The sequence below is a fragment of the Balaenoptera acutorostrata genome, chromosome 4 (genome assembly GCF_949987535.1).
Source record: "Balaenoptera acutorostrata chromosome 4, mBalAcu1.1, whole genome shotgun sequence".
Taxonomy (NCBI): Eukaryota; Metazoa; Chordata; class Mammalia; order Artiodactyla; family Balaenopteridae; genus Balaenoptera; species Balaenoptera acutorostrata.
Window position 1 is genome coordinate 25,459,232 of NC_080067.1, and position 288,358 is coordinate 25,747,589.

General features: G+C 44.4%; 2 protein-coding genes across 4 annotated transcripts; both read right to left on the reverse strand.

Annotated features, from left to right (window-relative positions):
• Positions 1-42,446: 42,446 nt before the first annotated feature.
• On the reverse strand, positions 42,447-63,198 carry RBP1 (retinol binding protein 1). The gene is made up of 4 exons (XM_057545628.1): positions 62,963-63,198; positions 62,238-62,416; positions 45,140-45,241; positions 42,447-42,690 (listed from the first exon to the last, which is right to left on the reverse strand). Exons 1-4 carry the CDS (start codon positions 63,033-63,035, stop codon positions 42,637-42,639), a joined length of 408 nt encoding a protein of 135 aa, XP_057401611.1. The 5' UTR covers positions 63,036-63,198; the 3' UTR covers positions 42,447-42,636.
• A 19,497-nt stretch (positions 63,199-82,695) lies between these two features.
• Positions 82,696-198,281, reverse strand: NMNAT3 (nicotinamide nucleotide adenylyltransferase 3). Of its 3 annotated transcripts, none has more exons than XM_057545623.1 (5): positions 198,037-198,281; positions 147,518-147,663; positions 95,327-95,510; positions 90,337-90,419; positions 82,696-83,875 (listed from the first exon to the last, which is right to left on the reverse strand). In XM_057545623.1, exons 2-5 carry the CDS (start codon positions 147,624-147,626, stop codon positions 83,532-83,534), a joined length of 720 nt encoding a protein of 239 aa, XP_057401606.1. In that variant the 5' UTR covers positions 147,627-147,663; positions 198,037-198,281; the 3' UTR covers positions 82,696-83,531. The 3 variants fall into 3 exon arrangements, with proteins under 3 accessions (XP_057401606.1, XP_057401605.1, XP_007188102.1); XM_057545622.1 differs by having other exon boundaries at positions 147,518-147,667; XM_007188040.2 differs by lacking the exon at positions 198,037-198,281 and adding an exon at positions 151,048-151,143 and having other exon boundaries at positions 147,518-147,667.
• Between the last annotated feature and the right edge of the window lie 90,077 nt (positions 198,282-288,358).

Consider the following 288,358-nt stretch of genomic DNA (forward strand, 5'->3'; position numbering starts at 1 on the left):
GGTGTGGGCTGAGATGGATAAACCATGAGTCCCCAGTTTTAATCTTGACACTTTGAAGTTCTAATGTATATATCCTTGTGCTATGAAATCTAAGCAAATGGTTCTGCTGTGTGTGGTTTGAGAGGTATAAAACGACACATTTATTTTTCAGTAAATATACTCGAGTCAGAAAGACACACAGTAAAAATTGGCCCAGCTGTTGTCGAAAGGCCAATGTAGGATGAAAGGAAGAGTGGAGTAAAGGACAACGTCACTACAAATGGAAAATGAGTGAAGGCATCAGAAGTGGACAGATAGGGAGCCTTGGGCTTCATCCTTTGAAGTCCAGCCAGAATCTGCTGTAGGCTGAGCACTCAGCCTCCTGGGAGCTAGGTATTCCCCTCCAGGCTCAGATTCCAATTCCTACCTGAGTCCCCTGTAGGCCTCCCTTGCAAGAAAGTAACAATAAGCTGGCCATGTATGGGAGGAGACTGGGGACAAGAATGGGTTTGCCAGTTGCAAAAAGCCAGGGACTTGGGTTTTAATGGGCATGGGGGTGGGGGTGGGGGTAATTTACCCTGTGTAAGGCAGGAAGTTGAAACGGAGATGCTTGCATAAAGCCAAAATATTTGATGGACTAGTCCCTCAGTGAGAGTGTGGAATAGCCAAAATCTACCTAGAGACAACAAGAAAGTTTATTTGGCCTGGGTTCTACGTGAGTTAAAAAAAAGGGTCTTCCCTGTTCTGACTCTGGTTTGGGGTTTGAATTTATGCTGCCTGGTAGTCAATATATTAAAATAAATACAGTCTTGAGCTTGCAATACTTATAGGCTGCTGGAAAGAAGTAAATGTAAAAGCTGTCTGGAGGGACACACCTTCAACCCAGACCAACCAGAATTCTCTGTATAAAGCCATGCCAAATGTGAGCTCATAATCCAAAATTGCAAAACACACATGAAAATAATCCACCAAAAATCGAGCACCAGCAGAAACATACAGTCCAATTAGACTTCCAAGAGCTTCAGATAATAAAAATTGTCAGATATAAACTATAAAATAAGTATGTTAAAATTAAAGAAATTTTAAAGTACTTAAAAACATAAAAAAGGATAAAATGATTTTTTTAAAAGATATATTAAAAATAACCAGAGAGTAGTAGAAATTTAAAAATATAGTCATTAAAAGTAAAAAGGTAATAGAGGAGTTAAACAGCTGATTAAACACAGCTGAGGAGAGAATTAGTAAATTGGAAGATAAAGTTAAGGAAATTACCCAGGATGTATATACCACAGAACACACTGGTGGAAATTTAGAACATCAAAATAAAAATAAAATTCTAAAATCTTACAGAGAAAACAAAAACAACCATATAGATTACCTATAGAGAAACAATACAATAATCAAAATGATATCAGATGTCTCAACAACTCTGATGGAAGACAGTGATGGAACTATATCTTAGAGGCATAAGGGGAAATACTTTTGAATAAGAATTATTGGGCTTCCCTGGTGGCGCAGTGGTTGAGAATCTGCCTGCCAGTGCAGGGGACACGGGTTTGAGCCCTGGTCTGGGAAGATCCCACATGCCACGGAGCAACTGGGCCCGTGAGCCACAATTACTGAGCCTGCGCGTCTGGAGCCTGTGCTCCGCAACAAGAGAGGCCGCGATGGTGAGAGGCCTGCACACCGCGATGAAGAGTGGTCCCCACTTGCCACAACTAGAGAAAGCCCTCGCACAGAAACGAAGACCCAACACAGTCATAAATAAATAAATAAATAAATAAATAAAAGAACGTGAATTTCTAAAAAAAAAAAAAAAAAAAAAAGAATTATTAACCCAGCCAAATTCATTAAAATATGAGGGTTTTAAAAACTAAAATAGTTTCACATATTATAGCCCCAAACTGGAAATAACCCAAACATCCATTGACAAGTTAATAAAAAAACAAATTGTGGTATATTCACACAATGGAATACTGCTCAACAGTAAAAGGAACAATCTCCTGATATATATAACAACATGGATGAATCTCAGACATTATGTTGAGGGACAGAAACTTGACACAAAAAATCACATACTGCATGTTTCCATTTATATGAAAGTCTAGAGAAAACCAAATCTCATCTGTAGTGATAATAAAATAGGCCAGTGGCTTGATGGGTATTGGAAGAGAAGGTGAAATAGGAAAGGGCACAAGGAATATTTCTTGGGGAGGTAAGATGGAAATGTTCTACAGTTGAGATGGTGGTTGTAAGAAAATTGCCAAAACTCAAACTCTACAATTGATATCTCTTCCTTTATATTGTATGTAAATTTTACTTAATGAAAATGAATAAAATTGTTCTTATTCATATATTCATTCATGATTGTTTATGTGAAAATATTTAGTTTCAACCCAAACTAAAATCCCTTATTATGCCCACATGAGAAGTTAGCTGACTGACATGAAGTAAACATGTGCTAAGGAGGCTATAATTGTTGATTGACTAGATGTTTATAAGAAATATAGGTTTAAATGATGAACAACAAAATAAATGAAATTAAAAATTCTCTAGAAGGAATCAATAGCAGAATAACAGAGGCAGAAGACCAGATAAGTGACCTGGAAGATAAAATAATGGAAATAACTACCACAGAGCAGAATAAAGAACAAAGAATGCAAAGAATTGAGAACAGTCTCAGAGACCTCTGGGACAACATTAAATGTACGAACATTCGAATTATAGGGGTCCCAGAAGAAGAAGAGAAAAAGAAAGGGACTGAGAAAATATTTAAGGAGATTAGAGTTGAAAACTTTCCTAACATGGGAAAGGAAATAGTCAATCAAGTCCAGGAAGCACAGAGAGTCCCACACAGGATAAATCCAAGGAGAAACACACCAAGACACATATTAATTAAACTATCAAAAATTCAATACAAAGAAAAAAAATTAAAATCAGCAAGGGAGAAACAACAAATAACATACAAGGGAATTCCCATAAGGTTAACAGCTGATCTTTCAGCAGAAACTCTGCAAGCCAGAAGGGAGTGGCAGGACATATTTAAAGTGATGAAAGGGAAAAACTTACAACCAAGATTACTCTACCCAGCAAGAATCTCATTCACATTCGAAGGAGAAATTAAAACCTTTACAGACAAGCAAAAGCTAAGAGAATTCAGCACCACCAAACCAGCTTTACAACAAATGCTAATGGAACTTCTCTAGGCAGGAAACAGAAGAGAAGGAAAAGACCTACAATAACAAACCCAAAACAATTAAGAAAATGGTAATAGGAACATACATATCCATAACTACCTTAAACGTAAATGGATTAAATGCTCCAGCCAAAAGACATAGACTGGCTGAATGGATACAAAAACAAGACCCATATATATGCTGTCTACAAGAGACCCGCTTCAGACCTAGGGACAGAGAGAGACTGAAAGTGAGGGGATGGAAAAAGATATTCCATGCAAATGGAAATCAAAAGGAATCTGGAGTGGCAATTCTCATATCAGACAAAATAGACTTTAAAACAAAGACTATTACAAGAGACAAAGAAGGACACTACATAATGATCAAGGGATCAATCCAAGAAGAAGATATAACAATTGTAAATATTTATGCACCCAACATAGGAGCACCTCAATACATAAGGCAAATGCTAACAGCCATAATAGGGTAAATCGACAGTAACACAATCATGGTAGTGGACTTTAACACCCCACTTTCACCAATGGACAGATCATCCAAAATGAAAATAAATAAGGAAATACAAGCTTTAAATGATACATTAAACAAGATGGACTTAATTTATATTTATAGGACATTGCATCCAAAAACAACAGAATACACTTTCTTCTCAAGTGCTCATAGAACATTCTCCAGGATAGATCATATCTTGAGTCAAAAATCAAGCCTTGGTAAATTTAAGAAAATTGAAATCATATCAAGTATCTTTTCTGACCACAACACTATGAGACTAGATATCAGTTACAGGAAAAAATCTGTAAACAATACAAACACATGGAGGCTAAACAATACACTACTAAATAACCAAGAGATCACTGAGGAAATCAAAGAGGAAATCAAAAAACACCTAGAAACAAATGACGATGAAAACATGACTACCCAAAACCTATGGGATGCAGAAAAAGCAGTTTTAAGCAGGAAGTTTATAGCAATACAATCCTACCTCAAGAAACAAGAAACATCTCAAATAAATAACCTAAACTTACACCTAAATCAATTAGAGAAAGAAGAACAACAACAAAAGAAAAAAACAAAGTTAACAGAAGAAAAGAAATCATAAAGATCAGTTCAGAAATAAATGAAAAAGAAATGAAGAAAACGACAGCAAAGATCAATAAAACTAAAAGCTGGTTCTTTGAGAAGATGACCAAAATTGATAAACCATTAGCCAGACTCATCAAGAAAAAAAGGGAGAAGACTCAAATCAGTAGATTTAGAAATGAAAAAGGAGAAGTAACAACTGATGCTGCAGAAATACAAAGGATCATGAGAGATTACTACAAGCAACTATATGCCAATAAATTGGACAACATGGAAGAAATGGATAAATTCTTAGAAAAGCACAACCTTCCGAGACTGAACCAGGAAGAAATAGAAAATATAAACAGACCAATCACAAGCACTGAAGTTGACACTGTGATTAAAAATCTTCCAACAAACAAAAGCCCAGGACCAGATGGCTTCACAGGCGAATTCTATCAAACATTTAGAGAAGAGCTAACACCTATCCTTCTCAAACTCTTCCAAAATATAGCAGAGGAAGGAACACTCCCAAACTCTTTCTACAAGGCCACCATCACCCTGATACCAAAACCAGACAAAGATGTCACAAAGAAAGAAAACTACAGGCCAATATCACTGATGAATATAGATGCAAAAATCCTCAGCAAAATACTAGCAAAGAGAATCCAACAGCACATTAAAAGGATCATACACCATGATCAAGTGAGGATTATCCCAGGAATGCAAGGATTCTTCAATATATGCAAATCAATCAATGTGATACACCATATTAGCAAACTGAAGGAGAAAAACGATATGATCATCTCAACAGATGCAGAAAAAGCTTTCAACAAGATTCAACACCCGTTTATGATAAAAACCCTCCAGAAAGTAGGCATAGTGGGAACCTACCTCAACATAATAAAGGCCATATATGGCAAGCCCAGAGCCAACATTGTCCTCAATGGTGAAAAATGGAAACCATTTCCTCTAAGATCAGGAATAAGACAAGGTTGTCCACTCTCACCACTATTACTTAACATAGTTTTGGAAGTTTTAGCCACAGCAATCAGAGAAGAAAAAGAAATAAAAGGAATCCAAATCAGAAAAGAAGAAGTAAAACTGTCACTGTTTGCAGATGACATGATACTATACATAGAGGATCCTAAAGATGCTTCCAGAAAACTACTAGAGCTAATCAATGAATTTGGTAAAGTAGCAGGATACAAAATTAATGCACAGAAATCTCCTGCATTCCTATACACTAATGATGAAAAATCTGAAAGAGAAATTAAGGAAACACTCCCATTTACCATTGCAACAAAAAGAATAAAATACCTAGGAATAAACCTACCTAGGGAGACAAAAGACCTGTATGCAGAAAACTGTAAGACACTGATGAAAGAAATTAAAGATGATACAGACAGATGGAGAGATATACCATGTTCTTGGATTGGAAGAATCAACATTGTGAAAATGACTTTACTACCCAAAGCAATCTACAGATTCAATGCAATCCCTATCAAACTACCAATGGCATTTTTCACAGAACTAGAACAAAAAATTTCACAATTTGTATGGAAACACAAAAGACCCTGAATAGTCAAAGCAATCTTGAGAAAGAAAAACGGAGCTGGAGGAATCAGGTTCCCTGACTTCAGACTATATACAAAGGTATAGTAATCAAGATAGTATGGTACTGGCATGAAAACAGAAATATAGATCAATGGAACAGGATAGAAAGCCCAAAGATAAACCCACGCACATATGGTCACTGTACCTTTGATAAAGGAGGCAAGGGTATACAATGGAGAAAAGACAGCCTCTTCAATAAGTGGTGCTGGGAAAGCTGGACAGCTATACAAAAGAATGAAATTAGAACACTTTCTAACACTGTATAGAAAAATAAACTCAAAATGTATTAAAGACCTAAATGTAAGGCCAGATACTATAAAACTCTTAGAAGAAAACAGAGGCAGAAAAGTCTATGACATAAATCACAGCAAGATCCTTTTTGACACACCTCCTAGAGAAATGGAAATAAAAACAAAAATAAACAAATGGGACCTAATGAAACTTAAAAGCTTTTGCACAGCAAAGGAAACCATAAACAAGACGAAAACACAACTCTCAGAATGGGAGAAAATATTTGCAAATGAAGCAACTGACAAAGGATTAATCTCCAGAATTTATAAGCAGCTCATGCAGCTCAATATCAAAAAAACAAACAACTCAATCCAAACATGGGCAGAAGACCTACATAGATATTTCTCCAAAGAAGATATACAGATTTCCAACAAACACATGAAAGGATGCTCAACATCACTAATCATTAGAGAAACGCACATCAAAACTACAATGAGGTATCACCTCACACCAGTCAGAATGATTGTCATCAAAAAATCTGCAAACAATAAGTGCTGGAGAGGGTGTGGAGAAAAGGGAACCCTCTTGCACTACTGGTGGGAATGTAAATTGATACAGCTGCTATGGAGAACAGTATGGAGGTTCCTTAAAAGACTAAAAATAGAACTACCATATGAGCCAGCAATCCCACTACTGGGCATATACCCTGAGAAAATCATAATTCAAAAAGAGTCATGTACCACAATGTTCATTGTGGCACTATTTACAATAACCAGGACATGGAAGCAACCTAAGTGTCCATCGACAGATGAATGGATAAAGAAGATGTGGCACATATATACAATGGAATATATACATATATACTCAGCCATAAAAAGAAACGAAATTGATTTATTGGTAGTGGATGGACCTAGAGTCTGTCATACAAAGTGAAGTAAGTCAGAAAGAGAAAAACAAATACCGTGTGCTGACACATATATATGGAATCTAAAAAAAAAAAAAAAGGTTCTGAAGAACCTAGTGGCAGGACAGGAATAAAGATGCAGACGTAGAGAATGGACTTGAGGACACGGGGAGGGAAGGGTAAGCTGGGAGAAAGTGAGAGCGTGGCATGGACTTATATACACTACCAAGTGTAAAGTAGATAGCTAGTGGGAAGCAGCCACATAGCACAGAGAGATCAGCTTGGTGCTTTGTGACCACCTAGAGGGGTGGGTTAGGGAGGGTAGAAGGTAGACGCAAGAGGGAGGAGATATGGGGATGTATGTATATGTATAGCTGATTCACTTTGTTATACAGCAGAAACTAACACACCATTGTAAAGCAATTATACTCCAATAAAGATGTTAAAAAAAAAGAAATATAAGTTTAAATATCTTAAAAACTTGTGAGAAACCTCTAGAGCAGTGGTTCTCAAACTCTAGCAAGCATTATATTCATTTGGAGGGCTTATGAAAACAGAGATTGTTGGATACTACACCTAGAATTTGATTTAAAGGGTCTGGGGTGGGACTGAAGAATTTACATTTCTAATAAGTTCCCTGGTGTGATAATGCTGTTGGTCCATGACCATGACTTGAGAACTACTGCTAGAGAGTAATGGAAATAAAAAAGGAAACCAATGGAAAAAATAAAATCTTAAAAAAGTTTTGGAGCTGGACACACACAGTTTTGAATCCAGTTTCACTACTTCCTAGCAGTGGGATCCTTGGACACCTATCTTGTTTGAGTTTCAGATTCAGTTTTTGAGTCTTGGGGTCTTGGTAGGGATTAAAGGAGATCACAAACATAAAGCTGTTGGCAGAGTCCCTGACACATAGCACATATTTATTCCAAGGTAGTGGCAGTGGTAGGTGTCGTAGCTCAAACTCCTAGCAATGTTTGACATATGTCCTCAACAGAACACAGTTTTGGCACACTCTTCCATCTCAGATCGTGTGTGTAGAGGATGAGGTGGGCAGGGGAGGGTTCTAAGGGGAAATAGTGAGGGACAGTGGATGAAAGAAGACAATTGTCACTCAACAACTCAGACAGTATTGTCCCCTACACCTTCTATTCAAGGAGGACCACTCATTTTAGAATTGGCAGCAAGAGCCCAAGTTTCGAAAGTTCTGTCCTAGGGTCCCTTAACTCTCCACTCGTACTAACAAATCACATACCTGGATGTTCCATTTTCTCAGGTGCCTGGTGTCTCCACTTCTGAATTTATGTACCTGACCCTTTGTGGAATCCCTCAGGTGACTCTTAAGACTGGGAAAACTCATCAGTCATAAACCAAATCTTTCTAGGTTGCAAGAAGCTTTCTGGAGACCACACTAAAAAGTGAAGATGTGGACCTCTCAAGAAGCTTGGGTCTGAGATAGATCAGTCAGCTAAGAGCAAACACAGCCAAGATCCCGAGGCGTTTACCGGAAGTCCTGTGGTGCATCTGACTGCGGGCAGCTGGGCTCCTGGCTGGCTCCTGGAAGCCAGGAAACCCCTCCAGCCCAGGCCTGCTTAGCTCCGCCCTCTCTCCTTCTCTTGAGGTGAGAAGGCGTTTCCTTAGAAGACAAATGGCATCAGCTGGGTGCTCATTGAGCTTCTCTGCATGGCCCACTCCTTCCCTTCCCATTGAGCAACGTCCTTTCGACTTGCATGTCTGGTCCAACTGAATGTGCTTGTTATGGGAACCTAGACATTCCATCAAATTTGTCTTCACCTGGAGACCCAGGAGGAAGGGGACCTGGGACTTTCTCCAGCCACCATGCAGTACTGAGCCTTGCTTTAGTTTTATGTAAATTGTGCTGCTTCTCCACTTTTGCTCCCAGAAGTGAGGCCTGGAGAGCAGGAGGTCACAAACCCTCATCCCTCTCTTGGCCACAGGGATCAAATTGCTCTGGCCCGGGAAGGGGCCCATTTGCGATTCTCTTCTCCTCCACCCTCCCCATAGTCCGGAGGAGGTAAGGAACTGGCAGGGGTCACCCCAGACCACCTCTTCCCAAGGGGCCTGTTCCTGCCTTTCCTCCGAGGACTCTTGGACTGCCCTTGGCAGTTACACCTGGTAGAAACTTGTTCCCACTGACCTTTTCTTCCACCAGACCTAAGGAATGTCCCACATTTCCCAGGTTAGGCAAAATCTGTTTATTTACTGTCTCTCTCCCTGAGACTAGGGGTCATTTTCTCTTTTGTTTATCACCATATCCCCAGTGCCTGGCACATGGCAGATGAGAAATAAACAAATGTTTGTGGAGTGAACACTGCTTGTCTTGAGTGTGAGTAGGGGAGGGTCTTTCCACAGCAGAGAGCCCCAATTTTCTGCATATTCTGTGGAAGGAAGGTCAGAAAGACTTTGACTACCAGTGGTGCTATGAGCTACTAGCAATCTTTCTTTTCAAGACTTCAAATTAAATGAAAGCATTGGTGAGTTAATCAATAATATATTGGTCCATATACTCTCCCATCATTTATCAAATGCCATTTGATGTGTTAAAAACAATGAAGATGTACCCATTCAAAAACTTTTATTACATAGTGTTTTGTTTCCAGTAAGTGGTTTGAGCCATGATTAGAAAAAAAGTGTGACTTTTTGTTGTGAGTGCTGAGCACTTGTGCCGGCTTGTTTCCTTTAACTCTCTTACCAACCCTTTAAGAGAGGGGGATGTTATTGTAAGGACAATGAAGAGGAGGTCCAGAGAGGTTAGGTGCCTTCCCAATGGTCACACAGCTAGTAAGAAGACAGTGGATTTGAAACCAGACACTTTTCTATCTGGCCTATTAGGTCTTATTTTCTAATTGAGGAACATAGTAGTTACCTCTTAAAGCAGGGTTGGGGGTTAAATTGAATGTCTGAAAATATTTAGTGCAGTGGTTCTCCAACTTTGGTCCTATCGGAATCACCTGGTGAACTTGGTAAAAATACGGAAGTCAGGCCCTATGCTACTTTAAGGATCCTGAGCCTCTGTGTGCCTTATTCTTCCCCCAGGTGATTCTGATACCTGCCAAAGTGGGAGAACCATTGATACAGTACATTACATACACTAAAACATGGGGGGAGATAGAAAACAAGCAAGCAAATATAAAATTCCCAAGAGGTCAGGTGTAAAGAGAAAAGAGGGTGGCTAAAGATGTTGGGCCAGAAAAACCACCAGATTTTGATAGTCCCCTCAGTGCCCTGCTTTCTGGAGGCTCTGCCCCCTGGACTTGGGAGAGCCAGGCCTCAGGAACAGGTATTAGTAATGGCTATGGCCATGGCCACGGCCATCCTCGTGCCCACAGTGTCCTCAAGACAGCCACTGGGAGCATGTAGGTGTGTTTGGATCAACGCTGGGCTGGTGAGGAGCATCTGGTCATGCTGCCCTTGGCTGGGCAGACTGCCCACCTCAGCCATGGACGTGAATCAGATTGAATGTTTCCCGAAGAAGCCACTGGATTTGTCTTCACCTGGAGACCCAGGAGGAAGGGGACCTGGGACTTCCTTCAGCCACCAGGCAGCAGTGGGCCTTGCTTTAGTTTTATATAAATTGTGCTTCTTCTCCACTTTTGCTCCCAGAAGGCAGGACAGGATAGCGGGAGTCATAAACCCTCATTTTGGGATCAGATTGCTCTGACCCAGGAAGGGACCCATTTGCAGTTCTCTTGTCCTCCACCCTCCCCATCCCCTTACTCAGGAGGAGCTAGAGAGCTGGCAGGGGTCACCCCAGACCACCTTTTCCCAGGGGGGCTATTCCTGCCTCTCCAAGAATCCCTGGACTGCCCTTTGCAGTCACACATGATGGAAACTTCTTCCCACTGACCTTTCCTTCCACCAGACCTAAGGAGTGTCTGACATTTCCATTTAATATATCTTGGAAATCTTTTCAAATCAGCACATGTGATCTACTTCATTCTTATTTATTTATCTATTCGTATTTTATTGCATTTTTGAACAGGTAACATATTCACATGGTTAGAAATTCAAGTAGTATGAAAAAATATATCAATAAAATGAAAATTCTGGGTCACCTGTGTTCAGGTCCCACTGCTGCTACTGCCAAATACGAAACCATTTGTATTCATTGTTTATGTATCTTTTCAGGGTTTCTTTATGCACAGAAAGCCAAATATCAAGATATTTTCTCCCTCTTGCCTGTTTATCCAAAAAGGAAAATACAGCAAACTTGGATCTACATTTTTCTTTTTACTTATCTTGGCAAACTTTCCATATCAATACAGAGAGTTTTCTCATTCTTTCTGACTGTCGTATAGTATCCTATTGATTACAAGCACCATAATTAATTTAGCCTGTCCTGAGTTGAAGGTCATTGTGTTGTTACTATTACTTGCAATTACAAACTGTGCTGTTCTGATCTATCGTGTACATATGTTTTTGTGCAAATTACAGAAAATGTCAAAGTGGTTTTCAAGTAGGTTGTCCCAGTGTATGAGAGTTCTTATTTCATCACATTCTTGGCAACCCAGTGTATGAGCAAATAATTTTAAAAAACTTTGTCATTCAGATAGGTTTTGAAAAATGTATTTTGTTGTTTTAAGATAGATTCTTTATTATAAGTACAGTTGAACGTACTTTCAAATATTTGTGAATGTTTTTTCTTTTTCTATGAGCTGCCTTTTCATGTCCTTTGTTCATTTTAAATTTGGTTGTTAGTCTTTTTTATTGATTTAAAGAGTTTTTTGTATATTAATGAAATTAATCTTATTCAATAACTGTTACAATTATTTCTCTCAGTTGCTTCTACCTTTATTACACTGTTTTTTTGTATTTTCTACTTTTCTCAAAACAGTGCATGCAGATATTACAAAAATCAAAGTACTACAAGGCTTATAATAAATGGAGAAGTTTTTCATATGACTCAGTAATTCCACTCCTGGGTATATGTCCAAAAAAACCAAAATCACTAATTCAGAAAGATACATGCACCCCAATGTTCATAGCCACATTATTTTCAATTGCCAAGATATGGAAGCAACTTAAGTGTCTACCAACAGATGAATGGATAAAGAAGATGTGGTATATATATACAATGGAATATTACTCAGCCATCAAAAAGAATGAAATGTTGCTATTTGCAGCAACGTGGATGGACTTACAGTGTATTATGCTTAGTGAAATAAGTCAGACAGAGAAAGAAAATTATGTATGATATCACTTATATGTGGAATCTAAAAAATAAAGCAGACTAGTGAACATAACAAAAAAGAAACAGACTTGAAGATGTAGAGAACAAACTAGTGGTTACCAGTGGGGAGAGGAAAGAGGGAGGGGCAAGATAGCAGTAGGGAATTGAGATATAAACTACTGTGTATAAAATAAGTTACAATGATATGGTATACAGCACAGGAAATATAGTCAATATATTATAATAACTATAAATGAAGTATAACTTTAAAAATTGTGAATCACTGTGTTGTACACCTGAAAGTTATTTAATATTGTACATCAACTATACCTCAATAAAAAAAATTTTTTTAATGTATAAGTCTTTTATCCCATCCCTACTCACTAACTTCCTACTTCCCAGAAGCAACTCTTTTACCACTTTAGCTGTTTTGCTGGCCCTTGCCTCTGCATTTCTAAAGAAAATTATATCATTTTTAAAATTATGTCAATTTTAAACATTTTCTATTGACTTCTGTCAATGGATGTTGAAGATGTAGCACTCATACCAGCTCCTCCTTCCCTTCCCACATTTATGTCCTCTATTTGCTCTGTCTCTTTTTTATATATATATATATATATATATATATATATATATATATATATATATAGTCCAGTAGAGAATATAAATCTCTGTAAGTCAAATCCTCATTTGAACCAGTTGCAACATCTTACTGGTTGCCTCATTAATTAATGAGTTAATTTAAAATCTTTGCTAAGTGTTCATTTTATGTTTGTATGAGAGTTATGATTTCATCTTTTTAAAAAATCATCTTTTAACAATTTTGGAGTTCCTGCTGAGATGCACAATAGATTCACCTTGACAGAGTCAGGTAGGATTCCAGAGAATCCTTCATGAACAGTTGAAGCCAGAGCACATATTTTTCTTGGCTCCTAGAGGTGAGTCCCAAGTGTCAATAGAACTTTAACTTCTCCAACTCTATATTCTTTGGGTTTTTTCCAACTCTCAATTAATTTTCTGTTTTGGTTTTGGTTTACTAAGAGCCCATAAATTATACCTCATTGGTGACAGCAATGACTGGGAATTTGGCTTAATGGTCTGACTGGTGATTTCTGTAGATGAATGATAGGTATCTATTCTCTGCTGGGTGAGCGGTAACAGAGAATCTGGCTATTTATTTATGTTTGCTTATGTGTTTGACTACAAATTAGTTAAAAAATTCATGCCCACTAGGAAAGAGAACAGTTCTTTTGGATATATGAAATGGTAAAAAAAAAATTTTTTTGACTAAAATCCTAAAATTAAAGCTGTAAGCTCTCTGTCTGTAATTTGGAAAGGCCTTACCTTTCTTCTTTTTAAAAAATATTTATTATTTATTTATTTGGCTGCGTTGGGTCTTTGCTGCTGCCTGCGGGCTTTTCTCTAGTTGTGGCGAAAGGGAGCTACATTTCGCTGTGGTGCGCGGGCTTCTCATTGCAGCGGCTTCTCTTGTTGCAGAGCACAGGCTCTAGGTGCGCGGGCTTCTGTAGTTGTGGCACGTGGGCTCAGTAGTTGTGGCTCACGGGCTCTAGAGCGAAGGCTCAGTGGTTGTGGCACACGGGCTTAGTTGCTCCGCGGCATGTGGGATCTTCCCGCACCAGGGGTCGAACCCGCGTCCCCTGCACTGGCAGGTGGATTCTTAACCACTGTGCCACCAGGGAAGTCTGGAAAGGCCTTTACTTTTCAATGTGTGTGTGTATATTTTCCTGTTTCTGGAGGGTGTAAATGAATTAAATTACAAAGTTTTTTAAATTAAAGGAGCTATGTCCTGATTGGTTTATGGAATAAATAAGTGCCAACATAAAATCCTGAAAAATAAGATAAGTAAACTTCTAATACTTTAAATGTGCTATAAAAATGTGCCAAAAATTGTTCTTTGTGCAGCTCACTCAGAAACATTTTAAGAATCCAAATTCACATAATTAAAGTAAATGTTTGGCAAACAAGACCAGTTTACTAATGTGGGTTTAATAAAAACAACTTTGTCTTCCTCTAATTTATCACTGTTAAGTACACAGCTGATCCTTGAACAACACAGGTTTGAACTGTGTGGGTCCACTTATACACAGATTTTTTCACTAAATAATTTTTTTCGTTACACAATCCACAATTGGTTGACTCCACAGATGCTGAACTGTGGACAGGGAGACCTGACTGTAAAGTTCTCTGGGGATTTTCAGTTGTGTGGAGGGTCGGTGCTCTTAACCCTCCTGTTGTTCAAGGGTCAACTGTAATACAGGCAAACAATTTTTTCTAATTGGGTATATTTTCCCCAAACGTTATAACAGGTTTGCTGATTGAATTAGCTCGCTTTACTCCTCCATAATGTTTAAGATGATGAAAAATGTAAATTTATGTCTGACTCAATCGAATCATGATTCTGACAAACTTAATTTCAACAGTAATTGTGTTTTGTAGTATGTCAGCTTGAAGATCATTTGCAAGATCTCTCGGCAACTTAAAATTTTAAGCTGATATTAAATTAAATTAATCATCTAATCAATGGATATCTAGGTACTTTCTCAGTAGACTGGACACTGACACATTGATTATTAAGCATAATTTTTCTTATTTGTATGTGCTGTAAGTAATAACCACAAGTCATGTTAATGAATGTGCTCATTTTTGCCACACAGGAATGCGTGTGACTGTAAAAAATTGTATTATAAACTTCACTAATCTGCTAAAATGCTTCAGTGTGACAGAAAGTTCTCAATGATCTGCTCTCTAGTTTTCTCTGTGAAATAGAAGTTAATTACTTTAGTGAAAAGTTATAGTTAATATGAGTGGTGACAACTGCAATAGTCACAGAGACATACAACTGAGAATATGCTTTTGCTTTTCCATAAGCAGTGGTTCTTGGGATTTTTGTTCTTCAAACTACTTCGCGCGTATCGAGGGACACAAAGAGCTTTTATTTATGTGGTTACAACTATTTGTGTTTACTCTATTAAAAATCAAAACCGAGAAATACTTAAAATATTCATTTATCTATTTGAAGGTAGCAATGATGAATGCATAGCATGCTAAAAGAAATAGCATCTAAATACTATTATGAAATTAGAGTTGAACGTGTGGACCCCTTGAGATCTGTGTTAGAATAAAAGTGTCACCAGAGTATAAAAGAGCATAATAAAGGATAAAACTTGGACTTTTCCTGAATCAAACAAGTGAATTTTACTTGTCCTCGTTCATAATACTAAATCTCACAAGCTACAAAATGTGTTAAAATTTTTGCAAAGTTCTCAATCTTGATGGACTTGCTCCCTTGGTTTTCTGATTAATGTCTTCAGCTACAGTGTGAATGGTTATTCTTTCTAGGGTGATCCACCTTTCTGATTGGCCTGGGACTATGGGGTTTCCGGAGATGTGGAATTTTCAGTGCTAAAACCAGGAGAGTCTTGGGGAAACCAAAGTGGATGGTTACCTCATTTACTCTCTGTGTAATCTGCCTAGAAAGCAAAGATTCTGTGATTTACCCGAATAATTTTACATGCTGTATGTTGACTTTACACTCTTAATTATAAAAAAGAAGAGGAGGAGGAGGAAAAAGAGGAGGAAAAAGAGAAGGAAAAAGATTCCTTGCTTATGAAAATATTAAGGTTCTTGTTTATTTTTAAATGTTTTATTCTCCCTTTGATTCAATAAGCAACCAAGTATTGTTTCATAGGTACTCATGATCTTGTCTTAATCAAGTGTACAAATCTCCTCTGACAACTCTTTTGATTTTTGCCTTCCAAAAATCAGGTCTGCAAAATAGAAGAAAATAAAACTTGCCACACATCTTATACACCTAAAATAGTCTTTGAGATTTCCCATAGGGTTCCTGGAAAAAAATCAGGAAAATTTGTCTTTTTACTTTATAAAAAGGGATGTTAGAAGTAATCAGGTTTGGTGAGTTGCATGGGAAGAGTTGTCAAATCAGAAGAGATGCTCACCCTTCCACAGGTTAAATTTGTATAGGTAAGATGTTACTAATACAAATATTTCAGAAACTTTATGCTTTATGGGAAGCCCCTGGAGATTTTTCAATGCCTCACTTTCTGTATATATTTTAATTTCAAGGAAAACAAATTGAAAGTCTTATAAAATTGTTCTGTTGAATTTCCCCCTATTTATCTGAGCCTTGGTAGTGTTTTACCTGATGATATTGAGCAACAATATATTTCAATTATTATTTAAAATGTTGATTGCCACTCTTTTTTCTTTTTTAAAAGACTTTGAACCAAGTCATTTTTAGGCCAGTGGTTCTCAATGCATATCAGACCTAATCATGAAGTTTTACAGCAATACAGATGTCTAGGCCCTACTTCAGATTTATTGATTCTCTTTACTCAATAGTCTAGGTATATTATATACATATCATATCAAAGGATTATCATGTTATATCTCAAGATTCTTTTCCTCTATAAAATCCAACTTTATAAATCAGATGCAGCATTCACTGACTTCTTAGAAAGTAGACTTCATCATTGAGCTAAGAGACATTTGTTTAAAATTTTTTCTTGGAGAATGGGTTTATTATCTTTGTTTTGCATGCTACCAACCAAACACCCATATATCCTTGTCTGTTGTATTATTCTTGCATTATATTTATTATAAACTCTCATCAGTCCTTCCACACTTGAAATTTTTCAGTAATAAAATAACCACAGCTTTGTGATTTATAAATAGTTTGTGTTTTAATCTAATGCCTGCTGAAGTCTCTCTTATCAGCAGCAAGCCAGAGTTTGTGTCTTCAACAAAGAAGGAAAATCTCAGAGCCTTGTGGAAAGAGGTACTTCAAAATATTGACCTTTCAAAGAATCAAGTCTTGGATAGAAGTATCTGAGCTGGAATCACTTAGGCAACTTTCAGACCATATCAGTGGACTGATTTAGGATTTCCAGAACTCTTTTTAGTTGAGAAACAGATGGCTTCATGAGACTACTAACCCAATATCCAGTGGAACAAGAATTAATTATATAGAACTGAATGAATCAATGAGCAAAATTTTATCGTGGTTATTTATTTGGAATGTTGCTAATGTTGTTTTAATGTACTATTTTCTAGATCTATAAGGAAGCCCTTTCTGTTTCTTCTCGTGCTCCCTGTAACCCATAGCAATTTGGTGGACTCTGCTTTTTTAAGCTAACGTGAAACATTTAAGAGTGATATCTAATTGTACCAACTCCCTAGACTTCAGAAACTCTGAGTCTCCTTTTCATGGCAATATAATTATTTGCATAAGTTTAATAAGAATCTGTCTTTCTACCAGAACATAATTAAACGAATTGATTAAACATCCAAGGACTTCCTGCAGTATCATATTTGAGTACGATGCTCTTTTAATCAGGCTTGACAAGTCATGCTTAAGGAGCAAAGTCTGGTAGTACTTAAAGAGACATTGCGTATTATGACCTCCCAGGAAAACTGGCCTGAGTGCCTCGTTTACAGGGTCCAGTCTCACAGGTAGTAAGGGAGGTCACTTCCTGGTGGGCCAAGAGACTTAAGTTATTTTGGGAACCTTGAGAAAAGAACAATTCATCGAACTTTGCAAGTAAAATCTGGTAGAGAGAGTTTCTTGGGCTTATTTCTTAGCCTTGGGATGACAAATAATAGATGTTTTTATTTTACTTATTTATTTATTTATTGGCTGTGTTGGGTCTTCATTGTTGCGTGTGGGCTTTTTCTCTCTAGTTGTGGCGAGCAGGGGCTACTCTTCATTGTGGTGTGCAGGCTTCTCATTGAGGTGGCTTCTCTTGTTGTGAAGCACGGGCTCTAGGCACTCGGGCTTCAGTAGTTGAAGCACACAGGCTCAGTAGTTGCGGCTTGTGGGCTTAGTTGCTCCGCAGTATGTGGGATCTTCCCAGACCAGGGATCGAACCCGTGTCCCCTGCATTGGCAGGTGGATTCTTAACCACTGCGCCACCAGGGAAGTCCCAATAGACTTTTTTAAAAGTCCAGTGAGATGCCTTATGAAGACTCTCAGATGGAAGTTAATTTTGTAATTGTTCTAACTTGTTTTGCCCTTGGTATCACAAAGCAAATTTAAAGAGACCTGTATGAACACTCCTCCTGCACCTATGTAAATAATCAGGCCAAACCTTATGAGAAGGGTGTTATTTTGTCATCAAGAATAATCTTACTTGAGATTATTATGATTACAAGTGGGGGAGACTATCAGGAAAATTGCAAAAGATTTTGAAATGGGCAAAAAATATTAATGAGTATCCTGTCTAGCCTACCCATTCAAGTTATCCTTGGTTGTCTTTGACTAGGCTGTTTTCCAACTCTGCAGGGATAGAAATTAACTTGTAGGACTAATAATAATGAAAATGCTTCCAGTCTACAGCTATGCAAAGGACTCCTGAACAGGGCAATGTGAACAGATTCTGTTAGGTGGGGAATATAAATCTGTAAGCCAAAGCTTCCTTTGCAAGAATTGTAACATCTTTCCGGTTCCCTCATTAATTAATAAGTTAAATAAAATCTTTGACAAGTGTGTATGTTTGTATGAGGGTCTTGATTTCATCTTCTTTAAAAATTTTTTTCTTCAACACTGTCATTTTAGTGAAATTTGGGGAAAGAGCAGTGATAAATTCATGTGTTCAATCCACATTTTTAAACTGAAAGTTCTGTGCAAACATTTTAATTTATAAGTACTTAAAGATATCAAACTTACTTCATTGGTTCTGAAGTTTGTGTTTTAGACTAGCCTTCCCTACCCTAAGATTAATTTTAAAAATACAAACAAAAACCTCTCATTTACTTCTAGAACCTTTACACTTTCATTTTTAGCTTATAAACTTTGGTTCAGCTTAATTATTTCCCCAAATGTGTGATTGATTATCTAGCACCATTTCAAATCATTTCCTCACTAATGTAAAATTCCATTTTGTTATGAAAATGAGAAAATTTTCATATTCAATGTATATATTAATTTAGGAAGAAAGGACATTTTTATAAGGTTGAGTTCTCCTATACAAGAACCGGGTAGGGCTTTCCATTAATCCAAATCTTATTTTATATGAAGACTTGAGTTTAAAGCTTTTTGTGACTATATCTTTCATATTTTTTATTAGTTATTTCTAAAGATTTTTTCAGTTGTTACCACTATAAATGGAATATTTTCTCCCACTCTATTTTCTAATTACTTCCTGTTTGTATATAGAATAGCTACTGACTGACTTGAGCATATTTTGTGGCCAATTAACTTTTTGAATTTTCTTATTATCTGTAATAGTTTTTTAGTTGATTTGCTTGTATTCTTGTATTTTCATGAATATAATATCATCTACAAATAATGATAGTTTTGCTTCCTTATTTCCAATTTTTATACTTTTACTCCTTTCGATTGTCCAGCAGCAATGTCTAATCCTTCCACAAAAATATTAGTGGTACCTATAGCTTATTCTTGACTTCAGTAGAAATGCTTTTAATGTCTTGCCAATACGACTGATTAGTTTTTAGTCTAATATATCTTGTTAAGAAGTCAGTCATCTATGTCTGTTTCACTAAGCTTTTATTTTTAAGTTAGTCAGAAATGGATGTTCATCATCTAAGGAGATGGTCATATAATTTTCTCCTTTGACATATTAATGTGATGAATTACATCAAACCTACCTTACCTTCTAGGAATTAACACCATTTTTCTGGGTGAATTGTTCTTTTAATGTACTTTTTTATTATTTTTATTTAGGATGTTTACATAGATATTTATGAATTAGGTTAATATGTAGTTTTCTTTGTTTAGACTATCTTGTCTGCTTTGGGTATAAATACTGCACTAGTTTGTAAAATGAATTTGGAAGCTTTTCTTCTTTTTCTCTCTGCTCTTGACTGCTTTATATAAGCAGTGTAGGGATTGGAAGACTTAAAACTGTCATTATTTGAGGTGATATAATCATTTACCTAGGAAAAATCAGAATCAACACACAATTTGTTAGAACTGATAAGAGACTTCAGAAACTGCCAGGTATAAGAGCAAACTACAGGAGATTAACCAAGATGGCGGAGTAGAAGGACGTGCTCTCACTCCCTCTTGCGAGAGCACCAGAATCACAACTGGCTGCTGGACAATCATTGACAGGAAGACCCTGGACTTCACCAAGGAGGACACCCCACGTCCAAGGACAGAGGAGAAGCCACAGTGAGACGGTAGGAGGGGCGCAATCAGAGTAAAATCAAATCCCATAACTGCTGGGTGGGTGACTCACAGACTGGCGAACACTTATACCACAGAAGTCCACCCACTGGAGTGAAGGTTCTGAGCCCCACCTCAGGCTTCCCAACCTGGGGGTCCGGCAAAGGGAGGAGGAATTCCTAGAGAATCAGACTTTGAAGTCTAGTGGGAATTGATTGCAGGACTGTGACAGGACTGGGGGAAACAGAGACCCCACTCTTGGAGGGCACACACAAAGTAATGTGTGCATCGGGACCCAGGGGAAGGAGCAGTGACCCTGGGGGAGACTGAACCAGACGTACCTGCTGGTGTTGGGGGGTCTCCTGCAGAGGCGAGTGGTGGCTCTGTTTCACCGTGGGGATAAGGACACTGGCAGCAGAGGTCCTGGGAAGTTCTCCTTGGCGTGAGCCCTCCCAGAGTCTGCCATTAACCCCACCAAAGAGCACGGGTAGGCTCCAGTGTTGGGTTGCCTCAGGCAAAACAACCAACAGGGAGGGAACCCAGCCCCACCCATCAACAGTCAAGTGGATTAAGGTTTTACTGGGCTCTGATCGCCACAGCAACAGGGAGGGAACCCAGCCCCACCCATCAACAGTCAAGTGGATTAAGGTTTTACTGAGCTCTGACCGCCACAGCAACAGTCATCTCTACCCACCACCAGAGCCTCCCATCAAGCCTCTTAGATAGCCTCAACCATCAGAGGGCAGACAACAGAAGCAAGAAAAACTACAATCCTGCAGCCGGTGGACCAAAAACCACAGTTACAGAAAGACAGAGAAGATGAAAAGGCAGAGGGCTATGTACCAGATGAAGGAACAAGAAAAAACCCCAGAAAAACAACTAAATGAAGTGGAGATAGGCAACCTTCCAGAAAAAGAATTCAGAATAATGATAGTGAAGATGATCCAGGACCTCGGAATAAGAATGGAGGCAAAGATTGAGAAGATGCAAGAAATGATTAACAAAGACCTAGAAGAATTAAAGAACAAACAAACAGAGATGACCAATACAATAACTGAAATGAAAACTACACTAGAAGGAATCAATAGCAGAATAACTGAGGCAGAAGAACGGATAAGTGACCTGGAAGACAGAATGGTGGAATTCACTGCTGCGGAACAGACTAAAGAAAAAAGAATAAAAAGAAATGAAGACAGCCTAAGAGACCTCTGGGACAACATTAAACGCAACAACATTCGCATTATAGGGGTCCCAGAAGGAGAAGAGAGAGAGAAAGGACCAGAGAAAATATTTGAAGAGATTATAATCGAAAACTTCCCTAACATGGGAAAGGAAATAGCCACCCAAGTCCAGGAAGCGCAGAGAGTCCCATACAGAATAAACCCAAGGAGAAACACGCCGAGACACATAGTAATCAAAGTGGCAAAAATTAAAGACAAAGAAAAATTATTGAAAGCAGCAAGGGAAAAACGACAGATAACATACAAGGGAACCCCCATAAGGTTAACAGCTGATTTCTCAGCAGAAACTCTGCAAGCCAGAAGGGAGTGGCATGAAATACTTAAAGTGATGAAAGGGAAGAACCTACAACCAAGATTACTCTACCCAGCAAGGATCTCATTTAGATTTGATGGAGAAATCAAAAGCTTTACAGACAAGCAAAAGCTAAGAGAATTCAGCACCACCAAACCAGCTCTACAACAAATGCTAAAGGAACTTCTCTAAGTGGGAAACACAAGAGAAGAAAAGGACCTACAAAAACAAACCCAAAACAATTAAGAAAATGGTCATAGGAACATACATATCGATAATTACCTTAAACGTGAATGGATTAAATGCCCCAACCAAAAGACATAGACTGGCTGAATGGATACAAAAACAAGACCCATATATATGCTGTCTACAAGAGACCCACTTCAGACCTAGGGACACATACAGACTGAAAGTGAGGGGATGGAAAAAGATATTCCATGCAAATGGAAATCAAAAGAAAGCTGGAGTAGCTATACTCATATCAGATAAAATAGACTTTAAAATAAAGAATGTTACAAGAGACAAGGAAGGACACTACATAATGATCCAGGGATCAATCCAAGAAGAAGATATAACAATTATAAATATATATGCACCCAACATAGGAGCACCTCAATACATAAGGCAACTGCTAACAGCTATAAAAGAGGAAATCGACAGTAACACAATAATAGTGGGGGACTTTAACACCTCACTTACACCAATGGACAGATCATCCAAAATGAAAATAAATAAGGAAACAGAAGCTTTAAATGACACAATAGACCAGATAGATTTAATTGATATATATAGGACATTCCATCCAAAAACGGCAGATTACACGTTCTTCTCAAGTGCACACGGAACATTCTCCAGGATAGATCACATCTTGGGTCACAAATCAAGCCTCAGTAAATTTAAGAAAATTGAAATCATATCAAGCATCTTTTCTGACCACAACGCTATGAGATTAGAAATGAATTACAGGGAAAAAAACGTAAAAAAGACAAACACATGGAGGCTAAACAATACGTTACTAAATAACCAAGAGATCACTGAAGAAATCAAACAGGAAATAAAAAAATACCTAGAGACAAATGACAATGAAAACACGACGACCCAAAACCTATGGGATGCAGCAAAAGCGGTTCTAAGAGGGAAGTTTATAGCTATACAAGCCTACCTAAAGAAACAAGAAAAATCTCAAGTAAACAATCTAACTTTACACCTAAAGAAACTAGAGAAAGAAGAACAAACAAAACCCAAAGTTAGCAGAAGGAAAGAAATCATAAAGATCAGAGCAGAAATAAATGAAATAGAAACAAAGAAAACAATAGCAAAGATCAATAAAACTAAAAGTTGGTTCTTTGAGAAGATAAACAAAATTGATAAGCCATTAGCCAGACTCATCAAGAAAAAGAGGGAGAGGACTCAAATCAATAAAATCAGAAATGAAAAAGGAGAAGTTACAACAGACACCGCAGAAATACAAAACATCCTAAGAGACTACTACAAGCAACTTTATGCCAATAAAATGGACAACCTGGAAGAAATGGACAAATTCTTAGAAAGGTATAACCTTCCAAGACTGAACCAGGAAGAAACAGAAAATATCAACAGACCAATCACAAGTAATGAAATTGAAACTGTGATTAAAAATCTTCCAACAAACAAAAGTCCAGGACCAGATGGCTTCACAGGTGAATTCTATCAAACATTTAGAGAAGAGCTAACACCCATCCTTCTCAAACTCTTCCAAAAAATTGCAGAGGAAGGAACTCTCCCAAACTCATTCTATGAGGCCACCATCACCCTGATACCAAAACCAGACAAAGACACTACAAAAAAAGAAAATTACAGACCAATATCACTGATGAATATAGATGCAAAAATCCTCAACAAAATACTAGCAAACAGAATCCAACAACACATTAAAAGGATCATACACCACGATCAAGTGGGATTTATCCCAGGGATGCAAGGATTCTTCAATATACGCAAATCAATCAATGTGATACAGCATATTAACAAATTGAAGAAGAAAAACCATATGATCATCTCAATAGATGCAGAAAAAGCTTTTGACAAAATTCAACACCCATTTATGATAAAAACTCTCCAGAAAGTGGGCATAGAGGGAACCTACCTCAACATAATAAAGGCCATATATGACAAACCCACAGCAAACATCATTCTCAATGGTGAAAAACTGAAAGCATTTCCTCTAAGATCAGGAACGAGACAAGGATGTCCACTCTCACCACTATTATTCAACATAGTTCTGGAAGTCCTAGCCATGGCAATCAGAGAAGAAAAAGAAATAAAAGGAATACAAATTGGAAAAGAAGAAGTAAAACTGTCACTGTTTGCGGATGACATGATACTATACATAGAGAATCCTAAAACTGCCACCAGAAAACTGCTAGAGCTAATTAATGAATATGGTAAAGTTGCAGGTTACAAAATTAATGCACAGAAATCTCTTGCATTCCTATACACTAATGATGAAAAATCTGAAAGAGAAATTATGGAAACACTCCCATTTACCATTGCAACAAAAAGAATAAAATACCTAGGAATAAACCTACCTAGGGAGACAAAAGACCTGTATGCAGAAAACTATAAGACACTGATGAAAGAAATTAAAGATGATACCAACAGATGGAGAGATATACCATGTTCTTGGATTGGAAGAATCAACATTGTGAAAATGAGTATACTACCCAAAGCAATCTACAGATTCAATGCAATCCCTATCAAATTACCAAGGGCATTTTTTACGGAGCTAGAACAAATCATCTTAAAATTTGTATGGAGACACAAAAGACCCCGAATAGCCAAAGCAGTCTTGAGGCAAAAAAATGGAGCTGGAGGAATCAGACTCCCTGACTTCAGACTATACTACAAAGCTACAGTAATCAAGACAATATGGTACTGGCACAAAAACAGAAACATAGATCAATGGAACAAGATAGAAAGCCCAGAGATTAACCCACGCACCTATGGTCAACTAATCTATGACAAAGGAGGCAAAGATATACAATGGAGAAAAGACAGTCTCTTCAATAAGTGGTGCTGGGAAAACTGGACAGCCACATGTAAAAGAATGAAATTAGAATACTCCCTAACACCATACACAAAAATAAACTCAAAATGGATTAGAGACCTAAATATAAGACTGGACACTATAAAACTCTTAGAGGAAAACATAGGAAGAACACTCTTTGACATAAATCACAGCAAGATCTTTTTCGATCCACCTCCTAGAGTAATGGAAATAAAAACAAAAATAAACAAGTGGGACCTAATGAAACTTCAAAGCTTTTGCACAGCAAAGGAAACCATAAACAAGACCAAAAGACAACCCTCAGAATGGGAGAAAATATTTGCAAATGAATCAACGGACAAAGGATTAATCTCCAAAATATATAAACAGCTCATTCAGCTCAATATCAAAGAAACAAACACCCCAATCCAAAAATGGGCAGAAGACCTAAATAGACATTTCTCCAAAGAAGACATACAGACGGCCACGAAGCACATGAAAAGATGCTCAACATCACTAATTATTAGAGAAATGCAAATCAAAACTACAATGAGGTATCACCTCACTCCTGTTAGAATGGGCATCATCAGAAAATCTACAAACAACAAATGCTGGAGAGGGTGTGGAGAAAAGGGAACCCTCTTGCACTGTTGGTGGGAATGTAAATTGATACAGCCACTATGGAGAACAATATGGAGGTTCCTTAAAAAACTAAAAATAGAATTACCATATGACCCAGCAATCCCACTACTGGGCATATACCCAGAGAAAACCGTAATTCAAAAAGACACGTGCACCCGAATGTTCATTGCAGCACTATTTACAATAGCCAGGTCATGGAAGCAACCTAAATGCCCATCAACAGACGAATGGATAAAGAAGTTGTGGTACATATATACGATGGAATATTATTCAGCCATAAAAAGGAACGAAATTGAGTCATTTGTTGAGAAGTGGATGGATCTAGAGACTGTCATACAGAGTGAAGTAAGTCAGAAAGAGAAAAACAAATATCGTATGTTAATGCATGTATGTGGAACGTAGAAAAACGGTACAGATGAGCCAGTTTGCAGGGCAGAAGTTGAGACACAGATGTAGAGAATGGACATATGGACACCAAGGGGGGAAAACTGCGATGAGGTGGGGATGGTGATGTGCTGAATTGGGCGATTGGGATTGACATGTATACACGGATGTGTATAAAACTGATGCCTAATAAGAACCTGCAGTATAAAAAAACAAACAAAACAACTAATACTAAACTTTCATTGGGTTATTTGTATGGAAATATGTTAATATAAATGTTTCAGACATTACATGAAATTTCTAAAAATCTTATATTTGTATTTGTATGGAAATATGTATGGAAATATGTTAATATAAATGTTTCAGACAGTACATGAAATTTCTAAAAATCTTATATTTGTATTTGTATGGAAATATGTATGGAAATATGTTAATATAAATGTTTCAGACATTACATGAAATTTCTAAAAATCTTATATTTGTATTTGTATGGAAATATGTATGGAAATATGTTAATATAAATGTTTCAGACATTACATGAAATTTCTAAAAATCTTATATTTGTATTTGTATGGAAATATGTATGGAAATATGTTAATATAAATGTTTCAGACATTACATGAAATTTCTAAAAATCTTATATTTGTATTTGTATGGAAATATGTATGGAAATATGTTAATATAAATGTTTCAGACATTACAGGAAACGTCTAAAAATCTTATATGTTCTGGTATAATGTTATAAGTAATAATCCTAGTTATTACTTTAAAATGTATATCTCAGAAATAACTAATTTTCTTGTCAACTGCATTATTATGAACTTTCATCAAATCTTTAACCATGGTCATTTTTAAGTCTTTTGTCATTTACAGACAGTTCTGGGTGTACTCTGATGATTTTGCAAATATGTTCCTATAAAAGAGTTTCATCTTCAAGAAATTCATGGAAAAGACTCTGACAAGTACAGGTTTCTGGTAACTGACTGTACTGCTGAACTGAATGAATAAGCATTTTCAGAACTCTAATGAAAAACTGATGAACTCATAAAAGTGCTAACAAAAGATCAAGATGAAAAAAAAGAAATTAATTACATGGGACTGAGTGAACTGATGAGGATGAGTATAATTTTTGTGACTTTCTGTCTGAATTAAAAAAAAAAAATCCCACAAGGACTCAGAGGAAAAGAATATACAAATCAATTTTCACTGCAAAGTAAAGGAGCTGTTACAGTGGAGGATTACTGGACTGAATGTCAATGTTATGACATAGTATAAGTGTGTTTCATGTTTGGTAATTGCAATCATTGTTGCTTTTGTTGTGGTCATCCATGTACAATGCTTGGTGTCAGTCTATCTATCTCTTGTAAAAATAAAATACAGTGTGTGTGTGTGGAAAAAAAAAAAAAAAAAAAAAAAAGAATACTAGTTGAAGGGTTTCCTAAGGAGATTACAATAGGATAAATTAACTCTATCTACAGAAACACTGGAGAATAGAATATAAAATGTAGTAGATCTGTATGTAGTAAACACGGAAAGATATCTAAGGCCTGTTAGTGAGTAAAAATAAGGATGTTACACACACACACACACACACACACACACAATATAATCCTACCTATCAAAACAGCACAGAACAATTCTCTATTCTTCTTATGGGATGTGTGTGTGTGTGTGTGTCTGTGTGATCTTGAAGATCACATGCCAACATGTTAGCACCTCTGGGAAGGTGCGCAGGACAGGCAGAAGGAGAGGAAATGGGGACGGAGAACAATGACTAAAGGGGGGTTTTAGCTTTGTATGGATTTTTTTTAAATGAAATGATTGTGTTTACATTATTGTTTTTGCAACAAAAAATTAATTTAAAAAAAAAAAAAAAAGAATGACATAGCCCAAGGACACGACATAAACTGGTTAGAACCAACTAGGTCCAAGATGGCAGACAAGTCGACTTCCACTAGACCTTGAGCCTCAATATATGCTCATTGTAACACACCAGCACTCTAAATGACACACGCACAGGCGCCATGACAGTTCCAAGGCCGACCATAAAAGGTCAAAAAGTGGGCAGTGGTCCAATTCCTGGAAATCCCCACCCCTTCCCCCAGATAGCTAGAATACTCCCCCTACTCATGAAATTACCTATGAAATTACCCACCCCTATGAAAAGTGACAACCCCATACCCTGGTGCCTCTTGCCTTCAGAGATGGCCCACACTCTGTCTATGGAGTGTATTTCTCCCTGAATAAACCTTCTTTCACTGTAAAAAAAAAAAAAAAAAAAAAAAATAAAAGTGAAGGAATTTGGGGTAACAATTTTTTAAATGGTTGTTAAAATGTTTCAGATAAATTCCAGTATGGCTAAAGGCCATTCAGTGACCCAAATATTTTCTAAAAAATGGGATGATTTTATTGTAAAATTGTTTATATCAAGTCATTCAGTCTGAACTATATTTTTCATACCCATTTATGGCAAGATAAAATAATATTTTTTGAGAGTCTAAGTTTATTTCTTCTTGCAAGTATAAAAGCAAGGAAGGTGATTGAGAAGAATGTTGATGTCGGCTAAACCATATTGTTAATATCCAAGATTCACATATAAAAATAAAGGAATTTGAGAAATTGTAAAAAAAAAAAAAAAAAAAAAAAAAAAAAGAGCAAACTACAAAAATCAATAGCATTGCTTTATGCCAGCCATAACTTACTAGAAAATATAATAAAAAAGAAGAAATTTTTCACAAGGGCAGGAAATCTACAAAGAGTATAGGAATTAACAAAAATGAAAACATACACAATTTCTCTGGAGAAATCTTGAAACCTCTATTAAAGGACACATAAGATGACTGAATAAAAGAGGAGATGTGCTATACTCTTGGATTAGATAATTTAACATTCTGAAGGTTTCTATTCCCCACAAATTCATCTATAAATTCAATATATTCCCAAACAAAATTCTAGGTAGAAATTTTTGGTGGGGGAACATGATAAAATTGCTCTGAAATTTATATGGAGGAATAAAAGTCCATGAATAGCTTAGTTTAAAAGATTGAAGGGTGGGGATTTGTCTTAACAATATTAAGATATACTACAATGTCCAAGTAATAAATACACTATGGTATTAACACAAGTAGGGACAGATAGGCCAAAAGAGCAGAATAGAGAGCTCAGAGACAGACCCTTCTGTGTATGGGAAGTTAATGTGTAATAGAAGTGACATCACAAATCAATGGGAAAGGGACAGAGAGTGAGCAAACTGATTCATTATACAGAGAAAAACAAAACCATATATCTCCCTGATTCCCCATGCAAACGTGTGTTCTAAACGAATTAAAGACCTCAGTGAGAATGGTAAAACTATAACATTTTTGGAAGAAAATGTAGGGGACTGTTTATGGACCTAAGGGCAAGGAAAGACTTCTTACAATTTCGGAAGCACAAGCCATAAGGCAAAACAATGCTTACATTTATTACATATAAAATGGGGATTTTTATTCAATAGATACCATTGACAAGTTTAATTTACAACAGGATGGAAGAAGACAGTTGCAATATCTAAAACCAACAAGTAAATAATATCTAGAATATTCAAGGAATTCCTGCGAATCAATGAAAAAAAGACAGCAATCCTAATTTTTAAAAAATTGTCAAAGGACACGTACTAGCACTAGTACTGGTACAGAAGAGAAAACTCAAAATTCTAACAAATATATGAAATAATGTGTAAACTCATTAGGACATGTGGATTTTTTTTAGACTTTGGCTATTACACATAAAGCAGCTATGAACATCCACACACAGGTTTTTGTGTGAATATAAGGTTTCATTTTTCTGGGGAAAATAGCCGGGAGTGTGATTGCTGGGTTGTATGATAAGTGTACATTTAATTTTTTAAGAAACTGCCAGACTCATTTCCAGGGTGTCCCTACCATTTTATATTCCCATAAAAAATGTATGAATGAACTAGTATCTCTGCATCCTTGCTAATACTTGGTATTATCAGATTTTAAATGTAGCCATTCTATGGCAGAAAGTATTTATTTGCAAATGATGTGACTGACAAGGGATTAATTTTCAAAATATACAAGCAGCTCATGCAGCTCAATATCAAAAAAACAAACAACCCAATCAAAAAATGGGCAGAAGACCTAAATAGTCATTTTTCCAAAGAAGAAATAAATATGGCCAAAAAGCACATGAAAAGATGTTCAACATCGCTAATTATTAGAGAAATGCAAATGAAAACTTCAATTAGGTATCACCTCACACCAGTCAGAATGGCCATCAACAAAAAATCTACAAATAATAAATGCCAGAGAGGGTGTGGAGAAAAAGGAACCCTCCTGCAGTATTGGTGAGAATGTAAATTGGTACAGCCACTATGGAAAACAGTATGGAGGTTCCTTAAAAAAATAAAAATAGAGTTATCATATGATCCAGGTATCCCACTCCTGGGCATATATCCAGAGAAAACTATAATTTGAAAAGATACATGCACCCCAATGTTCATTGCAGCACTATTTACAATAACCAAGACATGGAAGCAACCTAAATGTCCATTGATAGATGAATGGATGAAGAAGATGTGGTACATATATACAATGGAATATTACTCAGCCATAAAAAAGAATGAAATAATGCCATTTGCAGCAACATGAATGGATCTAGAGATTATCATACTAAGTGAAGTAAGTCAGACAGAGAAAGACAAATATCATATCACTTATATGTGGAATCTTAAAAAAAAAAAATACAAAAGAACTTATTTACAAAACAGAAACAGACTCACAGACACAGAAAACAAATTTATGGTTACCAAAGGGGAAAGGTGGTGGGGGGAGGGATAAATTAGGAGTTTGGGATTAACATATACACACTACTATATATAAAATATATATATATATATATATATATATATATATATATATATATATATATATATATTTATATAAAATAGATAACCAACAAGGACTTACTATATAGCACAGGGTACTATACTCAGTATTTTGTAATAACCTGTAAGGGAAAAGAATCTGAAAAACAATATATATATATATATGTATATATATATATATATATATATATATGCACATACGTATACACACACACAGACACATATATATATATGACTGCATCACTGTGCTGTAACTAACACAACATTGCAAACCAACTATACTTCAATTAAAAAATATAAATAAATAAATTAGCCATTCTAACAAGTGCATCAAGGTATGTATTGTGATTTAATTTGCATTTTTCCAGTGATAACGATTAATGAACATCTTTTAATGTTTTTACTTGCTATCCTTATATTTCATTGAAGAAGTATCTAATCTGGTCTTTCACCCATTTTTTAACTGGATTCTTTGTTTTCTTACTGTTAAGTTTATAGCGTTCTTTACATATTTCATATATGTATCCTTTGCCAGATATGTGATTTTCAAATATTTTCTCCCATGTAGTCTTTTTATTAATTTCTAACTATTTTTCAATTTCAGTTTTGATTTACTCTTTGATCCAAAATTTTCTTAAGTGAGTTAATGGGCCACAAATAAGAATGGAATTTAATAATAACACAGTGTCGGTCTGGAAAGGGGTCATCCAGTGCTGATGGGAAATGTGTCTTGCTTAGGCAGGGCCTTTATCTGAGTCTTGAAGAATAAGTAGGGGTTGGGGAAAAAGTCTGTAGTGATTACAGCAACCTTGAGGGTTATCAATTAGGGGCTATAAAATGGTAAGAGTCCCAAAGTACAAAGTAGCAGAGGCTTTCTTCAGACATCCCCAGGCATTATCTTGATACCTCAGATTAGGTGATGCAATGCCCATCTGAAGAGCAGCACCCCCTCAGACGTGGCCTTTTTTGTGGGCCAAAGGTCCCCACCTACTGCTGCGTGGCAGGGAGATTTTTTAACATGGTCTGGAGGTCTCCTTAGAAGGGCCATAAATGAAAGTGTGGCCAAGGTTGGGCTGATAACCACAGAGTGTGAAGTTCGGTCTATTCATTAACTTACTTGCACAGTCCAGTTGCTCAGAGAACACAGGGCGAAGTGAGGAGGGAGAGGAGAATGGCAGGAGACCAGGACCTGCCTGGCTGGAGAAAGCCTGATGGAGGTCATGCAGGGATCAACAAGAGAGAGCTCCTAGATGGGCAGCCTGACTGGCCCTTCTCTGCCAAGGTCACAGCAGCACCAAACCAATCAAAACTGAGTGGAATTTTTAGGAAAGAGTCAGTCAAAGAAGTCTTCTTGGAGAGGGAGGGACTTTTTTTTTTTAATTGAAGTATAGTTAATATATTTACAATGTTGTGTTAGGTTCAGGTGTACAGCAAAGTGATTCATATATATATATATGTCTGATTCATTTCAGATTCTTTTCCATTATAGTTAATTACAAGATATTGAATATAGTTCCCTGTGCTACACAGTAGGTCCTTGTTGTTTATCTATTTTATATATAGTTTGCTTTTTGTGGGTTTTTTTTTTTGGCCAAGCCTCATGGCATGCAGGATCTTAGTTCCTTGACCAGGGGTCGAACACGTGCCCCCTGCAGTGGAAGCGTAGAGTCTTAACCACTGGACTCCAGGGAAGTAGTGTGTATCTGCTAATTCCAAACTCTTAATTTAATCCTTCCCCCCACCTTTCCCTTTTGGTAACCATTTAGGAAACATAGGAAAAGTTTGTTTCCTATGTCTGTGAGTTTGTTTCTGTTTTATAAATAAGTTCATTTGTATCATTTTTTTAGATTTCCCATATAAGTGATATCACATGATATTTGTCTCTGTCTGACTTACTTCACTTAGTATGATAATCTGTAGGTCCATCCACGTTGCTGCAAATGACAATATTTCATTCTTTTTTATGGCTGAGTAGTATTCCACTGTGTATATATACCACATCTTCTTTATCCATTCATCTGTCGATGGACATTCAGGTTGCTTCCATGTCTTGGTTATTGTAAATAGTGCTCCAATGAACATTGGGGTGCATATATCTTTTCGAATAAGAGTTTTCTCTGGATATATGCTCAGGAGTGGAATTGCTGAATCATCTGTAATTTTATTTTTAGTTTTTTAAGGAACCTCCATACTGTTTTCCATAGTGGTTGCACCAGTTTACATTCCCACCAACAGTGTAGGAGGGTTCCCTTTTCTCCACAGGAGGAGAGCCTTTTTGAGCAAATTCGTAAGGATTTTCTAGAAAGGGAAGAACTAGGCATTTTTCAGGGGGAACAGGAAGAACACTAGTGTGGGGCAGGACCCGTCACATCACTTCAGGAGACAAGGCTGGCTCAAACAGAGAGGGTGTGCCCCGGAGCTTCAGGGGAGGGACTTCTGAAGGAGGCCTTGAACATCAGAATGAGGAGACAGGTGCTATAGTGCAGGAGTTAATATGCCCCTTGTCCTTCTGGTTTTCTGCCCACATGATGGACCAGCCCAGAGTGCATCACCTGGGGCTGCATCTCTGTGCCTGCTAGAAATTTCCACCCTCTCACCTTTCCAAACATCTACCCAACTTGCTCAGTCCACCCCCTGCAGGGGGCGTCTTTCTAGATCCTGTACTCCACCCTGCTCTCTATATGTCAGCGAGCTCCTATAGCACGGTCCGTCTGAGGAGTTCATTTGGCCCCTGGCCCTGATGTAAAGTTTCCAGTGTGAATGGTCCAGACATGGCCCTGGCACTGATCAGGTGATCAGTGTACATTTACAGAGGAATGAAAGACATCAGGGGACATCCCAATCCACTAAGGCCATTTTGAAACTGGTATCTGTTATTGCCCCACTATTTATTTAATATCATTGGCAGGGGTTTTGATTTTGGATTTTTTTTGGGTTTGTTTTTGTTTGGCTTAAAATAACAGAAATTTAGTCTCTCACTTTGGGAAGCCAGAAGTCCAAAATCCAGTTACTGGCAGGGTTGGTTCCTTTTGGAGTTTCTGAGCAGGAATCAGCTGAGTGCCTCTCTCCTAGCTTCTAGTGGTTACTAGCAATCATGGCATGCTTTGCTGTGTAGACACATCACTCCAATTTCTGCCTCCATATTCAAATTGCCCTCTTCCGTGTGTGTCCCTTTCTGTCCCCTATAAGGATAGACTTGTTAGATTTTAGGGCCCCCCTAATCCAATATGCTTTCATCTTGATCTCTACCCTAATCACATCTCCACTGGGTTTTAAATAATTAAATTAATAAGAGAAGCACCGGGACTTCCCTGGTGGCGCAGTGGTTAAGAATCCACCTACCGATGCAGGGGACACGGGTTCGAGCCCTGGTCTGGGAAGATCCCACATGCCACGGAGCAACGAAGTCCATGCACCACAGCTACTGAGCCTGTGCTCTAGAGCCCGCGAGCCACAACTACTGAGCCCACGTGCCACAACTACTGAAGCCCACGCGCCTAAAGCCCATGCTCCACAACAAGAGAAGCCACCGCAGTGAGGAGCCCATGCACCACGATGAAGAGTAGCCCCCGCTCGCCACAACTAGAGAAAGCCTGCACTCAGCAACGAAGACCCAATGCAGCCAAAAATAAAAATAAATAAATAAATAAAAATAAGAGAAGCACCATCTTATTCTGTCCTCTAATTCTTGGCCTCTGTCAGATTCAAAGGAACAACCTGAGGTTTCTTAGCTCTTCTTTCCTGCTCTTCCAGCTCCTTGACATCCAGACTCTGAAATATGGCCCCATGGAAAGGCACAGTCTTTGGCAGGTGCCAACCCCAGCACTGCCTCTGGGTTCTGTCTAGAAAGCCCTACAGAGAAGAAAGGAAGTCTTGCCATTGGCGGACATGTCATACTCATGGGGTTCAGAGGACAAGGCATAGCTGTCGGTTATGGTTTCCACTGAGATACTGTCAGTCCACATAGAGGCCACCTTGACTGTGTATCAGAGAATTCCTGTATTAGTTATTCATTGCCGTGTAACAAACTACCCCCAAAACTTAGCGGCTTAAAACAACATAAACATTTATTATCTCGTAGTTTCTGTGGGGGCCAGGAGTTTGAGAACAGCTTAGCTGGATTGGAGGATCTGCTCTGGAAGGTGCCTCACAGGTGAGAGGTGTTGTTGGTGAGAGGCCTCCACTGCTCTCCCTGTGGACAAGGGCTGCTCAAGTGTCCTCATGACGTGGTGACTAGCTTCCCTCAGACTGAATGATTGTAGAGCGAGCAAGGAGGAAGTTGTATCCTTCCACGACATGGCCTTGGAAGTCACATACCATCACTTCTGCCACCAGTCCACGTTCAAGGGCTGGGGGTGTCCGGGGGCAGTGAGGCTTCACCTTTCGAAAGAAGGCATGTCAAAGAATTGGCCAAAATATTTTAAAAACACCACAGCTCTCTTCTGCACTAGGTCTCCACCCTTCTTCTACTCTGTCCTCAGCTACTTGGTCTAATTACTATTCTGCTCCTCCCCACCTTCTCTCCCAGAGCCCCAGGGTCCAGGGTCTCTGCCAGAGTAGGGTGTGTATGTGTGTGGTGGTGATGGGGTGCTGGATTTGCTCGCAAAAATCTCTTCCTGTTCTGTATGCTAAAGAACCTTCTCAATAAAAGGTGAGGACAGAGAGAAAGGGGCTGGGGGAAGAAAACATCCTATTTGACACATGAAAGTACATAATTTTAAGCAATTTCACTGACTTGTCAGAGATTCCGTTTTTTCATCAGGAGGTTGGGGATGGTAATATTTATCGCACAAGATTGATATATTAGGACTATTTTAGTCACAGGTAATGGAACTCTGACTCATACTAGTTAAGGAAACGCAAAGGAGCTAATTGGCTCATAAGTCAACAGCCCAGTGTTAGGGTTGGTGTCAGGCAGAGCTGGATCCTGATGCTTAAATAATGAGACATCTCTTCGTCTCTTGCCTCTGCTTTCCTCCGTGAAGGCTTCAGTCCAATAAGGCTCTCTCCATGTGATGGCTCTCAGCAGTCGCAAGCTGACATTCTACCCTTTCAGCATCCCCAAATGATAGAGAGTATCTCTCTCCCAGTGGTTTAAACTAAAAACCCAAGATTATGTGCCAGGGCCAGTGACCCTAGGTCTGACTGGCCAGGCTGGTGTTGTGTGTCCAACCCTGGAACTGGCTGGGGGCAAGGGAGTTAAGTCCTGTTTGAACCACATGGACCAAGTGTTATTACCAGAAGAAAGGGGACCAGACTTGGAACAAGCAAACTGTCAGTGGTCTACCACACTGATGGTGAAGGTTGAAGGAGATAAAGTGAATAAACTGCCTGGCACTTTATGGGGAATGTTTTTTTCTAGATTCTTCTCTTTTCCTCTCTCTCTAAATTTAATCATTTGATAAGTCAGTGGATTCTCTGTTAGATTTGTTGCTTGCAGCCGCCCCTCCTCTCCATCCCACTGCCTTGCTATGGCCTCTCACTGCCACTCTCCTGGACCATTGTTGGAGGACAACCTCACTGACCCCACTCCAGCTCTCTCAGAGCACCTAAACCAGAATCTGGCTCTGAGAGATCCATCACCTCCACACACTTTCCAATGTCCCCTTGGCTACAGAGGTCCATATGGATGGTTTATGGCAGAGAAAGCTGGCTGCAGTTGGGTGACAGTTAGCTGGCTGGGATGGAGTAGAGATGCATGGTAGCCATGGAGCTGGGCACCACAGTTCCCAATGCAGCCCTGGAAATCGGAGCATCTATGAGCTGAGGGAGACCAGATGGCCAGATTCTCAGCCTCCACATCCAAGTAGCTCCACCCTCCATCTCCCCCAGGAGAGAAGAAATTGCTTCCCATGCTTTGATCTAAAACGGAAAGTGCCTGGCTAACCCAGCCCATCAGTTCTGTAAGGGTGTTCATAGTTAAGCCAGATGGAGTTTGATTTAATGCAGAATCATTTATTTATTTTAAATTTTATTTATTTTAACTGGTTTTTAAAAATGTTTTTATCGTGGAATATTTCAAACATCTACACAAGCAGACAAGATAGTTTAATGGATGCCATACACCCATCATCCAGCTCTGACATTTATCAAGTCATGGCCAGTGTTACTTCATCTCTATTCCTCTGCTCTTCCCCTCCATAATTATCCTGAAACAAATCCCAGACAGTATGCCATAAATATTTCAGTGTGTTCTCTCTAAAAGATAAGAACTCTTAAAATACATGACCATAATGCCATTATCACACCTAAAAATTTAACAGTATTTCTGCTAATATTATTAAACGTTGTCAGTGTACAAATTTCACTAATTATCTCCTGTCCTTTGTGATTTGTTTTAGTTTTTGTTTTTGTAGTTCATTTGTGTGAATTAGGATTCAAATAAAGGCTAAATAGTATGATTAGTTGATATGTCTCCTGAGTCTCTTTTAGTCTATAGGTTCCCTGTCTGTATCTTTTTTTGTCCCTTGCAATTCATTTGTTGAAGAAACCAAGTTGTTTGTCCTCTAGCTTCTCACATTCTGAGTTTTGCTGATGGCATTCCTAAAATGGCCTTTAACATGTCCTTCTGCCCCTGTGTTGCTTGTAAATATGTAGTTAGATTGGACACTTGACCAGACTCAAAGTGAAATTTTTGGAGAGACCACTTCAGAGGTGGTGTGTGTAGGAAGCACGTAGGTCTGGTGGCCTCTCTCTTTTGCATCCACTGCCAGTGTAGATAGCAACCATGACTCTGGACACCAGGAACCGTAAGCTCTGCCACTGGTTTCATCCCAAAGCCAATCCCTGTGGATTCCCAAAGGATCCAGTCAGCATTATCCACCTCACATAGTTCTTTTTCCAAATCTTTTCTGTTGGGGGTATATAACTGAGGGCACCTCGGCCTTACACCTGGAGCCTGGGTGCAAGTAGGCTGGTAAAGCTAGTTCTCCCTTCTATTAATACCTTGAAGAGATGGAATTCCTAATGAAGAAAGCTCCTTAAACATGGGAGAATTGCTCACAAGATGGCAGACAGCCATAAATGTGACAGTTGTCCACTAGGGTGTCTGAAACAATGGTAGGACTGAGAGTTAAGTGCTAGGAGTTCAAATAGGGCCTCCAGTGGGAGCCCGCGGTGTTGGGGAAAGGGACCCATTGGCCCAGACATCACATCCATGAGGGGCTCTTCAACTTTTGACATTATCACCAAAGGAAGTGACACATGAAGGTCACAGAGAGACAGTAATGAAGTTCATTCTCCACCTTTAAACTTGTGAACCATTATTGGACCAGACTGCCTCAGGGACACTATGAATTTGCTAATTTTACAAATTCTGTAATGATCTTGGAATTAGCACAGCATAGTTATATTATACTGTATTTTTGTCTGCTAAACTATTGGTTACATGCAACCATTTAAAATAAACAACAATTTTATCATTCTGATCTGGTACTTCTTTATTGAGATCATCTCAAAAAGGGGAAATGGCCAGGATCACCCTTGAGAAGATGAGAACTCAAAGAAGCAGGGCTTGTGGGCTGTGGAGAGGGGACAAGAGGACCCCAAAATTGTCTCTGAAGGATGGGTCAGGTTTTGGTTATTGGAGGGGAAATGGGAGATGTCATGATTGGTAAGTATCCTTCCCAGAGCAAAACAAGTCCTTTTTTCCAAAGAGACAGCCATCCCTTTCCTTGTCCCAACTCTGCCTGAGAGGAAACCCATTCCTGTGACGTGGGTGATTAACAGGTCCCCGCCACCTCTGTTGACTCAGCTCTGCAGGTCTGCAGGTCCCCAGCTCAGGGCGGGATGTGGGGCTGGGGCTGAGTGAGTGAAGGTCCTGGAGACTCAGTTCTGCAGGTGGGGTGGGGTAGCGTGGATAAGGGATATTTCAGAGAATTAAGCAGAGTTGAATTGCAATGCAGCATAGAGCTGTTTAATTTGCACCTGAAAGGAACGGTAGTGATGTCCTAATTAACCGAGACAGAGGTTATATATTTGGGCGTCCAGAGAGGTCCTTGGGGTTCACGTGTTAGAATTTTCTTGTGGGAAGGTTTGGGAAGCTGCCCAGAGAATGACATTTTAGGGGCCTTGGGGGTTTCATGTCAGAAGTCCATCCTCTTGCCAGCCCTGTGATGGGGGGTCACTGTGTCTGCATCAGAAGCTCCGGGGTCCCTGTCAGTATCCTTTGGGGGTGTGGTGGCAGACAACCTGCACTGGGGTCTGCACCCCCAGGAGGTCGGAGAGAGGCTCTGCACGAGCCTCCTCCACCCACCCCCGCCACTGAGGCAGCCTGGGGGCTTCCTGCCCTAGAAACCCACCCCTCCTGATTTCTGTTAACTGCTTCCCGGCTGCCCTGACCTTGGCTCCTCCCGCTCTTCCGTCACCCACACCGTGTTGTTGTGTTGTCGTGTCTGCGGTGAAGTTATGTTGCTTCTACCCTGAAGTGCCTCTCAGATCTCTGATTTTTTTTTTTAACCCATACATAAATTGGCTTGTTATACACCAGGCACTGATCAAATCTCTTTGCAGATAAAATATACATCTGCTCTAAGTTGCTTACATAGATTAATTTAATCCTCACAAAAAGTCTATGAGGAATTATTAGTCCCAATTTACAGATGAGCAAACTGAGGCACAGAGAGGTTGCATGACTTGCCTTAATCTCACAGAGCTAGGAAGCAGCAGAGATGGGACTCGAACCCGGGCCACGTGGCCAGAGCTTAGCCACTCAGCCACTTCACCCCGAGTTCCCACTGAGGGCCTTCCATGGTCCAAAGCCCAGCCTCAGCCCTCCCACCTGAGTTGCTGCACATGGCAGTCCTGGTTTATTTTGGTTTAAAAAAAATTTTTTTTTTTAATTTTTTGGCCACACCATGCGGCATGGGGGATCATAGTTCCCTGACCAGGGATCGAACCCGCGCCCCCTAAGGTGGAAGGGTGGAGTCTTAACCACTGGACGATTAGGGAAGTTCCCTTAGGTTTTGAATATTTGAAATTATGTGATGTAAATACTTTAGTAAGGTCTCACCTCAGGTGTATTTTGAAATAATGTAACCCTTCCATTTGAAAAATGTGGAAAAAACAAAAACAGCAAAAACTTCCAAGTTGGCAGGTCCAGGGATCTGCGAGATGCAGTGACACAATTTCCACAGCCTCGTGGTACCAGGTGAGCTGGTAAATAGGCAAACTCCATCCTTTGTCATCCTGTGGGCATCACAGAATTTTTGCCATGCTTTGGAAATTCAGTAAGTGAATCCATTCCGAGTGCCCTGTTATGTGATCAGTCACTGTTGTTAGAATTGAAAATCTTTTTTATAACCAGTAACAATGGCATCCAAGTGTCAGTTAAGTGGTGGAGCTTGCGGTAGTGTTCCCAAAATGGAACCAACGTCAATAGCTTTGCACTGGAAGTCAGACGTGCTAAAATGCCTCAAAGAGGGCCGAGCAAGCACCATGATACATACAGCTGCCAATTTAGGAGCAAGCACTTTCCAAGCCACTGGAAATGGAGCTGAGAAAACGGAAAGCAGCGGTTAAAAGCCCAAAGCCTGCTTCCCTGGTTATAGATTTATGTACAATAAGAAACATCCCTCCCACTTGATCTGTACTTCTTTGGGAAGATTAATCTCCTATGAAGTGAATTTCAATTAAATGTGACTGCCCTGTGCTAAACTCCAACTGGACTCCTCGCCTTTTCTTACTATGGAGAGAACGGCCACCAGATTAGTTCTGCTGAAAGGTGGATCACGCCACTCTCCCGCTCAAAAGCCTTCTGTGGCTCCCATTGCCCACTAAAATAGGTCCTAGTGTTCAAGCTATTCAGTCAGAGTGAGGAGTCTCCCCTGGGTACCAGAGGCTCCCAAGGGTGGGGTCAGGACCCCTACATCACATGCACACTCACACCAGCAGGGCCACACCATTGAGACCCCCGTCAGAACCTAACCGTTGGGTTGAGGCATTTATGTATTGGGAGTGGAAGTCAGATGGGGTCTCAGTACCTGGGATGGGATGGGAACGCCTGGATCCCCAACAGGTGTGGTGTTCAATCAGTGCCTGGCACACAATAGGCCTTCATTAAACATTTGTGTGATGAATGAACGAACGGTCTTTACAAGAATCTTTGCCTTTGAGTTCTCTACCCTCAGGGACAAAGACCAAGGCCACAAACGTGAAGGGGGTCTCCAGGATCTTAGGCCATTCTGGACTTTCATCTCCTTGGTGTAGGCTAGGGAAATGACCTCGGTAATCAAAAAACTTTAAACATTTCTTATGTTTGTCTAGGGCAGGGTTTCTCAACCTTGACATACTGGGCTGGATAATTCTTTGTTGTGGAGCTGTCCTGGGCATTGAAGGCTATTTAGCTGCATCCCTGGCCGCTACCCAGCTAGATGCCAGGAGCGCCACCCCCCAGCCCAAGGTGTGAAATCAAGGATATCTCCAGACTTTGCCAAATGCCCCTGGGCGGGGGCTGGACTACCCCCAGGTTAGAAACACTGGTCTAGGGCAGTGACTCTCAACTCCAGTGGCATACTAGAATCACCTGGGGAGCTTGGGAAAAAAAAAAACTGATGCCTGGGTCCCACCTCGAGACATTCTGATGTAATTGGTCCTGGGTAGTGGCCTGGGTACACGAAATTTTAAAAGCTCCCCAGGTAGTTCTAAGGTTTAGCTAAGTCCGAGAGCCACTGGTTTAGCACTGGGCAGTCTACAAGTTTCATATGCATGACAAGCCTCACGAACCTCTCTGTGCAGGAAGGGAGCGGGATTAGTAGAGTTTCTGACTAGAAAAGTGAGGTCCAGAGCGGTGTGCTAGCCCTGTGAGTGGTGGTGTTGGGATTCCATCCCAGCACATCTGACTCCTACCCCAGTGCTCCTCCCAAAGGGCAGGGCCCAGCCTGGGCAGGTTTGGTGTTCGGGGTCCTCAACGTGAGTCTTTCCTTTCCCAGCGGTTCTTCCTACCCATGGTGTCCCACCTCCTCACTCAGTGTCCCCATTTCTTTATGCAAAGGCACAGCTAACAGTCATTTACACTTTAGTGAGAACACGAGGCTGCTCTTCTTCTTCCAGGGGGATTGGCAAATTATGCCTCATCTGTAACAGTGAAGAGGAAGGCTTTACATAAGCCCATAGATGGGGTGGGGATGGTTTTGGGGTGATGAGGTGTGTATTCATGACATCTCTGAAATTACATCCAATTGGCAATTGTCTTTCATTAATGTTCACCTCATTCTAGCTTTGAGTTTAAAATTCTATCCAGGTCCATTTCGTTTACAAACAATTTTTGGAGCATCTCTTGTACACTTGTAAGTGCAGTCGTGAAGTCACTGTTGGTCCGACCTTAACAAGGCTCTAAGTTCCGAGGTAGAGGGCATCCTGGCCTGCTTCTGGCACTCACAACACCTTGGCCCTGACTGGACATATGATATGGTAGGTACTTAAAACATAGATGACTGAATGTCAGGCCGCAGACCCGGGACCCAAGCCTGTGCCCTGGAGAGAGACCGTACAGGTGTAACATCAGGACTAGATCTGCAGGCCTGTGGCTGAATCTCTCCCTTCCGCTCAGGGCTGGCGTCAAGAGCAGCCAGCTTCAGAAGCCTTCAGAGAAAATGTGAGCACAGCGGGGTTTCAAAGCTTTTCCAAAATAGACATCTCGAGCAGAGACCACTTTTATTGGGACGGCTTCGTTTGAAGAAAAGGGAAAGAGACAAAGCCAGGAGACAGACTCTGCTAACAGATGCAGGCTGGCTCTCTGCCCCATGCTGTGCAGAGAGGGGGGGGGGGACCCTGGCCCCACCCCCGTCCATGCCACTCATTCCTCGAGACTAAGGTATGTTCAGGCTTCAGTTCACCTTTTTGAATACTTGCTTGCAGACCACACCCTGCACTCTCATCTCCTGAAACAAAAACAGATTCTTGTTATTGGCCAAAGCAAGGTCACACTTGGGGCTCAGCGCATCCAGGGGCAGGGACTTGGAAAATACTCTGTGACTGCTATTTTTCCCCAAGAGTTGGTCTGAACTAGACAATTCCTTGGCGAGTCAGTTGAACTGGATCAGTGGACATCGGTCTTGGCTATGCCCTATAGCCAGAGCTGGCTGGAGACAGATGTGGCTCAGAGCTGACTGACAGGACTCTCAGATGCCTCCCTCCGTCTACTACCCTCGACAAGCCAAAGGCTTTAAGAACGTCAGGCCTGAGCCCAGGTCAGAGTCTGTGTGCAGGGCTGCAAGAAATCAGGGCCAGACACAAGGCTCAACCGCCAAAGGGGTCACCGCAGACCAGGGTTGTAAACTAGCATGGTGGTTCCAAGCTTCAGCTGCACATTAGAGTTACGGGGGGAGTTTGAAAAATGCCTGGGTTCTAGGCTAGACTGGTATCAGTATCTCAGAGGGTGAGGTCCTGGAATTGCTATTTTTAAAAGCTCCCAGGTAGTGCTAAATGCAGCGAAGAAAGTCCATGCTCTGCCTCCAGGGCAACCCCTGCTGAGTGTTGCCAGCAAGAATGACAGCACAGTGTCGCCCTCCCTGTGAAGCTTTCTGTTTGTTTGTTTGTTTTGGTAGGAGTCTAGAAATCTGAATATTTATGTGACATCTCCAAATTTTTAAATTACTGGCTGAAGAAATTTGAAGCCCATGATGGCCAAACAAAAGAGGCCTGTGGCCCGCACTTTGCAACCTCTGGCAAAAAGCCACAGAACTATTGAGCTGACAGGGCCAATGGAGATCACATAACCTACCCTCATGGCTCTGCAGCTGAGGAAACAGAGGCCCAGGAGGGAGAAAGGCTCAAGGTCAGGCATTGCAGCCCAGGCTCTACACGAGCCTAAGCAGCCTCTGAATATGATGTGTCTCTTCTCGGCGCTCACCTGTCCCAAAGCTCCTGCAGACCCTGACCTTGGCAGGAGCCCTATGTGCTAGGATGGCGTTTTGCAGATGAGGTTGAGGGAAGGAAGGCACCTCCCCAAAAGTACCGGGTGAGTCAGAATAGACCCCAGGTCACCTGGACGAGGCCCCTTTCTCAGAAGGAAAGTAGCTGGGGAGTTCCAAGGTGGCAGAAGGAATGACAGGAGGTCTCTGCTCAGAGGGCAGGTGTTATTTTTAGCCCCCCAGAGGCTAAGACCCCTACTCTGGATTTGGATGTGCTTTTTCCAGACAATGGATAGAATAGAAGTGGCTTTGACAAGCGATCCCAGGCTGGAGGACAGGGTGAGTGGGGCCCACACCTGAGCCGAGAAAGGCTTCTCCTCCTCCAACCTAGATTGTAGAGATTGTAAGCAGATAGGGCAGGGAGTGCCCGGACATAAAAGAAGCCATTTTTGGCCTAAGTCATTTTGTGATCTAAGCCTGGCTACAGTGCTTGCCCTTGAACAGGTCTCAGTAATTACTTATCTTAAGGGAAGTGAAGAAATGCAGGAACCAAGGAAAAGCAGTCAAGTTCAGTGACTTGTTTATCACAGTTTATCACAGTTCAGTGATAAAACAGGGGCCTAGTTCCTCCTCAAGGGATACACATAACCATCTTTGAGTTCCTCGGGAACTAAGGCCTCCACCCAGGTGGAGGATGGGATTATGATGTGGACCTTTTCTGACCCTCGTGACTTCAATCAACTCAAGCTTGGACTCCGTTGACCTTTGCCCCATTTCAATGCTGAATTCTCCTCTGCTCAAGCCCCTTCATGAATACACATGTGCCCTTGGCTTAAAACTTCCCCAATTTTGCTGTTCAGGGAGACACAGCTTTGGGAAAGGTCCCCAGTGTTCTCCTCACTTGATCCGAGTAATAAACCCTTCCTTCTCCCGACCTCTGGCTTGGTTGTATCTTTTGGCTCGACACCCACCAAGAGGTGAACCCAATTTTCAGGTAACAAGATCATGTCTTGAGAAGCTTAGAGAACTCGCCTGGTTCTGGCTAGCCACAATTTGGCATGGTGAACACAGATATCATTTGGGAGCAAACGTAAGTTCTGCTGTCTTCTAGCTGTGTTACTTGGATGTGAGCCTCTGTGCCCTCATCTCCAAAATAAGAACCATAACAGTACCTGGCCCGTCGGGCTGCTGAGACAATGGAAAGAGACACAGAATGCTCCCCATCTCACGCTTAGCAGATGCATCCCCTCACCTCCTCCCTCTGATTGGACAAGTGGGTCAGCCTAGACCTTGAAAACACATTGCTCGGTTTTTAAAGTCACTCAAGCATCTTCCCCAGGGCCATGGAAGAGAAGCTTCAGAGCAGAACCAAGGTCCACCCATGGTGCCTACTTCCAAAGTCCATCCAGACCCCAACGTGACCAGGGCCTCTGGGGCCCAGCTTGGCTTACCTACCCCCCGTACCCCCGGAACCTACCAGGTGCAGCTCGTCACCCTCAATCCACTGGGTCCAGCCACGTCCCTCCTTCTCGCCCTTCTGCACACACTCGAGCTTGTCCCCGTCCCAGCTCACTGTGGTCTGCGGAGCCAAAAACCACGGTTGTCAGTCTGGAGCCAGCAGCCCCTGGGCGCTGGGGGAGGGGCAGCCCCAACCTGGAGAATCCAGGGTGCGCTCAAGTCAATTTCATTACAGAAAATCTGCAGCCTCATTCTCCTTGTCCATCACGTGCTCTTATCAAAGCAGGCAAATCGGTTTTAAAATTCACAAAAACCTTCATAAATTTCATTTAAATGGGTAATTAGGGGAGAAAAAGTCCCTGGGGCGGGAGCTGTCGGTGCAAAGGCTGAGAATGGGGCTGGGAAGGGAGGAGGGGTTTCTGAGGGTTGAGCGCACACCGGGTTTGGGGGTGCGTGAGGGCTGCTGGCCTGCATCTCGGTGGTGAGAGGCGGACTTCTTAGAATATCCTGCTCATCCCCAGACATTCATTCATTCATTCACTGTTTCAACCTTTGCAAGGTCTTGGGACACCAAAAAAGAGCCCCCCCCCCACCGCCTCAAACATCTTTTCACTGCCTGGAGAATGGCCTTAGATACGCATCACCATCTGCGGGCACAAACGGCAGCTCTTCCAGGCACTCTCCGCGCTGACTCTGGATCCCCATGACTGTCCACGTGGAGCATGGGCTAGCATCTCTGCTCTACAGATCAGGCTAAGGGACTTGCCAAGTCCACCCAGGTGTCAATGGCAGAGCCAGATCAGAACACGGATCTGTGACGCTCAGAGGTCCCCCTCCCCACTGGACTACGCTGCCTCCCTAGGTGCCCAGCGTCACCAGAGTTACAGACCAGAGGCTGCGGGAGCCCAGAGGAGACTCAGGGAAGGGAGGCGCTGGGAGGAGAAGGTACCAGGCTGGGCTTTGAAGGACAGGAGAGCAAAGCGGAAGCAGAGACAAGCAGGCGCTGGGAGAGAGAGCTTCTCTGCGAACCATGACCGGACAAAGGCACAGAGACTGAATAGCACGGGGCGTGCTCAGGAGCTCCTCAGGCAGGTTCCACATTCCAGGGGACCATGGGGGAAAGAGGAGGAAGCCCCCGGTCTGCCCGTCCGGTCTGGCCTCCACCCCTGCCTCCGGCCCCAGCTTTGAGCGCTCACATCTTCCCTGAGCCCCGCGTGCCCCGCCAAGTACTGGGCGTGCTGAAGGGCAGACAGACAGCAGGAGGAGGCCCAGCCTGTGCACATGGACCCACCCAGAAATACAGGGCTCGAAGTGCTGGAATTTAGAGGGGAGATAGTCCAGGAGCTCGTGGTCTAGACTGGGACCTGTGTGCAGTGGGCATCTCCCATATCTGCAGCTACCCACCTCCCATCCACATGGGCCCTGCCTCCCCCTGTAGAGGTTAGAACCCCATTTGCCCCTTCTCTGTGTGGCTCTAAGCAAGTCCATCACTTCTCTGGGCCCCAGTGTCCCCATCTGCCATATGAGGTGTCAGAGGCCATGAACTCAGAGGCCTTGGCTTTACGGAGGTAAGGTTCTAGGATTCTTGTGTTCCTGCCGTGCTCAGCTGAGAGGACAGTCAGCTAGAGCCTGATAAAGATTTAGGAGAGAAGGAGGAATCTGGGACATGAGTGTGGAGTGAGTGGGCCACTCCCTACGGGAGGGCCACCTCCCCCTTCCTCCCCAATCCCCAGTCTCACGCCTGAGCTTGTTGATCTCTACCGCCCTCTACTGTTGGGATGAAGTCTGCAATGAGAGGCGGGCACAAGGGGAACAGGTGGAGCCAGTGCGCCCCCAGCTCTGCACGGGCGTCAATCTGCCCTCTGCTCCTGGAGCCCAGAGGGAGAGGGGCACAGGAGGACCTGGTGGGGGGCGGGCGGCTCCTCTCCCTGGTCCGGAGATCACTCGGGGCACATGTCCAGCCCCAAGCCAGAAAGAAGGTCCCACCTCCAAGTCAGGACAGAATGAAGTGAATGTCTGACGAGGTGGGTCGAGGGTAAAGGCCACTAACGACCTCAAGCCACAGACAAGATGCCCATTCACTGGGCGCCTTGTCCATGGCCAGACTGTGAAGGGAAGTGGGGACTGAAATCAGACGTGCCTCAACTTCAAGGAGCTCGTAAGAACACTTGGCCTCCTCATCAACTGAGCTTCTCTTCATGTGTTTATCCAGAAGTCTACCCTGCACACTGAGGGCTCCAGACGCTATCAGAGGCCAAGAGAGACCCGCTGGTGCTCAGTTACAATAGATACACTTCTCTCTCCACCGGAAATATTAGAGTCTACGAGCATATTCATACCCTCTGCCCTGGAAAACTCGAGAAATGCTCAAAAAAGAATATAGTACTAACAAGAATACCTAAAATCTTGCTTCTTCAGAGATAATTAGATTCTGGTGTATTTCTGTCCAGTCTTTATATATGTGTGTGTGTGTGTGTGTGTGTGTGTGTGTGTGTGTGTATACACACACACACACACATATTTTTATTTTTAAAAAATTCGATTGCATCATTTATGGTTTTGCACCCTAGTTTCTTCACTTAATAGAAGCAATTTTCCACTTCAACAGATATTCTTCATAAGCATTATTTTAATTGTTATATAATATTTAGGAAATGGCTATGTAATTTGTAGTGCCCACCCTGCACAAAATGAAAATGAGGGCTCCTTTTTAAAAAATGATTAAGAATTTTAAGACAGTGACAGCAGAGCATTAAACCAAGTGAGGGGCCCTTCTGCGCACAGAAGCCTGTGGGACTGCACTGGTCACAGGCCCATGAGGACAATCCTGGTAGTATTTCACTGTACATACATACTTATTTAGCCCATACCCATTCCTGGACTTTTAGGTTATTTATAATTCTGTGCTACTATAAAGAAGACTTCCTTGTATACAGTTTTGAGCACAACGTTTCTTTAGAATAAATTTCCAGAGGAAAAATTGTCGCATGAAAGAGTGAGCATATTTTTAAGGCTTTTGATAAGGATCACCACCTTGATCTCCAAAAGGCTCACACCTGCTTCCCTTCCAATGTCAATGTCAGAGAATGAGCACGAAAGAGATGTTCATTAATAGTAAAGCAGGTTAGGGGCTTCCCTGGTGGTGCAGTGGTTAAGAATCCGCCTGCCAATGCAGGGGACATGGGTTCAAGGCCTGGTCCGGAAAGATCCCACATGCCGTGGAGCAGCTAAGTCCATGCACCACAACTACTGAGCCCGTGCTCTAGATGCCGGGAGCCACAACTACTGAGCCCACGTGCCACAACTACTGAAGCCTGTGCGCCTAGAGCCCATGCTCCACAACAAGAGAAGCCATCACAATGAGAAGCCTGCGCACTGCAACAAAGAGTAGCCCCTGCTCGCCGCAGCTAGAGAAAGCCCGTGCACAGCAACGAAGACCCAACACAGCCAAAAATAAATTAAAAAAAAAAAATCTAAAAAGAAATAGTAAGGCAGGCTAGGGAGATTGGGATTGACATATATACACTAATATGTATAAAATAGATAACTAATAGGAACCTGCTGTATAAAAAAAAATTAAATTAAATTTAAAAAATCCCAGTAAAGCAGGCTTTGCTCCTGTGCTAACATGTTACACTTTCTGGATCATTTGACATCTTTTAACAGGGACCGTTTGGATATAGATTAATAAAAATACCTCACCAAAAGAATGATGGATGGCACAAGTTCAGGCTTCATGATAGATCAAGGGATTCAGGGAGCGGAAGGCTCTTTGAGTGTAGAGAACCCTTTCTTAGAGCCCTACAAATCAGACCCTCAAAGAGAAGGATCCTTAACGCACTAATGCTATGTCAGTGTCCAGAGCAGGCACTTTCCCAGCCCTGAGTTCCCGCTGACTCTTGACACAGAGTGAGGTGAATGGAAAAGAGACTATTTTCGTCTGTACTGGATATACAGAGGAGGCTGAGCTCAGAGAGGTTAAGCGACTTTCTCAGTGTCACCCAGCTAATGAGGAAAACAATTTGGGCTGGAACATGGGCTTTGCATGACTCAGTGCCCCCTTGTTTCCCAGGCCAGGCTACGCACCCAGCCGATGTCTGCTCAGTTTTGGGGGGGTGCAGAGAAAACATGGGCATTATGCTAAGACTCTGAGCAGCCCCCCGGAGGAACACGCTTCAGTTCAGCCCAACCATTGCTGAGTGTGGGGTGCTGGGAGCCAGAGATGGGTCCTGAAGGCCCCTGGGCTAAGAGATCACCGCAGAGACGGGCAGACAGAGAAGTGCCAGGCGGTTACGGCTCAGTGTGGTAGGTGCTGCCATCAGGGGAAGCACAGGGGCTGCAGTGCCCAGGAGGGCCCCTCATTCTCAGAGGAAACACAGCTAGTTTTTTAAAGTGGGGAGGCATCCCAAACAGAGCGAATAACGACAAGCAGGCCAGTGCTGAAGGAGGGGCGAGTACGAGGCTGGGGGGTAGACAGGGTCATAGCGCCAGACTATACCTGGGACTGTGGCCTGGAGCATGTTTTCAATGCCCCCCAATGCTGCCTGCGCCCTCACACAGCCCCAAGCCTCTGATCTGCTGGGTGGAACACTCCCCAGTGGGCCAGGGAGTCTGCCGGGCTGTCCTCTGGGAAGCTCAGCTGTAATTTACCCTGGGTTCCTGGTACCTGCCGCCCTCCCACCCCGTATCAGGTTGACCCAGTATTGTCAGCATAGAACATGTTCCTTGGAGTCAGTGGACCTGGGTCCTCTGTCCCTAACTGTGTGGAATGACCTTGGGCAATAGGATGAACCTCTCTGAGCCTCAGCACCCTCATCTACAAAAGGGGGATTCATGGTACCTACTATGGCAGACTGTTCCATCGGGGCTCCCAATGGGTCACGTGACATTCATGCCCTTGTGAAGCCCCTCCCACATTGATTCTGGCCTTGGCTGCGTGACTGGCTCTGGCCGACAGGACAGCAGCAAGCGTGCGGTAAGAGGCGCCTTCAAAAGCACTGGTACGCTGGGGGCTCGTCCTCTCGGGACCCTCCCCTCTTGGAACCGAGCTGCTGTGCTTTAAGGAAGTGCAGGCTATTCTACTAGAGTGAAAGCCCACATGATAAGCCCCAGACGATGAGAAAGCAGTCACTGCCAGAGGTTGTGACAGTCTGTTGGTCGCCCCAACCGAGCCCTTAGCTGAATGCAGTCACACGGAGCCGTGGACACTGAATCAACCTACAGCATCATGAGAGCAAGTGGTGGTTGTTTTAATGTATTACGCTTTGGGGTGGTTTGTTATGTGGCTTTGGATAACTCCAAGACCTACTTTACCAGTGTATGCAGAGGATGAGAGAAAATATACATAAAATGCATCGGGTTGGCATATGGGTCCCGAGGTAATGGTAATCATGATGTCCAGAGCTTAGATAAGGGTGGGATTTGCCTGTCGAAGTTGAACAACAACTAGAGCCTTTCTTTTTTAAGTTGGAGATTTGTGAAGAAGTGATGGACAAGCTATTCACCATGGCTACATGTTTCAGAAGCTCCTTCTTTTCCAGGAGACTTGGATCCAAGAGGAGACCTTGCAGGGGCTGCCTGCTGAGCCGGGTGCCCAGGAGCCCTGCGATGTCCGCGTCCCCTAAAATTTAGTTAGTCTTTGTTTAAGCAGAAGATCTATTTGGAGACTCCCCACTGACAGCTGCGATGGCTCTGAAAATGCGATTTAGTTCTCCCGCTTTGCTGTTCCACGTTCACATGTGGTGGGCATGGATTTTTCTTTTTAAGCTTTGTACCCTGTGGGAATAAACCAGCCATTTCCCAGAGGATCAGATTTGTCCTAAGAACAGAAAAGGGGGGCGGGGAGTCAGGGAGGAGGACGATCACCTACAAACAAATGAGAGGAAAGAAGGAAAAGAAAGAATGTTGGGAGGGGGATGTAGCAAACAATGGTCACTTGTTTTCTTGTGACACAAAACATAGCTTCTGATAACGAGGACTCCTTCTGTGACCTCCCTCTGTGATGAGCAGCCACCTGTGCCACACCAGGCAAAGTCTGGGACAAGGCTCAGCTTGCCCTGTGAATGCAGATCTGAAAGGGTCTTGAAGAGGTCATTTAATTCAGTCGCCCAGCTTGGACACTCACCATTGCTTAATCCATTTAATCAGGGTCTAGTGGGGGAGTTTCAGGCAAGAAGATGTTCCTGGTGCTTTTCAAGTGATACAGGAAGGCAGATGCCAGTGGCGGTTGAGGTGGGCATGGTACCAACCACGGGGATAGGCAGAGCTGCCCGGCACCCCACTTCTGGGAACTCCACCTTGGAAACGAAGCCCAGACAAACCCAAGAACAAGGGGAAAGCATGGCCACCTTCAACTCCCCTCCCAACGGTAATTCTCACCGCCTAGACCATCTGAAGTCTGCAAACGAGCTGGTGCCCAGGGCAGCTGGTTCTAAAGCAAAGCCAGTTTCACTTTTCTATTAAAAACTAATAACCTCCAACACTTTGGCCTTGTCAGCAGCTTTCCCGGAGATACATGCACCAAAAGATGAGTGAAGACAGCTTTGTATTACTCTGACAGAGGACTGTCACTTCAAAAGCCATTATCCAGCTCCCCTGACCACTTGGAAACCCGAGCTGGCACTGGGGTGACATAGAAAACTCAGCTCCCACAGGCAGCCTTGGGAAGCTGGCTCCAAGGAAGCCTCGAGGCCCCTCATCCTGTATGAGTGACCTATACCGGGAGTGACAGACCATTCCCACTAAATGGACCCATCTCTTGGCAGTGACCTGGCATGAACCACAAATAGTGGGATTCAGCTTGGCTGCCAAGAACTTGTGACGTTCCTTAAAGCTCCCACGTGCCCCAAACATCCACTCTCATGAGCAGGGGGAAGATGGATTGGTGGTGCCCCCCACTCGCCTGCCCAGCTCTGGGAGGCCCTCTGCTTACAGAGCCACTTCCCAGAGGGCTGGGACTGGACCTTACTGTCTCTGTGGTTCCAGAACCAGGTCCTCAGAGGGGAGGTCTTGTCCATGGCGGTTCTGCTTGCAAAGGGCAGAGCCAGGACTGACCCAGGTCCGACTCCCAAGCCTGTGCTCTTTAAATTTAAGGGGAAAATTGAAAAACCAGACGGTGACTAGACACTTTCTAAGCGCGATGTGAATCGCTAAAAGTTACAAACTGGCCATTCCTCCTGGAGTTTGATGTTACAGTGTGCTTCACGCTTTGAGGGTTTCTGGAATAACAGAAGGTTCTCAGCCTCCCGTGCCTGTGAAATAAGTGGGTGGGTGGGAAAGGCAGGGACGGTAACTGAGAACCTGCCGAGTGCCAGGTATGGTGCTGGGAGCTTTCCACCTCAAGATTTAGAGCCAATCAAAGTTAGGCTTGTTAAGTAACCAGCCCAAGCCTCCTCGGGGTTAGGGGTTGAGCCATCATTTGAACCCAGTTCTTTCTGGCTGAGCCCATGAGCTGCCCTGCCTGGGAGGTCAGGTTGGGTGAGCCTCTGATCCTTTCCCAGGGGAACGGCAATGACCTAAAATCAGCACATTCGGGGGAAAAGCCGATTCATTCTGTAAGCATATTAAAACTAGATTAATAAGGCCTTAAAACACGAACGAGTAATTAGGCACATAAAAGCCATTAGAAGCAACAGCTATAGACCAGTAAAGCCACAGCAGGCCTTCGTGGGCACGGGCAAATGTGATTCCAATACCATGAAGAAGCGAACAGCAAATGATAACACGATTCTTAGGACAAACTAAATGATAAAATGTTAAGACTAATCTTGACATGAAAATTTTTAAAATTCCTTAAACATTCCAGAAAGTGCCCAGGATTAATTTTAAAACAACAAACCGCCAGAGAGCTCAAGGCCCCATGAGGCCAAGGTTCTGGATGGGGAGGGGGAAGTGAGGCTGGAGAAGGTCACAGGGATCCTGTGGAACAGGGCTCAGTCATTGCAGGGGCCCAGCACCGAGGGTGGCCCTAAGGCTGGGCTGGACCCAAGCTCTGCCATGGAGCAGTTCAGGCTGGAGGGAAGACAGACATGTAAACTGGCATCAACAGCACCTGTGTGTTGTGTGCTGGGTACTTCCTGGTGTAAGTAATAACAATACTGTCATTATCACCATCACCATCATCACCTTAAAATCATCTATTTAATACTCACTATGTGCTGGGCAGGGTATTAAATCGTGGGTCATATCAAGTTGATTCTTTAAACCTCCTGGAGCAGTTATGCTTCTCCCCATTTTACAGATGTGGAGACTGAGGCTTTAAGGTCACCCAGCCATGAAATACAGAGATGAGGTTTGACTCTACAGCCCATGCTCTTGGCTACTGGGCTCTGCGGTTCCCTGATCTAAGCTGACCCTTGAATGAACAGTAAGACTTTGCATCATGGTTCTGCGTAAGGAAGCATCATTCAGCAAATGCAGGTTCCACACCTGCACACCAGCCTCGTGTGCTAGAAATAGAGGCAGGGAAGGTGAGAATTTTGTTCTCAAGAGCTCACAGACTATTGAAGACAAGCAGACAGAGAATTCCAGCAAAACGGCAAGTGCTGGGTAGAGGCAGGTGATGGTGATTTTGGAAGTGGGAAGGCACCTCGTCCACCTCTGAAGTAGAGACAGAGGTCCATCAGGGAAGGCTTCCCGGAGGAGGTAATGCTGTAACCGACACCAGAAAACATCAAGAGAGTTAGGTGAAGAAGTAGAATCTGGAAAAGAGGAACGAGGGAATCCCAGGCAGAGGGAACAGCCTGCACAGATGCAGGGAGGTCGGGGGCTGCATGAGTGAGGCTTCTAAATGGGCTTTGCCAGGCTGGACTCTCATGGCATGGTACTCCCCAGGGAGTGTGATCCTGCACCTCCAACCCTAGAAGTTACCAGCATCTCTTCTTCCTCACTTCACATCTATGTGGCTCCCACCAGCCAAACCTGGTACAATGGAAAATCCAAATATTTGCTTCTCTGGCAGGCAGAGCTGGCTTTGCTACTTGGGCAAGTGTAAGAAATCGGCCTATTCTCAGGTCCACCTGCAGTGGGGGTGGAATAAAGGAGGGGCCGTCCTGCCAGAAGGTGCTCAGAGGGGCTCAGAAGGGCAGAGCCCACCCAAGGCCTCATCTCTTCCACGAGAGCCTCTGGCCCCTATTTTTTATCTTGCAAGGCGAACAGAAACAAACAGTTCCCAGAAGATAAAAGATGGTAGCTCAGTAACCAGGGAAGAGTGAGCAGGTCAGGATCTCTTGACCAAGAGTTCTTTGGGCTCTGGAATCCTTTTATTCACTGTAGGATACCAGCTCCTACCTTAGAATCTGTGGCAGAGAAAATGCACATTACCATTTGTTGAATCAATAGAATGAATGAATGGCAGAAAACATTCTAGGGGTACTCTTGTAATTTACACCTTTTTTTAAATGACAAAATATCTCAGGCATATGTGTCTTCTTCCATAGATTAGTCTTATATAAACAGGTTAACCATTGGAGTGACACTGGCCCTGAGTTTCTGAGGCCTGGAGTGCTTAGTCATCGTGCCAGGAAGAGCATGAGTCATGGTTTCAACCCCCTTCTCCCCAACTCTGAACCCATGTCCTGCCTACCACTCCCACATGAACATCTTGCTGCCATGGATGCCATTGCCATTGAACCTGGCAGGCTGTGGGGCTCGTCTGGCCAGCAGACAGCAGCTTGCCTGACTGAGCTGGGCATTCAGGAGGGAACTGATGACGGCCTTAGATAGAGGCGGGCCTGAGCTCCAATCCATCCCCACCTCTTTCTAGCTGGGTGACCCCAGCAATTTACCTTTTGAGCCTCCACTTCTTCATCTGCAAAATGGGGCTAATGAGTCCCACCACAGAACAGAGCCATCAGGATGAAATGAAACAAGGGGTCACAAGGACCTGTTGCAGCTCTGGACTCTCAGTAAGCACTGGTTTCCCCTCTGCTCTTGGCCTTGCGGCCCACCCCGCTGCCCCGCACCGTTCTCCATCAGGGTGGAGAGGCAAGTGCCCTTTCAGGCCAGCCTCTGCACGTGTAACCCTGCTAGCTCTTCTTTGGGTGGCCAGGTGTCCCTTCACACATCGCCACCTCCAGAATTTGTCTTCTGGAGCACACAGTTTACAAGGTGAGAGAATTACTAATAACAGCTCATATTGATGGAGCAGTTGACTGCAGGCTTTCTTGCATCTAATCCTCATTGTGAAGTAGCTTGTGAAGTAGATCCCTTACTTGATAATAACTCCCATTTCACAGACAAGTGAAGGCACAGGGAGGTGAAGTAACTTGCTTAATGCCACCCAGTTTGTAAGTGGCAGAGATGGGATTCCAAAGATGACCGTCTGGTTCATGGACTGAACCAGTTATGACACAGCCGGACTGCCAGGTCTTGCCTCAGACGCAAGTCAGATGTCTGACTCTACTACCAGCACTCCTTCTCCACATCCCCAAGCCTGGTCAGTACCGTCCGTGCTCACCTCCAGGTTGCGATGAGCCTCACAATAAGGAACTGAGGTGCTGGCCCTCAGCAGAGCTCCATAGGAGACCTTGTAATAGCTTTATAAATAAACTAGTTAGAAACCTTCCTCTGCCACCAGCTGGCTGGATGACCTTGGGCTGAAAAGATTCCTCAACTCGGAGCCTCAGATTCCCATCTGTAAAATGGGCATAATGATACTCACCGAACAGCATTTGCTGTGGGGACCAAAATAGAAAAAGTGCTAAAATCATCTGGGACAGGCATGGCACTCAGTAAGGGTTTAGCACACGTTATTTTCCTTTGTTCCTGCCTAACAAAAAACAAAACCTAACAAACAAGTGTGATTCTTGAAAGTTACTTTGTGAATTTTATTTGGGTTGCTTTAATTCTTTTTGTAATCCTCAAAAGCATGCTGCTGACACTGATTTCAAAGGTCGAAGAACTTTAGCTAAGACATGAAAGAGACTCCGTGTTTCCTTCCTGGAAAAGACCCTGCCACATGCTGGGGGCCTGATCTGAGCAGGGGCGGCTCTCAGAAGGCTTCCAAATCCAATGGCATTCTCAGCTCTGCAGCCCAGGGAGTGAATTCTGCCTTTGGCATCGTGTTTTTTAAAATAAGAACCAAAAAAAAAAAAAAAAAAAAAATCTCTTTAATGAATCAAGAATAGGATCAGAAGAAAGCTGGCAAAAGAATTTAAACCAAAGCGTTAACAGCAGTTTGGTAGATATCATGTATTACCATATATACTTAGATGAATGGATGGATGGAGGAAAGTAAGTCAGGGAGGGAAGGGAAGGAAACATATAAGTGCTGATACGGAAAGATGCCTAAGAAATATCATCGAGTGAGAAAACAATGTGCTAAGAAGTAGATTTTCTTTCTTTCTTTCTTTCTTCCTTCCTTCCTTCCTCCCTTTCTTTCTTTCTTTCTCTCTCTCCGTCTCTCCCTCTTTCTGTCTTTTTCGGCTTTAGATAGAAATATTGGCAAATCACCTCCTCAATAACTACATGGCTGGATGGCTTCTATATTCGAGGAAGATTTCTGCACAGATCCACCAGAAACAGTAACAGTGATAACCTCTGGGGGGTGGGAATGAGGCCAAGTAAGGGAAGGGGCCCTTTCCTTTTCAGTCCACTTTCTCCTGTGCCATTTGAATTCTTTTTTTTCCTTTTGCAGTGAAAACAAAGAAAGCAACAGAGGGCTGGAAGTGGAAGGCAGGCTCTGCGGAAGGGGTCATCCTGAGTTCAAGGCTGGAGATGAAGGCAAGGCCTCAGCCTGGGAGGAGGTGCCCGCTGCTGAGTGAACAAAGCTGCCTCCCCCAGGGGAAACCTGACCCGGTGTCCACAGGGATGACGAATGGCCCTTCTGCCACCACCATGCAGAGCCAGGGTCCCGGCTGGGATTCCTGCCGAGGCTCCTCTTCTCCCACAAAAGCTGCTTGTGCTGGGGGAGCTGGGAACCAGGAACCCGATCATTCCTTGTGCCGAAGGGCTCCCTGGCCCTGGCGCGGGGAACGGTATTTGAAGCGAAGGAGCATCTCCCTTTTGGAAGGTCCCCACCCTGCCAAAGCCTCCATATCTGCTAGATTCAATAAATCATACTGGTTTCAAACTGGGCCTGAGATTTCATTTTAATGGATAAAGGCGTGCAGGAGGCGGTGGAGAAAAGCTGAGTCCAGTCTTGATACACTTCTACCAAAACCACAGCCCTGGCTGCTTGTGGTCATGTAAAGATCTGAATAGAAAAGACTGCAAATGGGAGCTGAGTGATCCCGGCTACACAGATCTGAGCCCCTCCACCCGTCAGCCTGGGGAGAGACCGCAGAGCCATTTCAGGTGGTTCTGGGCATGGACTGCCATGTCCACGGGGGTCCAGCAATGGACTAAGCCAGCATGTGGTCCTCTCCACCTGAGTGCCTAAGAAACATCATGAGTGTTTTCCACTTTTTACAGAGACACAGGTACAGAGAGGTTTCTTTTCTCCAAAGCGGTGGTTCTCAAGGTTTAGTTGCACCAGAACCACCTGGTGGGCTTATTGAAACCCAGATTGCCGGCCCCGCTCCCAGAGTTTCTGATCCACCAGGGGTCTGGCTGGAGAATCTGTGTTTCTAACAAGTTCTCACGCTGCTGATGCAGCCGCTGCCGGTCTCAGCTTCGGGAACCACTGCCCTAAGGAACACACGGTGCAAACAATGACTTACGGCTGTTTGATCCTTGACTTTAGGTACCAGGGTGGGGTGAGGGCTGCGGGAAGAGTGGAGAAGGTCCAATCTAAAAGAAGGAACTGCGACAGTGTCCTGGGGATCCACAGGGTGCAGGAATAAAAGGGCACCCAGCATTTTCAGCAGTCTTGATTTTACTGGGGTACAAATAGCCAGAAATATGGATTTTTCTACGACATCTTACAATCTTTGGCAGTCATTGGCAACTGGCTCTTAAATTTGTCAAACATTGTGTGAGCCAAACAAAACACATCTGCAGGCCAGATTTCATCCTCTGGCTGCTGTTCCAGAAGACAGATAAGGTTCCCATGGAAAGAGGCAGGAGCAGAGCTCTCTGAGCCTCTGGGCCCTTTGGGGAGGATGGCAGCCTGACCACGCCTCTCCCAGAAGGCTCCCTGGGACCTGTCGGGGCCACATCCAGGCTCCCCACTGGGTCCTCAGCACTGCCCTCTTCCCCAGCCACACCCTACACTCTGGCCACATGAAGTCTTTGCAGACTGCACCTCTGTCCCGGATGAAACCCCTCCCAGCCAGGTCTTTTCTGACCTCTGGGCCTTTGTGCACGTGGTTCCCTTCGCCTGAAATGCTCTCCACATCCGCCCTAATTCTTATTTGTCCTTCAAGGCCCCCTCAGCCATCACCTCCTCCCGGGAGCCCTCCCTGACCACTGCCTGCCCCCCATCCCCCCATCCCTGCCCTCCTAGCCTGCTGTGCTTCCATCACTGCACTGGACTGTAATGGCCTGAGGCTGTGTCTGTCTCCTCCACTGGCCTGGGTGCTCCAGGAGGCCTTGCTGCCTCTGTGTCCCCAGGCTGAGCCCAGGGCTGGGATGGGACAGGTCTGAAATAGCACCTACCAAGTGCTGTTCTCTTGGCCTTGGCCTTCCTCTCGTCCCCTTTCTGTTTGCCTACTTCCTGCCTATCCTTCAAGCCACTACTCAGACTCTACTTCCTGTGGGAACAGCCCCTGACCTCCCAGACCCGAGGGGCCCTTCTCTGCCTGTCCTTCCCCATCAGCACACCATCTCAGTATGATTGACTGCTTTGGTCTGCTGCCCCCACTACACTGAACTCCACGAGGGCGGGACTCTTGTGTGATTCATCTTAGTAACGCAAGGGCCGCAAAGACAGAGTGAGCACCACGAAATGCTTACAGGACCAAGAAAGGAATGAACAGAACAGGTGAGCAATGAGATCCTTGTAATGTGCTGGGAAGTACATGTTAGAATGAGGCCAACCTGATGCTGAGAACTGGCTTCCTCTGGCCACTGCTCCCGGCTGGTGGCTGCAGAGCACGGGGAGCAGGGGGTAGTGGTGCGCTCTCTTTGGCAACCACCTTGCCCAGGACCCCCCGAGGACCCTCCAGGCCTTGGCCATGTGGCCTGTTGCAGGCAGCTCCCCTTCACTCACAAGCACGAGGCTGGGCAGTTGCCATCATTCCATTACCCTATGCTCTCCCCCAGCCGTGCTCTTCCCTGTGGCCCCCCTCCAGCTGGGCAGCAGGGAAGAAGGGCTTCTCTGCAGTGCAAGGGCCAAGGGGAGGCCAGAGCAGAGGGCCGTCCATCCTCCCAACAGGCAACAGCACGGTTAGTGCACGCCATCTATAATACTTGGGAGGGGGCCGCCCTGAGTCCTGGGACAGCAAAGGTGACCACGAGTCCTCATATAACGTCATCGAGTTTGCCCAGCTGCTGGGCTCCCTGATCTGTTCACCTACCACTGTCCTAATGCTTAATGGCCGAAAAAAGAGGGTGGCTGTGTGCCCCTTCCTTTGTGTCCAAACCTGTCCCTTCCACCTCTTTTCTGTTACAAGTAAGTGGAGAAGTCACCACCTCCAGAATTCCTGCTGAGATGCCCTCCTCTGGAGCTTCCCTTTGTCACCACTGATCACACTGTGTTCTCACTGTGTGTGTGTCTGTCTCCACCACAAAGACTGTGAGTTCCTGGTCATCAGAGATTGTGGCACGTTCCGCTGGGTCAGACCGCATTCAAACCCTCCCTCTGCCACTTCCTTAACCTCCCAAGGTCACACAACAAGAAATCCTGCCTTGGTTTTCTTATCTGTAAAATGAGGTTGAAACCAGCATTGTGAAGATTCACCGAGTTAAAATAAAACGGGAACGGTACTTCAGCACTTGAAGAGTACAGGCATACCTCGTTTTACTGCACTTCAAAGATATTGTGTTTTCTACAAATTAAAGGTTTGTGGCAACTTTCATCAAGCAAGTCTACTGCTGCCATCTTCCCAACAGCATTTACTCACTTTGGGTCTCTGTGTCACATTTTGGTAATTCCCGCAGTATTTCAAACTTTTTCGTTATGTGTTACGGAGATCTGTGATCAGTGATCTTTGACATTACTATTGCAAAAAGATTACGACTTGCCAAAGGCTCAGATGATGGTGAGCATTTTTTTAGCTATAAAGTAGTTTACTTTTTTTTTTTGGCTGCGCCACCTGTGGGATCTTAGTTCCCCGACCAGGGCTCAAACCCGTGCCCCCTGGTTTAGAGGTGTGGGGTATAAACTACTGGACCGCCAGGGAAGTCCCTAAAGTAGTTTTTAGCTAAGGTATATACACTGTTGCTTACACAGAATACTACTGCACACTTAATAGACCACAGTATAGTGTAACCATAAGTTTGATATGCACTGGGAAACAGAAAACTTCATGTGACTTGCTTTATTGTGATGTTCGTTTTATTGCGGGGGTCTGGGGCTGAACCTGCAATATCTCCGAGGTCTGCCTATATTAACTAGTATTACTAGGTGATCTATAAATGTTTCATACAGTAATGGATGAGGGTGGGAAAGAAACAGCAAAGATAATTAGCCAAGTAAGTACAAGCCAGCATATTCCAGAGGTGGCAGTGACCCAAAATAAATAGAGATGTTTGTTGTGCCCTGTAAGTACCTCAAGAGTGGGCCGAGGACAAGGATTGTTCTTACGTGCATTTCCAGGCAGCGAGCCAGGGACCAGACCTTGGGCAGTGGTCCGACAGGCCCGGGCCCCCTCCTCGTCAAGGCAGGCCCTGTCTGAAGGTCTCCTTTCCCACTGTGAGCCTCTCTGAGGATTAAGAGGCCTTGGGCCTTTCAAAGGCACGACCTGACATTTCCCTACAACAGTAGTGTTTTCTCCCCGCAGTGGCCTCTCCAAGGATCCTCCTTGGCGGCCACCCCCTCTTCCGCCACCATTCCAAGCGCAGACTCAGACACTAACTCAGATCCCCTTCAGATGAATCAACAAGTAGGGGGGTGAGTCATCCTGGCCTGGGGTTCCTCATCCCCAGACACCGGCACTCCTTCAACCAGAGTCCTGACGAACCCCAGACACCCGGTTTCTGCAAAGGCAAGCCACAGAGGAGCCTGGCCCCGAGAAGGAGTGTGGGCCTCAAAGTCCAGTCTCTGGAATCTCCTCTGTGAGCCTCAGTCATTGTAAAATACGGGGTTACTAACCCCTCCCTCACTGGGCTGTGGTGTAAAATAGCCGGCACGGTGCTGGGCACGGAGCAGACCCTCAGTAAAGGGTAGGAGGGGGAGGGGAAGAGGAGTCAGGGAGAAGCTCATCAGTAAGCAAAGCAGCTCCCTGGGGGTGGGAGTGAGCTAGCTCTGGAACCAAGACTGGGAAAGTGAGACCGGGAGCACCCTGGCCTCCCAGTGACCCCAAGAATGTTGATGGAGGCCCCGGACTGACCTTCCGGAGGCTGCTGTGGTGACGCTAATTGGGGTCTCCGGGTCACCAGCTTCCCACCCTTGGGGGCAGGCGGCTCACTCCCTTCCCCCACTGTTCCTCCTCTGGCCTGGGCTACTGAGTAGGTTGTTGGCTGCAAGCTTCAAAGGAAGCTCAGGGGGCAATGGAGGATAGGGTAGGGAAGGGGATGGCCAGGAGCCAAACCCCACTTTGGGGATGAAGAGGGGCAGGTCAGAAGGCAGAGTCACGGTGCCCCCTGCTTCCTAGAGTGGCTTTATGCTAGGTCCGGTAGGAAGTTTACACTTCAGAAGGGTTGCCTGTGTTTCATCTTGCTTTCCTCCCCCAGCCTACAGTTCAGACAAAGAAGAGAGTCAACAGATTTGCCTGGAATTCCTGCCCAGCCCCTCCCTAGCTGTGTTACTCTGAGCATGTTGCTTCGTCTCTTTGAGACTGTTTCTTCATCTGTAAAATGGGCATACTGAGACCTCCTTCAGAGGTTGTTATGAGGATTAGATGAAGGCAAGTGTATAAAGCACCAATGCCGGGACACAGTAGAGACTCAACAAACCACAGCTTTCGTTTCAGAGGGTATGCTTGATGAGTCGAGAGCTGCCTACCTTGGGGGCTGGGAGTGTGAAGATCTTGGGCCCCTAAGAACACAAAGGCCCTTGCTCCCCTCTCAGATGAACTAGCCCTGCCTTCGGTCAGGACCCCTGGGCAGCAGATGCCCAGGTGTACGCAAAGCCTCACCATGCACTTGCGGTCGTCTATGCCCGTCAGATCCTCCTCAAACTCCTCCCCAACCTGGAAGTCCATGATGTAGTTCCTAAAAGTGCTCAGCGTGCGGATGATCATGTGGTCGCCGTTCTGCACGATCTCTTTGTCTGGCTTCAGCAAGTTGGCGATTTTGCGCAAGGCCACATTGACATCTGCAGGGAGTGCGGGGGCAGAAAGGAGCAGAGAGTTGACTGGAAAATTCAGAGAAATGTTGCCAAGGTAGCGGGGCCCTAGGAGGCCGCTTCTCCCGCCCCCCACCCGCCCCACGCAAGAAAACCATCGGGGTCCCCTGCTCGATTAGCAAGGCCTCTGCGTGCAGCTAGCTGGTCTGTGTCTTTTTCTTTCTTACTTTTCTTTGCTTTCTTTGTTTTTTTTTTTTTTTTTACAACAAAGTTTTCTACCCTTATGCTAACTTTTTGAAAACTAAAGCTAGCCAACCAAGCCCAGCTTTCCTAATGAAATTATCCACTTCGAGAGCCAACCATCAGACATTGACCACCATGAACCCTAATAACCCCCGTCCTCCAATTCGCACTTGCTGGCCCCCTGGAGATGCCCCTTCCCCGGTCGGGGTGCTCAGGGCGGTGGCTGGGCCGGTGGAGGCAGGCGGGTGGGCGGCCGGCTCGGGAGGGCGCCGGGATCCCACCCCCAGCGGCCCGGCCGGGCGCCCCGGGCAGAGCGCGGCGGGCAGCACTTACCCAGCGCGCGCAGGTACTCCTCGAAATTCTCGTTGGCCAGCATCTTCCAGTACCCGGTAAAGTCGACCGGCATTTCAGGGGGCGACTGGGGCCGGACCGGGACCGAGCGGGCGGGAGCAGATCTGGGTTCGCGGAGCGATCCGGGTGGTGGGCGGCCCGGAAATGTGCGCCCTCGGGGGGCAGGGGCTCGTGGGGCGGCGACAGCTGGATTGCAAGCGCGCACAAAGCCAGCGGGAGGATCCACCGTAGCTGTCGCTCCTCCCCCCTCAGCGGGGCGGGGCCGGGGATGTCCCAGGGCCAGGTTGTACCCGGCCCGCCGCCGCCTAGGTCAGACCTTCAGTTTCCTTCCCTAGGAAGGAAAAGGAGATGGCGGTGGAGGTGAGGGCTGTTTTATTGATTCCAACTTTTCGATTCCTGCGGGATTCCTTCAAACACCTTGAACTTCTCACATTCAGCGGCCCCTTGAGGGTGGGGAAACATTCTCCTGCGTTTGCTGGAGTAATTAGGGAAAGAGACCACTTACAGGCTTACAGCGCGGGTGGCCGGTGGGGCTCCAGGATCCAGAAAGCTGGGCAGTTCAACTCCGGGAAAGAAAAGTGGGGCACTCCCCACATCCCTCCCCCAGATAAAAGCAAGGCTGACGTTGCTTGAAGTAAGTATGGTTAAGAAAAGGCCCTCTGCAGAGTGAAGTTTGAGATCCACTGCTTCATGCAAATGTAAGCAATTATCAATACACTGTTGACTTTCCCCTCCGCTTTCACCTAGTGGCAGTACAGCACTCCGCAGTGTGGTGCACTTAGCTTTTTTCACTTACTCTGTTCTGGAGACCTCATTCTTTTGCAGGATATTCCATTGTGTATCCAGCTTGTCCCCCACTGCTGGGCATTTATGTATATATTATTTTCCGATCTTTTACTGTTAGAAGCAGTACTGCAATGAAGATCTTTGCGCACATCTCATTTCTCACCTGGTGGGTATGTCATGGTGCTTTAAAACCTCTTGCTTTGCCAGCAAGGAGATGACATAATCATGCGGGTTGACTTTTTGACCTCTATTAAAGACTAAACAACTCTTTTAAATTGCTTTTTGCACAACTCACAGCCTAGGTGACAGCAGGTACATTCCCCTCCCACTCTAGCTCTACCATGACTCCAACCCCACCGCCTCCCCGCCCACCCTCCCCTCACACTACATCCGGCTGAGTTAGGAAAAGATGCCTCTTCATCAGAGTAGGGGCAGCTTCGTCCCAGGGAGTGGCTTGGATTTCAGCCTCTCTCACCTGCCCTGCTCTACACCAGGGTGTCTTAACCTTGGCACTGTCTCCAGTTTGGACCCCATAATTTTTTGTAGGTGGGGAGGGGTGTGCCCTACGTATTGTAGGAGGTTTAGCAACATCCCTGGCTTCTACGTGCCAGATATCAGTTGGCACCTCCCACAAAGATGTCTCCAGACATTGCCAAATGCCCCAGGCCGGGGGGCAGGGGGAGCAAAATCACCCCTGGTTGAGGGCCACTGCTGTGGACAGCCTTACCCCTCATCAGGCCTGTTTCCCATCTCGTCTCACGCTCACACCATCGGTCGTTCACACAGGCCTTGGCTCTGCAGCCTTCCCCGGCCAGCACGGGGCTCATCTCAGTGGGACAGTGGGGCAGCCTATCCCCGCACCGCCCAGTCGGAAGGTACACAGCAAGGGCCGGTCAGTGCTGGCTCTCTGTCATGCCCAGAGGGTCCCCTCATGCACTAGGCAGAGCCCCCCCTCCCCCCGCCTTCCCCACCTCTCTAGTCGGTTCTCCTTTGTTCATGCCGAAGAGCCAAGGTCTGGCCACTCCTCCCTCCCCTGGCAACTTTGGTCATCTGTTCACCCAGCTTCAGTCTTCTGAGCTGGCTGGCCGGGCACATGGAACTTAGTTCAGCCTGCTTTTGCCTGGTTCCTGTCTGTCTTTGTCTAGTCCCCCAGTGGCCAAGTATACTCCTGCCCTGCTGGGTTTCCTCCCAGGAGGGCTTTCCCAAGTGTAGCCCCTGCTGTCTGTGCTGTTACCTGCAGCTGGGGGCTGGTTGTGAGGGCAGGCTTTAGAGGCAGAACACTTGGTTTGAAGCTGGCTGTGTCGCTGTGTAGTTGAGTGATCTTGGTTAAGTTGCTTATCCCTTCTGTGCCTCAGTTTCCACATCTGTCAAATGGGGACGCTCTGACTACCTACCTCTTCAGGTGGTGAGAAGCAAAGGAGATAAGGGATACAAAGGGCATGGCACAGAGTGCTGCTCCAGATACACGGCTGTTTGAGCCAGAGGAGTGAGGGAAAAGGCAAGGGAGAGAAGAGGTGCTGGCCTGTGCCCCCCGCTTCTGAGGCCTTCAGATCAATCCAGTGAGTTGAGTGAAAGTGCTCTGTGGAAGTGTTGCAGGAGCATTAAATATCATCACCCTTATCCTTCCTCAGCCCACTCCATCATGCTTGATTTATTCCATTAATCAGTATTTTTGGGTGCTCCTTTCTATCTGGGGTGATATCTCTTGGGATGTGTAAAGCAAGGAGAGCATCTGAGGACAGAGTGTGAAGAAGAGAGAGGAGACCCGTGAGGGGCTGGCAGTCAGTGAGGGCTCCCTGGAGGGGGTGAGGCTCCAGCTGGACATTGAGGATGGCCGGGATCAGAGAGGTAGGTGAGGGGGTGACGGACAGGCCAGGGGAGGAGGGAGAGAGGTGAACAAGGGGGTGCTGAGGAAGGGGCCGACTTGTGAATGGCTGAGAGACTTGTAAACACTCTAGGACATCCTAACCAGACTTGTGTCATTCACTAGCCTTAGAGAAGAGCAGTGGAGATCCAGAGATCCACGACCAGTCCCAGAGATCCAGCAGGACCGCGAAGGAGGGGAGCCAGGCCAGTGGGGAACCACCCTGAGGCTATATGTGTGAGGCCAGTGAGCAAGCCTGGGTTGGGTGGAGGGAGGACAAGAGAGAGACAAGGGCCCCCAAGGTGGTTGCCTGGGGGAGAGGATTGCTCAGAGGAGCTGGGGAGGAAATGTGCCGTGGCATTCTTTAGCTGACCAGTCTGCTCCTGGGGGATAAATCAGAGCTCAGAGAACCATCTCCATGAAAGGATATCTTGATTTCCCATGATCCCTACAATCTCTGTGTGAGGCGGACAGTCCTATTCCCATATCACTGAGTGGTCAGGCAGCTTGCCCTGTGTGTCCCTAGCCGGTGGGGCAGCAGAGCTTCCCGAGGGCAGTGGGGTTGGAGCAGAGAGCCCTGGGACAGACCCTGAGACTCCATCCCTCCCCCAGAGACGCTCCTCACGAGAAGCTGGGCAGGAGCATGCCTTCCAGCACCTGCCCTCTTTGCTGGGTCTCCCACTCCCTGAGACTCAGGTGTCCTAGCAGGGGACGGGTGACCTCATACTCCTGCCTCATGCTGATAAAGAAAACCTTCCTCATCCACGTTTCTCTTCTCAAGAGCTCATTTTACTTTAGAGACTGGTAAAATCTTCTCTTTTCTTGTGTTCAAATATGTGTCTGGAATTATATTGTGGAGAACAACCCCCCTCCAGTCCCTGAGCTGTTGCCATGCCATCTGTGAAGCTAATGTCTGAAAGTATGAGGGTGGCCCAACAAAGCTGCCTCCCTGTGTCCACCACGTTCGGGGGTGAGAGGGCGTGTCAAGAGGCCACAGGGGCTGAGGGGCACCAAGGTCTACCCAGGACGCTTGTCTTTGATGCATTTATGAATAGGCAAATATGCAAATGAAACACCAGGTCTTCAAGCCTCAGAATCTTAAACCCACTTTGGGGAGGTGGACTGGGGATTTATTTCTGTACAGAAAATGGTTCTGCAGAGTGGGTTAGCTACCTTTCATTGACACATGACAATTGTTTCTACAGACTGTGATAAACCCTGAGTGGGACGTGTTTCTCTTTCATTCTTTCTTTCTTCCTTTCTTTCCCTCCCTCCCTCCCTCCCTCCCTTCCTTCCGCCCTCCCTCCCTCTTCTCTCTCTCTCTCTTTCTTTCCTCTCACTGTTTTTTGCTTTCTTAACTATTTTATTATGGAAACATTTAAACCTCCATAAACGAGAGAGATAATTAATGGTACATTGACCTCCCATGGATTCAACCTCACCAGCTTCAACAATTACTGACCCATGGCCAATCTGGTTTCATCTATATCCCCACCCACGCCTCATTTTCCAAAATTATTTTGAGTCAAATACCAGATATCACATCCTTTCATCTGGAAATATTTCAAGAAGTATCTCTAAAAGATAAAGACTCACTTAACAAAAATAACACAACACTGTTATCACAACTAAAAACCAATAATATTAATTCCTTAATATCATCAAATATCCAGAAAGAGCTTACTTATAATTTTTTGTTTCAGTTTGTTAGTTGAATCAGGAGCCAAACAAGTTTCGTACATTACCATTGGTTGATATATCTCTTTTATTATCTTTCGTTACAAATATAAATATAAATATATAGTCATACCTTCCCTTTCTTAGATAAATGGTAGCATACTATATACTTTAAAAAAAATGTAACCAAACATCCTAGAGATCACTCACAGCAATACAGCTAGAGCTTCCTTCTCCCCTTTTACGGCGGCAAAGGGTTCCATTGTGTGGATGTGTTTACTGACCCCATCCCCTACTGATGGACACAGGGGTTATTTCCAGTCTTTTGCTATAATAAATAGTGCAGCAATAAGCAGGTTAAGCCTTTTTATATTTCTGCGAGTGTATCTTTGGGATAGATTCCTAGGGGTGGGATTGCTGTGTCAAAGGTCAAAGACTTTGATGTACTTTTGTTATATAAGGCCAAATTTCCCTCCTTAGGATAGTACCATTTCGCCTTCCCAGCAGCAATGCATGACAGTTTATGTTTCCTCACTAATAAATTATGTTATCAAACTCTTGGATTTTTGCTCAGTGAAAAAGAGTATATCAGGGTAATTTGCATATGCAGTGGGGAGGGTTTTGATACCAAGAAGTGAGCAGTCATTTTCCTATTTAGCCAGGATTGTAAAAGCCCCAGTTGATCTCCTCTGTACGTGTGAACGACATCAGAATGGGGTGGAACTGCTGAGCTCAGAGGTGACTTCTGGGTTTGTTTTATTAAATTGTGTTTACCAACTCCATCTGCAGTCCCTATTCCTGTGTGTTACCTCATGTGACTATAACATGCTACCGGAAATGGTGTACCAGGCTCAGGGCTCCAAGGAAAGCAGAGCATCCCAGGGTCTGGGAAGATGAGAGGTACCCCATGGGCCACCATATATGTCCACCATCTTGCGAGGCTTCCCGCTGAGGCATGCCAGGGCCCAGTTTTAGGGAGGGGGGTCACTTTTCACATGCCTTCCTTCTATCCCAGTGGCAGGGTGGTGTGGTAGCTCTCTTGGGTTGCTGCCAGATGATTAGAGCACCTTGGAAAGGGTGATACAGAAGATGGGGACTAGCAAAGGTCTTGCCCACAGTGAGGACATTGTCCAGAAGGCAGATCCAGGACACTCAATGAAGAGACGTTTTTGGTAGTGGTAGTTTTGTGAAGAACAGAGCACCCTTTACTTTATCTACTCCAATCCACCTCCCCAGCCTAACATCCTGCAAAGATACCTGGGTCCCAACTTTCCAATCCTGTGGCCTCACAGACATATATTTGCAATTGCCTCCTGGAAAATGAAGCCTGGGTCCTGTGGAATCCTGTGATTTCTGTGGGGCAGGCATAGATGTCAGGTAGGTAGGGGGATTACCCATAAGCTCTGTCGACTGAAAAAAATGCACAAGTTGAGAATTACGTTTTATTCGGCGGACAAAACTGAGGACTTAAGCCTGGGACAGAGCCTCTCAGATCGCTCTAAGGGACTGCTCCAAAGAGGACAGGGAGGAGCCGGGATATACAGGGGTTTTTGTAACAAAGACCAGGGAGTTGGAACATCAAAAGATTACTGTTAATGAAAGAAAACCAGAAATCTCAAGTTCATGAATTTAGTGCTTTTCTACGTATGGGAAGATGCAAGGGTCTGGGCTTGCTAAAATCATTCCATTGATAGGCACCTCAGCTATCTGGGGCCAGTATCCTGTGTTTCTCATCCTGAGTCTCCTCAGGCTGTACTGTCAGGGGCAGCTGCAGCAACTGACTGCTAGATGGCCAGCATTCTGTTTCCATCCTGAGTGCCCTCGGGGCTCACCGCAGGGGCGGCTGTAATGTGATGGTTTGATGGCTGCAGCATCCTTTGCTTACTGATATGGCAGGCAACATTTGTTCATCGATGGTTGGTGTAAGCCCCCACCAAGTGAGTTCCAAAGCTGTGCCAGGGAGGCAACTGTGCTGGATGTCTCCTGACCTGACAGCCCCAGACTGGGATGGAGATTTTATGGAATAGAGGCTCACCAACCCAGATGACAGGACCAGGAGGATTTGGGTGGAGTTACAGATGTCTGACAGGAAGGTTCCCCAGGGCACTGGTTCAGCTGAGAGATCTTGTATAGTGGCATAGCTGGTAGGAAATCAGAAGAAGTCAGTCTTTGAGTTCCAGTCTAATTTCGGTCTTTAAGTGGCCGTTTCATCCAATGAAATGGATGAAATGATGATACAGTGGATGGAAAGATGGGAGATGTCACGATTCCATGCCTTGCCATGTCATGACAATGATGTGGGAAGGGTTTTGGTCAAAAGCAAAGCAAAGGAATTTTTAAGTGAGATGTCATTAGCAATTGGGTTATACCAGGGTCACTAAAATGTGGGAAAAGGGTCCACATAATTTATCTGCCTACTGGTGGCCAGTCAGCCTACCTCCCCAGGACGTGCCCACAAAAGGACTAAAGTGGGAGGTGGCATAGCTTATCTGAGAAGCTAGGCAACTAAGAGCAGCCCTTGCCAACTATTAGATAGAAAATAGGTGTAGGCAGATTCTTGACCCATGTGGTGTTTGCTGTGGTTTCAGTAGGTCCATTGGGCCAGTGGCTGGGTAGAGGTGGCCAATTTTTTTTTTTTTAAATCACTTCTCTTGAGCAGCCTTTCTCAAGTACTTGGTGTGCTTGGCCTTGAGGATTTGAGATTTAACAAAAGATTTATAAATTTTGTGTTTTCACTTTGATGATACTCTTTTTTTTAATTGAAGTATAGTTGATTTCCAATGTTGTGTTAATTTCTGCTGTACAGCAAAGTGATTCAGTTATACACACACACACACATATATATATGTGTATGTATGTATATATATATATATATATATATATATATATATATATATATATACACATATAATGATACTCTTAAAATATATTTTTGGCCAGTAATGAATTTGAAAAAAAAATACATTATACATATTCACAACTTTACCCACCTCCCTGCCTTTTATGGAGGATTGTGGTTTTGTGTACTTTACCCCAGGCCTTCTTATAGGACTAGTCAGAGGTGCTGGGTGGAAGGGAGGATTAGAGGTGGCCCCCAAAAGTTGACTTAGTCGACAGAGAAAGAGCAGGCAGCTACTCTTAGAAGAAAAGGGGAGACCGGAAAAAGGTGAGGGATGAGGCCGAGGAGACGGGAGTCCTTGCAGAGTCAAGCACTTTTCAAAAGTAATTGTTATGACTGTGTATGGGCTTTGTGCTGATTATACAACCTCGGGTGAGATATGACTGCCTTGGGTCTTCATTTTCAGAAGACAATGAGCCTTAGAGAGGCTTGCAACTTGCTCGAGGTCGCACAGGTAGAGTGTCAGGGCTGGGGACTGGATTTGTGTCTGGCTTTGTGTGACCCCAAAGCCCAAGGTCTCCTGACCTTGCGGATTATCTCCTGAATGAGGCAAAGATGTATGGGGATCTTGGCGTGCTGGCTCTGATGAATAAGCCCACAGAAGAAAACCCCAGAGAGAACATAAGTGTCCCAAGTCGTCATCAATATGGAAGCAGAACTTGAATCCCCACGTGAAATGTAAGCACAGGGCATATATTCTAAGCGGAAAAATCTATAAAGAGTTAAAGATTAATGGCCCTTAGTGAGGCTCCGGCCAGATTTAAAAAGAACAAATCTTGCCAGACCAATGTTTTTCGTTCTGGGGGCAGAATTATACAATGAAGAGATGAAAGGGAAGCAGCTGGTCAAACACACATTGATTTCTGGGCAGCACGTGACCTGTCCTCTGAGGACTTCCCTGAGATGGAACACAGAGCCGGCTGTGCTGACCGGGACGAGGGGAGGCCTCGGAGGGGAGGCTCGCTGGGGTAGGATGGGCCAAGGTCACCTGTTTGGTCCAGGGCTAGTCTCAAGGCCTCAGTCTCTGTCCTGTCTCCTTAGAAGCAGTGGAGGTAAACACACTGTTTAGGTGGTTCATGGAGGGTTTGTGTTTCCAACAAGGGAAGAAATAGGCCAGGAGCTCATTGATACAAGGACAGAGAACGCAGTTCAAATAGCATTATCGTAATCTTTGTAAAGACTCTTCTCATCTGTGACCTCCCTTCCTGCTCCATCCTGCCCTCTGCCTCTGGATTACAGTCCAGTGGAATGAAGAGCTGGGCATTAGAGTCAGACTGGTTTTGAACCCCAGGCCTACCATTTCCTAGCTGTGTGATCTTGGGTAAGTTGCTTAACGTCTCTGAGCCATCATCTCATAGGGTAGTTTTGAGGCGCCTGGCCCACACATCCTCAATAAATTCTAGTTTCCTTCTCGTCCTTGTCATCTGAGGCCCTTCACTGTCTGATGTCAGCGTCTTTTCCCAGCCCTATACTCTTCTTTCTCTTGAGTCACCCTGTTGAGCTGGTGGCTTTGTCTTCTGTGTCCTCACAGCCCAGCCTCACTCCTGCAGGTCCCTGGCCCCCAAAGCCTTCTTCTCCTCCTCATCCATCAACGTCCTCAGGTTCCAGTTTCACTGTGATCTCTTCCCCGAGTTCTGAGTGCCTGAGCTCTCCCAGCATGTTCCTGTAGCTCACTGCCTCAAGCGGACAGAGCCTTGATTTCCGGGGAATCGTGTGTGCACACGCCTGCTTCCGCTTCCTCAACGAGACTGTCAACGCTCTGTGGCCAGGGACTGTGTCTCCCAGCACCAGGTCGGGAGCTGGGCACACAGTGGACGCACGCCGAGAGAACGGGGGGGATGTGTCAAAGCTGCAAGTGATGGATGCTTTCAGCAAACACTTACCAGGCGCCTTCTAGGCGCCTGGAACTGGGCTGGATGCTGAGGACACTGCCATGAGCGAGACACGACCCCAAGGAAGTTAAGTCTAGTGGAAGAGAGAAATGTACCAAGTGGAGGCTTGTGCAAGGTGCTTCAAGGACAAGATGGCGGTTGAGCACAGGGATGAAGTCTTGGAGGACGAGTAGGCGTTTGCCTGACTGAGGGGGGAGAGGGTATTCCCGAGAGGGAACAGCACGTGCAACATCAGAGAGGTGTAGGAAAGCCTGGTGTCTTCAGGGAAAGTGGGGGGTCCCGTGTGGCTGCAGAATCGCTAAGGGGGAGTCCTGGGGGGACGGGAGGGATGGCACGGTCTGACACAGTGGAAGAAAATGCTGGAGGGACAAGTGGAGCCAGGCCATGGGGACCCTTAGATGCTGCAGCAAGGTACTTGGCCTCTGTCCTGAGGGAAAAGGGCGGCCACTGAAAAATTTAAGTACAGGAGTGTCACCATGAGGGAAGGGAGAGACACGCAGTCATGGTAACAGGCCTTGGGCATGAGCCTCTGTGCAAGCCGGCCAGCCCAGAAGGGACAGAACATCTGGTGGAGTGCAGTAGGCAGGGAGGTAGCTCATTTGCCCACCAGGAGATTGCAAGGGCTGCACGATGGCAAGCACAATTGTCTTGTTCCTTTGTGACCATGCCCCTGGGCTCTAGGGATGAGAGTAGGATGTGAAAGCCTTCTACCCACCATCCACAAACCCACCATCCATCCAAACAACCTCCATCTATCCACCCTCTAGCACACAGAATGCATCCAACACCTACCCATTCACCCAGCTACCCACTCATTCATGCACAGGAGTGCCCCAGTCCATTCCAGTCTTTCCAGATTAGGCAGTTTCAGTGGAGTTCTCCTCACTGACCCGCTGAACTTCCTCTGACTCAGAGTGACGGGAAACCCTTTGTCAGCCTCAGTCACCTGATGCAAAGCGATCCCAACATGAGTTTGGAGGAGGGGAGGTCCCCGGGGACCAGAGTGGGGAGGGAGGGCTTTCTGGAAGGTGGAGCCTGACAGGGTCCCAAGGAATGAGTGGTGTTGAGAGAGGCTTAGAGAAGCAGGAAGGGTGTCCCAGCTTAGAGAAATGGCTCACACAAACAGTGGGAAGCGGGAAACCATGGTTGGTTACAGACATGATCTCAAGCTGTCCAGAGGAGAGGGTTCCTGGTTGACCATTCAGAGAACAGGCAGGAGCAAAAGAGAGTGACCAGACTTGGAGGCTCAAATGCTGACTGAGAAGTTGGGCTTTTCCCATGAGGGGAGGGAGGATGTTGAATGTTTTTGACACCAGAGTGACAGCAGCACAATGTAAAGATAGTTTAGGAGGAATTGCCTTGGGAGGGGGTGAAGGGCAGATGCACTCCATCTTCTAAAAGCTCTGCAGAGGATCAGCCAAGCTGCTTGCTGAACAGGACACACCCCTCTGAATTTCTTCTTCCTTCTCCCGACACTTAGATAGCGTCTTCCAGAGAGAGTCCGCTTGCCTCAGGCTCCTGGGGTTTTGTTAAAACTTGGATCTCTGGGTCCACTCCAGCTCATTGAATCACAGTCTGGGTAAGCCCAGAAGAGGGTCCTTTTACCAGGCTCTCCAGATGATGCTTATGCCCCCGGCATTTTGAAGACCTGACTCCTGGCATCTTTACTGCTCGGTTGTCCTGGCCCCTTCCCTGCACCCTGACTCAGCACTAGAGGATGCCGGGTGTACACTGGATGTGGGGTCCTCCTATGAGGCTGGGAGCAACCAGAGGGTGGGGGCCTGGGCTTTCCTGCCTCTACTAGCAGGAGCTTGGTAGGTGTCTGTTAGTCGGTACCATGACGGGAGGACACCGTGAGCCTGACGGCATTTGTGAGAGCTAAGAGAATTGTCTGAAACCATCTCCATGGCTGGTCCAGCATTAACGCAGATGTGAACGTATGGGCTTGGCCTGGCTGTTCCAGGAAGTCAATACTGCTCGTCGTGGCCACCATCACCCCGTCCACAGCGGCCCTGCTGATGGCAGGCTTTCCAGCTGGACTGTAGTCTGGTCTCAGTCACTCACTCACCGCATGTTTGAGTTAGCTTTCCTCCCTCTCTTCCTTCTTCCTTCCTTCCTATTCTTCCTCTCCCCCACTCCCCCCGTAGTTACAAGCAACAGAAACAAATTCTGGAGAATTTAAGAAATGAGGAAATTTACTAGAAGGATTACCAAAGGCACAACGAATTTGGGGAGGGAAAGAGGAAAAACAAATGGGACCCTGTATTGGGAGCTGTTAGGACATGGCCACCAGGACGGACCGACTCCAGCCATTTTTCGTGGTCGATGTGTTCTAGATTTAAATTCCGGGGAGTGAGCATCTGGTGTGCCCTGCCGGACTGAATCCAATGAGTAAGAGAAGTCCTTCAAAGGAACTCAGGGTGCTGTTAGGAAGGAGAGTGGTGCTAGGCCTTCACCAGACCATCTGGATGTTCACCCCATGGGGCACTTTGTCCGGGCACTGTGAGACATTGAGCCCCTTCCTCTTGTAATAGGGAAGAACAAATCTGACACCATATTGGATGTTTCTTTTACTTTAACCTTTGTATTCTATTGCTTTTGCTACAAGTTTGTCACTAAAGAGATGTTGCCTGTAAGCTTAAATTATACGGAATGTTCCATCTCTGGGAACCCTGCCTCCCATGTAATGAGTGTTAAGCTAAAACACCTTTGTTTAGCTCACAGAAAACCTCCTGACCAGGCCCACCTGGCTGCAGGAAGGAAGAAATTAATACATCCCCACACCAGGACTTTACTCCCTCCTCTTTTAGTACAAAATAAGCCTGAATGCTAACTCAGGGAAGACGGTGCTTTGGGACACTAGCCCACCATCTTCTCCGTCTGCTGGCTTTCTGAATAAAGTCGCTATTCCTTGCCCCAAAGACTCATCTCTCAATTTCCTGGCCTGTCCTGTGGCAAGCGGTACGAGCTTGGACTCAGCAACACTCTCTGGGTGCGGTCAGGTCAGGGAGAAAGCCACGGAAACGGGCACCCAGGGTGGCTGGGGCCAGGATGGGGACAGCAGGGGCTCTAGGATCACCAAGGAGAGGCTCTTCCCAGAGGAGAGAGAGGGAGGTCAGGGCAGAAGTTGGGAAAGACAGGTCTCTGGATGACATAACATCTTGAGACGCCCGGGAAATCCACACTCACCTCACAAACATCCATGTACGAACTTGCTGTCCTGCCAAGAAGCCAGTTGAGTTTTGGCCAAGTTAGGACGCCCAGTGAGGTTGCGAGGGTCCGGACAAGGCTCTGGGCTGCTGCGGAGGACTGGGACCCGCCCCTGGCTTGACACTTCATGTTCCATGCTTGATGCTGCATCCTCTGCAGGATCCAGCTGAGGGGACCGGCTCACTAGTCCAGCTGCAGCCCATGTACTCTGCCCTCCCCTGGGAGGCCAGGCTCTCCCAGACCCACGGCTACTCAAGCACAGGCCTGTGGGCCCTGGGGGACTCCCTCTAGTTTCTGCCCAACCCGCCCTGGGCCCCGGTCCGTCTGCCCACGGTGGAGGGAGGAGTGGAGAAGGAGAGATGGACACCTGGCTGTCGTTCTACTCTCCCTTCCCTTTCTCCCTCCAGGAACATGCATCTTCCACCAGCATCCTTTCCTATAGCACCACCTGCAACGGAACAAGAGCGAGAGGCCTGTACACAGATGGCTGGGTTACTGTGCGATTTTGTGGGCGCTTACCCGAGTGTGGGGCGCATCCGTCACTTCTTTCCTGCCCGCCCTCCCCCCTTGCAGAGACGTCACTGCCACATCGACCAGGTGGACAAGTCCATCCAGGGCCAGTGAATCTCTTGGGGAATCTAGAATTGTGACACTGAGACGGGGGTTAAAGTGGAGGGTCACGTGGGCACAGGTGTGCCAGCTGCTGGATGTTTCCGCAGTGGCTGCAGAGCGGAGATAGTCTGGGGATGGGGCAGAGCAGGAGGGAGAGAGAGAGAGAGAGTGAGAGGAGGACGAGGGAGAGAGGGGGAGGGAGCGGGGGAGGGAACGCCAGTTTCTTCTTTCTCTCCAGAACCCCATATACATGTTCTCTCCTTGGGCCCTCCCATTCCTGACATCCTTATGGCGCCTGTGCTCCCACCTCTGTTGTCTGGGTGAGTTTGAGGAGTTCCTGTGTACCAGAAAGAAAAAAGAATCCTCGACTGAGGCACCCAGCAAACACTAGGAACAAGGTTTGCCCGCAAACTGCTATGTCTCTCTAAGGTGAGTGAGTCCCTGAAACTCTTCCACACAGATTGTCTGTTGGAATAAAGAGACAGATATTGCAGTGGCTTGTATGAAAGGTAATGAAGGTGACTTCCTGCAAAGGAATAAGGAAATGAAATTTTCAGCCGCTCTATGAGATTCTGTTTTTTTAAAAAATTCAATTTACTTAAAAAAATATCCATCTGGTAACACTGATTAGAATAAAAAGTACACATACCATTTGACCCAGCAGTACCGCTCCTGGAATCTATCCCACAAACGCACTAGCTTATAAGGGCTTATGTATAAGGGAGTCTATTGCAGCAAAAAACTGGAAAAAAACTTTAGGTAAGAACTTTGTAAACTGCCTCTTTGAGATCTGTGCTCCTCAAGCGTGTGTGTATAAAAAGGATTCCAAGTGCAAACATGCTTCAAAAACACTGATTTATATCAAGTCAAACAGGTGTGTTTATCACGGGCTTCTCAGAGCTCATAAGATTCTTATTTGAATATTATTTTATGAAATATTTATTGAGCCCCTACTATGATCCAGGAGTTGTGCTGGGGAAAAAGAACAATGAGCGAGACAAATTCTTGCTTTCAGGGAACTTGGTGTCACCATCGAATCAGTCATTTCACGAGTGATGAAATTCTCTCACAAAAGAGAGCAGGGAGCTGGGAGTATTGTGGGCAAGTCTAACTTAATCAGGACTCAGAGAAGGCTTCCTGGAAGAAGGACTTGAGGCTGAGAACTGAAGAAGAAATGGGAATTAGCCCAAAGAAGGGGAGGAGACAGCCTGTGGGCAGAGGGAAGCGTATATGCAGAAGCGCTGATGGGCCCGGGAAGGGAGAGTGTGAGACACTGACTGAAAAATGCCCAGGGCTGGAGCAGAGTGAAAGGGCTGCGGGCCTGGGGTGGGTAGGGCAAGGACGGGGGGCGGGGGCGGGGGTGGGGGTGGAGGAACAGGCCAACCCCAGGAGAATCCGGGTCTTCGCTCCAAAAGCATGTAAAGGAATCTCAGGAGGATTTTTTATTTTAAGACACCTTTATTGAGGTGTAATTTAAATACCACAAAATCTATCTGTTTTATGTGTGTAGCTTGATGAGCTTTAGTACATTTATATAAATGAGCAACCATCACCACAATCTAGTTTTAGAACATTCCTAACACCCCCAAAATTTCCCGTGTGCCCACTTGCGGCCAATCCCCACTCCTACCCTCAGGCAACCACTGGTCTGCTTTCTGCCTCTATAGTTTTGCCTTTTCTAGAAAGTTCATACTGATGGAATCATATAATACGTCGTCCTATATGCCTGACTCCTTCCACTCGGCATGTCTTTGAGTTTACCCACTTGGTTGCAGGTATCCGTCGCTAGCTCTTCCTTTTAATTGCTGAATCATATTCCATTGTATGGACAAAACACACTTCTTTATCCATTTACCAGTTGATGGACCTTTGAATTTCCCCAGTTTTTAGCTAGTGTGAATAATGCTGCTACAAACATTCACATGCAAGTCTGCATAGATAAATGATTTCCTTTCTCTTGGGCGGATACCTAGGAGTGGGGTTGCTGGATTGATTCTAACCATTCTAGTGGGTGGGGAATGGTAGCTTACTGTGGTTTTGTAAAGACTAACAGGGCTGAACATCTCTTCTGTGCTTATTTGTCATTCCTGTGTCACCTTTGGCGAAGTGTCTTGTTTCCAGGATTCCATGTCTGGTGACTTGCTTGAAGGATTCGTAGGACTCAGAGGCAGTTACCTGTCTTGGCAATGAGTCATCGCAGTGAGGGGACACACGGCAGGGCTGGCCAGGGGAGGAGACACATGGGGTGGAGTCTGGAGGAGCCCAGGTGAAGGCTTCCCAAGTTCTCCCTCCGAGAGAGAACACGCACAGAACACGCCTCTTCCTCCAGCAGTGAAATGCCGCAACACTGTGCATTGTTTCTATCCAGGGGAGCCTGCCTGAGACTCAGAATCCAGGGTTTTTATCGTGGGCTGGTGATGTAGCATTCTGCCTGCACGACCTGCCGTGATTACCGACATCCCAAACTCCTAGAAGGAAGGCAGATGTTCACTACAAATCACATTGCTTGTGCAAACAGTCTAGGCAAGCTGGTATACCCAGGTTCAGTGCCCCAGGCAGACAAAACAGCCTTATCAGTTAGACACGTAGGCAATATTCCAAAAGCCAGTTTCTCAGATGCCAGCCAAGGACCAGCCTTCTGCGGAGCAGCATCAGGCCTGCTGGGTTAACCCTCTCCTGCACGTGTCCAGTCAAATCTTTGGATTGTTTTTAATTGGGTTTTTAGGCTTATTTTTAAGAGAGTCCTTACCATATTTCTGGACACGAGTCATTTATTAGATACACATTTTGGAAATGTGTTCTTCAGTCTGTGGCTTCCATTGGAGTCCCCTGGTGTCCCTTGGAAGGAGTGTGGGCAAGGGAGGGATATGCCCAGATTTGCACACACACATAACTACTCTGGCTCCGATGTGGAGAACAGATCTCAGGGGCCGGGAGTGGATTAGGGAGGCCATCACAGTGGTCCAGGTAAGAGATGATGGGGGTCTAGATTGGGAGGGGACAGGGCAGATGGAGAAAAGAGGCTGCATATGAGGGATGTACAGAAAGTAAGGCATGCAAACACTCATTGTGAATTTCCAACAGGAGGAAGAAAGTTAGGTAGGGCTCCCCAAACTTGACCGCAAAACACAATACTATTGTTTCTAATAGCGATACTTCCATACCTTTGTGGGATTTTAGTGTTCTGATAATTTGGGAAAGGTGGGACCAACCAGATGAACTTTAGGGTCCCTTATAGTGCCATGAGCAAGTCTTTTGGGGATTATTTTAACAATTCTAAAATATTCTGAGGTGTGTGCCTAGGTGCATTACGATGGATTGTTTAAGAGTTACACACACACGTGTATCTAACATGCTGAGCTTTGGCCCAAGAAAATAACTTCATGACTGAAATGGAACACAGTCTATGCATGGAAACCCTTGTAACAAGTGAAGGCAGAAACACTGTTAGCATAGGAAGTGTGAGGACGGGGAGAAGAAATTCATATTCATGTATTAACTCAATTACCATATGTGCCTTGCAAATCCAGAGCACTGTCTGTTTAAAATGGGATTTCACATCATTCTGTCCCAAGTGATACAGACAGTACTGTAAATGAAAAATCCTTTCCTCAGGCCGGGATCCAGAGCTCCGCTCATCTGTGCAGCGTGTGCTATCACAGGAGAACCTTTATTTAAGGTTGGAAATTCTATTTACCCAGGAGCCCAAGCCACTGTTTTATCTGTTCTTGCAAAATAAACAAAACACCCTGGCAAACTAGATGCAAAGAAGGCCCAAGGGAATGGAGAAGAATGTGAAATCAGGTACGCAGGTCGGTGTCAATGCAATAAATCAGGAGCACAGCAGTGGTACATATTTTCTCTTCTGATACTAAAAAAAGGGAGGCTACATGAATCAATGGGACGAGAGTATAAAAATTTATATATACGTATAAATATAAATAAATAAATATATATATATATATATATATATATATATATATATATATACACACACACACACACACATATGGTAGGTTTTTTTGGTGCTGTTTTATTTTAGGGGACAATGTATGCAAAGGCTAAGAAATGAATGTTTTGCCTGGTGGGAGCCACAAGATACAGCCATGAATCAGACAGATGAAGGCATCTCCTCCAGCTTAGCTGGGCCTAGTGCCCTGAGCCCATGGAAAGGCTGGACAGGGAGATAGATGGTGGCGTGCCAAGATGCCTGCTATCGGGTGCACACGGTAATGATCAACCCCTTCTTAGGGAGGTGATGATGAATCTAGCTAGTCATGCTATTTTGCCCTCTCCTGCCACAAGGCCTTTGTACCCGCTGTTCATTCTGCCTGAAAGCCAGTTGCCTCCATCCATCCCCAAGTCTTGTGGATTCATCTTTCAGGTCTCAAATCTATCCTTTCTTCCCTGCTGTCTATACTCTGTCGTCAGGGTGAATCCCTGATGCCTTACGGAGCCTAAGCTTTGTACAATCTTGAAGGCCCCTTTCTAGAAAAAGAATAACAATTATGAATGTGAAATTAGATACCTAAATAATTAAGGTCCCTCCAGAGTGTTGGGAAGGGCCTGGTGAGCGAGGGGCTAGAGCTTAAGCTTCCTTACTTCACAGGGAAACTGCTGTCTCTGGCTGGCATATCACGTGGTGTGTTTGCCCATCAGAGCCCTCAACACGGTTTGCAATCACGTTTAGTGGCGTGAATAGTTGATTCCTAGCCATCTCCACCCTGGACTGTAAGCTTCTTGAGGGGAGAGACCGTGTCCATTTTGCTCACCATTGTTCATTTTCCTACTGTTTAGTCTAGTGCCTGGCATAGGAGAGGTCCTCAGTAAATAGGATTTGAGTAAATGAATCCTGAATTTTGAATCATAATTATAATCATAGTACTTCTAGCTCCCCCTCATCAGGAGTCTACACTTGTCAGGCCCTGACCATCAGGACTGAGGGTACGGGGTAGGTTGGAAGCCTCAGCCTGTGAAACATGGAAGAGAAAACCACTCTGGGCACTGGGAGTAGAGGGAGACTGAAGTTGGGGTGCCTCTGAGTCAAGGATGTAGCATCTAATTCCTACTGTCTACAGCACTGTGTCCCCCAGAATAAACATGACTTCATGAGTGGTAGGGATCTCCCCGCCCCCAAACTAGTCCTTTGTAAGATTAAGCTGCGGCTTCCTAATTTTCCCTCTTGGGAAACAGAGACCCCCTTCCTCATATACATATCCTCTCTGCCCAGCCATACTCTTAAACTAGTGGGCCTGGTGATTATTTTGTGCCAAGGGGCCACTTGGCAATGCCTGGGGGCATTTTTTTGTGGTTACAATGGGCAGGTGTTATTACCAGCTAATGAACAGAGGCCAGGGATATTGCTAGGCACCCTACAAGGCACACGACAGCCCCTCCCAGCAAAGAATTCTGTGGCCCAGAATGTCACTAGTGCCCAGGGTGAGAAGCCCTGCCTCAAACCCGCAGGCTCGCTCTCCATCACTTTTCCTGGACACTATAGCTGTTTGCTGTTTTCCTTTTTTTTTCATCCTTTGCCTTCTGTACTCCACACAGAACAGTGGGGGCAACGTTGGAAAGCTATTCACCAGAGTAAATGTGATGCAATTTCAGCCATACATTCAGTTTATTCAAAACAAAATGAATATTTATTATAACAGGGGCTATTCTAGGCCGATGCCTTGAATGGCTTGTGAATCTTATTCAAATACAAATACTCAGTCAGTAGGTCTGGCGTGAAGCCCGAGAGTCTGCATTTCTAACCAGCTCTCAGCCTGAGAATCTGTATTTCATCCCAGGATGAAAACACTGGCCTGGGAGCACACTTGGAGTAGCAAATTTCTTGGCACATAGGATACAGCAGCAAAGAAAACAATGACTCCTGCCCTTGGCGAGCTTCCAGTTGGGCTAGAAAGTGTACTGGACCCGAAGAAGGGTGGAGAGGCTGAAGTCAGAGGCACTCAGAGTCTTAGAAAATCAGCTGGAAGAGAATTTAGAGGATGTCTAATCAAACCTCCCCATTTTAGAGACTGGGAAACCGAGGCTCACAGTGGGGAAGGGAGCTAGTTAACATCACCCAGCTTGCTGTGCCAGCTTTGGGGCAGGGCTGTTTGATTCCTATTCCCCTGAATTATCAGGGTCCTTAGGAAGTTCTTGAGGGCAGAGCTCATCAGGGTGGGGGGATGGCCAGCAGCTTTAGAGGTTGCAGGCGTGGAAGTCTGGAGACTCCCACTGGATGGCCCCACTACTCTCCATGCAGGAAACCCTGATTTCCTACTTCACTCATGTCCATCCTGACACACCTGCAGACACTAGGATATATTTGGGGAGATACTAGATTCTTCCCACTGACCCTTTGCATTTCTGCACGATTAGATTTGTAGCAAAGATGAACCAGGGTAAAATCCTGGAGAAGTAAATTCTAAATGAGTTCAGTTATTTGGTCAGCAAATGGAAAGAGTAAACTCAAACAGAGTTTGGCTAGTCAAAACCTCTTCCTAATCAGGAGTGGAAGGAAAAATCCTGAACACACACACCAGCTCCTGTGGGCAACTTTCGGGGCTCACCAGAACACAGCCATCAACCCAGGGCTTAGAGAACCATTTGCTTCGTGTTGGAAAGCAATTGCTTCCTCCACAGCTGGTACCCGGAAATGGAAACTTTTAAATTCATGCCAGTTCGATTGGAACAGTAGCAAATTTCATGGAGAAAAGCAACAGCTGGTACATCAGGCATTAATAATATAAGAAAGAAAGAAAAAAGAGAAACTTTTCATTAGTGCTTTTTGATGTCAATTTATTATTTATCCCTTCGCCAATATTCAAACAGGCAGGCAGTCATAAAACATTCAAAAAGATCTTCTAAAACAGTCAAGGCATCTGTTTTACCTCCGTTCTTTTTTAGAAACCTGGAAATCAGGAGCCCTGGCATTTATAGAATAGCTGTGTTTAAAAAATATATATATATGTATTGTATCAAAAATATTGTTTGAGGATCACTACCTAGAAAGATTTTAGTTTAAATTTTATCAATGGCCAGTAGGCAGGCAGACTACAGTTTGTAAAGGAAGATTCAATGTCAATCAGCAAAGTGTTGCTTCCAAATTTTGGACTCCTCCATGAGCATTACTTTGTGGAAACAAGGCATTGACAAAGCCCACTGTTTGGTAATTAGCATCCTGTCAAGTCTCTCCAATCAAGACCTGCAAGCTGCACCTGGTCCTAGTTAAAAAACGCTTTGTGTACAATTCTGATCTGACCCTCAGGGGCCCCCTGCCATTTGCAGAACTGCCTTCAGTGTGCAGCCATAACTATCATCTACAAAATAAGAAGGCCTCTTCATCCAGAGGTTCTGAGACCTTTTGTCTAAACCTAATGACCTGCAACACCACTTTAACTTCTGTGATAAATGTCCTTCCTTGTGATGTAAACATTTGCTCCTCCCTGAAGAATGTATCTCTTCCGGGGACAGAAGATGCCTCACAAACAAAATCATTGTTGAAACAAACCAAATGAAAAATGGAAAAACTTCAGAAAACAAGGACTGTAAGCGCCCTGTCCTCGGGACGAGATCAGTGGAGGAGGCGGAGCTGGCCCTCCCCAGCTCGGCTAACCTTCATTCCTCTCCGGGGCTGGCGTAGAGGTCGTGCTCCTTGATGTAGGCGATGACGGCATCGGGGAGCAGGTACTTCACGCTCTGCCCTTGGCCCAGGGCCCACCTGATGTATGTGGCACTGATCTCGTTCTGCACTGGCTCCCTGGCCAGGTGGATGTTGTCCTGGTACCTTTGCAGGATGGGCGAGCCCAAGATGTACCCCTTTGGGTCGTGCCCTGCCCGGTCCACGCACACCAAGCCGAACTTCTCCACTATTTCCTGGATGTGCGTGTCTTTCCAGAGGTTGGGGGTCTGGAAGGTCTTCAGGACATCTGCCCCGCAGAGGAGCTTCAGCTCAGGCACAGCTGGAAAAACAAGGGTGGATCCCAAGAAAGTTACAGAAGGGTCATGGCCAGGAAAGATAACATCATATTCTGTTTGAAATTTTCAAAAAATGCTTTTCTTGGAATGTATGGGGAACTCGATGTCTCCGTGTTCATGACTTAAAAAGAAAAAGCATGTAAATGAATCTGAAGCTACTTCAGGGACATACAGTTGTAAGTAATACTTTAATCAATAAATCTTTTAACATTGGCAAAGTGCCAAGTAATACAAAAAAATTTTTTTTTTCAGTGTTATACCACAAGGTTGTCTGTGGTTGCTGGACCCCATAGCAGAGTCCAAAGGCGGCTGTGTTGTACCTAGAACCCCGTCTTCTGACAGAAGGTGAGGTTCTTAAAGCCCTAGGACTAACAAGTCACTGCCTTTCTCAAAATCTATTTCAGCCCTAACACCTGGTATTTTTATAAGTACAATCTCATCCTAAAGGTTAATTATAAAGGATCTGTGGGTAACTAAAAGGTCTCTAAGACCCCAGCTGGTGACCTTTTCATCTGTTTTCAATAAAACAAAGCTCTAGAACAACTGATCAATGTGGCTAATCCTTTGGCATTTGTGCTGCTAGAGAATGATGATTATGATGATTAAAGAATACTTAACATGTATTGGTTGTTTACTGTGGGCACTGTTGTTAAGCGCTTTATGTGTTTAATCTCATTTGAGCCTCAGAACAACCTCAGAAGGTAGGTGTTATTGTTGTGCCCACTTTGCGGAGGGGGAGACTGAGGCCCAGAGAGGTGCATGACTCATTTAAGCAGAGGAGTCAGGATTTAAAGGCACACAGCCAGCCTCCAGCTGGGGCATTTGAAACCGCTGGGCTCTGCCTCCGCCTGCTGGCAGGAATTGTACATGCATCACCCTGCCTGGATATTCCTGGCACCATTCCTGTTCAGGCCCCCTTTGAATGGGCTAATCGGAAAAGGAAAAACCAAGTCCATGCTAGAAGCAACGAGCAGGACCTCTAGTCCTTCTGGAAGCCCGTTCTAGCTTCAGTGAACGGCAAAGGCTGGGCTTCTAGGGCACGGGCATCTCTCAGTCACCCTGAAATCTCAGCTGGGAGGGGCTTCAGGGATATCAGCTGCTGGGGAAAACCTGATGTAAATGGTCGGTTTAGGCTCCTCTATTTTGAAACCTTCGAAGGGATCTGGACGTGGACCAGAGAGATGAGTTTACAAACGAGCACTAGACCAGCGGTGCACTGGAAAGTGAGAAACTAGAGATGTCGTGGACAGGTCAGAGTTCCGGCCTCAGTCGGGCACAGGCTGCTGTGGGCCTGGAGCTGAGATCCTTCTCTGGGCCTCAGTTTCCCCATCCATGAAATGGTGGCACTGGACTTGTTTACTCATTTTAAAGCAGCAGATGTAATTACAGAAACACACTTCAAACACTTTAGCAGCATAATATTGGTATAATAAAATGATACTCAAACATTTATTAAGGCATGTATTCATGAATTCTCCATGGTTAAGAACTAGGACTCCAGTGCCAGACTTCTTAGATTCAAATCCTGGCTCTGCCATTTGACAGCTGTGTGATCTCAAGTTTAAAATGGGGATAGTAACAGTACTTATCTCATAGGATTATCTTAGAATTGAATGAGCTTGTAAATGTAAAGCACTTAGAACAGTGCTTGGAACAGAGTAAGTGTGACATATGTTAACTACTGTCCGTCCGTCCGTCCATCCATCCATCCATCCACCCATCTTTACCTACTTATCCACCAATCCATTCATCAGCACATCCATTCAGCACTTATGGAATATCTCCTAAGTACCTGGCCTTTTAAAATCAATAAAACTGCATTTAAAAATTATTCAATAACTTAGACCTTTTTTTTTTTTTTTAAGTGTAAGCTTTTTTTTTTTTAACTTTGGGTTTATTTATTTATTTATTTTTGGCTGTGTTGGGTCTTCGTTTCTGTGCAAGGGCTTTCTCCAGTTGCGGCAAGTGGGGGCCACTCTTCATCGCGGTGCGCGGGCCTCTCACTATCGCGGCCTCTTTTGTTGCGGAGCACAGGCTCCAGACGCGCAAGCTCAGTAATTGTGGCTCACGGGCCTAGTTGCTCCACGGCATGTGGGATCTTCCCAGACCAGGGCTCGAACCCGTGTCCCCTGCATTGGCAGGCGGATTCTCAACCACTGCGCCATCAGGGAAGCCCAATAACTTAGACCTTTTTCACTCATCTGGCCTGGTCCCATTGCTTACAACATGAATGTGGATCCAAACTACTCTGCACCTGTGAGATTTTACTCTAATTTGTTATTTATTTGACCATTGTAATGTAAGCAAGAGACCACTGTTTGACCTTTCAAGCAATTGGGTTGCTGTTATGTGGTCTTCCTATGGGGGAGGTTAAATGATGTGCACTGAATTCCAGGGTCTTCTGGGGTCTGAGGCACACCACCCTGTTCCCACAGGTCAGGGATTCTTCTCCTGTGGATTTCTGTGGGAACGATTTCCACATATCCACTTCGATATTAGATATCGTTTGAATTCATTAACAACGACAGTATGGAATATGATTCACTCTGAGCCCTTGCCCAGAAGAGACAAGTACCCATGCCTGCCCCGTCCCCCAAGTCAAAGGCATGTCTGTGGGGCTGGTGTGATGGCCATACGCGTCTCAGATCCCAACTCTGGGCAGTCCTGTCATCAGGCCCCCCAGAGGCATTCATATCTCCCTTTCAAATCCATTCACATCACTCTTACAAAATCTGCAGACCGAGTGACTCTGATCGTCTAAGTCCAAAGTCTGTAAGTCTGAGGTTTTGAATAAATACTGCCAATTTGATTTGTCCTAACAGTGATATAGTGACATAAATAGATGTCTGTGGGCGTTTGGGGGCAGTGTGCTTTTTGAATGGCCACAGGCTTTGGAAAGCAGATGAAGTAGAGATTAACACAGAAAGTGGGAGAAGTGCCGCCAGGACCTTTCCCTTTGAATGTCCAGTTGCCCTAACTCTTTGACATCAAAGAGTACCAACCCTGAGGCCAGTCAGCCCTGGGTTCTAATTTCAGATCTGCGAGGACCCCGGGATAGTTACAGCTGGTGGGCCTGTTTCCTCAGCTGTAGTAGGGATAATAAAGCCTCCTTTGGGAGTTATGGAAGTTGAGTGATGGAGAGAATGCAATGGAAATTTCCTGCTTAGTGCAGGCACCGAGGGTGGTGTCTGGAGCATAGGACTTCTGGGTCTAGACAGGACACCCAAGATGAAGCCAGGTATTGGCAACTGAAGGGTGGCACCCAAATTCACCATACAAGGCTGCCTTGGAACAGTCAGTGTGAAATGGAACCAGATGAAGCATCTGCTCTGGTTGTATGAAAGGGCAATGGGGCTGAGCTGTGCTCGGGCCCCATCAGCCAAGGCAGGGACCACATTCACAAGCGACAGAGGCGGCCTGTTAAAGGACTGAGGCATCATCCACCCCAAAGCGTGACACCCAAGCAGCCCGGGACAAGGCAATTCACACACCTCTGGGTGAGTCCAAATCACAGGAGTGATGGGCAAAGCCGGGCTCCGGCGGCCAGAAAATGCTGAGCTCAGCCCCAGAGGAGAGCAGCGCATGACAAACTACACGGCACACAAAATGGTCCTTTAAAAACACATCACTAGTAACATACAAGCGACCTCATCAAAAGCCAAACTTACGCTGAGAAAAATCACCTGCCTTTTTTTAATTGCTCTAGTTTTTTTTTTTTTTTCTGATGACAAACATGAAATCTATGTCAATTATGGGACGTATGGAAAATACATAAGTATTTAAAGTAGAAAATAACAGCAACAATAATTCTTTCTACAAAAAACTCAATATTTTGGTGTATTTCTTTAGTCTTTTCTATTTAAACGTGCAAATAGATGTGAAAGTATATTTACATATTTTTATATACTTGAGATTACACAGTATTGTATCCCGATTTTTTCCCATTCACCTCCTAAGTGTTTCTCCATATCATGAAAACCTTTTGTGTGGATTCTTCATCCTATATATACAGAACATCCTATATACATCCTATATATATACATCCTATATATACAGTGTAATTTACTTATACATTCCCGTACATTTAAACACTGAGGTTGCTTTTATTTTCTGCCATCATAAAAATTGCCACGGTAAACATCCTTCTGCATGTCTTCATCCCAATTTCTAATTGTCTCCTCAGCCAGATTCCTAGAAGGGGAATGTATCAAGCAAAGGACACACACATTTTTAAGGCCCCTGCTATATTCTGGTAAATTGAAAAGCTCACTTTTCATTCAATGCAAACTTCCTATTTTAACTGTTACTTTGGAAGAGAACAAGATGAGTAGGATTTAGGGTTCGAACAGAGAGAAAGGGGGTAAGGAACAAACCCCCAACATCATAGGGCCAAGCAGAGCAGACTAGTAGCCCCCTGGAAAGATAAATCCAAAAAAGAATGCGGGGTGAGCTTTGGGGGAGGGAAGGACTGGTTTTGCCACAGGGAAGTGGGCTCCAATCTGGGTCTCACAGGATAGACAGGTTTTCAACAGGGGAGCCAAGAAGGGAAGGGGGAGGAGGGGCACGTCAAGCAGAGACAGGGATTCTGGAAGCATCCGCAGAGAGCTGAGAAGCTGGGAGCCTAAGCGTGGCCTTCCTCCTACCTCACTGGAAGCTACTCCCTTCCTTCACTGTGGGCTCCAGCATCCTGAATGGCACGGAGTGCCCAGCACTTCCTGCCTGTGTGCCTCACTCAGCTGCCCCTCTGTCCCCGAAATATCCCCAGCCCCGGAGAACCTACTGATCCTATGAGTCACGGTGCAGGCGTCACCTCCTCCGGTCCCCCTAATCCATGTCTGGACGCACTGCCATTCACAGCCTGTCTCCAGCTCAGGGCAGGGGCTGGGCACCTGTCTGTTCTCAGCCAGCATCTCTAGAACCCTATTAGGAGTGACTGCTGGGCCAGGGGTGATTCAGAAAGAAGGCAGAGGGCTGAGAATGCACACTGTGTGCTGTGCTCAGGACTGCGGGACAGATGAGGAGGAGCCCATGCTGGCAGTGGAGGGGGGGAGACAGGGAGACCAGGGGAGTGTAATAAACATTGTACAAGCTGATCGTATAGGAGACTCTGTAGCTCCTTCTTTCTTGGATTCCTACTCTAGTGCACAGCTCCCCAAACTGGCGGTAAAGCAGTTCCCCAGCGTGCCTATTAAACATCCAGAGTCCCAGGCCCCATTCCCCCTCAGCAGGTCTGAGGCGTGGCCTGGGAATTAGCGGTTTTAACAAGCCGCACAGGTTCCTTTGACCAGCATTCAGGAACTGCTGCAGGAAACCTTTAGGGCATTTTCAAGTCCTTTTAATTAACTGATTAATTAATTAATTATAAACATATATATATTCTTTTTCAGATTTTTTTCCATTATAGGTTATTACAAGATATTGAATATAATCCCCTGTGCTATACAGTAGGTCCTTGTTGTTTACCTATTTTATATATATAGTAGTGTGTATATGTTAATCCCAAACTCCTAATGTCTCCCCACCCACCCTTCAAGTCCTTTTAGAAGAGTGTTTCCCAGTCTGTGTTCTGGGGAGCACCGGTTCTGAGAAATACTAATATGCATTAAAAAGAGTCCCACGATTAAAAAGTGCTAAGAATGGCTGCGAGCCTCTTCCCTTTCAGAGTCACAATGCACATGAACATGGTAAAGCCTCTGAAAAGTCCTGCAGTAAAGACACCACTTTAAGTTTGTTTAACCGTGACATTCTGGAGCCCTTCTAACAGGGAAATAGTGTCCCACCAACTAAAGTTGGGAGAGCCGCTGGAGTGTTGGCCCAGTGGGACCAGCGATTCCCTGCTCATGGTACATCCTGCCCCCCCCCCCCAATCACTGGTGCTCCTGTTTATGTGCCTGAGGGGCTATGCATTTGACCCCTGGTACCAGGGCTGCCACGGGAGGTACTCTGAAATCACAGCTGACAAGATTACATCAAACACCAGGAGTTGACAACAGGGTAGAAACCCAGGGCTACAAATTAAAAGGATAATCCAAATCGACTTTACATGCCTTAAAAATAGGTTTCCTCTTCCAAGTAAAACACTGAGTAACACTGCTATAAAGTATTAGTTGAAGGGATATAATGGCACATTTTGTTTTCAAAAAGGCTAAGGCTTTCCAAAGCAGCCCAGCAGCACCCTGAAGTTTATGTAGCCCTGACTGTAATCCAGGTCACAAGCACAAGTCACAAGTGTAGGTAAACTCCTTTGGGGCAGAAAATCCCAATTTAGCATAACAATTTACAAGGGATGGTGACAGATTGGTTAGTTTGACCTTTCAACGTGGGAAGTGTCACCCCTAGCAGGCTTCGAAAACACTTATCTGTGCCCAGGGGGCTGTGACTCCCATTGGTTCTCACCCGAGCCCTGACATCTCACCCTCCCACAGAGGAGAGGGTCAGCACCCACCTGCGGGGGCTGCAGAGTCAACCTTGCCTTGGTCCGGGCCTTCCTTCCAGGGCAGAGATCTGAGCAGTTCGCTGTGATGGTGCCTGTGTTGTAAGCATATGGGTTCAGGGGGCGTCCATGTGGCCTACAGTCCCCCCAGACCACCCAGGGGGGTTCTCTGATTTTAGGTCTCAACCTGCTTTTGCCCATTTTAGGTAGCTCATTCCATAAATATTTGCTGAAGGCCTACTATGTGTCAGGCCCTGTGCCGGGTGATGCGTCTGGGTCCTCACAGACCCCCGCATCCAAGGCAGCTCACTGCCTTCTGTGAGCCCCGGCTGAAAGGAGGAAATGAGCAGATTTCTACTCTTTTAGTATTTTCTTTCAATACCTCACTTTTCACAAAAAAACTGAATAGGGATTAAGGACCTGGGCTATTAGAATCAGACCTGAGTTCAAAATACAAATTTTCAGTTGTAAAGCTGGGATAATACACCTACTTTTTAGACTTTTGTGAAGGTAAATGAGCTAACACGCAGCAAGCACGGGCACAGTGCATGGCCCACAGCTGCCTCTCAAGAGAGAGGCTCTCTCGGATCGTGGGCTAGTACTTTAGGATTTGACAGGGTGATGCTCAGAGCCTGGCTTGGAGCCAGACTGCCTGGGATGAATCCCAGCTCCCCCGCCGGCCAGCGGTGGGACCCCGGGTGGGCGGTTTCCAGTCTCGGCACCTGCAAAACGAGGAATGATGACAGTGCCGGCTTCCCACGGATGGTTATGAAGATGAAAGGAGTTATACATGCAAAGCCCACCAAGCGGTGTGCAGCGCAGAGCAAATCTCATTATGTGTTAGCAGTTCAGATATGATTGGACTTACACCCATATGGCAGGCTCGGCTCTTTAAGCAATCTATCTTCTGCAAATCAAGAGATAGCTGTGCCTTCTTCTTTTTAATCGAGCACAGGTAATCACTATGTCTGGTATCAATTTGATCTTCCATCTTCCACCTACCGTATTAACTAGAGCTGTGTTTGGGAAGGAGAAGTGCCTGGTGGGAGAAGCATGTGTTTGTAGCCAGAGTGGCTGGGTTCAAGTTTAGGCTCTCCTGCTTGTACGAGCCTGGGTGAGTCACAAACACCCTCAGGGCCTCACTGACCTCTGTTAATTGGTCAGGAAAGTTAATGCCGGCCTTGTCTACCCTGAGTATCACAAGACCATGAAGGAGCAAGGGCTTCTCCCCGGCTGGGGAAGTGGCTGATGCTGATTATTATTAGGAGCGGTGCAGTGTAGAGGTTAAGTTCTAGAATGGGATTGCCTGGGTTGGAATACTGCTTCCAACTAGGAGCTGTGGAATCTTGGTGGGTGCCTTAAGCAATCTGCTTCCACTTTCCTTATCTGTAGAATGTCGGACAGTACCCGCCCCAGAGAGCTGTTGTGAGGATGAATTAGAGAGCTTACCACAGCCCATCCACAGAAAAGTGCCCCATCGACGTTAGCTGTTATTAGTATCCTTACTCTCAGTCTGTCTTCCCCACCAGATTGTGAACAAGGAGCTCATTTAATTCATCCTTATATTCTTGGTACCTTGGGAACTGCTTAGTAAAGTCAGCTGAATTCACGAAGGATGGAAGGGGGATAAAGAAATACATTTAATTCAGGTCCCTGTTCCCTCTTGATGGTCTCAGAGGCTCAGCTGAGTCTCCTCAGGGCCTCGCTGGACTCGTCTGTGTTTCCATTATTGTCTGATTGCTTTGGTTATAGAAAGCTTCACCTCTGAGGATTCACTCCTGGGTTAGTCTGGAATCTCGCGTCAGACTGAAGTAGGTTCGGGTCTCACCTCCACTTTCTCGCTGTAGGACTTTGAGTATGTTGCTGACCCTTTCAGAACCTCTGTTTTCTCATCTGTGAAATGAGGCCAAACTCACCTACTTCTCAGAGTTGCTGAGCTGACTAGATATTATATACCTGGCACACAGAGTAGGTGATCAACGAAAGCTGGTATTACTTTATTTTACTTACCCTGACGCTCCTGGTTCAAGTTGACCCTACTTTGAATATTAGCTGGAGCTCTGAACCCTGGTGTGCAAATGATTATCTTCAACGCCAAATGCAACTTCCTCACAGACCTCCACTCCGCCTTTGTTGGGCGGGAGGTCATTGCTTCCTCTTGTTGCCTGCCTGAGGGGTACCCTGGTGTGCCCAGCCCCTGGCAGCATGTTCTCTGTGTTCTCAGCAGCCCCTGGTCTCCAACAATACCCGATCAGAAGGTCACTGTGGCAGAAGCGGAGTCAGCCACGTCGTGGTCCCACCCGTAGATCACTGGTTTTGAGGATGGCCATTAAGCATGGCTTCAGAGTTCAACAGACTAGGGCTCCACCACGTGCTTATTTGTTGTGTGACAGTGGTTAACTTAGCCTCTCTGAGCCTCGGTTTACTCATCTGTAAAATGAGGATGACATAAGACCGTATTTGCCCAGGGGCACATGAGCTGCTGCTGGACCACATCAAATGGCATCGTGACCGAGGCCCTCCCCCAGCATGGGGAAAGGGCAAGTGAAATCAGTTATCAAGTGCCCTGAAAGCATGAAAGCTGGCCCAGATTTTTTTAAAAATTAGAGTAAAAATAAAAAACCTAATAAGGAGAAAAAGAATACTCAATAAGCCCTGCAGTGAATTGACTTCATAGTGACATATGTCACTGTCACCATGATGTAGATTCACTGCTGAGTCCACCAAGAGGATACTAAATGGAGCAAAGGGTGGGGTGGATTTCTACAATGTTTCTAGAATCACCTAACTTTACAATTTTAACCAGATTTTCAATCTTAAAAAAAATGCTTTTGGGAATTTTAGGAAAACATTAGTAATTAAACAAATTTTCTAATGAAGCCCACCCCAAATACTGAAAAAAAATCTTAATCAGCTATCTGATAAAACAGTGTTGACTATATCAGTGGATTCTCAACCTTGGCTGCACAAAATAAATCATTTGGGGACCTTTAAAAGTACCCATGCCTAGACCCTGCCCCAGAAAAATCAAAATCTCAGGTAGGGGAGGTTGAGCATTTAGAAATAGCTTCCCAGGTGATTCCTACAGCCAGGATTGAGACCACTGGTTTGGACTGGTCCCAGTACTAATCATAAGCATGATTCACACACTTTGTGACTGGGGCTGTGGATCTCAACCCTGGCCACACATTAGAATCACCAGGGAGCTCTTAAAAATCCTAAGGCCCCGTCCTAGACCAATGACATCTCAGTCTCTGGGGTAAGACTCAGGCTTCCATACTTATGAAGGCTCCCTAGGTGATTCAAGGTGCAGCCAGGGCTGAGAAGCACTTGTCTGAAGGGTACAGTAAAAAAAAGAAAAAGAATGTGTCCTGTAAAATCTTAGGTCTGCATTTTGCAGCAGGATATTAATTACGTGGTACTGCGGTCAAATCCTACTTACCTGTGAATGGCTTATCTGTTATGAGGAGACATTATGGGCCCGTTAGGGATGCAGGGAAGGTAGCTAACATTATTAAGCACCTACTATAAACCAGGTGTTTTCCGACATCATCTCATGTAGTTCATACAGTATCCCAGTGAAGTAGGTGGTGTCATCCCCATCTTATTAGGTGAGGAATTGAGGCTCAGAGAAGCTAACTCATTTACATCGTCACTTCGCTAGTAAATTTGGCTCCAAGATCTGGGCCCGAGGCCACACTGCCCCTCACAGGGTGGAAAAGGAGAGCGTCTCTTTGTTTCTGACTACATATTAAAGCTAAATGATTTGTTGGATTATCTGATTTGTTTTTACTCCCCTCTGTTAGCCTAGATAAATGAGAGCCGACTACACTGTTTATTCTAAAAGGGTGATCTAGGTATAAATTTATTACTTAAGTTAAAAAAAAGAGAAGCATATATCTAACAATTATTTCATATTTGCTCTCCTTCAATTTGACAACAGATTTTGAAGTAGCACTGTAACTGCGGAATGCTTCTAGCTGGTTCTTTCCCCAGTAAAGGATAAGTAAGAACCAGGATGTGGAAACTAAATGTTAACCTTTGCTTAAAAAGGCAAACATTTTTCTCCCAAGTGACTTGGAAGATTAGTAAAAAATAAAAACCAATCCAAATTATGGGCAGGGCTGTCAATCATTCAACCTGGTTCCTTGTGTCTCCTATTCTCTGACAATCCTAGTGCTTCTACATAGATCAAGACACAGCCCACAGTTTGCAATCCCTTCCGGCAGAGCTGGCTGTCATTAGTGACAGGCAGGCCCACCTCACAATCCCCTCTGACAGGCAGGACAAGTGGGACCTCTTGCTTCTCTAGCAATCTCCCAGGAAAGTTTCCCAGACGAAAGTCAGAGACCCATTGTCCTAAAATACAGGGCTTTTAAATGGCTGCATTACTTATGATGAATGCTAATAGCAATTCTAAAAGAAAAAGAAAATCCTGTGTAATTATTTCTAGATTCATAGTTTTTTCTTAAAGTCTAGATTTATAGAACCTAGGATCTGTACCCTTGGAAAAGATGGCCTATTATGTAGATGCAGTTTTCAACCTAGTCAGTGATGACAATAATAAAGGGTCTCACTTACTGAGTATGATTATTTGGTTCTGGGTCAGAAAAGTGATTTACATTTTCGTAATGCTCATTAGGTTACGCTGTCCCCGTTTTGCAAGTGAGAAATGTGTCCCGGAGAAATGTCATGTGCCTAATGTCACACAGCTACCGAGTAGTGGCCCTGGAGCCTAGATGCTACAACCCCCTGAAACAAGATGGGGCTTTCCCACAAAGTGTGCCCTGAAGGGCAGTGGTTTGTGATTTTTTCACTTAGGACCTCGCTGAGAATGTGAATCTGTTGGTCTCTCTCCCTCTAAGGAGAAACACTTGCAGAATTTGGGTGAGAGGGGCTGGCTGAAGCCCCACTCAACACTCCATCCCTGCCTGTCACCCTGTGGGCTCTGCAGACGCAACCGTGGCCCCTGCTCATCCCAAGAGCACATGCCCACCGTTACCTCAGCACCTTGACTGTCTCCGTCCACTGCACCTGCTCGCTCTCCCAGGAGTCCACCTGGATCCAGTCGGACGTCTGCAGGGCCAGCCGGGCCATGGCTACCCGGTGCCGGGCAGCCACGAGGCCCTTCTTTCCGTAGTTGTCATTGACAGGAGAGATGATACCCCCGATCACCTGGTACCTGCCTAGGCAGCAGAGAGCAGTGGTGTTGCTGGTACAGGACCTTGTCACCTGGCAGCTGGAATTCAGGCAGGTGCTAAAAATCTTGGGGTCTTGTCCTGAGTGGGATCAGACCCTAGCATTCTCTGCTGGGCGGGCCAGCTCCCTTGGGCCAGGTAAAGGTGCTATCTCGGGAACCACGTGCCTCTCCTCCAGAGGCTTCTACACCCTGGAGTAGCTGAGAGGATGCCGTGAGGGCAGAGCTGAGGCAAGGCTCCCAGGTAGCAATGTGGACGGTTAGGGTCAGAATATGTTGCAGGACCACGATGACTCCCCCTGCGTGGGACTTACAGGGGCGCTACTGTCCTCTAACCATGTTTGGGGCAAGAGTTACACATGGTTTCTTAGCTCAAACAGGGGATTTTGTGGATCAAAGAGGAAGGGATGACATTTAGCCTGGACCAGGTGGGTGGGGGATGGGATGCAGACTCACTGCACAGGCCCACCATTGGCTTTGGAGGACTGTGCTGTTAAGGGAATGGGAAGGCCTACTTTGGAAAAGATGTGAGCTGTCTTATGAGAGATGTTGCATGGCTCAGTGACTGAAGAATGGGGCATCATAAGTTTAGAGCTGCAGTAAATTGTAGAAGCTACAGAGAACCACCATGGAAAGAGTATGAATGGGCCTCAGAGAGACTGTGGGTGGGACTTGGGTGAAGCTCTAGTTCTATCACTCACTAGGATGTCTTAGGCAAATTACCAAACTATTTGCAAAAATAAAACACTTAGCCATTTGAACTTCAGTTTTCCTACCTGTAAAATGGGATAATACCTGCTTGGCAGGACCTTGTGGTAAAGACAAAATTAGATAATGTTTATGAGGGGAGATAATATTTTGACTTTGTATATGATACATTAAAAAAATTGTATTATAAAATATCATATGCATATAAAAGGGCATAGAGTTCAACAAAGAGTTATAAAGTATATCCTGTTCTAATCCTTACCTAGGTTAAGATACAGAAGTTCCCTTGCACAGCCTCCACACTCTGATGGAAGCTCATCACTATTCTTACTTTTATAATATTAATTCTCTTGCTTTCCTTTATAGCTTTACCATGTATTTATGCATCCTTAAAAAACACAGGTTGATTTTGCCTGCTTTTGAAACTTTTAAATATGGAGTCGTACTGAATGTATTCTTTCATTAAGCCTTTTTCACTTTGATAAAATTCATGTAGTCCAACCAGTTTTATTGCTGCATAATATTCTTTTGCATGATTATATACCAAAGAATTGATCTATCTTACTGTTGATGGATTTGGTTTGATTCTGGTTTTAGACAGTTACCAACAATGCTGCTATGAAAATGCTTGCACAAGTCTCCCTGTGTGCACAAGCATATATTTCTTAGGATATGTACCTAAGAGTGGAACTACTAAGTCATTGGGTAGATGTATTTGCAGCTTTACTAGATAATGCCAAACAATTTTCTAAAATGGTTATAGATATTTACTCTCCAACCAGCGGTGTATGAGCGTTCACTTGCTTCACACCATCGAGCAAATAACCATACAGGGTCATTGTCAGGATTTTCCCATCTGATGGATGTGTAAGTTATATCTCATTGTGGTTTTAATGTTCCTTTTCCCGCTTACCAATGAGCCTGAGCATTTATTCATATATATTATTAAACATTCGAGCTTAAGTGCCTGTTCAAATCTTTTGCCTATATTTTTGGTTGTCTACCTTTTTATCATTGATTTGTAAAGTTCTTCATCTATTCCAAATATTAGCCCTTTGTTGGTTGGTTATATATGTCATAAATACCTTCTCTCACTTGATGGCTTGTCTTATTCTTTTTATGGAATCCTGTGAAAACAAACGTTCTTAATTTTTATGTAGTTGGGTTGTTAGTTTTTTTTCCTTTATGGCTAGTGCATTCTGTGTTATGAGGATATTTTCCTATATTATCTCATAAAAGCTTTATAGTTTTGTTTTTCACATTTGTGTCTCTGTGCATGATGTGCGTCCTATTAAATTATTTTCCATTTGGATAGTCAATTATTCCAGCATCATTTACCAAAAAGACCTCTTCTGCCCCGCTGCTGTGCATTGTCACCCGTGTGGAACTCCTAGTGTCCATCTGCACATGGGCCTGTTTCTCCGCTCTCTGTTCTGTTACGTGGCTGTATTTGCCATCCTTGTACAATGTCACACTGCCTTGTTTAACAGAGCTTTAGTACACATCTTGATATCTGGTTAAGTAAATCCTCCCACCTGTTCTTCAAGAGTGTCTTCACAATTCTTGACTTTTTGCATTTTCCACATAAATTTTAGAAAGCACTTGTCAAGTTCCACAAAGATGAAACAGCTCCACAGCCCCCCAAAAAACCTGCTGAAATTTGATAGGAATTGAATCAAATCTATAATTCAATTTAGGGAGAACTGACATTTTTACAATAATGAGTCTTCCAATCCACGAGCATGGTATATCTTTCCATTTGTTTAGGTTTTCTTAAATGTTTCTAAATAAAATTTTACAATATTTCTTGTAGCGCACTTAACACATCTTTTGTAAGATTTATTCCTAGATTCTTGATCTTTTTGATGCCACTATAAATGGCATTTTTAAAGTACTTTTTTTCCTGCTGTTGATATGTAGAAATATAATTGATTTAGGTATCTTGAATGTGTATCTAGTAAATTTGCTAAACTCTCTCATTAATTCTAATAGTTTATCTGCAGAGTCTTTTGAATCGTCTATGTCCAAAATAATACCATCTGAAAATACTGACAATTTTGCCATTTCATTTCCAATCCTTTTAAATTTTATTTTTCTTGTTGCATTGTTTAAGACCTCTAGAATAATGCTGTATAGAGATGGTGTTGGCAGGCATCCTTGTGTTAGTCCCACTATCAGAGGAAAAACTTTCAAGTTTCATTATTACGTATGATGTTTGCTGCAAGTTTTCTGTAGATATCCTTTTTCAGTTGTGGCAGAGACCATGCCATGTGTTCATTAAGACCCATTTTTATTTTTCCTCTTTCTGGGCATATAGGAAGCTAATATTTCTGTTCCTCTTGAAATTAGGCTGTGTTTTTGTGATTTGAATGAGTTATAGTCATTGGGACGTGGGTGAAAGTGATGTATGCCCCATGTAGACTTGGCCATAAAAACGCTTGCATGACACTCTAGCTCTTCATAATGAATCTGAAAGCTGCAATTAAGATAGCAAAGCATATGGGGCCTACCAGGATACCTGAGACACAGCTTGGAAGGGAACTGCCCTGTAGATCTTCTGAACCCACACAGGATTTATTTGATGAGAGATAAACTTTATTTAATGTGTTAAGTTCCTCAACTTGGGGGATTTGTTACTGCAACTTAGCCTGGTCTATCCTGACAAATATGTTATTTTAAAAGAGACATTTAATATCCAAAATATATAAAGAACACATATAACTCAACAATAAAAAAGAAAACAATTTGAAAATGGGCATAGGAGCTGAATGGACATTTTTCCAAAGAAGACGTACAGATGACCAACAGGCACATGAAAAGATGCTCAACATCACTAAATATCATGTAAATGCAAATCAAAACCACAATGAGATACCACCTCACACCTGTCAGAATGGCTATTATCAAAAAAGACAAGAAATATGTGTTGGTGAGGATGTAGAGAATAGGGAACCTTCTTGCATTGTTGGTGGGAATGTAAATTGGTGCAGCCACTGCGGAAGACAGTATGGAGATTCCTCAAAAAATTAAGAATAGAACTACCATACAATCCAGCTATCCCACTTCTGTATATTTTTCCAAAGAATACAAAAATACTAATCTGAAAATATATACATACCCCTATGTTCCCTGCAGCATTATTTACAATAGCCAAGGCATGGAAGCAACCTAAGCGCCCATCAACAGATGAATGGATAAAGGAGTTGTGGTGTGTATATATATATATATATATATATATGCACACATACATACACAATGGAATACTACTCAGCCAGAAAAGAGATGAAATCTTGCCATTTGTTAGAACATGGATGGACCTTGAGGGTATTATGCTAAGTGAAATAAGTCAGATGAAGAAAGACAAATACTGTATAATTTCACTCATATGTGGAATATAAAAAACTAATAAACTAAAAAACAAAACAAAACAAATAATGAACAAACCAAACTGAACAAAAACAAACACAAACCTGTAGATATAAAGAACAGAGTAGTGGTTACCAGAGGGGGAGGGGTGTAGGGAGGGTGAAATGGGTAAAGGAGATCAGTCTCCTTTACCATACATGTCTCCTGTATGGTGACAGATGGGAACTAAATCTTTGATGGTGAGCACTTTGTAGGGTATACAAAAGTAGAAATATTGTACACATGAAACTTACGTAATGTTATATATCAATGTTACCTTTATAAAATAAAAAAGAGACATTCCCAGCTGGTCATAGTTTGAGCTTTTGTCATAAATGAATTCTCTGAAACTCTTGAAATTACTGTGTGATATTTTTCCTTTAGTCAGTTAATACAGTGCATTGCATTGATTAACCTTCTAATCTTTAACATTGCATTCCTGAGATAAACTTGGTTTGGTCAAGATATATTATCTTTTTAATGTGTTGATGGATTCACTCTGCTAATATATTTTTTAGGAAGCAAGAGAAGTCTATAATTTTATTTTCTCTTAATGTCCTAATCAGGTTTTGGTATCAAGGTCATGCTAGCCTCATAAAAAGTGTTGGGAGTCCCCTCTTTTTCTATGCTCTGAAATAGCTTGTATAGGATTGAAATAACATCTTTTCCGTTAAGTGTTTTCTAGAACCCATCAGTGAAGTCTTCATGAGGCTGGAGTCTAATTTGTGTGAAATTTTTTGACTAATGATTTAATTTCTTTAATGGTTGTAAAATGATTCAGATTTTTATTTCTTCATTATAATTTTTGGCAACTTGCATTTTTTCTAGGATTCTTTTCATTATATCTAAATTTTGAAATGTACTGGCATAAGGTTGTTTCCAATATTCTCTTATCTCTTTAGTGTTGACACCATCTGTAGTGATGTTCTTTTCATTCCTAATGTTGGTTGTGTTTCCATTCTTTTTCCTTGCTCAATCTTGCTAGAGGTTTGTAATCTTATTAGTCTTTTCAAAGAACCAACTTTTGGCTTTATTGATCTTCTCTACTGAATGTTTGTTTTCCATTTCATCAATTTCTGTTCTATTTTTATTAATTCTATCTTCCTACTTTCTTGGTGCTATTTTGCTGTTCTTTTTCTAACTCCTGGTGATGGATACTCAGCTAATTTGCCATTTATCTTATTTTCTAATACACACAGTTCTGGCTATAAAAATTCCCTCTAAGCACGATTTTACTTGTATCCTTTAAGCATGACTTTACTTGCATTTACTTTTTGATATGTAGTGTTTTCATGATCATTCAGTTCAATATACTTTCTAATTTTTATTATTATTTTTGATCCATGAACTATTTAGAAGTGTTTTTCCTAATTACCCAACATATTGAGATTTTTGGTAATCTTTTTGTTACTGATTTCTAGCTTAGTTACACTGTAGTCAGAGAACATACTCTATTGATTTCAATCTCTTGAAATGTGTTGATACTTGCTTTATGTCCTAGCATATGATCAGTTTTGGTAAATGTTCCATGTGTACTTTAAAGAATGTGTATTCTGGGCTTCCCTGGTGGCGCAGTGGTTGAGAATCTGCCTGCCAATGCAGGGGACACGGGTTCGAGCCCTGGTCTGGGAAGATCCCACATGCCGCGGAGCGGCTGGGCCTGTGAGCCACAATTACTGAGCCTGCGCATCTGGAGCCTGTGCTCCGCAACAAGAGAGGCCGTGATAGTGAGAGGCCCGTGCACCGCGATGAGGAGTGGCCCCCGCTTGCCACAACTGGAGAAAGCCCTTGCACAGAAACAAAGACCCAACACAGCCATAAATAAATAAATAAATAAATAAACAAATACTTTAAAATACATGTTAAAAAAAATACATACCTTTAAAAAAAAATGTGTATTCTATGATTGTTGGGTGCAATGTTCTGTCCATTTACTTAATATTGCTAATTGTTTTGTTTAAATCTATGTTCTTACTGATTTTTTTGTCTGCCTGTGTATTATTTATTGAGAGGCATGTAAAAATCTCCCACTATGATTGTGAATTTTTCTATTTTTCTTCTTAGTTCTTTCAACTTTTGTTTCATATATTTTAATATGTTATTAAAATATACGTCATTTAAGTTCTTATATATTTATGATTCTTACATATCTGTGAATCAAGCCTCTTTCTCTCTAGTAATAGTTTTTACTTAAAGTCTATATGCCTGATAGTACTATAGTCTCAACCATTTTATTTTGATTAGTATACGCATGTCATATATTTTTCACCCTTTTACTTTCAATCTTTCTATACTTTTGTTTTAGGAAAGTCTTTTGTAAATAGCCTAAAGCTGGATTAAAAAATTTTGTGGGTCAAATTTGACAGTTATTGACTCTTAATTGGAACATTAAGTTCACTTACATTTAATGTGAATGCTAACAGATTTAAGTTTAAAGCTACCAACTTACAGAGTATTTTCTTTCTTCCCACACAAGTCTATGTTATTTTTTCCTCTTGCCCTGCCTGTGTTTGGGCTTTATTTCATTTCTCTTTCTCTCGGATTGGAATTATATATAGTCTCACATCCAAAGTAAATGAAGACCTTTCCCCTCTTCCTCAACAACATGGGGACTAGAGAGCTCTGTCCATGCTAGTCTTGTACATATTTTAAGCCTATTGTTTCCCCTAACCCTATTAGACCTTATCATTCTGTTTTATACAACCAATGCTCACTTAAATTTACCCATGTATTTGCCATTTTCTTTGCACTCCATTTCTCTTTGCATATCAGACCTGCTCTCCGGGAATCACTCTCCTTCTGACAGAATATATCCCATAGAATTTCCTTAAGTTAGTGACTTCATGCTTGAAAGACATTTTCAAGATATTACCCTCACTCCCAAAATATATTTTCACTGTATATGAACTAATTGATTGGCAATCATTTTCCTTCAATATTTTGAAGTTATGGTTCTACAGTTTTTTGATTTTCAATTGATGCTATTGAGAAGCCATCTATAATCTATCTGCCATTCCTGTGAAGATAATCTGTATTTCTCTGGTTGCTTTCAATATTGTCTTTGTCTACACAGGGATTTCTGTTTATCCTTCTTTGGGATCACTGGGTTTCTTAAATCTGGGGATTGGTGTCTTTTATTAGACATGGAAAATTCTTAGTTATTATCTCTTCAGAAAATGCCTCTGCCCCTGTGCTCTGCCCTCTTCTTCTAGCTCTCTGATTTTGTATACGTAGCCACCATGTCTCCTACCCTCTCTTCTGGAATTAAAAACAAACCTTTTCCTCTCTCTCCTCCACTCTTCATAATTTCATTTGATCTATATTCCAGTTCACTAAGTTTGTATTTTTCTATCTCTAGTCTGATTCCAAATTATTCATTGAAAGTTTTTTTTTTAAGTCTTTTCATCTAAAAACATGTAAATATCTCCATTTGTCTAGGTCTTCTTTGATTTCTTTCTCAGTATTTTATAATTTTGAAAATTATATAAATATTTTGTTGATTTGTACCTAAGTATTTCATTTTATTTAGATCAATTGTTAATGGTATTATGTTTTTAATTTTGGTTCACATGATTGTTATTAATATACATAAGCAAGATTGCTTTTGTTTGTTGATTTTTATCTCATTTATTCTAAGAGATCTAAAAAAAACAGATTCCTTGGCATTGTGTACATAGACAACCATGTCACATGCAAATAGAGAAAGTTTTATTTCTTCTTTTCCTACATGTATGCCTTTATTTCATTTTTAATTTAATTTATTTTTTTATACAGCAGGTTCTTATTAGTCATCCATTTTATACACATCAGTGTATACATATCAATCCCAACCTCCCAATTCATCACACCACCACCCCCAAACCCCCGCCGCTTTCCCCCCCCTTGGTGTCCATAGGTTTTTTCTCTACTTCTGTGTCTCAATTTCTGCTCTGCAAACCAGTTCATCTGTACCATTTTCTAGGTTCCACATATATGTGTTAATATACGATATTTGTTTTTCTCTTTCTGACTTACTTCACTCTGTATGACAGTCTCTAGATGCATCCACATCTCTACAAATGACCCAATTTCGTTCCTTTTTATGGTTGAGTAATATTCCTTTGTATAGATGTACCACATCTTCTTTATCCATTCGTCTGTCGATGGGCATTTAGGTTGCTTCCATGACCTGGCTTTGTAAATAGTGCTGCAATGAACATTGGGGTGCATGTGTCTTTTTGCATTATGGTTTTCTCTGGGTATATGCCCAGTAGTGGGATTGCTGGGTCATATGGTAATTCTATTTTTAGTTTTTTAAGGAACCTCCATACTGTTCTCCATAGTGGCTATATCAATTTACATTCCCACCAACAGTGCAAGAGGGTTCCCTTTTCTCCACACCCTCTCCAGTATTTGTTGTTTGTAGATTTTCTGATGATGCCCATTTTAACTGGTGTGAGGTGATACCGCATTGTAGTTTTGATTTGCATTTCTCTAATAATTAGTGATGTTGAGCATCTTTTCATGTGCTTCTTGGCCATCTGTATGTCTTTGGAGAAACCTCTATTTAGGTCTTCTGCCCATTTTTGGATTGGGTTGTTTGTTTTTTTAATATTGAGCTGCATGAGCTGTTTATATATTTTGGAGATGAATCCTTTGTCTGATGATTTGTTAGCAAATATTTTCTTCCATTCTGAGGGTTGCCTTTTCGTCTTGTTTATGTTTCCTTTGCTGTGCAAAAGCTTTGAAGTTTCATTAGGTCCCATTTGTTTATTTTTGTTTTTATTTCCATTACTCTAGGAGGTGGATCAAAAAATATCTTGCTCTGATTTATGTGAAAGAGTGTTCTTCCTATATTTTCCTCTAAGAGGTTTATAGTTCCCAGTCTTACATTTAGGTATCTAATCCATTCTGAGTTTATTTTTGTGTATGGTGTTAGGGAGTGTTCTAATTTCATTCTTTTACATGTAGCTGTCCAGTTTTCCCAGCACCACTTATGGAAGAGACTGTCTTTTCTCCATTGTATATCCTTGCCTCCTTTGTCATAGATTAGTTGACCATAGGTGTGTGGGTTTATCTCTGGGCTTTCTATCCTGTTCCATTGATCTATATCTCTGTTTTTGTGTCAGTACCCTATTGTCTTGATTACTGTAGCTTTGTAGTATAGTCTGAAGTCAGGGAGTCTAATTCCTCCAGCTCCGTTTTTTTTTTTTTTCCTCAAGACTGCTTTGGCTATTTGGGGTCTTTTGTGTCTCCATGCAAATTTTAAGATTTTTTGTTCTAGTTCTGTAAAAAATGCCATTGGTAATTTGATAGGGATTCCACTGAATATGTAGACTTCTTTGTGTAGTATAGTCATTTTCACAATATTGATTCTTCCAATCCAAGACAGTGGTATATCTCTCCATCTGTTGGTGTCATCTTTAATTTCTTTCATCAGTGTCTTATAGTTTTCAGCATACAGGTCTTTTGTCTCCCTAGGTAGGTTTATTCCTAGGTATTTTATTCTTCTTGTTGCAGTGGTAAATGGGAGGGTTTCCTTAATTTCTCCTTCAGATTTTTCATCATTAGTGTATAGGAATGCAAGAGATTTCTGTGCATTAATTTTGTATCCTGCAACTTTACCAAATTCATTGATTAGTTCTAGTAGTTTTCTGGTGGCATCTTTAGGATTCTCTATGTATAGTATCATGTCATCTGCAAACAGTGACAGTTTTACTTCTTCTTTTCCAATTTGGATTCTTTTTATTTCTTTTTCTTCTCTGACTGCCGTGGCTAGGACTTCCAAAACTACGTTGAATAATAGTGGTGAGAGTGGACATCCTTGTCTTTTTCCTGATATTAGAGGAAATGCTTTCAGTTTTTCACCACTGAGAATGATGTTTGCTGTGGGTTTGTCGTATATGTCCTTTTCTATGTTGAAGTAGTTTCCCTCTATGCCCACTTTCTGGAGACTTTTTTTTTTATCATAAATGTGTGTTGAATTATGTCAAAAGCCTTTTCTGCATCTCTTGAGATGATCATATGGTTTTTATGCTTCAATTTGTTAATAGGGTGTATCACATTGATTGATTTGCATACACTGAAGAATCCTTGCATCTCTGGGATAAATCCCACTTGATCATGGTGTATGATTCTTTTAATGTGTTGTTGGATTCAGTTTGCTAGTATTTTGTTAGGAATTTTGCATCTATTTTCATCAGTGATATTGGTCTGTAATTTTCTTTTTTTGTGGTATCTTTGTCTGGTTTTGGTATCAGGGTGATGGTGGCCTCATACAATGAGTTTGGGAGTTTTCCTTCCTCTGCAATTTTTTGGAAGAGTTTGAGAAGGATGGGTGTTAGCTCTTCTCTAAATGTTTGATAGAATTCACCTGTGAAGCCATCTGGTCCTGGACTTTTGTTTGTTGGAAGATTTTTAAACACGGTTTCAATTTTATTACTTGTGATTCATCTGTTCATATTTTCTATTTCTTCCTGGTTCAGTCTTGGAAGGTTATACCTTTCTAAGAATTTGCCCATTTCTTCCAGGTTGTCCATTTTATTGGCATAGAATTGCTTGTAGTTGTCACTTAGGATGCTTTGTATTTCTGTGGTGTCTGTTGTAACTTCTCCTTTTTCATTTCTAATTTTATTGATTTGAGTCCTCGCCCTCTTTTTCTTGATGAGTCTGGCTAATGGTTTATCAATTTTGTTTATCTTCTCAAAGAACCAGCTTTTAGTTTTATTGATCTTTGCTATTGTTTTCTTTGTTTCTATTTCATTTATTTCTGCTCTGATTTTGATGATTTCTTTTCTTCTGGTAACTTTGGGTTTTGTTTGTTCTTCTTTCTCTAGTTCCTTTAGGTGTAAGGTTAGATTGTTTATTTGAGATTTTGCTTGTTTCTTGAGGTAGGGTTGTATAGCTATAAACTTCCCTCTTACAACTGCTTTTGCTGCATCCCATAGGTTTTGGATCATCGTGTTTTCATTGTCATTTGTCTCTAGGTATTTTTTGATCTCCTCTTTGATTTCTTCCATGATCTCTTGGTTATTTAGTAACGTATTGTTTAGCCTCCATGTGTTTGTGTTTTTTACGTTTTTTCCCTTGTAATTCATTTCTAATCTCATAGCGTTGTGGTCAGAAAAGATGCTTGATATGATTTCAATTTTCTTAAATTTACTGAGGCTTGATTTGTGACCCAAGATATGACCTATCTTGGAGAATGTTCTGTGTGCGTTTGAGAAGAAAGTATAATCTGCTGTTTTTGGATGGAATGTCCTATAAATATCAATTAAATCTATCTGGTCTATTGTGTCATTTAAAGCTTGTGTTTCCTTATTAATTTTCTGTTTGGATGATCTGTCCATTGGTGTAAGTTAGGTGTTAAAGTCCCCCACTATTATTGTGTTACTGTCGATCTCCTTTTTTAGAGCTGTTAGCAGTTGCCTAATGTGCTCCTTATGTGCTCCATAGGTGCTCCTATGTTGGGTGCATATATATTTATAATTGTTATATCTTCTTGGATTGATCCCTTGATCATTATGTAGTGTCCTTCCTTGTCTCTTGTAACATTCTTTATTTTAAAGTCTACTTTATCTGATATGAGTATTGTTACTCCAGCTTTCTTCTGATTTCCATTTGCATGGAATATCTTTTTCCATTCCCTCACTTTCAGTCTGTATGTGTCCTTAGGTCTGAAGTGGGTCTCTTGTAGACTGCATATATATGGGTCTTGTTTTTGTATCCATTCAGCAAGCCTGTGTCTTTTGGTAGGAGCATTTAATCCATTCACGTTTAAGGTAATTATTGATATGTATGTTCCTATTACCGTTTTCTTAATTGTTTTGGGTTTGTTTTTGTAGGTCCTTTTCTTCTCTTGTGTTTCCTACTTAGAGAAGTTCCTTTAGCATTTGTTGTAGAGCTGGTTTGGTGGTGCTGAATCCTCTTAGCTTTTGCTTGTCTGTAAAACTTTTGATTTCTCCATCGAATCTGAATGAGATCCTTGCTGGGTAGAGTAATCTTGGTTGTAAGCTGTTCCCTTTCATCACTTTAAGTATATCATGCCACTCCCTTCTGGCTTGTAGAGTTTCTGGTGAGAAATCAGCTGTTAACCTTATGGGAGTTCCCTTGTATGTTATTTGTCATTTATCCCTTGCTGCTTTCAATAATTTTTCTTTGTCTTTAATTTTTGCCAATTTGATTACTATGTGTCTCAGTGTGTTTCTCCTTGGGTTTATCCTGTATGGGAGTCTCTGTGCTTCCTGGACTTGGGTGGCTATTTCCTTTCCCATGTTAGGGAAGTTTTTGACTATAATCTCTTCAAATATTTTCTTGGGTCCTTTCTCTCTCTCTTCTCCTTCTGGGACCCCTGTAATGCGAATGTTGTTGCATTTAATGTTGTCCCAGAGGGCTCTTAGGCTGTCTTCACTTCTTTTCATTCTTTTTTCTTTATTCTGTTCCACAACAGTGAATTCCACCATTCTGTCTTCCAGGTCACTTATCCGTTCTTCTGCCCCAGTTATTCTGCTATTGATTCCTTCTAGTGTAGTTTTCATTTCAGTTATTGTATTGTTCATCTCTGTTTGTTTGTTCTTTAATTCTTCTAGATCTTTGTTAAATATTTCTTGCATCTTCTCAAGCTTTGCCTCCATTCTTTTTCTGAGGTCCTGGATCATCTTCACTATTATTATTTTGAATTCTTTTTCTGGAACATTGCCTATCTCCATTTCATTTAGTTGTTTTTCTAGGGTTTTAACTTGTTCCTTCATCTGGTACACAGCCCTCTGACTTTTCATCTTGTCTATCTTTCTGTGAATGTGTTTTTTGTTCCACAGGCTGCAGGATTGTAGTTCTTGCTTCTGCTGTCTGCCCTCTGGTGGATGAGGCTATCTGTGAGGCTTGTGGATGTTTCCTGATGGGAGGGACTGGTGGTGGGTAGAGCTGGCTGTTGCTCTGGTGGGCAGAGCTCAGTAAAACTTTAATGCACTTGACTGCTGATGGGTGGGGCTGGGTTCCCTCCCTGTTGATTGTTTGGCCTGAGGCGACCCAACACTGGAGCCTAGCTGGGCTCTTTGTTGGGGCTAATGGCCGACTCTGGGGGGGCTCATGCCAAGGAGTATTTCCCAGAACTTCTGCTGCCAGTGTCCTTGTCCTCATGGTGAGCCACATCCACCCCCGCCTCTGCAGGAGACCCTCCAACACTAGCAGGTAGGTCTGGTTCAGTCTCCTATGGGGTCACTGCTCCTTCCCCTGGGCACCAGTGCACACACTACTTTGTGTGTGCCCCCCAAGAGTGGAGTCTCTGTTTCCCCCGGTCTTGTCAAAGTCCTGCAATCTAATCCCGCTAGCCTTCAAAGTCTGATTCTCTAGGAATTCCTCCTCTTGTTGCTGGACCCCCAGGTTTGGAAGCCTGACGTGGGGCTCAGAACCTTCACTCCAGTGGGTGGACTTCTGTGGTATAAGTGTTCTCCAGTTTGTGAGTCACCCACCCAGCAGTTATGGGATTTGATTTTATTGTGATTGCGCCCCTCCTACCATCTCACCGTAGCTTCTCCTTTGTCTTTGCATGTGGGGTATCTTGTTTGGTGAGTTCCAGTGTCTTCCTGTCAACGCCTGTTCAGCAGTTAGTTGTGCTTCCAGTGTTCTCGAAATAGGTAGTGAGAGCTTGTTCTTCTACTCTGCCATCTTGAACCAATCTCTCGCCTTTTATTTCTTGATTTGAGACCTTTCCTTTTTTTTCCCTAAAGTAAGCATTTAGTGTTATAAACTTCCTTCTCTATTATGCTTTAGCTGCCACGTTATTTGCCATATTTTAATATGTTGTATTTTTACTTTCATTCAGTTCCATGAGTTTTAAAAAATTTCTTTTGAGACTTTCTCTTTGACCCATGGATTATTTAGCAGTATGTTGTTTAATTTCCAAGTGTTTTAATATTTTCCTTTTATTGATTTCAGTTTGATTCCATTATGGTCAGAGACCATAATCTATATGACTTCAGTTCTTTAAAACTTGAAGTTTGTTTTATGGTTCAGAATATGGCCCATTTTAGTGAATGTTCCATGGGTGTTTGAAAAAAAATGTGTATTCTGCTGTTGTTGGTGGAGAGTTATACACACATGAATTAGATCCTGTTGGTTGATGGTGTTGTTCAGTTCTTCTATATCCTTGCTGATTTTCTGTCTCGCATTTCTGTCAATTGCTGCAAGTGGAGTGTTGAAGTCCCACCTGTGACTGTGAACCTGCCTATTTCGCTTTTCAGCTCTTACCAGTTTTTGCTTCATGTATTTTGAGACTCTGGTTTTTGGTGTGCAGACATTTAGGATTATTATGTGTTCTTAGCTGACCTTTATTGAATTTTTAATTTTATTTATTTTAGTTGTCATTTCTAGAAGTGCTGATTTATTCTTCATCAAATCTGATAAGTCCTTTTTTTAAAAAACATAAGCGTAACTTGAAAAATCTGTATCTGTGCACAACAATGATCATAGTGGTACTATTTACAATAGATAAGACATGAAAGCAACCTAAGTGCCCATCGACAGATGAATGGATAAAGAAGATGTGGTACATATATACAATGGAATATTACTCAGCCATAAAAAAGAACAAACTAATGCCATTTGCAGCAACATGGATGGACCTAGAGATTATCATACTTAGTGAAGTAAGTCAGACAGAGAAAGACAAATATTATATGATATCACTTATATATGGAATCTAAAAAATAGTACAAATTAATTTATAAAACAGAAACAGACTCACAGACGTAGAAAACAAACTTATGGTTACCAAAGGGGAAGGGGGGAGGGATAAATTGGGAGTATGGGATTAACAGATGCACACTACTATATATAAAATAGATAAACAGCAAGGATTTACTGTATAGCACAGGGAACTATATTCAATATCTTGTAATAAAGTTTAATGGAAAAGTATTGAAAAAAAGAATATATATATATATATATATATATATATATATATATCCTGTAACTAACACAACATTGCAAACCAACTATACTTCAAAAAGCAGAAAAATAAATAAATAAATAAATAATCTGTATCTGACAATGCCAATTTCAAAGTCTCTACAGGTTATTTTTGCTGTCTGTTGATTCTGCTAGTTCTATTCATATTGTTCTGTTTCTTTTGCGCTTAGCTGTTTTTGACTGTGTGCTGGTCGATGCCACTAACCAGTTATTTGGGGGGCTCCCCAAGGCCTAAGATAGATATGCCTTCCTCCAGAGAGGCTTCATGTTTGCTTTCGCCAGGTACCTGGCTGGAGTTATTAAAAGTCATGGATGACCTTAAGTCAAGTTCTCAACTTGAGCTTCTTTGACTAATCCAGGCAGAGGGCTGACGTGTGGCCATTTCTTCCTAGCAATATTTTGTGCTCTCCTTTTTCTTCTGCTTGCCTTAGTGTCAAGGCACCAAGGCTTTCTGAAGTCCTCTAGGATTGGGGGAGGAGAGTGGGTTAAGATCTAGTTCATCCCGGTCCTGAGGGTGCAGCTCCTGGGAATCTAGCTTCATGTGGGAGAAGTCACCCATAAGGCTCCCAGCTTGGGAGGGCTCCAACTTTGAATTATTTCCCTCTTGGCTTGTATGGCCACTGAGTCAAACCTTTGTGAGCAGTACTGTCAAGTGCCCACCAGGGGTCCTGGTGGCATACTTACCTCCCTGGTTACAGGTGTTTATCTCTTAGCTGGTCTGAGACATCCCCTCTGTCTTTTCCATTTTAAAAGTGAAGTCTGAAAAATGTTCTATCCACCATTTCTTGTTGCTTTAGTGGGAGAGTTGATCCAAAGAGTGCAGCCTGTCCCCGAGTCAGAGGACACAGTTTTACTAAAATCCACAGGGCAGTAAGAAGGAGAGAATATGAAAATGGAAAGGGAAGACCCTTTCTGGGCTGAGGGTGGGGTGGGTGGAGAAATGAGCAGCAGAGCAGAGAAGAGCTTGGTAGGAAAGGTTTGTGTGATGGAGCATTTAGACCTGAGTTGAGGCCTGCTCCCTACACCCTCCTACCCTTCAGAGACAAAACCTGGTGTGTGTTGGGTGCAAGAGGACATAGTGAAGAAGTCCAGTTGGGTTTGGAAACTGCAGAGCAGACGGACTTGTATTTTGATTCCCACCTGGAATTCTAGGAGGAGAACATCTCCCATTGACCTGTGCCAACACAGAACAGCATCAACACAGTGGAAATGGCAGTGTGTCGAGTACAGGCAGAGAGAGCTTCAGAAAACACCCCCTCCCATGCCTTCCAAGTCCCCCTCAGCTCCAGCAGGGCATGGTAGAAACCAGTAAAAATTCTCAAGTTTCCTCGAGAGGAGTAGTGAGGGAGGTTGAGAATTAACAGTCAGTAGGGCTACTGGGCGGGGGTACAGGGTACAGGATGTGCAGTCCAAAGCCAGAGGCCATGGTGTTGGCAGTGCCAGGGAGAGTCCAGCATGGGCCCAGATAGCAGCAGTTGTGCCTGAGCCAAGCGAAGCTGAGGAGGCCTCAATAGTGGAGGCAGAGAGAATAGAGGCCAATGCCCAAGGTCAAGGGCAGACCCCTAGGCTGAAGGACATGGAGGGCCAGATGCCCCTTTTCAGATGCCAGGATGATAAACCACCTCGGATGCTTAACTTCCTCTTGGGAAAATAGGCGGAAAAGAGAAACTTGATCGCAAAGTGACCTATAAGAGAATAAGCTTAAAATCAGAAGATAGTTACCTTAAAGTAGCAATTTTCTTTTCACCATTCATGGAAATGGTGGCTTAAGAGTAAGTCAAGTGTTATAGAAAGCAAAGGAAGTTATTCTTCTGCACATCTGAGTCTCATGTTAGACATGGAAGACGTTAGTTCTTTCTCTTTTCCTCTTTAAAAGAAATGGGGGTCAGGAGGACTAACTCCTGTTGGGTGCCGACTCGCTTGGGTAATTTACATACATTTAACCTTCACGTTAATCTCTGTTTTACAGGGGTGGGGGGCCAGGGGCTCCTCCAGGCAGCTCTGCTGAGCATCTTGGATACTCAGGTGTCACCTGGGATGGTTTAGCTCATTTTGACAGGGGAGGTTGTACACTGAGAAATCAATGCTTTGTTATAGCTCCCAGGAGAGGAGAGTCAATAAAAATAACAGTTTGAGCTAAAACTCCTTCTTGCCCTCTAAATGGTGATGAGTTTAAGCCTCTTTTGTTCTCCACAATGCTACAATCCCAGTGTTGTCTCATGTGACCCCCTCTCCCTCTTGCTGCATGGAGGTACTTCTCTGGTGACCCAAAGCAGCCCAGACACACCTCCATTACAGCACTTGTATGGTAATGATCTGTTTGCCTTTGTCTTTCCCGTGAGGCTGAGAGCTCCGTAAGGATGCAAACCTGTCTTTTCATTCTAGATAACATGGCCAGAACTTCACTTAATATGAAGCTATCCCATCCTTCCCTTGGAGTTATCATAGTAATACGTGACTATGTGTTTAACATGGCTGATAGAATTCCTTTTTTGTTTATCTCTACCCCTCTGGAAATTCTAACAAAATGGCAGTAAAGGAATAAAAGAAGTATGAAATCACAAGGGCAAAGAGAGTGGGAAAGGAGACAACGGTAGGTGGGAAAGGTCAACACAATTTTGGAAGCTGGAGAGCTGATGAACAATGGTACCAGAGCTGGCAGAGTCTGCAGGCAGGGAAGGCAGTAAGGGTCAAGCTGCCACGCACGGCAGAAGCCCAGAGGAGCCAACAACCTCCCAGTGGGGGTGGGTGCCAGAGGGCCCGAACACAGGAGGACTAGTTGAGGGTTTGTCTAAGGAGCCCTTGGATACAACCACTGACCTTGTTCTCCCATCCTGGCAGAAGGCCAGATTTCTGCTTTCTGCCGAGGTTGGACCAGAGAGACCCTTGACTCCCAGGCATAGCTGAGGGGATGAGGGATTACTATCCCTAAGACAGGAGGGTCAAGTCTGGCTTCCAGAATACCAGATTGGAGCCATCTCTTTGGACACGTACAGACACAGTCAGGGGTCTTGGACCTAGGGGCTGGACATATGCCATCAGGCCCACCGACTTCACCCACACACCCAGAGTTTCTGGATGACACGACCTGATCTGCAGATGGGAGTGGACAGCTCAGGAAGACACCAGTTTTAGAAAGGTGCTGACCATGAAAGACAGAGACCAAAACAGCCGTCCGGAGAAAAGGAACTAGGGGGACACAAAGGTAAGGCAGAAAACAAAAGGAAGCTTCAAAAATCTCCAAATAATATTTTCAGAAGACAAGAGACGATATCCCATCCATGAAACAAGAATGGCTTTTTTTTAATTAAAAAAAAAATCAGAAAACAGGACAAAGCTCTTAGAAATTAGAAGAATATTCACTCAGTTGACAATATTCACCAACTGACTATCACATGCCAGGTGCTGTGCTGGGTGCTGGGGAAATACAGTGGGGATGAGGCAGACCAATTCTTTTCCTCAAGGAGCTTATACTCTGGTGGATGACAGCAGCAACAAAATAAGTTAGGAGAAGAACTGGAAGATACATTTGAGGAAATCATATGCTAAAAAGAAGATAAACTTAGAAGATTGATCTGGGAGGTGAAGCATCTAACTAATAGACATCCCTGAAAGAGAGAACAGAGGGAGGAAAACATCGAAGAAGTAACACAAATATCTTCCCAGACTAGAAGGACCTAAGTTTTCACAGTCAAAGACCCTCTGAGTGCTCAGCACTCTGAATAAAAGAACACACTGGCAAACCACTGTAAAATTTCAGACCACCAGTTTTAAAGAGAAGATTCTAAAAGTTCCCAGAGAGAAAATAAGAGACTGTATACACAGGACTGGGACAGCACTGGACTTCTCAACAGCAATTCTGGGATCCAGGAGACAGTGAAGCAAGTCTTCAAACATTAGAGGAAAATTATTTTCAGCATGGAATACTATATTTGGCCAAACAACCAATTAATTAGGATGGCGTTGGTAAACTTTTTCTATTAAGGAACAGATATTAAATAGTGTAGGCTTTGTGGGCTGCATATACTCTTGGTGGCATATTCCTCTTTTTTTTTTTTTTTTTTTTTTGGCTGCACCACAGGGCATGTGGGATCTTAGTTCCGCGACCAGGGATCGAACTCGTGCTCCTTGCATTGGAAGTACAGAGTCTTAACCACTGGACCACCAGGGAAGTCCTGGCATATTCCTCTTTTTAAACAACCTTTTATAATGTAAAAATATCATTCTTAGCTCACAGAAAGCATGAAAACAAGCTATAGGCCAGATTTGGCCCATGGGCTGTAGTTTATTGATCTGTGCATTGGAGTGTGGCATAAACTTGTGTTCATATATGTAAGGTCTCAGGAAGTTGATCTCCCATAGATTATTTCTCAGAAAGATGCTAGAGGATGCACTCCACCAAGACAAGAGAGTAAACCAAAAATAGCAGAAGGCATCAGATCTAAGAAACTAGGGTTCCAAATCAGGAGATAGGCAAAGGGAATCCCCAGGAAAACAGCATTGGGAAATCCCAGTTGACAGTGGTGTAGCAGGCATAGAGAACTAGCTGTCCAGATAGGACATTGAGGGCTCCAGGAAGGATATGAGCAGAAACAAAATGGAATAGACAGATTACCATGAGTTTGCTTGTACTAAGAAGAGTTTTAGAGAATTTTTGGGGGGGAAAATTTGGGACTAAATTAGTGATAGGTATAAGGAACCTAAGGAAACAAATAAATGCAGCAATTATTAACTCTAGGAAAAACCAAAGTTTATATGAGAGGCAATAAAATCTTAGTGTAATACACGGTTTAGTTAAAATGATTTAGCAGACATAAATGTAAACAATAAATATTAATTTAATGCAAAGCTGCGAGCTAATCAATTTGGGAGCGTATGGTGGAGATGAAGTATGAGTGTGAGGGTGGAGGTGTGAATGCTAAATTCTCCTTTTACATAATTGGAAGCCAATAGATAATGTCTGAATCTGAAAATTCAAGAAACAACAGTATAAGCTTATTATTTAGAAACAGGGAGTCAAATACCAGAGAAAACAGCTAAAAAAGTCAAAAGTGATTGCCCTGGGAACCAGGAATCAGTGGTGGGAAAGAATGGAACAAACACTACTATAAGCCTTATAATAACTTTTATTATAAATATGTCTATACATTTATAAAATAAATTGAAAATTAATGTATTTTGAGAAATACTTCAGGATACTGAAAGTGTAAAGAATCAAAAATTAACAAAGAGGTTAATACTGTTTATATTTTGGTTAAATTTTGGTTAGCTTTCTTTGTCTTTTTCTTCTATTTCTTCATATAGTATAAATTCAATTTTGTATCTTCTTTATTTAGATTATATCATAAGCATTTTTCTTGGCCATTAGGACTCTGAAAACACCATTTGTAATGGCTCTAGAGTAATAGAGATTTTTTAAAAAATTATGCTGGAATCAATATATTGTGACCATCTTTGTAGATCTTGGTTTCAAGTTTTGGATAAATTCTTAAGATAAATGATTAGAAAGGAAAACTACTGGCTTCAACGTTTTGGGTGATTTTGCCACATCTTGCTAAACTTCTTTTCAGAAATTTTGAGCAAAGGGAGAGAGACTGCAGCACAGTATGAGAGAGTTCATCTCTCCCCACACTGGTCAGTACTGGCACTACTCAATTTAAAAACACCTGCCAATTTGTAGGAATTTCTTGTGGTTTAAATTTTGCTTTTAAAATGACTTGTGTGATTTTTATTATTTACCAGATATTTCTATATCTCCTTTTGTGAACCTTCTGCTTATATTTGTTGCTTATTTGTCTACTGACGTGTATGAATACTTTTAAACAAGTATGTTAAATGTTTGCCTGCTGGATCTGTTGGCAAACATATAGAGAGGATTCTCCTCCAAATCATGGACCTCCCCCAGCTCCTGTCTGGCTGCTAGGAATTAGGCCCAGGTATTCATCCAACGAAAACTCCCCACGTCCATGTGCAATAAAGCCAGTTTTCATCTCAGGGTTACAGCTCTTCCTTGATTTACGACAGGATTAGTCCCGTCATAAGTGGAAAATAAACCATCATAAATTGAAAATATCATTTAGTCAAAAATGCACTTAATACCCCTAATCTACCGAACATCTTAGCTTAGCCTTGCCTACCTTAAACATGCTCAGAACACTTACATTAGCCTACAGTTGGGCAAGATCCTCTAACACAAAGCCAATTTTATAATAAAGGGCTGGATATCTCCTGGAATTTATTGGATACTGTACTGCAGAATGGTTGGATGGGTACAGAATGGTTGTAAATATATCAATTGTTTATCCTCATGATCGCATGGCTGATGGGAGCTGCGGCTACTGCCGCTGCCCCAGCACCACGAGAGGATCGTACCACACATCACTAGCCCAGGAAAACATCAAAGTTCAAAATTCGAAGTACAGTTTCTACTATATATGCATCTCTTTTGCACCATCATAAAGTCGAAAAACTGTAAGTCAAACCATTGTAAGTCGGGGTCCGTCTGTACTTTCGTCTGTCGTTTCTTGAGTGTTGCTGCTCCTCTGCTCTAGTCTCTTGCATAAATTCTCTGTCTCATCTCACAGTTTTCATATCCTTATTTTTTTCTTGCGTTCTGGAAGAATTCCTTGCACTGGTGACCTAATTCTCTATTTAGTTGCAAGAAATAGCCTCCCTACTGCCTGTCTCCACTGAGCACTAACGTGGCGATGACGGTTTTCATTCCAAAAGCCCTTCCCTGTCCTCAGGTGGGCTGCTCTTTCGCTTTATCACATTCTCCTCCTGAATCTCATGAGAACCAGAGGCTTTAAAATTTTACCTTCGTTAAGTGGAGAGCCACGTGGCCTAAACCTGGAGGATGGGGCCTTCTTTGGAAATGCAGTTCCTTTTTCATATGAACCGTGACCTCTCTCTGATCAGTCAGTCAGCTGCCTCCAGAAAGGTCTATCTGTCCAGTATGGAAGGCTGGGTGGCCCTGTCAGAGTCTGGGTAGGTCCTTGCATAATTACTTTGTTCACGGCTAAAGGATAAAGGCAACGTTTAAGCTTACTGTAATTTTTCTTTGTATATTAGAAATATTTCAAGCAGGGAGCTGCAGTAAAAGGAAACAGCAATTGAAGGGAATTCTTCACTCCTAAGGTTTATCTGTAGTATTTTACTGACTGAGCTAAGGTAGGAAAATATTGATTATTTTTCTTCAAATACGTAGGTGACTGTCCTGTTTCCTTTAATTAAATAATCTGTACCCCCCATCACTGATTTTTTTGTTTTTCCCTTACTGTATATTTTCTTTCACATAGACTTTATGTTCCATTGTGCTGTCTTGAGTTCCTATCACACTCATTTAATCTCTTTTTTTAAAAATTACATTTTAGGGACTTCCCTGGTGGTGCAGTGGTTAAGACTCCACGCTCCCAATGCAGGGGGCCCAGGTTCGATCCCTGGTCAGGGAACTAGATCCCGCATGCATGCCACAACTAAGAATTCACATGCCACAACTAAGGAGCTGGAAAGACGCAACTAAGGAACCCGCCTGCCGCAACTAAGACCTAGTGCAACCAAATAAATAAATTTTAAAAATATTTTTTAAAAATTACATTTTAATGTCTGAGAGAGCTTTCTGAGCACATGGTCAGTCTTCTAGGAGAAACTTGGGATACCTTTCTCATGTTAAATAAAGAAAAATACCCATTGGCATTCTCACTGAAAAGCCAATCAGTGAATGCCCATTCCAGTGAGGAGCTGGTCATATTTCATTTGGTCAAGTCTCTCAGCAGAGGACAGAGCCCCTGCCCTCAGTATCCTTCACGTTTCTGGTTCAGGTTAGCCTTGGGGGCAGATGTCCTTAGCTGTTTCTCTTGTGAATAGATCTTTTTTCCCTCATATTTTAATATATATATATATGCATTTTTTTCATTACATTGTATTACAACTGTTATATAGAAAACTCTGTACTTTGGTTTGTTTATTTTGAGTCTGGGCTACGTTACTGAACTTATTAGATCTAACAGCTTTTCAAATGCCTCTCCGGGATTTTCTAGGGATACAGTAACACCACCTGCAATAATGAAAACTGAGGGCTTCCCTGGTGGCGCAGTGGTTGAGATTCTGCCTGCCGGTGCAGGGGACACGGGTTCGAGCCCTGGTCTGGGGGGATCCCACATGCCGCGGAGCAACTGGGCCCGTGAGCCACAATTACTGAGCCTGCGCGTCTGGAGCCTGTGCTCCGCAACAGGAGAGGCCGCGATAGTGAAAGGCCCGCGCACCGCGATGAAGAGTGGCCCCCGCTCGCCGCAACTAGAGAAAGCCCTCGCGCAGAAATGGAGACCCAACACAGCCAAAAATAAATAAATAAATAAATAAATAAATAAATAAATAAACTCCAATCTCTAAAAAAAAGAAATAAAAAACAATAATGAAAACTGAGTCTCCTTTCTATAACTATATTTGATTGATGCCATCAGAAAATAATAGTGGTGAGTAAGCATTCTTTTCTATTTCCCTGCTTCTGTGGGAATGCTTCTGAAGTGTTATGCCATTATGTATCATGATGGATAAGTATACTAGTTCTACTTTACTAAGAGCTTTAAAAAAAAAAACCCTGAGTAAGTGCTGGATTTTTATTGAATGGCTTTTAAGTGTGTATTGAGACGATGATTTAAGTTTCATAAAAATATATTGCCTTAGTAATGCAATATATTAATAGATTTCTTTATGTTATACTGTCCTTGAATACTGGGATGCATGCTACCTGGTCATGTTGAATTATTCTTTTAGTAGTAATTTGATAACCTACTACTTTATATGGGTATTTTGCATCCAAGATTATACTGTCAAACACTAGCTGTAATGCCACAATATCCTTATCCAATTTTCTTTGTTCTAGAAAATGGTGATGGTAGATTGGATTATTGGTCCTAATTCCTCACTCTGCTATTATAATATCGCACACCCACACCTCTGCCACTGCCTCACTAAGGCAGAACATACTTCCCCGCCCCTTGATTTTGGGCTTGGCTGCGAGACTTCCTTTGGCCAATGGGATATTAGCAGATGCGACATGAACAGAAACTTAAAACCTGCTTGCTTGGTGGCCATCCTGTGCTTGTGCCATCCCTGTGAGAGAATACACGAGGCGGCTACTACCCCCTGTGTCCTCCTAGCCCCAGAATTATTTAAATGCTTTACACTAGTAAGACTTTGATAACATAGGAACAGTTTGTGGTGTGTGGATGGTGCTCAGCCTTTGTGACTCGCTCTGCTCCCTGGCCTGGTCGGTCGGCGGAGGAGGGAACTGTGGCGGACTGCATTTTACAAAGATGGTCACGTCATTATCTCCCAGCCTGCATGCTCTTCTAGATCTGGCCATTCCTCCATCCAGAGGTCCCCCTTGGACCTGGGTGGGCGCCTTTGTTTGGGGCAGAAGTGAGATTGTGCGACTTCTGAGACTGGGTCATAAAAATGCCAGGTGCTTCCACCTTGTGATCTGGAGACGCTCGGTCTTAGAACCCAGCTACCAGGCCGTGAAAACCCCAACCAGCCTATGCAGAGTCCCCCTAGCAGAGCCAGGAGTATGGTTAGGGTCAACGTCAGTGTCCCAGCGGACGCCCTGCCGGCTGCCACACGTGTGGGTGAAGAGGTCTCTAGGTGATTTCTGCTCCCCTGCTGTCCACTCACTCCCAATCTTTTGAGTCTTCTCAGCTGGGTCCTCAAACATCATGGAGTGGAGACAAGCCATCCCCACTGTGCTCTGAGCATAACAAAACACGTCAATTTACACCTACAAGTCTGTGGTGGTTTGTTAATAGTAATAATAACTAGAACAGGAATAGAGATTCAGAAAGGTTATGTGATTTTTCCCACGGTTATACTACCAGGAAATGGCACGACTGTGATCTGAACGCAGGTCTGCCTGTACTTTTTCTGTTGCACTGTACTGATGACGAATAGTGAGGTTTGGGGAGACATAAGGCAGCCAGACCTCAGAAGGGTAACCACTAGGTAGCCCCGCCTCTGTCTTGTACATCCTCAAAGCAGGTCTCTCAGGCGTATGACAGAGATTCTGCCCCCTCTAGAGCTGACCTGGACAAATGAGACCATCTCCCCCAACAAGATGGGGCTTCAGTAAAATGTTACTGCTGCTTAAAATGCTAGGCAGGCTCACGAACCATGAAGCAAAGACTTAATAGCATTCCAAACGGTAAAGACTTCATTATTTCCATGGAGCATGCTTTGGCACATTTATCAGCATTTTATTAAGGATTACCATACATATTTAAAACAAAACTACACTTGTCAAAAGAGCTGAGAGAAGTGTTAGGTGACGCTAGGAGGCCTTACCCACTTCATGGACCCTTTTGTCCATTTTCTTCTTTCTTTTGTTTTTGCTGAAAAGCACCCTTGGAAATGAGGCCTTGAAAGGCACGAATCCTTTAAGAAATAGCAAGAGCGACTGTCGCCAGTGCTGTTAGGAACCAAGTAAACAAGGAAAAGAAGCCAGAGTGATGATAAGCAGGTTGAAAAAAAAACAAAAACAAAAACAAAAACAGGCCAGATTCTCAACTAAATGGATCTACCTGCTTTAAAAAAGCAGCTGTGATTACCTGGGCCTCCAAGCTAATGTAAGCAGCTCCTTTGTCTCTTTTCTGTTTGATCATCCCTGTTTTCTTTAGACCTTAATAAGAAAGATGAGATCATTAGGCAACATTTAACTTAGCTCCTGATTTCTGCTTTACTAAATATACACAACACCCTACCTAAGCTGTTGATTCCTTTCCTGCATTAGAAGGAGTAAGAATGAAGAATTAAGGAGTTAAAGAATGATTGACCCTCTACCCCTAGCTTCCCCTTAATAAATTTGCGGGTGGACCTCTCTGGCACAGGCGGACCACGTGGGCAAGAGAACATCCAATTGCAGAAGGACCTCATGAGCAAGACGGTGTCCCAAGGAAGATGCGGGAAGTCAGCAGGTCTGTGCGCAATGGAAAGACGATGAAGAATCTGACCTCCTGCCTGATGATCAACTGAGATTGTTTCCCCCTTTTCCCTTTAAAAGTTGTCACGGCTGAGCAGAATCATCGGAGTTGGTCTCTGGACATAAGTCCACCATCGCCCCAGATTGCTGGCTTTTCTGAATAAAGTACTTTTCTTTTCTACTGAAGCTTACCCCTCGATTTATTGGCTGTTGAGCGGCGAGGGGCCAAACCTGCGTTCGGTTACACTAAGTCTAATGAACATGGTCTGGTTGAGGCGGCTAAGGCTTTGAGGACATTTTGGCATCTTTTCTTTATTTTCTTTACCAGCTCTCAAGCTTACTTAACAAGTTTTGCTCTTTTCTTCATGTGTATGTTTGTTTCTTCAGCTGGATTGCTCTTAGCTCTCGTGGTCCAAATGAACTTGAGACTGCCTATTTATTGCTCTGCTCTGGGCACTACTGGCCAGGAGCACCCATCTATTTTGATGTCCACTGTGGGCCTGGGTGGCAGCAGGGAGGAGACCAGATCCAGCATTCCCAGTATCCCAAGTAGAGTGGCAGCCCTCTGGAAGCACAGTGGGCCAGCTGGGACTGAGCGGGCCATTCCTGGAAGTGTAACCATCCTTCCTCCCTCTTCAGTGCCCTTGGTGTATGCTCCTCTTCTTGTCTGCCCTCCACTTCCCTCACTTCTTTCTGTGCGAAGAGTCTTTTCTTTCAACCGGCAAACTCTTCCTGCACACGACAAAGCCCCCTCTGGTCTGAGTCTTTCAATGCCTGAGCTGGTCAGCGTGAGGCTTCTTTCTTTCATTGCCAAATGTCCTGCTTTGTGTTTGTAATTTCTTAAAAACCTCACAGAGTAAACAATAAAGTGGCGATATTTCATAGGGTTTAAACTTCCTTCTGGTCTTGGAGAAAAAGGACTTCTTGGTTTTCTCTCTCTCCCGTCCCACTCTCTGCAATCATCCCCCCAAGTCTCAGGCACTTGGCACTGGGCCGCTGGCAGTGTCTTCATCTGTCTGAGCACTGACAAAGCCTCCAGGGGGGTGGCTGGCTCCGTGGGGTCCTATGTGCTTTCAGGGTATCAGAAATTCTTTTTCTTTTGTGCGTCTCTATTTTTCATTATTTAACTCCTGGCGCTGCATCTCTGCCTGCTGAACGGAATGACTGTCCTTTCACAGAAGATAGGTTTTAAAAAGAACTCAGGGGCTTCCCTGGTGGCGCAGTGGTTGAGAATCTGCCTGCCAATGCAGGGGACACGGGTTCAAGCCCTGGTCTGGGAAGATCCCACATGCCACGGAGCAACTGGGCCCGTGAGCCACAACTACTGAGCCTGCGCGTCTGGAGCCTGTGCCCCGCAACAGGAGGGGCCGCGATAGTGAAAGGCCCGCGCACCGCGATGAAGAGTGGCCCCCGCTTGCCGCAACTAGAGAAAGCCCTCGCACGAACCGAAGACCCAACACAGCCAAAAATAAATAAATAAATAAATAAATAAATAAAGTAGCTATAAAAAAAAAAAATTAAAAAAAAAAAAAAAAAAGAACTCAGCAGAATCCCAAATGCTAGGGTCTCGTGGCTCCTCAGAAACTCGTTACCATCTCATTGAAGGCCTTAGATCCGGCAGGAAAAATACAGGAAGGAAGGCAGTGGGGGGCAGGTTGCAATCGGGCAGTTCTGGCTCAGTGTGTAATCTGCTGAAGGGGTCAAAGGAAAGCTGCCCGAACACCGCCCCAGGGCAGTCTCTGTGCCTGGAATCTATGCAAAGCAGCCTCGTTTCCCATTAACGAATAACTGAGCCTGGGCAATCAGTCCCTTCAACTGTCCTCTCCAGACAGGCTTTATAGTGGCAGGAACTTGAGGGCGAGCAGGCAGAGACACACCCGAGCGTGAGACTCAGATCTGCAGCTGCTGAGCTGTGTGACCTGGGGCAAATTACTTAACCTCTCAGTACCCCATTCTCTCCACCTGAATCAAATGAGCTCACGCAGGAGACACACACCAGTTCAGGGCAGACACATGGATGGAGAACATGCTAGAAATATCAGTTGAATCTGAATTTTCCCCTCCTTCTCTTTTGTTTTCACTACAAACACCATTTCTCTTCTTAAGGCAAGAGGGGCCGGCTTGGCAGGCACTTTAAGTCGGGTAATGTACCAGCACTGTGAATTCTGAAATAAATTTGGTGGGAGCTCTGCTCTCATGGGGGTTCAGTCCTGGGGAGACGAACAGTCACCACAAGGCGGTCAACATGGGGCAGAGGTACACAGGGAGCACTGAAGAGGCTCTGAACAGGTAGAGCAGGTTTTCTGGAGGGGGGGACAGCTAAACTGAGTCATGTACGATTGCTGAAGGCAGATGGTGACCTATGAAAGGTAAAGTCTTGTTAATCAAATCAATTCTTTCCACTTTAACTGTATTGAAAGAGACTTTTTAAAAAAATCTTCAGAACAACTGAAGCTTGATGACTCCTTGATTCTGCACTAATATCCTTGCCCATTTCTTGATACATTTTCAATTTACCTTCATGGTAATTTATACTCAAGGAAACTGTCCAAGATCTGCTAAGGGATTCAATAAAATAGGTCATGGAGTTAAACACTGTGGTGAAATCTAGGGCTTAATTTTATGGATAAAATTAAAATTGCTTAGCTGCCTTTTTTCAGTATTCGTGTTAAGACTAACGATTGATCAGTGAATGGGAAGAGATCACTGTAGGAATCAGGAGGCTATTTTCCTATTCTTTAAGCACATCTGGTGAGGTTATGGACTCTGCCCTCAAGGTTAACAGACCTTGCATTGGGGAAGAGACCCAAGCAGCCCACTAGCCCACCTCCATCACTGGGGCTGCTCCTGAAACCGCTGCAGGGGCAAGAAGCCTGAAACTGGAATTTTTCCCAAGATCAACCTTGGGAGGAATGAGAGGGATGATGGTGTTTTAACATCAGTACTTTTCTGGTACTTTTCAAAGTGAGGTCTGCATTGATGTCATTATTAAAAATGCATATTCCAAGCTGCACCTAGATGTGCTCTCTGGCAGTGAGGCTTAAGAACTTTCATTTTTCCCAAGCATCCTAGGTGATTCTTACACGTGAGTGAAGAACCGTGGGTCAGCACTGACTGTAGTCATCCAAGGTTCTTTGATTAACCTAGCTCTAAGGTAACCGAGCTCTGAGGTAAACAAGGACCACTTTGCTATTATGACCAAATGGCCAATTTTATGAGTATGGAATAAAAGGATAAAGTCATTAAATCTCAAAAAATTGTTTAGTTTAAAAAAAAGGATATGAATTTCTTAGGTTGTAAATGTTTTATAGAGTTTAATGCAATTTCATTTTTGAGGTTGGTTTCTAATAATACCCTTAATTTACATGTCTAATATATGCATCGGTCAATTCTGATTTATGTAAATTGTAGATGATCTTGTTCACTTGCAATATAGGACATAATCTAGAGTTGCAAAAGTAACCTAAAGCTAACCATTCTCACCAAGCACTAAAAAATTAGTCCCTTTGGGGGACCATTTTTCTTAAAAGTTTTTACTTTTCATTTCAAGTGTTGTTTAGATTAGTGCTTCTGTAGCTGTTCTGTGTAATGGTTAATAGCTACCTACCAGCTCCCCCAAAGAAAAAGGGTTCAGTGATCCAGTAGGCTTGGGAAATACTGGGGCACACAAAGTGAAACATGTTTTTACTGCAGATTACAGATCCTCTGAGAGCCCCTAACATGTGGGTATGCACAGTAACTCTACAAGAAAGGGATGGAAATCTCAGGGTTTGCCAAGCTCATTTAGTTTCATGGAACATTCCACTGGATGAACATTCAGAGGACCACAAGTTGTCAAATACTCGTTTAACCCACCGGCAAACTCTATCGGGGGATCAGGGTGCTTTCACTTAGATGCACTGCCCTTAAGACCCAGGCCTAGGAAGATGTTTCACAACTGGGGGTGCACATTAGATCACGTGGGGAGCTCCCTCAAACACAAACCTCCCACTCTCGACATCCAAGTTCAAGCACTGATCAAAATAATGGGAATCAGAGTCTACTTGATCATCACCAACTCTCGCTCCCACCATCCTCAAATCATGACCAGCGTTTTTGACTAATACTACAATCCCTACCACTCCCATTATACTGATAGTGCCACCATCATCATACAATGACCAACAAGACCACTGCCATGACCATCACCATCACCATGACCTAGCCATCACTACCACCACCACCACCATTACCGCCACACTGAGCAACCAACACCACTGCTATTATTACCCCGTGACCCACACTACTACCACTGCCACTACTGCAACCATCCCCCCCAATGTAGTCACTAGAACTGCTGTCAGAGCAAGTCACCACCACTGCTCCCCTGTTGCCACCATCTTTCTTATGTCCAGTCTGGAGATAAAAAACACAGTGTTATTATTCCAGGTTGCATTCAAAGGTTGGAAGATGAGATATAATTGCACATATTTATCCCTAGGTACCAATAACCACCAACTGGAACCAGACATGGTGTCCCAGTAGAATCCTGGGATCTAGAGTCTAAAGAGAATCTCTGATCCAAGGCATGAGTCCCTCAATTACCTCTCTGACAAGAGTAAAAAATGCCACACAGGGCTGCCATGCCAGTTTATCTGATGGGAAAATTCAGCCCCAATCTGCTTTCAGAAATGTGGAAGCTGGACCTCAGCTAGTTGTTGGGGAGCAGACCCTGGTGCTAGCCATGTGGCAACCATGAGGGGCTTAAAACCCAGCTCAAAATGCAGCTTGTTACTGTTTAAGGAGCTAGTCCTGGGGGATCACAGCAGAAAAGGACTTAACTTACTCAACTATATGCTCTAGTTTATGTAATTAAATTATTTTAAAGTTATATTTTATGTACGCACTGCATTTATTGTACATATGTAAATGTATAATAATAATACAGACAGTCCTAGACTTTATGATGGTGCAAAAGTGATATGCACTCAGTAGAAACCATACTTTGAAGTAAACTTTGACCTTTCCCAGGCTAGTGATATGTGGTACATACTCTCTTGTGATGCTGGGTCAGCCACGCGATCACCAGGGTAAACAACTGCTATACTTACAACCGTTCTGTACTCATACAACCATTCTGTTTTTCACTTTCAGAACAGTATTCAATGAATTACATGAGACAGTCAACCCTTTATTATAAGATAGGCTTTGTGTTAAAGAATTTTGCCCAACTAAATGTAAATGTTCTGAGCACATTTAAGGTAGGTGAGGCTAAGCTATGATGTTCGGGAAGTCAGATGTAGTAAATGCATTTTCGAATTTCAGTGTTTGCAACTTACGATGGGTTGATTGGGACGTAACCCCATCATAAGTGGAGGAAGATCTGTAATGAGTGGCATGTACTGAGTGCTAACAAAGTACTGGGAACTGTGCTAAAGGCTATACGTATACCATCTCTTTAATCCTCATTCTCTTTTACAAAAAGAAGAGAGGTTAAGTGCCCCAGGTCACAAAGCAAATTCATTGTAGCACTGGGGTGTGAACCTAGGTAGTCTGGTTCCAGGGACACTCTTAACTGAAACTCTACACTGAGCTGTACACACGTCATCCTGCATGGAGCGATTCAAGGTATGTTCAAGGGTATTATTGATTACATGCGATTTGTCTCATGTGCTAATTTTTGAGCCTAGTCTCAGAGGAGATGTAAATCCACTACATTCCAAGAGGTAGAAGAGACACGAAATACTACCAAGTGCAAAGTGATTCGGTGCAAAATATGAAGGTGGAGATACAACTACTCTCCAGGCAAAGTTCTCATAAATTCAAGTAATAAGCATGCGATGAGGGGCAGCGGTGTGCAGGGCACTGGGCAAGGCAACGCCAGCCTCCTGCTTCTTATTCCATAGCTTGTGTGTGTTGAAGTCTTCAGCAGGCTCAGGAAAAGATATCCTGGGTTCAAATAGCTTCAAAGTTTTCCAAGCACTTCCACAGATGGCAGCAGCACTAGAGACAGATGGGGGATGATTCAGAGAGCAGTGCAGGGGCTGCCTGCCAGGGGATGGCCATTCTTCCTCCTCACCCTAGTTCATTCCTTACACAGCTTGATATGAGAAATGGTCACTTCGCAAATGTACCTATTGTTAACTCTTAAAAATACACAAATATATGCAGACTTATGTGTATATTCTACACATACACAGACATACAGATAGATTTTTTTAAAAAAGAGATGGACTCCTTCAAATATCGTTAAGCTGTGTCCTACTCTGAGTGTCTACAGTGCGGCCAGGACCATTGTCAGGGATGTTCTGACTCCTGTAGATTCTCACAATAATCTCAGAATCCCCAAAGATTTCATAACTGGCTTGGCCAAGGTTGCAATAGGATGGAAATGGCAGCGCTGGGATTTGAAAGGTCCCAGGTCCATTTGTCTGGCTCTGAAGTTTTGCTTCTTGACATGATCTGTGCTTGTTTTAACCATACCAAGTAACTCTTAGATTAAGATTCTTCATCTCTAAAGTGGGAGGAAAACAATGCTACCTCATGGGCTTGTTTGGGGGGATTAAATAACAGAATGTATGTAAAAACATTTTGTAATATGTAAGGAGCCATTCAAATGTAATATTATTACTATTAGTTTGGTTTTGAGTAATAAAATTGTTTTTACTATATAGCGAATTTGCTTAGTTATCTAGACAATGGTTTCAATATAATTATTGGCTTCCTTTGTCGTTTTACATCTTTTAGCTTTTTATTTCAGAATAGTTTTAGACTTCAACGAAGATAGTACAAAGACATATTCTTCACTAGACTTCTGCTAATGTTAACATCTTATATAAGCATGATACAGTGATCTCAACCAGGAAATTAACATTAACACTATTCACTAATCTACAGACCTCGTTCATACTTCCCCTATTTTGTTCACAATGGCTTTTTTTCTAATGTAGGGTCTGACCCAGGATTCCCGGTCACATCGCATGTGACTGTCCTATCTCCTTGGTTTCCTCCAATCAGGGATAGCTCCTCAGTCTCTCATAACCTTTAGAAAAGGAGTGGCCAGTTATTTTGTAGAACATCCCTCAGTTTGGTGTGTCTGATGTCTTCTCATGAGTAGATTGAGGTTATGTACCTTAGGCAAGAATATCTCAGAGATGACGTTGTGCCTTTCTCGGTGCATTATATCAGGAGGTACATGATGTTGATCTGTTTTGATTCTGGTGATATTACCTTTAATACTTGGTTGAGGTGGTGTCTGCCAGATTTCTCTATTGTGAAGTCACTATTTTCTCCTGTGTATTTGTAATTAACAAGGATCTTGTGGGAAAGTGCTTTGAGACTATGCAAATATCATACTTTCACCCACTAATTTTAGCATCCATTGAGGATTCTGGTGCACAACAGTCATTACTATGATGTTGGCCAAATGGTGATTTTCTATTTCCAACATTCTTTCTACAGTATTAATTAGAATTCTACTGGAAGGAAGAAATGTTGCCTTTCCTGCACTTATTCAATCACTTATTTATGTCAATATGGACTCATGAATATTTATTTTATTTTGTGGGGTGGAATCCATTATTTATTTTGTTCCTCAGATTATCCCAGATTTGCCCAGTGGAAGCTCCTTTAAGTTGCCTCCTATGTCTTTTTGACATGCTCCCATCATTTATTAAGTATTCCCTTGCTTTCTGGAACCACAAGACATTCATGCTCGTCTTGTACTTTCCCTGCCCCTGCTCTGGAATTAATCATTTTTCTAAGAAGCTTGGGTTTCTTTTATTAGAGACCAAGAGGGCTAGTTGTGCCCATTGCTTCTGGAATTTTGTGGTTTCTAGGCACCTCTTAGAAGACAGAACTAGAAATTATATATACATATATACTCACACATGTGTACACACACCTTGCTGTATTTATTTCTGTAACTATCCATCTGGATATATATTAAAAGCCATGAGTTCACACTGAAACTTCCGATTCTAATCCAACACCACAGAGTTCATTCTAGCCTTCCCCTCCTTTCCTTATTTGTAACTCCTTTTTTTAACACTGAGATACCTGGCTCTGTCATCCATAATAATTTACTCATTTGCTTGATCCTACTATTATTTACATAGAGTAGTTTCAAAATTGCTTACCTACACTCCCGTGGAAAATACATTTTCTAACTAGAGAACAGTATTTATGCACACTTTTTTTTTTTGCCTTTAGCCTTGCAGTATCCAGTCACAATGATGCTTTCCAAGTTACTGAAGTTGGTTCTTTCCTTTCCCATTGGGTTCAGTGTGGTTATGTATTCTTTTATAATAGAGATAGGCTCATTTGTTACTGTCTGTATTACAGCTTGGGTTCCCCTCACAGACTGGTTGACCTTAATTATACAGTTAGTTTTTTGGGGTGTGAGATTCTGTGGCTCTAAGAGACAGACTGAAAACAGTGGTATGCTCAGAGAAGGCTCTCTCCTCCCTCTTCCTAGTTTCTACCCCATTCCCATCCTGCATTCCTTTCACTCTGTTCCCATTCACCCACTTGAAGGAACCAATCTCCTTAGCTTATAAAATCCATTCTTAAATGATTTGGTCCTCTTAAGATTTATTTTCCCTGTAATTATCAGTAACTCATCAATCTCCCCAAGGTTGAACCCTTTCTTGACAACCTCATCTTCAGAAGTATTTATACAGACACATCTTTTCAGTGCGTTTTAATTAATGCCCTTTGTGCTGTTGGGAGTGTTACTTCATTGACTGTTTTATCTGATGTTGGCTTGGATATTCTGAATGCTCTTGCATGAGTTCTCTTTATGATCTGCTTAGAAAAGCAGGCAAATGCTGGTGCCTGATTCTGAATGATCTTTGCTTCCCATTTGGAAGACCAAGATGATTGCAGGTCCTGGCATATTAACTCTGCAGCTGTTTCCTCAGGGAGTTGAAAGTTCAACCTGACTGGCTGGTATGGTGCTAGCAGCAGCAGGTAGAGACAACATGGTTTGCTCAGGAGATGGGGACCCCCATGGAGAGATGACAAGAGCACTGGCTTTGCATTCTAAGAGACTGGGGCTTTGTCTTTTACTTGCTGGGGAGATCTCATGCAAAATGTGTCACCTCTCCAGGCCTCAAGTTTACTTACACCTGTAAAATGAGAATATTAATACTCACAGCACTGTTTTGAGGATGACATGATTCTATTTAAAAACCTCTGGCATGGAAGAGGTCCACTGAAAAGACAGTGTCACTTCCTCACTTCACCCTTTCATCCTTACATTCATAAAATATGTTGTTTCAATCTTTCTTGTTTTTTAAATTAAGCTTTTTGAGATAACTGCAGACTTAAGAGCAGTTGTAAGAAATAATGCAGGACAATCCCATGTGCCCTTCACCCAGTTTCCCCCAATGGTAACATCTTCCAGTATGATACTTGATATCACACCCAGGACTGAGACTGATAGAATCCACTGATCTTATTCAGCTTTCACCAGTTCCACATGCACTCACTTCCTCATTTGAGTGCGTGTGTTTAGTTCTATGAAATTTCATTTCATCTGTAGGTTTCATGTATTCACCACCAACAGCAAACTACATGATAGTTCCCTCACCACCAGGAACCCTCATGTGGTCCTTTTATAACCACACCCACTTCCCTCCCATTGCTCCCAAGCCCTCATCCTAAACCCTGGCAATCACGAGTCTATTCTTATTTATATAGTTTTGTCATCTCAAGACTGTTATATAAATGGAATCATTTAATACGTAACCTTTTAGGATTGGCTTTTTTCACTCAGCAATACTCCCTGGAGAGTCATCAAAGTTGTTGTGTATATAGTTTGTTTCTTATTATACTGAGCTTATTTTATGGTATGGCTGTATCCCAGTTTAATTGTTCACCCCCTGAAGGATACCTCGATTGTCTCCAGTTTTTAATTATTATAAATGAAGCTGTAATGAACATTTGAGTACAGGTTTTGTGTGAACATAAGTTTTCATTTGTCTGGGATAAATGCCCATATGTGCAATTGCTGGGTTATATGGTAGTTGCACTTTTAGTTTTACAGGAAACTGCCAAACTGTTTTCCAGAAAGGTTGAGCCATTTTATGTTCCCACCAGAAATTACGAATGGTCCTTTTTCTCTCCATCCTTTCAAGCACTTAGTGTCATCATTATTTTTTATTTTAGCCATTTTAATAGGTGTATGGTAATACCCTATTATGTTTTTAAAGTTGCATTTCCCTAATGACTAATGTTGTCAAATACCTTTCCATGTGTTTATTTGCCATCTGTATATCTTCTTCAGTGAAATGTGTCTTTGCCCATTTCCTTATTGGACTGTCTGTATTTTTATTAAATTTTGAGAATTATTTATTTTAAGTGAGGTAAAATTGGTATATAACATTATATTAGATTCAGGTGTACAACATAAGTTGATATTTGTATACACTACAAATGATCACCATGATAAGTCTAGTTACCATCCATCACCATACAGTTGACCCCCTTCCCCCATTTAGCACCCCTGCCAAACCCCTTCCCCTCTGGTAACCACTAATCGGCTCTCTGTATCTATGAGTTTGTTTTTGTTTTGTTTGTTCATTTGCTTGGTTTTTTAGATTGCACATATAAGTGAAATCATATGGTATTTGTCATTCTCTCTCTGACTTATTTCACTTAGCTTAATACTTTCTAAGTCCATCCATGTTGTCACAGATGGCAAGATTTCCTTTTTGTTTTGAACGACTGAGTAGTATTCCATTGTATATATATACCATATCTTCTTTATCCATTCATCTGTTGATGGGCACTTTGTATCCATATCTTGACTATTGTAAATAATGCTGCAATGAACATAGGGGTGCATGTATCTTTTTGAATCAGTGTTTTCATATTCTTTGGGTAAATACCCAGAAGTGGAATAGCTGGATCATATGGTAGCTCTACTTTTAATTTTTTGAGGAACCTCCATACTGTTTTCCATAGTGGCTGCACCAACATTCCCACCAACAGGGTATGAGGGTGAGATTCTTTATGTATTCGGGACTCCAGTTTTTTGTTGGATATGTGCTTTGCAATTTCAACTCTTATTTATTTATTTTTTTAATTAATTAATTTATTTATTTTTGGCTGTGTTGGGTCTTCGTTTCTGTGCGAGGTCTTTCTCTAGTTGTGGCAAGCGGGGGCCACTCTTCATCGCGGTGCGTGGGCCTCTCACTATCGCGGCCTCTCTTGTTGGGAGCACAGGCTCCAGACGCGCAGGCTCAGTAGTTGTGGCTCACGGGCCTAGTTGCTCCGCGGCATGTGGGATCTTCCCAGACCAGGGCTCGAACCCGTGTCCCCTGCATTGGCAGGCAGACTCTCAACCACTGCGCCACCAGGGAAGCCCTCAACTCTTTTTGAAGAATAAAACAGCAAAAAATTAAACAAAAAGCACTGATTTCTTTTAGATTTCTATCTGGTTGGGGGAAAGGAGAAGAGGGTGAGAAATGAGGGGAAAAGGTGGGAAGCATCTTCTGGTTTATGAGGACACAAGCAATCGCTCCCATTTTTCACAGCATGTGCATATGAGCTTCAGTGAGGCAGATGCAAACCAGAATACGGGGGGTGCGGGGTGCTCGGGAAGTGTCTGAGGGCCTTGATACAAGGCACACTCACAGGTGAGGTTCTGTTCACCCCCTAACCTGGCACAACCGAGTCTGGTGCGAGAGTACATACTGTGGAAACTGCCCCCGTCAGAGACCCTGCCAGGATCTGTTTCCTTCAGGCTACATCCCAAAGTAGACATAGAAGGATAAGGAAAATGCTGATTTGTTATTAAATCAGAACAGCACCTCTTCTTGAAAGAATTTGGAATGTAACACTTGTGCAGCCTCAAACCCTTAAAGCCTCACAAGATGAGGAACAAATTGTCTTGGTTCCAAACACTTGCTGGAGTAATTCAACATTCTTAAATCTATCTTCTCCAGAAAAATCTCTTAAATTAGAAACGTGAAAATGAACAGTTTTTCAGACCGGGCTGGAGTAATGCCCATGAATATATATTAAAATCACTCTGATTAATAAATGTCCGTGTGAGCCCAAGATTAAAGTAACATGCTGAGCTTATATAATATTTACTCATGCTCTGATGATATCTCTGAAAGCCCAGAAGACCCAGAACTGGGGCTGTCACTGCCTTAAATAGAATTATTATAGCTTAATTTTCCCCTTTACCTCAGATTGTACCACACCACCACATCATGGTGCATTTAATTCTCTCAATATTCACTGTGTAATAAAGGATCAAAATTAAAGTCACAGGGGTAGCAAAAGTAACGTGCATCACACTGGACACTGACCAGACATTTTTATTTAACACAGAAAACTGCTGGTGTAAATGACATTGTAATAAATATGCTCCAATTTAAAATGCAAGTCGCTGAGAGGAACTCCTAGGAGCCATAAAATACCTTTCCCCTCCTCAAGGTTGTCCAAAGGGAAAAAAAGGACAAGGCTTTCAACCAGGTTGTTATCTTTATGATGCAATTTAATCTGGGATGCCACAAATGCGTGGGGCAGGATTGTTAGTCAATAACATCATAAAGTATCAAGAAAGTGCTAAAGAAAACAGAAGAAACAGTTTTGCGGTTTTCTCACTTCCATGCGTAGATGTGAGAATATTATGTTAACCTGTCTGGTGGTGGCCACGGGACCGGGAGCTACTCTGAGCCCGCACTGCGGGGCGCCTGCTCAGGATGCAAGTGGAGAGACCAAATATGTATTGGATTTGTCGAGTAGGTTAGACCCTTCAGTTCATTCCTAGTTTGCTGCAGTAGCTCTAATTACTTTGTTGTTTTGAGCCCTTTCCCCTTTGCCAAGCACCCCTTCTTCAAACTGCAACTGTCCTTCCTTCCTTTTTCTCCTGAAGCAACAGCAAAACCTTAAAAACTGACAAAGACACTATAATACACTATATATATATATATATATATATATATATATATATATATATATATATATATAATACATATAATACACTATAATCTCTGTCCTGAGCCAGGACAGAGATTTGGCTGAGAGCAGATCTGTGCCCACTTCTGCTGCATGCACCTAGAAGACCAATGCTCTTTTTTTCTGGGGGCATCTACTGAATCAATTATAAACAAAGCACAAAGAATAAATTCTGGAAAATATAGTTTGGGAAGCTGAATTCCAAACAGAGTGAAAATCGGGAAACATAGTCTGAGACTGACAGTTTCTGAGCACTTGGAAAAAGTGATGACTGTTCAGAGTTAGCAAGAGTTTGCTGAGAATAAGTCATTTCCCTATTCGGTAGCGTTTCCAGATGGGCAGGCAAGTAACCACCATGAAGGCAAAACCTCATCCAGGCATTTGCCAAGGTCTCATAAGATCACCTTGGCAACAGAGTGGGAAATGCACACTGGGCCACGCTGCAGGCAGGAGGAGTTATCCAGGGCTGTGCACTTGCCCCCAAGGTGAGTCCTGGTCACTCTGGGCAAGAGGGCTTGAACTCTGAGTCAGCCATCCCTGGCACCAGATGGGGTCCGGCTATCCAGGTACAGGCTGCTGAGAGTATTCTAGCAGGTGATTTTCTGGAGGCCATCTATCTGAGGATCCCTGTGCCCAGGTTCCATCCATGGCAGAGACCTTACTTCGTAGGCATCTGATGAGACACTTGGTCAAAGGGTTTCAGTGAGTTCCCTTCACCTAAAGTCCACATTCCTTACCCAGCATTTCAGACTCCAAAATCAAGCCCCGACCACTTCCCTACTTTCTATGAGTTCACCCAGACTCTGCTCTCATCAAATCTGTCTTTGGGACTTGCACATTCAGGAGGCCTCACAAGAGCCGAGTGGTGCATCTCTGCAGCACAGGGCAGTGAGAAGAACACTGGCCTCGGGGCCCAACGCCTGGGTTCAGGCCCCAGCTCCCCCACGTACTAACTTTGTAAGTGATAACCTCTCCAAGCCTCGGTTTCCCTGTCTATAAAGGTAGGGACAACACTACCTCCTGACCTTGAATACCTGCTGTGCTCCAGGCTTGCACTTCCACCGTCTCCTGTAATCATTAAAGCCCATGTGATGTTCTCTCACACAGCTCTCTCAAAATCAACAGGTCTGAAGCTGAACTTGTCCCTCCCCAAGTCTGCTCCACCTCCAGACTCCAGACCGTGGGTGGCGCTCTCTCTCCCCCTCAGACCCAACCCACTATCAGGTCAGCTTCACCCTCTCATGACCTTCCCCATCCACCAACTTCTTTTCATTGTCATGTCACCCTCTCATCAAAAGTATTGCTTAAATTGCCTCTTAACTGGCTTCCCTCTGCCCACTCTTTAGTGCTAGGATGGCGGGGGCAGATACAAGGAGGAGGGAGGGAAAGGCAGATCTTCCCACAGCTCTTAGCATGAAAAACAGACTCCTTAACAATGGCTGGCAAGGCCCTCACGGTCTGCCCCCCAACCCTTTCCTCACCTCCTGTAACACTCCCCTCTGTTCCTGCTTCCTGGTCATCCCTCAGCAGCTCTGTCCTCTTCCCACAAGGAGCCTTTGTACACGCACTTTCCTGGTCCAAGAGTGCTCTTTCCTTGCATCCCCTGACCCAGGCCAACCTCACTTTCAACCTAAAATGTGCCTCACTATTCCTCTCCAGCTCAGTCCTTATATTTTCAGACACACTTTCCCTGGATTCCCTGCCTCTGTCAAGTTGCCTCACTGTTCACCCTGATAGCATCAGACACTCGCCTCAGAGGCATGTGTCGCCCGAGTCATTTTACCTCTGTGGGATCTGATTAACGTCTGCTTCCTTGTTACAGACTGAATACTTGTGTCTCCCCCAAACTCATATGTTGAGACCCTACTTCCTGATGTGATGGTATTAGGAGATGGGGCCTTTGGGAGGTAATTGGGATTAGTCAGGGTCATGAGGGTGGGGCCCTCATGAATAGGATTCGTGACCTTATAAGAGTCACGAGAGAGCTTGCTTCCTCTCTCTGCTCTCCTCCATGTGAGGACATGATGCGAAGTCAGAGTCTGCAACTCTGAAGAGGGCTCTTGCCACAAACTAACCATGCTGGCACCCTGATCTCAGACTTCCAGCCTCCAGACTGTGAGAAATAAATTTCTCTTGCTTACAAGCCACCCAGTCTATGGCATTTTTGCTTATAGCAGCCTAAACTGACCAAGGCACTCCCCCAGGGGCACAGGGCCCACTTTTGTTGCCTCTGCTTCTAGCACAGTTTCCAGCACAGACAGGTGCTCAACAAGAAGTTTGTTGAGTGAATGGAGGCAACACGGCATGGTGGCTACAAGCACAGACTGCAGGGAAGACTGGCTCTACCCTGTGTGTGACGTTGGGCAAGTCACTCAACTTCTCTGAGCTTCAGCTTCCCCATGTGTAAAATAGGGAGGGTGACAGCATCCACCTCATAGGGTTGTTAGGAAGATTCAACGAGCTCTGTTTAAATGTAATGTACTCAGAACACTACCTGACAAATAGTAAGGATGGTATGTGTTTGTTAAATATGTAAAATGAACAGGTGCTAAATAATCATTAAATGAATAAGTATTAATGAAGCTGACAGAAAACCTGATTTTAAAAAAGAAATACAAGTGGATTGTTGTTGAAATATAGGCCAATGGCCAAATCATGCTGACTAGAAATAACAAACTGTCTAAGTAACAGAAAACAGGATTTAAATTTAATTCAACCTTCGTTAGTAAGTTTGCGACTACATGTTGGGAAAACAACTACTTACAACTGGGAATACATCCAACATCTTAAGAGAAATGCGGGCTCAAATTCTTAATCCAAAGAAAGCTTTAGGTATGTCTGATGCTATTGATTAGTCATATGCTGGGCTGAATCATTTCTGTCAAAAATCAGCAAACCAAGAATAAAACTCCCAAGTGAACTTTTTAAAACCACCCACACCCACTACACAAATTCATCCATCAAGGCTTTGAAAATCTTCTTTCAGAGTTCCCCACACGGCACACAGTGCAAGGCAAGAAAGCGCCTGTGATTAGAGGACAACACTATAAAATACAGAAAATCCACAGATATCACACATTCCTACCAGCCCTTATCATATTCCCCAACATTCTTTCAAGTAAAGGAGTATAAAAAAATAGCTGGCTCAACATTTCATCCTTTGAGCATGTATGACTTTTTGTCAGGGTATTAACAACAGAAATCTTCAGACCTAAGTTTTCATCCAGTGTATAATTATTTTTACTATAAAGGGGTGTGTTATCACAGGACTAAAGACAGTAAAAAGTTGTGATGTATTATAGTGTCTCTGTCAGTTTTTAAGGTTTTGCTGTTGCTTCAGGAGAAAAAGGAAGGAAGGACAGCTGCAGTTTGAAGAAGGGGTGCTTGGCAAAGGGGAAAGGGCTCAAAACAACAAAGTAATTAGAGCTACTGCAGCAAACTAGGAATGAACTATTAATTTCTCTTCAAACGTACTACACAAATTGCTTCAGCTTGTTTAGTTCAATTTATATGAGGGTAATATCGAATTAAAATTGTGAGTCGTTTTAGTGAAAATACACCAACAGAAGGGAGATTTCATTTTCTTTATGAAAAAAGAAAGTCAGCTGTGAGGCCAGATTTTCATCCAGCCTTAATTGTGAGCTGATTCTGATTGAGAGAAAAGGCTCTGTTTAAATACTTTTCCTCGGAGAAATGAGGGGTTGGGTGATGGCCTGATGCACAGTTCTGCTGGCTATGGGAGGCTACAGCCAGCCACTGGGGCTGTGGGTAGGGGGAGAGGAAGCCCAGCCGTGCAGAGAAGGGAAATTCTCCCCACGCACCCCTCTCCGTGACCTGGTTCTCCCTACCTCCAGCCTCATTTCTCTCCCATGTGCTGGAACGTGATTCTCTTCCACCTCTGTGTTTTACCAGTGCTGCTTTCTCTGCCCGTAATGCCCTCTAAACTATGCTTGGCTAAGTTTTTCATGTTCTTCAAGCCTTGGGTGTCATCTCTTCCAAAAAGCTTTCCCCAACCGCCAGGTGAGAGATGTCTCTCCTTTGCATCTAGTGCCACAATCACTTGCTACCATGTGTCTCTCATCACCTACATTGTGCATCCCTCTTGGGCAGGAGATGCAATTTAATCGATTCTATTTCCAGCAACAGTGCCTGGCATGAAGAAGATGCAGTAGGTATCTGTGGAACGTTGAAAGATGTCAACCTGCTGTATAACACACAAAGACACAGGCAGCAGAATCCATTCTGGACTTTCAAAAATGACCAGGTACTTTCTATGCAAGAATGACTGAGAATAAAGGCAAGAGGATGCTCAAGGTCATATGTGAGGCCCCTCTACCTATTAATACTTTAAGTTACAGAAATCATATGCAATAAAAATATACTGTATCCATATGACTAATTATTCATGCATTCTGTGGTTATTATGAGCTTTAAGGATGAGGAATATTCTTTGACACCTCGCTGGGCCATGCTAGAGCCTGACCATGTGCTAAGTGAGAGTCTGCAAGTATATGAAGTATCCAAAGTCCCCAGTACAGTGTACAGATGTACCTGCCTGGGAAACAGCACATTGCACAAAGCAGAGTACAGTCCCTGCCCTGATAAACCTCAGAGCGAAGACAACAGGGGCATTTCTGATGAGTCAGGGTTGGTGGGAAAAGCCACTTAATGGCTAAGAGTCAATCAGATGTTTATACCAAGCAAAGCAGATGCTATCCACCCTGAAAAGAATATGATTCCACACACTACTTTAAGATATATAGGGAATACATTCCTACTTTCTCCCAAATAGAAATATTCTTTGTTTCCCCCACATACTTGCCTTAGAATAAATTTTGTGAAGTGGAATTGCTAGACTATGGATATATACTTTTTTTTTCTAAGAGATAAGGACATTTTATTTTTGACTTGTAAGAGATTGACAAGCTGTTTTCCACAGCCATTGAACTATTCACATTCCTTCCAGTAGTGTATGAGAAGTCCAATTACTCCACATCTTTGCCCATAGTTGGTATGACTGGTCTTTTTAATTTTAGCTGTTCTAATAGGGGTGCAGTGGTATCTCATTGTGGTCTTATTCTGCATTTCCTGTATGCAATTAAGCATCTTTCTGTGTGCTTATTTGCCATCTATATAACTTCTTTGGTGAAGAGTCTGTTCAAATAGTTCCTCCAATTTTTATTGGGTTATTTGTTTTTTTAAAAAATTACTGTATTGAGATGTCCTTACATATTCTGGATAAAAGTCCTTTAACAGATTTATGCTTTGCAAATCCTTTCTCCTAGGCTATGGCTTGTCTTTTATTCTCTTAGTGTCTTTTGAAGAGGATAAGCTTTTAATTTTGATGCAATCTGTCTTTTTTTTTTTTTTTTTTCCTATTTTGGATCACGCTTTTGGTAGTGTCTTATCTGAGAAATCTTTACCTAACCCAAGGTCACAAAGATTTTCTCCTGTTTTCTTCTAGAAATTTCATAGTTTTATGTTTTACATTAAAGTTTATGATCTATTTTGAGTTAGTTTTTGTATATGGTGCAAGCTTTGGGTTGAGTGTTATTTTTTTGGCGGGGGTAGGGGGGAACATATGGATATTCAATTGTTCCATACCATTTTTTGAAAAGAGTATCCTTTCTCTTCTGAATTGCCCTTTGCAACTTTGTCAAAACTCAGTTATCTATGTAAGGGGGGGGGTGTCAAATTTTGTGCTCACTATTCTGTTCCATTGATCTATTTAACTATTTTCACACCAATACCACACTGTAACAAGTACTGTAACTTTATAATTAGTCTTGAAATCAGATAGTGTCAATCTTCCAACTTCGTTCCTTTTTTTTCAAAATTACTTTGGCTATCCTGGGTCATTTGCATTTCCATATGAATTTTAGAATTAGCTTATCAATTTTTACCAAAAAGCTTATTGGGATTGAATTGAACCTATAGGTAAATTTGGAGAGAACTGAAATCTTAACACTGTTGAGTCTTCCAACCCACAAAACAAGGCATATCTCTCCATTTTAACTAGGTTGTATTAAATTTATCTCAACAATGTTTTGTAGTTTTTAGCATATGGATCTTGCACACTTTTGCCAGATTTATCCCTATTTCTTTTTTTATGCTATTGTAAATGGTATTATTTTAAAATTTTATTTTATGATTCTTTGCTGCTTGTATATAGAAATGCAATGATTTTTATGTATTGATCTCATATCTAGCAACATTACTAAACTCACCTATGACTTCTGGAGCTTTTTTGTAGATTTCTATGTATTTTCTCCATAGATGATTATGTCATCTACAAACATTTTTTTTTTCCTATTCCAATCTGTATGACTTTTTCTTTTTCTTGCCTATTGTTTTGGCTAGAACCTCCAGTACAATGTTGAATAGAAGTGATAAGAATGGACATCCTTATTTTGTTCCTCATCTTCTGATTGGAGAGTTTAATACATTTACAGTTACCGTAATTACTGATAAGGAGGGACTTACTTCTGTCATAGTGCTATTTGTTTTCCATATGCCTTATAGATTTTTGTCCCTATTTCCTGCATTACTGTCTTTTAGTTGATTTTTTAGTAGTGAAATGTTTAAATTCCTTTCTCATTTTCTCTTGTGTATTCTATAGCTATTTTATTTCTGGTTACCATGGATTACATTTAACATCCAAAAGTTATAACACTCTAATTTGAATTTATACCTGCTTAACTTCAATGACATACAAAATCTCTGCTCTTTTAACGCTCTGTCCCCACACCTTTTGGTTGTTGATGTCACAAAATTACATCTTCATACATTGTGTGCCCCAAACTAGTAATTCTTTTAAATGAATTAATCTCTTAAATTATGTAGAAAGCCAGACTTGAAGTTACAAACCAAAGTTACAATAATACTAGCTTATTTTAGATTAAGTTTTTTTTCTTTAAGTGTATTAATCTCTTAAATTGTGTAGAAAATAAAAAGTACAGTTACAAACCATTGTTACTAGCTTTTACAATTTCCCATATATTTACCTTTATTGAGATCTTTATTTCTCCATACAAATTTGAGTTACCATCTTGGGTCCCTTCATTTCACCTGCAGAACTCCCTGAGGTAACAAATTCCCTCAGCTTTTTTTAATCCAGGAATGTCTTAATTTTCCTCTCACTTTTGAAGGAGAGTTTTGCCAGATATGGGATTTTTTTTTTTTTTTTTTTTTTTTGGCCATGCTGCACAGCTTGTGGGATCTTAGTCCCCCGACCAGGGATTGAACCTGCATCCTTGGCAGTGAAAGAGCGGAGTCCTAACTGCTGGATCACTGGGGAATTCTCCAGATATGGGATTCTTAGTTGACAGCTTTTTTCCAGCCCTTTGAATATATCAGTCCACTGCTTTCTGGCCTCCAAAGATTCTGATGAGAAATCTGCTGAAAATCTTATTGAGGATCCCTTGTACATGATGATTTGCTTCTCTTGCTGCTTTCAAGAATTCTCTTTGTCTTCGGGTTTTGAAAGTTTGATTATAATGTGTCTTAGTGTGGATCTCTTTAAGTTCATCTTACTTGAAGTTGGTTGGGCTTCTTGGATGTTTGTATTTATATCTTTCATCAAATTTGGGAAGTTTCAGTCATTATTTCTTCAAATATTCTCTCTGCCCCTTTCTTTCTCTTTTCCTTCTTGGACTGTCACAATGTCCACCTTATGGTGTCCCATAGGTTTCTTAGGCTCTGTTCACTTTTCTTTAATCTTTTTTCTTTCTGTTCCTCAGACTTGATAATTTCCATTGTCCTATCTTCATGTTTGCTAATTCTTTTTTTCTGCCTGCTCGAATATACCTTTGAATCTCTCTAGTGAACTTTTCATTTCCATTCTTATATCTTTCATCTCCAGAATTCCTTTTTGGTTTCTTTTTAGGTTTTCTATCCCTTTACTGATATTTCCATTTCGTTCATAGATGGTTTCTTGACCTTCTCCACATCTTCCTTTAGTTATTTGAGTATCTTTAAGACAGCTGTTTTAAAGTCTTTGTCTAGTAGATCTGCCATCAGGTCTTTTTCAAGGGTGATTTTTGTTTATTTATTTATTTTTCCTTTGAATGGGCCATACATTCCTGTTTCTTTATATGCCTTCTGATTTTTTTGGTTTAAAACAACATTTGACTCTAATGATGTAGTAACTCTGGAAATCAGATTATTCTCCTTCCCCAGGGTTTAATATTTTTGGTTGTTGTTATTATTTATTGTTTTTTGATGGTTGTAGGCTGTCTTTGTGCTGAGGATCAGCCCAAAGTATAAAGTTAAAGTCTTCTCAGTCTTTTTTCAGACTTTCCCTAGGCATGTGTGGTCACTTTCTAATTTTTCCCATATATGCAGTTAATTTTGAATGTGCTAGTCTTTAATGTCTGGCTCCCAAAAGGGGAAAAAGAGAAAAAGGAGGGGAGGGGAAAGCGTGCTGATTGTTTAAATCCCCTGGAAGTTACTTCAGCCAGAGAGGGAGGGGCTTGCAACAATGAGAGGAAATGCAACAATGGCTGGCCACCTTTGTCTGTACATCAGTGATCAGAGGCAGTAACCAGAGATCAGAGCACAGATCCCCAATATTCGGAAGACAGAGGCCCTTTTCCCCACACTGGCTCCCACAAGCTGTGTGCAGGCTGTTCCAGGAACATGGGCACAGCTGCCTGCCATGTGGCTGGGGGTGGGGGACGGGTAGCTCTTACTGGGCTAAGAGCTGAAGTTGACTAAACTTAACTGCACTTTATCTGTCCATGTCTTCCCCTGGACGTAGTCCATCTTCAACAGACTTCAGTATTCCAAAATGGTTACATCAGACAGATTCTGCTGGTGCAATTATTGTTTAGGTGGGGAGACAGATTCCTGTGGCTTCCTACTCTGCCATCTTCCCAGAAACCTTTGTGGGATGTTTTTTAAACCACAAATTAAACCTCTTTTGTTGGTATAAAGCTATTTAGGTTACTTGTTTCTTCTCATTTAAAAAAAAATCTATTTTTGAATGAGGTTTGGTAGCATGTCTTTTGAGGGATTTGTCTATTCCAATTTTTAAAATGATCAAATTTGTAGGCATAAAGTTGTTTATAATATTCCCTTATATTTTCTATATAAGTGTTCAAAATCTATAGTTATGTCACCTCTCTCATTCCTGGTAATAGTAATTTATGTCTTCCTCTTTATCTTCCTGTTAGTATGGCTAGAGGTTTATAACTTTTATTGATTTTCTCAAAGAAACAACTATTGGTTCAACTGATTTTCTGTAAAGTGTTTCTGTTTTCTCTTTAATTGATGTCTGCTCTGTTCTTCATTATTTCCTTTCTTATGCTTATTTTGTGTTTCATTTGTTCCTCTATTCCTAATTTCTTAAGATAGGAGCTGAAGTCGTTGATTTAAAACCTTTCTTTTTTTTTCTAATACAGTGTTTAGTTAGTGCTACAATTCCCCCTAAGTATTGCTTTAGTGACATCCCCAAATTTTTGATATATTTGACTTTAATTTTCATTCAGTTCAAAATATTTTCTAATCTCCATCTTGATTTCCTTTGTGACACGTGGGTTTTTTAGAAGTGTGTTATTCCATTTTGATATTTGGGGAATCTTCCAGAAATCCTTCTATTATTGATTTCTCATGTAATTCCATTGTGGTCACACATTTTGTAGGATTTCAAGCCTTATACATTTATTGAAGCTTCTTTTATGGCCCAGAATATAGTCTATCTTGGTAAATGTTCTCTGTGCCCTTGAAAGGAAAGTGTATTCTGTTGATGTTTGGTAAGTGTTCTATGAAAGTCAACTAAGTTGAATTGGTTGACAGTGTTGTTCAAGTCTTCTATATCCTTAATAATTTTCTGCGTATTTATTCTATCAATTAGTGAGAAGAGACTTAAAATATCAGACTGTAATTGTGGATTTGTCTATCTCTCCTTGCTGTTCTATACATTTTTATTCTTATGTATTTTGATATTCTATTATTACATTTTAAAAAGGTTTAGAATTATTACTTCCTCTCAAAGAATTGACATCTTTATAATTATGAAATGACTTCCTTTATTCCTGTTAATATTCTTACCTCTGAAATCTCCTTTCTCTGACACTAGAGCTATTTCAGCTTTCTTTTAATTAGTGTTTGCATGGGATAGTTGTCTATTCATTTACTTTGAACCTAATTGTGTCTTTATATTTGGTATGTTTCTTGTAGGCATCAAATAATTGTAGTTGGGTCCTTCTTATTTTATCCAATCTGACAATGCCTGCCTTTTAGCAGAAGTTGTTAGACTATTTATATTTAAAGTGATTACTGATATGATTAGGTTTAAGTCTATCATTTTGTTATTTGCTTTCTATTTGTCCCATCTATTCCTTGGTCCCTCATTCCCCTTTTTCTTCCTTCTTAGATTAACTGAGTATATTCTCATTCTATTTTATCTCCATTGAAAGTTTATGAGTTATAACTGTTTGCTTTTTTATTTTAGTGGTTGCATTAGGCTTTATAATATATATCTTTAACTTATCACAGTCTACCTTTAAGTGATATTATAACACTTCATGTATAGCATAAAAACCTTACAGTAGTATTCTATTTCTCCCCTCCCAGTCTTTTTGATACTGCTATCATATATTTTACATCTACATATGTTATAAACCCCACAATATATTGTTATTTTTGTTTAAATGGTCAATTATCTTTTAAAGAAATTTAAATAATAAAAAGCATGTATAATTGCCCATGTGGTTATCAATGCTCTGTATTCCTTTGTGTAGATACATTTTTCCATTTGGTACCATCTTGCTTCTGCCTAAAGGACTTTGGTATTTCTTGTGGTGCAGGTTTGCTGGTGGTGAAATCATTCAGCTTTTGTAGAACTGCAAATGTCTTTACTTTGCCTTTGTTTTTGAAAGATATTTTTGCCAGATATAGAATCCTACATTGACAGGTTTTTTTCTTTCAGTACTTTAAAGATCTGTACCACTGAATTCCCTTTTGCTGAATTCAGAAACAAGAAATCTGCTATCTTCTTTATTTGTTCTTCTGTAGCTGCCTTTAAGATTCTCTCTTTATTATTGGTTTTGAGAAACTTTATTATCATATACCTTGGCGTTGTTTTCTTCATGTCTCTTGTGCGTGGGGTTTGTTGAGCTACTTGATTAAATCTGTTTTCATCAAATTTGAAAACACTTCAGTGATTACTTCTTCAAATATTTTTTCTGTTCTTTGTTTTTTTTCCTTCTAGGAGTTCAGTTACAAGTATATTAAGATGATGTAAATTATCTCATATCTCACCAATATTCTTTTCTTTATTTTTAAAAATTCTTTTTTCTCTTTATGTTTCATTTTGGATTGTTTCAGTTTGGATAGACTGTTATAGCTTCAAGTTCACTAACCTTTTCTTCTGCAGTGTCTAATCTGTTGTTAATCCTATCCAGTTTATTTTTCATCTCACATACTGTAGTTTTCATCCCTAGATATTTGAGTTCTTTTAATATTTTCCATGTCTCTACTTAATTTTTGAACATATGTCACATAACTATTGTAATCTTTAATGTCCTAGTCTGCTGATTCTAACATCTGCATCAGTTCTGGTTTGACTTCCATTGATTGATTTTTTCTCCTCATTATGGATGTGTATATAGACTTCAATTCTTTTTTCCTATGGAAAACCAAGTTGCCCTCCAAAAATGTTTTATCATTTCCCATCACTACCAATACATGAGTGTTTGTTTCCCTCCCTATCCTGCCAGCACTGAATTTTGACAATCTTTTATCTTTGCCTATCTCATAGGCTAGAACTATTTACTACCACAATGGATATTTATTGAGCACCAGCTATAAGCCTCGTGACAGACGGCAATTCTGTGGTGTTCAAGCAGTCACAGTAGCTGCCCTCATGGTGCTTATTACCTTGTGGTATTTATGTTTTTATTTGCATTTTCATTGATTATTAGTGATGTTGAGCAGCTTTTCTCAAGTTTACCGTCCATTTATATTTCTTCTTTGGTATATGGCTTACTAATGCTCACTGACCAGTTTTAAGTTAACTGTTTGGATTTTTTATTCCTATGTCAGAGCTATTTATTTACTAAAAATAAATACTTCACTTTTTGAAAAATTAAAAAATGTTTTGTAAACAAAGACATTTCTTTAAAATAAATTAATATTTGTAAGTACCTTCTTTGAAGAAATGATTTACATGTTATTCAAATATTTTTTTCTATGTTAAAAGTAAATAGAAATTGATTTTGATTTAAAAACAATGCCCTTAAAAGACAAACATTTTTGAGCAATGCAACAATACAAAATACATATATGAATACATAAGATATACATAAATACATAATGAATAAAACTTTCATATGTATCTGACATCAACAAATAAATGACTTATATTCTTTAGAAATAATCATGCAGATTACAAATGCCATTTTACTCTCTTAATAATGAAATGGAAAGTCAAGGAGATGGAACATTTCCAGATTAAATATTTCCAGCTGATTAAATATTTCTGGCAAAGCCATGCCATCTGTATTAGAAATGCCCTATATACAAGTCTGTTAATTTGCAATTGTCTAAGATCTATTCTTTCAAAGGAGAACGTGTCAAAATCCCCATTATAGAATGTTTGCTTACCCACTGAAGAGTAGCAGGAGTTCTCAAAGGTACATGCTACCTATTCATCTGGCTGTGTGGGTAAATGCTTCCTGGAGCCCCAGGAAGGATGCCCTGATTGAGACACAGGTTCTATAACGTGCCCAGTTGTCTTTTTAGCATTAACAGTCAACGTGAAGTGGACAGGGGGGTAGCGGATCCTGAGAAGCATTTCAGCTCTATGGCCAGCGATATGACTTGTACACATGTCACACGGCTAAGGGGTGTTAGCCCTCTGAGTATGATGGAGGAAATGTATGTCACCAGTTATGCTGTGAATGAATAAATTGGACAGTTTTAATAATGGGGATGATGACAGCAGCCAGCAAAGCCCCAAGAGGCCCAACCCACCAGTTCTTCCATTGGACCTGGGCCCCGTGACTGACCTGTTTGGTGAAGGTGGTCTCTGGCCACCTCAAACAAGCGCAGGTGCATGTTGGTGATGGGGTTGAAGGAGCCACAGGCCAGGAGCACCACGGGGATTCGGCTCTTCATCTTGTCAGGCACATTCACACCCGTTGCAGCAGCCACCCTGCCTTCATTGGGACAAAAACTCAACGTCAGGGAGTTGGCACCAAGACAAGTGTCAAGATCAGTGTCTCTAAGCCACACGCAGGCCATTACTTCTCACTTGTAAGATGACTGAGGAGGCAAGAATAACAATAACAACATTTACAGGAGGTTCACCATGGGCCAGGAACTGTGCCAAGCACCATGCCAAGGTACAGCTCTTATCTTACCAAATGCTGTCAACTCAATCCTGAGTAGTTACTTATACAGCTCAGGGACCTTAGAAGCTGCAAGGCCAGGACTGGAACCCAGGCAGCCTGACCCAAAGACCGTGTTTTGCCCATAACCTCCACATCCTCCCTGTGCTCCGATGGACCACCTTAGGGTCAAAAGGCATATGTAAGATGCCCAAAATGTCATCTCTGATAGCCCAAATAGAAGTCACAGGCCTCAGAGCAGAGTGGAACTTTTTAAAAACTTATTTCAAAATAATTTCAGACTTACAAAAAAAGTTGCAAAATTTGTACAAAGAATTCCTATATACCCTTTACACAGAGTCCCCAAATGTTAACATTTTACCACACTTGCTACATTCATTCTCCCTCTCCATATACACACACATATCTGTAAATACCTATAATTTTCTTCTGAAATGTTTGAGAGTAAGTTGTAGACATAATACCTCTTTAAATACTTCAGTATGTGTTTTCTAAGAGCAAAGACATTTTCTTATATAACTGCAGAACAACGATTAAAATCAGAAAATTAACATTGCTACAGGACTATAATCTAATCTACAGGTCTTTTCTGATTTCACTCATTGTCTTTATCTGGGGCCCAAGCAGTTTTTGAGAGGGTCAGGCCCAGACACTCTCCATACATAGTTCATTTACCCTCACAACAACCCTATAAGTGTAAGTAATATTATCCTCATCTTGCATATGAGGAAACTGAGGCTCAGAGAGGGACTATCATTTGCCCTAGGTCACACAGCCAGTAAGAGGTAGAAGTAGGAGTCAAACCAAGGCCTAACTCCAGTGAAGCTCTTCATGAACATTCCAGGAGGCAGTGCCTCAGTGGCAGGAGAGCCCTATCAGCCAGCCTGCCCTGGAGCCCAGGCTGTTTTCTGCTTTACTTTAACCTCACCCAGGTGCTGAAAGCTACAGGGTAAGGAGACAAGAGGGTGGGCCCAGAGGAGGGCTGGGTGGAGACTGAAAGGGCACTGGCCAGCTGGGAGTGGACCTGCCTCCTGGTACTGGGAAGGCTTAAGCACCTCCTTGGGTACATAGAGAAGTTGTTCTGGCAGCGTTCTGAGCTATGGTGGTGTGAGGATAAAAAACTCTCAACATAGGTGGGCTGTGGTTTCTTCCCACTTCCTGAGTTAGCAGGGACACCCCCTGCTGCGTGAGAAGAAAGCAGCCTGCGTGACAGCTGCTGGCCCTGGCTTCTTCCTAGGGAGGGCGGATCTTTAATGAGATAGTATTTGCAGAGTGTGCTGAGCTACTCACAAGAGCAGCCTTGAAATGAGTGTATCTGAAGAGGCTGGCTGCTTTTTACAACTGTTAGGAAGCCTTTCAAAATTCTACTTCATTCTGACAAAATATCATTTTTTTTAGAGCCCTTAAAACATGTAACTGCAGCATCTCAGGTAACCTGGGGTTTTGATCCATTTTCTCCAAAGTTCCCAGAAACTGTAAGTTAGAACATTAGTTTGAATGGTGGCATCAATGTGATGCAGTGCGACGATGGGAAGGAGAACAAATTATATATAGCAAGTGTCTGTCTGTCTTTTCTTTCCTTGCGTGGTCACACTGAGCCACGGTGCTCTGACAGCGACTGACTGTCTGAGCCAAGCGCACCTCAGGCTGGAGGTCGCAGTGGGTGCACATTCCTAGGCTCAGGAACGAGGTCAGTGCACCTGCGTTGTCTGTTTACGCCAACGTGCTTCAACTAAACACCCTCCCAAGCCCAAACCCAGAGAAATACAATGATAGGGCTGGAATGGACTCCCTCTGGGGATTCAGCAGAAAATACACCAGGCTCCGATTCGAGCGCGTCTCAAAGGTGGATGCATGCCATAAAAGTGACTCGTCTGCCCTATCATGTCATAGTATCTAGCGAGATGAAGCAAGCGTGGAGGACTTTTGCTACTGGGAAAGGCTTCTCACCAATAGCATTTAATAGAGGTCCTCCGAGTGAGCAGCAATTGCAGCTGAGGGATTTAACAAGTTGAGAAGGTGGCATACGGTCTTCTTGGAACTTATCATTAAACTGGAGGCGAGGCAAACAGATTCCACCTCCGGACCCCGCCCCCTCTCCAGTTTACCGCCTCCCACTTCACAGTCATCCCGAAAGCGTTTCATCCAGCTCCTCAAATACAACACGCAGCTCCTTTCTCCTGCTTGTGCAAATGCTCTTCCGACCACCTGAAAGGAACGCCCTCCTCACTCCTGCCTTCAAGGTGTTCTCCTTGGAGGCCGACGCCTCCTCCCACCCCCACCATGCTAACTGTACCTGTTACTTTATCACTTTCTTCTTTCATGGGCCACAGACCTGTCACTGCCTTGTTTCCACGTCGCTCTTCCCCAAGTAGAAGGTGAACTCCTCCAGGGAGGTTCCGTCTTCATCTAGGCCCCTCAGCTCCTGCAGGGTGCCTGGCACACAGGCACTCAGGAATGTGTGTGGCACGAACGAGAGAATGAGGGACTCTCCCTGACCAAGCATCCTCCTTTTCAGACGGCGACCTCCGCTCTTTGTTTCTGTCCCAAGCAGTCAATGGATTGGGCCTTCCAGGGATATAAGCTGACCTTTCCAGCTTCCCAGGGGCACCTAAGGGCCCCCCCAAGACCCCACTCCACCCGACTCAGACTGAAAGCAGACAACATATTCCTGCCTTGTTGTGCCATCTTCGATGCCAGGAGCCCATCAATAGGGATATACCAGCCTCCTGCACACTGACACCAAGGTCATTCCTCCCCCCTGGAGGTCATCAGCTGTGGCTTTGCCAGGTGAAGGGACTTTGAAGATGCGATTAAATTAAGGATCAGAAATGCAGAGGTTATCCTGGATTATCCGGGTGGGCCAATTTTAACATGATTAGGGTACTAATAAGAGGGAGCAGGAGGGTCACATAGAGGAAGACATAGGGCCAAAGCAGCGATCAGAAGGCAGGAAGAGGCTCTGCTGCTGGCTTTGAAGATGGAGGGAGGGCCAGGACCCAGCAGGGTGAGAGGAATCAGCAAGGAAACAGATTCTCCCCTAGAGCCTCCAGGAGGAGGGCAGCCCTGTTGACACCTTGATTTCAGACTCCTGACCTCCAGAATCATAAGAAAATAAAACTGTGTTGTTTTAAGCCAATACTTTGTGGCGATTTGTTACAGCAGCCATAGGGAACTCATACACTCACCTATTTGGGGCAGGAACCCCGAAGTGATCTTCAGGCTGCGGCAGGAAAGGCACAGGGATTGAGCCGATAAGGAGGATATGGAAAGGTGTGTCGGGCACAGGGACCAGCATTGCAAAGGTTCAGAAACCACCACTTAAGGTGGGCGATGGACTAACAGCACATAGATGTGGCTGTGTGTGGTGTAAGCTGACGTGCGGGTGGCCCAAGATGGGGGTGCAGAGGGTGCAAGGATCACGCAGTCCCCCAAGGCGGAGTCTAGATTTCATCCTATAGGCCATGAAGGATTAGCTGCATATAACAGAAAATAGAAAATAAAATAAAAACCTCTGAAGGATTTTAAGAGCTCTCAAGTGCCCCCAGGATGGTGTGTCAGGAGGCAAGCCCCGGGATGGCTACCCCCGGGACCCCTCTGCCTGGCAAAGGTCAGGCGGTCCCCAGCTTCCCAGAGGATGGCCTTTCCTGCTGCCTACATTTCTCCTCAGTCACCGGGTAATGTGATGCTGGCCAGTGCCCCACGCGTACTAAATTCTAACTAAGTGTGTGCCCCTCGGCCCATTTGTCACAGGCCGTTGCAGAGACACAGAAAGGAAAGGCAAGCCGGGAAGCTTAAGTGCCGTCACTGTGGACGTAATGTGCTAATGCTCATCAACTGGGAGGCAGTTTACCTTTCCCTGTGGTGAGTGCCTCTAACGGGACCTGACCCGGGAAAGACCTGGCCGAAAACATCCCTGTTTATTATAGACATAAAGCAGATGGCTTTGGGCAGAATGGAAATGGATTCTACAAACATCTTTCATTACGTAGACCTCTTGACCGGACTCCTTGTCTTAAAGAAAAGAAGAGGCACGGTTTGGATTTGTGGGGTTGACGAGCACATTTTTCAGGACCCGGGGAGATCATTTCCATCTGCGCAAGAGTATCAACTTCTCCAGGGCAATCAACCTTCACGCAAACCCCGGGCACTTTTTCTTTTCAACTTTGCCGGATTCACTTGCTGTTGCTATGGGCACACAGTGCTGCTAAGAACAAAAGCAGAGCCAGCCTCCTCTGTCATGTGAGGATCCTCTGCCAGCCACCCCTTGGAGGAAACAAACATGCCAATTAAGCACTCGTCCTAATCATGAGACTTGCAGGAAAGCAGGCAGCCTGGCTCTTCAGTTTTGAGAACTTTCAAAAGATTTGGAGGATCCCAAGGAATGGAACGAGCTCTCTTGCAATTCCACACTCAGGAGTTGGGACTGATTTCGACTGTCATAGGAGGGAGGAACTGAGTAACAGCTACTGGGTTTATTGAGTGACGGGCTAGGCACCGGGCAGAAAACCTTATACACACTGGTGCTGATTCTTTCAACACGCCTGGAAGGGAAGGGTTGGTGCTTGCGTTCTGGTAAAGAGTCTAATCAACTTCTCCGAGCCTCAGTCACATGGAAAATGGAGATAATTACACATACCTTCTAGGGCTGTCTTGAGGGTTATTGGAGTTGACCCACTTAGCACAGTACCTGGCCCATAGGGGGTTCTCCAGAAATATTAGCTCCTTCCTCTTTCATTATACTGAAAACAGAATTCATTATCCCCACATCTGCTTCCATATACCTATTCACCTTGTTTGAAAAAGAGCCTACCATTTTGTAGTCACCCACTGATCAAAACCTGGCAGGCGTTAGGAACACGTCAGCATCCCCCACCAACAGGCAGCTCAGTCAGACCAGCTTGAGTTGTCACCAGAGAAGAATGCTCCCAAAAAAGGCCACTCCCACATACCACTGCTGTGGTTTCTGTCTAGCTCCAACCATAACAATCAACTCAAAGCATCACTTATCCCTGGAATTGAGTTAAGAGTTGATATTGAGAAACAGAGGAATGAATAGTTTAATGTCATTCAGGTAGGAAAAACATCTGAAAATGAAGAAGAAACATGCCCCAAATCACAACCAACTTGCCAACTTTAAACAAAGAAGATATAAGAGGAGGTAGAAGGTGAGAAGAGGTGGCCTGGGGTCTGCTATGAGGAGTGCAAAGTAGCAGATAACATGCCAGCTATTGTGCTAGTGCCTTGGAGGTACAGGGATAAATGAAATCTGGCCCCTTCCTCCCAATCTTTCAGGAAGAACGGATATCGAGGACACCAGGTAGGGCAGAGTCTGCTGGTGAGCTCCCAGCATCCACTCTCCTGGCTGGGCATGCTGCTACATTCCCAGTCTCCTTTGCAGCAGGGCGAGGCCATGTGACTAAGGCCTGGCCAGTGATCTATGAATAGAAGTGTTGGGTGGGACTTCCAGGAACTCTTTTTAAAAGGGAAAGGCATGCCTTTCTCCTCTTCTCCCCTCCTCCTGTCTAGAATGTGATGGCTGGGGTATGGCAGCTAGGTTGGACCCTGAGGATGAGGATCAACTCTAGGTCTGGCAGAGAATAAGCCAAGAGAAAGCCAGGACCCTGAGGACCTGCACTGCCGACCTCCAGGTTTTTTTTTTTTTACTGGGGAGAGAAATAATCTCCTAAGCCACTATTATTTTCTATTTTCTGTTATATGCAGCTAAGCCTAATTCAAACTGATATACTGATACCTAATGAATGTTTATTGAATTTGGATATAAAGGAATGAAAAGTGTATAAACTTTTAAAAGTTCCTATTGCCCCAGTTAAACCTATTTTATATGCAGAAACTCAAATAGATATTGTTTGAAAGGGAGAATACATCTAAGAAAAAATAATTCTACCATCACTTAATTTTTTATATGAATTTTTCATGGGAGGAAAAATCCTTACTCAGGACTCTAGAAGGCTGAAATGTGCAGCAATGAATCTGCTTTTCTGCAGATCACAAAAGCCAGACTCTGTCTTATCTCCTTCCCCCCAAGACAGATTCATTATGGTGTGCTGTCGCACTCTGCTTCAAGTGGGCATTTGCCATATGGCTTGGCAGTTTAATGGTTTTCTGATACTTGACAAAAATGAAGCACAATCATTTTACAAGGAGTTTGCATTAGATGGGTCTTTTCCAAATAACAGCTGTGCCTCAAAATTGAGTTACTCAATTTGCAATTTGTGGACACAATACTCAAACATTTACAAGTGAGCAAAACCTCAAACCACTTGGGCTATTTCCAGGCTTCAGAGTTTATGAAGTTTTTAGCAATGTTATGAGTGTGCAGCTGTTGACAAGCTCAAGCCAACATCTCTGAACCACCAGACCCGGCAGGCAGCAGTGATGTCCTATTTAGCAGGCTTGTGGAGCCAACCACAAACCCTCGGGATAGAAAGAACATGAGGGAGAGAGATGAGCCTCATGCCAAAGTCCACAGACTAACACCCTATCTCTTCCTCTCCACTCCCTAACCCATGTGTAGAGATGACACCCAAATCTATTGTTCTAGTCCTGATCTTGCTTATGGGCCCCTACAGGTCCATGGGTGGTCACACACTGGCTTGATAACAAGCCAGACAGACGTGGATTCAAAACCAACAAGCACTTCCTAACGGCATGACCTTGAGTGTATCAGTCAGCAGAGGCCAGGTGAGGCGCATTAACAAACAACCCCCAAATCTCAGTAGCTTAAAACAATGAAGGTTTATTTCATGTTCCTATACATGCCCAATCCATGCCTACTGGGGGCTCTGCTCTGCCTCATCTTTGTCCCTCAATCCAGAACTCAAGTCAATGGAGGAGTCACTACCTGGAATACAGTCAATCACTGTAGCAGAGAAAAAGAAGTCTCTGGAAGGTCACTTGGCCTCAAATGGGCACATGTCACTTCCAACAACTCCACCCAAGTTCACAAGTTAGAAAATACAATCTGACTCTGTGTCCCAAAGTTAGAGAGCCAGAAATATTTGGTGAATAGCCCTGCAGTTATCAGTTAATTAACCACTCTGAGCCTCAGTGACCCATACGGAAAATGGAGATAATTACACATACCTCCTCAGATTGTCATGAAGATAATTGCTGTTGACCATGTAGGGTACTCAGAATAGTGCCTGGCCCATAAGAGGTTCTCCAGGACCTCTAACTTTTCCGTGTGTCCAAAACAAAATTCATCACCTCCCATGCCTGCTTCTGGCTGCCCGTACCCCTCATCTGTGTTTCCAGTCACCCATGATCAAAACCTGCCAGTTAGCTATGACACCCCTCCATCCTTCCTCATGTCCCCTCAATATAATTAGCCTCTGAGTGTGTCCAATGTTCTCTGCATAAGGTCACCTTCCATCACGAACGAGACCTGCCCTACTATAGGATTTCATTACTTTCTTGTATCAATTAGGGAAAATGCAAACAAGAGAAGGAAGCTCTGGTTATCTTAGTTCCCCACCCCACCAAAGGCAAAGCAGTGAAGGAGCATGGAATGATCAGAAGGCCACCAGGCCATCACACAGGATAAAGGAAGAGCTGAACATGAGATCTCAGGGTGGACAGGGGACAGGGCAGTGTCACGGTCCCAGCCTGGATGGGGTCCTGTGGCACAGACATGGTCACTGGGGCTCACACGAGTGTACAATGCTGTTCCCAGGGAGGGGCAGTTGATGTGGACTGGACAGTCCCACCCCGTCCCCCAGTGTGGGCATCCACACTTGGTAAGGTGAGAGAAACTCTGGAATCACCTCCCCATCACCAATTTGGCCCCAATCCAATCTTTTCTCAATATGCTGAGCAGATTAACTAGTTCTAAAGTTTGCGTTCAATCACTCAGATGAATGTGATAAACTATTGAGTGTTTACTATGTACCAAGCACTGTATAAAACCTGGGCCTTTATGCCAAGCTAGTGATAAAGTCTTCGGTAATTTGTTCTCCATTGGCATTTATGTGCTAGGTCAAGTCCTTCATCTGGTGTCAGAACTTTGGAGATTCTGGCCTCATTCTACCTCTCCTAATTGTCTCCTGACTGCCCTCTCTGTTCCCTACGTGTGCTCCATCTCCTCACCAAGCTGGGACCACCTGCCATGCTCTGACGTGTCTTCTGAGTCTTTCTGCTTCTGGGATCTCTGTTTATTGCCACTTCCTAGAGCTAGAATCTCTTCCAGACCAACCCTCCCACAGAGCTCCTCCTGGTGGCCCACCTGGAAGTCAGTGTTCCCTCCTCTGACCTCTTCAAGGTGACACTCTGTCTATACGGTTGAGTCCCCGCACTTTTCTAGCCTAGCAGGCTGTAAATCCCTAAAGGCAGGGATCCCGGGGGTTCTAATGCAGAGTGGAAGGCAAATAAGTAATATTCACCTTATTCATTAGGGGACAAGTGAAAAGTAGATCAAAATGAGAGCCAGGGAGCACCGGGTACTTCAGGGCATGGTCTAGGCTGAGGCAGGAAGAAGCAACTGAGGAGGAAACATCCCTCAAACCATAATAGCAGAGCCCCAGCTTTGTCCACCCTCCCACCACCTCCCTCCCCCGTGCTTCCAACAACCAATTCTTCCTAGTCTCCAGTTTGCTTTATTTTACCCCATGCAGACTTCTGTCCCTCTTTCTGGGGTGTCAGCTCCCTTCCAGACTCGAATATTGCTCTCACCCCAAGAATCGTGTCTGCTGCCTTGGCTGGGCCCCATCCAGGATCCTGATTCCTGATTGCCCCTCAAAGGCATCATTTGACTCCTCTGTCCTCTCTGTTTCTCTGTCCATGCCTTGTCCAGGGTGCATGCCCAGGGTCCCGCTCCAGTCCAGCAGGGGGGGGGCGATGAGCCACAGTTAGTGTTGGGAAAGCAGTCCCACACCCTCTACAGCCCTAGGGGCTTCCCTATTTGTCAGCAAAATGCAGAACTGTTCATAATGATGGCAGGGGATGGGACCAGGGCCCTTCTAGTGCCCAAACCACAGAACTGGCAGCCATGTGGGCTCTTCCCCCTCCCTGGCCTTGACAGCCTGTCAGTTCTACCTCTGTAACATCTTTATGATCCAGCCCTCTCTCAAATTCCACAGTCGCTGCCTTGGATTGGGGCTCATTATTTCTCAGTTGGACCTGAGTGCACTCTTAACCTGGTCTCCTGTCTCCAGTCTCACCTCTGATCCATCTTTGGCTCAGTTGCCCAAGGGATCTTTTAACATGCTTAATCCCCTGCCGACCACCCACATTCTGGATAATGTTGAAACTCCTCAGCGTGGCATCCATAGGCCCTTATAACCTGGTCATGACCTGTTTCACCAGCCTCATCACTTACCTTCCTACCCCTCCCTGTGTCTGCTCCATCAAACTGCTTTCTATTCTATCCCAAGTCCCCTTGCATTGAATTTTAGGACCAGCCTTAAAATCAAATGTAAAAATTCTAACAAAGAAGGCAACTTTGTTTACCTTGCTTGTTCACTCATTCACTAAAAAAGAAAACAAGTTGCCACTGCTGTCAAGTTCCCCCAGGCATCAGGATGATGACAGGGAGCCCCTGAAATACCTATAAAGATGAGGAGCTGGCTGGGCCCTCCATGAAGGCAGGCCAGGCCAGTGGAGGCCCAGTGAACCACAGCAGGGGAGATGCGGGCAAGCCTTACTGCTAAAAGATAGGTGTTCACTTGAGAATTTCACTGGGCACAACATAACCAGGTCCAGAGCAATCCTTTCCCATCTCATGTAATATAATTTCCTCCAGAAATTATAAGCCAAGCAGCCCATCTTCCCTTCTTTATTGAGTTATAAGCAGAATGAGATGGTCATGAGCAGAAAACTGCAAATCTGTGCAGTGATCTATGAAGTCAGATCAAACCTGAGCCAGGTTTGTGGGGGTAATTAATTAAAAATTTTAACCGAGTTCATCCAACATATATTTAATGTTATGCATAATCACTTTTGTGTTGGCCAGAGATGAGGCCTACATGGTGGGCAGTTCACAGGAACGACTGCAGTCTCTATGAGTCTTTAACAGACAAACCTTATCTTGTTTCTTCCCTCAGTTACTGCTTCAGAAGCCATTAGCAGGACAGGCAGCTCAGGCCCTGCCCACATCCCCACTGAAGCTCATGCACAGGCCAACCTCTCTCATGCATACAAGGACACTCAAACAGTGAAGCCCACGGGGCACTTCTTCTGGCCTTGAACTGAGGCTGCCTGTGCTTGCACCTGGAATGGAAAATGCTTGGCTTTTTGTTCCAAGCTCTATGACCTTGAACAAGCCCTCCAATTCTCTTTAAAATGAGGATATCCCAACATCCATCCATGGGGGCGCCATGAAGATGAATGAAAGAGACACATTAGGACTACATCTCCTACATGGCTTTGAGAAGAGGAGGAAGCCTTCCATTACGAAGTTAAGAAGCAGGATTCATGTGTGCCAACCCTGTGTAAAAACACCACTGTCCATGACAGATTCAACCTGTTTCTGCCAGAGCAGGCCAAAAGAGGCCACTATTTATCTCAGGGCACGAGCTCTACATGCACAAAATCAGGGATTTAATGAAGCCAGTGTTCCAGCCGATTTGGGTCTGGGCTGGGAGAATCAAAGAGGCCCAACATATCTACCAGTAGGTCATTCACAACACTCCTGATGACCTGCACCAGGTTCCCTCCCACAAAGTCAGGAATTGGTGACTTTCTTTACTATGCATGAATTAAAAAACCAGCAAAGACGTTCATTTACTCCTATGATTGCTGAAGAACCAAATGTATTTATCCGGCAGCCATTGGCTGCTGGCATTTTTTACAGGACATTGTGATACATGGTAATCTATGAGTGTACATGCACGAGCATGGGGTTCCTGAGAGTTGGAGCAGAGAGGCTGCCCAGAGGCCCAGGCAAGGAGGATCCTGGCTCCAGGGGAACAGGCAGATCCCGGGGCCTCAAGGTCAATAGGTAGAGCTAGAATCCAGTCAGGCCATAAGAATTACACAGCACCTTATGCCCAGAGGCTGGGGTAAAGCCAGACATAGACATCTGGAGGTATCAGCTCCAAAATTAAGACAGGGAAGCTTCATCCACCAGCCTCTGGCCCGTGTGAATTCTCCTGCATGTGCTGGCCTCGCTAGATCAACAAAATAATAACTTAGGTGTAAGAGAAAACGTAGCCAAAATGAACTGACTTAAGCTCACTGTCTTCCATGAGCAGATGTTCCAGAGAGAGTGAGATGTGGCAGAGGTTCTGCTGGTCCTTCCCGCGGCATAGTGATTGTCCTGTTCTCCTTGTTATCAAGCCCGGTTTCGTTCAGGGACAAGCGGCACAGATCCAGACAGGAACCACGGCACCACGTCCGCCATGGCAGGCTGTCCCCTTTGTTGTGATTGGTCGGGCGTGGGCATGTGACTCAGTCCCAGCCAATGATATTTAGCAGGAGGAGCCTGGAGGCCTCTGGGAAAGACGTTCCCACCCGCTGAAAGAGCAGCGACGGGGAGGCCCTTTCTCTGCCCCTCCGCGCCCTGGACACTGTGGTGTAAGATGTGCCCCTGGGGTTGCCACGGCGCCCTGTCACCACAAAGGGAAGCCCTAGAGAGCCGCAGAGGTGAAGGACCACCCAGAGATGGGGTCTCATCAAGTCACTGATTTAACCTAGTACTGCCTCTCTCTAGGTTTTATTACTGAGCTGCTAAAATACCTTTACTGCTACAGCTACTGCTGGTCAGGTATTCGGCTACTTGTGGCTCGAAGCATCCAAACAGATATACCTCAGGAGGCCTTGGTTCTGGCTGTGCCTCACAGTGTGTGCAATTCTGCAGGCCAAGTGTGACCCCAGTGTGAAAAGACAGGGACCTTCTGCATGACATGGTCCCTACAGTCAAAGCAGCCACTCCATCTGGGTTGCAAGCTGGAGGGAGGCACTGCGCCTGTGCTTGAGGGCATCCTGCTGTGTGGGGCCCAGGGAGGGGTGCTATGTTAGACCCCAATGTGGGCACTGTACTGGGAATTTTCCAGGGACTATTTTGAACAAACATGATTTTTGGTTGACACTGGGCCCTCAGAACCTAATCTCGGGGGAAACTGCCTCCTGAGCCTCTTAACAGACCCGTCTCAACTGCATTCACTGTCCCCATGTGCCCGCAGGGACCTCTCTGAGGGCAGCTCTGTATCTGGTGGGACCGTCTTCGCATCTTCGATGGTTCGCCGGGAGGACATGCTCCTCGCTCCACCTCTCCACAGGCGGGGACAGCTGTGTCTTTCCCACGTCAGTGCCAGCTGCCTGCCTGTCTGTGCCTTTGGCCCAACACAGCCTGGTGACTTGAAGCCTCAACACATCCGCACCGTCATCTGTGCCTTTGCTCCTGCCGGTCCCTCTGCCTAGAATGCCCTTTCTACCCATTTGTACCTATTTAACTTTGCTCCCCTAGCACTCAGCATATATTAGGGCAACATAAAAGGTCTCCTTAACAACAACAGAAACAAATAGCCCAATTAAAAAAGGACTTGAATATACGTTTCTCCAAAGATATACAAATGGCCAACAAGCTCATGAAAAGATGCTCAACATCACTAATCATTAGGGAATGCAAATCAAAACCACAGTAAGATTCTACCTCATACCCATCTGCGTGGCTATTATCAAAAAACAGAAAGCAACAAGTGTTGATGAGGATGTGGAGAAACTGGAATCCTTGTGCACTATTGGTAGGAATGTACAATGGTGCAGCTACTGTGGAAAACAGTATGGAGTTTCCTCAAAAAATTAAAAATCTAATTTCTATATGATTCATCAATTCCACTTCTGGGTATATACCCAAAAGTATTGGAGGCAAAGTCTCAGAGGGATATTTGTACACCCACGTTCAGAGCAGCAATATTCACAGTAGCTAAAATATGGAAGCAAACCAAGGGTTCACTGATGGATAAAGAGATAAGCACTATGTGGTATTTACATACAATGGACTATTATTTGGCCTTCAAAAAGAAATTCTAACACATGCTTCAGTATGTGTGAAACCTGAGGACATTGCTAACTGAAACAAGCATCAGAAAAAGACAAATACTGTATGATTCCATTTACATGAGGTACTTAGAGCAGTCAAACTTACAGCGATGGGGAATAGAATGGTGTTTGCCAGGGGCTGGATGGAGGAGGGAATGGGGAGTTGTGTAGTTTCAGTTTTGCAAGATGTTACAGTTTGGGATATGGCTGTATAACAGTGTGACTGTACTTAACACTATTGAACTGTATACTTAGAAATGGTTAAGATGATAAATTTTATATTATGTGTATTTTACCCCAATTAAAATTTAAAAATAAAAGGTCTCCTTTGGTGAGCCTTCTCTGATGCCAGGGTCTGACTGCACTGGTTGCTCATTAACCTCTGCCTTGCTTCCTTGTTTTCTGTTCTATCAGGATTGTTTTGAGACCTACCCAGATGCCTAAACCAAGAGAATCACAGAGAAATAGAGCCAAAGCCCTTATTGAACTGCTCCTGAAGTCAATCTTAACTAGGCATCTCAATTATGTGAGCCAGTGAATTTTTTTTTAACATCTTTATTGGAGTATAATTGCTTTACAATGTTGTGTTAGTTTCTGCTGTATAACAAAGTGAATCAGCTATACACATACATATATCCCCATATCTCCTCCCTCTTGCATCTCCCTCCCACCCTCCTATCCCACCCCTCTAGGTGGTCACCAAGCACTGAGCTGATCTCCCTGTGCGATGCAGCTGCTTCCCACTAGCTATCCATTTTACATTTGGTAGTGTGTATATGTCAATGCTACTCTCTCACTTCGTCCCAGCTTACCCTTCCCCCGCCCCATGTCCTCAAGTCATTCTCTACGTCTGTGTCTTTATTCCTGTCCTGCCCCTAGGTTCATCGGAACCATTTTCTTTTTCTTTTTTTTTTAGATTCCATATGTGTGTTAGCATACGGTATTTGTTTTTCTCTTTCTGACTTATTTCTCTCTGTATGATAGACTCTAGGTCCATCCACCTCACTCCAAATAACTCAATTTCGTTTCTTTTTATGGCTGAGTAATATTCCATTGTATATATGTGCCACATCCTCTTTATCCATTCATCTGTCATTGGACACTTAGGCTGTTTCCATGTCCTGGTTTTTGTAAACAGTGCTGCAATGAACATTGCGGTACGTGACTCTTTTTGAATTATGGTTTTCTCAGGGTATATGCCCAGTAGTGGGACTGCTGGGTCATATGGTAGTTCTATTTTTAGTTTTTTAAGGAACCTCCATACTGTTCTCCATAGTGGCTGTATCAATTTACATTCCTACCAACAGTACAAGAGGGTTCCCTTTTCTCCACACCCTCTCCAGCATTTATTGTTTGTAGATTTTTTGATGATGGCCATTCTGACCGGTGTGAGGTGATATCTCATTGTAGTTTTGATTTGCATTTCTCTAATGATTAGTGATGTTGAGCATCCTTTCATATGTTTGTGTGAGCCAGTAAATTTTTAACCATTTAGCAGCTTTGAGTTGGTGTCCTGGACTTGCAACCAAAATCAACCTAATTGCTAATACACTTGATCTGAAATACTGCAGCACTAAGTATAACGAAAAGATGCTAAGGGTTTCTAGGGAATAAGAAAGTTCATAGACAAAGGAATGAAAATAAGACTGGCATCTGACCTCTCCTTTACAACATTAGATGCCAAAGGTAATGAGCAATGGCTGCATACTTCTGAGAGAAGATGACTTTGAATCTGGAATTCTCTATCCGGCTAGACTCTCATTTCAGTATAAAGACAGAGTAAATACATTTTTAGACACGAATGGACTCAAAGTTTACCTCTGAGGCACTCTTTCTTAAGAAGTTCATTGAGAGTGTGTTCCAGCAAAACAAGGAAGAAAAACTAATAGAGTAGAAAGAAAGGGATCCAACCTAGGCGGCTGGTGAAGCTGGGATAAGAGTTGTGCAGGCTGCAGAGCACGGCCCAGGGCAGAAGAGGAAAAGGTGGGCCTCTAAGTAAAAGGTGCATGCTGAGAGGCTGGGTACACTGAGCTTACAGTGAAAGCTTTCTTTCTCAACTGTAACCAGAAAAAAATCCGAATAAAACAAAAAGCTACCTAATAATATAATGTAAATTACAATGTGACACAATTTTAAGCCCTGATGGAATATGAGTAAAGGAAATTCATTTGACTGATATCTCCCTTTGAGTGGTCCAGGGCTACTTGACCCTGGAATGAACATTCGTGTAGTCAAAATGACTTAAATGCTATTTAATGGTGTTCAACTTTTAGAGTCAATTTAATGTAAGGCACAGAAGGTTTAATTGTGAATACATAATAGAAAGATAATGTTAACACCCTTGGTAATGTAAGAATACAGCCACCAGAAGGGAAATGGTTAGGGAAAGAAAAATGGGACCAAGAGGAGAAGTTCCAGTATTTTCCTCTTACCTCACAGAGAGTCTAGATACTGATTACAGTTTAGGAATAAGAAACAGAGATTTGATTGTGAATAATAGATATAGGGAAAGTAGCGCTTTAAACAAGACAGGGCATAAAGTTCTCTCCCATAAAATGAAGCTGGAAGGTAGGTGGTTCAGGGATAGTGCAGCAGCTCTGATATCACCAGTATCCCAGGATCCCTCTAGATTTCTCTGTCATTCTTAGAATATGCCTTATCTGGTCTCATGGTCACAAGATGGCTGCTACAGCTCTAGCCATCATAATATCTGTGTTCCAAGTAAGAAGAAGGAAGTGGGAGGAAGGGCAAAAGAGGCCAACCTGCTGAGTCATTCCCCTTATAAAGAGCTTTCCTGAAGCCCCATCCAACAGCTGCTTATATCACAGTGGCCAGAACACAGTGACATGACTGTCCCTATCACAAGGAAAACTGAGAAGTGTAGTTTTTTTAGATGGCACGTTGCTGCTTTCAACAAACCTGGGTTTGTTTGTAAGAAAGAAGGGGAGATAGATATTGGGAAAGCAATTCATCATTTGTGTCTCAAGAAATAAAAGTATATTATTTAAAGTAAAAAGGTAACCAATAAGATAATAAAAAATAACAGAACCATCAAAAATGAGAAGAAGGAAGAGTAGGGTGCAGAGTATAAGCGAATTAAATCAATCCTTCTTAATGGGACTCAGTGGCTATCTTATCAGGGTACAATTTAGAGTTGTGCATTTAATCCCCCAAATAATTTAAAAAGACTAAAGAGGCTACCTTTGGGAGGTAGGCAAGGAGGTAGGGATGAAGCTGTAACTTTTTATTAAAAAGCCCCTCTGAAGTAGTTGCATTATTTTGATTACAAATGTATCAGTGTTTTATTATATTGGGAAGCCAAGCATCCCTATATTTCCTTTACCCTTGACAACCTGGTTCAGTGGTGGGCATTTTAGTATGTTTTTTAATTCCCCTCACTGGCTTAGAAAGTGACATAAACCAGCTCTATTCAGGGCTTTCTTTATTTCACTTCTTTCAATTGATTTCTTATTTTTGAAACTCTAGGCATTCAAGATTCTTTATAAGAAGCAAGATTGGCTGACACACCACCGCTTGTGTTTCTGGTAGGGCAGGTCCGCCCAGGCCCCACCTGGAAGGCGGGCGGCAACATCAGCCCGTGTCATCCCCCTGGGTCACTCCTGTCTGCTGGAGGACCTCTGTGCAGGGAACTGTGTTTGCTGCCTGCCTGGCCTGCACTCCCAAATCACTGTCCTAATATCTCTATAATATATTAACATGCAGTGGCCAAAGGGAGTTCTGCTGAACTAGGCAGTAGTTTGGGCCATTTTGGACTAAATCCTAGAATGCACACGATAATGCTGAGAGATGCAGTTTAATTTATGACTATGCAGGTCTGCTGTGAAATTGGGAAATGGAAGTACAAGACATTAGCATTCACATGGCAAGGGCAGGGCCAGGTCCAACACTATAATAGGCCTTTCACACCAGTGAGTTTGAAGGAGCTGACACTCTTGTCAGTTAAATGTGTGCTCACGAACCTCGTCCTTTTGTTTTAATGCCACCAACCACCTGGGAGGTATGTGCTGCCCCTGGCCTTATGCCCTTATTATTGGCCAACGCCCCCCATTGTTTTCACAACAGTAAAACATTTGTATGTACATCCTCTGGGCAGGTTTAAAAGTTGAATTTCATGGCTGGGATGTGGTTTGATCCGCAGGAGGTAAGGTAGAACAGACGGCTTCTCAACTCCTTCCAGCAAGGGCATCCAAACTATTATATGGCTAAGTATTTCCAAATGAAAAAGGAAAGACAGACAAGTTTGTGATTTAACTCAGAGCAGCTGTACATGCAGTTCATGCCATGTCTCCAGTTTAAAGAACTTGTCAGCCAGAGATTTTCTGTCTGACCTGGACTTTCTAGCCCATTTTTCAATGCACAGAGAGAAATATCATCTCTTTCTGTCTTCCTTATGAATGAAAATACATTCTTCCAAAGTTCAAAGGAAATATCAAGTGTGCCCCAGCAGTAAGTTAAAGTATGCTGGAAAAGAGGCTGGAAAATCCCATAGTAGCAGGCCGAATGATGTCCCCAGACCTATCAGGTCTTAATCCCTGGAACCTGTCAATGTGACCTTATTTGGCAAAAGGGTCTTTGCAGATGTGATTAAGTTAAGGATCTTGAGATGAGGAGGTTATGCTGGATTACCCAGAAGGCCCTCAATGCAGTCACATGAATCCTTATAAGGAGGAGACAAAGGGAGATTTGACACACACAGAGAAGGAAGGCCATGTGAAGACAGAATAAAGAGAAATTTGGAGATGCTGGCCTTGAAGACTGGAATGATACAGCCACAAGCCAAGGAATGCCAGCAGCTACCAGAAGCTGGAAGAGGCAAGAAACAGACTTCCGCCCCCTCACATATACTCCCAGAACCTCCAAAAGGCATGTGGGCCTGCTGACGCCTTGATTTTGGCTCAGTGATACTAATTTCAGGCTTGTGGCCTCCAGAACCCTGAGAGAATACATTTCTGTTGTTCTAAACCACCAAGCTTGTGGTATTTTGTTACAGCAGCCCTAGGAAACTAACACACCCCTAGAGGTGCTGCAGGGGAAGGTTTCAGTTTGTACAAAACCATCCCAAACACTCCATGGTTCCTTTGATAGTATTTGGCAGAATTCAACTTCCTGCCTCCAAGCAAGTGGAAAGTGAGAGGGTTGAATGTAGGGCAGCCAGGTCCATGAAGCACAAGGGTAAGAAAAGCAGGCAGCCACACTCCTGGGTCCTTGGGAACAGCTCTGGGCAATTCCCCTCCTGAAGCAGGGGGCTGAGTGCATGAAGAAAACATGTCTAGTTCTTAAAGCAAATATCTGAATAGGTAAGTGTGAAGGGAATACCAACGATTTAAAAAACTTCCCATAAATTAACCTCATAGCTCAGTTAGGGCTGCGTTGCGTGTGTGTGTGTGTGTGTGTGTGTGTGTGGCAGGGGAGCATATCTTCAAATAAATTCATTGTAGTTATTAATAAACATGGCCAGATGCCTGCGAGCATGTGTTATGAGGCTATTCTCTGCAGGTTTATTTAGAAGAGTGAAATATTAGAGACCCAAATGTCTACCAACAGGCGAATGGTTAAACCCCATATTATACCATGCAGCTATAAAAAAGCAACATATTTCTATGCATATACTGACATGGGAGGTTACTAATTAGTAAATGCTGAGGGAAAAGAAGCATGTTACAGACAGTCTTATAGTATTATCTCATTTTGGTTGAATGAAGCCATCTGTGTTGTAATATATAGGAAGAATCCATAATATATACACCTATATATGTATATAGATCCACTGGATGGGTGTTCATCAAATGTTAAGTCATTACCTCTAAGGAAAGGGGAGGGTTGTTGGGGGGCAGACTTGGACTTCTTACTTTACATGAATGTGCTTTTTCCTTTAAGTGTGTACTCTTTTTGTAGTTTTTTTGGGTTTTTTGTTTTTTGTTTTTTAAAGTATTGTCCCCACCCCAGATCTACAGAGTCAGAGACTCTGAGGGTGAAGCCCAATAATCTTGGGGGGTTTTTTTTGTTTTTTTTTAAAATAGCTACTCTATTTATTTATTTATTTATTTATTTATTTATTATTTTTAGTTGTGTTGGGTCTTCGTTTCCGTGCAAGGGCTTTCTCTAGTTGCGGCGAGCGTGGGCCACTCTTCATCGTGGTGCGCGGGCCTCTCACTATCGCGGCCTCTCTTGTTGCGGAGCACAGGCTCCAGACGCGCAGGCTCAGTAGTTGTGGCTCACGGGCCCAGTTGCTCCGCGGCATGTGGGATCTTCCCAGACCAGGGCTCGAACCTATGTCCCCTGCATTAGCAGGCAGATTCTCAACCACTGCGCCACCAGGGAAGCCCTTTTTGTAGTTTTAAGGAGGAAAAAAATGAACATGCAGTAAAGACACGCTGTGAGAACCTTGTCTAGTACATGCCAGGCACGGTGTGGCCTGAGGAAGGGCCGGAGGTCCGCAGAGACTGGCTGTGGCTTCTTGAGGTCGCCTGCAGGCCTGCCAGTGTCACAGGGCTGGAGGCAAAAATGCTGGCTTTTACGCCAGGCTCCCTAGTGGGGCCGCCATGTTTTTATTTATAAAAGAAAAACCGGCATAGTCAGGAGATCAAAGTCCCCGGCAAGTGTGTCTACTGTCTCTTCACAGAGTGGGGCAAAGCCACTATTCACCGGCTCCTTCATTTTGCATGAAAGCCCAGGGGACTCTGTCTTTGGAGCACTTCCAGAGAAATCCTACGTGAGGACGTTTCGAAAGGTCGTTTTGCCCCCTGGAAGGGCGGTTTCCTCGCTGGTGAGCGGAACTGTCTGAGCACAGCCCTCCTCCTGTTGGTAAGCTGCCCGGCAGGACAGGAGCCTACGCCTTGGAAAAGGACCCCCCGGTCTCCCTCCTTGGAGTACACCCCAAAGTGCACCCCAAACACGCTCCACCACACAGGACCAGGGCTCTTGGATTGAAAGAGTCCCCCAGTTACTTGCCCACTGGAAGTGCTCTTTTGGATTAATGTACAATCAGGCTTATCAACTGTGCACCAAAAAGGCGTTAATACAGCTGGGGGAAATATGCACTGACCTCCCACCTTTCAATTCAGGGGCACTAGAGATGTGATGGGAGTGAGTCTCGGGACGTCAAAGCAAAGATGAGATTTCTGGACAATGAAAAACCATGAAGCGCAAGTCCCCTTCGGATAAAAGCAGGGGCGTGGGTCATTTCCATCTCAAACACGTGCCACGTGAGCGCAGGGCTTTGAAGGTAACAGGTCTCTGCAAACACTTCCGCAGTGATGACTCTCAGTGAAATTACTGCTTTTTGTGGAAGGAAAGGAACCATTCCTCTCTCCCCTATATAATATGAAGTGTTTATTTTTCCAAGTATGTTTCTCCGAGATTTGCTGCAAATCATAAAAAGTTGTGACATTTTTATGATTCCTTATTACAAATTTCAAAAAAGACTTTCATCTCCTTTAAAGGAATTGTTGCAAAAACAAAGATTGGGAGCTGGATCTGTACTTAAGCAGAGGGACAGCTGTATCTAGAAGCTTATGCTTAATCAAAATATTGAACCCTGTTGGTTTTGTACTTCCATTCACAGAATCTTAGCATCTGGTCCAAACCCCCTGTTTTATAGTTGAGGAAACTGAGGACCAGAGGGGTGAAGTTGCTGATTTAAGGTCACACAGTAAGGTAATAACAGAGCTAGTAGAATCAGAACTTGGGCTGAGACTTGTATCACAGTGCGATGCTGCCTTCTAAGCCAAGTTCTTTGGTTATGGAGATTTTTAAGTTTTATCCAAGGACTGCATCATGACATAATATCCTCATCACTACGCCTAATGAGGCCGGCAGTCTGGAACAAAAGCAGGGGATGAAGAAGACCCCTTTTGCGCAGGTAATAAATTCAGAGAAATATGAGGTTGGAAAGGACCTGGAGGGATTCTCTACTCCATTTCCTTTCCTGAAGGCAGAAGTCGCAGACATCATTCCAGGGGAGAAGGAGCTATCTTATTTCTAAAACCCTTCAGGGAAGATTTTGTCACTTCACTTACAAAAAGGAATATCTGATTTGCTCTCAACAATAGGATCCAAGAAATAAGCAGAAAAAACCAACATAGTCTTTTGCATAAAAATATAAAATCTTCTTCACGCGATACCTCAGAAGTGATTATTTAAAATCACCTCCTAGGGCTTCCCTGGTGGTGCAGTGGTTGAGAATCTGCCTGCTAATGCAGGGGACACGGGTTCGAGCCCTGGTCTGGGAAGATCCCACATGCTGCGGAGCAGCTGGGCCCGTGAGCCACAACTACTGAGCCTGCGCGTCTGGAGCCTGTGCTCCGCAACAAGAGAGGCCGCGATAGTGAGAGGCCCGCGCACCGCGATGAAGAGTGGCCCCCGCTTGCCACAACTAGAGAAAGCCCTCGCACAGAAACGAAGACCCAGCAGAGCCATAAATCAATCAATCAATAAATGAATAAATAAAAAGAAAAGTAAATCTTACCTGACCCCTCTGTTTAAAAAAAAAAAAAAAGTTGTAAAAAAATAATCACCTCCTAGTTTAATCCAACGTGGACATCTCTACCATAAAAGGAAAACATTTTGGAAAATAAGAAGTACAGAGTTGTCGTGACACCTTAACTATGATTTCTGTAAGAATCTGTAAGAATGTAGGAGACTCACTCGGGCCTGACTATACGAAGAACTTTGACAGAGAGGATAATACAGAGAGAACTGCAGAGCATGAAACATTTGCAACATGAAAACTCCTGAGTTCGAAACTATACAGTGGTTCCCACTGTATGATTTTTCTCTCTAAGTTTTGTATGAAGTCCCATTTTTTTGCAAAGTAGTTTTTGTAGTGGGCCTTAGCTGGAGAAAGTACATTTCTAAGTAATCTGAAGGGGAAAAAGTTTGATTAAAAACTCCACCAATGATTCCACATATATTCATGCCAAATGAGTCAAAAGCCAGAGGTGATTCTGAGAGAAGGCAGTCTGCCTAACATCCGTGATATTAAGAGAGCGGAAGCTAATAATGTGTGGCACTTTATCTAAGACGATACCGCTGACCCACCGCCAACGGCTTTGAACTGCGTTTCCGTCAGATGATGAGATGCCGGGCTCCTGAGAATCCAGGGGTGTGTCTCAAAGGCAGCTGCTGGAGTTAAGGCGGTCCAGGCCAGTGGCATAGTGCAGGCCACTCGCAGCTCCTGTGAGGGGGGCTGGCAGGTCTGAGGACAGAGCAAACACCGGAGTCTTGGCCTCAGGGTCCTGGGCAAGGGTGTGAAACAAGGACCTTCTTTAATTTTCCTCCCACCCCAACCATCCCCCTCCCGTGACCCGTCAGAGCTTCTGTAGCCATGACTCAGGGCTCCTGTTCCAGCCGTTTCTCCTCTGTTGTTCCAAAGCAAGGATTTCTCTGAATGCCCCCCTCTCCTCCCCCAGGCGTTCAGGAACCTCCCATCCACTGGTGGAATATCTGGCGCCCACTGCTTGATCTGTGTGTGGCCCTCATCTTCCACCCAGCTTCAGGCCTGAGAGGGAGCCCAGGCTGGAGGTGATGCTGGGAGGACAGGTGCCCGGGGAAGACTTGCACTCTGGGGTCTGCCCTGAGCCAGCCAGCGCCCAGGCCAGGTGTGGGCTCCGGGCTCCCAGAGGAGATTCAGCCGCATCTCAGCCCGGAGGCGGCCCATGGCTGGTGGAAAAGGCCCATGAGTCAACAGCTATAATCCAATTAAGTGTGGGTACCCACAAAATGCAAGGGGGCTCAGAAACGAGGCTAAGTGGCTCTGAGTGGATGAGCTGAGGAAAGCTGTAGAGTTAGCACCTGAGCTGGATCATATCATTACTATTCATGGGGCACTGCTGCTAACTGCTTCCACATATTATTTCAATTAGATGCTAACATTCCCCCTTTGCAGACGAGGAAACTGGGGCTCAGAGAAGTGAACTACTTTGTTCAAGTTTACATAAGGAGGAGGAGTGAGCTGGGATCTGACCCCACACCGCGGGCTCTCCAGCTGTCTCCCAGGACCTGTGAACCAGATGACAACAGCATGGACCTGTGAGCACACACCTGGGGGTACTTCACAGCCTGTATTCCCCGGTTCCCGAACAGCATAATGTTTAAGAGGAACTGCAAAACTCTCAAAACTAAATTCAGTTCACTTTAATTTTGCAAGCAAGAGCAAACAGATGCCCCGCAGCCTCTTTCCCTAGGAGAGGGGATGGAGAACCAGTAAAACACCATCCCTTCTCTCCACTGAGAGAAACCGGGAATCACTCTAGAACCAAATGCGGCTCTGCTTCTCCAAGAGTGAAGAGCGTTGGTTGTAACTCTAGAAGTCCAGAAGCAAAGGCAAGAGAAGAAAAGTCTGAGCTTGAGGCCCTTAACCAAGGAGATGTACATCCACTCAAGAGAAGATTAAAACCATTCAGATTCAAAGTACAAATTGGGCTTCACAACAAGCGTCCTACCCCTATTTTATTGAAATAATGGAACTAAAATTTTAAAGGAACAGATACAGGGAGAAAAAAAAATGCAAGACGTTCCAGTTTAAGGAATCCCTGCTTCATAAATGTCCACCTTACTGGAGTTAGTCTGTCATTTCCTGTGTCTACTCCAGTTTATAAAAATACTTATGCTTGGATTAAAAGGTTCCTAAAAGGTCATTCTGCAAATAAAACCAGACTCAGAGATGGTTTTTAAAAATATTCTGATGGGGGCTTCCCTGGCGGCGCAGTGGTTGAGAATCTGCCTGCCAATGCAGGGGACACAGGTTCGAGCCTTGGTCTGGGAATATCCTTCATGCCGAGGAGCAACTAGGCCCATGCGCCACAACTACTGAGCCTGCGCGTCTGGAGCCTGTACTCCGCAACAAGAGAGGCCGCGACAGTGAGAAGCCCGCGCACCGCGATGAAGAGTGGCCCACGCTCGCCGCAACTAGAGAAAGCCCTCGCACAGAAACGAAGACCCAACACAGCCAAAAATAAATAAATAAATAAATTTATAAAATTAAAAAAAAAAATTCTGATGCAGAAAACCTCACACCTCTCAATGTGTCATTGAATGATGCAAAGGGTAAGTGGTATTGTTAAAAAACCCATTAAAAGGTTTTTTTTTTTTAAAGAAAAAAAAACTGGTTTAATTAAAAAATAGTAGAACACTACAAAATGCTGGCCTCTCCCTCTGCTCCTTTGCCTCCACTTCCTAAGGTGAGTTTCTGGCCTCTGTCTGGAACACCCCTACCCTTCACCACCTCCCAGAACTCAACTGGTCATGACTCACTGTTTCCCCACAAGAGTGGCTCCTCATCCCACATCATTAGCCCTGGGGATGGCACTGTGGGGTGAAAAACCCCAGGCGTCGCTGCCCACCCAGCTGCCAAGCACCTCTCACAGCCTGGCCCTTCCTCCTCTGTGTCTGAGACCAACACGCTTGTTCCTAGCATTCCTGGCCTTCAACCTGATACACAGACGGTGTTTAATAAATGCTCCCTGAATAAACGATGCAGGCACCTGGCCAGGAGCCTCTTGCTTCCTCCCTTTCCTTGGAGCTCTTCTCTCCACCTGGACGGCCCCCTCCCCTCAGTTTATCTATACCACCTTCTCCGATGTCCCATAGACAAACAGCACCGTCATCCAGACAGTTGTGTGGGAGGGATTCTGGGCCCCTCTCTTTTCCTCCCACCACCCTCCTCTCAATTCGTCCCTCACCGAGTCCTGTACGCTCCACGTCCTAGATCCCTCTCTGATCTCCCTTCTTCTCCATCACCCCGTAATGCCTGGCCCCAGCCTTCCATGCGTCCATGGGGCCACCACACGGCTCCCCCGCTCCGCGCTCCCCTGTCCAGCCCTTCCTTAATACACGCTGAGCCCGTCCCTCCCCTCCGTCCTCAGGATGCAGCCCAAGCTTGTTGACAAGGCAGAGAGGTGGTCCATGACGTGGCCCCGCAAGTCTCAGCTGCTAGCAGTCAGCTCTCAGCTCCACGCCAGCTGCTGCAGAAGCCCTCTTACCCTCGTTTCTGGCTGGTGAAGCAGGAACAAATGGCCAAAGCAGGGAATCATTCCCAAAACGTCTTGGTGAACTTTAGCTTTAAAGTAAACCTGTACAAGGGAGCGTTCTGACGCAGGGCCAAGGCTTTGTTTTGGGAGCAGGGCTTGGAGCTTTCACAAACCCCATCCATCCCCCTTCCCCAGGCCAGCTCCTTTTAGGGGGAGAGTGCACCTAAGGACGCACCAGAAGAACCTGAGGGGAAGGATCTGTCCTGATTCTTCGGATCTGCACCCCACCCCATCCCCACCCATCTTTTATAGTCCAGTTCTTTCACCAACACCCGGGGGGGGGTGGGGGGAAGCGAGCCACTCTCTATTTTGAGTCTTTTCAAAGCATTCGATTCATTCCTCCAAAAAAGCCTACTCTTTCCTTTTATACTCATAATCCATCAGTTTATGTAACATTTAATAACATTATGTGATTCATTACAAGTACAATGGGCACCAACACATTTGGAAACAAACGCAACTGACTGGTAAGTGCCACAAGCACAAGGTGGGGCAGGAGAAGGCAGGCAGCGGGCTCGGTGGGGTGGGGGACGGTGTGTGGGCATGGCCTGCCTCCCCCACTGGATTATGCGCCCCAGACCAGAAGAGCCTCGCTCCACTCACTGCCTTTAGGATCTCTGTGTCTGGTGCAGGACTGGAACATAATCTGGGCTTAGGAAATGCTGGCTGAATGGAGAAACGAGGCTCCCCACAGACCAGTCCTACCGCAACTCCAGAACCTCCTCTAGCAAATCCAGGCAGCCCCTCCCCTCCCTACTTGGACTCACTGCCAGAGTCACATAGTGGACAACACGTTCTAACTCAGACCCAGGGCGGGACTGCATCTCAGAGCCGGATGCAGATACGAGGGACCAGAGATGCTGGCTAGTGCAGATGCATGGTCCACGGGTCAGGAAGATGGAGACAAGCTAAGGGATGCGGTTGGGGCACATGGTGCCTCCCACCTCCCTGCCTGGACTCCTCTCCTCTCTCGTCCCTGGGTCCCAGCAGCTGGGAGAGCACACAGCACCTACAGAGTCCTGAGACGGCACAGCCCCGGGCCGAGGATGGCTCCGGAACATCCCCACTCTACGGAAGTGTCTTACGGGTGAGACCCTTTGGGCAGGAATCACACCTTGCTCCCTTCTTCCCCCTGGCTTGGGGCATGAGAGGTAACTGATTAGCAGGAAAGCGAGCCTCCAGCAAGTACACCTGCAGATAAAAAGAAAATCAACTTCAAACCAGGGGGCTGATTTAAACGTAAACGTTGTACCCCTACTGCCCATGAGCCTGGAACAAGCTGAGAATAAGCTCAGTGATGAGAAAGCCAACCACTGGCGGACGTGTCTACTCAGCGGCAGGCAGGGAGAGAGAGCTGGACTCTGGGTTACAGAGGAAGGGCATAAATAGAGATAAACTTGATTCTGGGCTCAGAAACTCTTCATTAATAAGACTGACCTCCTTTTCACGCTGAGAGCATTTGTGTGCCCTTCCATACTTCCAATAAAATCACAAAAATAAGATGCCAAGCTGTAAGCACATTGCTTCCTGATTATGATACAGAGGCAGGTAGAACTGAAGACAGAAGCAAAACCATGATGTCTCTCAGGCCGATTCTGCTTTTGACTTGAAAACTGGGCAGACCTATCTCATGATCCACCCATTGGTTCATCACAAAAATGAACGTGGATACCAAAAATACAAATCTCCCAGATGGATGTAGAATGCATCATGGATTTATTTGATCAATGGGATCACCATGTTTTAAAGACAAACTTTAAAATTGTTTCAAACTCCTTGACTGCCATTAATAATCCCTTCATTTAGCAAACATCAATCAGCATCTACTATGTGTCAGGAAGTATGCCAGGAACCAGGGATACAGAAGGGTAAGCCACATTCCTGCCTGCAGGGCTCTCCTGACTGTGCTGGTGGGGGGCAGACAGGCTACCTGATGTTCACAACACATATTGGAACTGGCATAAATGGAAACAGAGGGAGCTTGAGGGCACAGAAGAGGGCTCCCAGCCCAGCCAGGCTGCGAGCGTGCAAAAGGGGTACGGAAGGGTTCCAAGAGGAAGTAACAGGTGTTTGGGGTTTTGAAGGATGAATAGGAATTAGGCAGGAGGCAATGAGTTGGGAAAAGAGTGTTTGCAAACCTGGGGAAGTGGGAGGCCATGGGGAATGTCAGGTTCAGGGATGCAAGAGGGTCAACAGAGTAGCTGAGGTTGGTGGAGGGGGATGTGGTGGTGACGGGAGCGGGGAGACGACAACATTCTCCAGGGTCTGTGCTCTATGTTGGCAAGGTTGAACTTGATCATGATGGTGGTGGCTGGTGAGCCTCTGCATGGTTACACAAGGGATGATCAATTAGAAAGTGATCAGCTGAGGGTCTCCTGAACGGCAAAGCCGCCTCCAGGGACACCTTCCTTATTCACCGCTCCTGAGGCAACAGCAACTTACAAGCCTCATCAGTAGACAGATCTCCAACGAACAAGTCAGCCTGCTTTCCCTTCCATAATCCCTCTCTCTGAGGCCGCAGCTACTTTCAATTGCGTTCTCATTTCGAGAAGCGATAAACATATGCTCATGTTTCCGTTTACAAGGTTTTGATTATCAGCCTGGCGCTGTAGCTGTAAATTACCCATTTTCTATGATATTTTTACTTCTCTAGATGAAGAAGGACAAGAAGCGCTTTTAAATTACTAAAGTGCCCGAGCCACAAAGGCAGGGAATAATTAAGCACCTTTTGCCAATAGAAATATAAAAGCAAGGGTTTGAAAAATGAAATGCAAGCTCGTGGGCCGTGTCAGACGACCAGGCTCTCCGGACATCTCACAGGTGCACCTGCTCACCACAATCAGTTTACCTAAAACCAGGAGGAGCTGGGCTGCCAGCAGAACTGCTGCTATGAGAGCTCTTAAAATGGCTCCCTGAAAACCAGTTGCTTTAGATAGCAGGTAGGCCCCTTGTGCTTTTGGGCACTAACTCCTGCCTTTTCTGCTTTAGGAGGGATTTTTAAAGATGGGATTGTCACCAACTCAGATGCATCCAAGCAACTGAAACGTTTGGTCAAATTCTGATTGGAATGCCACAGGGAACCAGCCACACTCACTGGTGTTGCAAACCCCTCTCCCAAAGGAGACCCAGCCAGAGCCATGTCTGGTGGTCTTCCTGTCCCGGTGAGGGCTGGGATGTGGGTGAGGAAGAGCCTTGGGAAAGGATGGGAGGCAAGGAATTCAGCTCACTAAGTGAAGTGGAGAAGAGGCTAGCGTGCAGAGTCGCATGCCTATTGGCAGCTTAATGTCCCATTTAATTGGCACGTAACGTTAACTGACAGAGTAGTATGTAAATGAAAACACGACTGTGGCTTTGTGGCTTTAAAAGGTGCTGTTGGCAGTTTTGTTTCGAAAGCCCAGCTCTGCTGAGCTACACAGTTTCATTATTGGGAGGACTTGCTCATCAAGAAACCACGCCAACCACCCAAATTCCTAACATCTTCCATGTGGGACCGTGCTCAGTCCTGGGGACCAGGGTACAGTGGACCCAGTCCCTACTCTCGAGCAGGGGTCAGACATGGAAAAAACGACAAGCAGCTTCTTAAATGTTCAAAACGCCATATGTGGTCAAAGCAAAAGCTCGTATCATCAAAGCTGGGGAAGTTCTAAATGCTGCCCTCTTCACATTTTCAACCCTTGTGGATGACAATAATAAACCACAGTCATACTAAATCAATAATCAATAGGAACACTGACAACGGCTAAAAGTTATTTAGTGTACTGTGTACTAGGCACTTTTTAGGTCTCATATTTCGACAGCACCTATACCAAGCCTGTTATTACCCTGTCTTTTGCGTTATCTTTAATCTTTGCAAACACGATGCAGAGAGGTACGTATTATTATCTCGTTTCTGATGGTCCCCTGAAGCTCGGGGCTCATCTAACGATGCGGCACCAGGAAACGCGGAGCAAGGACAAGCTCCCGTCTGATCACAAAGGCTGGGTCATTTCACTCCCCACTGCCTTGAAGGCGCAGAAACCAAGAGGGGCCCCAGACTCCCCCCTCCACCCAGGCCCCAGGCGCTTTGGTATTCAAGATGGGCTCATTCATTTTTGCAGGAAACACTAGATGTAATAAGCATATTAACCATCTTTTAGACGTCAATCACAAATACTTCCCTCAAGAGTAAATTGTCCTCCATCCTGCGTATCTCAAGATCCTTGCACGAGTAAGGAGAGGTGAGAGCAGGTTAACGCACACGCTCTACCCTCAACGACAAGGGGGCCTCTATTCAAAGTTCAGCAGGGTGTGTGTGTGTGTGTGTGTGTGCGCGCGCGCGTGTGCAGTGAGAAGTGTGCTGTGGCTGTGTTGGGCGCGTGTCGCAAGGGGTGTCATGGAAGGGTCTGACGGAGGCTGGGTCTAGGGGCTGTCTCATGGGGAGGCGTGCAGTGGATGTGGGGAGGTCAAGGGCAGGTGACGGGGGCTGGGCTGGGCTGCGTGTGGTGGAAGCCACGACGCGGGGGACCTCTCACGAGGGGTGTGCCGTGGGGTGCATCATGGGGGCGGGCCCCCTGGGGGCTTTGCTGTCGGGGGGTGACATGGAGGGTGCTGCAGGGTTGCAGCTGGGACGTGCCAGCTAAAGAATGTCGCTCGCCACCTGGTTCTACGAGAATGAAGTCCTTAGCCACCGTAGTCGCTGACCTCCAGCACACCCGGGGAGGAGTTCAGGGTGGAGATCAGGAATAAGGCGCTCTGTGCTCTGGGAAAAGCTTGCAGAACAGGCCTTCAGAGAGTTAGATATCTGCAGGAGAAATTTCTATGAACCCCTGCTGGGCTGCACCCCGCAGGCCTACAAGCCCTCGGCTTGCTCAGCCTCAAGACCAAGGAAGAGCCCGGAGTTGGCGACGGCGACAGAGACGTCAATGGTTCAAAGGATGGGGCAGCTTACACGTCTGGAGCAGAGTCCCGGGGCAACACCGCACCTGCAGGCAGGACGTGGAGGCCGTCTTTGCTCCTGGGGGCAGGGGGAGGTTGCCAGTGATAGGGGGAAGTACTTCAGGTCGGCTCATCGGTTACCAGGGAAACCAGCAGAGGGGCACACGCCTCACCACCCCTCTTGATGAGAACAGTCACTAGCTGGGGCGGGGACCAGTACGTAGGAAGGGCAGTCGTGTGCGTAGGGTGTAGGTGAGGCAGGCTCTAGTCGAGCAGGGGATGTCCGGAGAGCAAGAGAACAGCCATCTTGAGTGGCCTGACCATACCACCCCAATTCTCGCATCTTTCCATACATAGAAAGGCGCTAAAACCATTAACTAAGGTGCCCGATCCTCGTGACTGGCAGCAACCTTCCCCTGAGACGTGTGCTTGATTACACCTACCTTTCACCAAGATCACATATATGCTGACCTCCTCCCTTACCTCTTTGGAACAGACCCTCAGAGCTACTGAGAGAATGTCCCCCGGGCTACGGTCCTCGGTAGGACACTGAGTGAACTCAACTCACAGCTCTTATGTTGTGCGCTTTGTTCTAAGCTGGCAGGTGTCTTGCGGGGTTGTGCTGTGGAGGTGGGTTACCGGTCTGCTGTGGTGTATCACGGGGGTGTGCAGTGGGGGTGCGTGGAGGGCGGGGAGGACCCTGCAGCCCAGAGAGGTGCCTCAGGTCCCCGTCACAGCCGGGGGGGCACCCCGGACCGCCCGCTACTACCAGGCCTGAAAAGGCCGCTCTTGCCCACTGCACCTGCCTGATACCCGTGATGGGAAGCTCATGCCTCAGCACCCTCACTCTCCCCCAGGGAGACACTGGGGTGGCATGTTCTGGAATTCTGCCGGCTGGAGGGGCCTGGGAAGCCCCTCTCTTCCTCAGCCACTCACACCTGCCTTTCTGTGACAGGGTCCAGGTGGTCTTTGCGGGTCACATCTGACATCGCCTCTGCACAGCCCCTCCCAGGGGACACCCAGGACACAGCGTAGGTGAAGGAAGGCGGTGCCCTTGGCTTTCTCCTCTTGCAGGGGGCCCAGCACAGGAAGCCACAGGCTTCTCTCCCAGAGCAGCAGCCTCTTTCAAGGGCCCCGCCCTCCCACGCCTGGCTCACCCCTCTGACCCTCCGGCTCATCTTCCGAGGGAGCTGTTGGAGTGGCAGATGCCGGAGAGCTCAGGCATGCGGGGAAAGCACTTGTTTGTTGTTTTGAATGTATATGTCAATTTTTCCTCAATCTTTAATAGGAAAGATTTTCAAACATCCTGCCAAGTTGAAAGAATTTAAAAATGAACACCTGGCTATCCCCCACCTAGACTCTACCATTCATATTTTATTATGTTTGTTGTGTAATATATCTATCCCTCCATCCATTTGTCAATCCAGCTTATTTTTTGGATGCCTTTCATAGTAAGCTGCAGACAGCAATACCCTTCTCCCTGAACACTTCAGCAAGCATATCACTGACTGGAGTTCTGTATTGGTTTTGCATTCTTTTCCCCATTTTCTGAACATAGAGTGAAATGCACAAATCTTGAGGGTACCATTCAACGAATTTTGACAAATGCAGGCACCCATGTAACTCCAACCCCTATCAAGACACAGAACATCTTATTGCCCCAGAAAGTCCTCTCACGCCCCTTCCCACTCAATCTCCCAGTCCCCCTCCCCCCCAAGCAACCACTGTTCTAAGTTACAGTGTATAGTCTCTGTCTGGCTTCCCAGGGGGTGTGTCCATCAGTAGTTCCTCCTTTTCATCGGCACGTAGTATTCCATTCTCTGGCTGTACCACAGTTTATCTAGATAATTTTCCCATTGGTGAATTCCTTTTTTAAAAGTAAAGATTATTGCCTCATCAAGGTTGTTCTGTAACGAAGTCACGCTTGCATTCTAACCTGTCTCTCTTGTGGGGAGAAGACCAGGTGTGCTCAGAGTTAGCATAGACCTGCCTGACCCATGGGAGGGGACGAAGGGCAGAAACAGTGTATTCCGTCACCTTTGTGAAAAGAGTGAAAATCACAGTTCTAGAGTAGAGACTCTCAAAGTGTGATGGGATGCAAGATGATTCTAGGCCAGAACTTTAATATGTTTATTGTTACAAGTATGTCCTATAGCTGGCCTGTGAAACTAGTTTTCCTACATGAAAGGGATATATAGTTTGCTTTTTTGTGTTTTTTTTTTTTGGCTGCATCTCTCAGCATGTGGGATCTTAGTTCCCCGACCAGGGATCGAACCCGTGCCCCCTGCATTGGAAGCTCGGGGTCTTCACCACTGGACGGCCAGGGAAGTCCCTAGTTTGCTTTTAAAATAAGTTTATTTACATAAAAACTTTAAAGAAATATTAAACAAATACACAGGGAGTAAAGATAGGGAAAAAAATCATGAGAATTGTAGGCAGATGACTGTGGTGCTGGGAAACATTCCGTAGAGCAGAGGTCATCAACCCTGGAGGAACATTCAAATCACCTGGAGCTTTAAAATCACCCATGCCTGGGTCCTACCTCCAGAGCCTCTCATATAATTGGCCAAGGTGTATCCGGGGCATCAGTAGGTTTAAAAAGCTCCCCAGGTGATTCTAATGCGCAGCTGGGATGACGAGAATGGTTTGGAAAGCCACGGTTCTGCAAGTGTGGCTTCTGGGCTGGCACATATCACAACACCTGGGCACTTCTTAGGCATGCAAATTCTTAGCCCCCACTCCAGAACTACTGAATCAGAAATTGGGGATGGGGCCCAGCAATCTGGGGCTTCACAAGCCCTCCAGGTGGGCCTGATGCAGCTCAAGTTTGAGAACCGCTTCTCAAGGGGCATGGGCAACAAACCCTAAAAGCAGCCTTCATGGTACCAATCTGGCCAAGGTCAGCTGGCTCTGCCTGAGCCAGCCCCTGGGAAGCCCTTCTCCTCCCCGGGACAGAGAGGGTAGGTGGAGACCAGGTGGTGAGAATTACCAAGGTGATGACAACCTGGTGTCCACCGTGTCTTAACCTCAATGAATTCACAAACCAGTTAATCAGCCCTCAGAAAATCCACTGTTGACTACAATTTTATTTTCACCATGATTTTTGATTATCACTGACCTCCTTCCACTCCATTACCCTTGTTAATGGAGAATTGACCATGCAGTTAAAATGAATGTTTCCTCTACTAACAGAGCTGTACCAGATTCATCTCAGAGTCCCTCGCAGCCCAGAAAATGTGATGAGTCTACGGATGTATCGATCTGATACAATTCATTTCACCCAGAATATATGAAATTACCACTCAGAGGTCACCTATTATGTGTTCCTATGTCCAAAGGCTTATAGGGAAGAAATAGAGTGCTAGTGGAAGAATAACACGGTATTTAGAGAGCTAAACCAGTACTTGGCCAAGTCTGGCCTCTTGGCTGGCAGTAACGTCTGTATTAAAAGACGCTCAACACAGGTCTACAGATTTGTCAAAGTCCTTGGAAATATTGAGAAGATAAGAACAAACGCTCTGAGGGCTGCTTCTCTTCACCGGCTGGCTACTTTGATAAGGAAAAATGCAAAGAAAGAGGAGGCTAACAGGAGCCCACGGAATCTGATTATCTCTTCCAATGCTAAGTCTGAAAAATGAACTTTCATGTACCACTCAAAAGATTACAGAATTTGCCAAGGAAAATGTTCTGGGGGGTCAGCAGCAACAAGTGGAATTTGTCTTAAGTGTACGTACCGTGAGAAGATGTTGGACAAAACACCATGGTCCTTTTCTCTTAGCCTAACACAGCAAAGGCGGAATGCCACCACGAAGGACAAATCAGGCAGCCTTGGGAAGGACGGTCGAACACTGCAGGAACTCTCTCTGTGATCAGGCATCAGAAAAGACTAGGCCACCTGTCTCGTAGTTACCTGACTCTGCACTGACTACACACAGCTCCAGGAGAGCAATCACAACTGGGAGAGCCAGAATCTGGTCCCACTAAGTGACTACGCCTAGGAGCCCGCCCCTCCGAGGGCTGCCCCACCCACGCCCTACACCGCTCTGCCTCTGCTCCCAAGCTCCGCCCACCACTGCCAGCATTTATTTGTGGGTCTCCAGAGTGCAGAGCTGTGTCTAATTCAGCCCAAGACAAAGTACGTCCTGAGGCCTCAGCAAATGACTTAAAAAAAAAAAACAACCAAACAACTTTTTATTATAAAAAATTACATCATACAGAAAAGTAGAGGAAATAGTGTAATGGACTGCAACACAGCCGTCTCCAAATGCTCATGAACGTGTTTCCAAGTTTACTTCACCTTTTTTCCGCTGGAAGTATAAGTACACACGTTATAAACACCATGACATTTCACCTCTGAATACTTCGAAAATAAAGGACACTTTCTAAAGCAAGGCCACTTTCTTACTTATTCATAATACCATGATCACACCTGACAAAATTAACAACAATTAACAAAAATCCCTCAATATCATATAAGACAGGTCCAAATGTCAGCGTATATCTTTTGAGGAAGTAAAACATCGATAGAGTTTGGGCAACCCCGGGAGAGACAGAGCAGATGTGAATGCCCCCGCAAGGTCCCCAGGAGGCAAACGCGCTCACCCCGTCCCACCTGGGGGCTCCATCATTCCCAGAGGCGCGAGAGGGTGGAGGGGCCTTCCCTCAAGTGGGGTCCCCTTCTGGAGATTTGGGGGACCTCGCCCCGACAGTGCCACCACATCCAAACAGAGCGCTCCCAGGCCCCTCCAGTCAGCCGTCTCCCACTCGGTGACCAGTCTTGTCCAGGAGGCTGGATCTGATCAGACAAACCCACCCATAGGCCCAGCTCTGCCAGCGACACGCTTGCCTTGAGCAGGTCACCTGAGCTCTGGGAGCCTCCGTGTGTTCCTCTGTAATGTGGGAGACAAGGCCTGCCTCAGAGGGCAGTCATGAAGACTGAAGGAGACAGTGACACAGGCTCTGTCGTGGAGCGCCTAGCACACTGCTTGGGCAGTAACGAGCACACTGAAGTTCTGCTGCTGCCACTGGGGGTGGCAGTGATCCCCTTTAAGGCCATAAGGGCAGCCGAAGGCATGAGATTGAGCGAGGGCCAGGCAGAGAGAGGCCCGCACCCTGCAGATCTCTAAGGCAGGGCTTGCCTGATGCAAGAGGTCCTAGGGCGGGCCCTTCCCAGCTCCCGTGTCCTCCATGCAGGACGGCGCTGCCAGATGGAAGTGCTGAGGAGTAGGGGGAGGAAGGCCATTGGACCATCAGAGCAGAAGCGTTCCCTGCACGGGGCCTCTGGCCGCCCACCTGGGCCATGTGGTGCCTCCTACTGGCCTCCCGCTAGCCCCGAACCTCACCTCAAGGCACCAACCCTGGTTCTTCAAAACCACCTGCCATCAGCTCCTCCTCCTTCACTCTGTGTTCATGACAACCACTGTCCACCACCACCGCTGCCCACCATCAACACTACTGTTTATTAAGCATCTGCTACATTCCAGGAGTCTGCTGTGTAATTTTTGGACAATATCTCCCTGACTCCACACTCCAATCTTTCAAGAAAGACATGATTACCCCCCTTTACTTAGTGACTTAAAACAATATACATTTTATTATCTCACACTTCTGGAGGTCAAAAGTCCAAAAGAGGTCTCACTTGATTAAAACCAAGGTGTCGAAGGGCTGCATTCCTTTCTAGAGGCTCTAAGGGAGAATCCATTTCTTGCCTTTTCCAGCTTCCAGAGGCTGCCCTATTCCTTGGCTCGTGCCCCGTTCCATCTTCCCAGCCAGTGATGGCCGGCCCAGTCTTTCTCACACTGTATCACTGTGACCGCCTCTCCAGCCTTCCTCTTTCATTTGTAAGGACTCTTGTGATTACATCGAGCCCATCTGGATGATCCAAGATAATTTTAGAGTCAGCTGATTAGCAAACTTAATTTCATCTGCAACCTTAATTCCCTCACGCCATGTAACCAAACCTATTCACAGGTTCCAGGGATTGGGATGTGGGCCATTATTCCATCCACCAGAGAGAGACTGAAACTCAGAGAGGTAATGGGGCTTACTCAAGGTCACACAGCTATTAAGTGGTACCAGACTCAGATGTCAGATTATGGGGACTCCAATCTAGCTCTGCTCCTGCTACTTTGCTGTGTGACCTTGGGCAAGTCACTCAACCCCTCTGGCCTCAGTTTCCTCACTTACAAAATGAAAAGGCTATCTAAGCACTCTCTAAAATATCTCCTAGCAGCCAGTCTGTGACGGTCTGAGGACCTTGACCTTCTTCTAATAACACATGTGAGAAAGCCCAGGACCCCATGAAAGTCTCACCTCGTCTTGTCCACACTAACTGAGGCTCCAGTACTGACCATTAGAGGGAGCCAGCATCGACTTCCTTCTTTCCCCTGGCTGGAATATTCCAAGCCTTTTGTCCTGGGAACCATGGAGATATGGACTTACGGACACCTGACTGCCTTACCTCTGTGCCCCTCCCAGCACACCACACAAATCTTAAGTCAACTATTATGTGTTTTCCTCCCAATCCCCAGCTTAGAGGAGAGTAAGGATTAAGGTTTCTTTACACAATGAGAAGAAAGTGAGAGAGTGAGAAAATCAGACAGTAAACATACAGGGATGTGCAGGCTTTTTTGTTGAGAGTTCCCAAACCAAGGCAGAAAAAAACTGCTCTTCTTTTCTTTTTTATAATGCACTTTTAAAAAAAAGCACTATTTACTACAGAAAATTTCAAACATATACAAAAATAGAGAGATGAGCACAGTGAATTTTTTTTAACTCACTCCTAGGCCTACCACCTCCAATTCAGGTACTCCTCACAGTCTGAAATTTGAATTTTGAATCACCATCTGCAGTGGGCCACTCCATGTGTTGGTCCTGCGTCCCTTTGTTTTGGAAACTGCTCTGCTACCACTCCTTATGATTCTGGAAGGTCTGTCAATCAAGATGGCCAGAAAACCTTAACTATAGGACAAATCAGAGCCCCTTTTCAATATGAACACTGGATGAAAGAGTATCTTCTTCTGAAATCAGGAGCTGTAAACTCCACATAAGCCTGGAGCTGCCATTCTCCCTACCTTAGAGAGTGAAGCCAACACAGTGGTGTTCACAGTGGAACTGCTGAAAGATAGAGAAGGTGCACTTCCTGGTGCCATGATCTGAGCACCTGGATCCAGCTGTGCCTGATACCCTAAAACGTTTTTATTCTAATAGCCATATGCCTAGCTTTGCTTGACTTAGTTTGAGTGAGGTTTCTATTCCTTGTAACAGAAAGAATCTTGAACACCCCCAGAAAGCCTTCTTTAAAACAACTAGCATAACTGTCCATTTTTCCCGTGAGGGTTAGAGATAAGCCTCCCTAATTTAACAAAAACAATCTATATTCCTTAGGGAATACATTTCCCAGCAGAGAAAGAGTGAAAATATGTGATTTAAGGATACTTCCTCAAGCAGGAAAGGACAAGCTGTCAGAGAGTGGTCCTGGGTTGAACAGGGAGACTGCACAAAAACTGGGCTTTGGGCCTAAGCCTCCTGGGGTACAGCCATGAAGCTAGGCAGGATAGGGTGGGACCAGGTTCCAGTTTCAGTGACTGAGGGAGGACCCACTTAGGCCTCAAGTGGTACCTGTCACTAAGAGACAAGGCTCTAAATGACGTTAGAGGAGGGGGATCACAGGCCACCCAGAAACCTGTACTCAGTCACGTTTCCCTACTCTTCCTTCTTCCCCCTCCTCGCCACAGGCCTCCTCTGCACACTGTGGACACCGAGCTCCCTGTGCCAGGCAGTGTGGAAATGAGCTACAACGGCGACAGCCCATGACCCGTGGGAGCCCACAGTCCAGTGAGAGGAGGCAGGTAAGTGCACGATGGAAGGAGCTGCAAGGCATTATGGGAAGAGGATGCATGTAACAGGCTGGAACCCTTGAGGAAGATTTCCCAGTTTACTGTCTCACATGAAGGATGGCGTATGTATGTTATGCACTGCAGTAGCATCTGTCGTAGAGAAAGACTGCGAACAGCCCGGGGCCCACCCACAGAGGACTGGTTCAGTAAACTGGGGTAAAGCCGCTACAGTGGAATACTGTGCATCTGTGAGGGAGGGAGACGGAGAAGAAGGGAGAGAGGGAAGGAGAGAATGCTTTATGTACTGATATGGACATCTCTCCCAGACATATTGTTAAGCAAAAAAAAAATAAAAAAAAAAAAAGCAAAATGCAAAATGGTGAGTATAGAATACTGTGTTTTGTATAGGGGTGAAATATAAAAAAGACCTATAAACTCTCAAAGAATTATAAAGAAACATAACAGTGATTGTCTATGGGGAGGTAAGGGTATGGGATACGGGATGAGAAAGACCACTTTCATTGAATACATTTACATTTTTTTTTTTTTAACTTTCCAATCATGTAAATATGTTACCTATTCCAAAAAAAATTTAAATAAAAGGTAAAGCTTCTGTGGCGTTTAGGGTAGTTATGGGGACTGTGGCTTAGGTGCATTTCCAACACAGCTGCAACGTGATGCTGGCGTGCCTTCTGTTGAGAAGCAGGTCTACGTCCTGTCCCTCTGTAGCTGGGCAGGCAGGTAAATATGGCAGAAATGACACTCTGAGACATCTGAGCGTGTGCCAAGAGAGGTGACGGAGCTTCCACCTGGTCCTCTTGGGATGCTTGCTCTCAGAACCCAGTTGTCCTGCAGGGGGGAACTGAGGCCAGCAGCCCCGCCCGGCCCAGGTCCCAGCCACTAGGCCCTGCGTGAGGGGGGGCACTGAGATGGCCAACTAACTGCCACTAGATGACAGCTCCAGGGTGGGACCTGCTTCACTGAGTTCAGCCAACCCCCAGAACTGCAGAGACAAGAACCAAATAACTGTTTTCTTTCAATCCCTTAAGTTTTGAGGAGCAGTTCTTGGTTTGTGCCTCTGTCTTACACTTGATTTTCCAAGATGGAAGCTTTCTGACACACTTAGAACAGTTTACCTATAAGCCCAAGGGGGTAGCAGAAACCACCCTGGGGGCAAGTATTTAGTTGGCCCTATGAAAGTAGGAATAGTCTAAACAAATGAAACATATGACTCTGGATGCCCGTGGGGACCACAAGGGGCACCATTCAGCAGGCTGCTGGGTACCAAGGTCTGGGCTCCAGAGAGGGGATGTGATGGAGCTGAGGATGCAGGAGGCGTCTGGGTAAAGGTGGTCATTAAAAACCAGGGCCGGGGCCTTCCCTGGTGGCGCAGGGGTTGAGAATCTGCCTGCCAATGCAGGCGACACAGGTTCGAGCCCTGGTCTGGGAAGATCCCGCATGCCGCGGAGCGGCTGGGCCTGTGAGCCACAATTGCTGAGCCTGTGCGTCTGGAGCCTGTGCTCCGCAGCAAGAGAGGCCGCGATGGTGAGAGGCCCGCACACCGCGATGAAGAGTGGCCCCCGCTTGCCGCAACTGGAGAAAGCCCTCGCACAGAAACGAAGACCCAACACAGCCATTAATAGAAATAAATAAATAAATAAATAAATAAATAAATAAAATTAAAAAAAAAAAAAAAGTTGATTAGCATCTGTATTTGGGATTTAAAAAAAAAAAAAAAAAAAAAAGAGGGCCGGGAATGAAATCATCCAGGTGGAGTGCACGAACAAGAGAAGACGACCCCCGGGGATGCCCCACTGAAAATGCCAGCAGAGGAAAAGGAGCAGGTAGAAGTCAAAGAATCATCATCAGGGAAGAAGGAGGAAAATGCAAGAAAGAAGAGTTCAAGAGCTGGGCATGGTCAGAGGTGTCAAATGTTACACCGAAGATACAGAGAAAGCTCTGGAAGATTTGGCAATGCAGAGGTCACTGGTGACCTCTCTATAGGAGAGTAGTCTTCCTGAAGTGGTGGGGAAAAAAGGAAGCTCTCAATGCATTCTCATCAATACAAATCACTGCAACCAAACTTGATGAGACCAAACAGCAAATAATTTGGGGCTCCCTGCTTTATCTTCTGAGCAACATTAGAGGGGAAAAGGCAGAAAGGGAAAAATCAAAATGCATATAATAGAACGAAACAAAGGAGACAAACATTAACAAATTGAGTAGATACCGTCTGCACAACAAAGAGGCGACTGAAAAGCACAAGGTGAGGAAAAACTACCTCTTGAGTTCATCTTTTTTTTTTTTTAGAGAGAGACTGTGAAGGATTCCTTTGTTTTGCTGACCATGCACAGTAATGTCAAGGCCAAGTACAAAGGTGTGCAACAGCATGGGGGGTCCACAGGCTTCATCTAGTCAGCCAGTACTGATGAGCTGGAGTGGCTGCAGGGAACGCTTTGTAGAGGAGGATGCAGGCTTGGGTATCAGGGAGTGACGTCTGCTGTGCGCACAGAACACAGGAATAGGGCACTAGCACCAAGCATCCGCCATCCCGCTCTTTATGGAACGCACATTAAACCATACCTTAAAGGGAAATGGCCTCATTTCTCTAAAATGCCGGGATCTTGAATGAATGCCTTTCTATGCAAATACTAAAATGCCCATAACTCAAAGCATATGAGATTTAGCCACTAAATCCTATTGAGCTTGCTACATGAACAATTTTAAATCTTCTCTTGGAGTAAGGCTTTCTCATTTGTAGTGACAAATATGCCAACAGACAATAATAATAAATACATGGAAATGTTTCTAGAATCTGCAATATGCCCCCAAATTTCTGCCATTATTCCTCCTCCATGCATAGAAAAAAAAAAACAGGCATATAAAATGGATTGGGACTCAAACTATAGAGTGAATTAAGTTGAAATGTCAGCACAACCATATTGTATGTCAATTGTTAACAGATACTTTGATGAAGTGCTTACTAAATCTTTAATTGGAGATGGAGTGTTTCTATAGAAAGGCAATGACTACAAAACATTTATCGCAGTGTCTAAAGCCATAACTACAGACATTCTCTCCCATCCTCTGGTATCAGTGTCAGTATGGTGAATCCAGCGTTAATATTAAAACACGGCACTGGAGACATAATTATGGGTTGATACAAATGAGGTTCAATGTTTTCTCCCAATGAATTTTTCTTTTAGGGTCATCTTAGTGTATTACACTTGAAAAATAACAGAAAAAAAAATCGAGCTACAAGAGAGGGGGAAACATTGCCAAAATAAAGATAACTCTTCTTATATACTCAGGCCGTCTTTTAAAGTGTTGGGTCTCAAAGCGCATGGCTGCAGAATACTAGTGTTCTGCCACTTAAATCAAATATTGGTAGTCTAGCCCAACTCACAGGGAAAAAAAAATGGTAATATTTTTCTTATCTAAAGTTTTCTTCCCATGATTTTTCATAAATTTTGAGGGTTGGCTACTCTTAAGGTAGTCTTCAATTGAGTATAAACAGGTCTGATTCAGCACAGAATTATGGATTTGGTTATTTTCAGTTTAGCGCACTGATCACGTTCATGGTGTTTAGGGAAGAACAGCACAGCAGACGCTGTCCGTGCTACTCCCTGAGCTCTCAGGACTCATTGTTTCAGAGCAAGCCAGCGTCTCCTGTGAGTCAGCACCTGCAGCCCTTTGCCCTGGTGCTTTACCTGGTGACTGGAAGCTGCCGGAAGTCCCAGAGAATTCGCTTCCCCTAAGGAGCCTTGCTCAACCAATGATGGATCGCAAGGGTGTGTATATACCCAGCCGCCCATCCCCAGGAGAGGCCAATTCTGGGATGGGTGCCCTACACATTGGCTGCCGGAAACTCCCAGCAGGTTTAAACTCCAGTGGTCCACGATGGTGACGGGCTCGATGGTGCGCCTCTCTGGCTCATTTCCCTACTTCCTTATTTCCCTTCTTTATTTGGGATTTCCTTCCAAATAAACCACACAGACTCAAATCCTTGTCTCAAATAAGGACACGTGCCATGATTTCCCAACGTATGGCCAGCTGAGTATGAGAACTGCTGCTTTAGGACGTACCATTGGCCAAGCACTAGGCCCCGGCCAGCACTGGGCAGCAGAGGATGGAGGAGGACAGGGCCGACACTGGGAGAGCTGGCGTCAAGAATGTAGAATCCAGGCCCTGAGGTACGGGAGTACCAAGGTCTAAGCAGGACAAGAAGCCAGAGTGATGTAGGGCTGCCCCAGGCAACTGCTGACTTAGGGAGTGAGTGAGTGTCTGTTTGGGGCCGGGGGGCAGAGTTTGCTGAAACTTTACCAATGAAGCCCCCAAAGGTTGCAAACCCAAACCCCCCATCCCTACCCCACCACTGGGGACTAGGTGGGGAACAGGGATGAGAGAGACTGGTAGAGGGGTGTGAGGCTGCAGGGCGGGGGGGGGGGGAATAGCCGCCTCCAACTTATAGGACCCTGAGAATCTAAGTCTACAAAGCCAGAGGGAGCACATCTCCTGGCCACTCAACCAGTGGCCCCAGTGGATGTCCCTCGACCAGAGACACCGAGGCAGGGAGCCAAGCCTGGCCTTAGAAACTGTTGAGTAAGAGATTTAATCAGGATAAGGCCACGAATGCAGTGACCTTAAAATTGCAAGCAGCATAAAGATCATTATTGAACTTGGCTCGTTTTAGAATTTAAAAAAGACTTTATAGGAGTAATAAAACAATATAGAAAGTTTAAAATATGGAAAAAAGTCAGCCATTGTTCCACTGTTCAAATGCAATTCTTGTCCCCTTGAGGCACCCCTCATAGAACATTTTCCTGAATACATCTTTCATGGAACAGTATTCTGTTCACTGAGCGGGTAATGACTTCTCTCATTACTAATCTTCCTGTTTTTAAATATTCCACCAACCTGGTGTTCTGTAACTTGACTACCCTCCTATAGTGGATATTCAAGTCATTTCTAAGTTTTCACCATTATAAATAATGACGCATCTTCATACAGTGGCATTTTCCAATTTTCAAATTATTTTCTTAAGACAGAATTCCAGAAGCCAAAAGGCAGCAATTCAGTGACATCTAAAACAGGAAGCCCCCCTACTTTTATCATCTACAGTCCTTGGATTAGTCATAAAATATAAACCAGGTAACAGAAACTGGCATCCTTTTTCTCACACACAAAAAATATTAAGATAAGGTCGACCAATAGCATCATAAAAGTTAAATAGAAGTGGTGCTGGGAAAACTGGACAGCTACATGTAAAAGAATGAAATTAGAACACTCCCTAACACCATACACAAAAATAAACTCAAAATGGATTAAAGACCTAAATGTAAGACCAGACACTATAAAACTCCTAGAGGAAAACATAGGAAGAACACTCTTTCACATAAATCACAGCAAGATCTTTTTTGACCCACCTCCTAGAGTAATGGAAATAAAAACAAAAATAAACAAATGGGACCTAATGAAACTTAAAAACTTTTGCACAGCAAAGGAAACTATAAACAAGACGAAAAGACAACCCTCAGAATGGGAGAAGATATTTGCAAATGAATCAACAGACAAAGGATTAATCTCCAAAATATATAAACAGCTCATGCAGCTCAATATTAAAAAAACAAACAACCCAATCAAAAAATGGGCAGAAGACCTAAATAAACATTTCTCCAAAGAAAACATACAGATGGCCAAGAGGCACATGAAAAGCTGCTCAACATCACTAATTATTAGAGAAATGCAACTCAAAACTACAATGAGGTATCACCTCACACCAGTCAGAATGGCCATCATCAAAATATCTACGAACAACAAATGCTGGAGAGGGTGTGGAGAAAAGGGAACCCTCTTGGACTGTTGGTGGGAATGTAAATTGATACAGCCACTATGGAGAACAGTATGGAGGTTCCTTAAAAAACTAAAAATAGAACTACCATACGACCCAGAAACCCCACTACTGGGCATATACCCAGAGGAAACCATAATTCAAAAAGACACATGCACCCCAATTTTCATTGCAGCACTATTTACAATAGCCAGGTCATGGAAGCAACCTAAGTGTCCATCGACAGACAAGTGGATAAAGAAGATGTGGTACATATATACAATGGAATATTACTCAGTCATAAAAAGGAATGAAATTGGGTCATTTGTAGAGACGTGGATGGATCTAGAGACTGTCATACAGAGTGAAGTAAGTCAGAAAGAGAAAAACAAATATCGTATATTAACGCATACATGGGGAACCTAGAAAAATGGTACAGATGAACCGGTTTGCAAGGCAGAGATAGAGACACAGATGTAGAGAACAAACGTATGGACACCAAGGAGGGAAAGCGGGGGCGGGGGTGGTGGGATGAACTGGGAGATTGGGATTGACATATATACACTAATATGTATAAAACAGTTAACTAATAAGAACCTGCTGTATTAAAAAAATTAAATGAAAATTTTAAAAAGAAGTTACATAGAAGAAGGCCTGATGGGAGAATTAAAAAGCAAAGCAGTCTTTGATACTAAGTGTAGGGTTCGTGCAATAAACACCAATTTCTGATCTTTAAAATGAACATTTGAAGGTCAATAATCATTTCAAGTTAGACTCCTACACACTAATTCGTGTAACAGGCCTTCTGTTCTAATGATCAACTGCTCACAGAGCAACTTCTAGCCTTTTAAAGGCTGCTCGTTATCTGGCCTGGTGGGATTCCCTGACACTGACATTCATTCTCTCCCATATGCCACTTACTGGGCCCCAGTTCAGCTTAGTTTGCATCACTTGTTTTCATCATTCTTCCCCCCGCCCCACCAACTGCCCACCCTTTCCGGCAGACTGGCTGAGAGCAGAGCAGCTGGTGGCTGTGGTTAGGGGGCAATTAGGCTGATCTCGTTGCTCAGCCTTGCTCCACACTCCTGTCTTGCCAATGCGGTAACTAGGTGGGAAGGACCGGAATCAAGGCGCGAACCCTCACACATCTGCCTTGAATACGTGAACTCTGCGAGTCAGGAGAGTTCCCACACTCCTACCTGGGCTGTGTCCTGCCTTGACAGTTCATTTTTATAACAGGAAGCAAGGGAGGGAGGTGCTGATGGAAGGCGGAAGACAGGAAGGAAGACTGGCTCTAATTTAAAACCATCTTAGGAGCTCTAAAGAGTTCCAGGCTGACTGATGGGCACATTTACTCCTCAGAACCCTTTTCATAAATACCTACCCCTTAACATGCACTTCCTAGAGGCAATAAATACCGTCACTGTGTGTCAGCCTTATGGAAGGCAGATTTCCAGAGCCACTTCTTTTCTCCATGGCTTAGAGCCACACGATTACAAGCCTATTAGACCTGTACCCTGAGAATACAGCGCTCAAGCCCAACCCCACCAAGACTGGCGCGGAGGCCTGCTCAATTTCTGCACAGCGATGCGACTTTCCTTCCTTTGCTTCGGGGAAGACGGCAGCTCATCTCTTGTAATAAGGTCTACCTCTGAGACAGGTGGGGATCGAAGATGTATTTTGTCATCAGCGCTGGCCAAATAAATAAAATAACTCTCTAATAATATTTAGTCATGGAGAGAGAATGCTTCCTGGGGCTGTTTGGATCATGTCTTATTTAAAACTGGACTTTGAGTATGATTTTCTCTTTGTTCTCAGAGGAACTGCCTGGGCTTGAAGGTAGGCGTGGTGTGCCTCTGGAGGACGCTGGTTCCTGACGAGGGACCACGCTGGGATGGCGGGGCTCTGGAGGGGTGGGTCGCTGCCAGCTATCCCGCCCTCCCTCAGCTGCATGCAGACGGTTGTCTCCCACACACCCGGACAAGAGCAGTCAGCTTTGCCCTTCTTTCCCCTCAAATGACAGGTCTCTAGACGCAATGTCATAAAATCTATGCCAGAACCTCAGCCTGATGTGCCCAGAGATATCAAAGAAGGAGAAAAAGATAGGCTCTTGGTGGTCCCTGTCACTCTGAAGGGAGAGGGCCTCAAGGCCCACCACGCCCGATCTACCCCAGGTGAGCTGGACACCTGTATGTTGCCGCCACCTAGTATGAGAGATGCTGAGAAGCAGCACATCCAATGAGACAACATCCAAGGAGGGGCTCTGCAACTCTAAAGGGTTAAGTAAACCGGAGCATTAGCATTATTTTCCCATTTGGAAGCCAAAGCTCAGTGATTTTTAAAGTACACATTCTTATAAGATTACTTTGGCTGCATAAAATATTGTTTGCCAGAATTCATAGAAAAATACTATCCAACAGTCTTCAAAGGTATATAAATAATTCAGTATAAGCCTCCAACCGACATTTCCGGGCCCCCTCTATCTATATCAATGCTGACTAAATCTCTATATCTATCCCACTTTTATGCGTTCTCCTGGCATGCCAGGCTTCTCATTCATGGCAGTTAATCTGGTTTATAACTTGACATTGTGTGTGTGGTCATGTGCTTAATTCTGTCTTTATCAGTAATCTGTCTCATGATGTCTTTGGGCCGCATGAGTGTGGAGACTGTGTCACTTTGTCTCAGCATTCTCATCCCCAGGACCCTGCCTGAGCATGTATAGAAGGAAGAAAGGGAGAGAAGGAGGGAGGAAAATGAGCAAGACATGGTGCTGGGCACCAGGGGTGCTCAATCCAATAGCTGTGGAAGCGCTCACAGCCCACAGAGGAGGTAATGCCAGGGCAGCTAGAAAAGTGATGCCCAGCAGAGGTGCCCAGTGGGACCATGGGAATGCAGGGTTGTTTCGGAAAGGCTTCCCTGCAATAGGCTGTGCCCCTGCAGGTGCTGCAGGGGTTCCAGCTTTCGGGGCAGATCCGGCCAGAGACAGGGACAGCAGGAAGGCACGGGGATGCAGATCAGACCTTTACTGGACGGGAAGCCAGACCCAGAGATGGCACTCCTGGGTGGAAAGGGCAGACAGCCCTGACTTCTAGAAGACACCGCCACCTTCATCCAAGGCGTTTTCACCCCCCAAACCCATCACTGAGAACCTGTGATTTCCCCAGATTCACATTAGCCACAGAATGCCTTTCTATTCCTAGTTCCAAGATTGGTGCTGTGGGTCTATGTGTACATGAGAGAGACAATGATGAGGGAATCACAAGTCCACTGTGGTTTGTTAAACACACCGTGCAGAACCACACGGCTAAAACGGTGGGGCAGGAGCTGCCGTCCTGAGGCCTGCCCTGCAAAAGGGGATCTGTCTGTCTTTACCAGGGAACTGTGATAAACGAGCAAAGACAGACACTGGTCAGGATGAGCCAATTTATTTAAAAGCTTCGACAGCCCAAAGTGGTTTAACATAGATGCGTGGAAGATTTATCTAGATGATAAAATACCTGAACTTGAAAGACACATAAATTATAATTTTGCAGTTTTTTTTTTTCCTTTTAAGATTTCACATAGTCAAGTGCTTTAAGTAATGCATGAAATGCACATAAAGCTGTCTGGTTAGCGTCTGCAGAGAACCTCTGCTTCCAGACGGGACAGAGTTCAGAATCAACGCCACCCATCTGTGTCTGTGGCCTTCCGTTTCCTCATCACAGTGGACAGCACTGGGAGGATTAATCAATATAATAATAATAACAGCAGCTATTATTGACTGAGTACTTCCCAAACCCTGTGCTGTGCATTGAGGACGACACACCACACACTTACATATGAGCATTACTGACTGCTCATAACGGCCCTACAAATGAGGGGCAATGAGTCCCATGTTACAGATGCAAAATTGTACTTCAGAGAGCTTCTGTCACGCATGTGAGGTCACACAGGCAATTTCATCTGACTCCAAAGCTGCAGTGTTCACCACTAAGCTGCAACATACATGAAAATGCTCGGCCCTTAGCAAGGGCCTAAAAACATTAGTTATCTCTCCCTATCTTCATACTCCCTTCTTTTAACAGCACACTTGCACACTGAGAAATTTGATCTGTGGGTTTAGGTTCCTTTGTTCATTCGTTCATTCATTCATTCATTCATTCATGCCTTCATTATGGGCCCAGTATTCTGCTGGGTACAGGGCTTACAGAATTGGATTCCACAGCTCCTGGACTGGTTTCAGGCAATTACCATTATCCACAGGAGGGCAGGGGTCAGCATGGAGCAGGGGCAGCTATTCACCGGGGACCCACACCCAGCTGTGGGTTAGGGACAACCCAAACAAGACAACGTTGGATCTTTTTCAACCCTAGTTTTTCCCCCATGCTTTTGCTGTGTTTTCTTTGGCCTGAGTCTTCAGGCCTTCTGACAGCCTGGCTGCCCAAGAGGCCTTTTATCACCCAGAACACCGCTTTTTCCTGCCAGGGCTGATGCTTTCCAGTAAAACCACTGCAACAGATAACACAACTCCCCCACTAATCACCCTGCACAGTTCCTCAGAACCAACCTCTCACCCCCACCTCCTATCTTCTGCCTGCCTTGTTTCACCATTTTTTACCCAGAATAAGGAATAATAACAATAGCAACAGCAGCAGTAACTTCTACAGGTCAGGCACTGCTCTATGTATTTTAGGTACATTAACTCATTAAATCCCCATAATAACCCTCTTAGGTAGGCACTATTATTACTCCTATTTTAGTTCATTTAGGGGAAGAGGGAGGGAGGTAACATTTCTTCAGGGCCAACTAGATGCCAAGCACTGTCTTAAGCTTGCACAATCAGATAATAAGTGACCTGCCCAGGGTCAGGCACAGAGCTGGGAAGTAACAAATAAGAACCTGAACCCAGGTCTGTGACTGCCTAACCCAGCGGTCTCCTTTTGCTCTCCGCAGGTGGCACTGCCACGGTCTGCGAGGGGAAACAGAGTGGCTGCACAAAGCCTGCCCTCTCCCCCTCTTCCCCCAGCACCCTTCTGTTAACACCTGTCCTCTGCTTTTTTTTTTTTTTTTTTTTACCCCTACTCACAAATGGTGCCAGACTCTTCTCTCAATTGTGTTCTCCACTCTCTGGGCCTCCCGGCCCGTTTTCATGGAGCAAATCCGCAGTCTCCACCAACAGTATAAACCGAGCCAAAGAAGGAATTGGCATCATCCAAGCCAATAAAATATACCAAGCAGTCACCAGCCAGGTGTTTTCTGAAGCTTCCAAACCTCTCCTAAATCCCTGGGGGTCCTCAGCGAGGGACCAGTAGGGTTGCTGCCTCTTGGGAGTTTTCTGGCCCGTTTTGGGGGGAGATGCCACCAACGAAAATAAGGAAGTAACATGCTCAGCAGAGGAGTGTGAGCCTTATGTTCTCAGGGGGTTCATGGTGTTGGCACTAACAGGTGAGCCTTTCTGGGAAATGTATACCTGGCCCTGACGGAAGCAGGAGGCTTTCCCTGGCAAGGCGATTGGATCAGGCTCTCTCCTCTGGCCTCCAGAGCACCACGGCTGAGACTACCAGTGTACTTCACCTGGCCCGCCCTGCATGAGCTCCAGGAGGGCAAGGCCAATGTAAAGTGGGCACCAGTTAAATATTTTAAGAATGAATGACTAAAGCAGTCATCATTTTAGAGAACAAGCTGTTTGAGAGATTCTACTCAGACAAGGAGACAGGACTCCAGGAGAGGGGAAGTGAGTGCCCAGAGGTAGCACACTGCGTTCAGCCCAAATCAACACTCTGCTCCATCCACAGAAATCTTCACCTTCACTTCACTTACTGCACACTTGGAACACCACTAAGTCATTTACATGCAAAGTCTCAATCGTCAATGGGGAGGAACAGTCCCATTTTACAGAGGAGGAAGTTAGGGAACTTGCTTTGCTTCCTACTTTCAGTGGGCAGGTCCCACTGACCTTCCTTTTCTCAAACAAGCCACACTCTCTCCCAGCAAGTGTGTTTGCTCCATCGTTCTCCACCTTGGGACCCTGCCATTCATATTGAAGTGTGAGCTCCAGCATCCTTTATAGATGGGGACCACCGGCTAAATGCTCTCCCAGCACCCTGCACTTCCTATCTTTACAGATCTTTCAGTTTTAACTTTTACACTCACGTGTGGAGATTACCTATTTGCTGTGTGTCTCTCTTACCAGACCGCGAGCTCCACGGGGGGTGGGCACTACGTTCGTTGGCCCGCACTGTACCCCCCAGCACTGAGCCCAGTGGCGGGCACTCATATGGCATGAAGGATTTGGTGGATCCTTATTTGCATTTGTTGAGTGCGCGAGTGCTGAAGATGGGCTCGGGTCTGAGCCACAGGGGTGCTGGGGTTAGGTCGATAACGCTGTGGCGAGAATGGGCGGCGCCGGCTGTACACAGGAGGCGTTCTGGGGTTCATCCGACCCAGACGGGCTACCGGGCTCCGCACTCCGCCGCCACCTGTCGCCGCGGCGCGGGCCAGGTCTCGGCGGGCGCCCGCCAGGGCAAAGGCGGGCTGAACAGGCCCGGCCTTGGCTGCGCTTACCTGCGCGTCGCGGGGCTCCGCAGAGGCACTCGGCGAGCCTCTGGGGACTGCAGGGGACTGGAGGCCCGGCGGCGCCGAACCGGGGCTCTTCGCCCGCGCGCGGCCCCGCACCCAAGGCCCGGTGAGGACCGCTCCAGGCCTCCGCACGCACCGCCCTTTATGGTTGGGCAGCCAGTCACCTGCCCTTCCCACCCCCGCGCTGGGGAGAGGGCCTAAGGCGACCTTGACCCTGCGCTGCAAGGGCTCCCCGAGGTGGGCGGAGTCAGAGAGAAACCGCGGCGCCCGACTTCCTCCATGGGGGCGGGCCCTAAAGAGACCCCGCCCCGCGCCCCGCCCCTTCGTGCCAAGCCCCGCCCCCACCCCCCGCCGCTGCTCCCACTCCCTGGCTTGTGTGCGCCTTTGCATTTTATTTTTCTATGTTTTGCGTCCCGTTTTATTTCTTTCTTTTTTATTTATTTATTTATTTATTTATTTTTGCTGTGTTGGGTCTTCGTTTCTGTGCGAAGGCTTTCTCTAGTTGTGGCAAGCGGGGGCCTCTCTTCATCGCGGTGCGCGGGCCTCTCACTATCGCGGCCTCTCTTGCTGTGGAGCACACGCTCCAGACGCGCAGGCTCAGTAATTGTGGCTCCCGGGCCCAGTTGCTCCGTGGCATGTGGGATCTTCCCAGACCAGGGCTCGAACCCGTGTCCCCTGCATTGGCAGGCAGATTCTCAACCGCTGCGCCACCAGGGAAGCCCCCCGTTTTATTTCTTATTTTTATTTTTTACTTTCTTTTTTTAAAGATCGAATTTAAAAATATATCTAAGTAATGCATGAGCACTTTTTACAAAATAAAATTACCTGCATATTCTTATAATGGAAGCAACAGAGCCCTCTCCCTTGCGCCCCACCACACAGTCCTTTATAGCACTTACTGCGTTGAATTCTGCTAGTGCTTACCCCCTTGTCGCTAAAAAATAAGCTTACACAGAGGTTTCTTGAGTTATCTGTTGACTTTCTGCCATGTTCGATGAGGATTTACTCTCTTCCTGCGCCCCTGCCTTCCCTCTCCTGACAAGTTTACTCTGTTCTCAAGTCCTGCCCTGGTGAGCTCTGACACCTCAAACCAGGAGTGGATGAAGGCTTTCTGGGGCCTGAAGCGTACACAATTGTGGGGGGAGGGGAGTAGGAGGGCTGTTTTAGAAAGCCCTACAGAATCAAGCCTTGCAAATGAAAATTTATTTAGAATGGGTAAAAGCAATCACAACAAAATGCTGGGACCTTGGACATTCAGGTCCATATCCTCTGAGATCTTCGCAGGTAATTTATTTCTTGAATTTGCTTCCCCAGTGTGGCCTGGCCTCCTATGCCCACCCAGAACCCTCCATAACTCCCAGTCCTTACAGGGGCGGTGAAGGTCAAGATGCATCAGTTTCTGCCAATAGGATTTCCTAATGGAGTGAACTGAAGTGTGCAAAAAAAAAGAGATATCAAGGGTGATGTCAAGGTTTTGTGACTGCTGCACACCTCATTCCCAGCTTTCCCTAGCATCTGTGACAGGTTCTTAGTACGGAGTGTTTTGTAAAGCTGGCTCTGGGCCCCTGCAGGATCACCAGATTCTCACAGTGCTCCCATGATGTTGGCTGGACAGGCATACTGTCTCTGCTTTTAGGAGGGGCCTTACTTGTCCCCTCCCGAATCAGCACAGGGGACACACAGCTAGCACCCAATAAGTGCACAGGTGAAGGGGCTGGTCCACCTCTGCTTACTCAGACTGAAGAAGCGGTGTCCACGCCCTCCCTGACACCCCTTCTCTCCTGAGAGTTCAGTCCTCCCCCTTCCTCTGCTCTGCCTCGCGTCTCTCCTGCTTCCTCTCCTTCCTCCCTCGTCCAGCTCCCAAGAATCAGAAGTGACTCCCTTACAGTGTGAAATGTGCCTCAACAAGGTGACCTTGGGCAAAGTCACCTTACCTCTCCAAAGCCTCAGGATCCTTCTGTGAAATTGGAGGGAACAACTTTTTGGGGAGAATTAAGTGGCTTCATAGGTATACGCATGAGGATTTTTTTTCCCCTTTTTTAAAGCCCTATTTTTTTTTTTAATAACTCAGAAATTTTAAATAGTGGTCAAATTTATTGCTCTTTTCTTATTATTGCTTCTGGATTTTGTATCATACTTAGAAAGGCCATTCCTACTCTGAGATTTTAAAAAATTCAAGGATAATGATCTTTGGATGGTCTCTTATTGATAACACGGTTTGTCTCCCAGCAGGGTGGGAGGCTTGTGAGAAAGGTTAGGGACTTAAGATCTGTGTGTAGCATTGGTACCACAGGTTGGGTTCAAATCAAGGGCTCTGACCCAGGGAAGGAGAGGCTGGACACAGAGAGCAAGAGGGGGATGAGCAATGACTTCTCCATGCAAGGGATGCTTCTTTCCCTGGGGTAGTGAAGATAAAGGCTTGGTTTAGGAGGAAGCCTAGCTTTCCAGGTATGAAGTAGTGCCTCCTAGTGGTGGGAGGTAAGAACCTCACATAATAACCATAATAACTTCACTTATCCCAAATCAAGGAGGGGCAAAAGGCTGTGGTTGAGAAATCCATTTGCGGGAGACAACTAGCTCCTAATACTCTAGATAAGGGAATATCTACATGAGAGTCATGCCCTTTGCTTGAGGGCACACAGGGCTACTGGATCATGGGTATAACAGGGATAATATTTTTTTTACCTTTTTTATATGGGTAAGTTTTATTTCTCCTGAATCCTATCTGCCATTAGAGTCAAGGAAGTGGCCAGGTAATGCCACCTCAGGAAGGAGGAGGATTTTACATCTCAGTTTGGGTCCCTTACAAGCAGAACCTGAGACAAGGATTCAAGTGCAAGTGTTTTATTTGGGAGTCCAATAAAAGATGCATTACTAAGGCAGCTACTGTTACAGATAATTGGAGCTTGATCCTGCAGGAAAATTCTAGAAAGCAAAGAACATGTAAAGAAAGTGGCTCAGATTTATCCAACCCAAGAAAGAGCTGAAGGTGGGAGGTCTCTAAAGGGAAAAAACTGGAACTGACAGATTAGCTCATTTTGAACATTTTACAAATTAGTTCTAGGCATATAAATGTGGTTACCAAATGAGATCAAGCTATAACTATTCTGCAGCTTCCTTCTGTCACCTAATGGTGTCCTGATGAAGCACTTTCTGCATACTGTCTCAGGCCTACAGGTGTGACCTGAGGACATTCTGGAAGACTTGTTTTTGGACGGATCATGATGGGACTGCAGGCTGGGTCAGCCTCTGTGGTTGGATGAGACTATAACCTTGCCTTCTGAGCTCTCAGAAAGGTCAAGTTTTGACTGGTGAAAGTAAAATGTAAAAAAAGGAGACTGGTGGACTTTTAAAACGATCAGAGAGGGCAACATTTCCAATCCCTTTAAGGACTTCAAAAGGTGGATGTTTTCTCATAGGCAATGAACAGATAATGCCAATGTGAAGTCTTTCTTACTTGGCCGTTGAAGCAGGCCTCCACGAGAAGCCACCATTTGGTCAACCTGGCTCCACTGGCCATAGTTACTATGGAGTTAAAGTGATCCTTTTGAAATATGAATCAGTCCACAGCACTCCCCTGCTCAGACGTCCTCAGCCACTTCCACCACAATTAACATACAACACCAAGTTCTCCCCAATGGCCTCCAAGGCCCTCACAAGATCTGCTCTGACAAGCTCTCCCTGACATTGTCTCCCGACAGCGCCCACTCCTCACCCCCAGTCTCCTTGGCTTTGCTGCTGTCCCTTGAACACACTGGGCCTGTTTGCACCACAGAGCCGCTGCACTGCTGTTCTCGCTGACCGAAATGGAATACCCCCCCAACTCCCAAGGTAATTTGCCCATTTCCTTAGCTTTCTAACAGGCCACCTACCTCAGACATAAACAACTAGCACTCCTGTACCACCCTCTTCATAGCACTTATTATCTGTCATTGGAATCATTATCTCTTTCTTATTTGTCTCCCTCACTTAAGTGCAAGGTCCCCAAAGGGCTGAGTCTTTATATATTTTGTTCCTTGATATATCCCCACATTTTTTTTTCCTTTTGGCTGCACCACGTGGTATGCAGGATCTTAGTTACCCGACCAGGGATGGAACCCGTGCCCCCTGCAGTGGAAACAGCACGGAGTCCCAACCACTGGACTGTCAAGGAATACCCTATCCCCATGCTTAGAACAGTGCCTGGCACTTCGTAGGTAGTCAAGAAATATTTGTCGAATGAATGAATGCATTGAACCAATGAAAAATAGAAACAAAATCAGTAAACATACAGTTTGAAAATATTTTAGAATGCAGACTTTCAACTCATACAGATTGGGTTCCTCTCAAGTTGGAAAGAATTGTGGGAGCAGAGAGAGAAAAAATAAAATAAAATGAAGTGGTTGAGATGCATTATATAATCTGATTCATAATTACAGATGAGTATTAGACTGAGAACTTTGGCTCTTTTACATTTGACCCAATCCTGTGTTAAATATTTACGCAAAGATTAGCTTGAAAGGCTACATGCTCATTTAAAAGTACTAAGAAGAAAAAAGTTTCCCCTGGTTATTTTAATAATTCAGAATGGTGTTCTGTGGCTTCTGCTGGCATCTGAGGGCCCAACCAAGGTGGTAACTGCTTACCTGGAAATAGAGGCCTTGATCAAATATTTAAGATCTCACTAATTTTTATTTTCTGCCAATTTTTTATTCCTGCTTCCCACTTTTTTTTTTTTTTTACCCATTTTGCAGCCACACAATTCACACAGAAATGTTTCATGGATTATTAAATGCAGCTAAGCAATGAGCTTTTGCTAGAACATAAGGCCAAACTCGGGCCACTGTTCTAACAAAGTAATTTTTCCTTGAATGTACGGACTACCATTTTACAGAGTCCTCTGTCCTATATTCCGAAGTTTTGTAAGGCAGGTGCATGTCTGCTGCAGAAAGGACGTTAAGGTGCAAACAAAGACTCCCTGAAAAACAGGTTTTACAGTGGTGCAATGAAGCAGTCTTGGAATCAAGAACAGTTGAAACCATAGAATTGGTAAGTGGGTCCTTGACGTCATGGCAAGATGATACCGAACGGTGCCCGTTTGCTAATGAGAACATTGCACACTGGTACCACTAGCAGTGGAGTGGTTTGGGTGAGCACCTACCTAGGCTTAATTGTCTAAGGAATGTTCCAGTTGCAGCACCTCAGTGCTGTGAATTATCTTTCCTGATGGAGCTTTTATATTCTACCCCTGTTGCTAAAACTCTAATCCTGCTGTCCATCGGGGCCCACTTGGTACAAAGCAGGCCTTCTGAAAGAGGTCAAAGTCATAATGCATCGTTCACGTCGGAAAGCACTTTAGTAATAACCCATTATTATTATTATTATTTTTTCCCAGCTTGATTTAATTTCTTGTGCTTTAAAAGGTTGGCTTAATGTGATATATTTTCCATGGAAGGTAAAATTACAGAATGGTAATTGGGAGCAAATAAATAACAATGTCTATAATAAAGGGTAGTCAGAGTATGTGAAATCCTCCGATGCTACTGATTCCTGGCCTAAGACCTTGCATGTATCTTTGCAAAGATTCAATGTGGCCCGTGAAATAAACCAAAAAGAAAGAGTAATTATGAATTGTATTGATGCTGTGATTCACAGTAAGATCACATCCCTTGAAAAATGTAAAATGGCATTATAATTTAAAGTTTCTTTAGTGTGTATAAACAACATGGAGGAATATATGAATTTAAGCATTTTTAATCTGGAGAAAAATAGCTATTTCAGCAATTTGTCAGTAACTCAAATGAATTCTGTGGCCCTTCTTTGATTAAGGGTTTTAAGTGGTAAAGTAATCACTCGAAACTAATAGGATTCTCCTGTAAGCATGCAGAAGTGTTGCTCACAGTGTTCTAAAACACAGAATCTAGGGGAAAACTGTTTTCTGTCCCTCATAATGCAGCAGCTAGAATTAATCAGCTGTGTGATCTTGGACCATTCACTTAGCCTATTCTTCAACTGCAAAATAAGAGGTTTGGGTAAGACCATCTTATATCCCCTTATAATTATTAAGTTATAAAATTCTAGGGTACTTATACCTGACTTCCTGTAGAGTGGCAGGACAGCCAAATTAGCTTTTTTTTTTTTTTTTTGAAGCTATTCTCAATCTCATGCAAATGAAGTTCTAAATTTAACAATTATGTGCTGTATTTTTGGTGAACAATTTGGTTGACAATTTCTTTATTAATTACCTAAGTTTTTTCAAAAGCTAAAAAAGAGCTCAAGTGTCTTCTCCATAACCAAAGATGCTCAATTCCAATGCATATATGTCACCATGTTTTGGACCATGTCACCCCAACATCTTTGTTATAGTTGAAGGACCCCTAAACCAAAGGCACTCGACCTGACAATGACTTACACAGCCTGTGATGTGTCCTAGAGTTAAACATCTATTCATTGTAGGTACTCCATGCTGAACCATAATTATCTGTCCTGATTAGATCCCTTCTCCTGAGAAACTTGAATAAAAATAAGAGAGACACAGAAGGTATCGTAGCACAGAAGGAAAGACACATGGAGAGTCTGTAATAAACAGGAGCCATGAGACAGGAGGAACCATCAGTAAATGGAAGAAGGTACCCTGATGCCAATTGATAGCAGTAACAGAAGTAGAGAAAGAATTACAGAAAGTATAAAACTGGGATGGGCATAATTCATTACTAGAATTATTGTTGGACCACTAGAGCAGCTTGAATTCTTACTGAGTTCCAGTTCTCCATGAGGCCTGATTATGTATCTTCTCAGACTGTTCAACACTTCCTTGACTCCTCTATGTGAATCCAGATCAAAAACTCGTATCATGAAAAGAAAACTTCATATCTTTCTGCTCCTTGCAACTTTGTTATCGACCACCAGATGTTCAGTGTTGTTGAGGATATTATGCACTGCAGCTGCATCTGTCAGATTCCATCTTGTTCCAGATGACCAGGGAGAGGGTTTTCAGGCCTCACTGGCCATATAAAATCTAGGTCTCTGAACAAGGCGTCGTCCAGAAGCTTGTCGTCCTTGTACAGCCGCTCGCTGCTCGTCCAGCGACCACCTGAGGATGTCCTCGACGATGTGCTTCAGCTCCAACACGGTGCTTGACTCCTTGGCGTCCGTGAACATGGCGTTCTCGTGAGGAACCCGTCCATCACGGCTGCTACTTCTCCCTCTAGATGCTCCCTAACCCATTAATTTTTGAGGAGGAGAGAGGACCCAAAGAGGTTAGGTGGTTTTTTCAAGATCACATGTAGCTGGTCAGAGATGGGGTGGGAGTATCAGTCAGAATTTTTTGTTGTTGTTGTTAAACAAGCAACAGAAACAGTCTCTGCGGAGTAGAAGGGAATTTATTGGTAGGATCGGGCCTTCAGAATTTATAGGAAGGTTGAAAATCCAGGCTTAGAAAGGGGCAGGAAGAAAGCAGTTCTGAAAACCTAGAAAGTGAAAACCCTAGGAATGATCTCTTAGCAGAAATGGTCTAGTGAGGATGTCATTGAAGGGATAGATGAGTAAATTTTAGCCACTTTTTCTCCATTTCACTCATGCAGGAGCCAAGGTCCTGGGAGGGACCCTCTCACTGGCCAAGATTAGGACATACTCGCCTGACATTCTGAGGTCGTGCTGGCAAACCCCTTCCACTTTGGTCACTGAGAGGAAGACACCTGAATTTACTTCTCCGCTAAGCCTCTCATGGTGGAGAGAGGCAAATCCCTCAAAGGACCCCCCAAAGATGATTTTAGGAGGAAGCCAGTGATGCAGGGAAGCCAGGATACAATGAAACATGGATTTAGTTTAAAGTGGGAGACTTCTGTGCAGCTAGGAACGGCCATGAGAAGCAAACAGGAGTTTGCGTGGGATTAGTAGGAAGGTTTTGCTTTCTAACCACTGGAGCTCCTCGCCCCTGTCCTCCTTCCTTCTTCTGTCTTAGAATGTGAATATGAGCCTGGAGGCCAAGCAGCCATCTTGAGTCTATGAGGTGACAAGCATGACCTCCAAAGTCACTTGCTAAGACTATTTAGCCACTGGCCGAGTAGATGACTAGAAGGAGTCTGATATGTAAAACTACACCATGGGGCTGCTATACCAGCTCTGAACTGCCTACCTGCAGACTTCTTCTTTTGTAAGAAAATTAAAAACCTATTTGACCAGGCCACTATAGCTGGGTATCAGAAACACACAGCTTTGCCCAATCTGATAATAAAAATTGGTCCTAGAACTCTGGTCACTCCATTCCTCATGCAGCACCTTTCCTGTTCTACTTACAGAGACACAATTCCTGCATTCAAGAAGTTGATGGCCGAATTGAGATTAAAATAATCCTCTTAAGCAAGTAGACAGCAAGACCTGTGATGTATAATATACTCTGAGCAGTGAGGAACAGATGACAATGGCAAAGACAGAGTTCAAAGGCCAGCCCTTCTGCCCATGCCCTCGTGCCATCCTCCTGCCCCCCAGGGCTCTGACTACTGCCATGCTTTTCTGTCTTTTCACCTTTGCCTCCTCTCTGCTCGTTTGTCCTAGCTTATAAGAGCCTCAGGTCTCTCCTGTCCTAAAAAGAATCCACCGTTTACCCAATGGCCTCTCTAACAAACAATCTCTTGCCTTCTCTTCTCATCCAGACTTCTCAAAAGTGTGGTCTGTCCACACCTTCTCTCCTCCCATTGAATCCTCAACCCAGAGCATCCAGCTTCTGTCCCTGCCTCCACACTAAAACCATTCTGCTGAGTGCTAATTCCTGTGGGTAAATCTTTGTCCTCATTTGACTGGCCCTGTGTGCTGCCTTTGATAATGTTCACCACTGCCTTTATAAAAACTTCTCCCTTGGCTCTGTGAGCTCAGGTTCTCCTGGATCTCTTCTTACCTCTTGGACGGTGCATCCTGCCTTGCCAGGCCTACTGATCAAGGCATCAGATCATACCCTAGCTACAGGGAGGACACTCTGCCTCTCCCTGGAAATTGAATAGTGAGCAGAGAAACTAAGACAACTAAAAATGGTGGCATTCTTCCATTTTCACAGCAGTGCCCTGGTGGAATTGCTGAAGAGCTCCTGCTATATGGGGCCCTAGAGCTGCCAGGTTTCTTTCTGCCTCCTGCCTAGTTCTTTAGCTCTCCTGTGGCCTCCCTGCAAATCCTTTACATTATCCAGTGTCAATTTCTGTTGCTGGCAGCCAAAGAGGCCTGAGTGATACCCTGTTCTTGCTCTGATTTCTAAACACATGTATGCAGAACAGGCCATGGGCCCTGGTTTGTACCTGTGTCCTCAGGAAGCTTGCTCTTTAAGGCTCAGATCAAATATTCCTCCTCCTCCATGCAGCCCTCCATGATCCATGTCCTGGCAGTCAAACCATGTTGCTCTTTCCACTTTACTGCCTCAGCAAAGCCCTGACCTCCAGTGGTCCCCGAGAGCCTGGAGTGCTCTGTGGCCCTTTCACAGTCAATGCGAACGCTCACATTCAGAGTAGTCTGTCCAGCGCCAGTCTGCCCAGCTGGTCTGTAGGGCCACAGGGCTAAGTCCTGGCCTTCCCCACTAACCTAGTGTCTCCTAAATGACGACAGCTTTAGAAAGAGATGACAGGGCTCCTTATGGAGTGTCAACTCTCAACTTTGATCTGTCTTCTGAGAAGGAGCTGGCAAGAAACGCTGCACGGTCTCAGACCATAGAGCTCCTGGTGTGAGAGGAACCCGTGCTTTCTTTCCTCCCTTCCATGTTTCCTCTTCTGTGCCAGAGTGGTTTTCCACAAAGCAGACACTGAGATGGAGTTAAAAGTGCAAAAGTTTTACAGGAGAATGACACCTGTGAAAGAGAAGAGACAGGAGTTGGATTGGCAGGGGCAGCCGGCAGACCACGACGCAGACCCAACAATCTTTGCCAGCTGGTGGAGCTCTGGAGCTCAGATCACCCACTAGAGGTGACCTGTGTTGGGTACAGACCCCTGTACCCCCTTTGCTTAGTCATTGGCTAGGGTTTGCCCCGAGAGTAACTCGACCTTGGGTTGAAAACTGGGGCCACCAGCGGAAGGCTGTCAGGAAGCCACGCCCCTCCCGCTAGGGAAGCCAGTCTTTTCTGAAGGCGGATCTGGGCAGTGGATCTCCGTGTCTGTCACACCTTCCACCAACCAGTCTTTGTCTACGGGAGCTCATGAACTGGTCTGGGTCCCCACACAGTTCACGGCTCTGTGGTACAGTGAGGCAGGGGTTAGGGCTGTGTCTGCAGCGACAGAGAGAGGTTTTATTCCTATCTCAGACTCTGAAATAATAGCTCAAACTGAAATCCTCACCCCTGAGTTCTTGTACTTGAGGTACAAAAGCTCAGCTGTGAATCTTGGCTCTGCGTCCTTCCCTCCCCTGCTGGACCCTGCCCACACCTCCTCCGTCCGCCGGTCAGGCTGCTAACGTCTGGAGCAGTGCCGTGCTCAGAGGTCTCACTGGCTGAACGAATGAATGAAAGAGTGCATGAATTATGACATGAGGAAGGAAAGAATGACGGTTCAGATGAAAGAATGCAGGAATGATGAAACAGCCAGAGAGAAGAAAAAATTGAATAAAGATACTTCAGCCACAGAACTACCAACTGAGTCACTTAGGGGTGAGATGATCACCTCCATCCCCCCAGGGATTCTTTGAAAAATCACTTGACTGCCTCCTCCTGTGGCAGCAGTAGTGTTTTCTCTCTCTCCTGCCTATTCCTCAGCAATAACAGCAATTCTTTTTCCTCTGAACCTTCAGCTTTTGGATTAAGTCTCCATTCTTCCCTCCAAGGCAGCTTTGCTAAAGGCAGGGAGAACAGATTGCCGGTGAAGGCTGTGTGCTCTCGTATCTCAGACCAAAAGTGATAATTGATTGCACCACCCCGAGCCTTCCCTCTGTCCATCTTTATTGCTCCCTGTTTGCCCAGATGGCACCTGAGCCTCAAGCCTCCAGTTGCGGCCACAGTCAGTGGGGACTCAGTTCTCCTCGAGGGGAGAAGAGTGGGCAGAATGCTCCCTTCCACGTGGTCCTCTAAGACTTAGAGCCATGCACTAATTGGCCTGTGTCTGCTTGGGCAGTTCCAGAGCCTGTAATTGGGACTGATTCTGACAGTCTGGCCCCATCAGGAGAATGTGCTGAAGAAATACACCCTAGGGGAGGAGATTATTTTCCAAAGATCATTTTTGAAAAGGACAAGTGGAACTTTACACTAATGCTTTGGGCAAGACTCCCCCTATTTATAGCTTCCAAGAGGAGGAAGTATGAAACCTATTAGTGACCCCCTATGCATTTGAAATTTTGCATATACGGAGTTAGTCAGCTTTAGGCTAAGCTGTGCTGTGGTAACAAACACCCACATCTCAATGGCTTACAAAAACAACCATCTATTTCTTGCTCAGGCTACGTGTCCATCATGGGTCAACTACAGCTCTGCTCCGTGTTTACACATGAACATTCCTGGGGATGTTGCCTTGGGGCAGAGGGGAGAAAGACACAGAGAACCATACGCTGGCTCTTACTGCTTTGGTGCAGAAGTGACATGGCCTTTCCATTCATGTTTTATTAACCTGAGCAGGTCATATGCCACTTTCAAGTTCAACAGGCTCAGGATGTATAGTCATCCCACAGGTCGCAGGCCTGATGTGGGAAAGTAGAATCCTCCCCCCGGAGAAGGCTAATATTTTGAATCATAACATACAGAACCACTTGCATTTACAGTGAGGACTCGAGCAAGGCAGCTCAGATGATCTAGTGAGATTTCAGGTGTGGGAAAGCCTCTGCACCTGCAGGTGAAGCAGAGGATGGGCCTCTCCAAGCAGCATGATTTAGTGGTTGAGGGCCTAACGTCTAGTTGGATCTCCACCTCTGCTTGTGTGACCTTGAGCAAATTGCCTGACCTTTCTGAACCTCTAAATGGGCATATTAACATCTACCTATTAAGGCTGTTGTGAAGATTAAATCAGGTATCTGGCAGGTGCATAATACATGGGAGATTTTATTATGATAAAGTAGTTCAGGCTTGTCTTGGACAAGTTGGAAAACTCAGAAAAATAGGAAGAAATAAATAACACTAAAGCATTTCTTGCCACTCAAAGACAGCCAGTGTTAAAATTTTGGCATATTTCCTTCAAAAGATGAAAGCAAGGTATTTTTAAAGCTGAAGCTGTTTCTGCGTTTGGGCAGAAGGACAAGGAAGACATTTGTTTGGGAAGACACCTTAATGGGCTTTTTCGCTTCCCTCCCTTGTTCTCCTGGCTAGTCTGGATGGGAAACATTGAAAGAAAAGTTTTCTGAATGCTCTGCATGCTAATCAGACAGAAGTCTTTTAGTCCTCTGTTGAAAGCAGAGAGGAAGGGGTTCCGTTTGGGGCGCTCTGGAAAGGAAGGATGTGAACAGAGTGGAAACCTATGAGGTTATCTGAGACAGAGATACACGTAGGGAGAAAGTGAGGGACACCCAGAGACAGCGAAAGACAATGAGGGATGGAATGGAGAACAGGGGACACAGAAAGACACAGAGAGGGACACACAGAAAACCAGAGAGGAACAGGAACACACACGCACTGGCAGAACGTGAAACCCAGTGACACCAGCGTCAGCCTGCTTTGTCAGACAAGAAGCCAAGCTGATTTTGTTTGGTCGGGGCCCAGCACATCCAGTGAACTTCAGAGACTAAAGCCTTTTTTAGCTCTCAGCATCTTCCCTCTGCCGTACAACATTCCACCCCCCAGCCCGCACCCGCCACTGCCCCATCCTCAAACTTTTAGAGTAAAAGTCTGTTTCACAAAACAGCGTGATGCGGCTGGTGCCTTGGGGAACACAGACGATGGCTGCTTGTCCTGAGAGGGATGAAGTGGCTTAGGGAGAGGAGCAGGGTCCAGTGGAACAGCGCTGGGATCCCTCGAGGGGATTGACAACGGAGCCAGAGGAGGGTTTGGAATACGGGGTGAAGGGCAACCCCTAAAAAAATGAAACCCCCCTTTCTCAGGAGATCCTTGACATCTCAAGGAGGAGGCTTTGGATTGCTGACTTTCTGTGGGATTGAGTTATATTTGGATATTAAAAGAATCTGGTGATTGATATGTATTAAATATCAAATGTTGTCAAATATAAAGATAGCTATATATTGAGATATAGATGTTTCACATAGTTGAAATCGTACTGTCCACATATTGTATATCCTGCTTTTTCTCCTAAGCATCATATTTCAAACAGTCTCCCACATCATTAAAAACTCTCCATAAACATCATTTTAGGGCATTCACTTTTTAACAGCTATTGTGTTGCCCTCCCTTTTGCTCACTCTCCCTGGACCTCCTCCTAGCTCCTGCCGCCCACCTGCTTTGTTTTGTGAATTCTTGTTGGCTGAGCTAGACGAGGTGCCTCTGACAGGGTCCGTGGTGGGCTCAGTTATGGAAACCATGGCCTGAGTCATGAGATGAGTGATTGCCGTGAACCTCCCACCTGTTATGGGAGCTGTCACGAAGATGCTTCCAGAGCGCACACACAATTTTGTTATTTGCCATTGTGGTTACTGAAAAGATGATATTGGAGCCTATGAGCACAACGTAGGCAGCACCATAATTAGCCCTTTGGAAGGTGAAGGATCCAGTTTAAAATAAAAGAAAATAGCTTTACTCCCACAATGAAATGGCTGCAATTTTCCAGCTAATGCAGAACCTGCAGTATTTCTGTAATTATGTCCCCTAGGTCTTCTATTCACAGTAATTTCTTCCTTTCTTTTTCTCTCTCTTCCCTCTTTTTTTTTTTTTTTTCCCTTCTAAATGAATTCCCTTTGGTACCAAGAAGACTAAATAATATTATTTGCAAACAGGAGGAAAAAGCTCTTCCCCCACATGATGAATGCATTTTATTTTGAAGGGTAAAAAATAAAAGGCCGAATAATTAAGTTCTTAACCTAGTAGAGCTGTGCTGTCTAAGACTTAGTCTCATTTCCTCATCCAAGGGCAGGTGTCCCGAACAAAGAAAGGTGGTTTCCCGGAGGTGACTGACAGCTGTGACAAATCAGAGGCAGGATGGGCCAGCGAGGGTGCTGGGGCCAGGTGACCTGGCCTCTGCCCCAGACCAGACCTTGAGACCCTCGCCTCGCATCTCTGTGCCTCAATTTCATCACCTGTAAGATGCTTAAAACTCCCTGCCTTGCAGGCCTGTGGCGAGCATGTGAAAGTGCCTAGCACAGTGCCTGAATCACAGTCAGGGCCCAACAATAGTAATGATTCCTTTTAGCCTGTGGCCATTGAGTTTATGAACATTTAACACAGAGAGAGGCCGAGCCGGTGATGACTCATCACCTTTAGAAGACTTACTGCTCCGGAAGTCTCGAAGATGGCCCAAGTGAAAATCTTTTGATTTTCTCAAAGCAGCATTTTGAGGAGTTTTGCAGCAAGCAATCTTGCAAGACAGGTGCCGTTTTACACTTGAGAAGACGGAGACTCAGCAACTTGCCCAAGGCCACACATCTTGTAAGTGGCAGAGCCAAGACATCCGTCCCATTCTCTCTGACTCCAGAGCCTAGGCTCATTTCTCTGCAGCTTTGCTCAGATCCTGTCCTGGTTCTACTGTGTACTAATTTTTCATCTGCAAAATGGGCATGTTGCTTGTGAAAGCGTCAAGCATGGCCTTTGTTATCAGACAGACCTGAATTCAAGCTCCAGACCTCCCATCCCCCAGCTGCATGACTTTAGGAAAGAAACTTAACATTCCTGGGTTCCATCTGTAAAATAAGAACCCTAACAGAACCTGGCTCATAATGCTGAGGACATAAATGAGACAGTGTTTATAAAGCAAGTGTGTGCAGGGCCTGGCTTACACATCTTGTAAGCATCCAGTAAAATAATAGCTTTAATGATCTCTCCTCCTATGTTGTTGTAAAGGTTCAATGAGGTCACACACACATGAAAGACTTTATAACTTGGGAAGCCTAGATCCACACTGGCCCCTGTTATAAATTTTATTTCACTAACTTCCGTGCCCTTCCTGGTAATAATGGCCCTGATAACCCAGTACGAGAAAACTATGCCTACAACTCAGTGCTCTCAGCTTTGAACCATCCCTGGAACTGAGGGAACAGTTGCCATATAAAAATGTTTGCAGGAGGCTCAGCAGCCAGTGCAGAGGCTTAAGCAACAATCCTCCTTCCTGATTAGTTTCACTGCAGATCCTTGGCAAACAGTCCCCGGTGCTCAGCACACGCAGCACTGAGACTTGTCAGGGGCAGGGGGAGGGGGAGGGGGAGGGGGAGGGGGAGGGGGAGCGGCTGATCTGTGATTAAAAATTCACTGCGGATCACCAACCAACAAATCGTGCCCTTTGGGAAGACTAAAAATTGACTGAAGGGTCAATTTACTCCCCCAGGCTGGGAATATGTCCCCTGATCTGGGGACAGAGAAATCAGTGACTTTGTTGGATCTGAGAGTCAGGTGGTATTGGGAGGTCAGACCAGGTAGGGCTGGAAGGGAGGTATGACAGACCTGTGGGGGTCAGGATTCCTTCCTTCCTCCCTTCCTTCCTTCCTTTCTTCCTCCCTCCCTCTCTTCCTTCCTTCCTCCCTCCCTCCCTCCCTCTCTTCCTTCCTTCCCTCCCACAAATAATTCTTGAGTCCCAATTGAGCCAGGTCATGGTCTAGGCTCTGAGCTAGAGAATGAATCTGACCCAGCTTTGGTCTCAAGGACACGGAAGTCCAGGACAATGACACTGATTGGTCAGCCATGAAAGAGGTAACCACAGGTGCCATGGGACTCCAGAGGGAGCTCAGCCTAGGTGGTGGGGTAGGGGGATTGGGGGTATCCAGGGTGTATTCTTCCAGAAGAAATGGCATCTCAACTGAGCTTTGAGGAGTGTTGGAGAGACAAAGGTGGAATTTAGAAGAGCCTGGCACTGGCCCAGGGGCACTTGGGGGACACAAATAATTCAGGGAGAGCAAGAATGGAGGTGACGCTGGAGAGGCAGGCTGGGCATGAAGCAACCTATAAGCCAGGCTGCAGTGAGAAGAGTGAATCAGACAGGCCCGTGGTATGTTTGATGGTCTCAAATCCTAATTCTGCCATTTAGCAACTGGTATAGCTATGGGCCAGTTTCTCATGCTCAGGGCTGTTTCTCATCTATGTAAATGGGAATTCTAACACCTACCTCATGGGGTAAATCTCCAAGTCAGTGTCTGGCCCATTTGGACAGTCAGCAAATGGTACCTCATTCTTTTCCCCAGGTGTGGGGATTGGAGAGAATGTGTGGCAGGAAACCAGGCAGGCCAGGGTCTGGCCAGTAACCCTTTCCTCTCTGGTAGAATCACCTATTACCAAGCCCCTTGAAACTCATACTGTAGCCAGAACCCTAGAACCCAGAGTCTGCTGGTGGGCTCCAGGTTCTAGCCTCTCTGTTGGGGTGTGAGGTTTCAGGGTAGTCCCTCTGTGTTTGTGCAGCCTGGAGGCAGTGACAGTCATCAGCCAATGGGGTGTGTGTGCTACGTGGTTGAGGCCCTTGCCTTAGGTAGAGTGGACGCTTACAGGCTGAGTGAATGTATGTGGGTTTTCTTTGTATCATCTTACTAGAGCAGAAGATCTTTGAAGAGGCAAATGGAGGTGTACTACAGCATCCAGCAGGACCTGGCACAAAGCCCAGTACATGTTTGTTGAACGAATGCACAAGCTCTCTGCTTCACCTCCTTTACTCTCCCTCCGCCCCCGAGTCATGCCTGCCCCACTCAGTACTGCAGGAAGCCCCAGGTCATGGGATCCAGGGAAGTTATCCTGGGAAGGAGGTTTCCCCTTGCCCTTCAATGCCCTACTTCCATCTGCACCCAGAGAAGATGATAGGCTTGGCCAAGTGTGTAGGAGTTTGTTCCATCTTCTGGGAAGGGCCCCTTTCCATGCTCTGGGTAGCATCCTGTTATACCACTGAGACCGGGGACAGACAGGTGGTAGGATGGGGCTTCCTAGAGCCATCAGAGGTCACATCATACAGCTATGGCTCCTAATGTCTGAAAATCATCTTTACTTTCACGCTTCCAACCAGTTCCACTTCCTCTTCAGGAAGACTGCCCTGGGCCTCTTTCCCACTTTTTTTTTTTTTTTCGTTAATTTTTATTGGAGTATGGTTGCTTTACAATGTTGTGTTAGCCTCCAGTGTACAACAAAATGAATCAGCCATACACATATCCCCTCCCTTTTGGTCTTCCCTCCCATTTAGGTTACCACAGTGCATTAGGTAGAGTTCCCTGTGCTATACAGTATGTTCCCATCAGTTGTCTGTTTTATACATAGTATCAATAATGTATATGTGTCAATCCCAGTCTCCTAATTCCTCCCTCCCCACCCTTTTCCCCCTTGGTATCCATACATTTGTTCTCTACATCTATGTCTCTATTTCTGCTTTGCAAATAAGATCATCTATACCTTTTTTCTAGATTCCACATATATGCATTATTATACAATATTTGCTTTTCTCTATCTGACGTACTTCAGTCTGTGTGACACTCTCTAGGTCCATCCATGTCTCTACAAATGACCCAATTTCATTCCTTTTTATGGGTGAGTAATATTCCATTGTATATATGTACAACATCTTCTTTATCCACTCGTCTGTTGATGGACACTTAGGTTGCTTCCATGTCCTGGCTACTGTAAATAGTGCTGCAATGAGCATTGTGGTACATGACTCTTTTTGAATTATGGTTTTCTCAGGGTATATGCCCAGTAGTGGGATTGCTGGGTCATATGGTAGTTCTATTTTTAGTTTTGTAAGGAACCTCCATACTGTTCTCCATAGTGGCTGTATCATTTTACATTCCCACTGACAGTGCAGGAGGGTTCCCTTTTCTCCACACCCTCTCCAGAATTTATTGCTTGTAGATTTTTTGATGGTGGCCATTCTGACCGGCAAGAGGTGATACCTCATTGTAGTTTTGATTTGCATTTCTCTAATAATTAGTGATGTTGGACATCTTTTCATGTGTTTGTTGGCCATCTGTATGTCTTCTTTGGAGAAATGTCTATTTAGGTCGTCTGCCCATTTTTGGATTGGGTTGTTTGTTTTTTTGATATTGAGCTGCGTGAGCTTCTTGTATATTTTGGAGATTAATCCTTTGTCAGTTGCTTCATTTGCAAATATTTTCTCCCATTCTGAGAGTTGTCTTTTCATCTTGTTTATGGTCTCCTTTGTGTGCAAAAGCTTTTAAGTTTAATTAGGTCCCATTCATTTATTTTTGTTTTAATTTCCATTACTCTAGGAGATGGGTCAAAAAAGATGTTGCTGTGATTTATGTCACAGAGTGTTCTGCCTATGTTTTACTCTAAGAGTTTTATAGTGTCTGGTCTTACATTTAGGTCTTTAATCCATTTTGAGTTTAATTTTGTGTATGGTGTTAGGGAGTGTTCTAATTTCATCCTTTTACATGTAGCTGTCCTGTTTTCCCAGCACCACTTATTAAAGAGGCTGTCTTTTCTCTATTGTATATTTTTGCCTCCTTTGTCATAAATTAGGTGACCATAGGTGGGAGGGTGTATCTCTGGGCTTTCTATCCTGTTCCATTGATCTATATTTGTGTTTTTGTGCCAGTACCATACTGTCTTCTTTCCCACTTTTTACAGCATGGTTTCCGGACCACACTTACACTGGGACTTTGTGTAATCTAGAAGTCAGAACTGCAGCCCAAAGCTATATCAGAGCATGTCCCTGCCCCAAACCTTGGCCCTCCATCATCCCACCTCAACCACCTATGTCACCTGTGTGAGCACACCCTTCCTGCAAGGTGGTGGGTTGCCATGAGGCAGTGCTTGCCGGCTCCATTATACACGTGGGCAAACGGCCTCTGAGAGGTTAAGTTAAACTGCCAAGTTCACACAGCCACCAAGAGACACAGCTGGCAATCCTGCTTCTCCACGCCTCCTCTCTGCACCATAATATAATACTCAGCTTTCTATTCCATTTGGATTGTGGGAGGAAAGGACTCTATAGTTATATTTTATTATTTCTTTAAGTTTGATCACAATGCTATGCACATTCTAGAGTCTGAATGAAGGAATTCATGGCAAGAAAGATCAAAAGACTTTGGTCATTAATGATACAATCACATGTTGCATTTTTATTTCATGCGAGGCAGTAAACACAGTGATTTAGTGCATAGACTATGACACCAGCTGGCCTGTGTTCCGAGCTTGGTTCCACTACTGGTTGTGTGACTGTCAGCAAATTGTTAACCTCTCTGTGCCTCAGTTTCCATATTTGTAATTTTGAGATAATTACCTTATATGATTATTGTAATTAAATAAGTTAAAAGGTACAAACACAACAGAGCCTGCATTTGAGTAAGGGCTCTATAAGTTTAAGTTGTTACTGTAGCTAAAAATATTAGGGGCTCATTCTCTAGCTAGACTATTCTGGAAAAGGGTAATAAAGGGAAAACAGTAGTTGGATCCTGTTCATTCAGGAGGCTTCGAGGTCTGGGCAATGGTTTTGAGGGTATTTTAACAACTCTGCTGATTAATGAAAAAAAGAATTGATCAGCAGGCCAAACTTTTCCAATCTTGGCCCAGGTTCAGACTTGACTATAACTGCAGCTTAAATCACAGGCTTTGGCTGCCTCAGGGAGCCCAGGTGGTCATCAGAACCCTGGGCCATGCTGATGCACAGGTCTGCACTGAAGTCAACAAAATAGAACAAGTTGAAGCAATGAGGATGGTAGAGAAAGTCAGGCAATATTTTTCCTCGCCTGAGATTAACAGAAGAGTAGAGTCCCTTAATGGAATATATGAATTTAACCATCCATTACTTTAGGACAACCACTAAAAAAAAAATAGATCTCACATCCCCAAGCAATGGAAATTCCATTGATAAAAGCAAGCTACAACGAGAAGGCAATCTTAACATCAAATGCTGTGGATGGGTTTTTTAAATAAATGGATAATTTTATGAAACGGTATGCTAGCTATCACATCATATACCCAACTTTCACAAAAGACTAAAAAGAAATATTTCTCCTGTACCAGAATACTAGTTCATGGCTGAGTAGAAGCAACCGGGCCTTCTCTTGCTGGAGGGCACTTGCACTTCAGCCAGTGCTCTGCTTCTGGTACAAAAATAGCCAAGATAATTGCAATGGATAAGAACAGTTTTGGGATAAGTTCTTCCCCTCCTCCTTTTAAATCTGTGGCATTCATGCCCTGCCAACCCCGATCAGTGTCTGAGCCCAGACACAGAGCTGGTCCTTCCCGGGAAAGAGCCCTGCAGGATGGTGTGCCCATTTCATCACAAAATTACACACAGTACTGTCTGTGATGTTGTTCAAATTCATAAATCCCAACCCATAAAAGCAAGGCGGAAATTCTTTAGGAGAGAGCAGGGATTTTCTTTCCACTACAGACAAGTCCAGACGTATGCATTTGCTAATACTTCACTTCCACAACGAACACGTCTCAGCCCGATTTCCAGCTGGGTAGCTCCCTGGCCTTAATGGGCTGTAAGGGCGTTCATTTTTGTTAATTTCGCAGACGACACTTTCTTCCCTGGTTTAAGCCACCTGCAGACTGTAGTTTGTTAGTCCTCATTAGAAGGGAAGAGGTGCAGTCCCGCACTTGGTGGCTTTCATAAATCACATTTTCAGGTGGCTTCAGCACGCTAGAACATTTGTGAGCACAGGGCCTGACAGGAATAATCCCAAGGATGTGGCTCTGTGATGAGCAGCGGCACCCGAAGCACTTCTACGATCCCATCTGCGATTCACCAAACATTCGTGACAAGGCACAGACAAAGGTGAATTAGTTCCAGACAAAAATGCATCAATGCTCTATTGAATAGTCAATTATTCAACACATAATGGAATCTGTGGTTAGCAAGGCATGCTGAACATGTGCCACGTTTGCACAATTTCCAACAGGAAAGGAAGGCTGGCTTCTCGTTTTTGAAAAATGAAACAGTTCAGTGTTACTTAAGGTAAAATTGAGAACACACATCTTTCCTCAGAGGTGTGTGTGTGAGATTTGTGTCTATTATTCACATTTTCTTCCATTTCTCCCTTTAATGAGACCTCATGGCAGTTAACTGTTAAAGCTCAACAGTCAGCAGTTCTGGAGGGGATGAATAAGGGTGGGTATTCCGAAGTGGTATACCATCCAACAGTCTTTGCATTTTGGGTTTGTTTTGTCCTTTATTCAGCTTATGAGTGAATATGGATGTGTGTGTAATGAAATGCACAGGGCTTCAAGCAAAATAGTGCATTGTGCAGTTTGCCTTCCTACCCTGCATTCTGGATGTCAAATTCTCAAATGGATGCGAAGCACCATCTAAGAGTTCTCTTCCATCTAGGCTGCCTTCCACACTACCTCAGGCCGTCCTGGGACACGAGAGGCTATTCAGTGGTTTGGATCCAGAGCGCTGCCCTTGTAGCCCAAGCTGGATGATTAAGGACAAAACCAGACACAGGCACTTCCTTTAACATGGTCAGGAGTCAGCGCTGCCAGTTTCTCTCGGTTCTGCTGCGAACTATATGTCTTTGAACAAACCACCTCCCCTCTCTGGATTTACTCATCTGTAAAATGGGTGGGATGACTTAAAAAAATCTTTGGTTGCTCATATACACATTGAAATCAGATGCCAAATTTTGGATGCATGGATGGTTCACTGAACAGTCTTAACTAACTTGGGATAGAAACATGAGATGACTTCATCTTTCTCTAATCATTGCCTTCAACTGGGTATGTTGACTCTTTTCTCTCTTTAGCAACGTCGTGGGCAGGTTCTGTCACTTTTCTATCATTTTCCGCTATCAGAAGTTAAGTTCAGTTTAAAATTTCAATCTGAAACTCCATTTAGAGCTCCTCTCCGCTCCTCCCCCAGGGAAGACATTACCCATGTGCTACGGTTTGAATGCTCATGCCCTGCCCCCCAGTTCATGTGCTGAAATCCTAACCCCCAAAAGTGATGGTATTAGGAGGTTGGGCTTTGGCAGGTGCTGATGTCATGAGGGTGAAGCTTTCATGGATGGAATTAGTTCCTTATAAAAGAGACCCCACAGAGCTCTCTCACCCCTTCCACCGTGTGAGGATACAAGTCTGCAACCCAGAAGAGAGCCCTCACCGGACCAGCCCTGCGGTCTCAGACTTCTGGCCTCCAGAGCTGTAAGAAATAAACTCCTGTTGTGTATAAGCTACCCAGTCAGTGGAACTTTGTTGTAGCAGCCTAGACAGACAAAGACACTGGGACTCTAGGACTTGGAGAAAGGAGGGAGGTATGGTTTGCTCCCCTGCCTGGCACCTTAGAGTTGGGGGTTGTGGAGTTTGCCATGTAGACACCTGCTCTTCTCCATCCTTGGATCCAGGGTCCAGGGCAAGGAGGAGAAAAAGAGGGAGCAGAAGTCTTCCCTCACCCCTGATAACTGGCCAGTGGAGGGAGGCAGGTGTTGCTGGCCTCACTGAGGTTTGGTGCGGAGCCAGCTCTGTCTGGAGGCTGAGGTGGAGGGTCCGCGTATCAATGGTGATCATGGGCTTCGGGGGCAGTGCTCAGCTTCCCCATAGCTGAGGACTTCTCCAGAAAGGGAAAAACAGTATTTCCTTTATTTTAGCCATAGTCCGTTTTTCTAACGCCACTTTCCAGCTGAGACATGGGTCATGATCTCACTTAGGCCACCTGGAGAGCCTAAAGCTTCTGTGTGCTCCTCTAACCTCAGCGCTCCTCTTGGGGGTCAAGAGGAGGAGAGGTCGTCTCCTGCACCAGCCACAGGTTTCCCGTTCACAGATGGCGGTGGTGGGCTATTGACACCATAATCCTGACTTACTCTGCTGGTGTGGGTTGCTACAGCCAGCCTCCCGCCTTCAGAAATTTCTAGCAGAGAAGCAGGCTGTAACCTCTGTTTAAATATATACCTTAAACTACAGGGAACACATGTCAAGCTTTCTGCCAAATTCATCACCAACCTTCCCTCCATCCAGCATCAGCACTAGAGGGGCCTGTGAGGACCACGCCTACCAAGCCACTCAGGGGTGCATGAAGCCAGCTCTCCCGAGAGGCTCTCTTGCAGGGTCCTCAGTCATCTCTTGGGGCCTCATGTACCTGCCTTCTGCAATGGCATGTGACCCTCTTCTCTGCTGACCTCCATTCTCCTTGGGATACTCCTCCTGGGCAACTGGCCTCCAGAGTCAAGCTGGTGCTGGCCCGAGTCTGCCCTGCCCCCGATCCCTGCAACCTGCATAAGGGTGTATCCCCCTTTTCTTAGGGCATACCAAGGAGCCCCTGCGGCCAAGGGGTCTTAAGATCAATGGTGTCCTTGTATCTGCAGGGTGGGCCTGCCCGGCAGACTCTCCCCACTCATCAGACTCAGGCCTGTGATGTTATTAATAAAACTCGATTCGAAAAAGGCATAGATAGACTGGCAAAGGGCAGGGTGGCCGGGGGCCGGAGGTAGCAGGCCTTGTTCTGCCATTTCCCCCAAGCCCTGGGGAGGGGGCATCTGGCTCTAATTGCTTTGGGCTCACTTTAGCATGTAGTGTACACGTGACTCTCTTCCCCCAGTGTGGGGCTTTGCAGACAATCCTGAATCCACTGGGAAAATCCACACTCAACATTTTCTTACTACTATGTGTGTTTTTCTGATTGCATCAGATCCTCAACAGGGTCACATGACCCCCCTCCCCAATATTAAGAGCTATTGAAATATAGGATGTCTAAGGGACTTCTCATTCTCAAAGTTTGTGCTTTTAGTTGTAACTGAGGTGTGCTTGTGTTTCCACATGGATTGCGAAGGTTGGTAAGACGAGGCCACCCTTCCTGCACCTGCTCCAGTGGCAGAGACCAAAGGCTGGGTGAGGTTGGGTGATGTGCAGTTCTCTAAGGAAGTCCTAAAAGGAGGTCCCACGTGAAGGGGAGACCCATGCCTCTGAGGAGGGGTGGGGTCTCTGTAGTCAGGGAGACCGCTGCTAATGTGTCCTCTTGAGACAGGTGAGGCAGGAATGTGCCTCCACGAGACTGGGTCCGATGGACGGCAGGCTGAGAGATGCACCGTGGGGCGTCCTCATGGGAGGTACAGGAGACAGAGGAAGACACCCTGTGGCTGACTCCACATGGAAGGTAAGACAGGAACATCTGGTGAGGTGAACTATCAATATTTCCAGCCCTGCCACTTGTTGACTCTCCCCAGAATGCTTGGTGAAGCCTGACCCAGCGGCCCATTTCTGGTCTCAGCTCTCCCTCCAGGCTCGAGAGAAGGGCCTTTGTATCTGCGTAGCCGTCTCTCTTCTCATCACCTCATCACCATATACCTCCCTGGACACCCATGTATGAGCCGCAGCCCTTCTTAGTTCAAGCTTCTTAGTCAGGGCAGGCTAGGCTATATACTGTGGTAACAAATAAATCCCCAAATCTCAGTGGCTTAGCACAGGAGTTCATTTCTCACTTAGATAAAGTCTGCTACGGGTCAGCGAGGGCTAGCCTAGACCTGGTGACTCAGGCCACAGACTCTCACCATTTTGGGATGCCACCATGTTAACGCATGTCCTGAGATCTCAGGAAGGGAGATTTCTTCCTGCATCAACCTTGGATGCCCTGGGCTTTAATTTCCTTGTTGAATGCTGCATTTCTTCACAGGCACTCTAGACATTTGCCATGGGCAAAGGACATTTCTATCTGCACCATAGATTATTGTAATGTACTTGCCCCATAATGTTACAGTGAATTAGGGCCGGACTTGTCTGAGCCACACTACATCCAGTAATGACACTGTGCATTTATATAGTCCTTTTATTTTCCAAGAGCTTTCAAATTTATCATCTCATTTCATTCCTTCAATATCTTTCTGAAAAATGAAGGCCCACTTCCTCCCTGCACTGTCCAGGTGGAGAGGCCAAGTTCAACACCACTCGATGCCTCACTTGTGTCCCATAGGTGTGGCTGGACCACCCAATGGTCCAACGGCACAGTGAAATTATGGTGTCAACAGAAGGATGGAATCCTTATGTCCCTCTGGACCCTCCCTCTCCTTTCTCTCTCCCACCTCCTGTCCAGGCTGCCCCAAGATGTGTTCCTTCCCCTCCTGTCTGGAACCTGTCCTTCTGTGCTCACTGCCACCACCCCTAGATCTTGCAGGGACCTGAGTCTCTAATTTAATAATGGAATAATAATTCAGTCAACTCCCACTGCCTACTTGATGACTGGATCCTAAGTAGAGCATACAGAGTTCGAACTGGGGTGGATATAGCATTTCTTGACATTCCCAGAAGTTCTTAAGGCTCTTGAAAATATGTTAGAACTGTCAACATTAAGAAATTTTGCAATTTAAATTGTGAAACACAAATCACAGTTCTGTTTGGTACGAAACAATATAAAATTGTGATTTTTGAAACAGAAGAAGAAATAAAAGTAGAGACTTGGAGTTAAACAGGATAGTTTGCACACATGCATTTATCCCTACTCCCTCTTGAGACACTAATACACTGGTAGAAAAAAGGAAAGAAAATGGTATAAATCTGCCAAGACGAAGAGATTAGGAGCAAAGAAGACAGTGGGGAAGAGAGAGCAACGAGCTTGGGAAGATGGGGTGCTGGTGGTGGTGATACTGCAATGCGTGCGGCTGCAGCAGGGACGCGTCTGAGGACCTGATGGTTCCCACCCAGAGCCAGAAGGTGCAGGGATGGGGAGGCCCGCGTAGCTCCGAGCACAAGGGTGAGACTCGAGACAGGCAGACACGAGCCTGTGGAAGGAGCGGGTAGACCCCCAGGCCGCCTCTTCTTTAGCTGGCGATGGGGGATGGGGGAGTCTTATCATCCACATGCAGAAGTCAGGAAAAATATTCCAGGATGGAGGAAAGAAAGAAAGAAAGAGAGAAAGAGAGGAAGAAAGAAAGAAAGAAAGAAAGGAAGAAAGAAAGGAAGGAAGGATGGAAGGAAGAAAGAAGAAAGAAAGAAAGAGAGAAAGAGAGGAAGAAAGAAAGAAAGAAAGAAAGGAAGGAAGGAAGGAAGGAAGGAAGAATGGAAGGAAGAAAGAAGAAAGAAAGAGAGAAAGAGGGGAAAAAGGAAGGAAGGAAGGAGAAAGAAAGAAAGAGAGAAAGAGAGAAAGAGAGGAAGAGATAAAGAGAGAAAGAAAGAAAGAAAGGAAGGAAGGAAGGAAGGAAGGAAGAAAGAGAAAAAGAAAGAAAAGAAAGAAAAAGAAAATTATGGATTCAATCTACAAGATCTAAATCTAACTAATAGGCATTCTATAAAGGGAGAGCAGAAAAGTCTGGTGGAGGAAATTATCAAAGACATCATAAAAGTACATTTCTCAGACTGAAGGACTTGAGTTTCAGAGACAAAAGTCCTGTCACATGCCCAGCACAGTGGGTGAAAAATGACTCGCACCAAGGCCAGAGTACCAGAGATGGAGCAAAGATCCTAAAAATGTTCAGAGAGAGAGAGAGGAAGGGAGGGAGGGAGGGAGAGAGAGAGAGAGAGAGAGGGAAAGAATCATACAAAAATAAGTGGGAATCAAAACGGCATCAGACTTCTTAACAGCAACCCAGGATGCTGGCAGATAAAGAGCAATTCTTCAAAATTCTTAGGGGAAATGTTTCTAGTCTAGAATTCTCTGCATGGCCAAACTGTCAAGAATAAAACAATAACCTCTCGTGCACCCAGTTTTTAGAAGGATGTGCTCCACAAAAAAGGAGCCCACAAAAACAGAACAAAACAAAAACCACAGAATCTAGGAGGTGGAAGAACCAGTACAGGGAGAGGTGAAGGGATTTGCCAGCTGATGACAAAGGATGACAGCTGTGCGGCAGCTCCAGACAACGACTCTTCAGACTGGAGCAAGAGGATGGAGAGGCCCAGGAGTGGTGTCACCAGAGAAACAAAAAGCGGAATGTAGAGATTATCTCATATCTCATATATTTAACTGTCATGAGAGTTGTTTTACAACTGGGTCCAAGTTTAGCATGAATTAGTGACTGATGCCCAGAAAACGAGCAAGTGAAAATGTAAGGCAATTTCAACTCCAGGAAAAATGAAAACAAGTAGAAGAAAATAACTGTAGTTACAGTACAGTATTTGGCTCAGTCGTGAACCGTATTTATATGGTTCTAGAAATATACACTCTGCAGTAATCCTTCCGAAAATTGTGATGTGATGCAATTGGGCGGATGGGGAGGAAAGGTTGTGGGATGGCGGGGGAAAGGGAGGGATGGTGGGAGGGGGAGAGGGCTCCCTCCTTACCTTTTATAAGAGAAGATGATGGACAATGCCTAAAACAGAGCAAGGACTGGCCCCATAAGTGTCTTACTTAGCAAGATGAGGATACATGCCAGAGAAAAACATGCAGATGGGTTGGAATGTGTTTCCTCCTAGGAGCAAGACTGAGGTATAAAGGAGGTCGAGGAGGTCAGACAGGGGACAGATCCTGGTGTTGTGGTGCCTGAAACTTACGCAATTTGCGGAACCTCTCAGACAAAGAATGACAAATACATAATTAGGGGCAAAGATTTAGGAGGGGTTTGTCAAAACGAGGGACTCTGGAGATCGAGCCTCAATGGCTTCAGGGTACAGTGACCTCTGAAGTCAGGAGATGATGCTATTTGTCATCGTAAACTTTACAGCATCGTTTATTGCTTGATTCCACGCATTGTATTATTTTATATGCATTAAAAAAAGAAAAAGAATGAACACGTTGCTAAAACCCAACTAATGATGTCACTTGAGTTAAACCATTTCTACTTGGATTTACCTGGCGCTGTGGAGACCGAACCAATTTGTGCCCATTGATACTTGCTCACCTCCTTGAATTGCTTCGTGCTCCCTCTTCCATTTGAAAAGTTTTAAAGTGAATTTTCTCATAAAGCTTTGTGCTTGTTTGGCCAAGAGCCCTAGTGCTAATATGTTAAAAAAAAAAAAAAATCTGTCCCCTTTCTCTCACCTGCCCCTGTGCCTAAGTTTCAGTCCTGCAAGGCACCTTGACAGAAGGACAGCTCCCTAAGCCCAGACAACCGTTACAGCTGTTGGGCCAGTACTCCTGAGGAGCGGAAACCCTCGTTTCAGGGGAGAGCTCAATTGGCACCTTAGATGCCCCCTCTCAGTTGGCAGAGCTCAGCCCAGAACTCAGGGTAGGGGCAGGAAGGAGGCTTCAAATGGCTGCCTATTTTGGAGAGACAGAGCCTCTCCAGAGCATTCTTATTTTCTCCCCCAAAATCATCTAAAAAGAAGGTCATCATTCTGTCAAAATGGTATGGTTGTATCTGATTTTTCAAAGTATTTCAGCTGCATTCAATAGCCATGCGTTGAATGTCAATTGTATACAGGGCACTGTGCAAGGCTCTGTGTGGGTGGGACCCTAAAATGAGTATTGGAGGGACCCCCAAATGAGTAACACCTGGCCCTGCCCTTAAAGAATCCATGACCCTGGGCCCAGGCTTGCCCTGCTCAGCTCAGCCTAGAAGCTGTCCTGCAGCTTCCAGGATTAATTGTTCCCTTTCTTTGTGCCACGCTCTGCTCTCAGAGCAGGGGATTCAGACACAGATAGAAAAGATGCAGCGTCTGACCTCCGGGAGGTTTCTGTCTTGTTCCTCCTAAATGGTCCCTGCTTCTGAGAAAGCTGTAGTCCATCTGTGAACATAAAGCACATCTGTTGAAATTTGGAGTCGGATGCAATGGAATTCAGAGAAGTCAAAGAAAGTGATGATAATTGGAGGATTTCTTGTAGATAGGGGTTTTGTCCTTTTTCTTTGACCAAGATTTATTAAATTTACAAACAAATGAAGAAAAAATATCAAGAGTACAGACATTCACTTACTTCGAGCATTATCAATCAAATAAGCTTGAACTTGTAATCATAGCAATTTTCCCTCCTTCTGGGGTATAGACTGTCTGTGTCCTGAGCCAGGGATGCCTGAATGACTTCTATTGAATCATTAAGAGCCAGCCTGGGTTTCCTCTTCGAGGAAGCCTCCCAGGACATCCAGGTTGAGCCAAGCCCTCCCACTGTGTTCCTAAACCTCACTCAATAAAAGTGTGGATCACGTGGCCCAGAAACTGCCTCTTTCCCCACCAGACTGTCATTAAATAAGGTCAGGGAACGCTTTGCTGAAGACTGTGGTGCCCGGTCCAGAACCGGGCACATGGTACATGCTCAGAGGATGCGTGTCACGGTGAACAGGACACAGCCTGTGATCTGTGCTTGGGTACATCACTGACCTCCTTCAGGCTAGCTGGGTGACTGTGTGGGGTTAGGGAATAGGTGGGTGGGTGCATGACTGGGGCCACAGTCTGAGAGAGAGAGAGAGAGAGAATGTTTGGGTGTTTGGGTGGGAGTTGTTCATACCTCTCCAGTCCTTGTAAAGCTGATAGGCGAGTGGATGGGGAGGGAGAAGTGGGCTGTGAAGAATGGAGGGACCTGCCTTTTCATTCCAGCTCAGCTAACACCTGACCTGTGGCTTGGGTTCTGGGACTCAGCTGCCCACCTGTGAAAGAAGGGGCTGGAGTTTAGGTCTCAGAGATGCCTTGGAGCCTGAACACCATGTGACTAAGTCTAGGGGAAAGATCCTGATTGGGGTCTGGAATATTAGCTCTGCCACAAGGTTTCAAGGGTTTAAGTCTCATTCCCTCTCCGGGCTATCAGTTTCCCACGTGTACTAATTTGGGTTGGGTTCTGAGGACTCATTGTCTTCTTCCATCAGCGCGCTTCCGCATGGGAGCCCCCAGGTCACAGCTTTGGGCACTTGTTCTGCGGGTGGTCACATTTGCTTGGGTTGAGGATGCTGAGGGGTGGCTCCTTTCTGTCTCCCCGATCCCAACTTGAGTTTTCACTTTCTCTCTGGACAAAAGAAGAAAAGACAAAAAGGCAGCTTAGTGTGATTAGAGCATACAGAGGAGTTGGGGGAAGGGGATGCGAGGGAGATGAGAAGGGCGATGGGGAGGAAAAGGAGGAGGGGGAGGAGAAAGCCCCAGTGGCCAGGGGAAGAGAGGCATAGAGCAGAGTGTCTGGAATTTGCAGCAACATCTGATGAGGGATTCGAGGGGAGTCAGGGGCAATAGCAAGCATAAAGTTGTGGACCTCAGTCAGCTATCCTTGGAGCCACTTTGGGTGGATGTCACGGCAGTAGGCAGTGACTACTTTGGGATCCTGGCTGGCAGCAGGTCCCTGTCATTCTCCCCAGAACGGCTTTGTGTGCACCCACTTACCCTGACTCTACAGGGTCTCATCTCCCGCTGATATCATAATAATAGCAATCACTACCATATTTTCCGCCTCAAGCCCTGCAATTCCTTACCATCTCCTCAAGAGGTAATTATTATGATCTCCACTTTACAGATGGGGAACCAAAGTGCACAGAGACTTGGACAGCGCCCAGGAGCCTCTGCCTCTGCAGAACCCGATGCTTCCACCCCGCGAGGCTGCGCTGCAGTGACAGGGTCTGGGCGCTTCCCTCTTTGCACAACCCCTCCTCCCACCAGACCCACCACTTGTGTACGAAGGCTCTCAGCCTGTATCCACTGACATTTTAGGTTTGACCTGGACTTGATCCTGAGGTGACAAGGCTCCAGAAAGAATGGGCCTGGGTTGTGTCCCCGATGGGTCACACCCAGGGTCTCCTTCACTGCTTCCAGCAGAGGGGTGGCCTTTGCGGGAGGAACCTCTCATCTGACTGAATCTGCCTCGAGCTCCTGGGAATAAGTGTCAGCTTCAGGAGGGAGACATCTAGGGCTTTAGTGCCCAACCAGTACCGTATTCCCAAGTGGTCCTCTTAAGTCAGGGTCCCTGCTGCCACCAGACACATCCCCCCTCCCCACCCCGGGAGGGGACTGTAGTCTCTGGCCATTTGGCCGAGGCCGGGTCAGATTTCACACATGCTGACTCTCCATGGCTACATTCTCTGGTATCCAGAATGGAGTCTGTCAAAATGCTTGTTCAGACTATTTTTAAAAAGTCCCATTTAGCGTTGAAGTGATGCCAGAAATGCAGCCTATAAAGAAAGATGACAAATGATCACTTCCTCTTCCAATTCTGTCCCAGGCCTGAAGCTGCAAGACTTATGCAGAATCTATTCTTGGACATTCAAGACAGAAGTTTCTTTTATTGCTATTATTCTTAAAAACGCCAATCAAAATGTAATGTTATTAACACTCTTTCGGAGCCCATGGACACTGTGTGAGCCAATGAGGTAGATTATGATCAACAGAAGAATTGTCATTATGGAGATAAAGGCAGAGTGTTATGGTAATATATATGTATCTATGTAGAGAAAAGTCAATCTCTTGCTGAATGCCACCTTGCAACAGTGTTTCTAGGGCAGCTCTGGCGTGGGAGAGAAGTCCCGCAGGCAGTGTAGTATGAAGACCCCAGACAATAACAGCAAACATTCTGCAGCATTAATACTGAGCCAGACACTGTTTTAAGTAGTGCTTTACATATTTATATCATTTAATCACACTATATTACCTCCCTTTTACAGATAAGGAAACAAAGTCTCAGAGAGGTTAAGTAACTAGCCCAAGGTCACACAGCTAGTACGTGATAGTGCTGGGATTCAAAACTCAGGCAGCCAGGCTTCAAAGTCTGGGCTCTTAATCCCTGTACTGACTGCCTCTCAGATGCTCAGATGATGCTAGCAGGGTCAGGGGAGGCTTCCTGGAGGTGGTAGATGGAGTCAGGTTTGGCACTTGAAAGGGGGCCTCCTGGGCCTCCTCTGACCAGTCCCCCATTGGGGTCCCCACTGCTCTCTCTTACTATTTTGCCGACCACTCTGAGTTAGTTCCTAGTCTCTGTGACTCGTCTCTCCCCTCACTAGCTCTGTGAGAGCAGAAGCTCTGCCTTTGTCTTCTCTGGCCTGGCCCCGGGGCAGGAGCTTAATGAACTAGGGCTGAATGGAGTCGCTGATGAGAGGGGGGGAGGAGTGAGAGGGCATCTCAGGATGGGCAAAAGTGTGTCTGTGGGGATGAAGGGGAGGTCTGCAGAGGGTCCACGCGTCCATGGTGCGGAGGGGATCCTGGTCAAAAAGGCGAGATCGTGGAGGGTCTTGAAAGTAAGGTAGGAATAACGCTCAACCGAAGAGTTACTCTTGGACAAGTAGGCTGCAGGCAGGGAAGAGTTTTGGAAATCTAAAGTGACCCTGGGGGACACTGCAGGTGTCTAAGCCAGGGACCATCAGATGCAGGACAAGAGCCCTGGGAAGATTTCTCATATCTGTAATGGGGCGGGGGGTGGGGGGGTGGCGGTTGAAGGGGGCACCGGCAGGACAAATCAGCAGAATCAGAGCAAACTCTAAATCAATTAAAAGCCAAAATGGATGGGAACTTGCCCTGTTGTGAAAGTCACCAGCTGACTGTGTCCTGCTGGACCCCATCAGCCCCATACCGTGTTTCTCATCCCAGCCATCATTCCCAGCACACTGGCGGAGCCAGCAACCCTTCATCTTTTCTCCAAGGCTGAAGTTTCAGACATAGTTTCCTCTCATGCAAGAAACCAAACTCTTTTATCCCACTCCATCGTACTGGAGTGGGAAAAAAGAATCGCTCCCCCTCAGCAAAACTGATGCAAATGCCAACTCTGGTTTGAAAACAGCCCCGTCATTGGGAAGCTGAGTTTCTTTCTTATAAGCTCCTCTTGAGTTCCCAAGGGAAGTAAAATAGTCATTTATAAGAATAATAAAATCATTTTTGAGATCTGACAGTGCCTACTTTCCAGCATGCTCAGCTATGAAGCAGGTGCTGATTCCCAGCGATCTGCTTTGCTAACAGACCCCCTCCTTTAAGTTCTGGGGTCTTTCAGCACTGAAAGCCCACCACACGCCCGTAGCTAGTAACTAGAGTGGAACTAAGGGCTCCTTGTTGGCGTTACACACACTATTCCCTCCTCTTTTGGTCTTTGCTAGGGCGTTCTCACCTAATACAGAAGGTCCCCTCTCTCCCCCGGCACAAGTAATAGTACCAATTATTTACAAAGCACTTGTTACGTGCTGGGAGCTTTCTGCTCATGAGCACATTGCACGCTCACAACAACTTTGTGGGGATGCTCTTTTTATCTGTATTCATGGATGAAGACAATAAGACAGAGAGCTTAAGGAATGTGGTGAGTGCAGATCCGAGACAGGAAACCAGGTAGGTCTCTGACCCCAGAGCCATTCCCTTCCCATTCTCCCGTCCAGCTCTCAGGAGCATTGCCCAGGTCTTGTCTGATACAAAAGACATAGGGGAGCTCACTGTGGTTTCTAGGGAGAAGGTAGTTGTGACAATCTCCAGGGGAGAACGAATAGCCTGCCGGTACAACGAAATCATCCGTGCAATGGCTGATTAAAAGACCCCGTACACGTCCTCACTGTCATGTCACTGTAGGCTTTTAAAGTACACGGCAGAAGTGATATAGAAACAAACACGGCTACTGTCCACACAGCCCACACTACTTATGGGCGCTGGGCATGGATGTTGCCTAACCATTTGATTCAAAAGATCCTTTGATGTAGGTACTGAAAGCATTTCCATCTTACGGCTGAAGAGACAGAGGCCGAGTCCGGTGAAATAACCAGCTCCAGGCCAAATCTATCAAGTAGTGGATGAAAAGCCAGGCAGTTTACTCCAGGGCCATCACTGGGGAAACGGTTCTCTTGCCCCCTGTGCTTTCTCTCCCATTTTCTTTCTTCCTCTGCTCTGGTCTCGGCAGGTCCTCATACCCTTTGGCTCACGCCTCGCCATCACCATCTATCTGGGCGGGGCCCCACTCCAGAGCTATTTGTTTGTTTACTATCTATTCGTTTATTTCCCCCATCTCTGATATCCACACCCATCTCCCCCTAACTCCCCACAAGCTCTTACTGTAACGCGTTTTATGTAAAAATCTTAAAGATGCATGTCACCTTGTAATATATCTGAAGTTGTTTTATGCGTGCTTAGCTTTAATTGATTTAAAGAGTATTGTGCCTTAAAACCATTCTGGTTCTGACTTTTCCCATTCAAATCTATGCTTTTAAGATCTATCCATGTTGATTTATGTGCTTCTAGGCCACAGCTCCTCACGGCTGCCTGGTATTTTATTCTCCAGCACATTTCACTTAATTATCCCTCTAGTGATGGCCCAAGTTTAACTTCTTGCTCTCAGAAATAATAACACTATCGACAGACATCCTCATACTGGTTCTCATATTAGATCTGTGGAAAAATCTCTGGGTTGTACAAACAAGAGTGGAATTGCCAGTTCATAGGACGTAAATACCCATAATTGTACTAAATTCTGTTAAATTGCTTTCCAAAACAGCTGTACCAACTTAAAACTCCCAGCAAGCAGGGCACAAGTGTTCCTATCTCCTCACTTCTTCGCCTGGACTTGAATTACCCACTTTTCTAATTTCTGCTATTCTGATGGCTGTGAAACACTGTTTCATTTGTGATTTAATTTGCATATCTTTGATTACTAGGGAGTGAGAACATCAACTTGTTATTCATTTTCTGTTAAATTCATCTATTTACATCCTTGATTCTTATCCTTGCCCCTTAAAAAATAATTGGATTTCTTGTCTTTTTTCTTGATGACTTGGAGTTCCCGGTAGAGTCTAGAGTAGATACTAATATATTATTGGCATTAGATATTGCAATAGCTTCTTCCAGTCTGTCATTGATCTGTTAATTTTGTCTATGGTGCTCTTGTTAAACCCCATGACTACAAGTTTTGATATCTACCTATTTTTGTTTTTTTAGCCTTATGGTTTGTGCTTTGGGGTATTTGATAATAGATATCCATCTATATTTTCTTCTGTGAAGTTTATAGTTCTACTTTCGATGCTTATGTGTTTCTTCTACCCAGAATCTTTGGCATAAAGTGACAACGTGGCTTTCTTTTTTTCCTCATGACAAGCCAGTTTCCAAACACCACTGACTAAACAATCTTTCCTTCTCCCATTGTCTGTGGTACCACCTAGATCATCTGTAAAGTTCTGATATATACATGGCAGGAGCTTTCCCTTGGTGGAGAGTGCCCTTCCTGATGCTGACAGGCCTTTTTGTGTCCCGTCCAGGGGGTTCAGGAGGGATCTGGACACTGATGGATGCCATACTTAGAAAGGGTTGCTCTCCAATGGGATTGTTGACCTCCAGACTGTTGTAATACACAGCAGGATGCTAATAAGGATCCCAGGATGGCCTCAGTCTCTGGCTCAAACCTGGCCTCAGAGGAGCAATCTATACTGCATGTATGAGTATGTGTAGAGCCGGACTTAGATCACAATGGTCTGAGTTTGAAGCCCAGTTGCATCTCCTGTAAGCTGGGTGAACTTGGCAAATCACTTAATTTCTCTGAACCTTAGTTTTACCACCTGTCAAGGGGGGTGCTAAGAATACCTATTTCATAGGTAGTTCACAGAAGATGAACTGAGCTACCTTGCACATTTACTGGCACATGGCAAGTCTTAATAAATGACAGCCACCCAGTGGGACCAAGAGAAAAAGCTTCATAGAAAAGGTGATGCTTGAAAGATGAATAGATGTTTGCTGGGCAGCTACGCTGGCAGGGCTTCTGGCTGGGAGAGAGCGTTAGAACAAAGGCCCCGAGGCGTGAAATAGCCTGACATTTCAGGAAGCTGTAAGTGGTCTGGTTTGGCTAGAGCATAATGTAGGGGAGAGGAGGGACGTGCTTGTCTGTAACACACACATAGACACTTGATTATAGCTGTTCTTCCGTGATTCTCTAATTGCTTTGCATGTGTGTCTGGTCATCTGGAGAAGAGGACTGTTTCCTTGCGGCTGGGGGCTCCCGTCTGGTGCTCTGTTTGGCAGCAGGACCAGGCTGGACATCACTGACAAGGGCTGCCTCTTCAGATTCTGGGTTCAGCCACTGGCACAGTGAGTCATGGCTGGGCTGGCAGGGAGGCTCCGGAAGTCTTGGTCCGGTGTAATCCCTGAATCCCTGACTCTGAGGGACTCCAGCCCACCCCCATCTAGAGGTCTCTGCTGTCTTTCTACAGGCTGGAGACAGGTTGCAGGTTGGGGCACCCCTTGATCCCACTACGTCTTTAGCTACTGCCATCCAGTTCCAAAGCCAATACCTCTTGTTTTCATTTTCTTTTACAGTATCATCCCACTTCTACTACCAATTTCTGTATTAGGACTTAGGGAAGTGGAGCCACTATGCCATAGAATAAGGGGTTTATAACAAGAAATAGACTTCCCACAATTGTGGGAGGAGCTGGGAAGAGATGGTCTATGTTATGGGCTGAACTTATGTCCTCTGCTCCAGATGCATATGTTGAAGCCTTACCCCTACCACCTCAAAATATGACTGGGTTTGGAGATAGGGTCTTTAAAGAGATGATTAAAATTAAATGAGGCCACTAGAGTGGGCCCTGATCCAATATGACTGGTGTCCTTATAAGAAGAGGAGATTAGGATACAGACATACACAGGGGAAGACCATATGAGGACAAAGAAAAAAGTCACCATCTACAAGCCAAGGAGAGAGGCCTCAGAAGAAACCAGACTGGCTGACATGTTGAACTCGGATTTCCAATTTCTAGAACTGTGAGGTGATAAATTCCTGAGAAGTCATCCAGCCTGTGGTACTTGGTTACAGCAGCCCAAGCAAACTAATACACTCTGGAGGGGGAAGCTAGAGGATCATAAATAATCACTACGCATCTTCCTATAGATCTGATGTGGATGGAAAGTTGGATCTCTCAGGGAAAATCTAAGAATCCAGGCAGGTCGGGGCTGCAGACATGGAAATGTGAAGGAGGAGCCCATGGAGAGGTCTATGGGAAGCCGTTGCACAGCTGCCATCTCTGTGGTTACCAAGAATCTAGTGGTAAACCAGTGACCACTCTTGGTGGTTAGGACTAGAAACCAGAAGAAGAGCTAGGCTCAGAGTGATAGAAAACAGCACGTCGGAATCCATCAGGCTCCTCTGTATCTGTCTGTCACCTCCTCTGACCTCAGAAACCTTCAGAAGGAAATGGTTACTGCTTCATTTCTACTTTTCAGATCTCATTCAAGTTCTACTTTTAGCCAACTTGAACTTGGGACCCTAGAGAAGAGGAGATTCTGGGAAACATAGCTTCCAACTTGACCCAGTTGACCAAAGAATTACCCTTTGAGATGCTCTGGAAATAAAAGAAAGGGAATCTGAGATCTAACAGGCTGTAGAAGCACCACAAAGTATAACCCTCATCATTTGCACATTAAAGGGTCTTCTTAGAAGTCTCACTGAAAAGAAACCCATTTAATTTTGATCAAACATTTCCCAAACTTCTTTGGTCACTGAAACCTTCTTTCTCCTGGGCATAGCAACTATTGACAACCTGGTGTCAATATCCACTCTCCTGCTCAGTCCCCTTCCTGGCCTGCCCACCTCCCAGACAGCAGTTCCTTCCTCCTCTGCCTCCTCTTGCCAGTTCCTGACCTGCCCTGGGGCCATAGCTTCTACCCCGAATGTTGAGCCTACCATGCTCTTTTCCCAGCTACCACCAGCATGCTGAATGGGCCAGAGCTGAGCAGTACTAACCTCAAGCTGAAGGGCAGACCTGGTGGATGACGTGTGGGAAGGGACCCTGGAGGAACTTGGCTGGTGGGTTCCTGGCTGCCCAAGATTCAACAGTCTGTCCCTAAAAATCATTATTTGTGATAGACTCCCTTTTGAGCAGATTTCTTGCTAATCCTCCTAACAGCATCATGCTCACGCCCTTGCACAGCAAGATGCTTCCTTGAGTGGTGATGATGGCAATGGCTTGGAGTGGAGTCTGGAAGGGAATCGTGCAAGGTCCAGGGAAGCCCCTGGGAATGTGGCACTCACGTGACTCTCAGCCATCATGTGGTCCAAGTGCATACAATAGGAAGCCCAGCTGCTTTAGCAAATGATAGGGATTATTACTCGGATAACATTGCAAACAATCAACCAGATGTTTCCAAATCTATTGCCTCAGAGTCCAGGCTATTATGATGTTTACACTTTGTCCTACCAGGTTCTGTGGATCTGAACAAATAGGTTCTTTAATACTGAAAGTGCTGGAAAAGCTGACCCAGACAGAAACCAGAGCAGAGGTAGGCGCTGCACTGTGTATTGATGCTCCTATGTTCTTCATCATTCCAAACATCCGTTTAGGACTTTAAAGTGAAGTTTTACCTAAATCCAATCCTGGAATTGGAAAGATGAAAATAAAAAGACAGACATCCTTCTGACAAGATTGCAGCAATTGGTTAGCTTGACAGGGCTTTAAATAGCTGTTACTGGAATAGAGCTGAAGAGTCTAAAACGAGTGCATTCTGTTTCTCGCCTCTGCACCGCCCCCCCCACCCCGCTCCCAGGGGTCAGTGGTCAAAAGAGCTATAATTACACCTCAAGTGGTTTTAATGACACTGGAGGGAATTCTGAAGCCCTAGGTCCTCAGAATTCCTGAGGGGCAAGATTCCCTGGAGGGGGCCCAGAGATAGAAATAGATGCATTTATTTTAAGCAGCTTATAATCTTGGCCTCCAAGACCACCTCTTCTCTACCCTTCAAGTCTGGGTAAATTAGGGCTTGGAAGACAGTGGAATTTGGATGGTTTTCCATACTCTTGGGGAAAACTATTCTGTGAGTGAAATTCCCAGTCTCTCCCTGAGGAACCAGAGTCATCAGAAACACGTGTGTGTGTGTGTGTGTGTGTGTGTGTGTGTGCGTGCGTGTGTGTGTGTACGTGTGTGTGTGTGTGTGTGTGTGTGTTGGGGGACACAGAGGATGCCAAAATGATCACCTGGCTGAAGGCCACAGTCCCGCTTCCCTTGGCTGCCTGGCTTTCCTGCTATGAGGCTGGTCGGGAGATCCGTGATAGGCTCTCCGGGGACTCCAGGAAAAAGATGGGAAAGGAGCATGACACGTGAAAGGAGCTTTCTAGCATGGAGTACCCTGGCTGCGGCCAGTTCAGTCCTGAGCATAGATCCTGGCCAAGCAGATGTATTTTCCAAAGAACCAGCAGAGGGAGCTTAGAGAGGAAGCCAGCAGCCTCCAAAGGCCTCAGACCGGAGCATCAGCACTTCTGATTTCCATCTGTTTCTCTCGTTTTGACACCAAACACATAACAAAGGACCCCTCCTTGAAGTTGCAGGTGGATTTCTGCTCCTCTGCTGATCAGAGGCGCCATCCCACTTTGGGCACCGGTTTCCCGGGAGGGAGCTGGGCGGCCCGAAGGAGAGCAGCCGCTCCCTTGCTCCACGCTAGCGAGTCCCGCCCAAGCGCGCGTGCGTGGAATCGTGAGGAGTGGGACCCGTGGTCCCCACAGTGGAGGGACATGGCTGCCATGACCAGACACCAAGTGACAAGGTGGCTTCTTAGGAAGGCGGCCATTCCAGTAGATATGTTTTCCTGGACCAATTTGAACAGAGCCAGGAGGGGGAGGCTCAGCCCTGCGTGGGAAGGATGACAACGTAGATAACAGGATGGACTTTCCGGCCAATGAGGGTGGGTCAGCCCAGGGGCAAGTTGGGAAAACTTTACGAGAGAGGTTTATTTATTTTATTATTACGTTTTTTTCTTTTTTAGTTGAGGTGTATTGTATTATAATATACACATCATAAAATGGATTGAATGCACAAATCTTGAGGGCACAGCTTGATTTGTTACCTATGTAGACGCCCATGTGACACCATCCAGATCAGGATATTGAACACTTCGAGGACCCAAGAAGTTTCCTTTGTGCCCCTTCCCACTCAGTACCTACCCTCCCACGATAAGGACTAGTTTGACTTCTGTCACTATTGATAAATTTTGCCAGTTGCTGAATACATACAGTATATTACTTTTGTGTCTGGATTTTTAAAAAATCCAATATGACTGATGTCTGTGTGATTTGCCCATGTTGTGTTGGGCACAAGTAGTTTATTCTTTCTTCATTCTGGGTGGTATTCCGTTGCATGAATATACCATGATTTGTTTACCCATTCTTCTAATGATGGACATGTTTGTGGTTATTATTTTTTTGACATGAATAAAGCTGCTATGAACATACATTCATGTGCAAGTCTTTGTGTGGACATATGCACTCATTTCTGTTGGGTATATATTGAGAAATGGAATTGCTGATTATAGGGTAGGTTTATTTTTATCTTCAGTCAATACTGCCTAACGGTTTTGTAAAGTGTTGGACCAATTCACCCTCTTGCCAGCAGTGAGGGCAGTTTTACTGGAGAGCTTTTAAACCAAGATTGTTACGGCCACACCTCTAGCCTGACTCTCTACTGTTTTTCTGTTTCGCCTGCATTCTACACTTAGGCCAACACCCTGCCCTGCTCATGACTAGAGCCATAACTAGGGAGTTACCTGGACAGGATTTAGGAGTACAGTGAGTTCAAGGTCAGGGTCGGTCTTGGTCAGTGTTAGGGATCAGCCTGTGACCAAGGAGAGAGAAAGACCATCTTCTGATGCAGGCACTAGCCATCCTTTAGGCTGACACTTGCCTTTTTGACACTCGGTGCCCTTCACTTGCTGTGATGTCGGTGACCGGGATGCTGGTGGCTGTGAGTACCACTTACTGAGCCTCTAGCACGGACCACTGTCTCCTCTAGTCCTCATGATAACCTGATGTGGAAGATAACATTATCCATGCCTAGAAACTGAGGAAACCAAAGCTCAGCAAGGTTAGACAGCCCACCCCAGGTATACAGCTTTTAGGTAGAAGGCTGAGACTCACACCCTCATACAAAACCCTTGATTCTCTTTCCTTTTGTAAAGTTACTTATTCTTTGCAAATACGCATTTGGCACACATTCAGAAGGATACAAATAGGAAACACAAAAAAGAGTAAGCCATCCTTCTACCTCCTCTTCCACCCAGTTTTTGTCCCAGATCTGATCACCATTACCAGCTCCTTGTGTGTTCTTCTGGGGACTGCGCATTTACAGACACAGACAGATATTCTGAATAATATTCTCCCCCCGCCCACTTTGCCGTGCATCTTGCTTTCTTAATTTAACAAAACATGCTGGATTGCTTTTGATTTAGGTATCCATCATACCTTCTTTTTCGCAGTTGTACTATAATCTATTTAACCACCCTCTTTTGATGGACATGTAGGTTGTTTCCAATTATTTGCTACCACAATGTTGCACAAATATGCCTGCCTATGTACCACCTTGCACATGTGTAAGTGTATCTGTATGATAAATATCTAGAAGTGGGATCGTTGGGTCAAGGGTGTACGCATCTGCCCTCCATAATGCAAAACCGGTGGACTAACCCCAGAGAATTTAGGGGACATCTTGGCACACCGTGTTTGCCAAATGTGTGAGTGAAAGAACCACTCCCCTTGGTCAGACGTTGGACAGGTTGTTGTGGCAGCTGTCAGCCGCCAGGCACCAAGGCTGTTCCTTCACTTCTCTCTGATGGCTTTGCCCTTGTGGGGTTGCTTCCCAGATTAGATAAGAAGATCCAAGGACAGGAACCTCTTTTTCAGCTTCATCCATTACATTTCAGCTGTGACAGCTTGAGGCTAGGGTTTCTGAATGAGCGTGTGACTGTAAATTAATTATCGAATTATTACCACCTAAAACAGACCAATTCATCAGGTTCTCCAAAGAATGCAAAAGTTCCTGGAACTTTTTCTACTCCCCACTCAACCTTCTTAAATTCTCCCAGAGTAAGAACAGGATAAGTTTCAAAAAGGTAGGGTTAGGAGTGAACCTTGAGGGAGGAGCCAGATGTGGGTAGGCATGAATGGAGCCCCTACTAGTGGGATTTCAGGAGCTGTGTCAGACGGACGGCAGAGATGCAAGGGGGATGGGGGCTTCTCAGGACCCCTCAAACCTCATCTGCAGGTGGCTCTCTATACATACGCCCAGCAGTCTCATCCTCCATCCTGAGCCCCTCCCCCAAACAGCAGGCTGCAGTGGGAAGAGATGTCTCCTTTTCCAGGACAAAAGGCTCCTGTCAACCATTGTCTTCATTTACGTTGTGTTGACTTATTAAAGTGAGATCCAAATGTTTCATTGCTCTCAATTACATTTATTAATGGAAGCTAAAACTTCTGAGGGTGAAGCTTATTGGAACATATGGTCAACCTTCCACTCTGAGAGCCTGGGGCTAAGGAGCACAGGGAGACAAGGGACTGAGATTTTAATAACTATTTGGTTTTTCCTGATCTCCCCTCCCCCAAATAATTAAATAAAATGATCTCTCCTTCTTACCTTAATAGGAAGGATTGGACAATTTAAATCAAGAAAAAGCTAGGAGATATACTCAAATAATATTAAGAACGTCTATGGATATAGACTGCAGAGTTATTTCTCAAACTTTGCCCTATTTCTCCATAGTTTTAATACTCAACTGGAGAAAGTTGGTGGATTTGGGGCTGCATAAAAGACTCCATCAATGCCTGCTTCACAGATGAGGAAACTGAGTCTCAGAAAGAGACACATCCTGCCCAAAGTGACCATGTGCAGAGAAAGAGAAAGAGCCAGTGGCTGATGGATTGGGGTCCTCAGGAAAGCTTTTGGGAGGAGGTAGGTTTGGGTTTGGGTTTGAAGGATGGAGAGAATTTAGTTCTGTGAAAAGAAGGGAGGAGGAACCAAGGTAGGGGACAAGGATTGAGCAAATGTACAGAAACGAGACTAGCTAAGATGTGCTTTGTAGACAATGAACATGACAGGTGGTTTGAAAGAAAAGTTCATGCAGGGTGTTGGGAAATTAAGTTACAAGTGGAGGTTGGGACTTTGGGAGAGATGGCTGAGATTTTATCTTTGAGCAATCTTTTGGGGGTTAGTGCCTGTGAGAATATTGGAATGGATGATCTGATAGTTCAGCAAGGTGTGGATTTCAAGCTGGTCCAAGAAACATTCACTTGGCACCCACCATGTGCCAGGCATTGCAATTGGTGCTGAAGACACATAGAAGAAAATACCAAGCCCTGGCAGTGATGAGCCCACCGTTTGCTCTGCAGTGGGAACCGAGGAAGATAAATTAGGGATAGACGAAGGTCTCAGGTGTGAAGAGATGTGAGCTTGCATCAGGATCTTTGTGGCAGTTATGAGGTGAAGAACAGATGAAGGGAGGATTTTGAACAAGGGAGCTAGAGTTCAAGGAATTGGCGGGATTTTGAGGATGAGGTGGGGAGAGGGTGACATGTATCAAGTGCTTCATAATAAGCCTGTGAGCAGGGTTTCTCAATCTCTGTGCTGTCGACAGTTTGGGTTGGATAATTCTCTGTTATGGAAGCTGTCCTGTGGGATGTCCTGTAGGATGTTTAGCAACATCTGGCCTCTATCTGCTAGATGCCAATAGCACTCGCCACCAATCATGACAATCAAAATGTCTCCAGACACTCTCAAATGTCCCCTGGAGGCAAAATTGCTCCCAGCTGAGAACAATTGCCCTATGAGGTAGGCGAATTATAATCTCCACTTTATAAGTGAGGAAACTGAGTCTCAGGAAAGTTAAGTGACTTTTCCAGGATCCTTCAGTTAGAAAGGGTAGAAAACAGGTTTTGAACCCAAGCAGTCTGGCTGCAGAGCCTGCATTCACTGCAGTGAGGTGGGATGAGAGGGGGATAGAGGAGTGATTCCAGCTAGGAGAAATTTTTTTTTAATACAATAAAATGTTTAATGAGCAAATTCGGCTTAGCAAATATGAAACTGGAGAAATGGTACAGAGCCTGGTGCCTGCAGGAAGTCATTCTTTATCAGCGCTCTTGGAATGGGGCTGGATAGCTGGACGGGCTCAGCCCAGCACAGTATGAAGTGGTAACTGGTCAACCGCAATTCTCCCAAGCCAAGAACTCTCTGAATATTAAAAAGTCAAAGAGAGAAACATTTATCTTTCCATAAAGCTGAGCTCCCAGGCTCCCAGGGATCTGTTACTGGTATGTTGCAATATTTCAGGAGTGATTACCCAGCCTGCTTTGGATTAAAATGCTTTTTGTGGTTAAAATGTTGATAGGCTAAAACAAAAAAACCCAAAAAACTTCTAAATCTGGAGATGATGTTTGTTTCTCCCCAAATCTAATTTAAGCCTCACACTGCCACTATAAAATCTATTGATCTGTCCGTTGGTCTCACACTGGAATAATGTAAAGTAAATTAATAAACTCAAACACCTGGTGAATCAGTTAAAAACCACATTGCTTCTCAAAGCATCTTCCCTGCCTCTTCCAGCCTACTTCATGCTGCTTTTAGCATTCAGTTATTTAGTTTAACAAATGTGATAGTGTGAATTTAATAGCATTAAGTTTGAACTAGGGATATATAGATCAGATACAGTTTCTGCCCTCAGGGTGTTCACAGTCTGTTGATCAGGCTGGGGCAGCATGTGCATTTGTAGAAGGAGTGTAAGGCAGCCCAGGTAGCGGACACAGCACATGCAAAGACCTGCAAGCAGATAGAGCTTAGAGTTTTAGAGGAATTCATGTCGTTTAATTTGGCTGCAAGGCAGAGTATAGGTAAAAACACAGTGTGAATTCCAGGCAAGGTGCACTCCACAGGGACCTTGTTCCTTTCCATTCTGTTCTTTGTTTCTATTTTGTGGTTCCCCAGTCTACGTTCCGACACTTTTCCACCTTGCTAGTGTCAAGTCCCCTCTCCACAAAGCCTTCCTAAGTACTGCCATGTTCCCTGAACCTTCTCTGACTTCTCACAGCTCTCAGGGTTCATACCCGAGATTGAGGTACTTTGAGGGCAGGAGTTGTGTCTTTTGATTCTCCGGTTCCTCAGCAGACTTTTCAGAAAAGGCTGGTACTCAGGGAACGTTCCACTATATACTTCTTTTGGAAGTTTGGAACTTGAAGAGCTGGTGTTGCCCATTCTGGGCAAATTTGACTGAAATCCTACTTCTGGGGGTTCTGGAACATCACCTGACATCACTCTGTCCTGGGTTTCCTCCCACTTCTTTGGTTGGTCCTTCTTGGTGTCCCATGAGACCCTCTCTGCTTCAGTGTAGGCTGGCTTCCCCAAGTTTCTGGCCTTGGATCTGTGGCGTCTTCACTGTCAACCTGCTGCCCGGCCAAGCTCCCACCCCTTGATTTTAACTACCACCCACTTGCTGACAACTCTCAGTCCAGCCAAGAACTCCGCCTGCATCCCAAACCTATCTCCACCAAGGACTGCTCCCGCCCCCAGGGCCTCCAAACTTACCATATGCCCAATAGAATTCATCATCCTCACCATCCCACCTCCCCAAGCTGGCTCCTTCTCCTTCTGTATTCAATAGTCTTATAAATGACACCAATGTCAGCTCAAGATGCCAATCCAGGGATCTAGATAACATTCTAGAATTCCCCTCCCTTCCCTAAGCCTATGAGACAAGAGTCTCCCATCCAATTACTTCTGGAAACTGCACCTTCCTCTCCATCTCTTTTCCCTATTAGTTTAGAATTCATTCCCTTTTGCTGAATACCTGCCCTTAATTGCTCTTTCTGTCTCCATGGGAGCCCCACTATCTTTCTAAAAACCAAGACTGATCTTTCTATTCTTCTATTTAACTTTTTCAGGCAAATTTTAGGGATGACATTTAAAGTCCTTAGTTGAAAGCTCAAGATACTTCATAACCTTACTTCTGCCACCCTTTCCAGCGAGTTACAGGATGGTAGAGACCACGGAATGCAGGGAGTCCACAGTGTTTGTGGACTGAATAAACATGTTTTGACTCTCTTGGATGAGATGTGAGTGTGTTTTTAGCTTGGGGTTGGGTAGCATAACCTCCTGCCCAGCTTCACCTCTGGGCCTTATTGTTCAGATTAACAGGCTCAGAACTACAACCTCTCTGCTTGTTCTGACCCCTCATTATCTGTCCCAGAGAAGGTGAATTTCCTGTCCTGTCATTAGGTCATTGTCAAATGTCCTACCTTATCACCTGAGATACATCAGGGATGAGTGTTCTTCCAAAGGGAGCTGCCTTCTTTTTATTAACAGGCTTGGCTGATTCCATAAAAAGAGGACTTAGAGCTTTACTCTATAGCGTTTGTGAGAGAATCAGAACCCTAAGAGATTTTTATTTGGTAGGAGTAAATCTGTCTAACATGGCAATGCTTGCTTCACTATTTATTACTCTACTAGTAATAACAATATCTTATGTGTTAACGCTTCCGTGATACCAAAGTGCTTTCTCCTGCAGTATCTCATTTTTATTTTTGATCATTGTGAGGTTGGAATGGAAGGTATTACTATCTGAGGAGCAGAACTTGGATTTGGACTAGAGTTCAGTGAACTTCCCATCCAGTGCACTTTCGACTGGGGCCGCAGTGTCCTCTTAGGAAAAATGACCTGCCTTTTGAACTCTGCAATTTCCAAAGCGGTCTCGTGTATGTTTTTTTCTAGCTTATTTTATTTAAGGAAAATCTTTCACTTTCTGCCTTTATCTCTTTGATTTCCATCTCATCTTCAGCACTGATAAGATAGTTGAATAAAATAGTGGCTAAGGGTCTTTGTCTGTTCTAGCATTTTCTGATAACTCACAGAGACACTACTGCTCTGGTATTAGTATTTTAGGACCTTGGACAGTGCCCAAACCACTGCTTGGGTTTCAAGTCCCTGTCTTCAAATTCATACCTGAATTTCAGTCATGGTAGATGAAAAATTTCTAAAGATCTGCTGTACAGTGTGCCTATAGTGGCCAATACTGTATTGTACACTTAAAAATTGATTAAGAAGGTAGATTTCATGTTATGTGGGGTTTTTTTCCACAGTAAAAAATTCTTATCTGAGCACTTAAAGATATCCTTGCCACGTTTGGGTACCACAAAGCCATTGCAACCCAGAGAACCAGGACAGACAACTAAGCTAGCTCCAGAAGACAAACCTGCACTTTCAGATGGTGAGAGCGAGTTCTCCTGGAGAGCTCACAAACAAGGGCCAGGTTGCATGGATGGTGGACATATCTGGTCCCACAGGACTCGAGTTCCTAGGGCTTTGCAATACAGGCATCACCAGGCAGTGATAAGGGAAACAGGGCTTGGTGCACAGAGCTGAGGAGGATACCAGAGTGACTGTTCAGTCAGGTGATTCACTTTCTCTGACCTCCAGCTCTGCTGACCGAACTTTTACTCTTCAGAACCAGCTCTGATGTCATCTCCTCTGGGAGCTCTTTCATCCTTTATCCTAGAGTGAATCACTCCTGCCTAGGTGATCCCATAGCCCTTTGTACACTTTTTGGTTCTGTCTCTTAGAAAGAGACAGTGTAGTGTAATGTCAAAATCTTAGACTCTCCAATCATACTATAGGTTTGAATTCCAACTCTACTACTCACTAGCTGTGTGAACTTGGGTGAGTTATTTCACTTCTCTACTTCGTTTATGAAATGGGAACAGTGATGATGATGAGGATGTTGATGATGATACTACCTACCACACAGAGTGGCTGCAACAAACAACACGCAGAGTGCCCTGTGATTGCCATTGCTAAGGTTAGTACAGTTTGGCCAGGATTAGCATCACCTACTTGAATCCCACTGCACTGAGCACATAATTGGTTTAATCGGCATTTGTTGAGCCCCAGACTTTACATAATAGGTGCTCAATAGGCATTTGTGGAATCGTTTATTGAATTGAAATTAGTCAAGACTTATACAGGAAAAACAGCATTGAATCAACCAGCCAATCAATGAAAATTTTATGTGCTGACTAAGGGACTAGCCTGTGTGAAGATTTATTGGTCTCAGTACAGTATAAAATATAGCACTCTCTATAATGTAATATTGGTGTTTACTATAATTAATAAATTCCAAACTCAACAGTCTAGCATAGAGCAGGATACTTAGTAGGTATTTTTGCAAATGTCTAGTGAATCAAATTTCCTTTCTGGAGTTTAAATCAAAAGGATCAGTTTACAAAAAAACCTAAATCACTCAAACCCTTTCAGGAAACTGTTCCCTAGGGCAAGTGGTGACAGCCCCTTCACATCACATGCCATTCACCAAGCAGCCTAGAATGCACTCTTCAAAACCTAGTGTCTCCCTTTGAATTTTTTTTAACTTAAATAAAATAATCACAGATTGACAGAAAAGCAGTCCAGAGAGGTCCTGTGTCCCGTTCACTCAATTTCTCCCAATAGCTACATTTTATGTCATAGTTGCATAATATAAAAACCAAGAAAAGGACATTGGTACAACGTGTGTGTGTGTGTGTGTGTGTGTGTGTGTGTGTGTGTATCTAGTTCTTCCTTTGAACTGTAGATTTATTTTACCTGAGAAAGGAGGGGGAAAGGCTTCATTGGAGATAGTCCAAAGGCCCCGTCATAGGCGCTGGGGTAAGGTGCCTCAGCCCCTCACATCCACAGGAGGCCCCTGCAGGGGGAGTGTGAGGAAGCTTCCAGATCGTCCAGACAAGCAGATATGCAGGTGTAAAAGGAGGAAGGACATTTCAGACCTTGAGATTTATGTGCTGGTTTTCCTAAACGCTCTCTCAGTTTTCTCTTCACCTCCGTTCGGAGATTACCCGTGCCCCGGGACATAATTCTTTAATGGATCCTCAGTCCTAGGCTGGGCTTGGTGCCTTCTGCCAAGGCTCATACACACAGCGTTTCAAGGGTCAGATCCACATTTACGAGAAGGAACCGAGGTAGAGCCAAGTGCAGCTGAGACACCCACAACTCACCCTGTTTATGAAGTTGCAAATAACCCGCTCTCCGGGGTGTTGGCGATGGTATTTTATAGGGGTTTAGAACAACTCATAAAGGACTTCTATTCCGCATGCTTAATTTTAAGTAGATCCCTAAATTGTAGGGCATCTAAATGCCAGTGTTCTCTGAATATTTATATACCTTCTTCGAAGAGAAAAACAGAAGAAATGGCCAAGACAAAGGGAAAGCCCAAGCTGCCATCCCCAGCCGCTTCAAATGGCAAGGTTTGGAAATGATGGGAAGGAGTTTTTTCTCTTATTAGCGGGGCTTCAAGAGAGATGTGGCAATTAAGAGCCGGGGAGAAATGGTAGAGAAACCTCATCTGGCAAAGAACATCGCAGCTGGGGGTGAGCAGGACCCACAGAATGTCACAGAATACACGTTACTGTGAAAGAGCCAGCATGTGATAAGGGCCTACTGTGTACCAGGTTCATTTCAGAGCTTTATTTCATCCTCATTGCAACCAAATTAGGCAGATGCTTTCATTTCCTCTTCAGAGAGGGCCAAAGTGAGGCTCAATACCGTGTGACCAGTAAGCAGTAGACCCAGAATGCAGTTTCTGTTGGCCTCAGGGACTCACTCCCCAAGCTTCCTTTACTCCAAAATAGGATGAGAAGAAAAGCAACAACCTGTGTAAGAATCAAATGAAATCATCACCATAAGCAGAGCCCAGTGCCAGGTATATAATACATGTTTGATCAATATGAACTCCCATCATTATTTTATTTAACAAGCACTTATTATGTGCTAGGTAGTCTTACATGTCTCAAGTCATTCCATCATCAGGACAACCCTATGAGGTGGGATCCTTATCATCTTACAGACGGGAATGGAGGTACAGAGAGGTTAACTGAGTCACCCAAGGTCACACAGCTAGGCAAGTAGCAGAGATGGGGCTCGCTGCTTCTGTTGTGGGTTTCCTGTTCTCTGGGATCACTGTGAGAGTTCATCACTGAACCTGGGGTGAGACCTGAGTGTGTCCATTTCTAACAAGTTCCCAGGTGATGCTGATACTGCTTGGCTGGGGACCACACTTTGAGAACCATGGGCACAGAACAAAGGCCGGGGTCTTCCTCTCCTGTATCCAGCATGGGATGGGCTGTGATAGCCTCCCTCCTCCCCTCTGCCTGGTCATGTCTCCCCAGGCTTCATGGTGAGGCCAGGTTTCACCTCCTCCTGGTGTTCATTCTGATAACCCATTTCCCCCCTGCTCTTCTTTTCTTGACTCGCTAGAGACCCCATGGTTACTGACCCTCCATCTAGCCCAGGGCCAGCTTCATGGGTGCACAGCCAGTGCAGTCACACAGGGCCCTGCATTTAGAAGGGTCCCGCACTTGGGGTTTAATGCTCTGTGGTTGCTGTCTTGAAATTCATAATAATCGACCTTTGAAATTGTGTTCTGTAAGTGAAGCACATGGGTACAAGGGACAATGAAGCTTGGACCCAAGGCTGACCCTCAGCTCATACGTGGTCCCACCTCCTGCTGCCTCCTTGCTTCGCTGGGACAGGCCTTCAGCTGCCTGCTCCTTTCCTCCTGGTGTCCCAGGCCCTGCCTGGCGTCCCCTTCCCACCCCTGCCCTGCTCAGGGTGGCGACCAGCTTGCATAGCTCGGAGGAGTCCCGAGATGTGCTGTCACCCTTTGCCCCCCAGATGGGCCTGGGTGCGGCCACAGGGAGGCTCAGATGGGTGGGTGCCCCACAGCATCTCAGGGTGGGGCAAGGGGAAGCCGCAGCATCACAGCATATCCAGCGGGGACTTGCAAGTGTCCTCCGTCCCCTTCCGTGTGGGTGCCGATCCATGTCCCCATGTGGAGGTGGAGGAAGTGCAGGGAGTGTGGCTTGCCGGTGAAGGAGCTGCATGTGGGCCGGGACAGAGGAGGGCTACGGACCTCCTCCCGCCAGCGCAGAGCTTGTGCAGACCGGCATTGATGAGCGAGGCAGGGAACTCCACCTTATTTTCCGTAAAAGTCACTCCACAAGAGTCAGAATTTACATAAGTGTTTGCAGCCTAGGAAGGGTCCACATTATGGCCACGTGTCTCTGCAAGAGAGGGTGGGAGACACGGGCCAGCCACGTGCCCAGGGCAGCTATCTGCCAGCCTCCACCAGGGGCACGCACGCCACACGAGGTGAGCAGGGCTGTAGCACAGGAACACTGTTCAAGAGGAAGCAGGTAGCCTTTTGAGTAGAAAGTCTGGAAACTCCAAAAGCATGTCAGGTATTGTAATGAGGAGAAAGGGATGTGTCACTCTGGGAAGAACATGTTTTAGTTCTTGCTGCCCTTTGCACTTATAGGCTTTGTCACCCACTAGTTAGTTCATTTTAAAACAATGTAGTGGGAGGGGGTGGGAGGCACAAACTATTAAGATGAGCTCAGAGATGTACTGCACAACAAGGGGAATAGAGCCAATATTTTGTAATAACTGTAAAGGGGAAGTAACCTTTAAACATTGTATAAAAATTAAACAAAAAAATTAAACTTAAAAAATAAAAATAAAAAATGAAATAGTACAGTGATCATCTACAGGTGTGTCTGTGCATCTTACAGGTGCCAGGGGCACTGGCAAACTGTGAGCTCTTCCCCACCTGAGGAGCTCCTGGTCCAGTGGGGCGACAGAGACCAAGGGCTGTGCAGCATTTCAGGTGCTCGCTCTATGTCTGCCTGGAGAGGTGGTGGGGAGGGAGACAGAGAATCTTCTGACAGGATAAACGGGAGTCAGGACCTCGGAGAGGAGGGGAACTGAATCCTGAGAGATGAGAGTGTGGTATAGAAGCATCAAGTTTTTAAAATCATAGAGTTTGTGGTGAAAGAGGTCTCAGGTCAAAATCCTAGTTCTGCTACTTGCTGGCTGAGTGACCATGGACAAGTTACTCAACTTTTCTGTACCTCAGTCTCTTCATCTGTAGAATGGGTGCAATAAACCATACGTGGCAGGAATATAACAACAGTTCTCAATATGCGGTATCACAGACGATCCCATATGGGGCAGAGCAGGAAAGGCATTCCAGGTATGGGAAGCAGCAAGAGCACCAGTGGGCAGTACCGCAACAGCCAGTGCTTCAGGATCGCGGGAGAGCTGGGTGTGGAGGTAAGTGTAGGGCAGGGCTTGAAGGCAATGGATCTGGATGAGGGGTGCTTCTGAAGGACCCTGCAGGACAGAGGGCTCTTTGAGGGGTTTTAAACAAAGGAGTGGCAGAGTCACATGAAGCACTGCCACCTGTGTGTGCTGAAAGGGCCCTAAAAACATCCTTTTGGGGATCCGGTGTCCTGGCAACTGTGATTGTAGAGAGAGGTTGAAGTGAGGGAAAGCGCGACATCTCGTCCTCTCTGCTGCTGTTGACTTGGCATCCCCCGCTCTGGGTGGTACGTGGCAGTCGGTCGGCACATCCCTGGAAGGGCAAATGGTATCACAGCATTGATACACATCCCAGGAAAAGCCTCTAATGGAACCATTCAGTTAGAAGTGAGCCAAGAGCTGGCACAGAGAGAGAAGTCAAGCCCAGTTCACTAATTATACTAACTTCAAAACAAACAGAAGATACGGACTCAGCACACAGCATGGGAAAACATCAACATGCATAAACAGGAAGGCATAGGAGCCATATGTTGGCCACGCTCCACCCACGCAGCTTCTCCAGAAGCCGGCCGCTCACCCAGTGCCGTCTGCGGATGACTGGCAGGGAAGCACATATATGGATCAGAAACGAGCAGACGCATCAGCTCTACAGCGACTGCCTTCACAGGGGCTCCACCTCTGCTGTCTGGGCCGCCTTGGGCGGTGGTGCACATGGCAGCCTCTTGGCCGGGTGGGAAGGCTGACCCATTTTGGGGGCATTTGTTGGCTTCTCTCTTGACAATCTTAGGGTCTGAAGAGTGCCAACCCTGGGATCAGGAGTTGTGGGTTTAGGGGTTAGTTCTGCCTTTCACTGGAAGGGGAACCTTGGACAGTGCAATTAATTTCTCTGACCCAATTTCCCTTAACTAAATGGAAAAAATAATGCCCACCTGACAAGTAAGGATGAGTCACTCATTCTTTCAGCAAACATTTCCTAGTCACTTACTCTGGTCCAGATTATGGGCTGGGCCCAGGAGATGGGGGATAAATAAGACAGGCCCTCAAGGAATTCCCAGTCTAGCAGGAAAGGCAGCCCCATAAACAGGCGTTCATGCTTTTCATGACAGCCAGCAGTGAATGTCTAACTCGGCTTGCGAGGCTACAAAGGAAGCTTCCTAGAAAGTCTCCATTTCTGTGTGAAGCAGGACACACAGGTCATGTGCTGAGAGCAAAGGGCATGAGGAGACGGTAGGAACTTAAAGAATAAGGGAAGGGTGTGGAATGACTGACGAGTTGAATTTGAGAAGCCATTGATCAGGGGTGGCTAAGAGGATCATTGGGACAATTGAAGGAAGCCGTGCATGTGAGAGCAGGTGATAAACATCTAAGGGCAATAGCGCTGTCAGTTTGTGCTGATAGCTGTATTGGCACTTAGTAACACTTTTCTTCTATTTTAAAAAACTTAATTTAATTTTATTATTATTTTTTAATTTCATTGAAGTATAGTTGATTTACAATGTCGTGTTAGTTTCAGGTGTACAGCAAAGTTATTCAGTTATATATATTCTTTTTCAGATTCTTTTCCATTATAGGTTATTACAAGATATTGAGTACAGTTCTCTGTGCTTACAGTAAGTCCTTGTTGGTTATCTGTTTTATACACACACACACACACACACACAAATACTCTTCTATAGGGAACCTCCACTTGGTGTATTTGTTGACTAACTTCCTGCTCTGTGTTCCCTGATGCACCCCTGTGTATTCCTGCCCTGTCCTTTTGCTCATATGCTCCTGTTCCTTCCTCTCCATTCAGATAAACCTGCCTTATCCTTCAAGGCTCTGCTCCATGCCTTCCTCCTCCAGGAAGCCACCTGGGATGTCACTGTTGCTGTATCTACTGTGTGAGTACCTTCCCTTCCACCTGGGGGTGCAAGAGCTCCAGCTGACAAGGCCTCACACTTGACTGCTTTCCTATTCCCTTGGGTATCTCTTAGGTGGCCTCCTGACTCCGAGGGACACTCATGGCCCCACTCTGAGAAGAACTGATGGGAGGGCCTGCCCTCAGAGAGCTGAGTCATGAGGTGGGAGACAGACCATCTCAAAGGCCCTCATGTCTGAGCCATCAGGATGCTCCAGGTCCTGCAGGGCCAGGGACCACTCCCTATCCATCTCTGGATCCCAGATCCTGGCACACACAAGGAACTCTGCTTCCTCCTTTCTTCTTTTCCTTTCTTTCCCCTTTACTTCCCCAAGCCTTTGCAGGCACAGACGCTATGCAAGGACCAGAGGACACAGAGTTGAAAAGATATTGTTCTCAAAATCCCACAGTCTTTGCTCTCCTAGTTCCTGGCGTATGGTAACCACTCCCTAAATATTTGTCAATCTGAATTGAGGTTTCTGCCGAAGAGACACTTCTGACCCCCTGAGGGGTGAATCCCACACGCCTCTTCATTTCCATCATCACTTGGTTCACAGAAACCGTGGAGCTTCTATTCTGCGCTCAGGGACCTCTGCCCTCAGAGCTGAGCAGCCAGGGGGAGATGGAGTGAGGACACCTGAACCCCTGAGGGTCAAGATGTGGGCAATTTTCCCAAAGCACAGATGCTTCTAAAATGCCTGAGTTGCTCCACCATGACTACATGTTTTGCTCTCCGTGCGCTAATCTGCAGGGTATGAGCCTATTGCTGAGTTGTGGGACTGGGGGTGGGGCTGACTGTCTTCTAGCTATTTGGGGAAAAAGAAAGGAGGAAGGTTTAAAGTGGGGGGACAGAGAGCCACAGAGACTCCAACCCCAACACAGCAGTATGCAGGGGTAAGGACCTGTTTTCCTGCAGGAAGGATAGACCCCAAACTCCCCTAAGGGCAAAGAGATTCAGGTGAGATGGATATCTTGGTCGGTGAAAAGGCACTACCCGGTGCTTCCCGGGCACTGGCAGTGTGTGCTAGGAACGCCCTGACTGATTCTTTGGCTGCCCTTCGATGGAGGCACCCATGTATCGCAGGAAAGGGGAGATGGAGCTTGGAGAAGTGAGGGCTGGTGAGTGATGGAGCCTGGATTCAAGCCTGGGTCAGCCTCAACCTCTCTCCCATGTTCTTAAAAACCAGCAGCAAATGGGAGAGGACTTAAAGCACTGCTGGAATCCATGGGACTTACTTGGTCAGGTTGGCAAATCCATCAAAGAATCACATTTTGTTTATTACAGATTTGCCATCTGCCACCTAAGTGTCCAATGCTGAGCAGGGATGGGGTATGGGTAGGGTGGGGACCAGGACAGAAGGAGAAGAAGGCCCAGTCAGAAGACAGTCTGGGGCACCCACCACGGCCCCAGTTACATCAAGGAGGGCCTCTAGGGCACGCTGAGGAGTGCAGACTCTATCCTGGGGACAGGAGGGCTGTTGCAGGGTTTACAGAAGGGCCAGGCAGGTAAATTGATAATTTTAGAAAGACCACTGGCTGGGAGAGGTGATGAGTCTGGAGGCTATCAGTTAGGACTATATTCTGTGGAAGGTTCTGTGCCAGGAGCTGTAGGGAAAGAGGCTGGGAATATCTTGGTCCTGCCCTTATGGAGCTGGGGACCAGGCCTGGGCAAATCCCTAGTACATGTTCTAATGTTGTATCTAATGAGATAGGCCAGGGCAGGGGGCAGAAGAGACCTCCAGGATCAGAGGAGAGAGAGGGTGTGCAAGCAGGGAGGCTTCCTGAAGGAGGGGGCATTCAAGCTGAGCTCTGAAGGAAGGAGATGGTTCTGATAGGTCAATACGGCTAAGATGAAGCAGCCAGGATAAGGCACCCGGAAGGGCAAGGCCTGGGGCACAAGATGCAGTTAAGACTGGCAAGGTTTTCTCTTTGGCCAGAGGAGGGCAGGAGATGAAGCTGGAAGGAGGGTGGGGTCTGGGACCTGCCAAGGAGCCTGGGCCTTTGTGAGAGCTTCAGGAGGGCTCTGCACATCAGAGGATGGGCTGGCAGAAGCAGCCAGGGTGGGTGCACAGTAGGTCAGACAGTCTGACGGGGAAAGAGTGGTCACACCACGCAGTTCGGTGGAGCAAATTGGATACGGTTACACCACTGGCAGCAGTGGCAGCTTCAGGCGCTGGTGAGGTAGGGGTGGGGACAAAGGGAAGAGGCTTGCCAGCCCATGATAGGGCTGCATGGGTGCTCGAACCACAGAGACTATGGCTGGCCGTGCCCCCGAAGCAGAGAGAGCAGGGGATAAACACGCCGGCTTCTCTCTTCCTCCTCTTCCTCATTGGCTGAGCCAGGTGGAAGCGAGCCGATCTTGGAGCTTGGGAAATAACAGCCTCAAGGGGTCGACCTCTCTGTCCTGCAAAGCAGAGTCGGGGAAGTAATGGACCTGGGGGAAACCAGTCCCAGGACCAGCAAGACCAGCATGGGACTGTTTTTTGACCACCACCCGCCTCAGTCCAAGGCTGTTCATATGACAGGTCCTCCATGGTTACGCTGCCGTGGAGTGATGGGTATCCTGACTCGTGCTCTGGTCCTTGGGTGTCATCTTTGGGGGTCCTGGGGGCTGGTGGTAATGGAGGACATGGGGCATGACCCCAGGGAGCCCACCTGTGGGCTCCAGGCCTCACCTCCCCACCACCTCCAGACTCCTCACTGCCCACACCCCTCACTCCCTTTTGCCCAGTTGGCATTTCCCTGCCTCTTCCCAGTAATCACCATTGACGGCTATTGACTGGTGATGATAGGGCTGAAATCTGAAGGTGAGGGAGTGAGCAATTTCCTTATGTCTGCCTGGGCTGCCCCCGATACAGCAAGGTCAGGTGTCCTTCTCTTGTCTGAGTCCAAAAGCCCAGCCAGCGTTCCCTCATCCCCCATTTCTCCTCCTTCCAAAGGGAACAATTTTGAGCTCTAGGTAAGGATCACCTCCTCCAGAAAGGCTTCCCTGACTTCTCTAGCCCACAGTGGCTTTTTCCGCTCAAGTCAGACATCAGGTGCGCTTGGCATCAACCCTTTAATGCCAGGACTAGGATATCTTAGCGCAGAGCCTCCCAAACTTGGTGCGTGTCACATCTCCCGGAGGGCGTGTTGAACCACAGCCTGCTGGGTCCCAACCCAACGATTCTGATTCCGTAGGTCTGACATGGGGCTGAAGAATTTGCATTTCTAACAAGTTCCCAGGTACTGCTGATGCTTCCGGTCTAAAGTGATCATTACTGCTCAGTGGGCCCATGCCATTTCCTTTATGACCCAGTAAGAGCCTGTGGGGGGAAGGGACCCTTTTTACAAGGAGCATTGCCTAGTGCTCTTTTGGTAAAAGCAGGTGCTTAAGAAGTCATCGCTCATATGTTACCCGAAAAAGATTTTTTTTTCCTTGTGAGTGGCAGGGGAAGGAAAGAGAGGAGAGTTTAAGATTATTGGTTGAATTTTATGATGCTGTAAAATCTTGAAATTTACCCTATAAAATGGCTCTTTCTCCTGCTGTTAAATGAGTTAATATGTGAAGTGTTTACAATAATATCTGCAACATGTTAAGTGCTATAGAAGTGCTTGTAATTACTATTGTTGTCGGTGGGGTGGGCATTGGAATTCTGCCGAACCCCTTGACTTGAGTGTATCAAGACACATGTGGAGACAGCAAGGGCTGCCTAAGGCCTCGGACTATTTAAGATTTTCTCTTTTCCTGGGGTGAAATATGCCCAAATGTCAGCAGCACCTACCTTTCCAGGGGTGGATTATGGATGAGTTTTATTTCCTTCTTTACACTTCTCTGCACTTCCCTAATTTTCTACTGCAAACGTGCATTATTATCATTATTAGCAGAAAAATGCTATTTACAAAACCCTGGGCATCTCTAACACAACAGTACACAAGACACAATTTCAGTGCGCTGGGCTGAACTATCACTTCCCCACCAGCATGGACATGATTCTCTCTGGGGCTGGGGGGTACTAATCATTCATTCTTTCATTTATTTATTCATTTATTTTCTTAAAATGTTGATTGGGTATTTAGCATGTGTTACCTCTGTTCTAGGATTCAAAGGTACAAAGGCAAGGTAGCAAGAGGTTAAGGGCATGGCATTAGCATCAGCAGGACTGGGGTCTATCTGTAGCTCTGCCACCCACTCGTTGGGTGACTGGACAATTTACTTCCCTTCCAGGTCTCAGTGTCGTCATCTGTAAATGGGGACCACAGTGCTACCTTCCATACAGGGTCTCTGTGAGGATGAACGGTGGGGAAGCCCATGCCCAGCATGCAGCCGGCACTTGCTGAATACAGGTTGTTGTGACCAGGGTCCTTGGTCCGAGAGCGGGCTGATCCGAGAGATCACGGATTTCTCTGCTCCCACAGCCTTAGGTTTGGAGGGGGTTATCACCCTCGTCTTTGAGATGGGGACTGTGAAGTCTGCAGGATGAGGGGACTGACTCTGAGTGCCACACAAACCTCCTAACTCCTGCCTTGATGGTACCTCTGTGTCACATCACTGGGCAGGGAGGGTGACACAGAATCACCAACCTTCTCAGCGGATGGCCTTGCTTTCTGCTCTGCATCAGGAGCTGAGTCAGTTTGGCTGCCTTTGCTGCAAATTCTTCAGCTCCAATGTCCACTAAACTAAGGGAAGCCTTTCTTTTCATGGAGTGAAGGCCAGAGGAGGGATTCTAACTTAGAGGCATCTCACACCTGCCACCCCAGAAACGAGGCCCCACGGCACTGCGTTAAGTGTGTTGAGCTGCAACAAGCCTCCTTAGGAGCTGACAGCTGCCACCTGCAAGTAAGTATTCTATCTAACGAGCACATGAAGCCTCAAACACTCATGAAAACATCCTTGAACATTAATAATGAGATTAGACGAAATTGCACAGCGGTGGCACGCTGAATGTAAAAGGGGGTGTCCTGGGAATGGGAGAGTCAACAGACTGCGGGAGGTTTGCTTGCTTCGGGCAGGGTGTGCCGTTTTGGAGAGCAGGGTGTCACCTCTCCAAGGGAGAGACCTGCTGGGTCCATCAAAGGCGTCTGGCGTCCTTCCCAGAGAGGAGCCAGCGTGGAGAGGGGGAAACCCAACCTCTCTGCAGGGGAGGTGAGCCCCGGCCTGTGATCCCAGTTCCAGCCCTGACCAGCTGTGTGGCCTTGGATGTCATTTAACACCCCTGAGACTCAGCATTCTCCTCTGTGAAATAAGAGGAACAATGATGTCTTCATAGAGATGTTGGGAACATAAAATTAGAGAATGTGAGAAGAAGTCACTCAAGACCTAGGGAGTGATGTATATATATATACATGTATGTGTATATATATACATACATATATATGGCATTTTTATAATAAATCAAAATTTGGTAAAGCTCCATTTATGGCAGTTGTTAGGGGGTAAAGTCTTCCTCAAATGAAATTTTTCAGATAGGTGGAACTTATGTGGGTTTTCTGGTTCCTTCTTTTATTGGGAAGGCTCTTTACAATCTACTCCATGCCTCTGTCTTCTTAGACACTGCCTACTGCTTGTTGCTTTTTTGTTGTTTTATTTATCTTTTTGTTTCTCTTCACTCTAAGGCTGTCAGTGGCTTTATTTCTTGTATTTTTCACTATGGAAAATTTCAGACATATACAAAAGTAGAGAACATAGTATAATGAGCTCCCATTTATCCATCATCTAGCTTCAATAGGTATCAATTCATAGTTAGTCTTTTTTCCTTTATACTCTCTACTTCCTTCCCACCCCACTCCAGGTTATTTTAGAGTGAATTCCAGCTATTGTATCATTTCATTGCTAAATATTTCAGGTTATATCTCTATAAGATAAGGACTCTTAAAACAATCATAGACACAATACCATTATCACATCAAAAAAATTAGAAATGATTTCTTAACATACAATAACCAATCTGTGCTCAGATTTCCCTGAATGCTTCATACACATTTTTAATAGTTTATTTGAATCGTGATATAAATAAGGTACATACATTGTGATGGTCCGATATAACTCCTAAGTCTCTTTTTTTTTTTTAAAGAAACCAATTGTACTTGAACATTTGTTATTATTATTATTATTTTATTTATTTATTTATTTATTTTTGGCTGTGTTGGGTCTTCGTTTCTGTGCGAGGGCTTTCTCTAGTTGTGGCAAGTGGGGGCCACTCTTCATCGCGGTGCGCGGGCCTCTCACTATTGTGGCCTCTCTTGTTGTGGAGCACAGGCTCCAGACGCACAGGCTCAGCAGTTGTGGCTCACGGGCCTAGTTGCTCCGTGGCATGTGGGATCCTCCTAGACCAGGGCTCGAACCCGTGTCCCCTGCATTAGCAGGCAGATTCTCAACAACTGCGCCACCAGGGAAGCCCCCTAAGTCTCTTTTAATTTACAGGTTTCCTTATATTTTTTTCCCTTGCGATTTATTTGTTAGAAAAGGCTGGTCTGGGTCATTTGTCCTGGAAAGTTTATCACACTGTGGATTTTGCTGATTGTATTCGTGTGGTACAGTTTAATGGTTCCTCTGTTGCCTGTATTTCTTGTAAATTGGTAGTTAAATCTAGAGGCTTGATATATTCAGGCTCAGCTTGTATGACCACATCACAGGTAGTGCTGTGTATTTCCATCAGGAGGCACACACTGCCTGTCTGTCTCTCTTTGTGACACTGCCGACGGACACCGTTAGCTCATTGGCAGTGGCAAAATGTGGACACACCAATTCTATGATGCCGTCTTGGTTTATTAGCTGGAAACATCTATAAATGGATGTTTCTCTTTGTCAACTCCGCAGTTACCCTGAAGGATAGTTCATTTAGGAAATGCAAGTTAATGCTTGATTGTTTCCCCCTCTCCTCACCAATTTTTAAGATAATTAATTGTTCATTTGTGTCTTCCAGGGATGACTATGAACTCATGGATTGAAACCTATCTGATGTCCTTGAATCTATTCTAGTTATTATCATTATTGAAGTTCAAATTGCCTCCCCTGGGCCAGCGGGAGCCTTTTTGAGTGTGCTCCTGAATCTTTTTGACCTGACTCTACAGGACTTTGATAGTTTCCCTGCAAGATGTCCTAGACTCATGAAATCCCTGCCCCAGACCTTTAATCAAACGTTTCTCCAAGGATTCTTAGTTTCTTTTACTGGGAAATGGGCATGAGGGGTGCCCCCATGTTGCTAGTTTAGTCCTCATTTCTGGGGCTTTTTAGTGGACAGAGAAAGGAAAAAAATGTATATGTATTTAAGATAAAATATACTGGGAGTCAATACTGCTGCTACCAATTCAGGTTTAGGACTATAGAATTTTACTTATCCTATTGATCTTACGTCTACATGGTTTTTTTTTCTATCATATTGCAAATATCATTTCTCAATGTCAGCAGATAATTACTCATCTGCTCTGCTGCACAACATATACACAATAGTCTGAGAATAACAATACAAATACCACCTTGAACATTATGATTTAAACATTAAATGTGAGTTTAAGAATTTTTTGCAGCTTTTCTTTTTTTTGTCCTTAAGATATATTCCACTAGGGATGGATATAAAGTCAAATGGCTGTGTTTTAAAATCGCATGGAATAATCCCTCTCTGTGTGGTTATGCCACCAACTGAGTACAGAGTTAGATTCACTTATTTCATTTTGCTTTTGGTTTTAAGGGATTACTTTTCTAAAATTCAATTTTATTTTATACTTAGATAAAATATTTACGTGGTTCCAAAATTAAATCTATAACACAAGGTATATTTAAAGAAAGCTAGCTCTCATTTACTTTTAATGTAAGCAACTATGTTTCATATATTTATAAATCCTCCTTTTGTAGGTAATTGGTAGCATACTCTACATTTTCTCTACCTTGCCTTTTGCACTTAACATATCCTAGAGGTTTCTCCATAGTAGTATATGGACTTATTCCTCCTTCCCTTTTATGTATGATAACATTTCTTGTCAGTATCAATCTGCCTGTCTCTAGCAATCGACCTTCTACCTTAAAGTGGTGAGTCTGTGCCTTGGAGTGCAGATCTCCCGGATTGTGTGTTAACTAAGAGTTAACATGTCCTGAGTGAGGGCCCATGGAGCTGGAGCTCTACAGTAAGGAATGGGTCTCGTCTTTCTGGTAGGTATGGTGGCCGCTGAGCCTTCAGCACATTTGTTGCTCGATAAAAAGTAGTTGAATTGTTTCAAAATGTTTTAGATACCTTTACAATGAGCAGTCACTGTAACAATAAGTGGTTCTTATCGTGCTTTACTCTTCACATCAGACTTAGAGCATTTGGTCTCTTTGTCTGGCAAAGACATTGGTATTTGAAAATCATTATTTTGCTATTAGAATTTCTTCTGGAAAACCTATTGTTTCTGGGGACCATGCAGGCTTAAGGATAAAAAACATAATTTGGCAAGACTCACTTTAATAAAAGATTGTTCTGTAAACCAGGAAGGGGCTCATTGTCTTTCTTCCTTAGCATTATTTGATTGATTGATTGATTGATTCATCTATTCACGTGTTCACCTCATTTATAAAAGCTTTTGGTGCATCTGCTACATCCAGCCACCATGTTGGAAATTGGAACTGAGGGGGTTTCCCTTCATCCTCTGAGCCCATGGACGTCTTTCCTCATTTTCCTGAAACATTCCTATATGCCTGGTCCAGTCTCAGGCCCAGATGCTGATTTCTCCTTTGATAAGGGCTTGTTGAAACCCTGGAGGTGGGGAGGACTGCTAGTGTCTGCAAACACTTGTTCTGATGTAAGGAGAATATTGGATGCCTTCGGTCATGTGTCCTCAGTTCACCCCGCTGAAAGCATCTGTTTACATCTCATAGTTAAATCTTGAGTGGACTCAGGTCAAATATATTCAGGTCTTCATAAAATACTTGGGCATTTTTTTTAAACGAAACCTTTTATTGGTTAGGCATTAATAATGTAGCTGTTTGTGGCCTGGAAATAATTGGCCCTTTTCTAAGTATGAAACTCTTCTCTGTCTTCTCCCAGCTGACAGGGTCTTCAGTTCTGGGCCACAGCTTGCCTTGGCCTCCGCAGAACCGGCTCTTTTTTCAACAACATATGAACGGATTAGGCATAGTACTGCCATTAAAATGCTATAGTCTTCTGCCTAAAACAATTTGCTTTGAAAGGCTGTCACAAATTGCTGCACACACACATCAGCCTGCATTTTCTTTTTTTTTTTTTAGTTTATTTGATTGAAGTATAGTTGATTTACAATGTTGTGTTAATTTCCACTGTATGGCAAAGTGATTCAGTTATACATATACATACGTTCTTTTTCATATTCTTTTCCATTGTCGTTTATCACAGGATATTGAATATAGTTCCCTGCTATATGCAGTAGGACCTTGTTGTTTATCCATCCTACATATAATAGTTTGCATCTGCTAATCCCAAACTCCCACTCCATCCCTCCCCCACCCCCTTTCCCCTTTGGTAACATAAATTTGTTCTCTACGTCTGTGAGTCTGTTTCTGTTTTGTAGATAAGTTCATGTGTATCATATTTTAGATTCCACATATAAGTGATATCATATGGTATTTGTCTTTCTCTGTCTTACTTCACTTAGTATGATAATCTCCAGGTCCATCCATGTTGCTGCAAATGGCGTTATTTCATTCTTTTTTATGGCTGAGTACTATTCCATTGTATATATGTACCACATCTTCTTTATCCATTTATCTGTTGATGGACATTTAGGTTGTTTCCATGTCTTTCAGCCTGCGTTATTGAACTGCCTCTTGGGATTACTGTGAGGACAGTGCCAAGGAGATAATGTAAAGACCAGCAGGAGGCAAGAGCATTATGAGAGGGTAAAAGGCAGGACACCTCAAAACTGGTACACATACACATGCCCCAGCACACACATTCACATGTATGCTCACATGCACACACACACACACCCTCGTGTGCACACACACACGCTCTCTCATGTGTGCACGCACATAAACGTTCTTTACCTGCCCACACTCACACACTTGTACACACACATGCACACACATCTGAACACACTCACACTCATATACACACTCACATCCCTAATAATACATGTACACACAGACACATACACTCACACACATTCACCCACTCACATCCATACTCTCACAAACTCATGCACACTCACCATAAACATGCATGAAACACACACTCATATACACACTTGCACACTCCCACCCAGGTTCGAATATACACATGCACTTATATCATTCTTCATCATTATGGAAGTTTGAAATGGTCACTTGAGATGGACGCTCTTCTGTTTTCCCACTGCTACCCTCTCCACTGTGTTCAGAAACCAGACATCTGGACGGAAAGTCACCTGTTGCCACTACCTAGGTCCTGAGCAGCCTACTGGGCAGCAGGCTCTCTAATGGCCCCAACCCAAGGGACCGGTTTTATAGCAAACTCTAGGCCCAGAACCAGTGTCTGAGAACCAGGGGGCAAGTATGATACCCTCGGCTCCCCTGCTGGGAAAAGCGAGGCAGGAAAAGGGTCTGAGAGTTGCCCAAGGTCATCCAGGAAGGTCACAGGTGACTAAGCAGAGCTCAGAAGCCAGTTCCCCTGAAACCTTGGCCAGTCAGGCTTTGAGTTGATGTGACTTGCTCAACGCTCCTAGGACGAGATGCTTGTCTCTAGTTTCTAAACATTCTCTACCATTAATGAATCCTTTAATCAGACTCATTAGTTGCGGTTTCCATTATGCAAAATGACCCCTGGATTAAGGTCCCTTACCATGTTCAGAGGAAGTAGCTGTATATTTTGCATCTCATTTATCAACCTTTTATGAAGTAGCAATTATGTGCATGCTTCAGGAACCAGGCACGCTCTGAAATTGCTGCAAATGTAATTTTTCTGAGCACTATTTCATTGCTGCCTCTCTGAGTGATAGAAAAAGAAGCTGATGGTACAAGGGAGACTCTTCCTTCAGAGGAGAAATTAAAGAACAGCTTGCTTCATGCAGATCCTCTCCCTGGAAGACCAGAGTTACACTGATGTTTTCCTCTGGACAAAGGGGGTCTAAAATTCAGACCTTCACATCCCGCGGGGACCCCTCCCTGTGTCATACCATGGGGAGCCGTGAGTGAACCATGGCCAAATCAGACCTGCCCTGACCAGCCATCCATCACTCGCTGCCTCTCTTTCAGCCTCTCCTTCTCATGGGTTTTGAAGGAGCTGGAGAGATAAGGTTTCTTTTCATTGACAATCGTTTTGCATTTCTCTGACACCCCTGGGGGTCTCCTGTGTCAAGCCCCCGCCAACTACTGTTCTGTGAACTTTCTTGAGAACCCATTTCCCTTCCTTTCCTCTGACCAGTGGTTCTCCACGTGTGGTCCCTCAATGACCAGGCGCATCTACATCCTCTGGGGATTTCTAGAAATGCACATTCTCAGGCCCCAGTCCAAGACACACTGTCAGAAACTGTTTAAAATCAATAACTAATGAGAACGTACTGTTCAGCACAGGGAACTCTATTCAGTGATCTGTGGTGAACTAAATGGGAAGGAAATCTAAAAAAGAGAGGATATATGTATACGTATAACTGATTCACTTTGCTGTACAGAAGAAAATAACACAACATTGTAAAGCAACTGTACTCCAATAAAAATTAAAAACAAAAAAACAAAAAAACTCTAGTGGGTAGGGGCCAGGGATCTGGGTTTAACAAGCCCTCCAGGGGATTCTGATGTTTGTTCAAGTTTGAAAACCATGTTCCAGAAAAGAGGGGAGAAAGGGACATATATGTCAGCCCAGTGAGCATTTTTTCAGAGCTGGTCTCGGCTCAGTGATGAGCGAGAAAACTGTATTGTGAGCAGCCTTACTGGGCAAGAGGGAAAAGAACTGACCAGCTGGATCACACTGGGGCCCCGGGAGGGGGCGGAGGGGTAGAGAGGGGCAGGGAGGCAAGGATGGGTCCTCTGCCCTCTGCACTGTATGAGGGGCTTGCGGAGAGCAACTCCTGACCCAGAGGGTCTCCAACTTTGCCACATGATGGAATCACCTGGGGACCTTTAAAAACTACTGATGCCTGACTCCCACCTCCAGACGTTCTGATTTAATTGATAAGGTATGTGACCTGAGGACTGGGAGTTTTAAAAGCTCCCCAGGTGCTTCTAATGTGCAGCAAAGCTTGGGAGCCAGGAGTTTAACCTGGAAGTCCCAGTGCCCTGGTGGTGGGGTTTCAGACAGTGGGGAAGGCAGATGCGGGAGGCATTTAGCTGTCTTTCTCATGCCTTGTGCATTTGTACAAAGTTTAGGAGGTCACCTACTCTGCCTGTGTAAAAGCTCGTCTTGATCGTAGGGGTCGCCCAAGACAAATGCACAGGGCACCCAGAGAGAAGGTTCCAGGCAAATCATGACTTTTCCGAGGCAGAAAACACGCTGCTGCTCTCCTGGTTCATTAGGTCATAAAAGTGCCATGCCCAGGCTGACCAGATCCCACTGGCAGCACACCTGTACTGCCCACACCCTGAGAGCAGGACCCCAATTACTTGCTGTTCCCCTGTCAGCCCTTCTTGGTGGCAGGACAGAATCCTGAGAAGAATGAAGGCTCTGGGGTCCCACTGTGTTGGCGTGTGCCCTGTTGCTTCACTTCTCCAGCTCTGGACCTCTCACTGCGGACCTGAGGGTGATAATGCCCCCTCCTGTGGGTGGTGTGAAGATGAAGAGGAAGTTCAACTGAGTCAGTATGGCAGCTGGCCGGTTCCTCCACACCTGTGTGCTGTCCCCTTGCTCTCAGACTGGGCTTACCTGAGAAGTTAATCCCCACCAAGCTGTGAGTGGAGAGGTTCTCACCTGAGCCCACATTGAAGACACCTAGGGAGTTAAAACCTTCATGCCTGAGTCCCTGTCCAGAGGTGCTGATATAATCGGCCTGGTGTGGTCTGGGTTCTGGATTTGAAGACTCTCGTTAGGTGTTTCTGCTGTGCAGTCAGGGGGAGGCATCACTGTTTTACCAGAATAAACAATGGCTTCCCATGGTCATTATGTCTGATGTCTGAATGAGGACCCAGAGAGCCCTAGCCCAGAGGGGCATGTCAGGGCAGTTTTGGACTCTGAGGCAGGCCGGAGAGACCGTTGTTTGGTAAGAGGGGCCCCATGGCACCCCTATCCCGCCTCTTCTGCCTTCCCAGAAGGCCAGCCTTGGCCGAGGCATCTGAGCCTGGTCTGATGCCCGACTCCCCGCGCACTCTCACATTCCTCTGCTGCTGCGGATCTATCTCCCGGCAGCCTCGGCAGCCAGCTTTTCCCAGGGACTGATCCTGGAGGGTGGGAGGGGCTCACACACCTATATCCACCAGAGTTTCCCTGACCCTGCCAAGTCTCCCCTTCTCAGCTGCCCATCCTCACCGAGACGCTGCTTCCTCTGTTTCTCCATTTCAGACATAACTGTGATGCTTCATTTCTGGTTCTAGGAGAACTGAGGTTTCTTAGACCCGGTGGCCCAAAGCCACGGGTGACATGAAGAAGGACAGTGTTTAAGACACCTCCCAATAGTAAGATGACTTGGCTAGGCCGCACCGTGGGATACCACATGTACCTTGTGGGTTGTGGAGATCTAGGGCAGCTTAAAATGAGAACGAGCTGTTGTGAAGCAAGATGTAGCTTGGAAAAAATTCTCAGCACTGGGTGTTGGATGGGCCACAGGTGTCAAGCACGCCCTTGCCCAAACCTGACAGAGAGAGAGAGAGAGAGCATTTCATCACACTGGCTGCTTCTCCCACACTCACCATCTTCCCAGCATAACCACAGCTCAGCCCAAACCACCTGTGTCACGACCAGGGAGAGGGGGGAATATCATGGCGGGCTGGATACATGACCTTGCTTTAGAATGAAAGTTCTTGCCTGTCCCTTGGGTGAGGCTCAAATGTTAGCATGTTTCAACCTTTGAAATTCCACAGAGGTCACGTCCACAGGTCTTGGTGCCCACAAGCCAAACACCCCGCTATGAGCTAGATGGTGTGTGCCAGATGACCGATGTCGTGCTGTGTTCAGAACCTGGCCTGGGCCTGGCACACAGCAAACATTTGAAGGAGGAATGCTCCAGCCGTGCAAGAACAATAGCGAAATGGCAAGGCCATTGGCCAGACAATTGTTATCGGGTTCCTTCCTTGTGCCGGGCACCGGGCTAAGACAGTGAACAAAAACAGACCATATCGACACCTTACAGCCCAGAGGGGAAGGTGGGCAGGAGGCGATCATCACACAGTGTATTTTTTCACAGTGGGTCAAGTCTGGTACAGGCAAAGGGTGTTAGGGAAGGCTCCGAGGACGGGACTTTTGAAATGAGTTATGAAGTGGGAATTAACTGGGTTGAGAGTGGGGTCCGAGTTCTTCCTGCAGCTTCTGTGAAGGCTCTGAGGTGCGAAGAAGCACGGTTCATTTCCGTTCCGTGTGGCTGGAACACAGACAGCGGAAGAGAGAGTGGGGCGGGATGCCGTCAGAAGGTGGGGACCGCACCTGGAATGGTGTAGAAGGCCAGGGGTTAGGAGCTGGGTCTTCAGCAGTTCTGTGGTGGAGGCCTTCTTGTGCAGGGCTGGACCGCTTGCTCTCACTACAGTCCCCGTCTCCTTGTAAAGAGGCCTGAGAGTTGACTTGTAAAATCACCTGCCCCCCTACCCCCGGTGATTCTTCTGTGCGCTCAAGTTTTAGAACCGTGGATTTAATAAACGTAAGGTTGCAAAATTAACATAATTGAGTGAATTAATTCCTCTTAGCCTCCATCCATGGGACAGTGGCGCACCATCTCCAGGCGGGTGGGGCTGTAGCCTCCTGGACTGAGCGGAGGGCAGTTCTCTACAGAGAGGGTTGGCCTGAGCCATTAGTAGCCCACACTCACCGCACGGGGGATGGGTGCATCTTCCCACCGCCTAAGCTGATTTCAACCCCACATTATAGGGCCAGATGGAGTCGTCTTTTCTTTCATACTCCATACTCCTATCCCCTCAGAAAGGACGGACCCCTTCCTTTGTGGGACCACAACCCTCACTCAAGGCGGTCCTGTCATCCCTCAGGAAGGGTCCTTGGTGGTTTCTGAGACCTGCCCTGGGACAGGTCAGGATCTGGGTTTCTGTGAAGGAAGAATTCCAGTGCAGCAGGAAAGTAAATCATCCCAGGGAGACCTAGGGCTCCCAGCACATGATACACACTGAAGAGAGCCCAGTGCCTCCACCCAGGGCCAGGGAAACACCAAGATGGGGAGACAGGGCCTTGGGCTCTACTATGGGCCCTCTGTTTTTTTTCCCTAACATCTTTATTAGAGTATAATCACTTTACAACGTTGTGTTAGTTTCTGCCGTATAACAAAGTGAATCAGCTATATGTATACATATATCACCATATCCCCTCCTTCTTGTGTCTCCATCCCACCCTCCCTATCCCACCCCTCTAGGTGGTCACAAAGCACCGAGAGCTGATCTCCCTGTGCTATGCAGCTGCTTCCCACTAGCTATCTATTTTACATTTGGTAGTGTATATATGTCAGTGCCACTCTCTCACTTCGTCCCATCTTACCCTTCCCCCTCCCCGTGTCCTCAAGTCCATTCTCTACCTCTGCGTCTTTATACCTGTCTTGCCCCTAGGTTCATCAGAGCCATTTTTTTTTAGATTCCATATATATGTGTTAGCATACCATATTTGTCTTTTTGTTTTTTTCTTTCTGACTTACTTCACTCTGTATGACAGACTCTAGGTCCATCCACCTCACTCCAAATAACTCAGTTTCCTTTCTTTTTATGGCGAGTAATATTCCATTGTATATATGTGCCACATCTTCTTTATCCATTCATCTGTCAATGGACACTTAGGTTGCTTCCATGTCCTGGCTATTGTAAATAGAGCTGCAATGAACATTGTGGTACATAACTCTTTCTGAATTACGGTTTTCTCAGGGTATATGCAAAGTAGTGGAATTGCTGAGTTGTATGGTAGTTCTATTTCTAGTTTTTTAAGGGACCTCCATACTGTTCTCCATGGTGGCTATATCAATTTACATTCCCACCAACAGTGTAAGAGGGTTCCCTTTTCTCCACACTCTCTCCAGCATTTATTGTTTGTAGATTTTTTATGATGGCCTTTCTGACTGGTATGAGGTGATACCTCATTGTAGCTTAGATTTGCATTTCTCTAATGATTAGTGATGCTGAGCATTCTTTCATGTGTTTGTTGGCAATCTGTATATCTTCCTTGGAGAAATGTCTATTTAGGTCTTCCAACCAGTTTTGAATTGGGTTGTTTGTTTTTTTGATATTGAGCTACATGAGCTGCTTGTAAATTTTGGAGATTAATCCTTTGTCAGTTACTTTGGTTGCAAATATTTTCTCCTATTCTGAGGGTTGTCTTTTTGTCTTGTTTATGGTTTCCTTTGCTGTGCAAAACTTTTAAGTTTCATTAGGTCCCATTTGTTTATTTGTGTTTTTATTTCCATTTCTCTAGGAGGTGGGTCAAAAAGGATCTTGCTGTGATTTATGTCATAGAGTGTTCTTCCTATGTTTTCCTCTAAGAGTTTTAAAGTGTCTGGCCTCACATTTAGGTCTTTAATCCATTTTGAGCTTATTTTTGTTTATGGTGTTAGGAAGTGTCCTAATTTCATTCTTTTACATGTAGCTGTCCAGTTTTCACAGCACCATTATTGAAGAGGCTGTCTTCTCTCCATTGCATATTCTGGCCTCCTTTATCAAATACAAGGTGACCATATGTGTGTGGATTTATCTCTGGGCTTTCTATCCTGTTCCATTGATCTATATTTCTGTTTTTGTGCCAGTACCATACTGTCTTGATTACTGTAGCTTTGTAGTATAGTCTGAAGTCCGGGAGGCTGATTCCTCCAGCTCCATTTTTCTTTCTCAAGATTGATTTGGCTATTTGGGGTCTTTTGTGTTTCCATACAAATTGTGAAATTTTTTGTTCTAGTTCTGTGAAAAATGCCATTGGTAGTTTGATAGGGATTGCATTGAATCTGTAGATTGCTTTGGGTAGTATAGTCATTTTCACAATGTTGTTTCTTCCAATCCAAGAACATGGTATGTCTCTCCATCTGTTTGTATCATCTTTAATTTCTTTCATCAGTGTCTTTTTTTTTTTTTTTTTTTTTTGAATATGAAATAAAATTTATTACTTACACAGTAAACAGCGAAAGGATCCCTAAGGAGAAAGGCTCTGGAGTGAAGTAAGAGCGAAACTGGATGGGGGCTTTGAGGGCGTATCTGGGCTGGGGGTTCCCCAGCATAGGCTAGAGGTTGTGCTATTTGACATTTCCATTGGCATAGAGGTGACAGTCCCTTACATGGGGTCACACAGGTGATAGGCAGGAGGGGCTATGCTACATTCTCCAAAGAGTGTCTTCCCTACTCCGCTGGAGGGCAGAAGCTATGTCTTAATCATCTTTTTTTTTTTTTTTTTCCACACACACACACACTGTATTTTATTTTTACAAGAGATAGATAGACTGACACCAAGCATTGTACATGGATGACCACAACAAAAGCAACAATGATTGCAATTACCAAACATGAAACACACTTATACTATGTCATAATATTGACATTCAGTCCAGTAATCCTCCACTGTAACAGCTCCTTTACTTTGCAGTGAAAATTGATTTGTATATTCTTTTCCTCTGAGTCCTTGTGGGATTTTTTTTTTTTAATTCAGACAGAAAGTCACAAAAATTATACTCATCCTCATCAGTTCACTCAGTCCCATGTAATTAATTTCTTTTTTTTCATCTTGATCTTTTGTTAGCAGTTTTATGAGTTCATCAGTTTTTCATTAGAGTTCTGAAAATGCTTATTCATTCAGTTCAGCAGTACAGTCAGTTACCAGAAACCTGTACTTGTCAGAGTCTTTTCCATGAATTTCTTGAAGATGAAACTCTTTTATAGGAACATATTTGCAAAATCATCAGAGTACACCCAGAACTGTCTGTAAATGACAAAAGACTTAAAAATGACCATGGTTAAAGATTTGATGAAAGTTCATAATAATGCAGTTGACAAGAAAATTAGTTATTTCTGAGATATACATTTTAAAGTAATAACTAGGATTATTACTTATAACATTATACCAGAACATATAAGATTTTTAGACGTTTCCTGTAATGTCTGAAACATTTATATTAACATATTTCCATACATATTTCCATACAAATACAAATATAAGATTTTTAGAAATTTCATGTAATGTCTGAAACATTTATATTAACATATTTCCATACATATTTCCATACAAATACAAATATAAGATTTTTAGAAATTTCATGTAATGTCTGAAACATTTATATTAACATATTTCCATACATATTTCCATACAAATACAAATATAAGATTTTTAGAAATTTCATGTAATGTCTGAAACATTTATATTAACATATTTCCATACATATTTCCATACAAATACAAGATTTTTAGAAATTTCATGTAATGTCTGAAACATTTATATTAACATATTTCCATACATATTTCCATACAAATACAAATTTAAGATTTTTAGAAATTTCATGTAATGTCTGAAACATTTATATTAACATATTTCCATACAAATAACCCAATGAAAGTTTAGTATTAGTTGTTTTGTTTGTTTTTTTATACTGCAGGTTCTTATTAGGCATCAGTTTTATACACATCAGTGTATACATGTCAATCCCAATCGCCCAATTCAGCACATCACCATCCCCACCTCATCGCAGTTTTCCCCCCTTGGTGTCCATATGTCCATTCTCTACATCTGTGTCTCAACTTCTGCCCTGCAAACTGGCTCATCTGTACCATTTTTCTACGTTCCACATACATGCATTAACATACGATATTTGTTTTTCTCTTTCTGACTTACTTCACTCTGTATGACAGTCTCTAGATCCATCCACTTCTCAACAAATGACTCAGTTTCGTTCCTTTTTATGGCTGAATAATATTCCATCGTATATATGTACCACAACTTCTTTATCCATTCGTCTGTTGATGGGCATTTAGGTTGCTTCCATGACCTGGCTATTGTAAATAGTGCTGCAATGAACATTCGGGTGCACGTGTCTTTTTGAATTACGGTTTTCTCTGGGTATATGCCCAGTAGTGGGATTGCTGGGTCATATGGTAATTCTATTTTTAGTTTTTTAAGGAACCTCCATATTGTTCTCCATAGTGGCTGTATCAATTTACATTCCCACCAACAGTGCAAGAGGGTTCCCTTTTCTCCACACCCTCTCCAGCATTTGTTGTTTGTAGATTTTCTGATGATGCCCATTCTAACAGGAGTGAGGTGATACCTCATTGTAGTTTTGATTTGCATTTCTCTAATAATTAGTGATGTTGAGCATCTTTTCATGTGCTTCGTGGCCGTCTGTATGTCTTCTTTGGAGAAATGTCTATTTAGGTCTTCTGCCCATTTTTGGATTGGGGTGTTTGTTTCTTTGATATTGAGCTGAATGAGCTGTTTATATATTTTGGAGATTAATCCTTTGTCCGTTGATTCATTTGCAAATATTTTCTCCCATTCTGAGGGTTGTCTTTTCGTCTTGTTTATGGTTTCCTTTGCTGTGCAAAAGCTTTGAAGTTTCATTAGGTCCCACTTGTTTATTTTTGTTTTTATTTCCATTACTCTAGGAGGTGGATCGAAAAAGATCTTGCTGTGATTTATGTCAAAGAGTGTTCTTCCTATGTTTTCCTCTAAGAGTTTTATAGTGTCCAGTCTTATATTTAGGTCTCTAATCCATTTTGAGTTTATTTTTGTGTATGGTGTTAGGGAGTATTCTAATTTCATTCTTTTACATGTGGCTGTCCAGTTTTCCCAGCACCACTTATTGAAGAGACTGTCTTTTCTCCATTGTATATCTTTGCCTCCTTTGTCATAGATTAGTTGACCATAGGTGCGTGGGTTAATCTCTGGGCTTTCTATCTTGTTCCATTGATCTATGTTTCTGTTTTTGTGCCAGTACCATATTGTCTTGATTACTGTAGCTTTGTAGTATAGTCTGAAGTCAGGGAGTCTGATTCCTCCAGCTCCATTTTTTTGCCTCAAGACTGCTTTGGCTATTCGGGGTCTTTTGTGTCTCCATACAAATTTTAAGATGATTTGTTCTAGCTCCGTAAAAAATGCCATTGGTAATTTGATAGGGATTGCATTGAATCTGTAGATTGCTTTGGGTAGTATACTCATTTTCACAATGTTGATTCTTCCAATCCAAGAACATGGTATATCTCTCCATCTGTTGGTATCATCTTTAATTTCTTTCATCAGTGTCTTATAGTTTTCTGCATACAGGTCTTTTGTCTCCCTAGGTAGGTTTATTCCTAGGTATTTTATTCTTTTTGTTGCAATGGTAAATGGGAGTGTTTCCATAATTTCTCTTTCAGATTTTTCATCATTAGTGTATAGGAATGCAAGAGATTTCTGTGCATTAATTTTGTAACCTGCAACTTTACCATATTCATTAATTAGCTCTAGCAGTTTTCTGGTGGCAGTTTTAGGATTCTCTATGTATAGTATCATGTCATCTGCAAACAGTGACAGTTTTACTTCTTCTTTTCCAATTTGTATTCCTTTTATTTCTTTTTCTTCTCTGATTGCCATGGCTAGGACTTCCAGAACTATGTTGAATAATAGTGGTGAGAGTGGACATCCTTGTCTCGTTCCTGATCTTAGAGGAAATGCTTTCAGTTTTTCACCATTGAGAATGATGTTTGCTGTGGGTTTGTCATATATGGCCTTTATTATGTTGAGGTAGGTTCCCTCTATGCCCACTTTCTGGAGAGTTTTTATCATAAATGGGTGTTGAATTTTGTCAAAAGCTTTTTCTGCATCTATTGAGATGATCATATGGTTTTTATTCTTCAATTTGTTAATATGCTGTATCACATTGATTGATTTGCGTATATTGAAGAATCCTTGCATCCCTGGGATAAATCCCACTTGATCGTGGTGTATGATCCTTTTAATGTGTTGTTGGATTCTGTTTGCTAGTATTTTGTTGAGGATTTTTGCATCTATATTCATCACTGATATTGGTCTGTAATTTTCTTTTTTTGTAGTGTCTTTGTCTGGTTTTGGTATCAGGGTGATTGTGGCCTCATAGAATGAGTTTGGGAGAGTTCCTTCCTCTGCAATTTTTTGGAAGAGTTTGAGAAGGATGGGTGTTAGCTCTTCTCTAAATGTTTGATAGAATTCACCTGTGAAGCCATCTGGTCCTGGACTTTTGTTTGTTGGAAGATTTTTAATCACAGTTTCAATTTCATTACTTGTGATTGGTCTGTTGATATTTTCTGTTTCTTCCTGATTCAGTCTTGGAAGGTTATACCTTTCTAAGAATTTGTCCATTTCTTCCAGGTTGTCCATTTTATTGGCATAAAGTTGCTTGTAGTAGTCTCTTAGGATGTTTTGTATTTCTGCGGTGTCTGTTGTAACTTCTCCTTTTTCATTTCTGATTTTATTGATTTGAGTCCTCTCCCTCTTTTTCTTGATGAGTCTGGCTAATGGCTTATCAATTTTGTTTATCTTCTCAAAGAACCAACTTTTAGTTTTATTGATCTTTGCTATTGTTTTCTTTGTTTCTATTTCATTTATTTCTGCTCTGATCTTTATGATTTCTTTCCTTCTGCTAACTTTGGGTTTTGTTTGTTCTTCTTTCTCTAGTTTCTTTAGGTGTAAAGTTAGATTGTTTACTTGAGATTTTTCTTGTTTCTTTAGGTAGGCTTGTATAGCTATAAACTTCCCTCTTAGAACCGCTTTTGCTGCATCCCATAGGTTTTGGGTCGTCGTGTTTTCATTGTCATTTGTCTCTAGGTATTTTTTTATTTCCTGTTTGATTCCTTCAGTGATCTCTTGGTTATTTAGTAACGTATTGTTTAGCCTCCATGTGTTTGTCTTTTTTACGTTTTTTTCCCTGTAATTCATTTCTAATCTCATAGCGTTGTGGTCAGAAAAGATGCTTGATATGATTTCAATTTTCTTAAATTTACTGAGGCTTGATTTGTGACCCAAGATGTGATCTATCCTGGAGAATGTTCCGTGTGCACTTGAGAAGAACGTGTAATCTGCCGTTCTTGGATGGAATGTCCTATATATATCAATTAAATCTATCTGGTCTATTGTGTCATTTAAAGCTTCTGTTTCCTTATTTATTTTCATTTTGGATGATCTGTCCATTGGTGTAAGTGAGGTGTTAAAGTCCCCCACTATTATTGTGTTACTGTCGATTTCCTCTTTTATAGCTGTTAGCAGTTGCCTTATGTATTGAGGTGCTCCTATGTTGGGTGCATATATATTTATAATTGTTATATCTTCTTCTTGGATTGATCCCTGGATCATTATGTAGTGTCCTTCCTTGTCTCTTGTAACATTCTTTATTTTAAAGTCTATTTTATCTGATATGAGTATAGCTACTCCAGCTTTCTTTTGATTTCCATTTGCATGGAATATCTTTTTCCATCCCCTCACTTTCAGTCTGTATGTGTCCCTAGGTCTGAAGTGGGTCTCTTGTAGACAGCATATATATGGGTCTTGTTTTTGTATCCATTCAGCCAGTCTATGTCTTTTGGTTGGGGCATTTAATCCATTCACGTTTAAGGTAATTATCGATATGTATGTTCCTATGACCATTTTCTTAATTGTGTTGGGTTTGTTTTTGTAGGTCCTTTTCTTCTCTTGTGTTTCCCACTTAGAGAAGTTCCTTTAGCATTTGTTGTAGAGCTGGTTTGGTGGTGCTGAATTCTCTTAGCTTTTGCTTGTCTGTAAAGCTTTTGATTTCTCCATCAAATCTAAATGAGATCCTTGCTGGGTAGAGTAATCTTGGTTGTAGGTTCTTCCCTTTCATCACTTTAAGTATTTCATGCCACTCCCTTCTGGCTTGCAGAGTTTCTGCTGAGAAATCAGCTGTTAACCTTATGGGGGTTCCCTTGTATGTTATTTGTCGTTTTTCCCTTGCTGCTTTCAATAATTTTTCTTTGTCTTTAATTTTTGCCACTTTGATTACTATGTGTCTCAGCGTGTTTCTCCTTGGGTTTATTCTGTATGGGACTCTCTGCGCTTCCTGGACTTGGGTGGCTATTTCCTTTCCCATGTTAGGGAAGTTTTCGATTATAATCTCTTCAAATATTTTCTCTGGTCCTTTCTCTCTCTCTTCTCCTTCTGGGACCCCTATAATGCGAATGTTGTTGCGTTTAATGTTGTCCCAGAGGTCTCTTAGGCTGTCTTCATTTCTTTTTATTCTTTTTTCTTTAGTCTGTTCCGCAGCAGTGAATTCCACCATTCTGTCTTCCAGGTCACTTATCCGTTCTTCTGCCTCAGTTATTCTGCTATTGATTCCTTCTAGTGTAGTTTTCATTTCAGTTATTGTATTGGTCATCTCTGTTTGTTTGTTCTTTAATTCTTCTAGGTCTTTGTTAATCATTTCTTGCATCTTCTCAATCTTTGCCTCCATTCTTATTCCGAGGTCCTGGATCATCTTCACTATCATTATTCTGAATTCTTTTTCTGGAAGGTTGCCTATCTCCACTTCATTTAGTTGTTTTTCTGGGGTTTTTTCTTGTTCCTTCATCTGGTACATAGCCCTCTGCCTTTTCATCTTCTCTGTCTTTCTGTAACTGTGGTTTTTGGTCCACAGGCTGCAGGATTGTAGTTTTTCTTGCTTCTGTTGTCTGCCCTCTGGTGGTTGAGGCTATCTAAGAGGCTTGATGGGAGGCTCTGGTGGTGGGTAGAGCTGACTGTTGCTGTGGCGGTCAGAGCTCAGTAAAACCTTAATCCACTTGACTGTTGATGGGTGGGGCTGGGTTCCCTCCCTGTTGCTGTGGCGATCAGAGCCCAGTAAAACCTTAATCCACTTGACTGTTGATGGGTGGGGCTGGGTCCCCTCCCTGTTGGTTGTTTTGCCTGAGGCAACCCAACACTGGAGCCTACCCGTGCTTTTTGGTGGGGTTAATGGCAGACTCTGGGAGGGCTCACGCCAAGGAGAACTTCCCAGGACCTCTGCTGCCAGTGTCCTTATCCCCACGGTGAAACAGAGCCACCACTCGCCTCTGCAGGAGACCCCCCAACACCAGCAGGTACGTCTGGTTCAGTCTCCCCCAGGGTCACTGCTCCTTCCCCTGGGTCCCGATGCACACATTACTTTGTGTGTGCCCTCCAAGAGTGGGGTCTCTGTTTCCCCCAGTCCTGTCACAGTCCTGCAATCAATTCCCACTAGACTTCAAAGTCTGATTCTCTAGGAATTCCTCCTCCCTTTGCCGGACCCCCAGGTTGGGAAGCCTGAGGTGGGGCTCAGAACCTTCACTCCAGTGGGTGGACTTCTGTGGTATAAGTGTTCGCCAGTCTGTGAGTCACCCGCCCAGCAGTTATGGGATTTGATTTTACTCTGATTGCGCCCCTCCTACCATCTCACTGTGGCTTCTCCTCTGTACTTGGACGTGGGGTGTCCTCCTTGGTGAAGTCCAGGGTCTTCCTGTCAATGATTGTCCAGCAGCCAGTTGTGATTCTGGTGCTCTCGCAAGAGGGAGTGAGAGCACGTCCTTCTACTCCGCCATCTTGGTTAATCTTCATCAGTGTCTTATAGTTTTCTGCATACAGGTCTTTTGTCTCCTTAGGTAGGTTTATTCCTAGGTATTTTATTCTTTATGTTGCAGTGGTAAATGGAAGTGTTTCCTTAATTTCTCTTTCAGATTTTTCATCATTAGTGTATAGGAATGCAAGAGATTTCTGTGCATTAATTTTGTGTCCTGCTACTTTACCAAATTCATTGATTAGCCCTAGTAGTTTTCTGGTAGCATCTTTAGGATTCTCTATGTATAGTATCATGTCATCTGCAAACAGTGACAGTTTCACTTCTTCTTTTCCGATTTGGATTCCTTTTGTTTCTTTTTTCTTCTCTGATTGCTGTGGCTAAACTTCCAAAACTATGTTGAGTAATAGTGGTGAGAGTTGGCAACCTTGTCTTGTTACTGATCTTAGAGGAAATGGTTTCAGTTTTTCACCATTGAGAACAATGTTGGCTGTGGGTTTGTCATATATGGCCTTTATTATGTTGAGGTAGGTTCCCTCTATGCCTACTTTCTGGAGAGTTGTTATCATAAATGCATGTTGAATTTTGTCAAAAGCTTTTTCTGCATCTATTGAGATGATCATATGGTTTTTCTCCTTCATTTTGTTAATATGGTGTATCACATTGATTGATTTGCTTATATTGAAGAATCCTTGCATTCCCGGGATAAACTCCACTTGATCATGTTGTATGGTCCTTTTAATATGCTGTTGGATTCTGTTTGCTAGTATTTTGTTGAGGTTTTTGCATCTATGTTCATCAGTGATATTGGCCTGTAGTTTTCATTTTTGTGACATCTTTGTCTGGTTTTGGTATCAGGGTAATGGTGGCCTCATAGAATGAGTTTGGGAGTGTTCCTCCCTCTGCTATATTTTGGAAGAGTTTGAGCAGCATAGGTGTTAGCTCTTCTCCAAATGTTTGATAGAATTCGCCTGTGAAGCCATCTGGTCCTGGGCTTTTGTTTGTTGGAAGATTTTTAATCACAGATTCAATTTCAGTGCTTGTGATTGGTCTGTTTATATTTTCTATTTCTTCCTGGTTCAGTCTCAGAAGGTTGTGCTTTTCTAAGAATCTGTCCACTTCTTCCTGATTGTGCATTTTATTGGCATATGGTTGCTTGTAGTAATCTCTCATGATCCTTTGTATTTCTGCAGTGTCAGTTGTTACCTCTCCTTTTTCATTTATAATTCAGTTGATTTGAGTCTTCTCCCTTTTTTCTTGATGAATCTGGCTAATGGTTTATCAATTTTGTTTATTTTCTCAGAGAACCAGCTTTTAGTTTCATTGACCTTTGCTATCATTTCCTTCATTTCTTTTTCATTTATTTCTGATCTGATATTTATGATTTCTTTCCTTCTGCTAACTTTGGGAGTTTTTTGTTCTTCTTTCTCTGATTGCTTTAGGTATAAGATTAGGTTGTTTGTTTGAGGTTTTTCTTGTTTCCTGAGGTAGGATTGTATTGTTATAAACTTCCCTCTTAGAACTGCTTTTGCTGCATCCCATAGGTTTTGGACCATTGTGTTTTCATTGTCATTCGTTTCTAGGTATTTTTTGATTTCCTCTTTGATTTCGTCTTTGATCTCTTGGTTATTAAATAGCGTATTGTTTAGTCCCCATGTATTTGTATTTTTTAGAGTTTTTTTTCTTGTAATTGATATCTAGTCTCATAGAGTTGTGGTCGGAAAAGATGCTTCATGCTATTTCAATTTTCTTAAATTTACCAAGGCTTGATTTGTGACCCAAGATATGGTCTATCCTGGGGAATGTTCATGAGCACTTGAGAAGAAAATGTATTCTGTTGTTTTTGGATGGAATGTCCTATAAATATCAATTAAGTCCATCTTGTTTAATGTGTCATTTAAAGCTTGTGTTTCCTTATTTATTTTCATTTTGGATGATCTGTCCATTGGTGAAAGTGGGGTGTTAAATTTCCCTACTATGATTGTGTTACTGTTGATTTCCCCTTTTATGGCTGTTAGCATTTGCCTTATGTATTGAGATGCTCCAATGTTAGGTGCATAAATATGTACAATTGTTATATCTTCTTCTTGGATTGATCCCTTGATCATTATGTAGTGTCCTTCTTTGTCTCTTGTAATAGTCTTTATTTTAAAGTCTATTTTGTCTGATATGAGAATTGTTACTCCAGCTTTCTTCTGAATTCCATTTACATGGAATATCTTTTTCCATCCCCTCATTTTCAGTCTGTATTTGTCCCTAGGTCAGAAGTGGGACTTTTGTAGACAGCATGTATACGGGTCTTGTTTTTGTATTCATTCAGCCAGTCTGTGTCTTTTGGTTGAAGCATTTAATACATTTACATTTAAGGTAATTATCAATATGTATGTTCCTATGACCATTTTCTTAATTGTTTTTGGTTTGTTATTGTAGGTCTTTTCCTTCTCATGCTTTTCCTGCCTAGAGAAGTTCCTTTAGCATTTGTTGTAAAGCTGGTTTGGTGGTGCTGAATTCTCTTAGCTTTTGCTTGTCTGTAAAGGTTTTAATTTCTCCATCAAATCTGAATGAGATCCTTGCTGGGTAGAGTAATCTTGGTTGTAGGTTTTCCCCTTTCATCACTTTAAATATGTCCTGCCACTCCCTTCTGGCTTGCAGAGTTTCTGCTGAAAGGTCAGCTGTTAACCTTATGGGGATTCCCTTTTGTGTTATTTGTTGTTTTTCTCTTGTTGCTTTTAATATTTTTTCTTTGTATTTAATTTTTGATAGTTTTGTTAATATGTGTCTTGGTGTGTGTCTCCTTGGATTTATCCTGTATGGGACTCTCTATGCTTCCTGGAGTTGAGTGACTATTTCCTTTCCCATGTTAGGAACGTTTTCAACTATAATCTCTTCAAATATTTTTTCAGACCCTTTTTTTTTTCTCTTCTCCTTCTGGGACCCCTATAATTTGAATGTTGGTGCCTTTATTCTTGTCCCAGAAGTCTCTGAGACTGTCTGCAATCTTTTCATTCTTTTTTCTTTATTCAGCTCTGCAGTAGTTATTTACACTATTTTATCTTCCAGGTCACTTATCCACTCTTCTGCCTCAGTTATTCTGCTACTTATTACTTCTAGAGAATTTTTAATTTCATTCATTGTGTTGTTCATCATTGTATGTTTGCTCTTTAGTCTTCTATGTCCTTGTTAAATGTTTCTTGTATTTTCTCCATTCTAGTTCCAAGATTTGGATCATCTTTACTATCATTACTCTGAATTCTTTTTCAGGTAGGCTGCCTAGTTCCTCTTTTGTTTGGTCTGGTGGGTTTTTACCTTGCTCCTTCATCTGCTGCATATTTCTATGTCTTCTCATTTTGCTTAATTTACTGTGTTTAGGGTCTCCTTTCTGCAGGCTGCAGGTTCGTAGTTCCCATTGTTTTTGGTGTCTGCCCCCAGTGAGTGAGGTTGGTTCAGTGGCTTGTGTAGGTTTCCTGGTGGAGGGGACTGTTGCCTGTGTTCTGGTGGGTGGGGCTGGATATTGTCTTTCTGGTGGGCAGGGCCTCATCCCGTGGTGTGTTTTGGGATGTCTGTGAACTTAGTATGAATTTAGGCAGGGTCTCTGCTAATGGGTGGGTTTGTGTTCCTGTCTTGCTAGTCATTTGTCATGGGGTGTCCAGCACTGGCGCTTACTGGCCATTGAGTGGAGCTGGGTCTTAGCCTTGAGATGGAGATCTTTGGGAGAGCTCTCGCTGATTGCTATTACGTGGGGCCAGGAGGTCTCTTGTTGTCCAATGTCCTGAACTCGGCTCTCCCACCTCAGAGGCTCAGGCCTGACACCAGGCCAGATCACCAAGACCCTATCAGCCACACGACCAGGTACGGGGGGAGTTTCTTGCCTTTTGGGAAGTCTGAGGTCTTCTGCCAGCATTCCGTAGGTGTTCTGTAGGAGTTGTTCCACACGTAGATGTATTTTTGATGTATTTGTAGGAAGGAAGTTGATCTCCACGTCTTACTCCTCCGCCCTCTTGAAGCACTGCTTGCCGTCCTGGGAGCATGGCTTTCCCTTTCCCATCATACTGGTTCCAGAGTTCTGGGCCCTCTTATTAACCCCCTGGGTGATCCCTTCATCACGGGACTTGCCATGCTATCTCCTCTATTGTTGCTGGCAGTTTTCATTTTCTGTGCCATTTTGGTTGACTGGCTGTGCTTTCTTGGAGCAGAACACTTCTGAGCTCCACTGAAAAGCATTCCATGGTTGCTTAGTGGTGCTGCCATGGCTGATGGAGAAGTTCACGTCTAATAATTATATCCTTGACTGCATGGTCTTGAAGATCTCCTCCAGCTCAGGCCTACAGAGAATTCTCCATGAAAAGTTCCCAGACTTGGCCCAAACACTTTCTTCTTCCCTTTCTTTCAGCTCAGGAGGTTTTTTGGTTTTGTTTTTCCTTCTCTATTCAGGCCCATGGGCAGGAACAAAATACTGTCTAATGATAGTTATGTTTTTATTTGGATATATTATTGATAGATCATTTTCTTATCTAACCACTTGACTCCTTATATAGATGATAAGCTCCTTAAGGACAAGTTCTCTGGTTGCCCTGTGTTCCCTAGGGGAACTTCCTACCCAAATAATCTTTAATGTAAGCCTGTTGAAGAGGATGTGGAAAGGCCTCTGATTTGATTTAGTTTTATCTGACTGTGGTTAATTGTGAAGCACTTGGCTTCAATTGGTTCTGGACTGCAAACTTGATTTATAATTTGGACAATTATGATGGATGCTGTTGGTACCCTGCCAAGTTCCCTTCACCAGGCAGATACTAACCCTAACCCATCCCCCCAGCACCGCAAGTATTTGCTGCCCATGGATCACAGCTGCTCTTCTCCAGGGAATTGCCCTCAACTGAAAGGGAACCACCCTCTCCACGAGATCACACCAGGGACTGTCTACCAAAGACTGACGGGCTCTGGTTTGGGGTTGCGGGTGTACAAAAGGCTGACCCCCTTGACTCAAGGAGGGACTGGCCTTGCTCCGTGGGATCAGGCTGAAGCTGGGCTCCAGCTGGGACCACAGCTTGCTTGGCTCTTCTCCTGCCCTTTGTGTTTCCCTCACTCCTCTCCTGCTGAGAGCACAGCCCAATAAAGACCCCATCTCGGGGCTCTGCTTCTAGGGCGTGTGAACCAAGACAACAATGATGTTTGCATTTTATTCTAATTTGATTCAATTTCATCCATCGGGGAAAAAAAAAGATTTATTCAGTTAGCCTCCTGTGTTGCTAGTTTTGGGCCAGGGTCTGTGGAAGATTTAATGAAAAGGCCTTGTCGACCCACATATGGGCCTTTCAGCAGCATCTCATTCTAGACAACTTGAACCATAGTATCTCTTCATTCTGGAGATGACCCAGGAAGTTCAATATTTCTGCATCTTCCAAACTGAACCTCCCAGGGAGCCTCCTCTGTGTAGAACTCGCTCCCAAATTCTTAGGTTACCCTACTTATTTCCCCCAATATGGTCACTTTTGTGCATTTTCTGAGTTATAAATTAGGACTCATGGTAAAAATGGAGCAGAACATTTTGAATCTGGACTTTCCGGGCAAATCCAGGGTGTGCTGTCATGATGACTTCTGTTCCTTAGCATGGATAAGCCATTGATGAGTGGGCTCAGGTGGGGGTCCCCTAAAGAAGTGATGTGTGTCCAGTTCGGTGGGGAGGACCATGGGGTTGATTTCTGGGGGAGCTGGGTCCTTTGTGTCCCACTATCTGCAGGATCTAAAACTGGATTGCCTGTACTGAAGTTACAAGCTAGAAGAAAAGTGGGTTGGGAGCATGACAGTAGTGACGGCATGGGAGCCACCCTCAAGGAGTCTGTGTTAGATATGCAATCAGGGCCAGTTACTTAACCTTTTTGAGCTTTGGTTTCCTCATCTGTAAAAATGGGCATGATGATAGTACCTAACTCAGTGGATAGTTGGGAAGATGAAATGTGATAATGTATGCAAATTATTGTACAGGAAACACCTAGGAAATGTTTCCCATTATTATAAGGCACACCCAGATATGTTGAGCTCTCAGCCCTGCCACTTGGTAAAGGCCGCCCTGATGATTCTGGGAGCTTTGTTTGCCACCCACCTCTTATCATGGTCCATGTGAGGTTTGAACATGGAAATCTCAAATCTTGGGAAAACCTCACTACTATATATCAGACCATCACTACTGGCCTTTCCAAGGCTAGGCATGTCTTAGATGGTATAGGTAGGAATGGATAGAGGTGGGGAGCACCCCCAACCCAACTCAGGACCATAGACCTAGGAGCAGTCAGGTTTAGAAGATTAAAAGGGCCAGGGAAGGAGAGAAGATTGGCACCTTGGGGTAACCAATGGGGTCACACAGATCTGGGCCCAGATCCCAGCTCCATCCCTCTCACTAGCTCTGTAAACTTTGACAACTCACATACATTTTCTGAGACACAGTTTTCTACTCTAAGATGGGGTAACATGGACCCGCAGTTAAGAATCTGTGCTGTTGTAAATAAGATGCCTGATGTATAGCAGGTCCTCAGTAGTCAGCCACTGCTATATTTCTGAGCCGAACTTTCTAAACTGAACCATATACCTCCCTGTCCAGCCCCACACACTGCTGACAAAGCCCTTGATTCTGAATGACAAGCCTTGAGGTTCCTTCTATCCTGGGTTGGAGGATGAGGACCCAGCTTACAGAGAATGGGGCTTGTTTGGGTGTCTCTGAAGCCAGTTCAGCCCAAGTGGCCCACTGCTCTGGGGTTCAAATTGCTGACAGTCCTCGGATTCCCTGTGCATTCCCCAGTGGCTGGCCCAGGAGAGAAACGGCACAATGGAATGCGGGCAGACATTCAGCCCCGCTCTCCTGCCCTGAGGTCTGCAGCAGCTGCTCTCCAATTAAGCATCCCAGTTCAAACAAGGCCACTGACCTTCAGTTCACCTACATAAATATACTTCTCCAGGAATGCCGAGGACTTCACACAGGGTTCACGTGGCTTCCCTTGGGGCTTTTGAGTTACAGAGTCTTTCTATGATCCCACGGTGGCAGCACTGGGTTCTGGGGTATTGGCTATGCCCTCAGAGCTGGGAGGGCACATGGCGTTTCTCCATCAGTTGAACTATGGCAGGCTGTGGGGGAAGCTTCCTCATCAGGTAGTGGGTTACCCTCTGGAGGGTTGTCATGACATTGTCCTTTCCAACTTGCTTCTTCACACGCAATACCTTGAGGCCCTTTTCCCTGGTCTGAGATGGCTTACACGAAGGGTCGGAAAATTATGGGCCATGGGCCAAATGTGGCCCACCACCTGGTTTTGTAAATAAAGTTTTATTAAAACACGGTTGTGCCCATTTGTTTACATATTGTCTATGGCTGCTTTCCTGCTATGACAGGAGAGCAGTCACAACAGATACCATATGGCTGTAAAACAGTCTAGCTCTTTACAGAAAAAGTTTGCCTACCTCTTCCCTATACCATCTAGGCAGAGATGTACCAGATCCCATGCTGGGACTTGGGTAGAGAGGGGACTGGTTCAGGGAGAGACTGAGCCAGAGCTTCCCTTCTGACAAGAAGCCCCTTCTCCTGGGAAACATCATAAACATCTGACAGAGGCACCCTTGAGGTTGCAGAACTCAGGCTGTCCAAGGCATGTTCTGTAGACCCCTAGACAGAAGGTTTAGAGGTCAAAGATGTTTCAGAAACACATTCCTTAATCTCCTCTTGAAGAGGTACAATGTATTCTAGTATATGAAAGGCTCTGAGAGATCCTATGGGTGACAAATCCATTTACTTTGTTTCACAATGTTTCTCTAATGGAAACTGGTCACAGAATGTTTTTCTACATGTGTACCCCAATCATAGCCCATAGAATCTAGAAACAGATTTGGGAAATAATGGTCTAAGAGAAAAAGTCAGTTTCATGGATTTGAGAAATTATTTGTTAATTCCAACATCCTCTCACCTAGTTCTAGCAAAGGGTGGAAAAACTATTGGTGCAGCCTTTACTGGCACTAAACCACCTCTGTGGGTGTTGCAGAATCTGGGGTGCCCAGAGTTCTCTTTCCTTCTCTTGATGACTTCTGGGGCAGCGAGACATGTTGTACAGGAGTTAGAGAGGGACATACACACTGGCATTATGGTTGGTGAGGCTGGATGGCAGAGAGAGGTCATTTTGCATCCGAGATCATTTGGGGCCTTCTTGCTCCTCATCTCCCCCCAACTGGGCCAACGTCGGTACCAGCCACAGGGGAGAAGCCTCATACTCCCAGCTGCGGAGAAGGATGGGCATTGGAAGGGCAGGCAGCCCCACCAGAGAGCCCAGAGCACAGCTTGAGCCACGCATAAGCTTGGCCATCTTCCCCAGCTCACAAGTTGGCAGGAGTGATTAAGAATGGAGGAGGGATATACATGTCTATGTGGTACTTCTGGCCAGAGTTTGGGGGTGGACGATTCCTACTTTGGGCCAAGGATATGAGAGTCCCTCAAGGAGCTTACAGTCTAGTGGGAGAGGAAGACTCAAACCATCATAGCACTCCCTCCTGATTGCCAGACCTTGATGTGTGATGCTCTCCTGGAGACCTCCTTCAGATCCCGAGTCAGTGAAAGAAGAAGCCAGACGCAGCCACAAGAGAGTGGGACTAAGGTAGGAAAGTGAAAGGAACATACTGAAACATTTAAACAAGGGCTAGAGAAGGAATTTTGGTTCATTTCACCACTGTGGACTGAGACCTTGTCTCTTAGGAGATTAGATGTAAGATAAAGGTTTATGCAATGGAACACAAACAAACAACAAATCCGCAAAGCAGAATTAAACCCACTCAGAAAATGAACAAAACACCTAACACATAATTCTAAAAATCTGAATGAAGCAGCAATGAGAATCCTATTTATCTGGATCAGAATAGCAAGATTTTTTAAAAGGAAAATAATTAAGTGATGCACAGGCTGTGGGAGCTTGGCCCTGTCCCACTCCGCTGATGGAAATGAACGACATTTCTGCAGCATTTCTGTATGCCGCATGAGCCTTCAAACTGCTGCTACCTTTTGACCAGATGGCATCATTTCTAGAAATCTGTCTAAGGGAATGATCAGAAGTGGAGAAGAAAAAGCTTTATGAACAGAGATGTTCGTGAAATACAGTTTATAATACTGAAACATTGGAAGCCATCTAAACGTTCAGCAATGGGGGAAATAGATTGACCCCTCACACAATGGAATATTTTACAGAATGTAAAATGATGCTTACAAAGGTGTTAGTGACATGAAATTCTTTTGCCATAGCATTAAATGAAAAATGCAAAACTGTTTGTAGAGAATTACCTTCACCATTTACGTATATGTGTGATGTGATAGATAACAAAATGTTAAAAATACATATTTATGCATAGTGGGATTATGAGTAATTTTAAGGTTTCTTTCTTTTACGTAGTTTCCAAATTTTCTACATTGATCATACAACATGTTTTGCATATTTGAAGCATATTTGGGCAACTTCTTTAGCATCCCAGAGAAGGGAAAGAACATTGGCCTGGAGTCATTGGAAGATGCTTCCTGAAAGAGCTAAGAGTTGAGAAAGCCTCTCTGTAAAATGCCCAGCACCGCTGCACGAGGTAGATCAGGTCGGTTTACTCTTCCCACTTGACATCTGGGGAGCCTGAGACCTGTGGGTACGTGCATAGCTCAAGGCCACTCCTGGCATTAGCAGTCAGGATGAGAACCCACCTCCCAATTCCAGGCACGTGGGTTTTTCGATAGGCCCAGCTGCCTGGCAACAGGAGGAGCCTGTGGGCATCTGCCTGTTATCTCTCAGCCCTCGCCCTCTGATTGTTTATCTGGAGTGGATTGTTTATCTGGTGTGACTCTGCGGAAGTGAGCCTGGGACGCCTGCCCCTGGCTGGGCTGCCTTGTTCGCTTACATCTCTGAATCACGAGGGCACTGCTTGGAGCTGACAGCATTTGGGAGTGCACTCCTCCAGGTTCACTGAGACTAAGTCACAGTGACCCAGCGCGGTGAGCACAGAGCAGGTAACACGCTCCTCCTGTCATCAGTGTCTCAAGCTAGGGAGATGCTGCAGCCCTGGGGTGCCATCCAAAAGCAGCTATTGTTTGAGCAGCACTTGATCAGAATGTGCATTCTGGGTTCTTTGCAGGTTTCCTGGGGGAAAGCAGCAGCAGAGGCTGGTACCAGGAAGCAGAATGTGGAGTGAAACAGCCCACAGAAAAATAGCCGGTGACTGGGTGTGAAGGACAAGAACTTCGGTGTCAGAAAGACTTGGGTTTGAGTCTTGCCACAGCCTCCTCCCAGATGAGATTCCTTGATTAGGTCACTGAATCTGAGCCTCAATTTTCCTCATCTGTCAAGTGGGCATGATGATACCAACCTCGCAGGGAGAATTAAACAATCGGACAACGATGTTCCATAAATGTGATACTGTGACTAATGACAATGATGACTTTAAAATAAACTTTACTACTTACCTTTAAATATGATTGGGTAATATTTTATTGAATTCTAAACACATTGTAACCAAGTGATGCAATATGGATCATGGAGGACCAGTCTGGAGCAATTGGAGCTGTTTGTCTGAGAGACCGTGAGAAGGCTGAGTCCGTTGCAGTGCTGGGAGGAGGAGAAGTGTGGCTATGTGGGGGGCAGTGCAAGTCCAAGGGCAGACTCTGCTGCGGGCTCCACAGCTTGGTCAACACTGAGAGAACTGGGACGTGATCTGAGTTCAGCTTGGGTTGAGTCATTGCTGCAGGAGGGAGACAGACCCCTTGGCCCCTTCACTCTGCCTCCGGGCCACACCACTCCATCCACGTGCCTCTGCTCACTTCATTCCCAGCCTGGAGAGGCTTCTCAGACTCTCTGAGTCCCACTGTCCTTCCAGATCTGCTCCAATCTTCTTTTCCTGCTCCCACCCCTGCCTCTCCATCCGGGAGTCACCAAGTGTGTCAACGTGGTTTTGTCCAGTCTCTGCCACTATCACTGTACCTTGTCTGAGGGGCTGTACAAAGGAGTGGGAAAAGCAGGGGGACCAGACAGAACCTGACAGTCTCTGCCACGTATTGGTTCCATGGCCAAGGGCAGGTTCTACAACTGCTCTGGATATCAGTTGCATTATATGAAAATGTGAATCATAGTTATAATTATCAACTTTTGAGCACTTATTATGTGCCAGGCACTGTGCAGAGAGCTAGAAAGACATTAGTTTTCTAAGTCTCTGTGCATATGAAGTGGGCAGTAGCATGCTGGTAAGTGATTAACAACTGGCTCTTTAAAAAAGAGCAAGCCTTATGATCCAGCAATCCCACTCCTGGGCATATATTGGAGAAAATCCTAACTTGAAAAGATACATGCACCCTAATGTTCTTAGCAGCATTATATACAATAACCAAGACATGGAAGCAACCTAAGTGTCCATCGACAGATGAATGGATAAAAATGTGGTATATATACACAGTGCAATGTTACTCAGCCATGAAAAAGGAATGAAATAATGCCATTTGCAGCAACATGGATGGACCTAGAGATTATCATACTAAGTAAAATAAGTCAGTCAGAGAAAGACAAATATCATATGCTATCATTTATATGTGGAATCTAAAATATGATACAAATGAGCTCATTTACAAAACAGACACAAAAACAAACTTACAGTAACCAAAGGGGAAAAGGGAGGAGAGGGATAAATTAGGAGTTTGCAATTAACATACACACATTACTATATAGAAAATAGATAACCAACAAGAACCTATTGTATAGCACAAGGAACTATACTCAATGTCTTGTAATAACCTATAATGGAAAAGAATCTGAAAAATAATCTATTTATATATATAGTATATATGTAACTGAATCACTTTGCTGTACACCTGAAACTAACAAAACATTGTAAATCAACTGTACTTCAATTTAAAAAAGACAAAAAAATGTGAAAAAAATAAACTAAAAGCAAACCTGGATGTGCAGTTTGCCAATTACTGTGGTGTAAATTTTCTCACCGTGGTTAATTTCAACCTGCCAACTTGTAGTCACTGAACCGAGAGCTGGGAAGAAAGGTGCACGATCAGCTCCCGTAAACTATGAGAGCCGGTTTCTAGCGTACCTTGGGAGGTAGGGAGATGCCATCATCCTGGTTCTACGGGCAAGGAAACTGAGTCTCAGAGGCTCCAGTGACCTGCCTAAGTTCCCCAAGGTGGTAAAGGCAGAGCAGGAGCTCTAACTCAGGCTGTCTACCTCCACAGCCTGTGTTCTTTCTGCTCCACTCAACCGTAGCACTGTTACAGGATCAAGTATACCGAGGGCGCTTTTGACGCAGCATGGCACCCAGTGCACACAGTAGGCGAGTGGC

What these genes read in the sequence shown, in the direction of transcription:
- RBP1 (XM_057545628.1), bottom strand. Translation starts at nt 63,035, where the DNA reads ATGCCGGTCGACTTTACCGGGTACTGGAAGATGCTGGCCAACGAGAAT. An exon ending in GGAGTACCTGCGCGCGCTGG is followed by an intron (nt 62,417 to 62,962) that starts GTAAGTGCTGCC and finishes CACTCCCTGCAG; the next exon opens with ATGTCAATGTGGCCTTGCGC. An exon ending in AGGGTGACGAGCTGCACCTG is followed by an intron (nt 42,691 to 45,139) that starts GTAGGTTCCGGG and finishes TTTTTGTTTCAG; the next exon opens with GAGATGAGAGTGCAGGGTGT.
- NMNAT3 (XM_057545623.1), bottom strand. Translation starts at nt 147,626, where the DNA reads ATGAAGAGCCGAATCCCCGTGGTGCTCCTGGCCTGTGGCTCCTTCAAC. An exon ending in AGACCACCTTCACCAAACAG is followed by an intron (nt 95,511 to 147,517) that starts GTCAGTCACGGG and finishes TCTGCTGCCTAG; the next exon opens with GCAGGTACCAGGTGATCGGG. An exon ending in GAGACAGTCAAGGTGCTGAG is followed by an intron (nt 90,420 to 95,326) that starts GTAACGGTGGGC and finishes CTTACAACACAG; the next exon opens with GCACCATCACAGCGAACTGC.